Source organism: Cinclus cinclus, chromosome Z (genome assembly GCF_963662255.1).
Source record: "Cinclus cinclus chromosome Z, bCinCin1.1, whole genome shotgun sequence".
Lineage (NCBI taxonomy): Eukaryota > Metazoa > Chordata > Aves > Passeriformes > Cinclidae > Cinclus > Cinclus cinclus.
This window is the reverse complement of record NC_085084.1, coordinates 25214961-25503318: the sequence shown is the minus strand read 5'-3', so window position 1 is coordinate 25503318 and position 288358 is coordinate 25214961. Positions and strand designations below refer to the sequence as shown.

General features: G+C 41.9%; 1 protein-coding gene, 1 long non-coding RNA gene and 1 other non-coding gene across 3 annotated transcripts; 2 read left to right on the top strand and 1 right to left on the bottom strand.

Moving 5' to 3' along the window:
- The first annotated feature begins 82241 nt into the window (after positions 1-82241).
- LOC134056318 (uncharacterized) lies at positions 82242-84828 on the top strand. The gene is made up of 2 exons (XR_009934144.1): positions 82242-83363; positions 83962-84828. It is a non-coding gene; the product is annotated as an uncharacterized LOC134056318 (long non-coding RNA).
- Positions 82674-82796, top strand: LOC134057069 (small nucleolar RNA SNORA13). Its single transcript, XR_009934195.1, has one exon. It is a non-coding gene; the product is annotated as a small nucleolar RNA SNORA13 (small nucleolar RNA).
- A 5564-nt stretch (positions 84829-90392) lies between the features above and the next one.
- On the bottom strand, positions 90393-206673 carry EPB41L4A (erythrocyte membrane protein band 4.1 like 4A). The gene is made up of 23 exons (XM_062513175.1): positions 206575-206673; positions 164270-164374; positions 157673-157724; positions 156526-156604; positions 152700-152797; positions 150092-150212; positions 145808-145895; positions 143640-143728; positions 143191-143254; positions 133990-134081; positions 133036-133113; positions 130572-130684; positions 124881-124995; positions 120601-120684; positions 118296-118409; positions 115921-115968; positions 111336-111413; positions 100370-100489; positions 94328-94375; positions 93631-93699; positions 92642-92752; positions 91545-91626; positions 90393-90521 (listed from the first exon to the last, which is right to left on the bottom strand). The coding sequence occupies exons 1-23, from the start codon at positions 206671-206673 to the stop codon at positions 90393-90395; spliced, it is 2076 nt and encodes a 691-aa protein (XP_062369159.1).
- Positions 206674-288358: the final 81685 nt, after the last annotated feature.

Sequence of the window (288358 nt, the reverse complement as noted above, 5' to 3'; positions counted from 1 at the left end):
ATATGTTCACCTGAGAGCCCCTTAATTCCACAATTATTATAATTCAGAGGGAGAGGTTAACCCTGATATCAATTTTTAAATTAAAATATAGGCATACAAAAGTAACAGAAGGCTGAATTTTCTTATCATGTCTTTTCCAGGACTGAACTTCACAGGGAGAAATGTTACTTTTCCAAACAATTGCTGGCTACTCTACAGAATAATTATGCAGCCTGCGGAAGGAAGCAGAACTTGTAAAAGACTGCTGCACATACCAGTGTGGTTTTTATAAGGCACTTTTTCATTCAACATCTGCTTTTAAACAGATTTTTTTAATATTCATTTTAATGTGTGTGTATCTGATTTTCTTGTTTCAGCAAGAACTTGGAAGTTACCCTTTTCCACATTTTTTGAGGACTTTAGAAAAAAACTTGATTTATACCCCACCAAATCTGAATATATTCTTTTCACTCCTATCTCTGATTGAGTCCAACATATTTTGAGGGATGTTTTAATAACAAAATCAGGTTGTTTTACATCTACAGCTAAGAGGGGGGAAGGGAAATAATAATAATAATCATGGTAATAACAATAATAACAATAGTAACAACAATAACAATAACACTACTACTACTACTACTACTACTACTACTACTAATAATAATAATAATAATAATAATGCCTATGGCCATAACTCTTAATTCTTCATTATCTCTAATATTCTCCTTCTAAAGCCTGTTCTCATCAATAATGCTGTGGTGAAATGGCTATGAGCCAAAACCAGGAAACAGCACATATTTCTCCCAAGTCTTTTCCACTTCCTGGGTTCCACCACAGTGATGTATGTGTGCCTAGAACACTGTTGGATGGGGAGGCGAAATGACTGGATGTGTCTGCCTCTTGCTAATAATATTTCTATTAATACAGTAGGCAGTAAGAGCAGCTGTATCAGTATACTATACCAAAGGACATACTGACAAATCCCCGAGCTCATTCTCCTGTGGTGTCAGTACTTTAAGAGTGTAATTTCCATAAATCTTAATGAAATGATCAGATTTCTGTATAATAAATTATAAAATGTTCATCCAAACAATATTACCTCTCATTTGAAATTTTACTGGAATCCTGTTAGCTTGCTGATTAGTGTGAGCTCTCACAAATGTTCTTAACGATGCACCAAATTAAAATGTTTGACATGGCAACTTCACTGTGAAACCCACAGATTCTGCAAGGCTTCCCTCAATTACATTTAGGACTTGGCATCTTTCCTACATAGTGCTTTTCAGCTGTTTCATTGTCATTGATGCGAAGTAGAAAACAAAGAATTAATGAACAAGGAAGTAGTTGAAAAAGGCTTTATTCTATTATCTCTCTGCTAGAAAAAGTTCACATTTTCCATATACCTATTTTACACAATTGCTATATACACTGCCCTAATCATTGCTTCAGTAATTTACTTCATCACTGTATTACAAGTAAATTATTTCTGTAGAAATGTTGTAAACACATTCATTTTCACTCATGCCTATTTTCACTTCAGAAGTGTTAAATGACAAGACTGAACAGTCTATGTGTCAATTTTGTATGTTAGAGAATCATAATATATATCATTCAATTTGTTGGTGCAGTGAAAATTTTTTTCCTACAGAAATATTAAAAAAATTAAAAGGAGGGGCAAAATTAAATCCTGATTATCTACTTCTCAGGACAGCAACTCAAAACAGTGAAATTCAATGGATGCAGAAGTGCAGGACCCTCAGTGCTATGGATCAGTGTCCTTGCTCCTGTCTCGATGACTGGGAAAGGACAAATGCTGTCAACAGTCCCTTGCAGTGCCATCTGGCCATCTACTTGCACACCTCAGGTGCACTAGGATTGCTGCAAGGCATCTCATTTGCTGGGTAGCAAGGTAACATAACGAGCCCTCACATCAACACCTGTACAATATAAACCTGCAGCCACACCCCCTATGACTCCAGGCACCTTTCCTACCTTTTTTTGGCAGGTGTAAGTGCCAGCACAGGTTTAGGACAAGCTAAAGCAGGTGCTTTCCAGAGCTCAGACCTCTCTGCATCAGTGTGTGCCTACCAGGCCGAGCATCACCTTGTAGCACACAGCTGGGCATTCTCTCACAGTTCCTACCCAGGGATGTTAGGAAACACTATGGGTGTTGTGGGATCAGCTGCATGCTAAACTGGGATTATCTGCTATTCTCTGCTCTTGATCATTTAGGGATATCACAAGGAAAGAAAATAGATAGCAGCAATGGGTGCTAACAGCACTTTCTCAGATTCTTAAGGTCTCTTGTTTCAGTCACTGGTCCCTTCACAGCAGGAAGAAATACCAGAGTGTTGTGAAAATACAAGGAGAGACAGGCGACAGAGAAAACCTGCAGGAAAGTCTGTAAATGAGTAGATTGCAAAATAATGGAAAGCAAATATTGTCTTAATGACTATAGAAACATGTATCTCCCTTCTTTTCAGAGCCCCGAGGGAGAGACAGGTGAGTATGAAAGCAATTGCCATAGCAGTGCAGCTGTGACACTGCTCTGGTGTCATTCAAACCCCTCATTGTTAATCAATAGCAGAGATGGAAACATTAACAGCAAAAAGAGCTCAAACCATAAACAGCACCTGCTTCCAAGAACCATCTAGTGGCTGCATCTTAAAAATCAGTGTTTTCTAAATCCATTAAGGCACTTAGCATAAGTATGTGTAGCAGACCTGTCATTTTGAGTTAGGGAGAAAAGAAAAAAATAACCTACCTACTGAGAAAATATATGAAATTTCAGACAGTTTAAATCAGATTCTGTAGTTCATGGCCTGTCAACTTTTTCATTTAACATGCATTTTCAAGATTCAGCTGATAAATTTGCCCTAAGTCTTGCCACAGAAAGTTTTGAAAAAGGCCAGGTAAGCCATCTTCCATTAGTCCCTTCTTCACAAGCATTCAAAAATAATTGTGAAGCCATTTTAAACTTCAATAATGCAAAGGGATATCTATTTTATAGTAACTGGGTAAGGATTAAAAAAGCTAAGATGCTGGCAGCAACATGAATTCCTACAGCAATGAGGCATTATGAAATGCAAATAAGTATTTATATTGGAGACTGCAGTTTAACAGCCAAAACAGACATCTACATGCTGGAAAGGGTAACAGTAAAGACAAGAAAAAAATGAGCATAGATTAAAAATGTCACCCATGAACAGAGAAGTTGATTTGTGGGAAGTGGGCGTATTTGTTTTTTACTCTTAAAACAATTCCACTTTCAGTGTGGGTCTTCAGAAATTGTTGTACCTTGTTAAGGAATTAATTGGGTCACTTGATATGCTGCTAAGATTGCTCAGATAAACTGTTGCCCCTAAACTATCAGGCTCAGAAAGCAAATGGAAATGAAATTGCTATAGAAACATGTTTTCCTTGAAGAACTACTGGTGCATGTCTAAGCTTTTGAGTGTTATGCCTGCAGGACCCCTGAATCCTCTGGACTGAAACTATGAATACTTGATCCTTAAAGGCATTCCCCTGGGGATCCACATTTTCCACCCAAGGCTCTCACCTGGTCTTATCATAGACCCATATTAAAGGATTGTTTAGGCTGATGGGGATCGTACTTAGGCATAAATAACCATGTTCTGGCATGGGTCTTTCAAAGGGTCTGCAGGTCACTGATGCCTGGTGCTGTTTCCAGGAGCAAAACAACCCCCCTAAAATCATACAAAGGAGTATCATCTGTGAAAGAGTAGTGACAGAACAAATAACGCTTCTATTCCTACAGGTAGTCTTTGGAAACAGAGGTGAAGCAGCCTCGCTGATGCTTCTCAGCTTGAAAGAAAAGCCATCCAAGTTTTAACATCAGGACACAAAAACATCATAGTTTAGGGAATGTGTGGTTTCAAGCAAAGAGAACATTCTTCATACATAAAACTTGGAAGGAAAAACTGGAGAAGCTTAATGGGAAATTAATGGTGTGCTAGAATGTAACCTGTACAGCTCTTAATAGAAAACCACTACCAACTGTTCTCTGATGTACTTTGAGTTTCCTTTTTAGGGTTTGTCAGGGTTCCTTCGCCTTCAGAGTTGTAACCCAATTTTCAAAAGATACCTGGCCAGCCTAGGATTTGAATCCTTTCATTGTCTCATTTACTAAGTCTCTCTTTCCTCCTACAGTTTCTCTTTCCTGTCCTCTTTTCCTTCAAGCTATCACAATAACATTAGTCAACAAACAATCCATAGTTCTGCTTTCTTATCTCTGTGGCCTCTCCATTAGAACAGTCTTCTGTTCAGTCAAATTTACTTTCTTAGTGTTCCATCATGTTTACTGGAATTTTGGCCCTGACATGGAACTGTGACTGGGCTATCCATAATGAACTCTGACAGTAGCAGTCCTCTGGGTCTTTAAATAACATGACAAGAGTTTTTTCTTATATTATTTGCTTTGCATTGATTCGAAGCCACTGGTGATGCACCAAAAAAGACCAGCAAGGTGAGGGCAACTGCAGTTCTTCAGTGTCCTGGTTTGAAAGACAGGTGTTTGCTAAGGAAAGCAGAAGCTTCACTTTGGACTGAAAAAAAAAATGTGATTCTTCCGATTATTATAATTTTGGAATTAAGAGAGCTCTCAGGCAAAGATATGGGGATAGGAATAACAGTTCTTTACTAGTATATCTAACAAGACAAACAAGAACAACAACAGCTATGAAATTACCCACAAACACAACAGTAACTCAGTCCCAGTCCTTTCTGGCTGCAGGCACCTTTTCCCTGAGCTGCAGTTCCCGGTGCTGGGGGCGGGCAGGTCCCGCAGAGCTGCAGGAGGGCTGGGGGTGATGGCAGAGCTGTCCCAGGGGGAGAGAGAGATGGAGAGAGAGCCCTCCGCTCACGGTGTGGGTCCTGGTGCTCAGTAGAGTGCTGGATGGTGGTAGTTCACAGCAAGAAGAGAGCAGGGCAGGGTCCGATAGTGGTTTCCCGACGCTGGGATGGCAGGGATGGGACACCGGCGGCGATCGTCCCTCTCGTCCGAACTCCGCGGGGGAAATGGGCCGAGGCCCAGCCTTCCGCTTCCTCTTCTGGTTGTTTGAATCTCGCGGGGTTTCTCTCTTCCTTCCCGTCCCCTCCCCCTTGTCACCATGGCCCAGTCAACAGGTATCTTAGCATGACAATGGGGAAAATTCCACAGAGGGAAAGGGAAAGAACCAACCCCCAACATTCAGTATGATCATTTGCACAGTAGATTAAATGCTGTAAATTATCTGCAGTGTGATTAACCAGGATCAAAGGTGCTCTCAGATAGCTTTGAAGGTTGACCTTCTATTTTGACAAAAGCTTTTTAGAGACCTGCTATTAAATTATTGTACAAATATGGAGTAGGTGGTATATATATCTATTTTTTCTTTGTGAGCTGTGTGCAGGCTGAGACCACTTTCCTGAACAGAAAGATTTGTGCAGTCAGAGAATGGTCTGCGTTGAAGGGACCTTAGAGATTGTCTTTAAGGGCAGGGACACCTTCCACTTGAACAGGTTGCTCAGAATTCTATCCAACTCAGCTTGAGCACCTGCAAAGATGGGGAGTTTATGATCTGTCTAGGTGTCCTAGTTTGGAGAGGCAGAAGCATCCCTTTGAAATTGAAAAAAAAAAAAAGTGATCCCTCCTCCCTACAAATTATTATAATTTTGGAATTAAGGGAGCTCTCAGGCAAAGATGTGGGGATAGGAATAACAGTTCTTTACTAGTATATCTAACAAGACAAACAAGAACTACAACAGCTATGAAATTACCCACAAACAGAACAGTAACTCAGTCCCAGTGTTTTTTGGCTGCAGGCACCTTTTCCCTGAGCTGCAGTTCCCGGTGCTGGGGGCAGGCAGGTCCTGCAGAGCTGCAGGAGGGCTGGGGGTGATGGCAGCGCTGTCCCAGGGGGAGAGAGAGATGGAGAGAGTCCTCTGCTCATGGTGTCGGTCCCGATGATCAGCAGAGTGCTGGATGGTGGCAGGTTACAGCGAGAAGGCAGCAGGGCAGGGTCCGACAGCAGTGAGGATGGTTCCTGAAGGTAGGAATGGGGTTGAGGCTGCAATCGTCCTTCTCGTTCGAACTCCATGGGGTAATGGGATGAGCCAGAGCCTTCCGCCTGCTCTTCTGGATGTTTGGATATCGAGGGGTTTCCCTCTTCTTTCCCCTCCCCCTTGCCACCAGGGCCTAGTGAACAGCTATCTTAGCATGACAATGGGTAAAATTCCACAGAGGGAAAAGGGAAAGAACCAACCCCTAACACTGGGTAACCAGTTCCAGTGCCCAAACATCTTGATAGTAAACTTAAAGTATTAGTTATTACTTCCCAATAACTAATCTAAACCTCTAGTCTTCATGTAGACTCCTTCATGTGCTAGAAGGGACCCTAAGTTCTTCCCAGAACCTTCTGCAGGCTGAACAGCCCCAACTCTCTCAGCCTGCCTTCAGAGGAGACATTTTTATGTTACAAGAAACAAATTACTATTTTCCACTACACAACAGTGTCAACAAGTGAATAATAGTGACATGGTCCCTAAATTACTCCACAAGTCTCTGTTGACTACCCTGCTTTATGTTGCCAAAAGAAAAGCTGTTTCGCAGCACTGCCTTCCTATCCACATCTGACTGCTCTCAGCCATCACTTCTCTGTGAGTCCCTGTTGTCTGTGTGTGACATAAGAGTGGTAAATGGGAATGTAACTCAAGCCATCTCCCTTTTTTTTCTTTCCTGTTTTATGCCATCCCGGAGCTGTACTCTGAGGGAAGTGAATGGGAAAAAGTAAATAATGCCAGAGGGCAGCTGTAGTATGAACTATCCCATTTCCTCATAGTGTTCTTGCCTGGATTAAGCTTTCCAGAAGCAGCGCTTGAAATGCAGCAGCAATCCATTTTTTTTAATAGCAGACACTAGAAGATAGTAATACTATCTTGTTTTTACAATGGATAAGAATAACTTTTATTTCTGACTGAGGTCAGCTGTATTTCTAAACCTTTCAGAACATTTGGACTAAAATATTTACATAGGTAACAATTACATGACAAAACTCATTATGCTATGACATATTATAATAGATCGTGATTTTACATATACAGAACCAGATTCTTTATATATATAAAATCACAAAAACACTCTTTTAATGCTGTAACTGGCATATAATTTCTTTTTTCCCCCAGCTGTTTAGTTCTCAAAACTCCACATCCAACAGTCTCTATGGGAAAGCTCAGTACAAATCCAACAATTCTATATATGCAGTACAATTTAAAAAAATTGAAATTTGAGTACACTGAAGAAAAAATGCATTATTTGTGATACATGTTTACTCAGACTGAAGGACTTCACTGCCATAAGTTACAACAAAACATCCCTGGCACAGTAAGGACATAGAGCAGTTAGAGTGAATCCAGAGGAGGCCACCAAGGTGATCAGAGTGATGGAGCACCTCTGCTATAAGAAAAGGCTGAGAGAATTGTGATTGTTCAGTCTGGAGAAGACAAAGCTTTGAGGTGACCTGACTGTGGCCTTCCAGTCCTGAAGTGAACTCACAAGATGGAAAGGGACTATTTACAAGGTGTGTTGGTTTTACCTTGAAGCACCTAAGGGGAAGGGAAACTAAGAAGTTTCTCTCCATGGGAACGTCCTCTGTGAATTGATGGGACCAACTGAAGGCTGGCTTAGTTGTTGACAGCCTGAGAAACCAATTGGAGAAGTCGTTTTGCTCCGTGAATCACATTTGAAGCAAGTAAACCCCAGGAAAGCTCTCTCTCATTTCCATCCTCTCACAAGGTAACACCAACCTGGCCTGGGCCCCTCTCATGTGGGGCCAGGCAGGGCTGGGCTCGGGAGGCTGCTGGGCCCCGTTTCCAACCAGGAACCCCGATAACCAAAAAGAAGAAAAGCCGATTACTAAGACCCTAGCCCTCCCTTGGTGTGGCCATGGCTTGGTGGGGCCCTGCCCTGCTGCTGGCTTGGAGCAGATGCAGGGTGGCTGAGTTTGCCATGCTGCCCATGCAGCTGGTCCCTGGTTTGGGAGAACCCCCCACACTTTTGTTTGCTGGGCAAGGCAGAGAGAGAACCCCTGACCAGCAGCTGGAGCTGGGTGCGGTCAGTGTCGAAGGGCAGCTATGGAACCAGAGGCTTGTCACCGATTTCTCCTCTGGCTGGACTTTGCAGTTTTCATCTGCCGCCCCCCGCCTCGTGGAGGAGTTTTTGGACTAGCAAGGCCATGGAGGACTTGCTTTGCAGTATTGGGATAAATCGGGCTATTTCAGTGCTAGCAAGGACACGCTGACCTTGGACTGAGAGTAAGAGATAAACAGGTGGCAAAAATAAAGCAAGCAAGCCAGGATGTGCTAACCACAAGAGCAGGAAAGTAGAACAAAACCATAAGATGCTGCAACCAATTAGTAGGGTAGTGGTGGTGTGTGAACAGTTGTTTGTAGCCAATAAAATAGTAGTATTAGGTGTGTGAGTGCATGCACGTATGTCAGAATTTTATAAAAGACAACAGCTTGTATACTAAAGTTGAGCATTCACCATAACTCTATGTGTGTTATGTGTTTGACTCCGGTTGCTCCTCGCAACACCCCCCGCCCCAGCATGGCGTGAGCACCCCGAGATCCTGACACAGCTCCAGCATGGCCTGGCCCAACTCCTGCAACTTCTCTGTAAAATTTTAACTCTTCCAGTGCTAAGATAAGACTTACAGACTTTCCATCTTTCCTTGGGTGAAAGGAAGAAGAACAGAAAGGATACACCAAAGTCAATGAAGCAAAAGCTCAGTTTCTGGATGAAAGGAGAAAGAGGAGATGCCATAAAGGTTGGCTGAAATATCTTTTTGCAAATTATAGGGGTGGACTGTACTACATGAAAAATTCTTTTAAACCATGAAAAAAAAAGGACATTGGGAGGTTGGAGTGAGGTGTAAAGTGTTTGGAAAATCCTTTGCCCCGAGGAAAAAAAGGGGGATCGCTATTCCTGGGAATGAAGTATGAACTGAGAGAAGTGCGCTAAAGAGGATTTTTACCTTTGAGTAGCTCATCCTTAAAAGTAATACCCTGTGATTTTTTACTATGGCCCACAACCTAGCTTTGGGAAGGTTGTGAAAGTGGGAAGAGTTTCATGATGGCAGATCCCAGGCAGCTGTTATTCATGGGAGAAATGAAGTCAGGAGTGATCTGATTGTTTCCCTCTTGAAAAACATCCTTATGACTAAACAAGAAGAAACTTTTTCCCTAAAGTGAACTGAAAAAGATTATTTAAGTAAGGAATTGACTGAAGTGTCTCTGTATGTTGTTAAGATGTGACAGAGGGGAAAGAAGGACTGGTCTGAAGAACTGTTCTGATTTTATTATTATTTTTTCTTTGTGTTATTAATAAAGTTTTTCTTTATCTCATGTTAAGTTTTAAGCCTGCTTTGCTTTTACTCTTAATTCTATTTCACAACAAAAGGTAAATATATTTAAAATTGGCAAACCCAAACTATAATATTTTTGGTGTGTTACCTGGGAAACCCAAAAAAAACTAAACCAAGACACAAGGACAAGGGGAAAGACTTCAAACTGGAAGAACTGGTTCTGATCTGATTTTAGGAGGAATGTCTTTTCTGTGAGGGTGGTGAGGCCCTGGCACAGGTTGCTCAGAGAAGCTGTGGCTGCCCCATTCCTGGAAGTGTTCAAGGCCAGGCTGGATGGGACTTGGAGCAACCTGGGTTTGTGGACATTGTCCCTGCCCATGGCATGAGGGGTTGGAGACAGATGATCTTTCAGGTCCATTCAACCCAGGACATTATGTAATTCTGATTCATTGGGCACCTCAAGACATTATGGATTCCAACAGGAACTCAACGTTAGTTTAGGGCAGCATCAGAATCGTGGCTCTTAGTCACAATCATCATCCCAGTACTGAACAGACCTCATGTACATCAAGTAGCCACCTGAAGCTGGGTTCAAATAGGCCAGAACTGATGCTGGCATGAAGAGAATAAATGTCAGGGAGCTAGTCAGGAAACAGAACTTGCTCTTTTTCTCATTAATGGGCCCCAGTAGGGAGCATGTGTATATGTCAGGCCAGCTACTGCACAGGAGCTCTTCAACAGCAACAGTGGCAAGAAATGCATCCCTCCATCTTTAAGCCAAAAACTCTCCATCATTTCCTTTTGGACCAGAACCTTGCTACCATGATTCATGATCTGCTTGGTTACAACAACCCACTGCATCTGGAGCTGCATAGATGCAGAATAAAAAGCTACAAAACCAGATATAATAATCCTGACCGAGGAATAACTTTGTCTACAAGACTGGGGTGAGACACTCTGGTATATTGAAAATGCAGGGTAAATGACTGGAGAGAATTTTACAAAGGGATGAAGCATCAAATAAAGCCTTGTCAACAGTCCAGCCATTTTTTTTTCTTTAGCAGATCGTAACAGAACCATGAAGAAGTAAGGGGGAGGCCTTTTATGCTATTAACAGAATGGGTGAACATATTTAATATTACTCACATGTTTACCTCTGCTGTCTAGATATACCAGTGAGAAAAGTGCGGGCAGATGGAAGACACAAATCTGTTTCTCTCATGCAAGGGAGTCTGCATTGTTTACACAGCCTCTAGAGCTTAAGGTGTACTTTTTCCCCCATAAGCAATATATTCAGTTAAGAAATAACATTTTGGACACAACTGTCTTTGACTCATGTAGTGGATGAGCACAGTGGCATTCTCTCCAGACTGGGGAAATCTGAATTTTATCAGCTTAATGAATCTCTACCAGTTTTCCTCACTTGACTCCAGAGTAACTCCATTTCCATTCTTTGGACATGAACCTGTTCAGAAACAATGTGAAATAATGGTCCTTCTCATGCTGTGCCTGGCTGTGAAGAAGGGTTAGTCATCTAAAGCCTGACAAAAGTCTTCACAAGAGAGCTGATGTCCACTTACTCAGAGGAGAACACTGAGTACAGTATGTTCCAAGCCAAGCAGTTTCTTCCAGGCAAACTATCCCACTTCCTGTCATTTATATATAGTAGCTACAATACCTTGCAAAAATTATAGTTTGAAGCTGCACAAATCAGGTATAAATGAACAAATTACCTTGGCAAATGGAGCAGTAGCTACAGATGATGTAAAGTGGATGTATTTGTATGTACATAAGAGGTTAAATTTAGTAGCTTTTAAATATATGCTAGCTTTCTAGCAGGGGTTTGCCTGTTCTTATGCTAATATCAGACCAGGAAGAATCATACTGTATGAATGCTACTCATCAGTGTCAGTCAATCCAGTCATAATTAGAGTTTAGCATTTTCTTTAAAATATATTTTGCTCGGTTGTTCTGAGCTCATGCCTAATCAAATATAATGAAAGAGCAGTCCCCAAACACTGCCACTGCAGATTTAGGAGAAATTTAACAAAGGGCAGCCACTATAATGAAGTAATTTGGTTTAATTGTCATTCAGCGTAGAAAGCATTATCAAAACATCTGACAGTGACTATCTTTATTTATTTCCTCAGTTTAAATATGATTCACACTACAACCAAAGTCTATTTTGTCAAGTCTACTACACTGTTTTTAATGGGAGGGTGGGTAGAGAAGAGAGTGAGAGAAAAAAAGATAAATAAATAGTCAGTCAAGCAAGTTTGGAATTAATCTAACTAAATAGGTTAACAAACCATACTACTGACAGACAGTATAAAATCTTCAGAAATGCTGAAATGTCTAGATGCAAGCTCCCAAATACCTAGATATTTTTAAAAACAGTTATAGGTTACCAGCTCACTACACTGAGTGCCTTACACCTAATTTGTGTGTACTTCCCTTCTCACTCAACCTCCTGGCTGCAGGGTAAATGAGTGGAGAGAAATTTACAAAAGCATGAAGCATCTAATCCCAAGCCACTAATCACCACTTTCTAATTTTAAGCAAAACAGTATGTATCTTTCAAAGTTTTGTCTCACTATTATTTATGCAGAAAGATATTTAAATATTAAGGAACCTGTATTGTGGTGTGCCTTTCGTGAGGCTTAAACAGGAAGCAGCTTCATTGGTTCAGCCTGGGGACGAGATCTAACAATCTAACAAGATCTAACAGTCTTTTCTCATTCCTCTGACTTGACTCTACACATTTTCTACTCCATCCCTGTATCTGCACTCTCCTACAGCACTGTCATACAATGTCCCATTTTGAAACACCTAGTCCTGTAATTAACTTCAGGTCAGAAGCTCCAGCACTGCTCTCTGACAGAGTTCGGGCTGGTGCATCAAGGCCAAGTGTACTGTTGTTGGAATAGCATTTATGAAGAAAATCAATCTCCTTTAAATGGAGAAGAGCCATGACTCCTATACCTTCAGATCTTGCACCTCTCATTCTTGTTTTTCTCCAGGCAAACCTGAATCCAGGACTTGATTGTATTTACTCCCCTGCTCCTACTGGCCAATGAGAAGGGGAAACATCAACCAAAAAAAGCCAGAAAACCCTGTGATCATGGCAAAACCTGGTGAGACATCTCTGCTGCTACGTGTATTTCTCAGTTTTTAAAGATGACTATATGGTAGTGGTTATGAGCAAGCCAAGCACAGTGAGTATGAGATGACCACCTAGGCTATGTACAATAAGCACCTTCACATGCAAATATTGAACAATGGTTACTATACAAATTAATTAGCATTTTTGCTGCCCTGATGCTGAGAATTCCTTCAGATGGGCTAGTTCTCACTCTGAAAAAAAAAAAGGTCTTGTCCTAGTTTGAAAGACAGGTGTTTGCCAAGGAAAGCAGAAGCATCCCTTTGAACTGAAAAATGTGAAAAATTCCTTCCTACAGATTATTATGATTTTGAAATTAAGGGAGCTCTCAGGCAAAAATATGGGGATAGGAATAACAGTTCTTTACTAGTATATCTAACAAGGCAAACAAGAACAACAACAGCTATGAAATTAGCCACAAACAGAGCAGTAACTCAGTCCCAGTCCCTTTTTGGCTGCAGGCACCTTTTCCCTGAGCTGCAGTTCCTGGTGCTGGGGGCGGGCAGGTCCCGCAGAGCTGCAGGAGGGCTGGGGGTGATGGCAGAGCTGTCCCAGGGGAAGAGAGATGGAGAGAGCCCTCCGCTCACGGTGTGGGTCCTGGTGCTCAGCAGAGTGCTGGATGGTGGCAGGTTCCAGCGAGAAGGCAGCAGGGCAGGGTCTGACAGCAGTGAGGATGGCTCCCGGTGATGGGATGGCAGCAATGGGGCTGAGGCTGCGATCGTCCTTCTCGTCTGAACTCCGCAGGGGAAATGGGCCGAGCCAGAGCCTTCTGTCTGCTCTTCTGGATGTTTGGATATCGAGGGGTTTCCCTCTTCTTTCCCCTCCCCCTTGCCACCAGGGCCTAGTGAACAGCTATCTTAGCATGACAATGAGGAAAATTCCACAGAGGGAAAAGGGGAAGAACCAACCCCAAACAGGTCTTCAATGGCACTTTCTTGATTCTCCAAGGGGTGTCCAGAGAACAGCATTAAGACAAGGTGTCAGCCAGGGACAATTTTTGGGACAATTGCTACTCCATTGTTCACCTTGCCAAACAAACCTACCCAGAGTACTCATTTGTCTATACCATATTTTATGTTCAGAGGTGTCTAACACTGTGAATGAAATATGATGGAGGCAAGACATGGACAAAATCTCAACATCCCCCCTGCTGCTGTCAGGTTGGAGAGCAGAGAGCTCTGTGTGTCATTGATTGGGATTCATGCTACTGAGGGTGAAAACCATCCTACCAATCTAAGTAAAAAATTAATTAAAATATTCTTAGGATAGGTAAGGAGAAGTCCTCAGCTCTTGGCAGATTGTGCAGATGTATGCATGGTAGGTGTTCCCAGGGAGTGATCTCTAAAACGTACACCCAGCAAAATTACTGTAGAATTTTGCTTCTTTACCTTTATTTGTGCTCTCCAAAACCCAGCTTTTACACAGCTTCAGAGTTTTATATTTCGTGGAGACAAGGTGTATCTCCCACAGACAGACTTTAGTGACCTACTGAAAGCAAGCATGTGTCTTAGGAAAACCTTTGTCTAAAATATCTTGTGCCTGTGGCTTATTTAGATTTTTCTCTTCAGATTGAGAAAATAGGAGCAAAGTTCTGCATAAAATGGATACTTAATAAAAGGTTTACAAATTGCAGTACATAACTATATATCTGAAGGGAATACTGATAGTCCTTCTTTTTATTAATTTTTTCCCCTTCAATTTGCTCATAAAGCTCCTCAAAAGCAGGGCTAGTCAAATCATCCATTATATGATGGGAGCAGGGGGGGCTATCAAGGGAATAATATCTTGTCTGAATGTCTTAATTTAGTAATCATTTCTTGAATTTCTTTATTCCATTGAAACGATGGAGAATGAAAAATTTTGTTCAGGTTTTATGTGTTGAAAACTGTCTTTTTCCCCTTACATTTTTGTATATGAATTATAAAACAGAAACCTTTCAGCAGAAAATATCTTGCCAATGATAAAATATTTTTGTGAAAGTCAGTTTCCAAAAAAAGAATGTCAATTTTTTTTGACTGGCCATTCTTATCACTGATGTTTCTCTAGCAGCGTGGAACATGATGTCAGTGAATTGCCACAGAGAATTTTTTTTTTCTTTTCTCACTGTAGCAATCACTAGGCTAGTTTGTCTCAAACAATATAAGTGATGCAATTTAATTTAGACCTGAATTGATTTAGGCCACAGTCAGGCTGATGGTGACAACTGTTGACAGTAGAAACACTGAAACTCAGCTAAAACAAAATAATATATACTGAAAAAATAAATGTCTGGAAATGTGGACATTCAAGCATGAGCAGGTTGAATGAACTTAGTTATGGTTATCCACTTAAAATCTGGTTTAAAAGCTCATAATGAAAAGGAATTAATACAATACTACTAATTTAGTCCCTATCAGCAAAACTGACATTTTACCACTTCATGACTGACAGGTTTTGTCACAGCTCTCTCGCTTAAGGTCTTTCCAGTTAAATTAATATTTTATAGCTTATTAGAATTGTCATTGTCCCACCAACAGCACACACCTAAACACCAGTCAGACTGCACATAATTAACTAATTAGATGCTAAAAGACTATTTGCCAACAGAAGAAAAGAATCACATTTAAACTCTTGAATCACTACATCCTGGTTTAATGGAACTGAAAATAAATGCGCAATCTGAAAACAAAAGCCTACTTATCACTTCTATTCCCCACAGAAGCAGTTGTGTAAGGTCAGAGTGAAACCTTGGCTCTGCCTTCCCGACACACTGAGCAGTCCAACTGAACAGGCACAGTTAAGTGTTTTTCTGCTGAGTTGTTGCAAAATTTCAACCTTGTCAGATAGCATCATGAAGAAATCTGACTCATATCCGCACTGCTTCTGAGGTTCTCTGGGGTGGTGGCAGCAGTGTGACTCTGTTTGCTTCAAACACTCAAGAAAGGTAGAAGAAAAACACCACAGTATGGTATGTGTGGTCTTAAGCATATCTATGGCATTTCTACAGCCATGGATAGACTGGAAACAAACAATGGAAAAAATGTGGCCATGCATTATTTAGGTAAGAGGCAGTAAAGACTTAACACTCACAAGTGATTGCCTGCAACAGGAGATGGTTCAGAGCCAGACATGCACACATCTTCCCTGCCAGCAAAATATGCCTGGTTAGAAGTTACCTGCGAATCTCTTTAGCAGGATATTTACAGTCTTACTGTAGGCCTGGAAGAGTAGCTATGGTATATTTTTAGCAAATCTTCCTCATGTTTGCAATGAGGAGGTTAATGTATACATTTTATGGTGAGTTGAAGTTTCTACTCTGCACAAAACTTATATGTTTTTCTGAGCATCCTAACACCATTTTAAAATTATTTTTTTAATACTGGAGAAGAAAAACAGAAGTCACCTGTACTGACAGGCAGTGTGAACCCTTGATTCCAGCAAAATTCACACAGGAAGACAGGAGAAGTTAGCCAAGGAGGAGCCACAAAACTTCAATTATCTATTTAAAGCATTTAAAATATCAGGGGCAACACCAGCAGAGAGGCTACAGACCCATTGCAGACCAAAATACTGCCCACAAAGCAGTCACTGTCTGATCCTGTGCCTTAACACAGAGAGCTGTAAATGCCACTACACCAGGCATTCCATACTCTGTTTACCCACAGTTCCAGCCCTAAGGCGTGGTGTGGGTAAAGCTGATTTCCCCTTTACAAGGACACCTATCTTCACCTCAGCCACAGACTGGATGGGATGATGATCATTCCCTCTCAGTGTTGTTGAACCATCTTGGCCTTTGTGTGTTACTTGGACAAAAACGTCCCACTTGGAGACAGGTTTAACAGGAGTAAATATATCTAAGCATGAAAAAAGGTAAAGTAACTGCCATGTGATAATCAGTTAAATTTGTTGTTATTTTTAGCTGTGTTTTTAATAGCTCAGAGTGGCAGAAAAAGTATGAAAAAAGCATGTTTGAATTCTTCTCCCATAGCAATCTGCACCTTAATTATAACACTGTTGTTAGCACCCTTTAATAAGGCTTAAATTTAAAAGAAAAGGATAATGAAAGAGATGAATGAAGAAGATGCAACTGTGAAAGTTCATAGTGGAGGAATCTTTGGAAAAGTAAATGGATGTGACTGATGGCAGAAATAGACTCTTCCTGGTGCAAGAAAACATAGATATAAACTTAACTCCTAGCATTTATACTGAGAAAGAAAACACGTAAGGCTACAGACAAACCTCTGTCAAACAGCGCTCCTTGACAAGAAATAGTTTGAAGTTTAAAGCATATCCCTGAGCTAAGCAAAGCAGTAGGAGCTAATGTATAGAAAGGGGCTTCCTGACTGCCTGCTCCCACACCAGGAGACAGCCAAGGCTTGGTATTTTTCTGGACACACTGCAGCAGTTTTATTTGCTGACCTACTTTGGTGAAACAATTTGCCAAGAAGACTCTGTCCAACAAGCTTTCACCTCTATTGTGTAGTGTACCCAAACAAACCTTCAATTTTGCCAGAAGGAAGATTGGTTCAGTAGCAGGGCACTTTGCACAAGCTGTCTGGGGTGGTGCTCTGATTCATCTGCAACACTGGCTGGGACAGGGGGATTCTTTTCTCCACTACTGTCTGCCTGAAAGAAGGCAAGGAACACATCTCATTAGTCCTGGCCACCATCCTAGGAGGCAGAGTGCAGCAGTACTATAAAAATCATACAAATCCAGGAAAATAGGACTAGGAGGCACCTCAAGAAGCTAAATGTGGCTGTGAGGAATTATTCACAGAAGAGAAAAATGTGAACCAAAGTGTATACATAGCCACCCACAGCAATGCTGAAGGAATGGGAAACTAAAATTCATTTACTACATATCCATTTTTGCCTTAGACTCTTTAGCTTTTGTAAGTCCAGTCTAAAAATAAAGTCAGAATGGTGGCTGATATTTCAAAGAACTTGATGAAAGTACTAGGGAGCTCTTGAAGGAAGAGTGATAAAATTATCCCTTTTTTTCCCCACTGAAATTTTCACTTTATTTTTAACTCTGTTTCCCCCCTCTGAAATGTTATGATTATGGGAGAAGCAGAGGAAACTTTTGAAGGAGAAACTGAACATTTTCCGGTGTTACCAAAAATTTCAAATTGTACTTCTGGCTTCTGGGCAGTTTCCTTTATCTCTGGTATAGAAAAAAACACAGTTACAGGGCGAAGATCCCTCAGAAAATTAATACCTATTTTTGGTATTGCTTCTTTCTTTTTTTCTTATCTTTTCAAAAGTACATGTTCCAAATATAATGTTGTAAACTCTGAACAGTATTCTTCCATATTGCAGTATTTCCATAAAAAACTTCAGTCTAGAAAAAAAAATAGGAAACAAAGACAGACTGTGTTAGAAGCCAGAAGCAAATCTGGTTTCTTGAGGACTTTTCAGTGACTAATGGAAGATCTACTCATTTGCATCATTATTCTGGTGCTTGGGTCAAAGCTGTGACTGCATTTATATATTTGAAGTTTCTTAGTGGTTGCCTATAGAGCAATGTGCCAGAATAGCTGGAGGGTTTTTCTAACATATTTGTTTTATTTATTCAATAGACACTCACTGTTTACTTTAGGTTTCCCTGGAAGCCTTTGTAAGATTGAATAAGGCAGTGGTTCATGTCATGTATCCTCAAGATTTTTTTTCCTTGGCTGTAGAACTGGGCTACTTGAAATATTTTTTTTTTTCATTTGTGAAAGATTTGCTGCTAAAGCTCTCTCAGTTTTTCTCTAAAAGTAGATTTTCCAGAGCTGAGTCACAGGTCATGCTCTGATGGAGACAGGGGACAGAATGCATGGGCCAGCATACAGCCTTGCAACAGAATAAAATGCTGCAGCAACACAGTTTCAAAAAGATGCTCACACTACAGCTCCTGTAAATCACAAAACTTTCAAGATTACTCCTTTATGTGCCATCCAGCCACATACAGCAGTCACAGTTCTAGCACATGCAGCATCTCCTTGCAGAAAGTGTAGGCTGATACCTCTGTCATCTTAGGGCTATTTCACATGGCTCATGGGTGTTTCAGCAGCCTGAACAGCAGGATGTTTATTAGAAAGAAATGGGAAACTATTAGTCTTTTCATCAATGATCTCAAGATTCTTTCAGTGAAGAAAAATATGTGGGAAGGTGGGGTTTTTGCTACTTAAGACACAAGAAACATGATGGCTTAGTGTTTTATAGCTGCTCCCCAAATCATCTCGCTTTGGAATCCAAACCGTGTTGCATCAGTCATTGGCTGAATCAGTCAACTTTTTCTTATAAAGGGCACCCTATCAGCTTTCTCTGAAGGCATGACTGTAGAGCAGAGGAGATCTGGGCTCCTACACATGACCTGGCCATCCACTACCCCCTGAGACACAATGGCTGGATGCCAGACAAGGCAGCCACATGCTGTGGTCCCCAGGTACTCAGCACTGCCACACCCTCATTTCAGAAGGACAGGAGTTGCTCTAGCCAATATAACTAGTTCCCTGGAGGCAGAGTGAGGAGGAGATCATACTCCCTCAGATCTGAATCTGTGAAGAATAGATGAAAAACATATTAAAAACTCATCTGGTCCTTAAGTGCTAATATGAGCAAAGAAGGGAAATAACTCCTTCAGACACAGTTAGTTACTGCTTTCCAAAGCTGGGCAACTCAAATAAGTGCATGCCCTTTGCTTTGGAATGTCAACTGCTCGTGCTAGCAGTGTTTTATTCAACCGTGGTAAGAATAACCACTAATTAGAAACTATTAATGGTTGAGGTGGAAAGTGGTTCAAGAGAATGGCCTTTTCAGGCAGCTGTGGAACATTGGGTGCATCAATGGTAATACCTGTACTCTCCTTACCACAAAAAATACAGGAACCACAGGGAAAACAAATCCAAAGTCCTTCATTACAGAGCCAGACTCACATATATGCAGGTACCAAGGTACCAAGGTATCAAGGTGTTGGGGGTGGGTTCTTTCCCTTTTCCCTCTGTCAAATTTTTCCCCATTGTCATGCTAAGATACCTGTTGATTGGGCCCTGGTGGCAAGGGGGAGGGGAGAGAAGAGGGAAACCCCTCGATATCCAAATATCCAGAAGAGCAGACAGAAGGCTCTGGCTCGGCCTATTTCCCCCGCAGAGTTCGGACGAGAAGGACGATCGCAGCCTCAGCCCCATTGCTGCCATCCCATCACTGGGAGCCATCCTCACTGCTGTCAGACCCTGCCCTGCTGCCTTCTCGCTGTAACCTGCCACCATCCAGCACTCTGCTGAGCACCAGGACCCACACCGTGAGCGGAGGGCTCTCTCCATCTCTCTCTCTCCCCCTGGGACAGCTCTGCCATCACCCCCAGCCCTCCTGCAGCTCTGCGGGACCTGCCTGCCCCCAGCACCGGGAACTGCAGCTCAGGGAAAAGGTGACTGCAGCCAGAAAGGACTGGGACTGAGTTACTGCTCTGTTTGTGGGTAATTTCATAGCTGTTGTTGTTCTTGTTTGTCTTGTTAGTTATACTAGTAAAGAACTGTTATTCCTACCCCCATATCTTTGCCTGAAAGCTCCCTTAATTTCAAAATCATAATAATCTGTAGGAAAGAATTTTTCACATTTTTCAGTTCAAAGGGATGCTTCTGCTTTCCTTGGCAAACACCTGTCTTTCAAACTAGGACACAAGGTGGGGCACACATTTACCTCTTTAGAGAGGCAGTGCTCTTATTTACTTAATCTAAGACATTTCCCACTTTCATGCCTGCCCTCTCCTACATGTTAGAAAACCTTATTTACCCTTTAACAACACCTAGTATTTTATCAATAAAGAAGACCACATGGCAGAAGTGGAATAACATAGTAAGGAGTGACAGGCTGGCTGGACTTGCATTTGCAGGCTGAAGGACAGCGCTCTTCTTCTACAAGATCAATGTCTTCACCTACTAAGTGCCAGTGTGACCAAAAGCAGGGTGGCACAGTTGTGTAAAAAAAATGAAGATTAGGGTTTCCATTCCTACTGTGCCCATATATTGTCCTACAAAGGCAATTCCAGGAAGTTTGCTACTTTCTGATCCTTTTTTCATTCTGAATGCCTGAGCTGAATACAGGCTAACTGAGGTACTGCAGTTATTATAAAATAATCAGGGGAACTTTGGAATGCAATGTTCTTGTACCAGCTGCCTCTGCACAAATAGTCCTTGCAAGTGTAAAAAGAACAAATGTGTGTCAACCTTTGCTGTGGGCTAAAGGACAAGTTGAAGAACCATCTGTGGCTATGCAGTTGAGTACAGCAGCAGGAAGGTTTGACAGTCCTGTGTTAGAAGACCTCTTGTCCCAGCTCTACAAACACATGAATTATTATAATTATCATAAGACACTTGACAGGCTATCAAGGTACTTCATGACATTAAGCCCTTCTTTATCAACTCTGTCACCAAGGAAACAGAAGTGCACTGTCGAAGTGATATATTCCATGTTCAGGTGTTAGCCATACTAAGTGTGATCTTGTCGGGAGTGGATGAACTGAGACGATTAAACTTTTGGATGAGTATGATTAACTGATTAATCTACAGTCTAAACAGCTGTTTTCAAAAGTATACATCCTTGAGGGAACAGAGAAAATATGGCTCAAATTATGAGGTATAGTTTTCTTCTCACCACGAACTTCTCATATGAATTTTTGAATTTACATCAAAGCCATATTAGCATTGTGTTCAGTGAAACTTAGAAGCCAGCAATTGCAGATATATTATCAGAATATAGGAAAAAGATTCGAGAGATTTTCATAAGGTAGTCTTGAAGTTATAAGAAAAACGTCATACCAAGCTTCTTCTGGTTTGTGGTTAGGAGTGGTTAGTCATTTTAGTATGTATAGCTTTAGCACCATGTGGCTATGAGTGCGTAAAATGGCATTTGCATTGATATCACCAGTTAAGAAAATCAAGTTCACAATTAAGACAAAAATAGATTTTAATTACAAATTAAGGTTATGTAAGCATAAGTGCAAATGGAATAATTAGACGCTTTATAGTGAAATCTTGAATGGTTGTTCATGAAGTCATAAGAAGTTATAGCAACATCTGGTTCAAAAAGAGAATAGAATACTCTTTTTATTTTTAAAGTACCTGCTAATGTGAAAAGAAAATGTCTGAACTGGAACATATGCAAAGTGCACACACTGCACTTTGAAAGACATAGCATCATGTTGTTTATTGATGCATGTTGAATGTTTTAAAGCATGACAAACAGTGCATAAAGAAGTAAATCAACTAATTTAATCTTTTCCACTGTGACTCATGTTATCCAGGCTGCACAGTGAAAAGCAAAGTGGCATCTTGGTAAAAACTAGCAGACAGCACATAGAGACAAACCTTTTACAAACACTTCAATGAAGAATGTCTTTTAGAAGCTGTGGCTTTTTGCAGCCTTTGATAACATCATAGTAAGATTTCGCCTCTGCTTATGACTACAGAAATTTGTCCAATTTTTTTTAATAAAAAAAAGGCAGATCAGATCACAGTTACTGTGATGCTTTGATTTCAAGGCAAAATCCTAATTTTTCACAGTCCATGAAAATAAATTTAAGTGGATTTTGCTGTTAGAGGAAGAAATGTCCTGAAACAGAAAAACAGTAACACTTACGGTGTCATTACATTGACATCAATTGGGAATATCCCCAGGATGACTGTGCCCCAGAAGCACTCACTAAATATCTCATGGAATGAATAAGGAAATACAAACTGAAATAAAATTGCTCTATATACATCTTTCAATGGTAAAAGTAATTTGACATGTGATTGCACTTCCTGTGTGAATAAAATTTGCACAGGAAGTCTAGGAAGTTAAGATGTCTTTGGAGACTACTTTGATCAAAAGAACTCAAAGGAGAAGTTTTCCATTATTCCCTCTAATTGGCACATTCTAAGTGGTTCCCTAAACACAGATAGCTGGGCTTCATCTTGAAACAACAAAAAAATAAATGCTTTATCTCAGTTTTGATTTGTAATCTGAAGACTTGGAATCCCTGAGAACACAAAATCTTATTCTGCAGAATAATTATTTTTAGGCTGTAAAGGTATTACCTGACAATTCCTAAACCTCACATATACACTTCATGTATGCACCCTCTACCCCTACTTCCTTAAAAAATGCTTTATGAAAAATAGTGTTGCATTGATCTCAGCAACTTGCTCCATACGCAAAACATGATGCAAGACTAATGTTTAAAATCACAAAAGATAGCAAGAAGTAACACTGTCTGGAATACTTGCACTTCAAACAAAGGGCTTTTTAACAATTATTTTATCTTCTTTTGTTTCCATTTTCATTCCCACTTTTTTTTCTACTTCCAAAGTAATTTGAAAGCTATTAGCAAAGTATTTAGTTATTAGTAAATACACCTCTTACTACTCTTTTTCTGTAACTCAGAAACCCTGAGGTTTTCTGCAGGTGGAAGTGATGCCACCTAAAGACAGATATTTAGTACTTTGTTCTATCTGAGCTTACTTAAAAAAGAACAAATCTCCTAAATCTCCTGCATTCCTGCAGACAAATTCTGAGTTACATTAAAACAAAGCTATCATAAAACCTCTCAACAGGGAAGACAAACTGAGTTTTGCCAACTCACTGTGGGGCAGAGCAGGGCTGTGTCCTGGACGCAGACTGGGAGTGGGAGAGCCAAGCACTGTCTGATTATTTTGTCTTGCAGAGGAGGGGCTTGGACCCCTATCACAGGGACTTCAGCATCACTGCTGCACTTCAGACAGTGTAGCAAGTCTCAGAGGTTTCAGCTTCCCCACACAAATTATCCCTCTTCCTGCATGTGCCTGTAGTAGGCTCTGAAATGGCAATTCCCATGTAAGCACAGCATATCCATAAAAATGGCACTCTGTGGATTGATCTGTTAGATACAAATCTAGAACCAGCTCTAAGTCATAGGCAAAATGCATTTTGGACAAAATGTTCCCAGTGCCAGTGTAAAAAGATGATTAGGAAGTTGTGAATGGAAGAGGTTTAGAATACAATCTTCAGATTGTTTATTTTGTTGTTCTGGGACATGGTATATAATTTTCTTCTGAGCAGGAGCTTATCTGCATTTGGGGATCCACTTAGAAACATCAAACTAGAGCAAAGCAATCACTTCTTCATATTGGGACCTCACTGTCTAAAATTTTTTCATGAGTTGCGTGTTTGAATATCATAGATAGAAAGAGTGAACTGCAGTATGATTAAATTAGTCTGATGCTTGGTAAGTTTGTTTCAGTGAAGAAAAGCAGCCCCAGTGTTGAATATAGGATTCCTTGTTCCCTTTATGGGCAGCAATTAATAAATTTTATAAAGACATACCTTGACTTCACACATATGCACACAAAAAACCCAACAAAAGCAACAACAAAAAAAGGAAAACAACATAAAGAAGTCTTAGAAGCTTTTGCAGAAGAGACTAGGAAATTCTAAAAAAAATTAATCTATCCATGTCTAACTGAAGTGGTTGTATTCTGTGGCATATGTAATCTGAATGGGTTTCATTAATTTTAGTGATAAACAATGTATTTATTATTTTGCATTATGTAGTAACTGATTGATAATGTTAAGTCTAAAGTATTAAAAATGCAAACGACCATAAGTTTCTGTCTCAGTCTTCTTTCTCCTGTTTTTCTTGGGCTGATTAAGGACTAGCTTCACTATTTAATTCCATGTTTAGCGTATTGTGATTGTGTTGGGGGTTGGTTCTTTCCCTTTTCCCTCTGTGGAATTGTCCCCATTGTCATGCTAAGATACCTGTTGACTGTCCCTGATGGCAAGGGAGAGGGGAGAGAAGAGGGAAACCCCATGAGATTCAAACATCCAGAAGAGGAAGAGGAAGCGGAAGGCTCTGGCTTGGCCCATTTCCCCCGTGAAGTTCAGACGAGAAGGACGATCGCGGCCTTTGGCTCCATTCCTGCCATCCCAGCTCCGGGAGCCATCCTCACTGCTGCAGGACCCTGCCCTGCTGCCTTCTCACTGTAACCTGCCACCATCCAGCACTCTGCTGAGCACTGGGACCGACACCATGAGCGGAGGGCTCTCTCCATCTCTCTCTCCCCCTGGGACAGCGCTGCCATCACCCCCAGCCCTCCTGCAGCTCTGCAGGACCTGCCTGCCCCCAGCACCGGGAACTGCAGCTCAGGGAAAAGGTGCCTGCAGCCAGAAAGGGACTGGGACTGAGTTACTGTTGTGTTTGTGGGTAATTTCATAGCTGTTGTTGTTCTTGTTTGTCTTGTTAGTTATACTAGTAAAGAACTGTTATTCCTACCCCCATATCTTTGCCTGAAAGCTCCCTTAATTTCAAAATCATAATAATCTGTAGGAAGGAATTTTTCACATTTTTCAGTTCAAAGGGAGGTTTCTGCTTTCCTTAGCAAACATCTGTCTTTCAAACCAGGACAGCTTGTCTGCGTACCAGTTATAAAACTGAAAACTTATTTTGAGGAAAAAGTAAATAAGTACTTTAACACTGATTTGCATGAGAAAACCTGAGCAATTTTTGCTTAAGAAATAGATAATATAGTACCTGTTCAGCTGCTATGGAAGTTCTGCCTTTACCTCCTTTAAGCCTACCCCTGTTTTATTGATTAAATGTATTACAGTTTTAAAACATCTCTATCAAGGTCTATTTCTCATTACTAATCCCATAAAACAGCTGGAAACACTACTATACACAACTGTTACTTTCAAAAGGAAGCGAGTAGAAAATAACCAACAGAAAACAAAGTAACCACTCAGTATAAAATAATCATTATGATTTTCATTGCAAAGAAAACCCACTGATTTCATCCATTTCATACTTGAATCTATTTCAAAGTCTGTAACTTTGTTTTTTCTGTAAATTATGGCTAACTGGTTTGTCTCTTCAACCAGTTTTGCATTAGTTGCATGATGTGTATTGGAATATGCCTGCAATTCGCCATGATCTGGGTCCACAGCCGTGGCCAATGAATGTCCTACAGATGATAAAACATCTTGTGAGAACAGCTCTGCACTGACTGAAAGGAAGCTGGGCCTTGTTTTCATCCTGTATTCTTTTTGTTAAATAACCAGAGCATACATATGACTGATAATGTGAGAAATTATTGGTGCCACAAGGTGAAAAGCTCTTTCTGACCCTAATGACTTTGTCTGGACTGAGTTGAAAGGAACGAGTGTTTTACCCTTTCAGGAGACACATATTCATTTATAACTCTCAGTAATACAGAGAATATCCTGGCACATATGTAGTGCCCATGATCTCCATGACAGAGAATATTGAGTGGCCAAGGACTCAGCTTTCACAGCTTAAAGGAAGTAGCACAGTTCTGCATGGCTGCTTGTGGTTTCCTCCACTTTGAGTGCAAAGACCTGTGCTATTCTAATACTTGCACTGTGTCCTACAGCTTATTGGAACTGGTGATGAAAAGATTTTCCATTGTAAGGGAGACTCATGAGACAAATAATGAACAATTTCATTCTTTGTTTTTCTTCTGTCTCTTTCTATGCCGTCTCTCTCTTTATTTCTATCCATTCTAATTCTGCGTTCCCTTCCGACACATTTCCTGTCTTCGTCATTTCATGTCCAACTCCATACAATAACTTCCCCTTCCCCTTCCCCTTCCCCTTCCCCTTCCCCTTCCCCTTCCCCTTCCCCTTCCCCTTCCCCTTCCCCTTCCCGGAATTTCCCTTCCCTTCCCTTCCCTTCCCTTCCCTTCCCTTCCCTTCCCTTCCCTTCCCTTCCCTTCCCTTCCCTTCCCTTCCCTTCCCTTCCCTTCCCTTCCCTTCCCTTCCCTTCCCTTCCCTTCCCTTCCCTTCCCTTCCCTTCCCTTCCCTTCCCTTCCCTTCCCTTCCCTTCCCTTCCCTTCCCTTCCCTTCCCTTCCCTTCCCTTCCCTTCCCGGAATTTCCCTTCCCTTCCCTTCCCTTCCCTTCCCTTCCCTTCCCTTCCCTTCCCTTCCCTTCCCTTCCCTTCCCTTCCCTTCCCTTCCCTTCCCTTCCCTTCCCTTCCCTTCCCTTCCCTTCCCTTCCCTTCCCTTCCCTTCCCTTCCCTTCCCTTCCCTTCCCTTCCCTTCCCTTCCCTTCCCTTCCCTTCCCTTCCCTTCCCGGAACTTCCCTTCCCTTCCCTTCCCTTCCCTTCCCTTCCCTTCCCTTCCCTTCCCTTCCCTTCCCTTCCCTTCCCTTCCCTTCCCTTCCCAGAACTTCCCTTCCCTTCCCAGAACTTCCCTTCCCTTCCCAGAACTTCCCTTCCCAGAACTTCCCTTTGTGGAATTCCCTTCCCAGAATTCCCTTCCTGGTATTCCCTTCCCTTAGAATGAAAGATGTTTTTATGTTGTTAATATTATGTATGAAGAGCAGGGGACACACAGGGATATTTCCATTCTGAAATGTTTACCCTCAGATACCAACATCTGCTACCATGGTGTTTTAGTTCTTACTAATTTAAAACAGAAGACCATCTTACAGAAATGTGTAAAAGATCACTTCAGATGTTCCCTCTTTGACTGTTTCAGTCTGTCTCTAACTGCTGGTTTCCAGCATCCAAGAAAATACCTTGCAAAAGCATACGAACCACTGGGAAGGAATTGTAATATCCTACTAATTCAAGTATGTACTTTCCTTAGAGGCTGTATTATAAAACCATATTATTTATGGTTGGAAAATGCCAGTCTTTCTCTTGTCAGACATTTTTAGTCCTGGTATAACGAATCAAGGATTTGCAGAAGAATTCAGAGTGTAAACCAAGTCCAAATGTTAATTTCAATTTCAGAACAATAAAACTAATTTAATTGAGAGATTAATTACTTCAGTGGATTTTCCTTCAATCCTTTGTCACCTCCATATACACTATTACATTATCAAAGAATGAAAATATCATATTTGCTGAGATGCATCTCATGATTTTACAAATTTTTTAAAAAATTATTTACAAAATGGAATCTGTTTACATGGAAGTTTTATTTTTGGCATTTGTATTCTACAGCAATTCCTTTCTCATGAAAAATTCCTGAAAACTCATAGAATAATAGAAAAAGCTGTAGTGTTGAGATATGGTCTTGTAACCCAAATAAAAGCATCAGGAACTGGAGATCACTGAAATCTGACAGGAATACTATTAGGAACTACCACATGCAAAAGAGCAACATGAGTCAAGTATGCCAAAATTTCTTCTCAGCATCACTACTTATCTCTCACTGCTGGAGGTTTCTGTGGGATAGTTACAGTGCTAACAAAATCCATGCTGTTAAATGGGATTAAACTATGTCATTCTTTGCTTTGCTCTCTTTGCTTCTTTCTAATAGAATCTAGCAGTAACTTCCCCTTGCTATGACCACTTATGCCCTTCCTCTCTTGTGTATTTTTCCCTCTTCTTCCATCTTTGTGCCAGACCAAAATAACCTTTAGAATAGCATGAGGCTGTCACAATCTCCCACAGTAAATAGCTAATAAAGGAGATAATAACTCCATGATATCACAAAGGGCTTTTCCTTTCTGTTCTTTTTCTTTTGAAGCATGAGTACAGAGCTATGTAAGAAAAACAGATTCCGAAATTCTTCACATTCTAGTGGTTAAACACAAGACATTCCTTCCAGTCATATATTTTCCATAGGGAAACCACACAGCATAATATATAATAAGAAGCTCTGAAGGCAGGATGCCTTGGCTTCCTGTAGGTTTTGCGAAGAGAATGCTGAACAAAGCAGACAGCTCCTGGGCCTGCCCCATTCCTGCCCAGGTATGGTGATCTTACTGAATTCCACCAGTGTGGAGAATGGAGTTGGAAAGAGCAAAAAGGTACACAGTCATTTTCTAGAGTGTAGTACTAGCTTGAAATAATAATTCAGTCACTTCAAATAGTGACATCACTACCAGAACAATAGAACTGTATTTGCCTTGTAGAGATATTCAGTATGTGACATCAGAGTCACAAGTTGAAATAAGATCAGCCTGTATGAGCTTGGGACAGCACAAGCTAAATTGAATTCTATTGAGCTCTGATTTTGTCATCCGTTCCATTGCAATAAAAAACTGTAGAAAAAACACAGCCACTGTGGGCAATTGTGATGTTGGACATGCCCAACTCCTAAGCTGCATCCTAGGAACAGCTAGACTAAACCAGAGTAGCCATGTACAGAGAATATTCATCACTAAAATAGAAAGGATTATAGGAAATATGAAGACAGTCACTTTTCTGATGCACAGTGAGAAGAAAAGCGCCAACTGTCCCAGCTTGCAGCAAAAGCAATTCTGACAAGATTTCCAGAGAAAATGTTTTCTGTGGGGGACGTTAAGCACCAGCATAAGTGCCTGAAGAAGATATTCTATCCTTGGAGGAGATGTGTTGTCCTCAGCCAGATCAGGCCCTGAGTGACTTGATCCAGCTTGGGTATGAGATTGGACTAGATGATCTCCAGAGACACTGCCAAAATTGACTTTTTTTGGTTTTTTTTTTAATTAAGTTAACATTTTGTACACAAATATTCTCCTACCATGTTTAAACTCACTGTTCTCCATCATTTTTCATTTTAATAACTGTCTTCACCAAAATGTTACCAACTAGGAAGTACAGCAAGTGAAACTGTAGATAAAATTCCTCAGGTCCACATTACCCTCCAGTCCCAGACTCTCTCCTGTCCAAAGCCTGTTCATATTTTCTTAGCATATTAGACAAAACAAGACTTTTTCCTTGCAGACCAGCTCAACATTGCAGAGCCCGTAATTCAGGTGAGGAGAACCAGAAGCAGACAGCTGATTTTCCTCCATCCAAAACATGCTCCACACAGCTACTCAGCAAGTTGCGTGGCATGTGCTACCAGAACGTGTGTCCAGCACGTCACTCACTGAACAAAAAAAGTGGGAGGTCAAAGTGCCATTTTGACCAGGGTCTATTCTACCAGCATAGTCATGTGCTGTCAGTCTGCAAGTGGGTGAAGACAAACATCTTCCTCAGGAGAAATGAAACACTGCTAGCAATAAGAATCAAGGCAATGAATGGTCTGTGCTCCTGTCTTGCCTAGACAAATCCAGTTCTCCATACCTTTATACTGCTGAACAAATTAGTGCAGGGCTCTTCATCTACTCTTGTCCTCCTGCTCACCTTTAAAATGCCACACTGTGCACTTGGAACAATTCCTAGACTCACAAACTTCTTCCAGAACTTGTCAGGGAAAGCCAGTGTTTACCAAAGTTTTTTTGAGGAGTCTCCTAAAAGGCTGCATGGGCAACTTCAGCTTGAGGCAAAAAAATGGGCTGGTTCGCAACCTGAAAAAGAGCCTTGTGTATGATATGCTCAGCAAAAACTTCTCACTCCTATCATTTTTCAGAAATTTACGAAAAGGTTTTATCCCATTTCCCACCCTAGACTTCCATGCCATAGTACTGACCTCAGCACACAGGCAAAGTTCAAGTAAGTGCCATGGCTAGTAAGTGATGAGACAGACTATTAGAAGCAGCCAATAATTCATTCTAGCAGGCAGCTATATAGCAAACAGTGCAATATTAAGCAAGTTATGAGTCATATTAACAAAATATTTTAGGCAGTTTCTCTTCACAATATATTATCTGTGGCAGGAGTTTTCCAGAAAATTTCTAATTGACTAGATGAAGAGGCTAAGGAGAGAAATCAGTTTGAAACATTTCAGCAGGAAATTTGAGCCAAAAGGTCATACTCAGGGAAAAGTACTTACCAGGAAACTAAGAGGAAGAATGTCTCAGATGTTGAGGAATATATTTAGTGAAGGTAGCTTACTGTGCAGATTAAGGTCTGGATGGCAGAGCCTGAGTCAAGCATCCATGAACTGCCAACCTTTTGCAAAACAAATGCACAGGGACCTCTGTCACAGCAAGGTGAGGGACACTGCAGGAGCCAAAGACTCACCAGGGAGACCCCAGGTGTCCGCATGCAGACTGCCAGAGTATAAAAGCCATGGGGTCCCTTTTTTGGGGGTCCCTCCTCATTGGTACCAGCCTGAGCTGTTATTCTGCTGTTCCACAATGATTACATTATTTTAAGGACCCAGAAGTCTGAGCCTCTGCTGTGGGCAGCCTGAAGTCAAGGCAGTAAGGGAAATGGTCTGACTGTGTGGGATGTACAGGGAGCCGAGCAGGGCATCCATCACCTCCCTGAAGCCACCGCTGAGGAGGGGCCTCAGTCCCAAGCAGGTGGTGCCAGTGTGGCTCACAGAGTAGCCCCTGCATGCTCAGACAGCAAAGTTTCCATAATGCACTCGAGTCTGACATAAGAAAATGGCCACCAAGTGCAGATATTGCAAATAAAAATCCAATACTCATCTAGGTTTACATTACAAGGAATTTGCTTGAGAAGACTGTGAGGCTAAGAAGAATATGAAGCCCTACCCAGCACAGCTGTACTGACAAAAGACCTTACTGGAAAAACATTTTTTCTGAATAATTGTTTGTTTCCCCCAGGGGCAGGTGAGTGGGAAGCTATGGTGGCTTTGCTGTAAGTGTAAACTTCAAATCTTTGCCTTTGTAGTTCTACTACTAATACACAATATCTAGGTGTCTACATTCCAGGAAAGCACTCCTTATGTAAACAAACACAGGCCAAAGTTCAACCTTTTCTCACTAAATTCCCTAGACTTCCATGTTTTAAAATTCACCTTTCAGATAAAATTGGATAGGTTCTGTGCATTTCTGAAGCTGTCATCCAGGCAAAATTATTTTGGAATGGCTGGAGCATTGCCTTTTGAAGGCAGTACTTTAGAACAACCGTATTCAAATGTGTGTAGGATATATATTGATTACTGCATGGAAAACACATAAGCAACCTGAGCATGCTACTAGTTCAGATTTTTAAGCTTCAGAGTAGAAGTTAATAAATCAAAACTATAAGAAAGCGTGTCCATTGACCATGTTCTTTGATAGTTAACAAGACTGATTCACATCTCTTGGAAAAGTTAGATAGTTGCCATATATCTGCCTCCAAAAGTAGTGGCAGTGCTGGCATACCCCACTGCTGGCAATGCCTGTAACTGCTGCTTCATCATTTTCCACCTCTGCTAAGCATGCTAGACTACCTGCAGGAGCCTGTCATTTGGCCTTAAAAAAAATACTACACAGATTCTTGGCTGGGGTATGTTGACCGTGTTATTTAAAATGCAAAAAAAATTTTTTTTTTCTTACTGACTTATCAAAAATGTTCCACATAAAAATTTTGGATTAATGGGAAGACAATTTATTCTGGTCAAGTTTTTGCCTTGGCATCATGCAGAATATGGGGTAGCTATTGATCTTTTAGCCCACCAGGTGATAACCAAGTTTATCTAGAAATTGTGTTCAATCTTCTGCCAAACATAAAAGCAGGCAAAAATGTCTTCACAGTCTTGAAAACAAATAACAGGGGAGGGAGTGTTGAAGGAGGACTTGCAATGAGGAACCAATTAGTCAGAGCTGCAAGGACTGTGCATTTCAGCTAGGCATGTGTTCTTTTATTTATCTGGGTTTATAAGTGAAGACTACAAGGGGACCCTTGTAGCCACATGTCCTAAAGGCACTGATCTTGTTCCAGGATAATGTCAGTTAAGAACACTATAACAAAAAAGGAAGAAAACAAGAAGAAAGTTAAAATAGTGCCTTTTCATACTACAAAAGATCTGTAGATCACTTTAAGCAAAAAAAAAAATCACGTGGGCTTTCTTATATTAGATTCTGATTTCTTCCACTGTATTACTTATGGAACAGGGAAAAAAAGGTACAGGATTTTAAATATCCTTCATGATAAATATCCTAGTCTCAAACAAAAATATTTATATGTGATTATTTATTTATACATTTTTACAAAAAAAAATGCAGCTGTGCAAAGTGCAGACCTCTGCTGCTCTGAGGCAATAGCCCTTATCTTCCACTTGCCGGCATGAAAGTTGTACGTACCCTGCATATGTAAGGGGTGCCCCAAGGCAAGGTTCAAGACCAAATGCACAATTCATACAGACAGAAAGTATAGACAGAGGCCACTTTATGAAACACACCACATGTTCAGGTATGTGCAAAACCTTGGCTGGTTGTTGGACATCTTAACATGCACCTTAGACTGACAGGGTATCTATGGCCTTCCCTGTGGGCAGTCAGTGCAGCAGTGATGTGGATTAGGAAGAGAAGTTAATCCTACTGGTGCTCACAGTGTTTTCTGGCACCACTCACAAAGCATGAGATAGATAAAGCCATAGGATCCAAGTTGTGTGTGACTGCAATTCCACTAAGCAAGGAAGACCGAAGTGTGGAAACTTTCACCTTTTCTTTCACTTTGGCTCTTTCCACCCAAAACCCACTATTTGGAGGCCATGAACTACACAATCTAACTTCAATAAAATCAAATGATTCAAATTATTTTGCTTAAAATCAAATTGCCTCTCATCAGTTTCCATGTGAGAATACCAACAGGCTGTGCAGCACTGAGGAGGATAAGGGAGACAGTGGTGGGATCTTCTCAGAGATCCTGCAGGCTCAGGAGTCTCTTCCCACCATGGCAGCAGAGGTGCAGGTGGACTCTGTGCCATTTCGAGCAGTAAGTCAAGAGTCTGTTGAATACAAAGGCTGAAAGAGTCTGTTGAATATGGAGGCTCACTGCCCACAAAAGAAAGAGAGCTCCTTCTCCTCCTGAAGACTAGCAGTTAGCAAATAGGTTTGGTACCTCACGCAATGGGTATGAGGGTCTGTAACTGGGTGGAGTGATCATAGATTCATAGAATAGTTTTGGTTGAAAGGGACCTTAAAAATCTTCCCGTTCCAACCCCTCTCCTGCCATTGACAGCAACACCTTCCACAAGACCAGTTTGTTCAGGGCCCCTTCCAACCTAGACTTGAGCACCTCTGGAGATGAGGCAGCCACAACTTCCCTGGGAACCTGTGCCAGGGCCTCACCACCCTCACAGCAAAGAGCTTCCTCCTCATATCTGACCTAAAGCTACTCTCTTTCAGTTTGAAGCCATTCCCCCTTGTCCTGTCACTACATGTCCTTGTAAATACTCCCTCTCCATCCTTGCTGTAGGCTCTCCTCAGGAAGTGGAAGGCTAAAGCTTTCTCTTCTCCAAGCTGAACAATCCAAATTCTCTCATCCTTTTCTCATAGGAGAGGTACTCCATCCCTCTGATCACCTTGGTGGTCACCTTAGGACTCACCTATATTTTTAAAGAAATAGTATTTCTTTTATTATTACAAGTTCAATTACGAGATAAGTTTAACAACTGAATAAATGAACAGACTTCTAAATCCTCTTAGCTTCCATAATTGATGCCATATTTCCAGAATAGACAGATATATCAAGCACAAAGTTCTTGGGTGTCCAGTCAGTAGGGTCATAATGAGAACTGCTAAACAGTAAGCATTAAAAACACCCATCTTAAACTGGTAATCACAATGAGAATTTAAAGCATTTAGTATTGCATACTTCTCACTTCTTCAAAAGATTAAGCACACAATACTCAGAACTGTTGAGGGTTAGTTCTTTCCTTTTTTTTTTTCCCCTCTGTGGAATTTCCCCCATTGTCATGCTAAGATACCTGTTGACTGGGCCCTGGTGACAAGGGGGAGGGGAGGGGAGGGAAGAGGGAAACCCCGCGAGATTCAAACAGCCAGAAGAGGAAGCGGAAGGCTGGGCCATGGCCCATTTCCCCCGCGGAGTTCGGACGAGAAGGACGATCGCTGCTTCTCCTCCATCTCCGCCATCCCCGCGTTGGGAAACCACTATCAGACCCTGCCCGGCTGTCTTCTCGCTGTGAACTACCACCATCCAGCACTCTACTGAGCACTGGGACCGACACTGTGAGCGGAGAGCTCTCTCTCCATCTCTCTCTCCCCCTGGGACAGCGCTGCCATCACCCCCAGCCCTCCTGCAGCTCTGCGGGACCTGCCTGCCCCCAGCACCGGGAATTGCAGCTCAGGGAAAAGGTGCCTGCAGCCAGAAAGGGACTGGGACTGAGTTACTGTTCTGTTTGTGGGTAATTTCATAGCTGTTGTTGTTCTTGTTTGTCGTGTAAGATATACTAGTAAAGAACTGTTATTCCTATCCCCATATCTTTGCCTGAGAGCTCTCTTAATTCCAAAATTATAATAATCGGAAGAATCACGTTTTTTTTTCAGTCCAAAGGGAAGGTTCTGCTTCCCTTAGCAAACACCTGTCATTCAAACCAAGACAGATTTTGGCCACCCAACGTGGGGCCCGAGGGCATTGAGAGAAAAGGGTGAAAAAGGAATAACAGTTCTTGAGTTACCTCAGTTTTGTGTTAGGTGGCATCATGTTGTCCAGCTTACCATGGTTTGGGCTCCATGTGGCCACAGCTTTATCTCTCCCATTTGCAATCCCTTACTTGAACATGGGTCCTATATCTCAGACTGCTGTAACTATTATCCAGTTCCTTTTGTGGGCTGATAACGTGAGAAATTCATGGATTTTTAACTTCCTCTAGAAGGTGGGCACATGGATTCGGAGCTATCACACTCTAACTGTATGTTTTTGGGGCTACTTTAATAATGGTACATACTGTGAGGATATGACACCAGGGAAAATTTTGTCCCAACCCCTTACACAGTTTTTTGGGTCTGCTCCACCAGCTTTTGAGGGGTTCAAATCTCTTCTAAGTAGTAATGATATCATACAGTGGCTGACATTGCTAATAGGCCTTGTAAACCTGTTCTATTTAACATTCCAAGATGAGGAGAGATTGACTTGGATGACAACCCTGATACGTCCCCCAAGGAATAGGGATCCTGCCCCAGAGCCTGGCCCTGCCCCTGCCCCAGAGACTAAGGACTCTGCCCCAGAGTAAGGATTCTGCCCCAGAGCCTGACCCTGCCCCTGCCCCAGAGACTAAGGATTCTGCCCCAGAGACTAAGGATTCTGCCCCAGAGGTTAAGGATGTTGCCCCTGAGCCTGATTCTGCCCCAGAGCTCACCTCAGAAAGGAACCATCCAGAGTGGGTGTGGTTTCTAGTGAAGGAGATGGGCCAAATGCTGAAGGAGTACCTTTCCCCAGCTCTTGAGAAACTCTCCCCCTGCCTTAAAGAGGGAGAACCTGATGGTGCAGCAGTGGAACCCACAGATGTTACATCTCTCCAGGTTCCAGCTGAACTGCAAGGGCACTCACAGCCAGCAGCAGTTGCCCATGTGGAAACAAGAAAGTCTAAGGTGAAAACAAAGCACCTAGATAATAATGATCAGAAAGCAGGGCCCTCACAACCAGCAGGGGAGCCAGAGGTTGAGATCATCACAGAGTCCCTGTCATACGAGAGTCTCCGTAATCTGCGTAAAGATGTTGTACGAAGGGGCCGTGAGGCTTTTACAACGTGGTTACTGCGGGTCTGGGACCTTATGGGTACAGGTGTGCAACTAGATGGTACTGAGGCAAGGAATTTGGGACACCTAACCCAGGACTCAGGTGTGGATCACATATTCGTAAGGGAACCAGGCCCCCTTTCCCTCTGGGAGCGGCTTTTAATGAGTGTAAGAGAGAGGTTTGTCCATAGAGAGAGAATGCAGGAGCACCACCATAGAATGCGCTGGAAGACCGCTGAGGAGGGGATCCAACAGCTGAGAGAAGTGGCAATACTGGAGATACTGTTTGGGAGGGGTGGACAACATGACAATGACCCCAACAAGGTCAGGTGCACGGGGCAGATGTTGTGGAATCTGGCACACCTGGGGCCATCTCAATACACCACATTCATTGCAGCCATTAATGCTGACACCAACCATAAGACAGTGGGTTCTGCTGCCAATAAGCTCAGGAATTTTGAGAGTATAATGAATGGCCCAATGCAGGCTCAGGTCTCTGCTGTGATTAGGGAACTCAAAGAGGAGATGAGAGTGATGAGGGAGGAGATGAGAAAGGTCAATGCAGCACCAGTGCAAGTCACAGATGCCAGAATTAGAGCCCAACGTCCTCCAGCTAGGGAGAGAGGATACACCCCACGAGCTGACCTGTGGTTCTTTCTGCGTGACCATGGGGAAGACATGAGGAGGTGGGATGGGAAACCCACTTCTGCCCTGGCAGCACGGGTGCGTCAACTCAGGGAGGGAAACACTAACCAAAGGAGCTCCACTAAAGTGAAGGTAGCCTCAACTTCCCATAACCAAGATGCAGGGTACTACAAAAGGGAGGATGATTTGTCAGATCCCCTTGAGGGAACCTCCAACATGTATGCCCAGGAAGGAAATAATAACCAGTGCTAGAGGGGCCCTGCCTCTAGCCAGGGAGAGACACGGGAAAACCGGGTCTTTTGGACGGTGTGGATCCGATGGCCTGGCACATCAGAGCCACAGAAACATAGAGCATTAGTTGACACTGGTTCACAGTGCACCCTAATACCATCAGAATATGTGGGGGAAGAACCTGTTTCTATTGCTGGGGTGATGGGGGGATCACAGGAATTGACTTTGCTGGAGGCTGAGGTGAGCCTGACTGGGAAAGAGTGGCAGAAGCATCCAATTGTGACTGGCCCAGAGGCACCGTGTATTCTAGGCATAGACTTCCTCAGGAATGGCTATTACAAAGACCCAAAGGGACTCAGGTGGGCTTTTGGAATAGCTGCTGTAGAGGCAGAAAACATTAAGCAATTGAACACCTTGCTTGGACTGTCAGAGAACCCATCTGTAGTGGGACTCCTGAAGGTGAAGGAGCAGCAAGTGCCAATTGCCACCTCCACAGTGCACCATGGGCAGTACAGGACAAATCGAGATGCCGTGATCCCCATCCACAAGATGATCCGTGAGCTGGAGGGCCAAGGGGTGGTCAGCAAAACCCACTCACCCTTCAACAGCCCCATCTGGCCTGTGCACAAGTCTGAAGGAGAATGGAGATTGACTGTGGACTATCGTGCATTGAATGAAGTGACTCCACCGCTGAACGCTGCCGTGCCGGACATGCTGGAACTCCAGTATGAGCTGGAGTCCAAGGCAGCAAAGTGGTACGCCACCATTGACATTGCCAATGCATTTTTCTCCATTCCTCTGGCAGCAGAGTGCAGGCCTCAGTTTGCTTTCACCTGGAGGGGTGTACACCTGGAACTGACTGCCCTAGGGGTGGAAACACAGCCCCACCATCTGCCATGGACTGATCCAGGCTGCACTGGAAAAGGGTGAAGCTCCAGAACATCTGCAATACATCGATGACATCATTGTGTGGGGGAACACGGCAATGGAAGTATTTGAGAAAGGAGAAAAGATCATCCAGATTCTGCTGGGAGCCGGTTTTGCCATTAAGTGGAGCAAAGTCAAAGGTCCTGCCCGAGAGATACAGTTCCTGGGAGTAAAGTGGCAAGACAGGCGGCGCCAAATGCCCACTGAGGTCATCAATAAGATCACCGCGATGTCTCCACCAACCAACAAGAAGGAAACACAAGCTTTCCTAGGTGCCATAGGCTTTTGGAGAATGCACATTCCTGAGTACAGCCAGATCGTGAGCCCTCTCTACCTGGTCACCCGGAAGAAGAACGAATTCCACTGGGTCTCTGAGCAGCAGCAAGCCTTTGTCCAGATCAAGCAGGAGATCGCTCATGCGGTAGCCCTCGGCCCAGTCAGGACGGGACCAGAGGTGAAGAATGTGCTCTACTCTGCAGCCGGGAACAAGGGCTTGTCCTGGAGTCTTTGGCAGAAGGTACCTGGTGAGACCCGAGGCCCACCTCTGGGATTCTGGAGCTGAAGTTACAGAGGGTCTGAAGCCAACTACACCCCAACAGAGAAGGAGATCTTGGCTGCTTATGAAGGAGTTCAAGCTGCCTCAGAGGTGATTGGCACAGAAGCACAGCTCCTCCTGGCACCCCGACTACCAGTGCTGGGGTGGATGTTTAAAGGGAAGGTCCCCTCTACCCACCATGCCACCGATGACACATGGAGCAAGTGGATCGCCCTCATCACACAGCGCGCCCGTATCGGAAACCCAAATCGCCCTGGGATTTTGGAAATAATTACAAACTGGCCAGAAGGTGAAAATTTTGGTCTTGCTGATAAAGAGGAGCAAGAACAAGTGAGCCAGACTAATGAAGCCCCGCCATACAACCAACCGCCAGCAGATGAAACTCGCTACGCTCTTTTCACTGACGGTTCCTGTCGCATCCTGGGGATGAACCGCATGTGGAAAGCAGCCGTATGGAGCCCCACACGACAGGCTGCACAAGCTACTGAAGGAGAAGGTGGATCAAGTCAACTTGCTGAACTCAAAGCCGTTCAGCTGGCCCTGGACATTGCTGAAAGAGAGAAGTGGCCAAAGCTTTACCTTTACACTGATTCATGGATGGTAGCCAATGCTCTGTGGGGTTGGCTGGAAAGATGGAAAAAAGCTATCTGGCAACGTAGGGGAAAAACAATCTGGGCTGCTGATGAGTGGAAAGACATTGCCAGTCGGGTAGAGAAGCTACCCGTAAAGGTCCGTCATGTAGATGCCCATGTCCCCAAGAGTCGGGCTAATGAGGAGCATCGACACAATCAGCAAACAGATTAGGCTGCAAAGATAAAAGTGTCACAGATAGACTTAAACTGGCAACACAAGGGAAAGTTGTTCCTGGCTTGATGGATCCTTGATGCCTCAGGTCATCAAAGCAAAAATGCAACCTATAAGTGGGCACGAGACCGAGGGGTGGATCTCACCATGGACAGTATTTCCCAGGTTATCCATGACATGTGTGCTGCCATCAAGCAAGCCAAGCGAGTGAAGCCCCTCTGGTATGGGGGGCGGTGGTCCAAATCTAAGTATGGGGAGGCCTGGCAGATTGACTACATCACACTGCCTCAGACACGCCAAGGCAAGCGCTACGTGCTGACCATGGTGGAAGCCACCACTGGATGGTTGGAGACCTACCCTGTGCCTCATGCCACTGCCCGCAACACCATCCTGGGCCTGGAAAAACAAGTCCTTTGGAGACATGGTACCCCTGAGAGAATTGAGTCAGACAATGGGACTCATTTCAAGAACAGCCTCATAAGCACCTGGGCCAGAGAACACGGCATCGAGTGGGTGTACCACATTCCTTATCACGCACCAGCGGCTGGGAAAGTGGAGCGGTGCAATGGGCTGCTTAAAACCACCTTGAAGGCACTGGGTGGGGGGACTTTCAAGAACTGGGAGATTAATCTACCAAAGGCCACATGGTTAGTGAACACCCGAGGTTCCACTAATCGAGCAGGCCCTGCCCAGTCTGAGCCCTTGAGAACACCAGATGGGGACAAGGTTCCAGTGGTGCATATGAGAGGTATGCTAGGAAAAACTGTTTGGGTGAACCCTGCCTCCAGCAAAGACAATCCAATTCGGGGGGTGGTTTTTGCTCAAGGGCCAGGGTGTACCTGGTGGATCATGCAAAGGGATGGAAAGATCAGATGCATACCCCAAGGAGACCTTGTTTTAGGGTGAACTACCTACAATACTGTGCCTGTATCTGTAACTGTATGGATGTCTATAATTTGAAGATTTTAATTTGATTTGGCATGATGGTAGGGTAAAATTCGGGGTGGATAATGTTGAGGGTTAGTTCTCTCCCTTTTTTTCCCTGTGTGGAATTTTCCCCATTGTCATGCTAAGATACCTGTTGACTGGGTCCTGGTGACAAGGGGGAGGGGAGGGGAGGGAAGAGAGAAACCCCGCGAGATTCAAACAGCCAGAAGAGGAAGCGGAAGGCTGGGCCTCGCCCCATTTCCCCCGCGGAGTTTGGATGAGAAGGACGATCGCCGCTGGTGTCCCATCCCTGCCATCCCAGCGTCGGGAAACCACCATCGGACCCTGTCTGGCTGTCTTCTCGCTGTGGACTACCACCATCCAGCACTCTACTGATCACCGGGACCGACACCGTGAGCGGAGGGCTCTCTCTCTCCATCTCTCTCTCCCCTGGGACAGCGCTGCCATCACCCCCAGCCCTCCTGCAGCTCTGCGGGACCTGCCTGCCCCCAGCACCGGGAACTGCAGCTCAGGGAAAAGGTGACTGCAGCCAGAAAGGACTGGGACTGAGTTACTGCTCTGTTTGTGGGTAATTTCATAGTTGTTGTTGTTGTTGTTTGTCGTGTTAGATATACTAGTAAAGAACTGTTATTCCTACCCCCATATCTTTGCCTGAGAGCTCTCTTAATTCCAAAATTATAATAATCGGAAGAATCATGGTTTTTTTTCAGTCCAAAGGGAAGCTTCTGCTTCCCTTAGCAAACACCTGTCTTTCAAACTAAGACAAGAACCCAGTAGTTTCTCTTGCTTTAGCAAGGCTCATGATCGCATGATTCGTATTATTTATTCCTGATATTACAAATCAGGAATGGGGTGGAAATGAAATAGTACTAAATTTCAATGAGCAGGATGATATCTGAACCACTTCCCCAAATCTTTACTGTTTAGAAAATGGATAGTGTCGAGTACAGTATATTTCTCATCAATCCCATTATATGTTTGCTTGATGTCAATATTCAATTTATTCTACTTAAATAAGTCCACAGATGGAGTAACATTGCAAGTTATTAGTCTGATTAAAAATTGTACTTTAAAATGTTATTCTAAAACTGTTTTTCCTCTACAACGTCTCTGGGAGCTGCTATATACAGTTCTGGCAAGCACTAACTTCACAGCTGCTATGAGTTATTTATTTATGCACCATCCTACTTGGCACAATAGGTTTGATTTTGTAAAAGGCACAGTAAACGGGCAAAAATCAGAATTTTCAAATTAATTCATGGCTATCAACTGTTAATGTTACAGGCTGAGTGCTGTTGCTCAGACATTGCTCACACTCCAGAAGTGTAAAAGCCATAGAGGTTGCTCAGGCCTCCTTTCTCAAATGTAACCTGGTCCTCAAGCTGAAAGGACAATCCATGGCACCTTAGGCTCTAGGCCAACACATACCTGACTGGAAAAAGCCCTCACTACCTGAGTGGGAACTTTTGTTATGAAACATTTTCAGGGCCAGTGCCTTACTTATTTCTCATCTACCATTTCCAAACAGAATCTCACAGCATGAAAATACTTCTCAGTGGGAGGATGCTGAAATTCAGTTTTCTTCAGGTCACCCAGTAGCTGCCAGATTCTGTGAGGCTTTCTGTCGCCAGTGACCTCCACTTGTGTTTGAAGCCAAAATTCCAAAACAGTGAGGTCCTGGGCTATGCTGGGGAGGATGTGATGTCCTTCAGTGGTCAGTAACAGGGGAGCTGTCACTCATGTCAGTTGAGCATCCCAAAGGTGCCTGACATGGTACATTGTGACACCAGCCTGTGCTCTGCACCCATCAGGAGGACTCAGGTTTGGTATCATAAAAATTTACCTACTGGATGACATCACTTTTTCATCTCATCCTGATGGTAAATCTACATTACTTCTGAGGCCTCTTGGGACTAGTGCCTGGAAGGGGGAGCAGGACATTTCTGCTGGAACCATCTTTTGCTGTGAAAAGCCATATGAAATATCCATGTATGCATGCTGTAATCAATATGACATGTTTTCCAACACTGATCATCACTGTAGTTACAGGGCCTGATCTATTTTGGGTCCAAAATGACAAAGAAATGTAGGATATCATCCATTTGTAAGCTGGCCAGATAGTACAATCATGCAAGCATCAAAAATATGTGTGGTAAATCAAGTAACCAAGCAGAGAAAGGCAGACAGAAATGTGGATTTTGAGATGAAAACATAATGCCTATATTTGTTTTGGTGAAATGACACATCCTTCATCATAAGATCTAGTATACTTATGTGTTTCTGTGGCACTGTGTAAGTACTACACTGTGTAAGTTATACACTTCAGGCAATAACCACTAACTAACTGAAAAAAAAAGAAAAATCACACAAAAATTATGGCACAAGTACTGTCTTACTCCTTTTCTCAAAAAAACAAAAAACAAAAATTATAAAAAAAATATAAAAATAAAAAAAAATAAGGAACTAGAATATCTTGGGTAGATTGTGCAATAACTCCTCTGTTTGTTTTTGTTTGGAGTTCTTAACAAATGCATTCAGTCTCATCACATTAAATGGGAAGGTTCCTGTCAAAACTGTTTAGCTTATGAAGTGGAAAACTATGTTTTAATAATTTAAACATCATCTATCAATTCTGCATTGTCCCACTGAATAATTCAGAAGTATATTACGTGGTTATGACATTCCAAATCTTATGTTTGCATTTTTCAGTCACCCTTTTAATTAAATCTCCATAAATAATCTGATTAAGGTAAATTAATACCTGATTTCATGCCTTGTGCCTATAAGTGCATATAGTTTGCAGGCTAGTTTAAAGCTGGGGCTATGTCTAAACAACCACTGCTTCAGTCAAATCTTTTGAATCAGTTCCTCACATCACACTGCTACTGAAAGCTAAACCACTTTTGATACCAGAAAATGTGATATCCATTTTGGGCTCTTCATTTTCAACTTGAGAGAGACTTGGAAAAGGATTAAAAGAGACCATAACTGGATGCTGATACCTTCTAGAGATTTTGAATATCAGAATAGTGCTCTGCTACCAACCTGCCTACCCCACACATCCAACTTCCAACACTAGGGATATGGAAAGAGCTCCATTCTCCTTCCTTGATTTTCCCCACAGTGTCAATCAGGCCAGAGGCCTGGCCCACACATAACCCATTCCTAAAATGAAAATCAGATCTGTTTAGCACTCATCCTTGAAAGTGTTTACACACAGCCACATTCTGTCCTTATTCATACAAGCATGGATGAGACACTTGCCACTTTTTGGCTGGCAGCTGTTAGACTCCCAGGGCCAGCCACAGGCACAGCAGCTAGCTGTTCCTCTGCTCTAAATTGTTCACAAACCTGATGCTCAGGACCTCACTGGCTCGCTCAGGAGCTATATGCCCAGGATTTCTTCTGGCAGACAGTTCACTTCCTGTGTTCAGCAGTTATTCTTTGTGCTATTTTCTTTTTCCTCAAGTGATTCAGTGCTTGTTGGGCATCAGTTCTCCACTGTTCCACCAGACTTTCACAACTTTGCCTCTTCCTTCTTCCTCCTAGTGGCTTGCACTACCTCTTGCTTTCTTTATTGTATTTTCCTCCTTCTCACCTCATGCTTTTGCAGTTCCTTGCTCTCTTTCTCAGAGCACTATACCCACCATCTTCCTGTTCTTCCTCTCTATTCCAACCAAGATTTTCTTGCCTCCTCCTGGCCACTTGTCTTACTCAACCTTTGGCACATTTTTCTACCTTATTGCCATCTCCATTCTTCCATGGTTTGCTGCTTGATCTTCACTTCTATATTCATGCTCCTCCTCCTTTTCCACATCTTCACATATTTCCAGAAGTCACCTACAGTATCTGGCTGCCCCACTTGGCGTAGACCCCTGCAAATAACACAACACCACTTCTGTGTTGGCCTATCCTCTTCTCCTTTATGCTGCCTGTTAACATGCCTAAGAAAAAGTAGCTGGAAAATCAGGTTTCTCTTTTCCTGTTCAGTTCACTTCAAACCATCCCTTCATGCTCCTATACATCCTATGTGAGTCGTTTTCTCCTCAAACATGGCTCCACTAAGTCAAAAAGCTTTTGCTATATTTCTCAAACAGTTATCAAAACATTTCTACTATGAAGACCTTCCCTGTTCCCTCCAATGTTCTTTGTTCATCTAATTGGGTGTGTCTGATGTGAGTAGATTGAATTTGCTTGTAAAGTCCTGAGGGATGTTCTTGACATGCTCTGGGTTTATTTACTGTCTTGTATACTACGGTTGCAGTACTGCTTGGGACTTACGTGCACTTATAAATGACAAACAAACACAAGTAATAAAATTAACTTGTATTTCAGTGCAATCTACAAATATATTACTGTTTTCTTCTATTGCTGGTTAGCAATTAAGAGTGAAGTTTAATTGTAGATAGTCCTCTTCTGCTCTTTCTGTCATAAATTCCACTTCCAGTAATGAGCCTGAGAAATGCCAAAACCAGGATGACAGGAAGGATGACAAAGAGAGAGATGGGGAGTCCTAAAAGAATAAATAAACAATTTTTTTAAAAAATAAAAAGGAAATAAGCAAAAACAACCAACAACAACAACAAAAACCAAAAAAAATTAACCCAAACAAAACCAAACAAAAATTAAACCAAACAAAACAAACAAAAAACCCAAGAAAAAACAAAAACAAAACAAAACAAAAAACTAACAAAAAAAATCCCCAAAACAACAAAATCCCCTAACAATTGAACAAACAAAACAAAACAAGACCAAAAAAAATGCATACACAGAAAGCATGCACTCAGCAGCTGGTGGCTACATCTAAGACTCAGGTTAACTGCATTTGCTCAAAATGAATCTTGCATTTTCCTGAAGCTCAAGGCAAAACCCTGGGCTCATTATAGTGACTTAGGCCAAGGTGTTGACATGTAACCTGCTTTCTGAAAATGTGTCCTCTCTGTCAATGTGAGAATATTTTACTCAGTGAGGCTGGTAGAAACCTCTTTTCCAGTTTAAGTATAAAAACACTTACAAAAGTCACCCTTATGGCAATCTACTTCTATCCATCTCCTCTGGCCTTGACAGAAATAAAATAGAAAAAACCCCAAGGACTGTTTCTGCTATTTTTTTTTTCAATTATAAAACTGCATCTTACCTTTTTTTCCCCCTATTATGTATTAGCTGAATTTGGGGAATGAGTATCATGTATCTGAAAACACTTCATTTGGGGCAAAGAGAGAAACATATTTGAAAAAAATGTTCTGGAAAATTAATGCAGTACCTGGAAATTTTGTTTAACAAGGTTTACTAAAAGCTGTGAGTCATAGCAAATAACAGCGCATCTCCTCTTCATCTGCTTTTTTCTGATTTGCAACCCACAACTGTAGTGGGACTAGAGCAGGAGATGCTGTTATGATCTATACTGCCTGTCCTTGTACCTTACTGCACATAGTAATTCTACAGCTATGTCAGGTGACCTTGCCAGAGAATAATAATTTAAATAGCCAGAATAGCAGAGAAAAAAAATTAATCCACAGTGGAAATTAATGTCAGGGAAGGACAGGAAGATTTCCTTCCATTACTTACCACTGCAGCCAATATAAAATCATTGGTTTCTACCTTGCCATTTGTGGTTTTTCTGACGCCACCAAGATTGTCAGAGGTTATTGCTTCAACAAAGTCTCTAATCTGCATCTGCATTATTCATTTCTTCTTGTTGACTTACAGACTTTTATTTCACATTCACTTTTAAATGTGTGCCTACATTGCAATCGTAATATCGATTGAAAGGCATTTTAAGAACTACTCAGCCTGTACTCCACTAGGTTGGCAGCAGCAATCTCTACACAAAATGCCTCTTGCAGCCTAATTTCAACAATCCCACTCTTAACAACAGCTTTCCTAGGGGGTAGCAAACATCTGCGGATGTATGTGAGTATTTATACATATGTAACCACAGGCTTGAATAAATGTCTTTCTTCTTCTTACAGAGGTAGTCAACAGTGATTACTACTTATGGCAAATTACTACACTTAAATTTTACTCTTTTGTTATTATGTGCTGCTATAATCCTCGCTGCTGTCTGAGTGTGAAAATGGGAGTGTGACCATGTTTGCAACTGCCACAGAAGTATTAGGACAGCCCACACCCTGACCCCAGGAGAATCCCAGCTGCAGTTTTCTATAATGTGCAGATTTTTACTAGGCCACAATAACAGAATTAATTTTGCATTTTTCACTCTCTTCATTGCATCTAAGTTTTCTTTTGGTCTGCATTTTGTGTGCAATATGTCTAACTCCATTTACAAAGAGAAAAGTTATTTACCATTAGGGAAGGAAATGTTTGCGTATTTTGGGCATACTGAAGTAAGTGGTTAGTTACAAAGGAGTTACATATGTTAGAGTGCTGCCTGAGATGGAAGCAGGTAGAATTACAGAAAGTACAGGGCAAAAAGGCTTGTGTGACATTTTGAGACCCATGTGTTATGTTACACTATCAGACAGGAATATAATGTGCACTGAAAAATGTAAGAAGAATTTTAATATATCCCCCTTCTGAGACAGTTGCCAAAAAGGCTGAGTAAAAGCTCACAAAACAGCATGAGATAATGCAGCCATAGGTTAGCCTAAATGACTATATCACAATTAAATCAAAATTATATGAGAGGCATTGCAGCAAAAGCAATATACCAAGGTATAGGGAGTAAGTTCTTTCCCTTTTTCCTCTGTAGAATTTTCCCCATTGTCATGCTAAGATACCTGTACACTAGGCCCTGGTGCCAAGGGGGAAGAGAGAGAAGAGGGAAACCCCTCGATATCCAAACATCCAGAAGAGCAGACAGAAGGCTCTGGCTCGGCCCATTTCCCCGTGGAGTTCAGACGAGAAGGACGATCACCGCCTCTGGTTCCATTCCTGCCATTCCAGCACCAGGAGCCATCCTCACTGCTGTCGGACCCTGCCCTGCTGCCTTCTCGCTGTAACCTGCCACCATCCAGCACTCTGCTGAGCACTGGGACCCACACCGTGAGCGGAGGGCTCTCTCCATCTCTCTCTCCCCCTGGGACAGCTCTGCCATCACCCCCAGCCCTCCTGCAGCTCTGCGGGACCTGCCCGCCCCCAGCACCGGGAACTGCAGCTCGGGGTAAAGGTGCCTGCAGCCAGAAAGGAACTGGGACTGAGTTACTGTTCTGTTTGTGGGTAATTTCATAGCTGTTGTTGTTCTTGTTTGTCTTGTTAGATATACTAGTAAAGAACTGTTATTCCTATCCCCATATCTTTGCCTGAGAGCTCCCTTAATTTCAAAATCATAATAATCTGTAGGAAGGAATTTTTCACATTTTTCAGTTCAAAGGGATGCTTCTGCTTTCCTTGGCAAACACCTGTCTTTCAAACCAAGACAGATTTTGGTGCCACAATGTGCAGCCCGAGGGCGTTGAGAGGAAAGGGTGAAAAAGGAATAACAGTTCTTGAGTTACCTCCATTTTGTGTTAGGTGGCATCATATTGTCCAGCTTACCATGGTTTGGGGTCCATGTGGCCACAGCTTTATCTCTCCCATTTGCAATCCCTTACTTGAACATAGGTCCTATAGCTCAGGCTGCTATAACTATTATCCAGTTCATTTTGTGGGTTGATAACATGAGAAATTCATGGATTTTTAACTTCCTCTGGAAGGCGGTACATGGATTCAGGGCTATCACACTCTAACTGTATGTTTTTGGGGCTACTTTAATAATGGTACATACTGTGAGGATATGACACCAGGGAAAATTTTGTCCCAACCCCTTACACAGTTTTTTGGGTCTGCTCCACCAGTTTTTGAAGGGTTCAAATCTCTTCTAAGTGGTTATGATATCATACAGTGGCTGACATTGCTAATAGGCCTTGTAAACCTGTTCTATTTAACATTCTGAGATGAGGGGAGATTGATTTGGATGACAACCCTGATACATCCCCCAAGAAGTAGGGATTCTGCCCCAGAGCCTGGCCCTGCCCCAGAGACTAAGGATGCTGCCCCAGAGCCTGACTCTGCCCCAGAGGTTAAGGATGCTGCCCCTGAGCCTGATTCTGCCCCAGAGCCCAAATCAGAGAGGAACCACCCAGAGTGGGTGGGGTTTCTAGTGAAGGAGATGGGACAGATGCTGAAGGAGTACCTTTCTGCAGCTCTTGAGAAACTCTCCCCCTGCCTTAAAGAGGGAGAACCTGATGGTGCAGCAGTGGAACCCACAAATGTTACATCTCGCCAGGTTCCAGCTGAACTGCAAGGGCACTCACAGCCAGCAGCAGTTGCCCATGTGGAAACAAGAAAGTCTAAGGTGAAAACAAAGCACCTAGATAATAATGATCAGAAAGCAGGGCCCTCACAACCAGCAGGGGAGCCAGAGGTTGAGATCGTCACAGAGTCCCTGTCATACGAGAGTCTCCGTAATCTGCGTAAAGATGTTGTACGAAGGGGCCGTGAGGCTTTTACAACGTGGTTACTGCGGGTCTGGGACCTTATGGGTACAGGTGTGCAGCTGGATGGTACTGAGGCAAGGAATTTGGGACCCCTAACCCAGGACTCAGGTGTGGATCACATATTCGTAAGGGAACCAGGCCCCCTTTCCCTCTGGGAGCGGCTTTTAATAAGTGTAAGAGAGAGGTTTGTCCATAGAGAGAGAATGCAGGAGCACCACCATAGAATGCGCTGGAAAACCGCTGAGGAGGGGATCCAACAGCTGAGAGAAGTGGCAGTACTGGAGATACTCTTTGGGAGGGGTGGACAACATGACAATGACCCCAACAAGGACAGGTGCACAGGGCAGATGTTGTGGAATCTGGCACACCTGGGACCATCTCAATACACCACATTCATTGCAGCCATTAATGCTGACAACAACCACGAGACAGTGGGTTCTGTTGCCAATAGGCTCAGGAATTTTGAGAGTATGATCAATGGCCCAATGCAGGCTCAAATCTCTGCTGTGATTAGAGAATTCAAAAAAGGAGATGAGAGGGGTGAAGGAGGAGATCAGGAAAGTCAGTGCAGCACCAGTGCGAGTCACAGATCCCAAAGTTAGAGGCCAACGTCCTCCAGCTAGGGAGAGAGCGCACACCCCATGAGCTGACCTGTGGTTCTTTCTGCATGACCATGGGGAAGACATTAGAAGGTGGGATGGGAAAAGCACTTCTGCCCTGGCAGCACGGGTGCATCAACTCAGGGAAGGAAATAATAGCCAAAGGAGCTCCACTAATGTGAAGGTAGCCTCAGCTTCCCATAACCAAGATGCAGGGTATTACAGAATGGAGAATGATTTGTCAGATCCCCTTGAAAGAACCTCCAGTATGTATGCCCAGGAAGGAAATAATAACCAGGGCTAGAGGGGCCCTGCCTCTAGCCAGGGAGAGGCACGGGAAAACCGGGTCTTTTGGCTGGTGTGGATCCGATGGCCTGGCACATCAGAGCCACAGAAACATAGAGCATTAGTTGATACATCAGAATATGTGGGGGAAGAACCTGTTTCTATTGCTGGGGTGATGGGGGGATCACAGGAATTGACTTTGCTGGAGGCTGAGGTGAGCCTGACTGGGAAAGAGTGGCAGAAGCATCCAATTGTGACTGGCCCAGAGGCACCGTGTATTCTAGGCATAGACTTCCTCAGGAATGGCTATTACAAAGACCCAAAGAGACTCAGGTGGGCTTTTGGAATAGCTGCTGTAGAGGCAGAAAACATTAAGCAATTGAACACCTTGCTTGGACTGTCAGAGAACCCATCTGTAGTGGGACTCCTGAAGGTGAAGGAGCAGCAAGTGCCAATTGCCACCTCCACAGTGCACCACAGGCAGTACAGGACAAATCGAGATGCCGTGATCCCCATCCACAAGATGATCTGTGAGTTCGAGAGCCAAGGGGTGGTCAGCAAAACCCACTCACCCTTCAACAGCCCCATCTGGCCTGTGCACAAGTCTGAAGGAGAATGGAGATTGACTGTGGACTATCGTGCATTGAATGAAGTGACTCCACCGCTGAGCGCTGCCGTGCCGGACATGCTGGAACTCCAGTACGAGCTGGAGTCCAAGGCAGCAAAGTGGTACGCCACCATTGACATTGCCAATGCATTTTTCTCCATTCCTCTGGCAGCAGAGTGCAGGCCTCAGTTTGCTTTCACCTGGAGGGGTGTGCAGTACACCTGGAACCGACAGCCCCAGGGGTGGAAACACAGCCCCACCATCTGCCATGGATGGATCCAGGCTACACTGGAAAAGGGCGAAGCTCCAGAACATCTGCAATACATCGATGACATCATTGTGTGGGGGAACACGGCAATGGAAGTATTTGAGAAAGGAGAGAAGATCATCCAGATTCTGCTGGGAGCCGGTTTTGCCATCAAGAGGAGCAAAGTCAAAGGTCCTGCCCGAGAGATCCAGTTCCTGGGAGTAAAGTGGCAAGACAGGCAGCGCCAAATCCCCACTGAGGTCATCAATAAGATCACCACGATGTTTCCACCAACCAACAAGAGGAAACACAAGCTTTCCTAGGTGCCATAGGCTTTTGGAGAATGCACATTCTTGAGTACAGCCAGATCGTGAGCCCTCTCTACCTGGTCACCCGGAAGAAGAACGAATTCCACTGGAGCCCCAAGCAGCAGCAAACGTTTGCCAAAATCAAGCAGATCGCTCATGCGGTAGCCCTCGGCACCAGTCAGGAAGGGACCAGAGGTGAAGAATGTGCTTTACTCTGCAGCCAGGAACAAGGGCTTGTCCTGGAGCCTTTGGCAGAAGGTACCTGGTGAGACCCGAGGCCCACCTCTGGGATTCTGGAGCCGAAGTTACAGAGGGTCTGAAGCCAACTACATCCCAACAGAGAAGGAGATCTTGGCTGCTTATGAAGGAGTTCAAGCTGCCTCAGAGGTGATTGGCACAGAAGCACAGCTCCTCCTGGCACCCCGACTACCAGTGCTGGGGTGAATGTTTAAAGGGAAGGTCCCCTCCACCCACCATGCCACCGATGCCACATGGAGCAAGTGGATCACCCTCATCACACAGCCCGCCTGTATTGGAAACCCTAATCGCCCTGGGATTTTGGAAATAATTACAAACTGGCCAGAAGGTGAAAATTTTGGTCTTGCTGATAAAGAGGAGCAAGAACAAGTGAGCCAGACTAATGAAGCCCCGCCATACAACCAACCGCCAGCAGATGAAACTCGCTACGCTCTTTTCACTGACGGTTCCTGTCGCATCCTGGGGATGAACCGCATGTGGAAAGCAGCCGTATGGAGCCCCACACGACAGGCTGCACAAGCTACTGAAGGAGAAGGTGGATCAAGTCAACTTGCTGAACTCAAAGCCGTTCAGCTGGCCCTGGACATTGCTGAAAGAGAGAAGTGGCCAAAGCTTTACCTTTACACTGATTCATGGATGGTAGCCAATGCTCTGTGGGGTTGGCTGGAAAGATGGAAAAAAGCTAACTGGCAACGTAGGGGAAAACCAATCTGGGCTGCTGATGAGTGGAAAGACATTGCCAGTCGGGTAGAGAAGCTACCCGTAAAGGTCCGTCATGTAGATGCCCATGTCCCCAAGAGTCGGGCTAATGAGGAGCATCGACACAATCAGCAAACAGATTAGGCTGCAAAGATAAAAGTGTCACAGATAGACTTAAACTGGCAACACAAGGGAAAGTTGTTCCTGGCTTGATGGATCCTTGATGCCTCAGGTCATCAAAGCAAAAATGCAACCTATAAGTGGGCACGAGACCGAGGGGTGGATCTCACCATGGACAGTATTTCCCAGGTTATCCATGACTGTGAGACGTGTGCTGCCATCAAGCAAGCCAAGCGAGTGAAGCCCCTCTGGTATGGGGGGCAGTGGTCCAAATATAAGTATGGGGAGGCCTGGCAGATTGACTACATCACACTGCCTCAGACACGCCAAGGCAAGCGCTACGTGCTGACCATGGTGGAAGCCACCACTGGATGGTTGGAGACCTACCCTGTGCCTCATGCCACTGCCCACAACACCATCCTGGGCCTGGAAAAACAAGTCCTTTGGAGACATGGTACCCCTGAGAGAATTGAGTCAGACAATGGGACTCATTTCAAGAACAGCCTCATAAACACCTGGGCCAGAGAACATGGCATCGAGTGGGTGTACCACATTCCTTATCACGCACCAGCGGCTGGGAAAGTGGAACGGTGCAATGGGCTGCTTAAAACCACCTTGAAGGCACTGGGTGGGGGGACTTTCAAAAACTGGGAGATTAATCCACCAAAGGCCACATGGTTAGTGAACACCCGAGGTTCCACTAATCGAGCAGGCCCTGCCCAGTCTGAGCCCTTGAGAGCACCAGATGGAGATAAGGTTCCAGTGGTGCACATGAGAGGTATGCTAGGAAAAACTGTTTGGGTAAACTCTGCTCCAGCAAAGACAATCCAATTCGTGGGGTGGTTTTTGCTCAAGGGGCAGGTTGCACCTGGTGGATCATGCAAAGGGATGGAAAGACCCGATGCATACCCCAAGGAGACCTTATTTTAGGGTAAACTACCTATGATACTGTGCCTGTATCTGTAACTACATGTATGTCTATAATTTGAAGATTTTAATTTGATGTAGCATGATGGCATGGGAAAATACGGGCTAGATAATATTAGGGGTTAGTTCTTTCCCTTTTCTCTCTGTGGAATTTTCCCCATTGTCATGTTAAGATACCTGTTGACTAGGCCCTGGTAGCAAGGGGGAAGGGAGAGAATAGGGAAACCCCTTGCTATCCAAACATCCAGAAGAGCACACGGAAGGCTCTGGCTCGGCCCATTTCCCCGTGGAGTTCGGACGAGAAGGACGATCGCAGCCTCTGGTTCCATTCCTGCCATCCAGTATCGGGAGCCATCCTCACTGCTGTCGGTCCCTGCCCTGCTGCCTTCTCGCTGTAACCTGCCACCATCCAGCACTCTGCTGAGCACTGGGACCCACACCGTGAGCGGAGGGCTCTCTCCATCTCTCTCTCCCCCTGGGACAGCGCTGCCATCACCCCCAGCCCTCCTGCAGCTCTGCAGGACCTGCCTGCCCCCAGGACCGGGAACTGCAGCTCAGGGAAAAGGTGCCTGCAGCCAGAAAGTACTGGGACTGAGTTACTGTTGTGTTTGTGGCTAATTTCATAGCTGTTGTTGTTCTTGTTTGTCTTGTTAGATATTCTAGTAAAGAACTGTTATTCCTATCCCCATATCTTTGCCTGAGAGCTCCCTTAATTTCAAAATCATAATAATCTGTAGGAAGGAATTTTTCACATTTTTCAGTTCAAAGGGATGCTTCTGCTTTCCTTGGCAAACACCTGTCTTTCAAACTAAGACACAAGGGCTGCCTCAGTATACCACAATCTTTTTAATACAGATCACATTCCAAATGCACTTCAGTCTGTGGCACATGGCCAAGTGGAAGAGTATCTGCTTTGAGCTCATCATCCTGTGGAAAAGGGATGGGCTGCAGAAGCCACCTACACTGAACAGCCAGGGATGGCCGGATGAGCCGCCTTCTCACTCAGCCAGTGGCTCCCATCAGCTTAAGATCAGCTGCCATGTCTACACAGAGATGACTTTGCCAAGGGGTGTTAATCAAAGCATTTGCAATCACTTTCTGCCTCTAGCTTTCCTTCACTTGCCTCTTTTTCTTTCTGGAATTAACTCTTCTTAGGCTACTAAGTATTTAAATGACCCTTCACCTTACTGTCCTGCAATGACCATGATTATGGATTGTTTATTTCTCCCAGAATTTCTAGAAGTGCTTCTAGAAATTAGGGGCACTTCATCCTTAACTTCCCAAGGTTTTCCACTTTCCACTCTTCTCCGTGCCTTTGGAACCTGAGAAATATACACACCTCTACATCTCAGCACATAAACTGCACTGAGAAAAATTATATATCTATTTATTTACCATAGTCAGCTGCAAAGGAGTCTCTGTACAGGTTCAGTTTTCAGGGACTTGCAACTGAGGAAGCCTTGCCACTTTTACAGTTGTCTACTCTTCCACTTTCAACTCATCTGTCACTAACTATGTAGGTAAACATAACTAATTTCTTTTAGTTTTCAGTGAAATCCACTTCATTCCATTCTGGAGGTTCTTTGTTTGTGATGTGCTGCAGAATATTGAACCATTGCTTACTGCAGTATTAGTAATTCTTGTCCCCAGGCAGCATATCCTGAAAGATCTCTCTCACACCACATGGTTGCTGAGGCAATTGCAGTTATTTCGATATGCAAAGCTTGGCATATGGGTCTAGGAGGCTAATAACCAGAGGGCTAGCTCCTACCGAAACCCCTGGGAGTCTTGAATAAACCTTATAAGAGTTCAGACTATGGAATCAGTGAGCTGATATCTTGTACTTAGCTAAAAAACACTTGTAGAACCTGAAATTCAGAAAAATTCTCACACTGCACCTGCGAACTGACATTTCATGGTTTTCATTAAAATTTTGGATTTAGACAAGTTCTTACTTTGCCTGGTTTTATGATATTAATTGTCCTTTCAGCCCATATCTGAACCTAGGTGAATGGCACCCTGTGTTGTCAACTGCAAAAATTCCTCCTTTGCTCTGTTATTTTTGCTGTTAGGTCCTTATGTGAGACACCTGCATGTGTCATCCTGCTTCTCCCACTCATGCACAGATCTGCGATAAAAGGAACAGCTAATAATACCATGGCCTCACATTTCTTGGCTAGAGTACAAAAGTTGGTTTCATTACTAGATACCAAAAAGATGTACCTGTAATCCTCAAAGAAGCTACTGTTCTCTCTGGATCCTTGGGATTACTCATGCTCTGTATCTCACAGGACTTGAGCCAGAGGGGGGTCAGCCAACCCTGAAGCCATTCTAGTTCTTTGCCCAGGGTGGATCAGCATTGCTGTTGATGTTAAATTATACTGAGTTTCAACAGCTGCTGTGCAGCTTTCCAAGCAGCAGAGAGCTGCTGTAACACCACAGTCTTTTCCCAAGATGTGCCATCCATCCAGAACCAGTCAAGAGACAAGATACAGGTGAAACTACCTGTTATTACCCATGCAGCAAACTGAGTACTCAGGGACAGAACTGGTACCTGAAATTTAGTTTGTACTGGACTACCTAAAAAAAATTATGGCCGATGAAGCTATATAATTTCCAGAGCATTATTCACAAGTGACTTCACTGATCATCTAGTGTTGTAATGAACCTTCACGGTTTTACATTGCACTGGAAATGGTTTGTTCTGTTTCCCCCCCCTCGGTTTGTAACGTGGTTCTTCCCTCCCCTTAGCCCCTCCCCTTCCCCCCTGGCCAGCCCTGATTGGCTGTGACCCGGGGTTCCTCCGCCCCTCACCGAGGTTTGGAAACGTCCCGCGTTTCCCACGATAGCTCTCTCTATCCCTGGAACCCTTCAGGATAATAAACTTGGAAAATCCCGGGAAGGAGAGCCTCCTCTGGTCTTTTGCCTTTGTCCGTGGCAGAAAACCCCTCATCTCTGACCCGGAGTTAGCTGAGGCAGGTCAGAGAGACCAGGGGAACTCTGTCAATCTAGAAAGAGTTCTGGGTCAGTCAGATGTAATTTTACCCTGTTGTTATATTTTCTACATAATTACTTTCTCTTGGTTTTGTAATGGTGGTTGGGGTTTTTTTACCAACATGAATCCCCATGAGAAGAAGCAAAAACAAAGACAATACCAAATTGTCTTAGGGTAGATCCTGTCAACATCACAATCCTTCCCTCAGAAGTGCAACATCCTCCTGCAGTACAGCACAGAAATACTTTTCTTTCCTTATAGCTAATTGTATTTACTCATTTAAATTAATGCACACAATAGTTTTGTCTAAATCACAGCTTTCAGCTTTGTTTGCACAGGCAGAAGGAAACCTCAACCCTTTCAAAGCATCCAAGAACTACCTATTCAAGCAGAATGTTCCGAAAGCAAACATTCTCGAAACAGAAACCAGAATTTAAAACCTGCTAAAATCTTCAAGTTTCAATGCAATCTGTTTTGTGGCCCCCTTGTTTCAGCAGAAATTGCTCCAATATGCAGTCTAGACTGTAGCCTTGACAGACTTATCTTTTATTCATGGAAGAAATGGAGACAGCAGGAAAGAGAGATGATCTGGCTGCTGCAGATTTCATTGTATACCTACTCACTCCTTGCTGTTGTTTCGCTGACATCAGTGTGTTTGTCCTTTTGCATCTATTAACCATCACCATATGTCCTCTGTTCATAAACATGATCCTCAGGGAATCAAAGTGCAAAGCATTCTAAATATCAGATATTCAGATATTTGCAAATGATCTGTCCCTTGTACTGTGTTGGGGACTAAGGAGTTTGTAAGTTCAAATTGTAAAGCGCTACATTTTATTTTAGTTGGAGACATATGGGGGTATTTTTATTTTCTATGTGCATTTGGTTAGAACAGGTTTTAAGTTTAAATATCTAAATACATATAGATCTTATAGACCCACACCTCCCTGTTTGCCTACTCTGCTTCTCCGTGCTTTATATTACAATTCGTTTTTGTGGTGCTACGCCTCCGGTGGTCATGGTGGGGGTCTTTAGATGAAGTAAAGTGGTCTTCCTCAGATGTTCAGTATTTGACCCTTGTCTTTGGGCAGTTGTAGTGGAGGTTTGGCTAGCTCTTAGTATAGTTTGTCTTGGCTAAAATTACGAGCTTGGTTTTTTTATGTTGTCTCATAATTGAAAGGTTTTGCTTTATTGAGTTTTTACAATACTTAAGTTTTGATTTAGTGGACAATATATATTTTATTTTTATGGCTTTTATTTAGTAACAAATTTTTTTATGTATCTTGTTATAATTTGGTTTTATCTAACAAGTTATATTTTTATGTGTTTTATAAGTTGTTTTATCTACTATAATTTTTCTACTTTTTAAGTTGTTTTTCTACTTTTATAGAACTGATAAATAAGCTATATTTTTTGGTTTTACTTTTACTTATTTAAGTATAATATATGCTTCTAAAATTTTGAATTACCATATATATATATATATATATATATATATATATATATATACACACGTTTCTCATATCAGCACCCTACACACACCCACTGGACAGAAGCAGGTTTTCACTCATGCTTTAGACTTTTTTCCACAGACTATGGGGACACAGGGCTTTAGGTCAGTCTACCTTTGTTTAATTTGAGCATTATGATGTCTGTCCCGCACAATGCAGGCAGCATCCAGGCTGCACAATCCAGAGGCTACAAGTCTTCCATAGCTTCCTCTTTATTGCAAGGGTGAGAAGAGGAGCATCTTTTATACCCTACAGACCACTGGAGGAAACTGAAGCCAAGCCATGCCCCTGAAATCCTTCTGTCCTCTCCTTCACTCCTCCACTCACCAAGGACTAACTCCTCTACAGATGAAAGCTGAGGACCAGCAAGAACTGGGCTCTGAGCTGAGCATGGGGAACACACCTTAGCAATGCACCAGCAGCCTGCAGTTGTCTGAATGCCACGTCCTCCTGTCTCAAGCATTCTTGAACAGAGCAGGAGGAATGGAGGAAAAGCATAGATATGCATTCTTCTGTGACTGTGGGAACACCTTCTACCTTAACAAAGTAGGAAGCTTGGAGATGTTTCAAGTTTCCCTTGTTTTAACTGAATGCAGCATACACCCAGAATCTTCTATCTTCTCATTCATCTGGTTCCTAGACTTAAAAATTCACAGCTCTGCTGGGTAGCCATGACTTCTAGCAGAGGAGTGATATTTTTGAAACAGAAGGCAAAGAGATTCCAAGGGAAAATCAGGATGCCTGATTGTGCACCTCAGGGAGAGACTGAGCAATGCCCGGTAGCAGTCAACCTCTGCTCACCGCTGAAAGAGACAACTGTGGACAAGGGAGGAAGGTAGGGAAATGACTGGGAACACCAAAGACAGTGGAATATAAATAATTTTGTATTCTTCCACTGTATGCCACACCAGAAATTATTTTCCAGTTGCTACATTTGCAGGCATTAGACAATCAGGACATTCAACCTCTCTCACTTTGAACATCTTACACTTTTGGCAGCTCACAGCAGTTCATTTGGCAGGTGCATGCACCAAATGTGCCTTTCAGTCTTGTAACAGACAGAGTACATTATACACAGGGCTGCATGCCTCAAATACAATATCTAACACTTACACTAGGAAACGACATCAACAGATCCCACCGACCACAAAATTATGTCCATAGTGCTGAAGGGAAGAATTTTACAAATGAGTTAGAAGCAAATATTCTCTCTCCTCATCCCAAATAAATGTTATGCATGACTCCACAGCCTTTGTTTTCAAATATGCTAATGATTTATTCTTGTATTCACATTTTACTTTGGGTACCTCCCACCTGAAATCTAAACCTAATTAAATATTCTCTGATCTGTTTACATTTGTGGTATAATTCCTTCAGAAAGAATGAGTACCAGATCATTTTGCTAGTTCTTTGGTTTTAGTGGCTTCTTTGTTATATGTTTATAAATCCAAGAATAAAATATTAGCCTGACAGAATTGTCAGGTACCATAGACTTTTGATTAATTTACAGATTAACATGTTTTGTTCAATTCATAGATCAAATCTAAAGATACTGTAATTTCAAGTACAACTTGCAGAAGATTTTCAGAAATTCTCAGAAATTTGTTTCCTAAGTGTCCACAGCTGATGGGTTGATGGAGCTAAAGAAGGTACCTTTAAAACACGGCAGCTACCAGATGCAAAGAAAGAACAACCAGAGGGCAGAATAGAAAAAATAACACAAGGACAAAATACTAACACTGATGGGTTTATTATTTAGACATTCAGGAACTGAAGGAGAGATTCGCACAGTTGTGACTCACACAGCAAGTTAGAAACTACCACTGAATGTTTTATATACATTAAATACATGTGCTAAATTACACAGAGTGTTATATAATGTATATATATATAGTATTATATATAAATATATATGTATTATACATTAAACATGCATGGGTGCTTTCTAACTTCCAGTGTGACTTGAGGTAAGATAGTTGCTCCCTTCTTCGATTTCAGAATCTGTCAGATGGGGATAAAAATATTCGTTGATATGAGTGGTCTAGCCTGAGGACATCCTGGTGTTTGAACAGTAGCCATTCATGTGTATACTGTTACAGTTTTTATCACTGATTTATAGATAGTGCTGTCAGTACTTCAGCAACTCAAATACCAACATAAGCCACAGACATAAAATCCTATCCTTTTCACTGCAGAACTCAACTTAAAGGATAGACTGTGGGCCCATTTTCTCCTCTGTGATTAACATTGTCGCATCTAGGGCAGGGACAACTGTAGAGACAAAGAAATTAAATGTACAGTGGATGCTGCAGTGTTAGCTGTTGCTCAACATGATTCACCAGAAATCATGTGAGACTTGATCCTCTCCCCTCATAACTGTGGGAAAGTGCTTAAAGAGTTTAATTTCTGCAATTTTTTATACTTGTATATATGACTAGCTGTTTATTGGTATACATCCTAACATGAAATAACTCTGGTATAAAGCAAAACATAACACTTCATTTGTGGACATAGCAATGCATTGCTTGGTTTGTCTGAAATCAGCTACCTGGAGGACAAGTGCATTTCCAATTAGACAGTAACTGTACATGTGTGAACAGAATTGCAGTACAGAAAGGTTGAACAAAATAATTGACTACATTTGTTCTTATTTTATGGAAGGTAACAATAGATCTTCAAGAAAACTTCCAGAGCCAAACACTTTTCTTAAAAAATTAATTTCCTGCTGTCACAAAAATAGTCCTAAACTGAGCAAAGCAGAGGAACAAAGTTAATGCTGACTGAATTCTTACATTCCAAAAACTTATCCAGACCATGAGGATAAGTGACAGGGATAAAGAACAACTCTTAATTCACGGAAAGAGAGTAAGATTTACAGAATAGTCCTGTATTCAGCCAAGCCTTATCTCTTTTCTCCAACTACAGATGCATTTTATTATGCCAGAGACATGAGCCAATAAAGCAAGTTCACAAATTTCTTTTTTTTTTTGTACGACACAAAACCACAAAACTGTTGTTTACAACAGCAGTATGTTGATGTATTTCCTCAGTATAAATGTATAACAAACTACTTTAGGCATAAAAATTCAATCTTGCCTGAGAATTCAGTTGCACCGATAAAACAAGTTAAAGCAGAACGAAGGCAAATAAGAGCAAAAAAAGAAAAAAAGCACATCAGACTGGCTGTGACCAGTTCAAGCCTTCTCCTCTCACATCAGCACATGTGAATCTTCTTGGTTCTACTGTGCTATTGAATCTAAACAAAGGAAGTATTGTACCCCACAGACTCAGACTATTCTCCAGGACAGAGCTCTTGACTGTAGTGGCATTGGTAAGTGCTGAGGATTTGAGCCTCATGGTGCTTTTATAATGTTAATAATATGGACAAAGGCACTGATGACAACGCACTGAGCAGAGACAGCGACCAGCAAAAATGTTGCACTAGATAAATTATCAAGCCTGGGTTGCCTGAGTTCTTTGCTTCAACAGGGGCATGGCATTCATACATTAGGTTAATCTGACCTTTGTTCACTATTCATGTGCATTCAGGACATCAGTCAGTTTAAGCAATGGCCCAGCTGTGCTCTGAGGTGAGCTAAGCATACTGATTTCCTTAGATCTAATTCCAGAAATGAAATGATAAATATGTGCAATATAGAGAAAGGGAGGTGCAGGACTTGTTTGCACAGTTCAGGACTCACTCTGAGTGAAACCATGATTTGGCAAGCCATAAAGCAGGTCAACTCAAGAACCCATGTGACACTGTGCTGTGCACGTGCTCTGCTAAACACTCTGACTCATGGATATTGTCAATGTTAGATGACAAATGTCATGGTTCCAAAACTGATGACTCTGGTGTCACCAAACAATAGTGGCCAAAAAGGCAGCATGTCCCCCTTCAGCAACAAGTGCTCACATCCAGAACTTTGACCTGGTAAGAATCTGGGGTGCTAACACTTGGAGTACAGGACAATCTCTTGGATGATTTCTGATGGAAAGTGCTGTATCTATACCAGCTAAAACCAAAAGGGAGCCTGAGTAAAAGCTCAGATAGCCATATTCCTAGTGTTGTACCTATCTTAGACTACTGCAGGGGCTGGTTTGGAGGCAAATATTTAAATATCCCCTTAAATTATCTCAAATAAATGTACACATAATAAAGGACACCTTTCCAATATCTATGCTCCTGACTTTTGTCAGCATTTGAGTTTGTATTAATCTTGAAGGTTTCTGCTAAAACTTTGTACAGGGGTGAAGCAACTGCAAGTTCAAACTAGATGATATCAAATGACACCTGCTTTCTTTACAATCGGTATTTCAGTCCTTTTTGCTCTCCATTCTGTTTGACTCAGAGCACATTTTTAATACAGGCTCCATCAGCGCCACATTCTCAAAGACCATTTCCCATGATATATAAGATTTCTACTCAGGTGAGGGTAAAGAATATATTTATTTCCAGTTCTGGTGAAATTCACAAAAACCTGTGTAGTGGCTATGCAGGTTTGTAAAAACAAATAATTTGAATTCTCCAGGCCCTGGACAGGTTATGTCTTGGCAGGCTTCCATTTCATCTTTCCAGATATTTCATAGAATTTGTGTGACTTTCTGACAGCTAAACTCAGTGCTGTTGAGAGCTATTATTCCACTGCAACCCTGCCTCATCCTCCACTATCTGCTCAGCCATCCTCCATCTGATGCAGGTAGGGATTTTAAGCTAAGTGCAGCTGCTTCAATGGGTGATCACTGTAGCTCACAAAGTGGAATAAGAGTTGAATGTGGGCTGAATTTTATATTGCTGCTGTGATGGGCTGGAAACAGCAGTGGCTAAAGTGGCTTTGCTGGTCATCATCCAGATGTTTGCCATAAAGTTGGTGATTTCCAGGAGGGGTAAGCTGGAAAAAAGGGGGTGACAATATGACTTTAACACTGGGACTCACTTGCTGTTCCAGCCCCCCTATAAAAACCTCACCTACTCAATTGAATTCTACTCCCACTAAGCAATAATGCCTTCTCACATTCTTGTGATTCCTTATCATGGTAAAAATACCTTGGCTAGTTTCCTAGTTGGTTAAGATAATCATATTGCTTCAATAAGCAAGGCAGGTCCTTCCCATCTAATTCTGGTCACAATCTTAGGACACAGATTTTGAGTTTAGACCTCTCTGTTATATCCACACCTTACTCACCTTATCGTACTACAGTGTAATCCTAATGAGATTTCCTCTTCCAGACTTGAAAAGGTGACAATGGATTTGATTTTCAATCATCACCTCCTGAGAATGTGTGGTTACTGACACTCTTTGACCTAATAAATTGCCTGTTGGATTCTAGGTGACATTTAACAGCATAAACTCTGATCTGAGTAGTGTGAGAGCTACCCATTTGGAAAAATTACTCTTTCCTCATGGGATAGTCTTAATGCATCTGTCAAAGGTGCTGGTCCACCTGGAACTCCAGAAAAAGAAAAGGCATGATGGAAAGCATTTTCCTCTATGGTCTAGCTCCAGGACATCTTCATCTTTCAATAAAACCTGCCTGGGATTTTTTAGTCTAGTGCAATGGGTATTGTTAGACACTGAATTAAATCTCATTGAACCTGGTTCATACATCTTCCCTCACCGAACAGGCAAAGGAATTCTGTTGCTATAGGTAAAAGGGATTTTACATGTTTTAATTTGAAGTTTGAATGGAAGTTGGGCACTTAAGTTAGGAAAAAAGCCATATGCTGATAGAGAGGACCAAAAAAAAAAAAAAATCAGATTTGCTTGGGCACAGAAAGAGGTACAGAACCAGGGTTAGTCCTAAACTAAAGACTATGAGGAGGATATTATTAGATTACTCTTCTGCCCAAAATAAAATTTTAAAGCAATCCAAATTTTCTGTTATTGCAAACAAACAAACAAACCAGAACAAACTAACTCAGCTCACTGCTTGGTCTCTTTTCCTCACTGTAATATCCTCAAAAGCACCAAATATCTTCTAGTCACTTGGACCAAAAGCAAGGCAATTATCTGTGCTGGGTGTTTGGGGAAGAAAGAGAATTTGCATGGTGTCCTAGTTTGAAAGACAGGTGTTTGCTAAGGGAAGCAGAAGACTCCCTTTGAACTGAAAAATGTGATCCTTCCTTCCTACAAATTATGATGATTTTGAAATTAAGGGAGCTCTCAGGCAAAGATATGGGGGTAGGAATAACAGTTCTTTACTAGTATAACTAACAAGGCAAACAAGAACAACAGCAGTTATGAAATTACCCACAAACACAACAGTAACTCAGTCCCAGTGTTTTTTGGCTGCAGGCACCTTTTCCCTGAGCTGCAGTTCCCGGTGCTGGGGGCAGGCAGGTCCTGCAGAGCTGCAGGAGGGCTGGGGGTGATGGCAGAGCTGTCCCAGGGGGAGAGAGAGATGGAGAGAGCCCTCCACTCACGGTGTGAGTCCCAGTGCTCAGCAGAGTGCTGGATGGTGGCAGGTTCCAGCGAGAAGGCAGCAGGGCAGGGTCCGACAGCAGTGAGGATGGCTCCTGGCACTGGGATGGCAGGAATGGAACCAGAGGCTGCGATCGTCCTTCTTGTCCGAACTCCACGGGAAAATGGGCCAAGCCAGAGCCTTCTGTCTGCTCTTCTGGCTGTTTGGATATCGAGGGGTTTCCCTCTTCGTTCCCCTCCCCCTTGCCACCAGGGCCCAGTCAACAGGTATCTTAGCATGACAATGGGGAAAATTCCACAGAGAGAAAAGGGAAAGAACTAACCCCCAACACATGGGCAGACCTAATCCCTGCTGTTCTACATTTGTTCATGTTTCTGATGGGTGTATTATGTTTAATTAAGCATTACATAATTTACTATTTAAATAATTGCTAAATTATTTAATTCTCAAGTAATTGTAGGGTCTAGACCTGGAAACAGATGGAAAAAAGAAACAGCATAGTTGCCCATGGAACAATATTGGTCAGGTGTTTTATTTTTGTCCCATTTTTTTTCTTTTTTTCCCCACCTCTCAGCAGATGGGTGGCATTCCATAACTTGACCCCAATTATACTTTTTCTTGAATTATCTGGATTTTCCATCTCTCTTACTATAACCAACATCTAATCATTACCTGGAAACAGCTGGAAGCTTTTTACAAAAGAAAAGAAGGGATGAAATGAACAGGACAGCATGTTTTATAGTCCATCCAAGAGACCAAAAGCTTTCTCTCTTCAACACACCTCCACATGAGACTGTGTTGTAAATAAATTCAAGGTCCAAATTCAAAGAAGAAATAAATCAAACATAATTAAAAGAACTTTACAGAAAAAGCTTTAAAGTTATTTTAGCTTTCTGCACTGCCCATTATCAACTCCTACTCAACCTGTTTGAAACTAAACATCTTTGTTTAAAAGTAAATACAATTGTCATTATCAAAATTTGATTCCTCTCCATTGATCTTATCTCCACATATGGTGGGTTGGCCACCTGTTTAATGTCAGCAAAAGAGCCCCTTCCCTTCTTATAGGAGGGAACAGTTAAGGATATAATTACTATAGATGGTGCATGGAAAACAATTGTTTTACACTTTCCTTCACTTATTTTTCATTATAAACTTTCTTCTCTGTATCTTACTCTTCCAGGTAATTTCCTGGTTTCTGCACTGGAAGGGAGGAATGAAATTAGAATTCCGTCAAAGGTGTTGTTGACTGATAAAGACAGAGAATGAAGTCTATTTTTAGGCCTAGCTAACTAATAAGTTTAACTGTTTATCACTAATGTTCCCAGACTCAGATGTGATAATTGCAATGGATGGTCTGAAATGCAATAAATGGATGACAAGCCATAAAATGTTACACTGATGTACTTAAAGTTTTACTTCAATATATTCTATCTACTTATAGGAAAAAAACCCAAACAAACTTAAAATCTCAAAAATTAAGCTTTTCTTCAAAGACACCCGTTATTGATGGAATTAGGTTTTATCCAGAGAACCACTTAAAACATTTGATCTTTAGCAAGATCTTTACAAGAAAAAACTTTAATAACAAAAAACCCATATAAAGTGATTAGCACTTAAAAAATTTTTATATGTGCATCTCCTCATCTTGTTCACATTTATCCTTTATTTAAGTGGAATCACTTAAATTGTCCCTGCATGTTTTCTGGTCCAAGCTCTTACCCACAGCAGGTTTCGAAAGAGCCTCCAAGATGGATTAGGTTGCTCAGTGTCTGGCCTACAATGAGAAATCTCCAGGGATCAACATTAAGTATCTTCAAAGGGCACCTGTGTCAGTTAAGCCATTCCCACAATTAACACTTTTTTGCCTTATACCTACTTAGAATCTCTTTTCTGCAAGTTGGGACTGTCTTTTGTCTTTCAAGCTCACACCCTTGGTAGCAGTGGGGTTTCATCTTGTAAACAGCCCTCGTTTTGCAGCTGAAGAATTAAGTCTCTTGAAAATTGAGCCAATCAAACCCATCACCATCAGTCAGAATACGTTATGTGCTCAAAGCATCTACTGCTGACCTCACCCAAGTTTTGGCACTAACCTTCCTCTACTGGGGTCCCAAAATGAGATGCAGTACTCCAGATGTGGCCTCATAAGTGTATAAAGTGAATAATCACTGGTAAATTAATTCTGGCTAATGAAGCCCATCTTCCATATGCAATGTCGATCTTACTCACCATGCTGCTTAATATTTGCCTCTACAGTCACACAGGTTCCAAACAGGTCAAAACCTTGGGTATGTGTACAGACCAGTTGAAATAAAATCTAAGCTATCACTCCTTTAAAAAGTTTATTAAACAAATGTTAAATATAATACCTCTACAGAGGTTGTCTGATGAGCAGAATAAATGTAGATGTCCAAACCTAATATCACAGACACTTAAGTCATAAAAAATGGAAGTTTTGTTATTTCAAAAGGCTGCTCTAACCTCAAGCCTCCAACCCCTCACAGCATGCTTAGAAGAACTGTTATTCTCAAAACAGCCTTGAGTTAGAAACTAGAACAAGCATCGGACTTCATAATAGTCTGATGATGATGTTTTGCTACTCTTAATCTAAAAAGCTACTTTTTTCTGAACAAACACTAGTAAATTGGACACTTATTTTTGCTAGCAGTTTGAAAGGTGTAATACACCAAGGAGCATCTCTTATGGTCTGCTCAGGTAACTGTACTCAGGTCACTTACTATGGTAAGTTATTTTCATTATGAGAAGAGCTGGCGTCCTATTGAGTACTCCTATCTACACAAAATTTATTTCAAAAGATATTTCATAAAGTTCATTTCATAAAATTTCATAAATTTTGTAAGTTCTACAAAGAAACAATGGAGAACTAATTTTTCCTTTCTTCCTTACAAATGCACTGGATTCTTCTTACTGAACAGAGTTTTTATGTAGTGTATTTAAATATGTTGTTGCTAGTCTTCTAAACAAGTAAAACAAAACCTCTGGAGAAGGTAATTTTCTCTAACTTGCTTTACACTACCTGTTCTTAAGCATAAACTACTTGTCTTCTAAGCAAGGTCTCTCAAACATCAGGTTCTGGAAAAGGAAAATTATTTGTTCTGTTTGTGCTATGAGTGTTTTCAGGATCTGAAATGCTATCTGAATTAGATCTTTTTCAGACAATGTTTTTTCAAAGTCTATCTAAGCACAAACAGTGATTTTGACAAAGCTTACAATAAGGTAGGTATTGAACTAGAAACTTCACAGAACACCTGCCAAAAGATTAGAGAGAATCAATAAGCAATTACTTGTATGATTCTGAAGTCAAGCCACATCTTGCTGTGCTAAGAAAGCACAGCCACAAAATTAAGGATAGACAAGATTTTTACATAAGAAGGCAAGTTCTATTCATGTTTGCATTAACTGAAATGACATGCTTTTTTGTCTCAATCTTGGAGCACAAAAACTTGAACAAACAGCAGTTCATTTACACAGATAAAGCCTGTATGACTGAAAGGCACATCAGAGAGTGAAAAGCCAGTTCCTGTCAATAACCTTTGTATATCAATCAGAATCTCCATTTCCATCTCTTGAAGTTCAAGTCTTCAAGTCAATTGCTGTTAGCCCTGCAACTAGATGTCCAGAAATGCTGGTCAGTGTCATAGTGTCAAAAATTATTAGAGATATACTTAATCAAGGAAAAAAAAAGAAAAACAACAACACAACAACAACAAAATCACAAGGCCTTTGCTGGTGTACATTAGTAAATTTGCATATAAAGTAGTAGTTCTGTTAGGAAAATCTTTTGACTCAGACAAAATCATTAACATTATATTGGCAAAATCTTTCTATTGGTCCTATTTCCAGAATGCCTTATACAGGAATGGGAGCTACTAAAACCAACAAATCTCCCAGGAGTTTGAAACTGCTGAAAAGGCAGTCAGGCTACACGTGGCCAGAGCCACCCAGCTAATTGTCAGCCACAATTCTTCAGAATAACATTAATTTACACAACACATAAAACCAGTGATTTGGTACACTCGACATCAACATCAAGAAACAGCCCTAGTGGAAAAACCTTTTTTAAATTCATGTAAATTAGAAGAGCAGATACAGGGGAACAAAAAGCAGCATGAATATGGGGGTAAATGAGCACAAAGTTGTTGCCAGCGATGTGACTTGAACTGGACCAGCCAGGGTGGCAATTGAAATAGGGATGGGAACCATCGAGTAAGCCTGGAAAATAATCTAATAAAAAAGTGATGACAACAAAAGAACATAAGGCAAAATCAGTATGGGGCAACCTTGAAATATCCCCTTTCCTCCAAGGGGGAAACATAACAATATATAACTCTTGTAGCAGAACAGTGAACCAATCAACATTAACATTATCTTATATATAAAATGTGACTAACCAATTGACAACGAGAACTCAGAACATTACCTTATATGGAACCAATATTTTAGCATATCTACTCCCATAATCCCATCCTTCTCACCATAACCTAACCAGATGTTTCCCTTCCTAGCATTCTGTCTCCCATAGTCTCAGATTGACAGCCACTTCATTGTTGGCCAAGGCTGACTCATCGTCAGTCCTCGCTAGTTCAACTCCCACCTCAAGGAGCTCTGGAGACAGGTGCTTGAGCTTGCTCAGCACAGCTTATTAACTCAGGCTCAGAGTCATGGTAATGAAGTGATATGATCTGCAGGCCAAAGCCAGCCCAGTTCCAGGAAACTTTAAGTGAAGTCATAGGAAATGTATTCACTTTTTGTGTCTGTCTGTTAAAACAGCACTCACAGCCAGTACTTCAGGTGTTCATTCTGCTTATCATAAATTTTTGAAGCTCAGCATGACCTTTAGAGCTGCCCACATTTAAGCACAAGCTACATCAAATCCCAGGAACAGAGCTCTTCATCTGAGTTTACTGAGTTCACATTTGAAAAGACTGGCCATGATCACTAGTTTCCAATCTGAGGTTTCATGCATTATTTCTAACTATGAAAACCAGGCCTAGTCTCAACAGGCTAAGGCTGAGAATAAAGGTGCATCTACCAGAGCACTTTTCAGAGTATCTGCAAGGTGAAGAGCCCTGGCAACTCTTCCTGGAAAAGTACTCTGTTCAGTGACCTGGAGCATCACTCCAGATCTCCCACCAATTGCACTGAGACTTCTAGTCCCACTAAGTTACTGAAAATACACCTCATGCGCAAATATTTTTGCCCTCTATTTGTAACATTTTCCTGTATGTGCATAGCCCCACTCCTTTGCTTTCTTTACCTGCACAGGCAATCTGTTTTCTGTCACTTTGTATTAATAATAGTTACTGACAAAAGATTGTCACCAGGAACCATCTGATGCAGAGAAATGCTGATTTCAAGTGTTTCAGAGTGCCTGAGGTATACACTTGACCATTTCCTGTCAGTTAATTGTGAAAGAACACATTTTTAAGTACATTTAACCAGCATCTGTTGTTATCTTTTTGTCCTTCTCCCAGAGATATTAAATTGCTAGAATCTAAGATAAAATATATGCTTGTCACATTACATTTGTACCACAAGACTGTGCTTGATTGTCTATACACAGGATTCCTCAAGTGATGTTTAGAATGGCTGATTCACTCACATGAGTCAAAGTCACAAGAGTGAGATGAAATCCCAATTCAGAACTGTGTTGACTGATGTCAACAAAATAAAACAGTATGAAGAAAGCACAAGAGCACAGTCGAGTCCTAAATAGCCAATTGTAGTATTTTAAAGGTAAGCCCAGTTGTTAGCTGTTCTTCTATCACACAAAAAGATGTATCAATGGTAATATCTGGGGAAGAAAGAAGAAACTATTAGGACTACTACTAAATATTACTAAAACACACCAGCTGAGGTCTTACATAATACCTCATGTCTTCTTACTTCCATATGCTACACACAACATATGTATAAAAATAGGATTTGTGAACACTAAAATATGACAATGCTGACAGGCTTCTTAGAGTTGTGTCCTTTGTTCTCAGCCTTCAGACAACACTCTCACATAGATAAGAAATAGAATATGCAGCTGCTAACACCCAGCTGCCAGCTGGTTAATGTGCTGCCAAACACAACATCTAACACCTGAGTTGTCTTTGTTATATCTTTCATTTACAGCTTTTGCTTATATAAAGTCACTAGTTTTCATTAGATCTACAGGACCAAAGTTTCTACTAAATAATAATTTTAAGTGTAAAATCTGTAATGCTAACCAGGAATGAAGAAAACATACTACTATAAACACTCTAATATTTGTTCTCTGTGTTAGCTATGCCTGTGTTCAAGCTGCTTGTTTGCTCAAGCAACAGTTACCTTTTGCCTGCTTCCGGGTTGTAAATACTTCATGGAATATAGGACGACCAACTAGTGTTTACACACAATTAGAGGTTTCAAGCTTCATTGTCCTTAGAATCTCATTTTCTCATAAACAGAGAAACCTGAAGATTTTTTGTTATCTCCAGACATTCTGTTTCCTATTCATTATAGAGAGAAACACCTTGCATAAAATTTAATAATTTGGGGTGGTTTTCTACTAATTGAGTAGCAGATTATCTCACTTATAGCCATATGCCAAGAAAGTTCCCTGTCAAGAACTACAGTGACAGCTTTCTGAGAGTCAGACCATTACACATTTGAAAGGTATACAGATCTATTCTCCTTGATACTTACATTCCTGCCTATCTGTTGCAGGGGCAAGGTACCTGCTTATGGACAGACATGTCCATTTCAGTAAAGCAAAAATAACAATCTTCAAGAACAAAAAAGCTTCCAGGTGATATAAAATCTCCAGCACTCATACTTCCAAGGAATCTCTCCATGCAGCAATACCATATGCTCTTCTCACACTACTCCCAGTGACATGTGTGCCAAAATCTGTTGGTAGGTAGAAAGGATACCATGAGTTCACAATTGCCGGGATGACAGACTGAATGCAGCAGGAGGAACTTGAGAAGTACACCAAGACAACATGTGGTGTTCAAACACATCACAAAGAAGCACAACTGGCATCCACGGCTGGTAAAAGCATTCACTGCTCAAGCGTGTCAATTTTAACTAAGACACTCCAATTTGTATTCTCTACCTTCATATTAAAACAATTTTTTTTTCTTTTTCAATGGATATACTGATGTCTCTTAGGCAGGTCTTTTGGGCATTCTGCATTTATTATTCTTCTGGAACCTTCATATCAGTATGTTCAAATTAAAATGAAGCAATTGCTGACAAGCCCAAATTTAGCATGAGATTTGAATGTCAAGATAAGTTAATTCCTGTTTGCCAATGATCATGAGAACATTCAGGAGGAACAGGGAAACCCATTGTTTTCAAAGGATATAAAAAAGTTGGCATTCAGTAAACAACTACACGAAGAACAGACCAAACGAAGACTCAGTGTATTCATTTTAGATGAGTGAACTCTAAGGTTAAGAGGAGGAAAAGCTGGTTATTACTTCTTTATCTTGTCCTCCTGAATCTAGTGAGCCGATCTGTTGAGAAACAAAAGCCTTTCCTGTAGTCACTTCCTGACACAGAGCAGTTTTTAAGTTCTAAGTAAATGAAATTTTAGACAAAACCACATCTCATTGCCAGTCTAAAGGCAAAATTCCAGAGTAGCTTCATGTATTCTGGATTTTAACTAGTTGAGATGTTAAACACTAAAGAATTAGATGTTGAATTTGAAATCTGCATTTATTCCAGGCACCTAAATGACAAATTTGAACTTGGCCAGGTAGTGGCAGTCTTCCATGAAGAAGTCTGAGTGAAACAGCAAGTATATATTGGTAAGCAAAGCCAGCACTACACAGTGATAAACAGATAATGACCACAGTGAAATAGTGATAGCTATGTTTGAAAACTGTTTTCAAATTGATATCAGGGTGCTCTGAAAGATTTCCACCTTCATGCCCATGTTGAGTCATATGTCCAGGTGTATTGCAGTGCAGAATCATGACTTGGCTGCTCTGGGACACATAGAGGAATACAGGCTTCACAATCGTGAGTGCACTGTGGTATCCCGTGCTGCCTTGGGTTTGTAGTCTATCTCTCTCTACCCTGCAAAAGGAGAGTTCAGTATTTCAGAACATGCATGAGAAAAAAAACCCTAGCATTTTGAGTAAGTGCAACCTATAAGGGTCAATAGAGAGCCTGCTACCAAAGTCTTACTCTGTCCTTTCCATAGTTTCCTATTGCATTTACCACAGTGAGAAGGCAAGTCTGCAAGGAGGAACAGGATGAAGTACCCAGTGCCTCAGCTGGCTAAGCCTGGTCTGCAATCAATGTGTATCCTTGCCATCACAGCTGAGTATGTCCTCAGTGAACCCTGAACACAAATTTCTCCTATGGAATGGACACCTGTAACCAGCAGCTGTTCTAGACTAAGTTAAAGCCAATAGTTCTGGAGGAGAAGTGAAAACTTGTTATCACATTTTCATGGTGAAGAAAGCTATACGGGATTTCTTATGCATGGGGCAAGACCTGCAAACCCACTTGTGTTGCAGTACAAATGAATACCACAGTGTATAATTTATCCTTTATAATTCATCAATTATAATTGCTCATAGTGAATGGGACAAATATTGCAGATTAATACTGACATTTTTCATATTTCAGCCTGAAAGAATCTCCTACTTTGCAATTTCCTAATTAAAGAGGAAGTGTGCAATCACAGAATGAAAGAAAAATTCTGATTATCTTAGCCTGCGTCAAGCTAACACATTTTCCAGTGAAACTACAAAGTTGAGGGTTAATGCGCAGCATTAGTGTAAAATAATGTTAATTCTGCATATTAGCACCAGCAGATAGCATTACTTCTCAGCTATAAGCACAGTCTTACAACTGAGTATTTCATTATCTGAATCACACTGTGCTATCATTTGAAAAGAAAGATCTCCTGAATTTTACATCCTACTCAGAAAGGATATATTAAAATACACTGAACCATGTAAAAGATCAAAGGTCATCAAATAATACCACAGAGGTGCGTGGCAGAAGAAGCAGATGGGGAAAGAAGGCAGAAAAAAAGCACATGGATAGAACTGATTTCCAGTTCTGTGGTCCGTTTGCAGCAAGCCAAGGCAACTTTTCCAGCCAGTAGTTTCCTTCCAGATACCATTTTCCTGAGGACTCTATGGAAGCAAGTCACAAGGTGCACGAATTGTCACATCATTTTCACCTAGCTTGCACCTAGCTGCCTCCCCTCAAAGGATCTCTCAAGATTTGTCACTAATTATTCCATGTTTCTAGGAAGCCTCAGGTCTACCATGTAAGCAGAAGAGAACTGTACTATATTCCTAACTGCTTTCCTGGTTAGGGGATAAGTAGGGCCCACTGCCACCATGAGGTAAAACAACACTGCTCACTGACTAGAAAAACTGGTCATCAGGCAAACATAGATATTTATCAAATTATTCTGGATTTAAAAGGGTATCACTTTTCTCTTTATTAGTCCAAATCAGGTAATTCCTAAGCAAATCAGGTCAAGGAACTTCTGGCAGGGACACAAAAATTTCACAACACTACAGAAAAGGCCAGATGAAACATGTCAGTTGTTTACTTTTTTGGAGGTGGCCATTTTAAACACTAATCTCACCAGAAACTTTTTGTGTTTGTCAGCATATCTCTCTCCTTCCAGTTCCTCTGCTTCCCAGTGACCCAAAGAAAGGGTGATTTTCAAGATACGTCATTTGCATACAGAAGGCAGCGTTTGCAGTAATGATATACCAGCACCCTTTGCAGACTGAGAAATGCTGGAAACACAAGCAGTGCACATAGAATTACAGCTTCTTAAACCTATACAGAACCAAAAGCCAGAACAGTGATGCATCACTTTGCAACATAGTCACGGGCTCCATTACAAAACCAGAGGAGCTGCAACTACAGCACATTTTTACAAAGAAAATGTATTGGCAATTTGAGTACCTAGGTGACAGCTCCTGATTATCTGGACAAGAATAAACAAGCCCTTTTCTGTACAACAAATGCTGTCGAATGCTGAACGTCTTTCCATTAGAAATTAAGGGACAGGGAACAATGCGAGAGCCTGGGACCTATCCAAGGAACTCTGCAAAGAAGACACACCCTGAAGAAAAGCAAGGATACTGTAATCATTTTCACTATTGTTTTGCCCATTTCTACAGGATTAAAAGAACCTAGTTCCAAGAAACTTAAAAAAATATTTCAACTAAACCTAGAAGACGTATTCAAAAAGTGCCCAGTGTCAACTTAAGTAAACATGCTACTCCCAGCTAATGTGCAAAATGCCGTAATGAGACTGAACTTCTAGTGGAAAGAGTAAAACTACTTTCACAAACCATCCTAAAAACTACCAGTACAACATGGCAGCAATTTGGACAAACAGTCACCACTTTTACTTGATGCCCACCTTAACTGAGCTTCTCAGTAACAAGCAAACAGTTCAAAGCCATAACAATGATTATAAGAGTGAGGAGGCGTGTGTTTACATTAACTAATGTTTTGAAAATAAATGTTTGGAAACCAATGTTTTGAAAGTAAGACCTATTTCGGGAATATTTGAATGTATCAGGAACTAGAGTTAACTCTTTGTCCAAGTCTGAAAGACAGGTGTTTGCCAAGGAAAGCAGAAGCATCCCTTTGAACTGAAAAATGTGAAAAATTCCTTCCTACAGATTATTATGATTTTGAAATTAAGGGAGCTCTCAGGCAAAGATATGGGGATAGGAATAACAGTTCTTTACTAGTATAACTAACAACACAAACAAGAACAACAACAGCTATGAAATTACCCACAAACAGAACAGTAACTCAGTCCCAGTCCCCTTCTGGCTTCAGGAACCTTTTCCCTGAGCTGCAGTTCCCAGTGCTGGGGGCAGGCAGGTCCCACAGAGCTGCAGGAGGGCTGGGGGTGATGGCAGCGCTGTCCCAGGAGGAGAGAGAGATGGAGAGAGCCCTCCGCTCATGGTGTCGGTCCCAGTACTCAGCAGAGTGCTGGATGGTGGCAGGTTACAGCGAGAAGGCAGCAGGGCAGGGTCCGACAGCAGTGAGGATGGCTCCTGGCACTGGGATGGCAGGGATGGAACCAGAGGCGGCGATCGTCCTTCTCATCCGAACTCCGCGGGAAAATGGGCCAAGCCAGAGCCTTCTGTCTCCTCTTCTGGATGTTTGGATACCGAGGGGTTTCCCTCTTCTCTCCCCTCCCCCTTGCCACCAGGGCCCAGTCAACAGGTATCTTAGCGTGACAATGGGGAAAATTCCACAGAGGGAAAAAAGGCAAAGAACCAACCCCCAACACTCTTCCATAACAAGTTTAGTGTATATACAATATACAGTGCAACATAGTGCCAAGACACACACAGAAATATATTGCTTTGAAAAGGATAGTTCACTGGCTCAAAAATTAAAATTGTTTGACTTAACAAAAGACAAATTCCCACAATCAGAATCTGGGGCAAGTTCATCCACCATCCTAACAGAGCAGCTTAGCAGCTGATATCTGCTGAGCAGAACTGTGGACACTATGCCAAGGACTACTGTTTCATTTTCCTGTACCATTTTCCTGTACCATTTTCCTGTACCATTTTCCTGTACTCTTCTTAATTCAAGAGTAAATAGATATATGCTTCTGGGTAGATCTCTGCACCAAGCAATTACCATACAGATTTTCTGTGTTTTTTTCAATAACTGTGAGAATTATTTATACAATAATGGAAACATGTTAGCCTAAAAGTATATGTAAGGGAGCAGTCTGTTATCTGAAAATGAGTTCTCCTTTGGGTATGCTCAGGTGCATGAAAATCTGCTTTACTAACTGATTTACCTGAGCCTGAGTACTTATTTCTACCAAATACTCAGTCCTAGAACTACCACAAAATAGAGTCAATTGCTGCATTCATATCACAGGGGGAAAAGACGCTTGCTCCAAACATCTTTTATGTTCGGGATAACCTAGCCAACTATCTTGTTAGTAGTGATAAAAATCACGGAACAGGTAGGAGAAGCCTGGCAAACCACTTTTTAAATGCAATGTGCCAGATGAAGAGACCCATGATACAGAGTTACTACAAAAAATTTCTGAATAGAAAAAATTCTTACACATTTAACAAAATTCTTAGTATGCCGGTATTTTAGTTGGTTTTGTAATTTAGCATACTTAGCAAGTGAGGCTACCAACAGAATTTGAGAGGAACTTGCAAATGGCCTGCAAAAATCCGCTGAATAGGAAAATACAGGGGCAAACAAAGTCAGTAACAGCAAATAAAAAGGTGAAAAAAAATATACTAGGAGTCCCAAAATGTTTCCCATTAAAACTATAACTTTTGAAGGAAACTGACATGTCATTGTAGACCAGTGAGGACTACAATGAACATTATTCAATGAACATGTGTTGCTAGAAAAGGAAGGGAATGAGCCATTGACACAAGAGCTTAATAATATTAGGCCATTCTTTGGCTGTCCAGAATATCTGAAGAGTTGCTAATTTACATTAACACTCTTTGAAAGATGTAGCCAGCTTCATGCTTCTGGAGGTTTGTGAGCCTCTGACATGCTCACCTTCTACAGGTGACTTCACATTGACTTATTGCCACCCTCATACCTTTCTCTAATGCAGATGGTACTGACAAAAGAAAAGCCACGCTGTTGATAGACTGCTACTACACTCCTATAAAATTGCACCAACTTGCGAAGTAACTTGGCATTACTGTCCTGGCCGGCCATATTGCTCGCCATTCTTGGCATTACACTGACCTCTGGTGGGTTGCAGGAAAACGACGCCAAGAAATAAAGCGGATAAAAAGTGAAGGAAATCATACCCTGCAACTTTGGTGGGAGTTCAGCGAGGGCAGGCAGAAAGTCTGACTTTGAAAGTGCTTCAAGACAGCCTGATTAGGAACAATGCCACACTAATACCTTGCTGCCCACAAATTACTGTAGAGATATTTCAGCTTTTACACAATATGCTCCCTCCAAATACCCCACTGTGTTGTGTTAGGATTTCTTGTAACACCATTAAAACAATGTATGCACAACAGCCCCTTAATCTTAATGAAGGAAGCGAGGAATAGGTGGATCTGCAAGCTTCCTCTGCAACATATATCCCAAACTGAAATGCATATGTTCAACCTTTCTTGACTCTTCTCAGGCTATATTAAACTATTTTTGTTTATTTTATTGTCTTCTACTGCACATTTTAGTGTGCCTGGAGGCAAATTACTTGTTTTTAGGAGTCGGATCATTTCAGTGACCAGCTCTGTGGCATGCAGCCACAAATACCAGCACTGACAAAACTCATGGAGCAGTCAATTGATGTTGGGAACTGAAATGAGGCCACAAGCCAGGAAGGGCAGGAACTGGTTTTCTTGCTGAAGAAAGCACTAGAGGGAATTTTAGCCCTACAAGTTAGTGTAGGAATTCACTCAGGAAAACTAAGGACACACCCAGAATGGAACAAAACAAGATGTTTATTGCAGATTCAGATTTTGACTGCTTATTTGCATTTGCAGGAAATTAACGACTACTGAAAAGGATGAAGAGCCAGAAGTGTGCTTACTGCGCTTGTAGAGTAAGACTGAATATCCACTCTCCCTTGCAAATAGTGATAAATTTATAAAAAACTAACTTAGTTCAACATTGTATTTCCCGGGGAGTGGTGGAGCAGGGAGGCTCCCTTCTTACTATGTCAGTTGCCAGCTGTTGCAAATAACAAGAGTTAACGAAGACATAATTTCTGATATGCAATACTTTTTAGAACTAAAGTTAATGTCATTTAAAGCCTAAATAAGCTCTTTCAGAACTAACTTGTCAGAAACATTCTCAGGTCTGACAAAATACATCCGTGGTAAGGAAAGGCCTTTGTGCATGCTCAGGAAGTGCCCAAGAATATTTGAACAGAAAGGAAAACTCTTAAGTTTATGTAGCTGTTAATAGCAGACTCACTTCAGTGCTGGGCTCGAAGCAGCTCAGGAGAGATTGAAAACATAAATGCTGTCTGCAAGTACTCAGAGACACAGGTACCTTGCTGCTGGAAGTCTGCAGTGCCACTTGCAAGCTGGTTTAATAGATTGGAAAGAAAATTATAGAAAAGAATGAATACACTAGTGAATGTAGACATTATCACTGCTCCCTCCCATGCTTCCTCCATTTGGCAGGATGGCAAGTAGTGCACAGACTTTTCAGAAAGCCTTCAAGAATTTAATATTCTTTAGCCCTTTTACAATTTGACTTAAAAAATATTGCCAACTGACACTGAAATAATTCCAGTGATTAAATAATTGAGGACATGTTTAGGAAATAAGAGAATGTAGTATCTCACCATTAAATTCAAAGACAAAAAGGCTGAGTGTCCTACACCTTTCACTAGGTAGGGTCACCTTTTCTTTCTTAATCTCTGTAGGGTCAAAGTTGTCCTCTTGTGCCCTGTGGCTAAGTTGACAAACTGGAATACATCAACCACTGCATGGTACTGGACAGTAGCTCAGCTCAGATTCCCCCTAAGAGGACACAAAGCTACAACAGGGCTTTGTATCAGAGCAATTAATTCACAACTGACAACCATGCAAAATGTACAAGAAATAATCTGAACAACAGAGCCAACTACTGGGACAGAAGTGTCCTGACCTGGCAAAGCAGGACCCACATTTTAACCTTCTGTTAAACATCCCATATATTTAAATGTGGTATCAGTTTCCACCTCAAAAGGTTGTTCTTATCCACAAGAAAACTAAAAAATATTGTTAGTTATGCTTTCAATTTAGTATGTCCCGGTTTTCTGGGAACATTTCTAACAAATAAAATCATCACAGATTCAGAGAGTAGGAATTCAGATTCACTGTGATCATCTAGAAGAGAGGTCACATTAAGCCATCCCAATTTAAATTAAGTTGCCACTTTCCAGAAAATTCTAACCCTGACAGGACTAAATTAATCAGTTTGAAAAAGTAAACAAATCCAGCTGTGCAGTATCATCTCCTGTCCTTCGTAAATTGTGCCATTGATTATTTTTACTGTCTTGAAAACTGTTATTTTAGTTTGAAAGACAGGCATTTGCTAAGAAAAGCAGAAGCCTTCCTTTGAAATGAAAAATGTGATCCTTCCTTCCTACATATTATGATGATTTTGAAATTAAGGGAGCTCTCAGGCAAAGATATGGGGGTAGGAATAACAGTTCTTTACCAGTGTAACTGTTGAGGGTTAGTTCTCTCCCTTTTTCCCATTGTGGAATTTTCCCCATTGTCATGCTAAGATACCTGTTGACTGGGCCCTGGTGACAAGGGGGAGGGGACAGGAGGGAAGAGGTAAGCCCTGCGAGATTCAAACAGCCAGAAGAGGAAGCGGAAGGCTGGGCCTCGGCCCATTTCCCCCGCGGAGTTCGGACGAGAAGGACGATCACCGCCTCTGTCCCATCCCAGCGTCGGGAAACCACCATCGGACCCTGCCCTGCTGCCTTCTCGCTGTAACCTGCCACCATCCAGCACTCTGCTGAACACTGAGACCGACACCGTGAGCTCTCTCTCTCCATCTCTCTCTCCCCCTGGGACAGCGCTGCCATCACCCCCAGCCCTCCTGCAGCTCTGCAGGACCCGCCCGCCCCCAGCACTGGGAACTGCAGCTCAGGGAAAAGGTGCCTGCAGCCAAAAAACACTGGGACTGAGTTACTGTTCTGTTTGTGGATAATTTCATAGCTGTTGTTGTTCTTGTTTGTCTTGTTAGATATACTAGTAAAGAACTGTTATTCCTACCCCTATAGCTTTGCCTGAGAGCTCTCTTAATTCCAAAATTATAATAATCGGAAGAATCACGTTTTTTTTTCAGTCCAGGGGGAAGCTTCTGCTTTCCTTGGCAAACACCTGTCTTTCAAACCAGGGCAATAACTAACAAGGCAAACAAGAACAACAACAGCTATGAAATTAGCCACAAACACAACAGTAACTCAGTCCCAGTCCTTTCTGGCTTCAGGAACTTTTTCCCTGAGCTGCAGTTCCCAGTGCTGGGGGCAGGCAGGTCCCGCAGAGCTGCAGGAGGGCTGGGGTGATGGCAGAGCTGTCCCAGGGGAAGAGAGAGAGATGGAGAGAGCCCTCCACTCACGGTGTGGGTCCTGGTGCTCAGCAGAGTGCTGGATGGTGGCAGGTTACAGCGAGAAGGCAGCAGGGCAGGGTCCGACAGCAGTGAGGATGGCTCCTGGCACTGGGATGGCAGGGATGGAACCAGAGGCGGCGATCGTCCTTCTCATCTGAACTCCGCGGGAAAATGGGCCGAGCCAGAGCCTTCTGTCTGCTCTTCTGGATGTTTGGATATCGAGGGGTTTCCCTCTTCGTTCCCCTCCCCCTTGCCACCAGGGCCCAGTCAACAGGTATCTTAGCATGACAATGGGGAAAATTCCACAGAGGGAAACAACCAACCCTCAACAGTTGTTTAATAAGAAAAGAAACACAGGATGTGTGACCAATGTCCCTGAGCTATGATCTGAAAGGCTTTGATCATAGCTTCCTCATGGTATATGCTTGCTTCAGCAAGTTTGGAGATGACACCAAACAGAAAGGCTTGAGGGAAGGGATTCTCTTCAGAGACAGTTTAACAGGCTTGAGGGGTAGGTTCACGAAAATTGGTGTTGTTCAGCCTGGAGAAGGCTACAGGCAGACCATAAAGCAGCAAATTTTCAATGCTTAAGGGGTGCCTATAAGAAAGATATAGCCAGGCTTTTTACCAGTGCCTGTAGAGACAGAGATTTAGATTGACATAAGGACCTCCTTATTGACATCTTCTTACACTGACATCTTATAATGACATCTTATATTGACATCCTCTTTAGTCTGAGGATGGTAAGACCCTGAGTCAGATTATGCAGAGAAGCTGTGGATGCCCCCATTACTGGAAGTCTTCAAAGCCAGGTTGGTGGGGCAGCTTTGTGCAACATGGTCTAGTGAAAGATGCACTTACCAATGGCAGGCAGTTTGGACTAGCAGGTCCCTTCCAACCCAAACCATTCCGTGACTTTGACTCAGGAATAACTACTGGGTCACCTGAAGCGACCACGTTTTTCATACAGTCAATCAGTGTTCTATAGTTGAAACATTTTTTTCATTTATTTATTCAAGTTCTCCTGTATCTCCAGGCACAAATGTAAATGTGACAGACATTTAAAGCTTTTTCTTCACTATACTCTTCACTTAGATAATCAAAACCTAGTTACATTTGACTTAAATTTCTGTCCAGGCAGCTGTCCCTGAGCTGCAAATCAACACTTGACTATATCAGCAACACAGAGTAACAGATTTCCACTGATTTAATAGCTTGACTGTCAGAAACAGTCTCATTCATGTCCCTCCAAGACCACTACTTATGAATTATATCTATCAGTTTACTTAAAGAGCTGGCCTTTATGAATGCCAAAGTTTTGCCTGAGGCAATACCTAAGACAATCTTCCTCACGTGAAAAGTTGAATTTCAAATGACAAACCAAAGCTATCGCAGGTGAATCTGCTTAAAATTAATGTTGATGTTATTTTAGTTTCTGCTATAAACAACACTCATCTACTCTTAGACATGTCTAAGCATAATGTTGCAAAAACTAATTTATGTAAAGCAAACTAATGCTGCACCCCTCGAAGTATGTAGCCTTTTCCAGAAGCTCTAAGTGGTGACATCTGCTTGCCCCTTAACTTTTTCTTTTATTTATTCATGTTCCTCCTAACTGTCTTCACTGCAATTAATCATGCCACTTTTCCTGGGCCTTAAGCAGCCTTTTCATGACCTCCTCCTGTAATTTAGCTAAGGCATCACATTCCAGGTTGTTCTGCAGAAGTGACTTGGCAACTCTGCCTTCCGGATACTGTGTAAGTATACACTCTGATATTCCCAGGCAAGGAGGAACCCCAAGAAGCAAGCAGACCACAAGAGGCAGAGCAAGGTGGGCAGGAGAGCTGTACAGGTTTCCCTACAGCTAGCACCAACTTCATCCTGCTCTTCCCTACACACGGTGCCAGTTGATCCTCCTGGTGTACCTGCCTGCTTGAGTTCCCCCTTCTCACAGGTTTTCAAATGTGTGAACACTGCCTTTTGCAGGGTCAGGAAAAGTGGAAACTGTGCACTCAGAGGTGAGCTTCTACCAGCGTTCAAACCTTAAATATCGAGGAATATCACAACTTCCAGTATAGCAAGTGCACTGGAAGTTCACCTTCCAGTGTGAATTGAGGCTTGCTCCTCTCTCCATGTGCTCCCAGAGAAGCAGACAGCAAGACACTGCTGCGATTGGTGTGGCCCATTTTGGCTCTCTGAACACAGACAGAGAGCCAGGTTTAGAAAGGAAACATTGCTTATTCTTCAAGGGAACAAGGTGGAGGCTTCCACAAATCAAGCAAACCAAAGGGTAAAAGGTCACAGCTTTTACACAGCAAAATATTATTGGCCCACCTAATGCATGTTTACTTCTGTGATACCTTGAGCAATTCTTGAAACACAGTCCTTTTATTAAGCGAGCGAGCGGCACACGACATGGGAGTGTTTACGTGCAGTTATCTCACCGTAATCTGCCCCCATAAAGACAGAGGGAACCCCGGGAACTTGCCCACCGCAGCCCCCTCGCAGCGAGGGTACAAGAAACACCATGAGCTCCCTCAAAGGCCAGAGGAGCACCGGGAGCTTCCACGAAACACACGGATCACCACCAAACGCCTCTCTACGGCCCCCACCCGCCTCGGCGGGTGAGACACTCCGCATGCGCACACAGCGGAATGCGACACCCGGTTTCCCTTTCTGAGGTGCCTCCATCGCCGCGTTGAAACGGGGGAGAGCCGATGCTGGTGTACATCCCGGCGGCTTTTCGGGGCGGAGTCGCCTGCTCAGGATTCTTTATGCATGGACGGGAGAATGCGCCTCGCGTCTGTGGCAGACTCAGTATGCGACCCGCTACGCCGCGGGAGGAGGCGGCGCAAGGCGTGTCCCCCCCTCTCTCAGGAGGGATGGTTCACGCCGCGGGAGGCGCGGAGGGAGCAGCGGGGGGCTGGGGAAGGAACGAGAGCTGCCGTGGAAGGTTGTCCTGTCAGCGGCTAGCTGTCCTCCTAATGGCGCTGCTGCCTTTTGTAGTCGTTTTAGACCCCCTTGAACTGTTCGTGTTTCTCCGTCGCTATTCCAAATGTGTCTCTTGCTTTTAATTTTTTTTTTTTTTTTTCCCCCAGATGAAAGCAATGGAAATTGGTCAGTGGCCGGAGCATGCACCAGCATGACCGGAATATGTACCAAGAGCATGGTATCCTTGGCTTTTCTTATTAAATGTTTACTCTGTGTAAAATACTACTTAATTGTGAATTTTGAAATATTTGTTAACTGATTAATTGTTCTTTTTCATAAGATACGAATTTAATTTTGCAGAGGTAAAGAGTTCCTATACTGAAGTTTTGGCCTTTGTATTGCCTATTCAGTCCTGTCCAGAATGGATGTGGTGTCAGAAAAGGCAAACAGGAATTCTTGCTCAAAACTGGTTTTATGTACCTGCCTCCTCTCTGTTTTTGCAAGGACAAAAATCCTGTAGAAATAGTACGGGTGAGCAGCTGCATAGTAGATTTTATTCTGCAGTCTTCTAAAGTGGAGAATCAGGCAGTTATTAAAAGAGGAAAAGCAGAAGTTATAATGGGCACTTCTAGCATTGTTTAGCTGTCCTGTCTGTCATGATCTTTACATCTGCAAGTAATTGATAAACAACTTTCCAGGGTTCCAGCTGTGGCCTCTAGTTTTTCTATTGATAAAAGATACTTAGAGCTTACTACTCAGGTATAGGAAATATTAAAATCTTGTTAAGGTGAAAAAATGTGTTTTGTTTTTGTAGATTTGTGGATTTGTTACTGAGTATTGAATAATATGTTGTCTACTCTTTTGCTGTGCTTTCCTTGATGCCCTTTTGAAAGTGTAAAGTATACTTTGATATTGCAATATTCCTGCCAGAATGCTTAATGCTAGGAAGGCTTCTAACAGGTTTCTAGTGTGTTTTGCTGGAAGTTTAGGATCTCCCAGAGACAGCCCTGCATGGTGAAAGCCTCCAAGCATGAGAAGGGCATGTAGGAAGAAACCATCAAGTGCTGATTGCACAGCTGTGAGTAACAATAATTCTTTTTGCAGCTCTGTCCTTTTGCAATGAAGCAGGCTTTCTGCTGAGAAGGAGGTTTGAGACAATGACTTCGGAGCAGAAATTAGAACTGAAACAGTGAGGGTGAGATCAAAGTGGAAGCTGTAAAATAAAAAGTTTGGTGTGGGTGGCTTGTTAAATCAGTATGTGGTTGCCAGTGTGTCCAAGACAAGGACATGCTTTCTCATGTTTGCTTTTAGGGGTATGATATTGTGCAGCAGTTCAGAACACAAGGACTGAAAATGTTTAAAAGACTGGTTGAATACAAAAGCTTGAAATCTCATGTGCGAAATACTGCTTCACTGTAAAGACTTAGGAAAGCTGAGTAGTGCAAGTCAGCCCAAAATTCATTAGTATAAGTAAGGTGTTAATAAAAATTGCATGCACTATCAAATAATTATTTGTTGCTTAGACTGTGATTTGTGTAACCTACATACCCAAGGGTATGACAAGTAATCCAAGTCTCTGAAGCTGGGAACTTCTAGGTCAGTACTGGAAATCTGTTGTAAGAATGATCCAGTACTACATAATTGTAGTTTTTGTTTGGTTTTTTTTTTTTCTCAAGGGGCAAATATAATTAATTTTCAGTGAAGTGATGAAGCTCCTTCAAGTTGACCATGATGCTGTTGAAAATAGTAACATCAGAAAGTTTCATAATGAAATGTGAAAATCTGCTTGAGCAACACAGATGCACTGAATCCTTTACTGCTGGTAGGAAATGAGCTTGTGAAATCCATCCACACCTTCTGCACCCCCAGGCACTGGGGACTTTTGAAGAGTAAGGTGGGAACTCTTTATATAAACCTGTTGGACACTGGGAAGCTAAATGTTCATGTAATCCATTATTAGTAGTGTGTCTAGTAATAGGCCTGCTGCTTGTTTTCCAGCATAAGATTATTAAATTGTGTATTATTAGCTTACTGCTTCCAGAGTGTTTTCTAATGCACAGTCGTATGTATGAGGTAGTACTGCAGAAATTTCTGTTAATTCCCACTGGCCAGAAAGTGTTACTACTGCCACCAGCTTTTAGTTACCATCTTAATTCTTGCTTAGGTGAGCAAAAGGCTCCTTAAAAAATAGATTGGCAAACTTTATATTTTTGCTTTTTGCCCAGGGTATTGAGGGGAAGCTCATCTTTGTAATTTTGTATTAGTGTTGGGGATTTAGAGGATGTTACTGAAAAGAGCTTTGTGCTGCATGTGTCTGTCTCACACTGTGTGTTTATTTTTTTCCCTTAAGAAGAATTGTTAGAACTGGCCTGAAAGCAATGCCTGTCTATGCAAACACTCCTCCCTAAGAAACAAAAAACTATTCAAAAGATGGACTGTTAAGCCTCCATGTAGTAAGACAGAGTACATTTAACTGCATTGTGGCAGTGTCTGGTAATGTTTATATAAACTAAAAATAAAGATGTATGTTCCTGTTTTCAGAATTTCTGTCTTTCCTCAGCTTTAGTAACAATTGCTTCTGTTTCAGAGTTTGGACTTCCTCTGTTATTTTTGGGTTATCTGTGCACCCCTTTGGATGAAGTAAAGCCTAAGAGCTGCTAAGTGTTTGGGATGTGATGACTTAAACCATAGTCTCCTTGAAGTATTGGAGATAGGTTTGGCTGAGATGCATATTGTGGTGAGCAAAAGTAGAAATTTAAAAAGTAGAAATTCAGCAAACCTGGGTTTAAAAATAACAGGAAAGGTGTTTATCTGACATGGAGAATGGCAAGTTTGATTCATTATCACCTTGACCAGCTACATCATGTCATACTTCAGCATAGATTGGAGTGATACACTCTTGAGATAATTGGGATTGCTGCTTATTTTGCTAGGAAGACATAACATGATTTATCAGAAGAACAAATTCTGAAATTTTGAATCTTGCAATGTCTGCTTTTTCAGTACTGAATGTAAGCATGTTACTGATTCTAAGTGTAAGGTTGTTTTTCAGTTGTAAAGAGAGAAGGAAGTTCAGACAAGAGTAATTAGTTTTTACTGATCCAGTATGTAATTATGGGATGCACTTGAAAGTTTAGCATTTTTATTAGGGATTACATTCCCTGAAGATACCATCTGTTCAGGAGTTCTGCTCAGGGGCCGTTGAAGTGTAAGACTGACAGAAGTAGCTTTCTAAAACTTTAAAAAAAATCTCAAAAGCAACAGTTGGTGCCAGGATTTGATGACTGATATCTAAAATGTTAATTACCTTTCAATTAAAAAATGTAGAACTCTTAAGCTTTAATATGCAACACAGGTGTTGTAGTGGGGTATAACAAGGGAAAAGTGAGGTAGAAGGAGCGATAGGTGGGTGCAAAGGTCACAGATTACTTCAATCATAATGCTCATACATGTGAAGTATGATGTTAAGCATTAGGATTATGCCTTTTATTTTGTATGACTGGCTAACTGAATTGCATCCTTGAAAAAAAATCAGACTATAAAATTCTGCTCAGCAAGAAAATCTGAAGAGAAAGGATAAGGAACTTTCTGGAACAACCTACTACATGTAAGCCCTACTTTGCAGGAACTGGGTGGACACAATGTGCTCCTGGGAAGTAGGAAAGTAAATATTTTGGAGTTAGGGTTTTTTTTTTTTTTTGCTTTTTCTTCTGCTTTATTAAATTCCTTTATCTTGACCCACAAGGATTTTTTCCATCTAATTCCTCTCCTATCCTGTTAAGGAGGGGAGTGATAGAGCAGCTTGGAGGGTACCTGGTGTCCAGCCAAGGTCAACACACCACAGTTCTTACTCAGGAGAACGAATACAGAAATAAAAACAGACCCATTAAGGAGAGAGTGTCTGCCACACTGGCTCTGTATCTGTGCATTTGGTTTGACAGTTTACATAGTCTGCTGTTGCTCTCTGGTATTTTTTAGGTGAGAAAGGAAACTGGTGTAGATGTGCACTGGAAATGCAAAGCTTACACTGACAACTTCCTGCTACAGGATAAAGTACTTAATTTGGAGAAGCTGTATCCTCAAGTGGATTTTAATTGGTACTACACCTGTTTTTACCAGATGGTGGTGTCAAATGAATCTGTGTTTCTGAAGGCTTTGCTCCTTTGTGTAATATAAATAAGACACACAGGCAACTGTGCAGTGCCCTAAAAATTCAAGTTTTACTTGACTTTAAGTAACTTCGAAACAAGTATTGACACAGCCATCTATCAAACTCATTTTAAAATAAAGCACTCGGTTGCTTCATTAATACCTAATGTGCATGGAACAAATGTATCACACTGCTATGTTCATGTGTGTTGTCTTCAAATGTCTTTCTAGGGAGTTTTGAATTAAACAAATCTTCCTGAAAGAAAACATGCTATCTCTTCAGTTCATATCCACCTGCATAAAGGGAATTAATTTGGCAACTTAAATAGCAGTGAATTTTTAACAAACATCAATATCATTGAGCTTGATTAGAATACGAGTTGCAGAGTTAATGATACTGGAAGAGGTGCAGTATGGAAAACAGCAGGTCAAGGCTAGTTCCTAATAAGAGAAACCAGCCAAATAAGCAAGGGAGCCAGTATAGGATATAAACAATGCTTTTGTGCTGTGGTTAGCAAGCCCTCTTTATTGTATAAAATACATGTTTTGCTGAAGGTTGTACAACTATGTTGTAATGGTTGCTAATTAGTGAGAGTTCTATAACTTACCAATGCTTAGCACTTATGGACTTCTCAGAAGAGGTAAAGACAGAGGCACAAAATTAAAATCATTAGCCTGAGATCAATTCCCCAGGGTAAACTTCCTGACACTTGGGCATCTCATGTCTTTTGCCTGACTAATCAGGATGTAGAAGTATTTTAGACTGACATCCAGACTCCAGATCTGAAAATGCAGCTGCCTCTAGGCAGTGAATGCCCCAGGAGAGGTGGGGAAGGGTAGCAACATTGGAGAGGGCAAGGTGTAGCTCAGAGCTGTAAGAGGCTGGTCACTTAGACCTGTGGAGCTAGTTTAGGTCTGGAAGGCATGGTTGTGACACAGTAAGTGCTTTCAGTGAATGATCACTTGTGCATCTCACAAAAATAAAAAGATCATAGAAAAAGGTGTTTTTTCTCAAATGACTGAAGGGAAAGGGAAGGATCATATACATGAAAGAAATTTGCTTTTCTGTACTATTAGCTGACAGTAAAATTCTTGTTGCAAGTTTTGCTTTGTTTTGGCACAACAAAACATTTGGAAAATGTAATAGAGGCATTACATCTTTATACTTTTGTGGACACAAAACTGGATTGCAGTGGCCCAGGCTAATATCATTTTAACCCATTGCTAAAAACCTGCTTCCTAGATAGTCTCATCACTAACTCAAATCTAGGGCTCGATCTGTAAATTTCTCATTTAAATGCAAAAAAATTGTTATGAAACAACTCTCCAGTGACTTGAGAAACTTTTCACTGTTTGACTAGACAGAAGCCTATTTTCTGATGTAGTGCAGTAAGTAAAATAACCACACACTTGGCTGATAGTATCTAGCAATAATACACAAAAGGTCACAGCAAGATGAAAGCATACAGGAAAACATGACATCAGATAAAAACCTTCTTGATCAATATTTAAAGATCAGCAGGATTGGTACATTATGGACAGATAATTCTCAAATAATAACACAAATCTTCCTGCAATAGTAGATAGATGCTACTTACCTGTGTCTGGGTAAGGACAGCAAACTAATGGTAATGATTTAGAAAGCAGCAAACTACAAGCAAGGGTGTAATGCTCCAAGTTGGAACACCTCAAAGGAACAAGGAGCAGCTTTCACTGCCGACACTGTAACCAGTTCTTGTATAGTTTGTAATTTTTCAGTTGTCTTCCAAAAGATTGTGATGCTCTCTATTAAGCCATTTTGCCATAGTGATTTTCTTTTTCCTAGGGGTTGGCCGAGTTTTTTATTGTGGTTTGGATATTTTTTGTTTTGTTTGTTTTGTTTTTTTGTTTGTTTGTTTTGTTTGGGCTTTTTTAAACTGTTGCTCATGACACTGCTACACAAGGTGATAAACATATCCTAAAGGATTGAAGCAATGACAATGAAACTATTTAACAAACTTACAAAGCTGAGCAAATACTTTAAGCCAAGCCAAACAATGTCCTAGAATTAAATCCATAGTAAATTCAAAAAATTCTGAAGAACCTCCTTGAAAATGGATTTTTTACTGCAGAGGGGTTCTAGCTCTTTCTTTCCCTTAGATTTGTTCATTGAGACTGCAGAAGCAGAGCTGTCCCAAGTAAATGACCAAAGAAAAGTATTTGTTAAGTGAATCTGCCTTCCTTGGCAGGATGTAGCACATCCCAACATAGAGACCACTCCATACTGTGATGGAAATATACAAACTGTATGGCTGCAGCCCTGGCTAGTAACATTGACCTGACCACTTCAGATAATGAAACAATGAAGAATTAAAAAATGAAGTGGAAGATAAAACAGATCATACAACATTTCGCTTACCAGTTTAGTCAGTTAAAATGGGTATTAGTAATCCCATGCCTCTTCTAAAGTGTAATATATAGACACCTTTTGCTAACTCCAGTTTTCAAGCAGCGTTGCTTTTCTGACAGGGCTGCAATTCCCTGGTGTTGCTTTGACTGGAAGACACAGGATCACTGCCAATCTCTGTGGGTTCTGGGAGTTGAGTGTAGAGACGACAGATGTAGAAAGGCATGTGAGCTGCTACAGATGTTTACAATGCTGCTTGACAAATTCAATACTTAGTTCAATGACTACACTTAGCAAAAATTACTTCCACAACACCAAGACTTTGCTAAGCTCCCTAGCAAGTTAGCAACACCTGGAGGCTCATCCATGTGCTGACTGTGGACAAATGGGAGGCAGAGAAGTGACTTTCAGATATTTGTAAGAAGTGATAGGACAAGAGGAGAACCAGGCATCACTTCAGATATATATTAGAAGATAACCCACTCAATGTGCAGCATCATTAAAACTTAGTATTCTTACTATGACAATAGAAAAAAATTATAGTTATAATGCCTAAAATACTGCATTTGTCATTTTAACATAGTAGAAATGGCTCAGAGAAAAACGTCAAATTATTTTATATGAGAAATTAAGACAGACTTTACTAATCTAAATTTAAAAAAAGAAAAAAAAACACAACCCCCCCCAAAAAAAGAACAAAAGCAAACAAACAAACAAAAAAAACCCAGAAAGCTATTTTCTAGCTGTGTTAAATTTTACTCCACAAGTTTCATTTAACCAGCACTGAAGTGCCTTGCTAAGCAGTCCTAACACAGTGGGTCAATTTATATTCCCCAGTTTCCAGTGTGCTTTACTACAAGTTTGTAAATGTATTTCTGTGGTATGGAATGTTCATTTAAATTGTCCCTCTACACAAAAGGACATTCAAAGTTTAGAACATTTAAACCTGCCCAAAGCAATGTAAGTCTGTATCACCTCTGGAACTCAGTGCTACAGCATGTTACAGAGTCTATTGTTTTTGAGCTAAAATGGGTTGAGTCAGAATTTGTGTCAACAACAGGAGCTTCTGTTATTGTGCTAGGCTAAAATAACCCTTGAAATAGCTGTCTGTCCTTATGTCTCAGGACATAAGTTTATCCCCATATAAACTGTGAAGATAATTTCCCCATATCACACTGTATTGCACAATTGACTAAAAACATGACTATTTTACTTATCTAGAAGCATCTGGTCTTGATGATGTCAGTTAACAGTCACTTCTTGGAATAAGGCTATTCAGTTACAGAGTAGACCATGAAGCCTGTTTTGTTGCAGCAATTTTTTTTGTTGTTGTTCATTTTTTGGAAATGTAACTGCTGATCTTTCAATTTTGCAAAGACTTTTGGGTTTGGTTGCCTCACACCTCTAGAATGATGTTGGTGATAAACCATTGCTTGGTCTTCCCAGCAAGCAGCTGCACTGTCAGGTGAAGGACAAAGACCACCACATCGATTTCAGTTCCTTCCCTTGCATACATAAACAAATTCTCACTTTCCAAAGACCAAAACCCATTGACCATCTTCAATTCATCAGTCAAATCTCCACCTTGAAGCGTGACACCTGCACAGTTTTGATGATCTTAGTGGCAGGTTTTCCATCAACATTATTAGTGGATAGCAGAGATGGTTCTTCTACTAGGCTGTCTTTAGATCCATTTTGCCTCTGAAGAGAATAAATTAAACATGGTGTTAAAAAGATACAGCAGACTTTAAATACTGTATTTTGCTTACTGTTGTTATGAAAGGCTATGGGTATGGCAATTTTTATATACATATATATGCATGCATCAGTAATTTTAAAGCCTCTACATTTGTTTGATCAAACAACTTTTTTCCCCTTTTGCCTCCTGCCAGCTGCTTCCCCTTTGTGCTATTGCCTATTCAGGAAACACCATGATTAATTGTTTGATATTTAGCAAAACACTGCAAGCAACCAATCACAAGGAATTAATGGCCACTGTTGTGAGGGAGCCTGGGGCAGAGAGGAAAGAGAGGTGTTTGTAGACACTAAACATTTTAACATTACTGGTATGGTAAAGTTAGGTATCTAGAATTTTCCCTTCCATGTTTTGGTTCTCCTATTGTGTATTTGCACAAAAGACCTGCAAATGCTTTTGAGTAAAATTTTCTTTTCACATTTTGAGCTCAATAAAACTATCAAAACTGAGAGATATGGCATATAATACATGATGAAAGATGGTGATTAACTTAGATTAACAAAAGGCAAGTTCTGTCCTTTTTAGATGTCAATAGCCTGAAAATATTCAATATTTGTGGGGGGCAAAAAAGGAAAAGAATCACTGTTTCAAGCCAAAGCAATAAAACTCTTTAGACAGCCTGCAGAAGAGGTGAATTAATGAGTGATTACAACTGCATAATTGAAGAAGTTGTAAAAGTCAGTTTTCCTTCTGGGAGAAGCAGAGATGCATCTTAGGGATGCATCAGAATGGGAAAGTGTTCCCCAGCAGCAGAGGCAGGCATTCACAGGGGCATATGCTACAGAACTGTATGTATTTTGGAATACAAACAAAGTGTAAGTAAAATACAAAAATTCAATTCACACTGCTGCTGAAAAAAACCTCATCTTTATTTTTCACTGAGAAACAAAGACCATCTTAAATAAGAATAGAGCCCCACTTCTTCCTCCAATAAAAAGGAAAATTGCAAAGGATGTACAATCACTAACCTGTTGAGTGAGCTGGATGCTGGGACCTTTCCCATCTGAAGATCGTGTAACAGGCAGTGGAGGGACCAGATCAATTTTGACACTGGAATTGTATCACGAAATGGATATTACTGTAATGAAGTAAACTATAACTTTGCAGATGATGAGCAATGAAACTGACACAGACTGCTCTATAGATCTGAAAGGCTTTTGTCACCTGACTTGGGACATCTGAAAGCTGTCATGCTGATCATCTGTGAGCATGTTCAGGGCATAGCCTATCCCATCCCTCTCTCTTCCTGGTCTTCAGAAGCAGCCCAAATTGATACATCATCACTGAACCATAGAATGGTTTGGTTTGGGAGAGACCATAAAGATCATCCAGTGCCACCCCCTGCCATGGGCCAGGACACCTTCCACTATCCCAGGCTGCTCAGAGCTCCATCCAACCTGACCTTGACTGCTTCTAGGGATGGGCCAGCCACAACTTCTGTGGGCAACCTCTGCCATGGCCAGGCCACCCTCATGGCAAAGACAAGTCTCACCTAAAATCATGGGTGTGCCACACCTCCTTCAGGGTGCTAGCCAGCTAAAACTAACCTTCGAGATGGGGACTGCTTTTCATATTTTCATGGCCTTGCTGCAACTGAGAATGGGGCTGTTGCTTTTCCATTCCTAAGTACTCTTCAGTCTTCTAGGAAAGACTGATCCACCCATTGATGAAGGGGGTTGTACTAGAGTTCCCATGAAACAAATTACAGAGTTAACAGAGATAACAACTCTATCAAGGATGAAGTTATCTGGAAAGTAACTCAGGAATTCTCATCCCCTAAGCAACTTTATGATCTACCACTAAAGACCAATACAGGTTTATTTCAGCCTTTTCAGCTTTTCCTCCTTCTAAATGGATCAGGAAAGACACTGTGGCTGAGAACAGACCATAAATGGTTTTGGAGTTGTTTCATTCATGTTTAGGTCTGAAGACATACTATTTAGGGGGTTGCCTGAACTCTGTGCCACCAACAAACCACATTTATGCTGCTTCTTACCAGCATGGTCTCTAAACAGCCTTACAGCTGCACTGGACTAATTCAGTGCTAATAATCATGTTCACATACTTCACTTCAGACAGGACAGATCTCTCCCCATCAGAGCACTGGGACCGCCGGTACTGCCGGTAGCTACGAGGGGAGTGCGAGTGTCGAATGCGGATGGGGTTGCCTTGAGTCCTAAGAGAGACACAGAATTCACAACAGGGGGTGGGTAAAACATATCTTTGGCACAAAATATAAATTCAGCTGCAAACTGAGAGGTCCTCCCATTTCTTACTAAAGTGTAACAGATGGCTTCTGGCAATGGCTGAATTTAAAGGGCTTAATGTAAAGGGCTGATGCTTCTTTTAGAAGTCTGTACTTGGAATTCAAGTTCAGTGCTTTAGGAGAGCAGAGGTCAATATTTGAGAGTGAAGCTTTAATAAAGAATGCATTAATTTATACATCCTTAACATCAGCCTTTTTTGCCTAGCAGTGTTTGGAAGCACATTATAATGCAACCTAGGATCCCATTTGTGCCCATTCAGCTGCTTGCACTGACACATGGAATCCCAAATCAGCAATTATCAGAGTGAAATGGATGTTGGTTCTTAAGGAAATAGCTGTGCCCTGGCAGCTGCCCATGACAAACCAGAGAATGGATTGCAGAGGTCAGAGAGTGTCTTGGATGAACAGAATCTTTAAAACAAAGAAAAAGCTCAAGAAAAAAATTGGATTTTCTTGTTTGCATTAACTTCTTTTCAGCTCTGTAGTCTATAATACAAGAATGATTCATGGCTAGCATAGGGAGACAGAACAAACAGATAGGTTCATGAATGTGTGGGAGAGACTAGGAGAGATTAAGATGATTTTTTTTTCTTATTTTGAAAAGAAAACATCTTCAATTTTAAGATTATTAAGCATCCCCACCCAACCCAACCTAGGGGAGTATTTGGAAAAGATATGATCTTACAGATTATATGTAAACCCATTCCTATTTCAGTAGGAGAGAGTTCACAGTTAAGTAAGAAAAGTGGGCTTTTATATTCACAAAAAAAATTCTGACATAAACTCACTCTACTTTAGTGTATGGAATTTCTTTCAATTGCTCCTCAGATAAGCCAGATGGATCCACAAGCTCTTTCCTATAAAGGAGGAGGAAAATTAAAAAATGTAACAGTAACTGTGAAGTGCAAAGATTTTTATTATATTGGGCTAAAAAGATTTACTAAAACAAGCTGTTGTCAGCCCTCAAGCTATCTTGACATCAAAATAGGATACCTATTTTGAAATAAGTGTAATTTCACCTTGACTGCTTCAACTGCATGTTGCATCCTGTTCCACCTTCCTCTCACGTCCCTGCGAATCTGATCTTGTTGCTTGACCATACATGAACATTCTGTGTGCTAAACAGTGAATATGCTTTGGAATTGCTAAATATCTTCCTAAGGGTAATGGGGTGTCATGCTAAAAGTGTCATCGATATTGACATTTTGGAAGCCAGATTCTAATCTCTATATTCTGATCTCTAAATCTCTAAAATGAGATACAGCTCTTTAAAAATTCATTTACATACAACTGTCATCTTTATTCAGTATGCTCAGTTACCTGATTATCTTCTACACACAGGAGGTCATTAACATATACATAATTTACTGAAACTAAATCAGTGTAGTGTCACAGTGGAGAAGATTTGAATAGCTACATTAAAAGCAAACCAAGCACCTCTCAGACCATACTTACTCCAAGACATCTCTCAAAGACCATACTTACTGAATATGTTTCCACAATTCTTCTTTAGCTTGTACATCTGGGCTTCTCCTATAAATATCAACAAAGACAACAAAGGCTCAGCTGTGATAACCATCATCTGACATGTTGCCATTCAAATAATTTTTAACAGCACAGATCCTGCACAGAAATCATGACAAATGTAATCCACTAGTGACTTCAATTTTAAGGTTTGTTATCTCAGAAAATGCATTAAACTTCATCACTTTATTTCAACTGAAAAGTCATTTCTTGAACAACAAGCTCTCAACCACAATTCCAGTTCCACCAGCCTTCAGCAAGAGTGTACATAAAACATAAACAACAGCAAAATTCCCCAAGCCAAATCACTGCCAACACTTAGCCCTTCAAGGACAACATGTTTTGGAGTAACATTTCTGAAAAAGGGTTTCAGAAATGTCCTGTGGCCCTTGGTGGGGCAGAAGGAGGAACAGGCCACAGGCCATAGATAAGTAATCCCATCCATTCCCAGTGGACACCAGTAAAGACCTGTGGCTCCACTACAATCACAGTGCAGCTTCTCTCTTTCTGTTCATCTCCAAAAAGGCTTTCTGCTCAATTTATTTATTTTTGGTGTCCAGTACAAAAAAATCTCACCAAACAAATAATCAAACCATCAACTATGTCCACTCATGCAACTAAATATTTTAGCAAGTATTTAATTCACGTGCAAAAAACTTAGCAAAAATTGTAATCTCCCTGTTGCAGACTTAGAGATGTAGCAAAGCAAGCCTGAGCAGCATGTCTTGCATTTTCTACTGAATCACAGATTACATGTTTCTAACTAGAACCCCTTTATTTTTACTTTTGTATTGCAAGGTTAGTGCAAAACCACTGCTGTTGTTTAAACTGCACCTAGAATTCACCCAAATTCATTCAGAGTAATAGATTAAGTAAAGATTTTAGACAGTGGCATGGACTAGTTCTGTGTGGAAAGATAGATAACTCTTTAAATTGTCATTATATAAGCTCAGTGTCAACAGCTAGACTGTTCCACACCATCCAAGATGTGAGGAATGCAGCATTTAGACACATGTGGCACACATAAACATACCCAAAATTTCTCAAGTACTAAGTCTTACACCACAGGTTTTACAGCCTCATCTTTTTTTTCTCTTAGACAAAAAGGCCTATCATATTCAAAGATGCTTTAGGAGGGGTGTAATTCAAATTTAGATGCAGATCAAGGATAATAGCAGAGATCTGCATTTTTGCACCGCTAAATGGGCTCTCCCCTGCCCAAAGACAGAGATGTATCAGAAATAATTCCAAAATGTTCTCTACCATTCATGGTTTAACTGTTTTCTTACTTCACCATTACCATGTTGGACTTCTTTCCAGACTTCAGCATAGGAATAATGTTCAGACACATGTATATTGCAGTAAACACTATACAGCTAATGTAAAGGCAGAATATTTTGGGATGGTAATGTTTTGGGGTACATTTTAGAATTTATAGGAGTGGAAGTACTAGGAGATGCTACATTATCTCTGGTGCTGGAACAGGGTGGAAAACAACCTAGCATTTGTATTTCCTAGTAGGTTGTTGGGGGTTGGTTTTTTCCCTTTTTTTCCCTCTGTGGAATTTTCCCCATTGTCATGCTAAGATATCTGTTGATTAGGCCCTAATGACAGGGGAAAGGGGGGAGTGGAGGGAAGAGGGAAACCCCTCGAGATTCAAACAGCCAGAAGAGGAAGCAGAAGGCTCTGGCTCGGCCCATTTCCCCCGCGGAGTTCGGACGAGAAGGACGATCGCCTCCTCAGCCCCATTCCTGCCATTCCAGCACCAGGAGCCATCCTCACAGCTGTCAGACCCTGCCCTGCTGCCTTCTCGCTGTAACCTGCCACCATCCAGCACTCTGCTGAGCACCAGGACCCACACCATGAGCGGAGGGCTCTCTCCATCTCTCTCTCCCCCTGGGACAGCTCTGCCATCACCCCCAGCCCTCCTGCAGCTCTGCGGGACCTGCCTGCCCCCAGCACCGGGAACTGCAGCTCAGGGAAAAGGTGCCTGCAGCCAAAAAACACTGGGACTGAGTTACTGTTCTGTTTGTGGGTAATTTCATAGCTGTTGTTGTTCTTGTTTGTCTTGTTAGTTATACTAGTAAAGAACTGTTATTCCTATCCCCATGTCTTTGCCTGAGAGCTCCCTTAATTCCATAATTATAATAATTTGTAGGGAGGAGGGATCACACTCTTCATTTCAAAGGAAGGCTTATGCCTTTCTTAGCAAATACTTGTCTTTCAAACCAGGACATAGGGCTAGAATTTATTAATCCATAACCACTTCAGGCTCCGAGGCCTTCCAGCTCCTCAGGTTATCATGATGGCAACACCTACAGCAAAGGTGGTTTACAGCCCATTTTTTTCTCTGTGTTCAGAGCTTTTTAAAGCTTTGTGTGTCTCTGTTTATTATAATGCATTTAGTTTTCTCTGATTTTCACTTCTATCTGTGCCTCCTGCTTTCTGTAACCAGCTCCAGGTGTTTTGCTCTGAGATCTCTGCCATCTTCCTGCTTTCCATCTATGTCATTACACTAATAATAAACCCATTGCTGTACAATACCAATATAGCAGTATGGCATGCCATAAAAAAAAGGGATAAATACAGTACTCCTAATACTCTTTCTCCTTTCTTGCATTTACTTCCCTTTATTAAATCTGTCCATGCTGATGCAGTAAATGCAGTGGCATTTAACAGCCTTTTTCAAGCCCTCAGTTTTGAACTGAGTCCTGCCTCCATCAAGCTTCCAGATCACAGAACAGGAGCAGCAAACCCTGCATTAACCCTGGGGCTGGAAAGATAGGCATCCTCTTCTAAGGCTTAATAATCAAACAGTGGGAGATGTGAAAGGTCCCTGAAAAATGACAGCTTCTCCAGGGAGGCTTTGTCATGCTTAAAAGCCCTAGTTTGCCAAGGAAGCAAAGCCCCAGGGTCAATTCCTAAACCAAGACCCACACAAAGCAGGATATTGTGCACACTACTGACCCTTTTGATCAGTTAATGGCTTTTACTTATTCATGGAAACACAGCAGTTCAGGACCTGGCCTTAAGTCTCAAGTATCACAAGGGATCGTGTGAAGCCTCACCAACAGTAAGAAATATTAATTTGTGGGGCAGCATAGAAAGAGAGTAGTTAAATAAGAAGACAACTTCATTTCTCCACTTTCTAGGAGTTGTGCTTCCTGCTTTTCTGTGACTCAGGTATTTTGCTCTGTGATCTCTGCCATTTTCCCTCTTTCCATCCCTGCAATTACACTACTAATAAAGACTTTGCTGGACAATACCAATTTAGCAGTATGGCATCCCATGGGAAAAAAAAAAAGAAAAAGGACTAAATACAATGATTCCTTGGAGCAAAGTTCTTTTAGAATCACATAATGCCATTAGTTATTTTCTATCTCTTTAAGAAGTGTTACTGGGATAACCTTACAGCATTTATTCAAATTAGCTCTCCACCAAAGAATATAAAGAAATAGGATGCAGATAAAGTAACTTAATTAAGGCATTTTCTTTCCAAAGGCCTATTCCCGCTTCCTTTGAAAGTAAAATGACAGAAAGCTTACAAAAAGAAAGGTAAAAGGTAAGTATTGCACATACTTCTTAAGAAATTCAGGTTTGTATGGTTCTTTAGAGCCCACAACAAAGCAATTCTTCTGTTAAATCTTTAAAGCCAGGTCACAATCCCCCTTTTACTTTATCTTTTTTACTGTGAATTTTTTTTAGAACTCACAGTTTTGATATGCAGGACTCAGATTGTCCTATCTCAGTATCTGAATCATACCTTCAATGCCTACAATTTTCATGCTAATCAGTTTCTCTAATACACAATAAATCTAATGGGAATTCCCAGTAAGTGATGAATCTCATGGGGGTTTTCTGTTTATTTTTTTATTTTGTTAGCACAAGCTAGAACAGCTCTACACATTAATAAGGTCTACATTATTTTTTGTGCCTGCATCTGCAACCTTTTTAGTATTTTATTTTGAGTCACAAATGGTAAATTGGAATTTTATGGCCGTTTTTCTTAATTAGAAAAAGCCCTTTGGCTACACAGGTGTTTTACAGGAACTCTTGAAAATAAACCCCGTGGAACTAGAACTGGGAGCTCTCTGCATATGTTGATTCCTTGAGGAGAAAGAAAGGTCAAATTTCTGTCAAATACTTTTATTCCCAAGTCCAAGGAGTCACCACCTTGCACCACAAATTATTAATATTACTCATTTTCAAACAAATTAAATGCACTGTGCCAGGCACAGTGACAAGCATTTCAGCCACTACTTCACATATCCAAAGGGAGACTCTAGCTACAAGTGCAATAATGGACTTAATGTGAAAGAATTACCTGATCTCCTAAATTTAATGTTTTGTATCAATTTTTAAATGGGCAAGTAGAAATGACCATTTGACAACATTTAAAACAAAAACAACCATAACCTATGGAATTATGTTTCCTTTTCTTCTGACCTGTATCCAGTCAAGGAAACAAAAAGCTGAGCCAAACTAAATTAAATGCATTATCTTATAATGTACTATATATTAATAGTTAAATGCCTTTTACTAACTTCTTTTCAGAAATTAGTTTGGGCTTATTTCATTTTTTGTGGATTTTTTTTCAACTGGAGAGGGTAATAGAAAGGAGAAACACATGAATAACGAAAAGAATAGCAAAAGGAAATGAGAAGCCTTCCAAAATCTTCAGGACTGCTTCATTTCTTTGCTTCTTCTAGGACCTTTGCTTTTTAAGTTAGATGCTTCACATCTATGTGGGTTTTTTGCTAGAAGTAGTTTAAATTAACTGTAACTCAGAATACCACTGTGATGGGAAATCAAAGACATTTCATAAGTTAAGCTAACCACAAGAGGGAACCCGTGCTGTCGAAACAATGTGATTTACCTGGCCTGTGGGTAAAAAGAAAAGTTGGCTACAAATTTAATCTAACCATTATTAACCAAGTACATTTCCTAGTTTACAGCACTTTCTGTGTATACTAAAACAAACAGAAATCAAATTTAATCAACTGTACTTTCTGGATTCCACACAAGTGAGCTTTAATATTCCAGATTTTTTAGTAAGATATCACTGTATGATTACACTAAATAACACGTGACTTTTGTGCAGCTGAAAGTGAGCAAGTGTGTACAAAGCCTGTTAAAGTAGAAATTCCAATATTTGGACCTTTAAAGGTAAATTCTATTCCTCATAAAGAAATAAAACTCTGCACTATAAAACTGGAGACAGTAATGAGTTCTAGCAACACGGGCAACTGAAAACAAAGCTCAAGCGCATTTTAATGCTGGAAACTTCAGTGCTAACTGTGGTTTCAGTGATACCAAACGGTGTGTCTATGCCCCAAAACCAGGCCAATTTAGAAGAAAGATATAAATTAAAGGAAACCAACATTTTTATTAGCGTGAGAAAATCAATTTCAAAATCTGGTAACTTCACCATGTCAGACAGAGTGTAAGCAGGAAGAGCAGTGCCTGGCAGTGCACCTCCATCATCAAAATCCTGACATCAAGGTGCAATATATATCACTGATTACTGCTTGTCAGGGATAATTTGGCATGGAAACATGAGCAGCTGCTTTCACCTGGAACACCACAGAAGATATTATATAATTAAATAGGTGTGCATGTATTTCATAAAAATGTTTGCAGCTATAAAGTAAAATCTCAATGCTTCCACAGACTTGTTGCCCAGAAAAGAGGAATCACCATTCTCATTACAGAACTAATGTTCAAGGAGCCACAGAACCATCCAGGACTTCTTCACAGGTGATGGACAGTTTCTCAGCAGCCTTGTTACAAAGCCCTCTCCGTGTTATTTGTGCCCTAAAATTCAAATCACTAAAGAAAGGCAATTTAACCACAAAGACAAATCTGCTAACTTGGGAGTATGCCATATGAGAATCTCTGCTCCTCAGCAGCTGAGGGCCACCACCACATTGGAGATGCTCCTCCTGCTCTTCAGTGTGATTCAACACCCTTAATTTACACATCAAAGAGTGTAGGGTTACATACGATCGAGATCTGTGCCTGGACCGCCGGTAGTTTGGATCTGCCTGAGTTTTCCCCTTCTGCCGCCGCAGCACACCTTCCCACTGAGGAGCCGAGTCAACCATATCATTCTCCTGCCGCAATCTGCCAAAGAGGTGCCAAGAGTTTAGTCTGACGGCAGGATGCTCTGAGCAGCACTGGGGTATTTCCTCCCCCACTCCCCCCCCAAAAAAAAAACCCAAAAATCCAGCTCCTGCAATGCTGTAGTTAACCTTTCATCTTGCAAATTTTTAACTAAAGCTCCCAAACTACATTAAAGTGTAAGAACTATATAAAAGAAAACTCTCTGATTTGTTATTTAGAAACAACATAAGCCAAAGATGTAACAATCCATACCTGTAAGGACAGACCCACAACTTGAATTCTTCTTCCCAGCCCAAGCCAAACATCTGGAGTTTTTTTCCCTGTTTACATATTCCACTCTACCTCATCTGCACCAAAATGGGAGACCCACATCAAGATAAAAAGTTCTACTATTACAACTTTCACAAGTACTTTACTGCAGCTTGCACCTTCCTAGGATCCACAGAAAAACTGCCTTGGTGAGACCCCACTCAGAAGAATTATCCCTTCCATCCTAACCTGCAACAAAGCTCAGGATGCATGCAGATCTCTGTGGCACTCTGTCTGCACCATCCCCTGAAGCTTTGGTCCTTGTCATGGCTTGTGTGATCTAAATTACATGCTATGCCTTTTATTTCTTCTTTTTATAATTTGGTTTCTTTAAATTCAATGAATTCATTAATGGAATGCATTATGGATTGAGCCAAATATAAAAATCCTGTCAACTCAGCACATTTGTTAGCAGACTGCAGTAATTCCACAATGCCACAGCCCTCCAGGCAGCTAGGCAGTGTTTGACCAGCGTTCCACAGATGCTTCCCACAGTTTCAAGGTTGCACATATGACTGCTGGGATGAAGTATTAAGGTGGTGAAGCAAATGGATATGATTGGTTACAGCAGTGATTTTAAAATTCAGCAGGGATTTCAAAACATCCCTAGAAAGTATCACCCAAGTGTGTCTGATCAGATGGTATGACTGGTATACTGGAGAGACCAGAGGGGAAGACTGACAGGTAAAACGAACAAAGAAGCCAACAGAGATAAAGGGATTACACTGGAAATGTAGGCAATGCAAAGTATGTTGTTGTTGCTCTTAACTTTAGATGTACTTTTCTCTTTGAGTTTGGAATTGTAGCAGGCTAAACCAGCTACTGCTTTGCCTTTAATCAGATCTTCTCTCACATGCATAATGAATGTTGAGTTCAATCCCAACTACTGTAAATAGCCACAACTCTACCAAATGGTATGAAGCATCTGGGAAAGACTGCAACCCCAGGTTTTGATTTCTAAGCAAATCTTTTAAAATCTGTAATCTGCTGACAGGTATTAACATAAACTCTATCTAAGGATTTAGTAGGACTCACACAGCAATAAGTAATGAGTGGTGATTTTCATCCCAAATAATCCAGTTTGTGCAAACAGCAATCTTCCCATATGGTATAGACATTACCAACTGCCTCCCACACACAGCAGTCACTTGCACAAAAATACCAAAAATCTAAACACATAAAGTTAGCATTGCAGCTATTAAAACAAGCAGTGTCAGCATGCACCACAGCATGACTATACTAGATGGAGACATGAAGAAACAAAACATACATTTTCCAGCTGCAAAGAAAGGTAGTATGCTCACTTTTAACATGGTGAAAGATCAAGGTACTGCCATCTCTACATGAAATAAATTATTTGAATGCAATGTTCAAATTCTAATCATTTTGGGGCAATTTTTTTAGCTTTTGGTGACAGAAATGACAAAAAAAATCTGGAATAAATTTAGCTCAAATCTTGATTTCTATTTAAACATACTTTTGAATAAAAACTGCTGCCCGTGTACAGCCCATTGCAGTTTTCAAAGATGCATGGGAAGGGTCCTGGACACCTGGCTCTTGGTGGTCCTGCTGGAGCAGTGGTTGGACCAGGTGGCACCCAGAGGTCCCTGCCAGCCTCAAACATTCAGTCACTCTCTGATTCTAATCAGATGAATCTTCTAAGAGTAGTCAGGAAGGATACTGTGCTTCAGTACACATTGTCTGCTCCTTTTATCTACACAATAAATTTTGACCAAAGAACTGAAAACACAAATGCATTTCTTCTGTGATTGAAATATGCTCGTCACAGGTTCTTCCTCACTTTCATATGAACATCTGCTTAGGAGAAAACATTCATATAATAGACTGAAGCATCAAAGATTGAGGTGAGGTAAAAAGATTTTCCCCAAGATTTTTCTAGTGTTCTACCTTCAGAAAGCTCTCACCTACATTTCTGGTTTTCTCTGATAATTTGTTTTCTCCTGGCAAATAGTTCACAGTGATCTCTTATCATGTGAATAATACATTCTACTCTACTAAGATTAGAAGCAGATTTATTTTGTTAATGTGAATATTCACTCATTTTATTCCAATAAAACAATTTAGCTTCTGTTTGTATCAGGGAACTGATTATTGTACTGAGAAATAAATTGTTATTAGTCCATGCAACAGCACAAACTTGAGTAACAGCAGTTGCAAGCCTCATAATGTCCTATTTAACCCAGCTAGGGCTAGCTCAACTCTGAAAACAGGAAAGGTACTCAGTGCCTGTGACCATTCAGCTTGTTATGTTCCTCCTGTGGCTGCTAAGAAATTGCAGAATATGACTGGTTATTTTCCTGCAGTGGCTCACAAGGAACAAGTTTTAGACTTCCAGCTGATTTAGTACTTGTTTAATTGAACACTTATAACAATTTTGTACCTTGTTGGATTTCAAGTGATCACCTAAGAACTAGAGATGCTGAAACATTAACCTTTTTGCTGTATCTTACATGTCTGAAAATGTGAAAATTTTGGAAACTACGCCAAAACATTGATTTTTCTTTTTTTTTTTTTTTCATTTAAGAGAGGAAGGGTTGGTAAAGGCACTTTCATTCTTCAAAAAATTATAGGCAGTACTTAATCCTTCTTAAAATTCAGTCTTTATATTACCAGGAGTTTTTAAAAACATTCTTGTGGTCAGTCTCTAATTTCTTTCACTTGCTTGTGGAGCTCCCTGCACAAGGAGTTTCACATGAGGAGAAAAAAAACTGGCAAGTGTTCTGGGAGAAAGGGATACAAAATACCATTTACTGCTGATCACTGAAACTACATTCAGCATGTCACTTAAATTTCAGCTGGAAAACAAACCCTGCATGCACACTAGGTTTTTGTTAATCAAGTACATTACAAGACTGTGCTCTAATTTAGGTAAGCCTCAAAGAAATCTTACGTCTCAGATGTGCTTTATGCCATCCTATTTGAGTGTCACAATGACTTTTTAACATTAACTACTGCAAGTCATGCTGAAAATGTAATTATACTGTATACTTCTGCAGCACTACCTAGCATGCAATTATTTCTAAGAGCTTCCAGAGATCTGGAAATAATTTATCACTGAATACAAGACATGAAGAAATTATGGCAGTTCATGCAGACAGTAACTTAGAAGCTTTACCTTAAAACAGTTCCTCTTTTGTCTAGTTATATTTCTCTTCACTGTTGATGTAATATAAGGAAACTCTATATGCTTTTAAAAAGTATATTTTCAGAAATACCTCTAGGATGTTGTTATCTCCACTGCAACATAAAATATGTAGCTTTGATGGGAATTTCTAGGAAGTCAGTAGTGATGCCATCTTTTTCATGACAGTAACAAGAAAAATAGAACATATAATTCTCCTAGTTGGAAAGACAGGTATTTGCTAAGAAAGGCAGAAGCCTCCCTTTGAACTGAAAAATGTGATCCCTCCTCCCTACAAATTATTATAAATTTGGAATTAGGGGAGCTCTGAGGCAAAGATGTGGAGATAGGAATAACAGTTCTTTACTAGTATAACTAACAAGACAAACAAGAACAACAACAGCTATGGAATTAGCCACAAACAGAGCAGTAACTCAGTCCCAGTCCCTTTCTGGCTGCAGGCACCTTTTCCCTGAGCTGCAGTTCCCAGTGCTGGGGGCGGGCAGGTCCTGCAGAGCTGCAGGAGGGCTGGGGGTGATGGCAGCGATGTCCCAGGGGGAGAGAGAGATGGAGAGAGCCCTCCGCTCACGGTGTCGGTCCCAGTGCTCAGCAAAGTGCTGGATGGTGGCAGGTTACAGCGAGAAGGCAGCAGGGCAGGGTCCAACAGCAGTGAGGATGGCTCCTGGTGCTGGGATGGCAGGAATGGAACCAGAGGCTGCGATCGTCCTTCTCGTCCGAACTCCACGGGGAAATGGGCCAAGCCAGAGCCTTCCGTGTGCTCTTCTGGATGTTTGGATATCGAGGGGTTTCCCTCTTCGTTCCCCTCCCCCTTGCCACCAGGGCCTAATCAACAGGTATCTTAGCATGACAATGGGGAAAATTCCACAGAGGGAAAAGGGAAAGAACTAACCCCCAACATTATTCACCCCAATTTTCCCATGCCATCATGCTACATCAAATTAAAATCTTCAAATTATAGACATACATGTAGTTACAGATACAGGCACAGTATCATAGGTAGTTTACCCTAAAACAAGGTCTCCTTGGGGTATGCATCGGGTCTTTCCATCCCTCTGCATCACCCACCAGGTACAACCTGCCCCTTGAGCAAAAACCACCCCACGAATTGGATTGTCTTTGCTGGAGGCAGAGTTTACCCAAACAGTTTTTCCTAGCATACCTCTCATATGCACCACTGGAACCTTATCTCCATCTGGTATTCTCAAGGGCTCAGACTGGGCAGGGCCTGCTTGATTAGTGGAACCTCGGGTGTTCACTAGCCATGTGGCCTTTGGTAGATTAATCTCCCAGTTTTTGAAAGTCCCCCCACCCAGTGCCTTCAAGGTGGTTTTAAGCAGCCCATTGCACCGTTCCACTTTCCCAGCCGCTGGTGCGTGATAAGGAATGTGGTACACCCACTCGATGCCGTGTTCTCTGGCCCAGGTGTTTATGAGGCTGTTCTTGAAATGAGTCCCATTGTCTGACTCAATTCTCTCAGGGGTACCATGTCTCCAAAGGACTTGTTTTTCCAGGCCCAGGATGGTGTTGCAGGCAGTGGCATGAGGCACAGGGTAGGTCTCCAACCATCCAGTGGTGGCTTCCACCATGGTCAGCACGTAGCGCTTGCCTTGGCGTGTCTGAGGCAGTGTGATGTAGTCAATCTGCCAGGCCTCCCCATACTTATATTTGGACCACCGCCCCCCATACCAGAGGTGCTTCACTCGCTTGGCTTGCTTGATGGCAGCACACGTCTCACAGTCATGGATAACCTGGGAAATACTGTCCATGGTGAGATCCACCCCTCAGTCTCGTGCCCACTTATAGGTTGCATTTTTGCTTTGATGACCTGAGGCATCAAGGATCCATCAAGCCAGGAACAACTTTCCATTGTGTTGCCAGTCTAAGTCTATCTGTGACACCTCTATCCTTGCAGCCTGATCTACTTGCTCATTGTGTCGGTGCTCCTCATTCGCCCGACTCTTGGGGACATGGGCATCTACATGATGGACCTTTACGGGTAGCTTCTCTACCCGACTGGCAATGTCTTTCCACTCATTAGCAGCCCAGATTGTTTTTCCCCTATCTTGCCAGATGGCTTTTTTCCATCTTTCTAGCCAACCCCACAGAGCATTGGCTACCATCCATGAATCAGTGTAAAGGTAAAGCTTTGGCCACTTCTCTCTTTCAGCAATGTCCAGGGCCAGCTGAACGGCTTTGAGTTCAGCAAGTTGACTTGATTTACTTTCTCCTTTGGTAGCTTGTGCAACCTGTCGTGTGGGGCTCCATACGGCTGCTTTCCACATGCGGTTCATCCCCACGATGCGACAGGAACCGTCAGTGAAAAGAGTGTAGCGAGTTTCATCTGCTGGCGGTTGGTTGTATGGCGGGGCTTCATTAGTCTGGCTCACTTGTTCTTGCTCCTCTTTATCAGCAAGACCAAAATTTTCACCTTCTGGCCAGTTTGTAATTATTTCCAAAATCCCAGGCTGATTAGGGTTTCCAATACAGGCGGGCTGTGTGATGAGGGTGATCCACTTGCTCCATGTGGCATCGGTAGTGTGGTGGGTAGAGGGGACCTTCCCTTTAAACATCCACCCCAGCACGGGTAGTCGGGGTGCCAGGAGGAGCTGTGCTTCTGTGTCAATCACCTCTGAGGCAGCTTGAACTCCTTCATAAGCAGCCAAGATCTCCTTCTCTGTTGGAGTGTAGTTGGCTTCAGACCCTCTGTAACTTCAGCTCCAGAATCCCAGAGGTGGGCCTCGGGTCTCACCAGGTACCTTCTGCCAAAGGCTCCAGGACAAGCCCTTGTTCCTGGCTGCAGAGTAGAGCACATTCTTCACCTCTGGTCCCGTCCTGACTGGGCCGAGGGCTACCGCATGAGCGATCTCCTGCTTGATCTGGACAAAGGCTTGCTGCTGCTTGGGGCCCCAGTGGAATTCGTTCTTCTTCCAGGTGACCAGGTAGAGAGGGCTCACGATCTGGCTGTACTCAAGAATGTGCATTCTCCAAAAGCCTATGGCACCTAGGAAAGCTTGTGTTTCCTTCTTGTTGGTTGGTGGAGAAATCGCGGTGATCTTATTGATGACTCAGTGGGGATTTGGCGCCGCCCATCTTGCCACATGGAACTGGATCTCTCGGGCAGGACCTTTGACTTTGCTCCACTTAATGGCAAAACCGGCTCCCAGCAGAGTCTGGATAATCTTCTCTCCTTTCTCAAATACTTCCATTGCCGTGTTCCTCCACACAATGATGTCATCGATGTATTGCAGATGTTCTGGAGCTTCACCCTTTTCCAGTGCAGCCTGGATCAGTCCATGGCAGATGGTGGGGCTGTGTTTCCACCCCTGGGGCTGTCGGTTCCAGGTGTATTGCACACCCCTCCAGGTGAAAGCAAACTGAGGCCTGCACTCTGCTGCCAGAGGAATGGAGAAAAATGCATTGGCAATGTCAATGGTGGCGTACCACTTTGCTGCCTTGGACTCCAGCTCGTACTGGAGTTCCAGCATGTCCAGCACGGCAGCGCTCAGCGGTGGAGTCACTTCATTCAATGCACGATAGTCCACAGTCAATCTCCATTCTCCGTCAGACTTGCACACAGGCCAGATGGGGCTGTTGAAGGGTGAGTGGGTTTTGCTGACCACCCCTTGGCCCTCCAGCTCACGGATCATCTTGTGGATGGGGATCACGGCATCTCGATTTGTCCTGTACTGCCCATGGTGCACTGTGGAGGTGGCAATTGGCACTTGCTGCTCGTTCACCTTCAGGAGTCCCACTACAGATGGGTTCTCTGACAGTCCAAGCAAGGTGTTCAATTGCTTAATGTTTTCTGCCTCTACAGCAGCTATTCCAAAAGCCCACCTGAGTCCCTTTGGGTCTTTGTAATAGCCATTCCTGAGGAAGTCTATGCCTAGAATACACGGTGCCTCTGGGCCAGTCACAATTGGATGCTTCTGCCACTCTTTCCCAGTCAGGCTCACCTGCTCACCTCCAGCAAAGTCAGTTCCTGTGATCCCCCTGTCACCCCAGCAATGGAAACAGGTTCTTCCCCCACATGTCCCAATGGTATTAGGATGCACTGTGAACCATTATCCACTAATGCCCTATGTTTCTGTGGCTCTGATGTGCCAGGGCATCGGATCCACACCATTTAAGAGATCTGGTTTTCCCGTACCTCTCCCTAGCCAGAGGCAGGGCCCCTCTAGCACTGGTTATTATTTCCTTCCTGGGCATACATATTGGAGATTCCCTCATGGGGATCTGACAAATCATCCTCCCTTCTGTAATACCCTGCACCTTGGTTATGGGAAGTTGAGGCTACCTTCACTTTAGTGGAGCTCCCTTGGTTAGTGTTTCCCTCCCTGAGTTGACACACCCGTGCTGCCAGGGCAGAAGTGGGTTTCCCATCCCACCTCCTCATGTCTTCCCCATGGTCACGCAGAAAGAACCACAGGTCAGCTCGTGGGGTGTACGCTCTCTCCCTAGCTGGAGGACGTTGGCCTCTAACTTTGGGATCTGTGACTCGCCCTGGTGCTGCACTGACTTTCCTGATCTCCTCCTTCACCCCTCTCATCTCCTTTTTTGAATTCTCTAATCACAGCAGAGACCTGAGCCTGCATTGGGACATTGATCATACTCTCAAAATTTCTGAGCTTATTGGCAACAGAACCCACTGTCTCGTGGTTGGTGACAGCATTAATGGCTGCAATGAATGTGGTGTATTGAGATGGCCCCAGGTGTGCGAGATTCCACAACATCTGCCCCGTGCACCTGACCTTGTTGGGGTCATTGTCATGTTGTCCACCCCTCCCAAACAGTATCTCCAGTATTGCCACTTCTCTCAGCTGTTGGATCCCGTCCTCAAGGGTCTTCCAGTGCATTCTAATGCTCCTGCATTCTCTCTCTATGGATAAACCTCTCTCTTACACTCATTAAAATCTGCTCCCAGAGGGAAAGGGGGCCTGGCTCCCTTACGAATATGTGATCCACACCTGAGTCCTGGGTCAGGGGTCCCAAATTCCTTGCCTCAGTACCATCCAGCTGCACACCTGTACCCATAAGGTCCCAGACCCGCAGTAACCACGTTGTAAAAGCCTCACGGCCCCTTCGTACAACATCTTTACGCAGATTACAGAGACTCTCCTATGACAGGGACTCCGTGATGATCTCAACCTCTTGCTCCCCTGCTGGTTGTGAGGGCCCTGCTTTCTGATCCTTATTATCTAGGTGTTTTGTTTTCAACCTAGACTTTCTGGTTTCCACAGGGGCAACTGCTGCTGGTTGTGAGTGCCCTTGCAGTTCAGCTGGAACCTGGAGAGATGTAACATTTGTGGGTTCCACTGCTGCACCATCAGGTTCTCCCTCTTTAAGGCAGGGGGAGAGTTTCTCAAGAGCTGCAGAAAGGTACTCCTTCAGCATCTGTCCCATCTCCTTCACTAGAAACCCCACCCACTCTGGGTGGTTCCTCTCTGATTTGGGCTCTGGGGCAGGGTCAGGCTCAGGGGCAGCATCCTTAACCTCTGGGGCAGAGTCAGGCTCTGGGGCAGCATCCTTAGTCTGTGGGGCAGGGCCAGGCTCTGGGGCAGAATCCCTACTTCTTGGGGGATGTATCAGGGTTGTCATCCAAATCAATCTCCCCTCATCTCAGAATGTTAAATAGAACAGGTTTACAAGGCCTATTAGCAATGTCAGGCACTGTATGATATCATAACCACTTAGAAGAGATTTGAACCCTTCAAAAACTGGTGGAGCAGACCCAAAAAACTGTGTAAGGGGTTGGGACAAAATTTTTCCTGGTGTCATATCCTCACAGTATGTACCATTATTAAAGTAGCCCCAAAAACATACAGTTAGAGTGTGATAGCCCTGAATCCATGTGCCCACCTTCCAGAGGAAGTTAAAAATCCATGAATTTCTCATGTTATCAACCCACAAAATGAACTGGATAATAGTTACAGCAGCCTGAGATATAGGACCCATGTTCAAGTAAGGAATTGCAAATGGGAGAGATAAAGCTGTGGCTACATGGAGCCCAAACCATGGTAAGCTGGACAACATGATGCCACCTAACACAAAACTGAGGTAACTCAAGAACTGTTATTCCTTTTTTACCCTTTCCTCTCAATGCCCTCGGGCTGCACATTGTGGCACCAAAATCTGTCCTAGTTTGAAAGACAGGTGTTTGCTAAGGAAAGCAGAAGCATCCCTTTGAACTGAAGGGAGCTCTCAGGCAAAGATGTAGGGATAGGAGTAACAGTTCTTTACTAATGTATTTAACAAGACAAACAAGAACAACAACAGCTATGAAATTAGCCACAAGCAGAGCAGTAACTCAGTCCCAGTGTTTTTTGGCTGCAGGCACCTTTTCCCTGAGCTGCAGTTCCTGGTGCTGGGGGCAGGCAGGTCCCACAGAGCTGCAGGAGGGCTGGGGGTGATGGCAGAGCTGTCCCAGGGGGAGAGAGAGATGGAGAGAGCCCTCCGCTCACGGTGTGGGTCCCAATGCTCAGCAGAGTGCTGGATGGTGGCAGGTTACAGCCAGAAGGCAGCAGTGCAGGGTCTGACAGCAGTGAGGATGGCTCCCGGCACTGGGATGGTAGAGATGGAGCTGAGGCGGTGATCGTCTTTTTTGTCCAAACTCCGCCAGGGAAATGGGCTGAGCCAGAGCCTTCCGTCTGCTCTTCAGGCTGTTTGAATTTCGCAGGGTTTCCTCTTCCCTCCCCTCCCCCTTCCCCCTTGCCACCAGGGCCCAGTCAACAGGTATCTTAGCGTGACAATGGGGAAGATTCCACAGAGGGAAAATGGAAAGAACCAACCCCCAAGGATAATACATGACTTGTTAGCATCACTTGATATGAACTATTGCTGTTCTATTAAAACTTGATGATGCAGACATTTTGGGTTTGGGCCCACACCTGACATCTTGAAAAAGAAAATCTTTATACAATTAAATACATGAATTTAAAAATAACATTGAGATTGATATCCACTAAAAATATTTTGATTTCTCAGCAGCTTATCTTCTGCTTGAAAAAAAATCTCCACTTGAATTTGTGAAGTATATGTTGAGAATATCACTGTCATTTTTTTATCATTTGTCACTATCATATTATTTGCATTTATATTGCAAGTATTGTGTAAGTGAGCCCTGTACTTGATCTTGTGGTTCATTACTGAGGTCTTCCCAAGCAACAGGAGGGCAGGCATTCATAGCATACAACTATAATGATGTGTTCTGGCAATTATCACTCTTATTCAGAGATGGGTCTTCAGCTGCCTCAGGAGGACTCTATATACATAAAATGTGATAGATCCCCTCTTACTAGGTTTATCTGAGAAAAGTCAATGTTCATTTTTCTCTGTTTCATGTCTCCCTGCCTAAAATATTTAGTATATTGTCACCTGTTTCTCTTCTTCCGATGCTCTCTGTTGGAGTTTTCAGATTCACTGCCACTGCTGGTGTTACAGCGGGACCGTGACCTGGAGAAGAGAAAAGCAACATCTCAGGATGAATTTATCTACAAACACAAGAATTACTGCTGTGCTAAATAAGGAAAGAACAACACTGCAAAGCCATTACTCAGAAAATCAGAATTAAATTACTCTAGAGAGCTTGTCTACACCTCAAAGTCATATTATCTTTTTCTCATTAACTGATTGGGAAGAACTGCTTCAAAAAACTGCTTCAGTAGTGCAGTCAGAGTGTAGTATCAGGTGAGTGCTATTTTAATTTTCAATAATTTAACTGTTTCATTTATTTTTTAAAATGTGTATTATTTTATCATTCAGCATTCTTTTTGCACATGCCACATCAGTCTGTCTCTTGGATGCGTGAAATGTTTCATCTCTAATCCGTATGGCTCTTTTCTTCTTGAACATTGTGGTATACCTAACAGAAATGATGCACAATTCTGGGTTTACAGGCAAAAAAAAAAAAATGTTCACAGATCTATATATTCTATACCTCTCAACTTCCATCCTAAGTTCCTAAGTCCTCAGTCTATGGAGTCTGTTCTCTCTCTCCTAAATGAGGAAATATATTTTATCTCCAAATATTTCCCACTCAAACAAAAATGCATTAGAAAAACAGGACAGCTGAAGTCCAGGAAAATCACTTTGACCCAGCTTGTCTGAAGGGAATGTTAGGCAGCACAGAAGAAACACAAGTTACACTAGTTACACTGGTTGCTGCTCTTTATGGAAAAAAATAGAAGGCTGCACTAGCTACAGGCAAACCCCTCTCCACTACCTTTCACCCCTAAATCTGTGATTGCATTTTGCAGTAGACAGATCAACTGTCAGGGCTTTGTCCAAGAAACCAGGACTCTGCCACTGTACCACTGGCTATGTTCTAAAGACAGGCAGTCTCATCAAAATCTTGTTCGGACCATTCGTTCTTTGGTCTGAGGATGGTCTTGGAATGGTTGGATTTGATGATCTGGAAAAGATCTTTCCCAACCTGAACCTTTCTGTGATTCCATTAATGATCCCAAAGACAGATGTGTTTCTCTGCTATCCTGACAGCTCAGCTGATTAATGAGGAAAGCTGACTGAATTAACAGGGGCTGGTCTATAGGGATTTAGGCTGTCTGGAGTTGTAATCGGTGATGGTTTTGCAGCAGTGGAAAACAGAGTTTAAACAGAGTTTTTCTTCTGAGGTCTCTGGCCATGAAATAGGAGCTATAAGGGGGTAACTCCTGATGATGCTGGTAGAGATATGCGTTTTCTTATGCCCTCTGGCTTTTCTTTTGCTCTTTGATAGTTGACATGCATAAGGGGACAGATTTGTTAAACTACATCTCAAACAAGCAAAGGAATCAAAGCAGTTCCTTAGGTGTAAGTAACAGGTAAGGGGAAGCATTTCATGACAAGGTAGGAAGTTGCTGACCAGCACCTGCTCACTGCATGTTCAATGGTTTAGGAAGAATAGTCCAAAAAGGATGGGAGAAAATTGTTCCCAGGGAACAGCTCAGATGCAACATGGAGCTATTCTATCTGGTCAGGCACACATCACTCTGCTTTCTAGAGGACCAAGACTAAATAACCAGGAAAATGTTACAGATGTCATTCTGACACGCCTGAGAGCCTCATGAAATTCTCCGTAATACCAGTGAATTATGGTTGCCTTCATCAAATTGCTGAGCCTTTAAATTCCTCGGTCTGTGGAATCTGTTCTCTCCTCTCTCCTAAATTAGGAAATCATTAGCTCAAATAGATCCCATTCAAACAAAAATGTCTTAGAATAATAGGACAGCTAAATTCTAGGAAAATCAGTTCAACCCAGCTTGCCTGAAGAGAATAAATTTGGCCAAGTCAAAATTCCCCCAGAGAAAAAGCTTCTCCCTGTTGGAAAAGATACCAGGTTATTTTTTTTTTTTAATAGCTTTAGTCAGGTTTGTTTGCCTTTACCCTGGGGGAAGGGAATTGAAGTTTTTTGTGCCACTAGACAAGGCCTGATGAGCTTAACATCTCAACAGACTGGGAGTAGCACAGAAAATACACAAAAGATAATGACCATCAACGACCATTACTGACCATCAGCTCTGAACATCAGCCCTGGCATGGTAGGAGATACTTGGTCTGGAAAAGGAGAGATAAGAATGTGGACCAAATTAGCATGGGAGGCTAACAAATTCATATCCAATAGAAAACCAAATACTATGAACTTCATAACTTGGAACCAATGAATGGTGAACCAATGAATCTCTATGGGTTTTGACTGTATAAAGTTAGTGAAAAACCTGGTAAAATGTGTGCATCATGGAATGATTTCCTCTGCACACCCAGGCTATGTGTGGATGAAATTATTTCTTTTGCAGTCTTGTCAAAACAACATCCTGGCCAAAATAAAGTAATGCCTTGATTTTCTAATATTGAAAATGTTGTTGGAGAGTTCTTGTTTTCATCACAGTTGCAGTGACATCCTCATCCCCAAACTTCATGTTCATAATTTGAAGCCAGGTTACCCATGTCACCAGCTAAAAACACACTTTTCTGGGTGAAGTGCAAAGTGGGGATAAAAACTGTGTTACTATAGAAAAAATACTGTGTTACTATGGAAAATTGTAACCCCAAAGGAAGATGGAAGATTAAAAGATGGTGTCAGAAAGAGTCACTCAAGCACAACAGAAGAGTTAATAAATGCTCTAGAACTACAGCAGACCTTACACAACCAGAAGTATACCTTTCCCCACCCCAGTCCTGTCAGATGCTTAACAAATATACCACTAACATCAACATTAATAAGGCATTTAAGCAACACTGTTATTTCACACTTCCATGTCATTAGCATGACTCTTTTCTTCTATATTTTTCAGTATGACAAGAAGGTTTTTACTTTAAGTGATTTAAGAAATTTATCTCATAAGGTACCAAAACAGCAAAAAAAATCAGTATGGCTATCAAAGTACAAGACAAAACATCCGATTTCATCAAACTCAAGATAAGCCTTTCTCTAACTTTTCGGGAATGGAAATCTGATCCACCTTTTGTATATTGCGCATAGAATTCCCTTTTGTTCCCTGTCAGGAAAGCACTTGTAGGGACACAGAAGGGCTCCTGAGCTGTCAGCTGAGTGGCAGCTGTTCATGCTTGTTGTCAGAATATTATCTTTCACTGGATATTAAATACCATCTTTTACTGAACTGAATAAAATACCAAAAATAGGTGGGAAAAAATATAGTTTCCTGAAACAGGTGCAAGAACACATGAGATCATCCTGATCTCTGACAATTTTAAGGGACTTTTTGTCCTTTTTTCTCCTGTTTTTCTCGTCATGCAATATATTTAATATTTTGCAGGTAGAATACCTATATACTCTGGCATAAGGAACAGGAAAGAAGTCATAGTCAGTTTTACAAAAAACACAACAAATACTGCCTAGAAGAGGGCTTGGAGGGCTGAGGAAAGCTCACATTCTGGACCAGTCTTTTTCCAATTAAACTAAGAGGAGAACAGCCAAATTGTGAGGAAGTGAAGAAGCTCTTTGCAATATACAATAACAAACCTGTGGGAAGAGGTCCCTCCTGAGCATTGAGGCTTTTCACCTGAGATGCTTAAATAAATCTTCTCAGTATTATGTGCTGGACATCTATCACAGGACCATCACTGGCAGCTTGTAATGCTAACATCCTTCCAAAAAATATTCTGTTATCTCATAATAAGTACTAAGTATGTGAGCACTTTCTCTGGCTTCCTGTGATTGTCCCGAGGTATTTGTATCCCTGCCAGAGCTCCATTCCTGTGCTGCAGCAGTGATTCAGATGCTGGGAGAGCTTCCTCTCCCCTTCCCAAGCTCCAGGAGCCTCTGACATTGAAATGCACTCCACTGTCTCCTTATTCCAGCAGTGCAAGCAGGAGAACAGAAGCAGTAAACAGTCAGGACAAGCAGATGTGGCAAAAATCTGTCAAAAGCTGAAGTCGTTGAAGGGCACACCTAAATTCACACCTGCATTTTGTTTGAAATGTGACAACTAGTCAAGTCTGGAATGGGAGATGGGGGCAGGGAGGAGAAGCTTAAGAAAAATCAACCAAAAATGTGCAAGATATCAAGAGGACCATCAGGAGTTACATATGCCTTTGCACTTACCTCTGGCAGAACAATTAATCTCATATGATAGCACACTTGCTTACAAAACAGATTAATTAAAAGTGGGTAGGGAGGCTGGAGAAGTAAAAACAACCTGCAGATTCAAAATCCAAAAGCTAAAACTTCTGGAACTGACTTTCAAGTTGCAGATAAGCCCTTGAAAACTTTCACAACATACCTCTAACATAGTAACAATGTCCTGCAATACTCTGCTGTGATGAAGCTGTGTCACAGAGTATTTTAGCAAAAGATAAGAAATAAAAAATTGAAAGGTCATAACACAAAAAGCCTTTTATAAGGAAGATGAGGGAGAAAGAAGGAAAGAAGGGTATGCAGTGAATGGCATCATGACCAGTATTTTTACTGTCATTTCATAGCAGTTATAGATGGTATAGTTACCTTCTCCTTTGCTTTAAATCTGAATCTTCACCACTGTTTTGATTTTTCCTGTGACATTAAGGAAGATTTAATAAAATTATTAAATAGAGTCATAGAGTCAGAGAGTTATTTAATACAAATACACAGAACTACCCATAAAAAAACCCCAAAATGTTTTAGTTTTTGATGGATTTTTTTCACAGTATGATGTCAAGTGGAGAAAACAGGGCATGTGCTTATTTTAAACCTTTCAGAACATCTTTATAATAATTTTGAAGGCATGATTCCGTTCAAGCTCTCATTGCAAACCCCTGACTTGCAAAATTAAGCAGAGTATGCTGGCCTTTAGAGTTTTCCACTGTTTCCAACAGAGCAGAGTCTGGTGGTTTCCTCTTAACTCCAGTAAAGAGTGCATAAACAGCACAGCTATCATTATTAATAGCTGAAAAGGGAAAGTGCATAAATAAAACCAAGTCTAAAGAAGGCATAATTAAGTAAAAATCCACCTACTATTTGTCAGTCTTCACAGTTTCACATATGAGGTAAGACTTCAAAAAACATTTTGTCCATGTGGTAGCCCAAGAGAAAACTTGCTATTGGCATGACTGTCTGTCCACTGACTAGATGAGCCCAATGCAAATCCCAGATGATAAAAACAATTTCCTGCTGCACAGTGCACTAACACTTTTCTTTTCTTGATATGAGCAAGCTTTACATTGCACATCTATACTCCTTTGATTTTACAAAGCCAAAAGAGTCCTTCTGACAACTAAGCTAGCAATGCATCAGAAAACCTGTGCTGGTTTTGTCTGCAATAATTTTGTTCACAGTGGCAGGCATGGGGTTGTGCTGAACATAGGGTTGATAATATAGACGTGCTTTTTTTATTGCTGAGCTGGGATTGCACAGAGCTAAGGCCACACTGGGGGGGAGACCAGGGATGCTGGCAGGAGGCACAGCCAGGACAGGTAACCCCAAACCAACCAAAGAGATTTTCCACACCATGTGACACCACTCTCAGTGTATAAATTGTGGGGAAGAAGGAGAAAGGGGGGATGTTTGGACTGATGGGGTTTGTCCTCCCAGGTCACCATTAGTGTGATGGGACCCTGCTCAACCATGGAAAGCAGGGAATTAATTCCTTGTGCTGCTTTGCTTGTGTGTGTGAGTTTTGCTTTCCCAGTTAAACTGTTTCTCAACCGACAAGGTTCCTACTTCCTACCCTTCTGATTCTCTCCCTGATCCTGCTGGTGGAGGAGTGAGTGAGGGGCTGCCTGGGGCCTGGCTGAGGTTAAAATATGATAAAACCCATTCAGGAAATACATTACTGTTAACACCTACAAGGGCTCTATCTAAGAGAACAAATAAACATGACTCCATTGCCTGATAGTTACACTGATTTATTTGAGGTCATTAAGCATGCACTGTGGGTGAGTTTCTTCTCTCCTGTCCCAGGCAGCTAATGGCAGATAAAAGGTCTGAAATGGTCCAGAAACCCAACATGGATAAAAGCTCCACATCAAATTAGATTTCCCCATCAATATAGCTGCATTGTCAGAAACCCCTTGCAAGCTCTGGTTTTGAAGGCCAAACAGTTACTTATTTTAGAGCTGTCAGAAAGAGATGTAACTCTCATTTGCTGGCTCCTAAGATAGTTCTAGAAGACTGCAATGAATATGGTTTTATTTATAATTCATAACATCACAGCAACAGGCAGGGTGCCTCAGCAATGAAAGGAGTTTCTCAGGAGGACAAATCATCCCAGGTAACACACAGTCTCTCAATACTCTATAGCTTCGGAACTGTCCCTGTAATTTGCTTTTTGGATGTGCTCAAGGACATGCAGCACAGACTCTCTACCCATTCTATTTTACTCCTCTAAGTCATTCAATTCAGCTGGTACCAACTGAAAGTGTCACGTAGTTGTATTTTTGCTGCTGTCTTCTCTAATGCAAAGTGCTTCACATATGGGACTGTCTGTCAAAGACAGCTTTATGGCTCATCTGTGTAATTCTTGGGGCACTTAAAGCAAAGAAATGTACGTATAACATTGTTTTGGAAGCTCACTGTCAAGCAATCAAATCCATCAGTGCTTTCATTCACTAGGCAAAAAGAGCTCCAGTAACTAAAGGAATTTTGCATGTGCCAGTAATGCAATTTTCATTTTTAACATCATTTTCCCACAATGAAACACAAGTAAACAACCTGACCAAAGCTTCCTTTTCAGAAACAGCTGTGGTATTCTTGCTCAGGTGTTTTTTCTGACTAACAGCTGGTTTCTGGAATACCCCATTTTCCTAAGACCCAGCTGTGCCTCCATGAGTTGAACACTGAGCATGCAGGATCTCAAGTTTCTACAAAGAGAAGCTGACAGTAATTAATCCTGAGGCTCTTACCTCCTCTGAACTGGCTGCCCAGACTCATTCTCACTGCCACCAGAAGGGTTCCTTCGGCGAGAGTAAGAAAACTTTGGTGATTTATTGTGGTCACTGGCAGAATTATACAGTCCACTAAGGTTAAAAAGGAAGAACAAAGAGTCTTTAAAATTTCCAGGGCAGTTAGGCCAGCTAACTGAGATTCAGCTTACAAAAATGGGAAGATTCATGCATGCACACACACATGGGTGAGTATTCAGCTATATGAGCTTTTCTAGGTGTTAGTGGGTGCTCTATGTAAATGCAGATAATACTCCTTTCTAGCAATAAATTTTTCACACTAAACCTTGAAATGTAGGAGACAGACCTCTTAGTATTGTCAAGTCAACAGCTCCTAGCTTAGAAAACAAAGATTTTAGTTTATTAACATCCTTTTACCATAATTACATTTCTGTGCTTTAGTATGGTGTATCTGATCCAGAGCTAGGCATTCTTCATGCTTTCCATGGATGTAAGTATGAAAACTTCCCATGTTCTGCCATTACATACATCTTCAACACAGAGCTGATGCTTGGGAACATGAAACAATTCTTTCTCCATCTCTCTTCTGTTTATCCACACAAACCTCTGCTAATGGATTGGAGGAGTTCCAAGCTCCAGCTTTCTTTCAGCTTTCCTAAAAGTCTCTCACCTTCAAATTGAATCCATTCTTCATCTGCTTCTGCAGACAGCTGATTACAGCACTGCTCTGCACAGGTGAAAAGTTTCAACAGCTCATCTCAATGAGAATTATTATTAAGAGCTGTGAAAGCCTCTGTGCAACACCCAGCCTGCATATGTCTCTAAACCTGCATAGTGCTTTAGAATGAATAGATTTTCAAAAGCTCAGTCCTACCATTGACTGGCTCCTGCAAGATCAAACCTCCTGCTGCCCTAAGAGCAATTTAAACACTGGAGACATAAAGTGACAAGATGACACCACTTATCTAAAAATAACCAAAGAAAGGTTGGTCCTAGCACAAGAATATTTGCTCACTGCTTTTTTCTTAGTCTAGAAACTACTGCTGTTTACAGAAGGAGCATAAGGGGTACATCATCAGGGTGCCCCAAATGACACATCAGGTATAAATCTAAATTGTCATAGAAAAGCAGGACCATTCTGGATTACACTTTACATGCTGTCTGGTTCAGTAGCCTGTTTCCAACAGCAGCTGTAAACAATTAGCTACAGGAAGCAAAACCCTGAATACAGCTCTCAGTGCTGCCTGAGTCCCACACCATTCCCAGTCCAGGGGACTTACTGAGCCAGCTGCTGAACCTCTGTCTTCAGAAGCCTTCAGGATTTCTGTTCCATGACTCATCCAGCTTCCACCAGGAATTCACCTCCTTGCAAAGAGGCCTCCCACTCATGGTGAGTCACTACTGACTGCTTTTATCAATACTTTTAAACCACCTTCAATAGCTTCACCTGAAGATCCTTAGTTCTTTTGCTGAATAAAGAGTCCTGATTGCTTGCTGTTTTCTCAGCATGAATTTTGATTTTCTAGGTATCATCCCCTGAAACTGCCTCTTTCACAGTCTGAAGGAAGATTCCTGTTTGTCTCTCCCCTTGCTCCTTGTACAGTTTTACTGCAGAGACATTTACTGCAGAGACCTTGATCACCTTTGCCACCCCTCTCAAAGCCTATTCCTTTTCCTAAGATAAGGACATCAGAACTGCTTGCAAAATTCATGGAGCCCATATGTGATCCACCAATTTATATAATGGCATAATGCTGTTCTCTTGATTTACTAATAATTGCTAATGGTTTTTCTAACTGCTACACAGCTGATGTTTTCTTTGTTATCCATCATAACTCCACAGCTCTTCATATTAATCATAAATCTAGGGTTATTTTTTTTGTCCTCATACACCTCTCTTGATATTTTTTGACTCAACAGAAGCTACCCACTGGTCACACTTTAGGAGACTTTCTGCCACTCTTCACAGATAAAATTCTCACTATCCAAAACAATTTTGTATCACCACCAAACTTTATTATCCCTTTTTCAAGTTCTTTGACAAATATAGCAAATATCAGAGGCCTATGAACAGATCTCTACAGAAAGCCACTGCTGACATTCACTCACTGGCTACCTCCTCTTACACGTATTTTCCTGATTTTTTACCGTTTATCTATCCATGAAAGAACCTATCTTCTTGCATGCGATACACATCTAATTTGAATCAAATAACACATTAATATGTTATATTAATAACCTTCAACCTTCTGCTGTGGTATGATATTTACCACTGCACAATACCTAAGACAAATTCTTGCCTTACCTCTGTGGGCCATTTTCCTCCCATGGAGCACCTGTTTTACTTCTTTGTGTTTCTGGACTGTTTTCATTTTTCATCTTTTTAAAGCTAAGTAAGAGTACAGATATATATACATATGTATATATTAATAAAAAAAACATTATACACAGATCATATTTTCTTTTATGCTGACCACTTAAAATTTAATTTTAAAGGCGTACACTCATTAGAGAGACCCACCTTGGCATATAGTTACTTATTTGTTATGTGAAAGAGGCCAAAGAGCTGCTATGTTGAAAGGTCTCTCCTAAAAAGAGCAGTCATAAGGGGAAGGAGAAAGAAGAAGTGGAAAAAAAATCATCTCTGCAAGCTCATAACTGTGGCAGCACTGAGTCAGGAAAACAGGCAATCGTGTCTCCAAATAAACAAAAACAGATACTTAAGAAGTCTAACAGTAGGGCAAACGTACAATGTGATCTCATAGTCTTCCATAATATGCAGTTAAGAGAATCAGTGGCTTTACCTCCTTTTTATTTTACAAAGTTTTTAATGAAACTTTTCTTCCATGGATTTACTTAAATACCTTTCAAACATTTTAAAATTTTTTTCATAAAAAATGCCCGCTAGGAGTATGTTCCAGTATCTGGCTATGACATAAACAATTACTTAATGTTATTTCAAAACCTCCACCTGGTTCTAAACTTTCATCCCTTGTTCCTGACCATTTCTCTGATGATAGAAAGAAATAAAGCAAAACAAACAGCTATGAACTGTCGATGAGCTCCCTCAACAAAAACTCCACCCCTTAATTTTTTTTACACATTTTTAACTGTCTAATCTCTTTTCCAAGAGAAAGAACCACAGACTACTTAATCTCTCCAAGTACAGAGTCACCACATACCTCAGATTAGCCTTATCACATTCCTCTACCATAGGTGTACAGTATCTACTTTAAAATGGGAGCAACAAAGGCAGGGATAAAGAAAACTATTCACAGCATGACAGATCACAGGTTCATAGGTTCACAGAGTAGCATATCCTTCTCATACCTTCCCCAGTAAAGCCTTGCATTTTATTTTTGCCAAAAAGACATTTTTGTGAAAGAACTGACTGCTGCAAGGCAAAGTACCAGGACAGTCATCTGGCTTGAGAGATAGATACATCAGCATTTATAATCAGTCTCCCACCATACCTATGGGTACGGAGGGAAAAAAGCAGAATGCTCCAATTCTTCCTTTATTGCTATCACTCTCACAATGTCAGGTTTTACAGCTTCCAGATTAAAACTCCCAGATAACTGCCACTTCAAATACTGGGAAGTGGCTTTTAGCTGAAGCACATCCTTGTCCCTGCCAAAGGCTCAGCAGAGCTTTTCCTGCAGCACCATCTCTAGAGCTCTTTTGCTGCATGGACAAGCAGTTCACTTGAGACAATGAGGCAGCCACATTGATTTCCACTAAGGTCATCAAAAGGTATTAATGACAGCAACTCCATACAATCATTAATACATAATACAGTTATAAAGTGCAACTGAAGCAGAAAAAAAAATTAAATATTTACAGTTGCTTACAGAGAGGGGGATATAAGATGGGAGTTCTTCCCCCAGAGCAGGAGGTGACAGACTCAGCTTTATGGAGGAATTGTGGCTACTTAACTCACTAATCCACTTTTAACCTCAGCCTTTGGTTACTGGAGGTCACTGAGTTAATAATTTAATTCTCACAGAGTGAACAAAATGCAAAGCTACAGTAAGTCAGCATGAAAAGAAATTAAATTACACCTTATCAGGTAAATAATTTTCTTAATATTGGCACCCGCTAATTATTGACTCATAGGTGCATGCAATCTATTCCCAGGCTTAGAAATATGTGCTTACTACAGACTGAGCAAGTAACTCAGATAAAAACATTTCTGTCCCATATTGCAAAAAGGAATTGATTTGCACAGCATGAACTACTGAATAATACCTAGATTGAATTTAAACAACTGTGAATATTGTTTTCAAATCTTAAAAAGATAAAGAAAAAAGTAATTTTTCTTTAAATTCACCTGGGAGGTGAATTTACTGCATTAAATTCCCAAGTCATTATTCATTTGGAGCAGACACACATTTTACAGACAGAAAGCTAGAGCATGGCAGCTCTTCAAATACCAGCAGTATCTCCAGGAATGCAGTTGCAAAAGGTAGTGAGTTCATTCAAAGTATCTGAAAGGGTTAGGATCTGAATTTCACATGACATTTTCTTTGGGGGTGTTTATAATTTGAGTTTATACCACTTACCCAGAAGTAATTAACTACAGATCTCAACAGTGAACAAGATGTTTAACATGAAAACTCAGCTTGTGAACGCTACTGAAAGATGCTGTGCAAGCATCACTGACAATTAAAGCATGAATTACACATGATGGAGCAAACTTCCAAATTGTTTAAGTGCTACACAAATTTTGTGTGCTGCCTCTCACATATAAGATGCCTGGCAGACCCAAAAGGTGCTTTGCATGGGAAGACAGAGACACAGAGAAAAGCGAATGAAATCCTAAATAGAAAAACAACTTCCAACACCTTCCTTTCCTTTTTTTTTTTTTTTTTTCTGGAAGTGACTAACACTGTCTAAAACATGACCCAGTAAGAATCTGCCAGTAAACGGCTTTTAAACTGTCAAGGTAAGAAACTATACTCGGAAACCTTGAAACTGTCATATTGAGAGCCACTTATTCGGGTTCTTCCTCTAAAACCTGCCTATCCATTTCATTTTAACAGATCATTGTTATAAATTCTGTAGTGAAGGACTCCCATGCCTCCCAAAATTATGATCTCTGTGCTATGGAATAACGGTACCTTTTGCTTTATATCTTTCTTCTAACAAATCACAGAACAACACAATGGTAGGGTTGTCTGGTTGTCATCTGGTCCAGCTGCCTGCTCAAGCAGGGTGAACCAGATTCAGTTGCCCAAAATTATTCCCAGACAGCTGTAGAATCATCTCCAAAGATGAAGATTCCACCACATTTCTGGAAAACCTGTGCCATTGTTCAGTCATCTGCATAGGGAAAAATTGTTTCCTGATGTTCAGAGGGAACCACCTGTGTTTCAGAGTGTGGCCACCTGGTCCTGTCACTGGGCACCACTGGAAGGAGTTTGGATCCATCCCCATTCCCTTCCTGTACTTTTTTACCTCTGTACTGTTTTCTACTTAATGGTTTTGCTTCAGCATGACCAAGTGGCAACATCATAAACTTTCTTTTAACACATGATTAGCATTATTTTCTAAGGGCTAGAACAGTGGATTCAATTTCTCTCAAAAAGAGAAAGCAGTTTAACTCAGCTTTTCTTTTGGAGGTCAACTGTTCTAAATGCTAGGCAATAGTGAACACTAGTCACCACGTATTTGCAGTAAATCTTTTAGATCCTTTTTCACAGGTCAGTTCAGAAACATAATTTGTGAAGCCCACAGCTTCAATGCATAGGTAAGCCCAGTTGAGGGTTACTTAGTCAAGGAAAAAACCTGTCAGGATTGCCAAGCTTGCAGAGACAGATATCCAGGCAACTAAACAAAAGTTAAGTGCTGTGATTTTGACTCACTTTTTCTGATTCAGGCACATAAATTCCACCTAAAATTAGGGGTAGGGATATAAACCCCTTTCTGAATCTAAGCCTTACCTCTTCCTTTCTAATATGCTTAATAATCAGAGATAGGCATACTTCAGCACCGATAAATTAGACACAGCAGACCACACCAGTCCAGAGGAGCCCTGGCAATTCACTACTCCAACAGATCAGAAACAAACATTCCCAAAGTTTATTACAATTTGAACAGTGGCAATCAGTGCAAGATTCACAAACCTGCTGGGAGAGAGCCCATGCCAGCTTCTCCCTGCTCACACCCCCCAAGCCTGCCCTGTTCAGAGACAGAAAGACCTGAGGGCTCTGACAGCCAGCCCCCTGTTTGCAGGGAGAGACTAATAGGACTTCACAGCACTATCCAGACCAGTGTCATTTGGGCCATTACCTGTTTTTTTTTCTTATTTAAACCTAAGACTGTTTGCCTTCCCATTAACTTGTGCTGATTTATGGATTTCCAAACCATGTGTCACCTGAAATCCCTGTTCCACATTGACTGGAAGATCCAGGGTTTTATAAAATGAATTACTTGGCAACACTCTCTGACCTTTGTCAGAAGATGATCAGATGGTCCTGAACTCAAGAGCAGGATAAACTGATAATAATGACACTAAATGTGTTCCTCTATCCAATGTGTTGTACAGCCTCTTAAAAGCTGTAAGGAAACTGTGGGTCTACATACCTTTTCACTGGAGAAGGTGCAATAATTTTGGTAGTTCCTTCATTTTCCCCATTTGTTGTAATCTGGCTCATGTTCTTAGAACCTGAGGGAGAAAAAAGCCCAAAACAGATGAGTCCTGTGGCATAAATGTTTGCACACCTATTCAGCATAATCACTGACAGGGCAGCATGGGTGTGTAATGATCACACATTTGTGTGTATCTTGTATCCTTATTTCCAGTTGTACCAGGGCACAATAAAGTTTAACATGAAGCACATTCATTATTCTTCCACATAAGACAGACAAGTCTGAAGCTGTTTTTCTCAAAGGGATAGAGTACCACTATCCACAGAAGGAAATTTCCTGCTCAGTCAACAATGAATAAAGAGAATACAGGTGTGAGGAGAATACAGTTTGGTTCCTGCTGGTGCCATGATTTCAGCTTCCATACTATACTATTAATATTAACTTCAGTTAATTTTCCTTCCGTTCACACATTGTGTTTCCACTTAATTGGCAATTTCAAACGTTTCTTACAAACCTGTTACCATCTATAGAAACAGATGTCAAGTAAAACAACAAAACAGTATCATTACAGATGTAGACCTCCTCTGGACAGGATTCTGAGCATGTTCATTGAAGATAATTAAATGGATTGAGGATTATAATATTATGTCCTCTAGACACAAGCAACTGCACTACACACATGTCAATATAGTGGTACAAACACCAAGCCATTTTGGCTGACTAAACAAAAATGTGATGTCTTAATTTAACCTGTGAAAAGATGCTGAATGGTAAGTTTTCTCCTCAGCCTCAGAGAAAGGATTTCTTCACAATCTCCCTCAACCTCCTGTACCACCCCTTTGGCATACAAAGTCACTGGACCCTACCTCAAAATACTTGAGATTTTCTAAGGCAATTGGTCTGCTCATCAATTAAGTCTCTTACAGGTTAGATTTGCCACTCTTCTGCAGAAATCAGCAAATATATGGCTTTTTCAAACAAATAAATTGATCTAATACTTCACATATTCCTCTGTGAGGCAGTTTTTAAATAAGTCACAGAAAGTCCTTGTCACTCAATGGAGTAATAAAAAGCTGTGCTCCAAAATATAGCAGTGAAACAACTGCCAGAAAAAAACAACCAAGGGTCAGATGATATAAAAGTAGTAAACACCTCCAGGAGTGATCGTTTGCTACGTTTGATAATATCCTTACCATTCTGCAGGCACCCAGTCACCTCTGGGTGTCAGGCCATGGTGGTTTAATCAGGAGCCTTCTGTCCACAGTTACAGAAACTGTAATGATTGTCTCCAAGGATGTTCTACCTGGTGTATCTTTTACTGACTACAGTAGTGTTCTACCAACTTATACTTCTGCATGATACAACTACCTAATATAAAAGACCAGACTCCAAGAACACCGTCCAAACACTAACCCCATGGCAAAAACTTAGGTATATCACTGTTTCTTGCTTGACAAGAAAATAGGCCTCTCAAAAATACCTTAGATAAGCAAAAATCTTGAACATCTCATTTGTGGACAGTTTCCCTGGTTGTTTACATTTGATTGAATAAGGTAGTCTCAGGATTAAGTACACTGCACTGAAGTTTTCCAATGACGTGAATGCACACACTTAACTCACTTTTAAAACCATCTTATTGCTGATTTGTCCATTCAATTCAACTGTTATAATTTTAAAAACTTAAGGGTCCAAAACCAGAGCAGCCTATCAAGGTAGTTAGCTTGCCATGCCTGTCTGTTGTCAGGTAAAGCCACTTAGCTGACGTTATCTGGAAGCAGTGTTTGTGTTTAAACCAAGTTACGAGAGCAGCAGATAGTGTGACCAAATGGAAAACATGCACCAAGAGCTCATGCTTTGTACCCTGGGCTACTATGAGCCTACCAAAAATGAATGGACTTCCACACGTCTACATGAGCATAGCCTACTCTGTGATAATGGCTGTTTTTCTTTTTAGTTTCTAAATCTGTAGCCTCCAGAGTTTGCTCATCTCATGCCCCATGACTGAAATGCAGAAGTCATACCCATCCTTTTACCAAACATTGGATTTTAAGCATAAAGCTAAAAGTATATAAATTAGGAAATAGCTAAAATCACCCTGAGATCCATCTTCTCAAAAATCTAACTTTCAAACCCAATTTTACAATTTTCTGGGAAAAGACTTTGACCGGTCCAGATCAATACTTCTACCTACCACAGCTACTAGTAGGGAAGTGACAGGAATCTGTGGCAAAATGTGATTGCTTAGGGGTGATCACAATACAGACAATACTGTAATTGTAATACCCACACCCAATTCTCTACTTGGTTCCTAAATCAGAATGGCAGCACTTGTTTTACCCTGGTTTATACAACTACCCTGCGTGCAAATGCAGGGACAAACCAAGTCCTCAGCTGCCAAACAACAACAAACTCTAAGCAACATGTTTTCTACCACTGAATAAACTCACAGCAACAGATCTGGTCACATCAGTGCTTGTCCTGAGAAGATGTTCCCAAGGAGTTTTTCATGTTCAGCATTCAGCCAAAAAGAATAATGAACTTTCACCCTATATTGCGAAAGCTGAACATTATCAGTCTTGCCCTAAGATGGTAAGATAGAACAGTGAACAGTTCAGTGAACAGTGAACTGTTCCATGTTTGAGTTTATTATTTGCAAGCAGAGAAAAATGCAACTGTAACTCTCTCTCAGCTGGAAGAGGGAAAATAAGCAAATTAAACAAGTTATGCTTATCTCACTCACAAGGCTTGATAGAACAAAACAAAAAACATCTTTCTCTAAATGAACACCAACTTGAATACCAGCCTAAACATACAGCAAAAAACCTCCATGCACTAATATATAAACAGTCTAAATCTAATAAAAAATCATAGCCATTAAACTTTGCTGATATGATTTTTCCACTAGCCCTAGAATAACTGAGATATTACACATACCAAACAAGTGACAAAATGGAGGTTACTGCATTTTAAACCACTGCAATCTATATCCTAGGAAAATAATCTTCCATGCTAAAGCCAAAAGGGAAAAATGGCATTTGAAAGACATTTCACTCTTTCCTCAGCCCATATTTTATGCAGGAAATGAAACAAATTCATGTAACATTAATACATCTAAGTTAATACATTTGCCCCAGTGGAATATCACTGCACAGTTAGAACACATGCATAATCAGTTAAGCTGAATTTGAAAAGAAAATAGATGGATCATAGAGATTACACAACAACATGTAAGTAAAATGGTGAAAAAGCAGACATTTTATTTTAAAGTGGGAGAAAGTGTTTAAAGCCACCAAAATAGCAAATATGTTGCCCAGAGAATTCTGTATCACATTACATCATCAGAAGAGGTTACAGGAAGGTTTCAGTTTCTCCTCACATTTCCAGTCTAAGAGACTGAAAACAAAATGAACAAACACAACACATGCACAGCCTTTCAGCAACACAGTATGACCTTCGCTGTCTGGGCTAAGGCAAACATTATTTTAAGCCAAGAACAGAGTTTTAGCTGACAAATAGCCACACAAATCTCCTGAAACAGAACCAGGGACTGATGAGGTATGAAATGCCGTTTGGCTTGAACTGTTGCCCTAAGAACAGGACAGTCCAGCTGAACAAAAAAGTTTAAGTCATTAGGTTCAAGGCTGAACAGCTTCTTGTCCTCTCAGACACCCACTTAAAACTGCACAAACAATGAAACATATCAGAATCAGAAAACAAAGCAATTCTTCTCTTTTAACACAACATAACACAACACATAACATAACACATAACATAACACATAACATAACACATAACATAACACATAACATAACACATAACATAACACATAACATAACACATAACATAACACATAACATAACACATAACATAACACATAACATAACACATAACATAACACATAACATAACACATAACATAACACATAACATAACACATAACATAACACATAACATAACACATAACATAACACATAACATAACACATAACATAACACATAACATAACACATAACATAACACATAACATAACACATAACATAACATTAAAAAATGCTGTAAACTGCCTGTATTTTCCTAGGCTATACTTTTAATTATGTTATGTTTCAAGAGCCACCACAGCTAAAAGGCAGAGCACACCAGTTTTGTTTCTAAATCAAAAGACAAAGACTGCATTCAGGAAAAACACTGGAGGTTTCCAGATATATCTGCTCTCTTTTTAAAAATAGGTACTCAAATTCTCTAGTGGCTTATATAAACAAAAGAGAGATACTGTTTACATTTTAAAGCTCAGACAAGTTTTTTCTCAATCAGCAAAGATACACACATACTTGTTTAACTCCATGCACAAACTTGATTGAACTGTGTGTGCCTTCTGTCACAGATGAAGCTAAGCTATGCCATGTAATCATATGTGGACCTCTGCTACCAAATTTCAGGAAGCATCCATTATCTAGGGCATAATTTCTCTGATTCAAGCTTAATCCTATCTCCTCTAACACCTACAAAAACTTCCAGCTTGCCAGGACAGCTTTCACATGCAGAGCAGATTTCCAGCTCAGACATCTGAAGCATGTTAAAACTGCATGGCACTAATTTATGTTTGACTTACTTGCAGGATGTAACCAGAAGTATGTACTCTATCACTATCTGTTAAAAAACAGGTGGGGCAGTGTTCTTTATTTTTCCCATGACCCATCCTACCTACAAGATATCTTCTGTTCATGGCCCATTGAGTCCTACTGAATGACTGATAAAATTACTTTATCCCATTGGGAGATGTTCCACCCAGAGGGAGGAGTCAAGCATTTCCTACCTAGATAAAAACTGAGATTTGTAACATCAGAGCAGCCTTTTCCACTCGACTCCCAGAGGAAGACTAGGCCCATCTTCATCATCACTGGACCTTTGGAGGAACACTGCACCCTTCTACAGGAGCACTGCTTCAACTGAACCACATCTGTCAGTCCAGGAGGACTGCAGCCACCATTTAATGGGACTGCTGCCAACACCCTGACCAACTGATGGGGTGTCAGGTTGTATTCTGACTGACAGTGTTTGGGTGTTTTTGTATTACTGTATTTTTATTTTATTTTTTCTAGTAAAGAACTGTTATTCCTATTCCCTTATCTTCGCCTGAGAGCTCCTTAATTTCAAAATTATAATAATAAAAAATTATAATAATTACATTTTACATTTCAAGAGAGGCTCCTGCCTTTCTTAGCAGACACCTGTTTTTCAAACCAGAACAACTTAAAATCAAGATAAAGGGACACTGTCCTTGAAATGGGAAGAGGATGCACAGAAGTGGCACCTTGGGTCAAACCAGCCAAACAATGGGATACTAACCAAGTCACATAGGTAAAAAATTAATTTGCAAGAGACAGGACTCCTGAGAAAAAAAACATGTTCTCACTGCCTGTTTTGAAACTTCCCTTTCAACCTTTACATTAGACCTACACACATGGGGTTTTATCCTCCTTAATCCACAGCAACTCTTTTATTTTATATGGAAAGCTGGAGGTGTGATATCCTGTTAAGCTTAGGTATAAATACTGACCTAAAGCAAAACACAGGATCCATTCTGAGAGATCCTCAAGGACCCTGAAGCAGTTCTGAGCCACCTCATGATGACAAAATGAACCCGAAAAAGAAGACATCTTTTGCCAGGTCAGCAGAGAAGCACCTACCTGTCTGCTGTGTTCTTCTGGGGTAAGTCTTGCTGCGACTTCTTTCAATGCTCTGGTCAGGCCGTGGAGGCTGGACAGAAGGGTTTCTGGTCATTCGCAAAGATGTTTTGCCACTTCAAAACACAATAAAATAATGAGAAAACACTTGGAAAAAGTATCAAAGAAGAACCTTAGACTGAAATAAAAATGAAATAAAAACTTGTCATCCCACCTCTGGTTCTGTTGAGTAGCACTACTCTGAATTTTGTTTTGAATCAGTCACTGGCAAAATCATCAAGAGATTGTGCCAACCACTCCTATATTTTGCATTTTCAAATGGAGATAAGCCAATAAACAAAATGCCAGTTTGTTAGGAATCACTTAAGGTAGCATGGCCTTTTCTAACCTAGAATATTGTAATGTATGACTTTCTTAAGAAATATTATTACTTCCTCAACTTTTTCTGTAAGTTTTCCTCCCGGGAAAACATATTTAATATTGTTCAGTTCCAGTCAGTCAGGGGCTCCTCCTCTGGCATGTGGAATGACAGCCTAAAAGACTGCAAAACAAACTGCAATAAAGGACACTTACTAGCACAGCCTCAGATGACAACAAATTGAGTAAAAGTCTTGAGTCTTGTTTACAGTAAGGTCATTTTTCACTGAAAAACTGAAGTAAATTATTAAGTTTAAATAAATTATTTTATAGTCATTTTAATGTTCCTCTCAGTGTGACTAAGCAGAATACAGTGGTCATAACAAAAATCTAAAATTAATATTCCTCCCCAAAACTTCATATTTGCTCCTGGAAACCTTCTACACAAGAGAAGTAATTGTCACTATTCCTTAACTCCTGAAGTTTGATGATTTTGAAGTAAAAGCTATTGTACTAGAAAGTACAATACCAAGCAACTATACAGGAATTATGTATGTAGATTTTCTGAATTTTGCAAATAGAGTCCATGAAACACTGATAGTATTTTCACTAATAGCCCTTCACAGATAGTCAGCACTGCAAAATTTTAATATTTTCAAAATTATAAATGAATTAAAGGTCAAAAAACATCTCATATCCTAATCCTATGTCACATTAATGTGTTTTTTGTTTTTTTTTCATTTAGTTAGTTTAAAGCATGTTCCCAAGTTAGCCCAAAAACTCTTGTGCTCAACTTTTAAATTTGGCAATCATGACAGTCCTGCAAGTTACAGAAGCAATTTTAACAAAACATCTGGGAATAGGACCTTCCACCTCCAAAGACCTCCCAAGCATCTAATCTTAAGACAAGAAAATTGCCTTCCTGAAAACAGTCTGATACACAGTGAGAAGTACCTAGAACATTAACAAAGATCAAATAAACAAACAAAAAACCAACAGGAAACAATCCATAAGACAAATGAAAATATTGTGGTCCCCCCACTTACACAGAAAAACAGTGGGATTATGGTTTCTGATAAGAGATAATAATGTGTACAGATACCCAACACTGTCACTGCTTTTGGTGCTACAATGGGGACGAAGGCAAAAGGGAAGACAGCCAAAGTTGTCAGTTATGACCACCATCCCAATATGGCAAGTCTGATCACAGACCACTCCTGACATATATTAAAATAGGAAGACAAACTGAACTGCACCACCAACAGCAATAACTCAAACACAGTTAACTTCTTCATGGCATGCTATTTTTAAATTAATTGGAAAGTTCTTGCCAGTACAAAGCTTTCTCCTCCCCAGCACCAGTGCCCTGCTCCAATCTGTTGAAGTGGTCCAACAGAAAAATCTCATCTGCAGTACTTTGGCAGCAATCCAGTGAACTCCTACCCTGGATCATCCTGGATGGGGTAATGCAGGCCAGGATCCACTAGAAACACAAAAGGCAGGGCAATCATTGTCCTGTCATCCACAGCAAGGAGAATCTGGATCATGCCAGAGAGTGTGGTAACTCACATAATATGGATTATGAAATAGGCAAAGTGCCTAACTAATGATTATCAACCTTACTCATTATGATGATTTATTTCTTGCATGATAGTGGAAACAGTGCTCCTTATCTACCCTTAATTTCAAGTTTATAGTATCTTTCAAAGTTTGGAGCCTTGAACATTAATCCAATGTTGTCACATATTTAAATCAGAAAAGATACACCCTCATTTTGGCACACCCCAGTTGTCAGGAAAACCTCTTTAGGACATGAATGTAATTTCAGAACTTAGAAGGACATAATGTTTTAAAGAATCGTCAAAGGTGCTCCCACTTTGAGTATAGACTATAGCAAGCCTCAACCAGTTCTGGGGATCTGGAGAAACTTACATTTTCCTAACACTGCCAGACTCCCAACGAGAGTCTGCTTAAATGGCCCTGATTCATCTTTTGTCTTCAGAACCACACTGGGTCATATTCTGGGTGAGGGTTTTCTTTCACTGGAAGGAAAGAGGAGAAAACAAATGAAGTAGGAATGAATTGAAGTTCAAACAAAAAAAAAAATCACCTGTACTGATGTTTATAACCTATGGATCCAAACTTGCTGACTTTTCTTGACAGAGAGTGTGATTCATTCTCTGGCACCCTGTGTAGTTTGAAAAATAAAATAACAGAGTAAGTTGCATAGATAGGTCTGAATTATAGTCCCCTTCCCAAGTGAAGAAAAAAGAATACAAATTTGGGCTCCACAAACTTTTTTTTTCTGCAAGTTCCTCTTCATCCGTACCTCTGGATAGACTCTTATGGGGTTGAGAGTCTCCCAAAGCCACCTCTTTGTCCTCCCTATTTTGACTACACACCTCTTTATTTCAAAGTCAAGTGTAAATTGCTGGCATCAGCAGCCTTCCACCTAATTTTGGGAGAAGGAAAGGCCACCCTACCACCGTAGTGAGACTGAAGGAAAGATTCTCAGTTCACTTATTTACAGCACTGCTAAAGGCAGCCTGATGGATTCCATCCACCATTATATACATATATATATATATATATAAAAATATACACACATACATATATATACATACATATATATGCATACATACATACATATATATATATATATACACACACACACATATATGTGCAGTGTAGAAAATAGTAATGTGTCAATTCCAAAAGCTTCCTTCAAGCCAATGCTGCTAAAGAAAATCTGATGGTTAAATACACCAAAATCTATATGGCAACTTAAATCCCGCCATATGTATTTGTGAATATTTCTGATAAAACCTACTTTATGCAACCTGAAGTACTGTTTAGAAAAGAATGCCAAGACAGAAGAAACCACCAAAATATCTAATTTTTAAAACGTTGTTTCACATCACTGTAAAAAAAGCATTCTATAACCAAGATTACAAACAAGTTTCCAGGCAGCAAGCCATTGTTACACCACTCTGTATGTACAACAAGGCTCCTACTCAGTGCAGTGATCCTATGGAAAACACAGCCTAACTTCTGCATCACTCACCTGAAAAATGTATGATGCTCCACACAGCATTTCCACAGATGTTTGCATGTAACCTTGTTACGGGCTTCAAAAAAGAAGGAAGTTTCACTGCACTGCAGATAAAACAAAACAAATGAATATTCATGTGGGGGATCCTGCCACTGAAGTGTATCTCATTTACTGAACACTAAAACCAACCATTACATGTCAGTCCATGCAAGAAAAGAAATCAGCACCAAGAAAAGCAGGTTCTAAAACTCTGTAGAATTCTTGATATTTAAGTGGTTTTCTTTTTGAAAAACAAAGGGAAGAGATTATTGAAACATTTCTGTTCCTTCATGAATTTTCATACACATCAGCTTTTTCCCTAAATAAAACACATAAGGCTTTTTTTTTTAAATTATGTTTCTGATGTTTTCCGAAACTGCAGCTCAGATGTCTAGCAAAAAATACTCTGGTTAACAGTATTAAAAAAGGCAAGAATAAGTGAAAGAAAGAAAGGAACTCAAGACCTGTTACAAACTAATATGAAGTAATGACACAGGAAACACAAAAAACATACATGCAGAAAAGGACCAACATAAATCTGGGGGGGGGGGGGGAACAAAACAAAAGAAGGGAAGGATTTTCGCTTTTAAAAAATTAACTTCAGAATAATTCAAAATTCTAGGAAAAAGTTGAAAGTCTTAAAATCCACCTTAATACCTCTAAGGGAAGACAATAACAGCCACAACAAAAGAATATTCAAAGCTTAAAATCTGATCTCAGGAAACTGGCAGAGAAAAGAGAGGTGGGACATATACAAACTGTAACCTACTTCAAGAGAAAAGGAGAAGCAACAGACATCACATTGCTTGTTTTCAACAAGCTAAACACTCAGATGTGTTCACAAAAAAATACCCTTCCATCTGTTTTTCACTTGGTGAACTCAAGTGCTTGTGGTTTAGCTGTGTTTTGCACAAAGAATGAGCAGTCTCAGTGATGTCAGTATGAGAGCCCAACATGGTATGACAGCCCCTGTAACCAAACTGAGTCTACAAGCACTTCACCTAAGTGTGAGTTATAAAGGAGGTGTGATTTACACCACCCTCAGCAGCACAATCTATGCCCTTGTGTTAGTTACACTTCTGCAGTGCCATGCATACACAAGTAAAGAGCTCAGTTACATTTCTCCCTGTTCTCATTTACTTTTGTTAATTATTATCTGCAAGTACCTTGCAAACTGTGAATTAATTCTCTATGTTCTCTAGAATTCAAAATTTCACCTATAGCAAAAACCCAGTTATAACTCTGTTAACAGCTGTCAAGCAGCCCCACAAAACCACAAATTACCTCCACAAGCAGATTTTCCTTCACCTTGAAAAAAACCAGTAAAAATGACAGAATTTTGCACCTGTGGTTAGAATAATAGAGATTTCATTACCTGACCAAAAAAAATATATAAACTGAGAACATATACATGAGCTCATTTTTTCCCCTGCTTTATTTTAGTTAAATATCTGGCTGGAACATGGAATCCCATGGAGCCCCATGGAATAAGCAAGGAATTAAAATAAATCTGATCTTCTGGTCTTCTGTCGAAAGCACATTTTACTCTCCATGGCAAGACAGAAGAATACAGGCAGTACAATAAGACATAAGGACCACCAAGAATGCAGAAAACTAGAACTCATGTGATACTGCTTTGTATATCATAAAATGACTTTGTGTATATCATAAAATGACATTGGTCCTATAAATATACTCCCAAAGACCCTCTGGTTTGATAGGGATCATCATGTCTCTTGCAGGATTCCAAGTGGTTTAACTTATAGCAGAAGAAAGTTTAATTCATGAAAAGTAAAGGCTTCCTGAAACATCTTGAAAATATTCAAGGAGAAAAATCCATTTATCTTGGAGTCTTCTAGAGCAACAACATGTCTCTTTCTCCTCTGATAAAGAGTCTACCCACTGAAAAATCATAATGCATTTTTATATTTTAAAACTTTTAAAGAAAACATGTGAAGCGGTACTTTACATTTGCTTATTTTGCACATAACATAAAACTAGTTTTCTATTTCATTATTTGATTTAAATTGCAATTTCTATATCAGACTGTCATCTAGTACAATTTCATATAAACACACACAACTAATCTTCAAAAGGATTATATCGAATTGGACTGTAGTATTGCAAACTTGATGCAATATGATGAGTCAGTTTAGCTTCCTTCAGGAAAAACTCAATGACTCAGTTTTAACATGAAGGGTCTTGCTCCTTCCTTATTCACTCCTACTTTTAGGCAAAGAATCCTTTGTTGCACTTAAATTTATTTAGTTGCATAATCTCAAAGAAAGGAGTGTCTGGGACGTGGGAAGGGAGGGTCAGAGAGAAGCCAGGAATAATTTTTTGATTTTTTTTTTTTTTAGACAATTTTTTAAATAAGGTGTTTCTGACAAATCTTACTGTTAGACCAGTTTGAATGCCACTGGCATTCAATGACAGATTCATGTGGAGGAAAAAGTTCTATTTGTCCATTTTATCTTAAGATACAGTTTTAGAACTTTCCCATACACAGAAGAAACAGCACAAAAACACATGAAAATCAGTAAGTGACAATAACAGGAACCATATAGTTACACTGCCATAGCATAGAAAGATCTGACCAGCAAAAATTACTGATTCAATCATATGAAGGCATCATTTTCTAAGGTAGAAGAAAGTTCACCTTAGGTGGTAAGAAAAATGTTGATGATGCTGAAACATCTAAACTTAGTATTCAGCAATCAACAGCAGCTCAAGGAGGGTAAAAAAAAAACGGGGGGGAGGGGGGGGGAGGGTGAATAACCCTATAGATCCAATTTACCAAAACGTTATAGACCTCAGACCTGGAAAATGAAACAATTGCCTAAAAATCATGGGACAAACCAACAAGCCTTCTGACAACAATCCAGGCTTATTTACTTGAATTCCAAAGAAAATTCGTTTTCAGATGTTTCTGAAAACTATGGCCTCAAAACTGATGCTTGCAATAACTCACTAGCACAATTAAATTTTACTAGAGAGGAAAAAAAGCGTAAAACACTCATCCTCATCAAAGGGAAAACAATTCATAATTCTTTCACCATTTCGCATTAACTGGGAAGGAATCTGCAACTTACTGCAACCAAGTCCAGTATGATACTGCTTGTAGCACAGCCAGGTTTAGAACTTCCTCCACATTTCTTTTAGGACTATTTAAGGCTTGTAAGAGTAGTGATTATCCTGACAAATGCTTATATAAAAAGTAAGGAGTACTGAAAACTTCAAAACCTTTGTCGTTTAACATTTCTTTCCCCAATGGATTTAATTGATTTGTGTAGGTAAAGCAAGGACGGCCTTATCTGTTAAGACCATGACAGTTTGTTTCCAATAAAAGACAACGTTTTTAGCATTTTGAACATTGCCATTTCCTACAGGTAGTTAGTGTTAGCTGGGGGTTTTGCTAACTATCCTCATACAGCTGAACCAAAAGAAACAAAGACCTATTGTAATTTTACTAATGGTTTATAGGAAATGACACTTCCAAAGTCATTCAGTGCTGTTTGGTGCCTCACAATCTTCTCCTGGCTACTCATCCCGCTGCTTTCAGAGTGCCCAGTGTACTGAAGGTGAGTCAAGCACGAACTGTTTCCAGAGCAATCCTGGCTGTCTGCACACTCTGGAGATCATTCTCCTTTGAACCATCTTGGTAATTGTCTGTTCTTTCAGGAAGCCCGTTTTGCTGATCAAACAAGTAGAAAAACACTTATTTTTGTATGGTTGTTTTCAGTCTTATCTGTGACTTGCAGGAGCAAAGGAGGGGCATGATTATGGGACCAGAGGCTGCAAAAGGACCCTTGCAGCAATAACCAGCCCTTAAGCTGTGGGACTGCCTCTTCTTAACCCAAAGGCACACACTGAAAACACATGAGGATGAGCACTACATATCTCTCTCCTTTTAGGTGCTTTTAAAACTTGTACTGCAGTCCCCAAAACATGCTACAGCACATACTGCTAGAACCTCACCATAATTTCTACCCACAGGAGGAGAGAGACTCTAGTACAGTGGATGCAGATAGCTTGTATACACTACAAGTTTATACACAGATGGACACATGGAAGCCCTTCCATGTTTTATGCTGGCTCCCAGACCAGCCAGAAGACTGATCTGGCAGGGCCTTTAAGACCTCCACCAGAGATCTGTGAATCAGAACAGTGCTACAGGCTAATACCCAGCCTCCCAAGTGGAAGATTTGAAAGCATGTTACAAAACCCTTCAAAGCAGACAAGTCAGAGGGGTCATTGCTCTGCCTAAGCTCAGAACACCCCTGGAACTAGAACACAAGTTCTGGAGCGCTCAGAAAACAGCTTCCCGCCTGCTTTGCCATGCCAGCCTGATTACACAGCTCTCAGGCTCAGAGATGCTCTGCACCTAGCTAGCTCAGTTCTCAGACAGGGCAAGCTCAACTTCACCTGGAAGAGAAGACACATACTTAAAATGACAGCTTTTCCCTCTGGGGACTAAAAAGATCCCTTGTTCTTGGAGTTCATGGATTATTCCCAGGATAAGAAGCCACTGTCAGTAGATTTATATCCAATCCAGGGAGCACTGAATCTGCCCACAATGCAAAAGTTATTCGAGAACCACTGATTCAGAGCAGGCTTTGCTACCCTAATTTACAAGACATTTATAGGCTCCCAGCAATGCAGGCTCAGAGAATGAAGAAGAAAACCCCAAAACCACAGTAGGAGCAGTGTCAGCACACACATCACTCCTCCCAGTCACAGTGAGTGCTAATGCTGCATAAGGAGGAATTTTGCCCCATTACAGGGCACACTGCATGTAAACGTAATACACCTACACATGTAACAGAATTATTAACACTAACTCTGAAGTTAATGCTTCAGAACATTATTCTTCGCCAGGTTAAGCACATACCTGGGTACCATCAGCTGTTAATTCCAATAGGAAGTATTGTGTCTTTATATATTGACATATGCAGACAAATCACAGCTTATGTAACAAACTTATGTACTCTCCAAGCTTATGTACTCTTACTGGTTACTCAAGGTCAATCTTTAGGAACATTATACAAAGTGGTCAGTTAAAATTAAAAAATCTGTGCCAGTTGCATGTCAGCAGTGAAACAAATATATCTCAGATTTATATTCGAGTAATTAAAAAATACTACAGAAGCATTAGGAAAAAAGAAAGCTGACAGTACCACCTTAGGGTCATTGAATTTAATTTTACGCAGGCCTTGAACTGATATTACAGTCCCTCTATGATGGCTCAGAAAGCAATTAAGAAAAGACAAGAAAACCCCCAAGCAACCAAAACAAACCAAAACTGTTTAATATGACATATTAATATCACTGTGCTTGCTCACCTCCACCCTCTATTTTCACTCTGAGTTAAGTGAGTGCAAATGCAAATGATGCAAAAGTAATTTCCAATTCTTAAACCATGACAAAAACCAAACTGCTCTTTTTGTCTGGAAACTGCACATATGATAAATTTGACTTAAGACTGAGAGCAGCATATCTTCAAATCCTGTTCAATCTTCCCAGGAAACTTCAGGAACAATGCATCAAATTAGAAGTTACTGGCTGGAACTTGTAATTCAAGACTGAATACAGCACTTGATAGGAAAAGAAAGGGTACAGATGAACCGCCTTATTACCATAATTATATTTCAGTCTTATGACACTTATTAAAAGCAGTTTAAAAAGACAAAACATATTTACAGTGTTTCTGGACTATTTTAAAAATATACTGCATTTAGAAAAGTTTCAGCAACACAAAACAGGGAGGATTATGTATTTTGGACTTTCATCAATGACTGGTATTGCTCCTGAAGAGTCATTACCAATTTTTCCTTGTGAATTCAGCTAACGGATGTCTCTTCATCAGAATATGGAAGACTACAGAGGAACGCACAAAAATGGATAAATAATTTTTAACTGCACAGATTGGGAGATTGTTCTGACTTAAAAATACCCAAATTTCAAGAGACCTTGAAATAAAAATTTCAGAATCCAAAAAGACCTTTCTCTTACAGCAAAAATTATGACAGCAAGTGTTTTGCACATTTAATTCTTACTGTTTTGTGAAACAGGAAAAGTAAGACCAAAAGTTTTGCATAAACCCTGCTAAGGAGTGAAATCATTCACATGCATGTTCAAACACAGAGCAACTAAAGTAAAAGCTGCAGTTACACAAAACAGCACCGGGGTGCAGGGAACAGCACAAAAGTACTTGGTACCTACAGGCAAAAAAGCTCCACAGCTCCACGTCTCTCACTCCTGCCTATTATTACATTTACATTCCCAGCCTACACAGTCTATCCAAGTGTGGTTTTTTCTGTTTCCTTTCATGTCCCTAGTTGAGAGAGGAATCTAGAAAGCAGGCTGTGCTCCTCAGATGGGCAAACACAGGGGGTATGCTGGGCACCCCTTCCACTACTCAGTTCCACACAGAGCATGCATTCTGATCAACTAACTCTGTTTTACTGGAGGAGAGGGGAGGGCTTTGGCAGCCACTTGTGTTACTGGGTTGTTTCCAGCAAGGTTGCTCAACAGACATGGTGCCCTGAACTGTGCACAGGGATTAGATTAATTTCTCAGTTTTCTGAGAAATAAACTTCTTTAATCTTCAAAAATTCTTAGCAATTTTTTGTTGTGCTCAGGGAATATGAACGTGTGCAGTCCTTGCAGGGGGAGGGTTCATAATTTTATGCTGATACTAAGAGGTGCCAGGGAAGACCTATCACATTTATAGCTCAGAATTCACTGCATGGATTCATGCAGGGGACAATGAAATAGTGATTAACACCACCGAAAAAGAGCTTCAGTCTCACATGTCCATGGATGGCCAAATATTAAAGGCAGTATTTTGTTTAGGAAAGGGCAACAGCAATGGCTTTAGGGAGAAAACATATAATACAAGCAAAGCAGCGAAAGATAGAACCAAAATACTGATGGCCATGCTTGTACACAATACCAAGAGGTGTGCAGGAAAAAAACATGAGGCAGCTAAATATACAGGAATTATTCTCATGGAACAGACATGAAGAAGTACAAGAGATTACACTACAAAACAGAAAAGCCAAAGCAACATACTTATTATAAGACACTAAGCAATAACATCTTCTGCTCAGTGATATCAAGTTTATGAAAAGCAAGGTAATGTAAGCAAGAAAATGAGCAGCCATAGATGTGGTTGACACAGACATACAACAGCGTGGGGCTTAGGTAGTCTGAAGACATGGACTTGTACATTTAGACTGTCATCTGTCAAGAAGATCGGGATGTCCATTTCTACCCCTCTTGTGGGAAATACACAGATTCTTCTGTCATGGTTGGAAAAATTTTGCACCAATCTCAGCAAGGCACCAACAGCTTCCCCTTTATGAGCAGTGAAAGGTGACAGTCAGTGTTAATAAGGGTAGCTGATGTGTGTGGAAACATGGATCAAAAGCCATCCTACAGAGACTTTTTTACAATGTACTGAAAACATGATTCACACAAAACACTCGGTTCACCCAGAAATAATCTGCTCCATTACACGGTGTTAGCTCCTTCACTTTGTGCCACAAAGTTCAAAGACATGGAAAAGTCCCCATTATTTCTACTCCTCCTGAATATCTTCTGGGGCTCTCTATAACTGGAAACACACAAAACATTCCAGACTTGGTATACCGCATCTGATACAAGGAAAGTATTACAGCCTTGGGCTGTAAAGTGTTATTCAGGAGGCAGGATGGAGTGAAAATGGCATATTTAGTCTCCAACAATATATTCATGTGTCACATGGGAAGACAAAGTGACAGCTCTTATTCCAAAAAAAACAAGAGGAACAAAATAAACTTGTGAATCAATTTTTTTAAGAGTATTGGAACATATATTCATACAAATACATTGATAGGCTTTTCCTCCTCTGTGTAGAACAGCAAAAATTGTTATGACAACTTCAATCCAGAGACTGAGGTTTCTGTCTGCTTATGAAGTGCCGTAGAAATACTTCAGGTTAGTATTAGCTGCATTGGCAAATTTAATGAAGGTACACACACCTGTACTTACTGTTCTCTTCAACAATTTCCTAGAAATACTTGTCAAGGTTTGAAACTACCAACTTCTGTCAAAATGTTTGCCTTATGATCACAATGGTAAGAATTCATTAGCCATCAATATTCACAGCCTCAACTTCTCTAAAACCTTCCAGGTTTTCTACTCAGCATGTTAAGCCTTTGCAATTCCATACAGTTAAAACAAAAACTGTGGAAACGTGGCATCAAAGAGAAACTACAGCTTTGCTTCCAAGCAATTCACTCCAAGTCAAACTCAGACTTGTTTGTACATGAACTATCACTCACCCTTTACATAAAATGTGGTGAAAAGTTTTCCCCAGCCTTTAAATAACTCTACTATTTCAACAAACACACCTTCAGAAATAAAATGCTCATAGATTACCACACCAAATATAAACAAGTCACGTGGAAGTAACAAAAGAAAGACTTGCCAAGACATCTGCAAAGACACAACAAATGCTGTCCACAACAGAAGCAAGACAAATGTCCTCATGGAAAAACCATGGATGAGACTGACAACCATTACAAAGATGAACAAAGACACATAGATAAACAGTAAAGGGGATTTTTGCCAGCAGGTTAATACTATTTAAAACCATATCAGTCCTTATGAAACTATGAACTTTATGTTCCATAAAGACATACACTGTATTTTCAGAAAATAATTCAGCCAACTAAACTTATAACTAAACCAGACAGCAAAAAACACAAAAGTGACGGCAACTATGTTTTTTATTACACGTTATTATTTTTTCCTACATTCTTAACAGTCTCCTCCTCTCCCTACTCCACATGCTTCGTAGGGAATAAATATATTTTTTTACTTACTGTATCTTAAAACCTTCTCTCTTGCTATCAACCTGCTGTCCTTGCCCCACTGCAGCCAACATTGCTTTCTCTCAAACGTTCTAAGAACAAAGTGATGTTAAACTCTGGCAAATAGGTATCAAGCTATATAATGTGGCTAGCTGTTTTGTGCCTGACAGCTTTGTGAGGCTCCCTTCACTTACATTTTGTTTCATGCAGTAAATTTCAATAAAACCAATTACACTTTTACAGACATACAAAATTTCCACCTTCATTAGACCTAAAATTATTTTTTCAATCTTTTCAAGCATAAATAAAAACTTACATCTTTTCCCAGGACTCGAAGTTCAAACTGTGTTTCCTTGAAGTGAACTTTTGTAATTCTAGGCCTGTAATATTGAGGAAAAAAAGACAAACAGAACTTCATGAGCTTTTAATTCTTCATGCATAGTAAAATACAAAATTGTATACACTTCCATACAAAGACCAAAATAACATTATTCACAGTTAGATTTATTTTTCAGGTATGCCCCAGATGTCAGCAGACAATTAGCGATATGCAAACATGTCAGCATGAGTATGGTAAAGCTGGCCTTCTTTTTGAATTCTTAGATTATCAAAGAATTAAACATCTGCATAATCCAGAGAAATATTAAGAATTCTGTGTATATTTTTTTTATATTGCTATGATTAACCTTACAAATAGATACCACAAATCACAGACTTCCATACAGCATTGTTTTAGTGCAGACTGCACATTTAAATAATACATACCAGAAATACTTTCCTACTTGTCTTTTATTCTTGTAGACAACAACTCCTATGGGTGTTAATCCTAAAAAGTACTCAGATTTGTTTTCACCCTAGAAAATAAAAATGTATGTAATTTGTACAGTTGCAAGCAGAATCACAATACCAGTGAGATGAAGTGAGAAACTCATCCTGGTGACTTGAATACACTATTTCACTCTCTGTACAAATGAGAAAATAGTACTTGACCTATTGACAAAAATTGCTATATGAAAATTTGTAGTTCTGGGGGGAAAGAGGCAATGAAGAATGGCAGTGATGGAAAGAATGGTAATTTCATGCCATGGTGAAAAACAAAAATACTTTTTGTTTTGTTTGCTTACTGAATTAATTTTTGCTATTTGCCAAAACTCAGAAACTGAACTCCTTATTCAGGTATGAATGCAACAGATATCCCAATTTTCAGCTGAAAGTAAATAGCAATTTTCTGACCTATGATACAATCATGCAGTTGCCTTCCCCCTCCTAAAATAGTGTCAGCTGCTACTGCCTCCAAGTGAAGTAGCTCCTTTGGGAGAGCCAAGCTTCTTTTTTGTTGTTCAGAAAGGGCAATGGCATGCAGGGAACAGCCATATGCATCTACTCCTCCAAAGGAAACCATTCCTAAAGTCAGGATACAAATCTCAAACTGCACTGGGAGAGAACAGGGTGAAAGCCCTGCTGCTGAGTGGCAGAAGATCCCCACCTCCTCAATTCACAGTCAATAATTGAAACCAGAAGCAGCTTACAGCTGAAAGAACAAAAACCCTCCTGCATGGCTTAAAAGAAAGTCAGCTGGAAAAGCTCATTGACCTGCCTACTTGAGGCAATAAGGAACAGCCCTGCAAGCTCTAAACCACTGGAGCATGAACAACAAAACTATCAGCTGTGAGAGGGACTGACCTGAGACATTAAGAAAGTATCCTGCGTGATTAAAGGGCTGACAAAGGTCAAGCACACCTGGCAAGCTCTGCCTGTGCTCCTCTGTGAATCAACTGCTAAAGGCAACTTTACTTTTAATATAACCAAAGGAGGAAAATAAGTGCATCTCAATATGTGTGATGCTTCAGTCTCAAATTAGGGCTTCTGCTGCTGTAGTAAGGTAAGTAGGAACAATGATGTTCATAGGTTACCCAGGCAGGGATTTCAATGCACAACAAAAGCAAGTTATGAGGTAAAAAAATTCCAGGCTATACTAATTTAACATCATTTTGTTAGATCATGTTGGATCTTGTTCTAGTAACTCCCCAGCTTTCTGGGAGGGGAACAAAGCCTGGGATATGAATACAATTAAGCTACAGGGTGCATTAAAAGCTACTTCATATTGCAGGCTACACCCTTTACAGAGAAAATACATATTTAATCTTCAGGTAGTATCTTATTTCTTTATTTTCTTTCAAGTAATTTTACAAAATACAGATGTCTATTTCAGTGGACTATCTATACTACAACTCCCCATTTGAACACCTGATCTTCTTTTATTAAAAAACAAACAAAAAAAAACCAAAACAAACCTGCCACAAGCAGAATAATTCAAACAAGACAGAATGATGTGTTTTCCCCGGGAGCACATAGCCTCCAGGTGATAACTTGGATACAATCCAAATATACATGCTGGCAGACAAAAGAAATTGAGGGGTTTTCTGAGGCAACACCGACAACTTGTAATACTGCCTGATACAACATGGGAAGAAAATGGATACATACTCTGATCTTTAGTAAAACCTTGACAGTAAGTATTTTAAAAAGCTAAACATGCTATTGCTACTCCACCCTAATTTTTGCAATGGTATTGAAAAGGTTTCAGGACTCACTTGTTCTTACTTAACAAAAATAATGCGCAAATTCTTCTGTCAAAGACAAAGGCAATAACCCTCACTCATATCTCCTGACACTTGCACAAATGACTTCTTTTCTAGCTGAATTGTTTATATAGAGAGTATAAATTAGTTGTTTTACAGGTGCAACACAATCACAGCATTTAATCTTTAGGCTTTTGTATGTATGAATTACTGAATCCTTTCCATTGTAAGTATGTGCCCCTTTGCATTTCTTGAGTGGTGCTCCCTTTCTAGTTAACCTGTGGCAACAAAACTGTGTAAGTGTTGTTTCACACATTATTGGAGCAATTATTTTTCACAGTTAACACTTACATAAACAGGGTGGAGATCCACTCCATACATTTCCAGAGATTTGGCCACACCCAAGTAGTTCACTTCTGCCTCAGCAGGAACTTGACCCCTGTAAACAGAATTATTTGTAATAATCTTGCAATTCCAATCAACATATTGATCACAGATCAATAGCATCATTGATCATATCTATATATGATCAAAATAGATAATATATAAATAGAGTTTTCTGGACACATCTGCAGCCTTTCTTACCATTTTTTTAGACTGTCATTCTCTTTTCAACACTGAACTTCTTATTCCAATTAAGACTAGCTCTCCAGTGGTTTCCTACCACAGATATATATGCTGCATATATATAATGTTTGCCTAATGCAGTGGCTAACATTTTCCTTGTTGTCACAAACATGCTTCACACATTTTATTTTTAGGCTTCAATGCAAAATAACTTTTTTTTTCCCCAATAACTACATTATTATTAATAAAGCAGGCATAGTATGACTGGCTGTGGTACTACCTCTCCATAGCAGTGCTGAAACTCCTGAAAGCAAGGCTCATTCAGATAAATTATTACTTTCTTCATAAAATCTTGTCTATAGTAAGTCACACCAACTGGTCATACTCAGGTCTGCTACACTGAAAACAAGATTTGGAGGCTGTCTCATGAGATTAGCCATTTCAAAGATCTTGCCTGCCTTCTGAGTTACAGATATCAATCCATCAGTTAAAAAGTATCACAGACAGGAAGAAACTGGCAAAACTGGTGAGGGAAAAATCCTGGCTAGTAGGAACATATTTAGTGACAATGGATTTATTTTCAAAAAGAACAAAACAACTAAATAAATTCAAAGCCATGTCCTCAGAATTTAATTTGTTCTTCCCTTAATATCTGCCACTGAAACAAGAACAAGATTCTCTTTTGTAAGCTTGAAATAGTTGAAGCCATGTCTTCATTCTCACTTCTTCTCAATAATTCTCTAAAAGCAACTGGACTATCACTGGGAAAGTACAGCACATCTTGTAAAAATATCAGCTTAAAAAGATACGTATCCAGCTTCATCCTGTTGGTTTTCTTGGGGAAATACTTGGATCTGCTACGTTTCAAATTCAAGGTGTCAAGTAGAGCATTCTACATTCAACATTTTGACCAAAGATCTGGAAAAGTCCTGCAATATGCACATTCTTGCTTCTGGTGTCACCATTCTCTTTAACCTAGAAACTACCATTCAGGTCTTCTGAATTTGTGTTATGGCTGACAATGAAAAAAGAACTTCCAAGTTCAAAGACATGAAACAGCAATGCCAGCATGAATGCAATAGGTATTTAAAGATATCCAAAGGCATTTAAATGACTTCTTAGCATCTGGAAGATGGACTGCTTCAGCTCATTTTATCCATGTAGTAGCATTGCCACTTTTCCAGGTGCTCTTCTCTCCAAGGACTTCTGGAAAAGCAGCAGACCTGAAGCTTGTAAGAGAAATCTTTCTTCAAATCCCAGTAGATGTGTCATTCATTATCTCTATTCAGAAGACACAGAACACTGAATATTTGGCACATCAGTAATGTCACATCTGTCATGTCTTTCATACATTTTTGCTGTAAAAATTTACTCTGCTTCTTGATTTTTAATTTAAAGTCTTGCAAGTAGCTCTCAGAAATGGAAGCAAAATGTTCACAGGGGGTGTATTGTCTCACTGAGTTCCAAGCAGGCTAAAAACCAGTACTGAGCAAAGTGGATTACCCCATTACTGAATTACTGCTAGAATACAACACCAGTTTAAACCTATTGTTAGTCTTTCCTTACTGACCAGGCTTAGAAAAATGCTGACGCACTTACTCTTCTATTCTCACCTGCCTCTGAAAAGGCTCAAATGTCAAATAAATGTTTAAGTGTGTTTTTATAAATACTTTCATAGCAATACATCATGTTTTAGCAACTGAATTTGCAAAAATATTGAAGGAATTGAAGATGTAAGCTGGAGTTTTTGAAGGAAGCAGATGGAAGCCAGAGGTAGAAGTCCTCCCAAAAGCAGATGGAGAAGCCAGAATGTGAAGGGATGAAGGAGTGTCAGGGACTGAAAGAACTCCCATTAGTACAAAGGGTGTTTCGTTTTTATCATGTGTGAAAACACCAACTCTCCTCAGTATCACACATCCCAAAATTAAAGCAGTCATTTCCAGGAATGACAGAGCTGGCAAAGTGACAGCTACACTCTCCTTCAGATGGACAAAGGGCACCTGACTGCCCCTTGAGACCCTAAACAACATCAAAGGCTACTTCTGAAGCTGAATATCAGCAGAATTTTTGCTTTCCTTGTGTCCCACTGGCAGCATGAAATGCTGATTCAAAACATTGCAGCAGCTGACTTGCCAAGCACCAGTCAGTGACAGATCTCCCACAGTCCGAAATGGGGACTGGCAGCAGTACAGCATCATATCTCCTGCCTGCACTGAGGGATTCTATCTCTCCTCCAGCACCAAGTGTTTGCTCCCTCATATATGGGCCCCAAAGTCACTGCTTGATCCTCCAGGCATGCCCGAAAACATCAAGTCACCTCACACTGCTCTCTGACCTTGGAGCTGTCATGCTGGTTTATAGATGGGACAACAAGCACAGTATGCAGGCTGCAGTCAGAAATCCCCTCTGCCTTCTTCCCTCACCTTCCTTGCTTACTGAATCTCCAAATAGCTATTGTGCTGGGTAAAAAAAAAAAAAAGAAAACAAGAAAACTGAGAGGGAACATGCAACCAAAACCAGTTTTTTCTTGACGTAACCAGGAGAAGGAAGGTATATGTAGTACCACAGCTATGCTGAAAAACAAACAAAAAAAACAAACAACAAAAACAAACAACAACAAAAGACAAAAAAAACAAAAACCAAACCAAAACAAAAACTAAACCAAAAAGAAAAGAATAAAAGGTAAAAAAACCCAAAGCAAATAAAAAACACAAAAAAAAAAACCACACAAAAAAACCCACCAAAGAAAAGCCTCTGCGCTTCTTTGCTGTAATCTAAAAAGAATAAAATGCTTCTTCCAAACCATATCACAAACCTGTCCTTAAAATGTCTCTGAGACAATCTGGGATGCCCTCAGCCATTATAGCTTCACACTTCTTAGCTGAAGAGACTTTGGTCACCTGAGCAGAATTCAAAGATGGCAGTGCTGATGGTAACAGCTTGGCTGATGTAGCAATGAGTACACCATGGCATTCCTCTCAGTTCTGATGCTGCTAAATCCCTGACACCCAGCCGCAGCCAAGCAGCAGAACAGTACCAGAGCTCCAGACGAGTTAAATGTTGTGATACAGATCACGTCCCTGCACAACCACTGGCTTCTGAATCTACAGAAACTTGAGAGTGAGAAATGAAGGTCACTTAGTTCACAGCACTTCATCTCAAGTTTCATTTCTCACAAACCATTTCTGTGATGTTGAAGCAAACTAACTAGCTGTGACTCAGTTTCCTCTCTCTGGAATGGAAAAAACAATACTTTTTTACTTCACAGAACTACATGTGTTAAGTTCTCTGAAATGTTTCAATTAGTATAAGGCTATCACACAACCACACAGAAATAATTACTGACAACAGTAATTTCTTTCCTGGAATAGAAAGCTCAAGTCAAAGTGGCAACTGGCATAGACCCAGTTATTGGAAAACTTCTCAGAGAACAGCTGTGACCCTGAGTTAATACCTATTCTCATTAAACAAGACACATAAAACATTAACATACAATGCTATAGGCAAAAATTACTTAACCTTTATCTAGACCATGGCTTCATTATAGCAAGAGAATCAAGAAATTTAGATCTACTACAAGACGGGTAACTGATTGTCTTTGCATTACTTTGACAAACACTATGATGGATACCCTCATGAAAGGGTCCCCTTTCTGTTCTCATCTTCATAAAAGGTTATATCACAATTGCACCTAACTTGCATTTCTTATAACGAGCTTCTTTACACTTACCAGGAACATGAACTTGGAGATAAGAAAGTAAATGTTTATTTTGGCTCTATGTACAGTTGAACTTCTGGCATATGGTTTATTAAAACTGCTGGCTCTGAAACACCCATGCCTAGATCAGACACACCTCAGATTTCCAATTATAGTCCTACTCAGTTCCTAAAAGAACAGCTTCAATATGTAAAATCTTTTCAGCTTCTGAGAGGTATAACTGGATTCCCTGCGTCCTTTCCTCAAGTTTAGAAACTTCCACTCTGCACCACAGGCTGTTCACCCCCACCTACCTAACATCCCTGAGTCTGGTATTAACTGCCAAGTTAACAACAGTATTGAATTCTTACATCAGAGTCTTATGTATCCGCTCTATGGCATCCTCCAGCTCTTCCTTCTGGTCGGGAACGAAGCGGTACTCAGAGACGTAACCTGCAGTGTGCTTGTACGGGTCATAGTCCCCCAGCTCAGCTACAGGAAACAAGGACAAAACAAAGGACACCTGTGCTTTTCCTCAACCAAAAAAATGTGTTATATTATAATTATAATCCACTTACTGGTGCCCAGCCACCCCTTTGCAGCTGACAGCCAATTTAATTAGCAGTCAGATAAGGAAAAAAGGAAGACAATACAGAACTATTCACATCAGCACACATGAAACCAACCAAAAATTGCCTTCACGCATTTTAAAAGACATATAGAAGGTTAGAGCTAGAAAGAGCTAGAAGCCTTGACAGGAAACCTACTGGTCTTACAAGCCAGACAAAATTTTGAGCAAGCCAGCAAAGTTTAAATTCAATGGCATTGACTACTTAATAGCCTATGCAAAACATGTATAGAAGCAAAGTATAATTTTGTAATATCTATGCTCTCATGATAAACTGCTGGCAAAACCAATCCATATTATTGCTGGACTTTAACATAAGATGGGAATACAAATTGAGAGAGATGAATCCTGAGAGTCCTATAGGGAAGTTCTTCATATGGTAACTGTTTATTGTGAAGAATCACAGGCTTTCCTTTTTCAATAAAATATCAGTGCAACTCCTGGGTATCAAATTCACTTTAAAAATAAAATAGCTTTCAAAAGATTTTTCTTAAAGAAAATAACATGATGAATTGCCAATGAAATTTTCTTTGAAGCCTGAATTTGTACACATTAGTCACGTTTGTTCATATGCTGCAACATTATTATAAAACAAATATGCATCTTGGCTAGAACTCAGATCTACTGATCTTAACTATAATTCCATCTATGTGAGAAACTCTGCAGAAGTTAGTATTTCAATTTTTTATAAACCTGGGTAGTATCTGTTCATTGAATTTCTCTGAGAAAGAATTCACAGGAGCTTTCTATGCAATGCCCATTAAGCCAAAAACATAGCCAAAAGGAGGCTTCAAAAGCCAAGAAGGAAAAGACTCATCTAATTACTGATGTTTCTTTACAAGATGTTGAAATAACATCTCTGGAAAAAGGCAGTCATCTGCTCAGTAGGGATGTTGAGAAGTCTCACTGGAAAATCTCCTTAAAAATTATGTGTTCAGTGTCTGAGACAGACATTTCTCAGGTGTCTTTACATATTTGGAACAACTGCAAGCCCTAAATAAATGGACAGAGTTTTTAATACAGCCCATGCAAATGCATGCTTCCTAATGCCTGGATTAGCTTTAACTCACTGTACATAACCTTAGTCATGCTTTAACTCTTCTCTCTCACAAACTTTCTCATTGTTTTCCAACAAAATATGTGAGAACAGAATTACAGGAACAGGACACTACACAAAGACAACAGCTTTCACCACTTTAAATAATTACTAAAGGGCATGAATTTACTCTTTTTATGCATTTCTCATAATAAAATGAAGATGTTAACATCATTGCATATTTTCCTGCTTCACACTTGCAGTATTTCTTCAGGGAAGGCATGTCTGCCATTAAAGTGAAATGTGAATTGCAAACAATTTTTCAGAGGACGACATGTCATATTTCTTAGATGGCAAAATTAAGTCAAAAATAACTGTACACGAACAAATACCTCCTGAAATTTTAGCTTCTCAGATACATATATAATCCACCATGAAATCTTGTATTATGCCCATTCCCATCACACACAAGTTATTCTGCCTTGTCATTCTAAAACGGATATAAAAGGAGGATTACTTTTTTATGTTATATAAAGTGTTGTTGAGTCACATTTGTAAAACCAACAAAACAAATAATCTTTCCTTGATACATATCACTTTAGACAAATCTAAATTTAACACAGAAGAAATTACAGATAGAGGTCCCAGCATGGCTCTTCACACAATTTTTGGTTGCCAATTTTGTTTGAATATAGATCTTGAGTTGTAATGGAAAAAGAATAACAGCTCCAGTAGACAGACAGCTCCTTTCAATTGATTGCTAGTTCTATTAAGCATGAAGAATATAACATCCACTTCTGAAAAGATCTCTACTGATGAATGTAGATAAATACTAAAGAAAATTAAAATTCTTCACTTCAGGTCAAATCATATTCTCCTGCTAAGTAAATATGCATTCATATTGACATAATGTAATTTTTGAGATAATATTTTATTTCCCAGATTTTGTGATTTGAGGCTGCCATTACCCTTTGAAATCTGTAAAACTCCTGATGAAGGCTTTGTCATACTCTACATATAATCCAAAATCATTAAGTCTTGAGTACTTGATAAAATATTCCCCAGCGTAACAAAGAATGTTTAGCAGAGTCTTCAGACTGACTTTAAAGCTTCTTCTTTGCATTAACTTCCATATTGCTCCTGCATTATCTATTTAGGATGGTCATTTATTTACAGCTGTTGAAGTGAAATCAGTCACGCTACTTCTGTTTGGAAATGAATGCATGAAGTGTTAATAATGTCTTCAGTCATCACTTAAAGTTAATCACAATGAGGACTGAAAGGAATAACCTCTCAGTGGGCCAGGAGAACTTACACTGAATTATGTATGCTCCCAGCTGTGCTGCAGTGTTGACTGGACAAGGCAAACGGCCCTGTAGAACATCTTGCTTTACTTGCAAGAAAAACTGATACCTAAAACACAGAGATAAAACAAAGTTGTTATTTCAAGTCCAATTAGTATTTAAAAATCATCCCATTTACTGTGCACATGCTATGTACCATAACTGGGTGATAGTGAATGTCTGTATTCCTCTCTAAATGACTTCCAATATTGACCCTGAAGTAACAACAAAGATTAATCCAGTGAAAGAACCCAGAAAAGGGAGCACTCCCTACTTTTCCAATCTGCTTATATTGTGCTGATGCAATTAATTATCTCCCTAAAATGTCATTTCCCTCTTTTAACCTTCAGAGAGCAGTCAGAAAGAGGAGAAGAGGGATAGGAATCAGAAATATTGAACAAGAAACCTATCAACGGGTTAAAGTTTAACCTCATCACTGGATCAGTGTAAAGAAGGACTGGGTATTGGATGCTTACTTATTCAAAGTTTTCCCCTTTATATACCAGAGTACCAACTACAATGCAGCAGGTGGGTTTGATGGAGCCCATGAAAAAGATGGATGGGTGTGCCATCAGCAACTAACTGAATCTGTCATAACACAGCGTACTTTCCTGCTTGGAATTGCAATAGCAGGGGTGAAAATGTAATTTTCAATGTCATAACCTGCTTCTACACTTGATGAAGCTGAGACCACTTAGAATGAATCAATATGCACAAAGGGTGGAACAGACAAAATAACAAGCAAGTCATTATATAAAGGACCTGCAGTTTTGCAACTTCCCATAATCATTTATAAAAAATCTTTTAAACATTTTTTTTTATTTTGTCTGGTTTTATTACAACAGATTTATGCAGTGTTTCACATCATCCTAAGTTAATTTCTTTCACTGATTTCCTACAAAATGAAAAAATACAATGAAGGTAATTTTGTACAGCAAAAAAAAAAAAAAAGTCTTCCATACAAGCACATAGCTTTTCCATTATTCACTAGCTCAATTTTATCTACATAGAGCCATTCAACTACTCTGCAAATAATTTATTCTGTGTTAGTACAAGTAATTTATGAAAGCACCTTGGAATGATCTGTAAATTCAAAGTGCACCTACACTGATTTCAGGGAAGTTTACAAACTGCAGGTTACATGATAGTTGATCCAGAAAACTGAAGGTCCAACTGAATTTTCTAGACTTTATCAGATGAAACTCTGAATAAAGATACCCATGTCTTTCTAATTAATTTCCCCCAGAATTTATGCTGTGACAGATGTTATAGTAGGAATGTCCATCCTCTATAAAATGTTTAATGTTCTCTACCTTAGAGGAACAGGGCATTTGCATAAAAATTCCTGGGAATATGACTGGACAACACAAAGAACAGACACTCAGTGTTTCCTCACTCTAAGCAATATCTCAGTCCTGCTTCTAGTTTATGCTTGCAGTCTTACCTAGACAAATCCTCCCTGTAAGAACTATGATAACGACCAAGATGGTTTTACTTCCTCTGTGGAATACACAGCATCATCTTTCTGAAATGAAATGCATTTCTGATGCACAGATACTTCTGTTAGCATTTCTCCACCTCCACAGAGAAGAGCTTGGAAGGAGAAGATGCTAGAGATATTATCCTTGGAGGAGGTACCTATATTTCCGTAGACTCAAAATAAAGCAGCATAGGAACCTTCAAAATACACCCGCATCCTGCACTGTTAATTGCTTAAGTGACTCCTCTAAGGTGAACAATTATAATTCCTACTGAAGCTGCTGAGCTCCTCACAAAGCCAGGCCTTTTGTCCATACCTACAGCTGAAGCAGTCCCATCTTGTGTGCTCTCATGCTTGTCATGCATACATTAGAGTGCCTAATTGCAAGTTTTCTCTAGCAAACACATTCAGCAAACACTGCAGTGTTAGCTTTTGCTGACAAGCCAGACAGATTCTGCAAAGTAATTACAAATTTGACAGGTTTTCATTATTTGCAGAGTAATCATGTAATGGCACAGATCATCAGAATCTAGTAATAACAGTTAGCTCTCATGTCCATTAAAATATATAATAAATACATGCTCCAAAGAAACACATGAATTAGCACAAAGCAGTTAACACATCACTGGAATTACACAATTATGCAAAACATTACTATTATTGTTATCATTATTATCATTATCATTATTATGGAAAAGAGGGCCTTTAATGCCTCCTAAGTGGAAGGGCCTTTAAGAGACCCTTCCAACCCAAATTATTCTAAGGAGATGGTGGTGGTGGTAATAGTAGTAGTAATAGGAGTAGTATTAGTAGTAGTTGTAGTAGTTACTACTACTAGTTGGTTTCCTGAACAACAAAAAGAAAAGCCTTCCTTCCAAGATTTAACTATGGGAATAAGTGTTCACAGATGTTGTAGGCAGTTGACTGTTCACTGTGTTTCATAGTAGACTGACAATACCACTTTCCTAGGCTGTCCCTCTGTACCACCCAAGGTGCCAGTTCTGCATGACCAAACACTGTTGAGTCATGACCAGAAGCATCCAAATGACACTGCAACATTTCTTGACTGGATCTGCACACTTTATCAGCCATGCAGATCACTGGATGGACTTATCACAGGGCAAAGCTAAACTTGTGAAAGTTTAGCTCTCTGCCTTCCCCCTGCCTCCCAGGGGCCACCACAATAGACTCTGTGGCCAAAGTTCCCCTCCCCAAGGGACATCTGTCTCTCCCTGTGAGCTGGATTTAAAGCTCAACTGCGAAAGTACAAGAAAATGGCATCAAATTTCCATAGTACTGGGGCATCCCATTGCTGCCAGCTTATGCTCTTTTGCCTGCCAAATCACAGCATTTATTATTTTTACAGGCTAGCCTGGGTCCTGTCACTTTGGAGACTTCCATTCCTATTGTGCCAGTATGGAAACAAAAGAATTTTCTCACTATGGAACAAAAAAAAAAATTCTGCCTGTGCTACAACCTTTGATTCAGAAAAACTAAAAACCTTGCATGCATAATGAATCCTCATGTGTCATAGTCTCAGGACATCAAAAGTATTTTGGAATTTGCAAGTGTTTAGCACTAACTCCGAAATTTGCAATTTTGCTATTAGTGTGCTGACTTGCATTATTGCAAGCACACAAATTTTGTTTGCCTACCTACCCAAATTCTCAAATTTCCTTTTGAACTTAAAACTAATTGTCAGAAGAATTTAATAAATAAAACAAACAGAAAACCCCAAAACTATGAGAGAGTTCAGATAACCATGTGTGTGTCTTTGTGCAAGTATGTGCATGTGTTATTGTGTGCATCCTCATACCTTGCAGAGGACAAGCTTAGCTAAAAGAATCAGAGGCATGCAACTCTTCAATTTCCTTCACATATTTTTAATAAGACCAAAAGAAATCCCCTTGAAAAGCAATTCTGGAATTTAAGCTATGGCAAATAAAGAAGAAAATTCCCTGTATTTATATCTGATACCCAAGTAAACTCTAAACTTGATTATAGCATAGTACAAATACAGCTGTAAAAATGCATACTGAAAAGAAGAAAAACACAATTACCAAAAATGCACATCAAGGCCCTTTGATTTTTGATGCACCAGAGAATATATTTTCTTCTTGGGCTTCCTACCAGTTGTTACTATCAATCACTGTGAAGTTAATCAGAATTTTCTTCCTACATAACCAGTGTTTAAGCAAAAGCATTCAGATGTTCAATGAAAAAAAAAAAAAACAAGCCAGGCACACCACAATATGCACCTGGCCGAAATGTATTGCTACCCTGAGATCAACAATTTATGCTTTTATTAAATACTGTACCTTGTTATTTCTTCCTTAAGTTTACACGGATCCTCTGCATAAAATTTAATGCCAAAATACAGAGTGTATGGTGGTCCAGCTGCAGGAAAAAAATTTGGTGTAAAAGTGAGTTATCATGAATTGCTACTTGGTGTGAATTGTTACTAGCTTACTACAAAACAGCTACTAAGAAGCTTATCTTAATATTTTATGAAACTTGAAATTTCCAAAAAAATGTTACATTCACACAGTAAATCTATGTATCTACACTCATTACACATAAGGGGGAAAAAGGATTTTTATTATTACTTTTTTAATATTTTAAATATTCACATCTTGACTGTCAATTTGGAATTTTTACTTATTCTGAATATTTCAATTTAGCTTTCATTACTAAATTACTACTTCTCCAAGATAATTTTTTATTGCTTGATTTTGATGTTAAATATTTTTCCAGTGAAGCTTTTTGAAAAATGTAATTGTGCATTAAATGTGATGCCTGTCATAACTAATAATGCTGAATACTAATCCCTTCCACACTTCCAAGTATCATATGGTTCATCTTTAATTTTGTGCCAATTAGATTTAGAAATATTTGGAGAAGTTCTTCTAAGACACTTACAAAAACATTGCTGTCCTGTTATTCAGGTAACTCAGTAGAAAAATTCTCACAGCTATATTTATTTAATGCATGCTCCACTTTTACATATTTTTTAAAAAGATCTGTAGATACCATTCTTTAATTGCAATAAATATAACAGATCTAGCATCTGCAATACCTGAAGACTGACAGTAATATAAAATCTATTATCAGTAGGAGGTATCACTTTTACTTTAAGAAGAAGAAGGGAATCTAAGTTGGTTATGGTATGCTAAGCATGATAGAGGCATCACAGCTACTATAAAATTAATTATACAAATTAAGAATAACACCACTTATTAGCCTAAAACAAAATCTAAGCACACAAAAGTCTTTGGACAATAATGACACTGTTAAATGATACCATGAGCTATCCATGTGTGAAATTTTGATACAGCATAGAACTGCAGTAACAAACTTGTTAAAAACTATAAATCTGTTGTGACTAGAATAGAGACATTGTGCAAACTGGGTAGATGGAACATTGTTACTTCATCTTCATCCTTTAAGTTCAAATTAAATACATACTGTTTATCAATTCTTTGTGTTCAGCAAGCGTTTTCGCAGGATCCAGCCAGTACTGCAAGACAGGTAATTACAGAAATTAGTTACTTAACTTTGAAAGTTAACACAGAACAATTGGTTATTTATACCACTTAACCTTCTCTTCTCCTTCCGTCATACTGAGATGAAGAGGAATTGCATTCTCATCCCTGGAAGAGAGAGTGCTGCTGCTTGTGCTAGTAAAAATAAGTATGAGCTGCCATGAGAAAATATGTTTTTCTGTGAGCACCACAGGTCTTGAGAACAGCACAGGTGAGATTAAACACTTCAGTTTCGTGGAGAAGAGACAAAAATCTCATCTGCCTTTTCATTTCTCCAGTGAGTATTTAGCACTCTGGCCATGGCACAAACCCATGCTTAAAATCACTGCATAGCTATTTATTATTTCAAAGGCTGCCAACATTTTCCTGAAGAATGCAAGAGGTATGGGGAGGAGCAGGAGATTTCAAGCACTTTATTTGCAAGGCAAAGATGAATGGAATTTCATGGATAATGCAAAGGCATTCTTCAAGCTAAAGTCATACAGTAAAGATAAGAACGTTTAGACATCCAAGAACCCCAGCACTGGGGCCCTTCGATCACACCTAGGCACACCTACACAGTAGTATGTGTTAGATACTTGTTAAATGCTTGTACAGATGGATAAACAGCGTCAGGTATAGTTACACTACCAGGCTGATAGACTGAAGTGCCAAGAGAAATGGACAAAAAAAAGTGTCTCATTAATCCAGCACACTTGCACAGCAGCTGCTGACAACAAACCCCAGAGTGGTGAATGCCAAATCAGCTCTGACACACTGCCCTTTTCATCTCCTGGCAGCCACTATGACACTCCTCAGTGCTCTCCCACCTGTGCCCCCCCTGCACAGGCTTGCAAACAGCTCAGTGCTGCTGCAGACAGATGGAGGACCCAGGACATCCTCATCTACCTGAAAGGGATTAATGCTGTGAATCTAAAAGAAGTCTTTAACATTTACAGAAGAAATGGGGGTTAAAAATCATCATATTTCCGTAGTCCTAACCTATGCAACTATCCAGTTATTAAAGGGACTAGTTTACTAATTGTTCTTTACAAACACATATAGTATTACTTGAATATATTTTATCTACTCAGACTGATTAAAAAGGTATAATGTTATTAAAGAAAATAACCCCTTTTTAAAATTTAGGTAGAAATTACATTTAAAAAATGTTTTAAAGTACAGCATCAAGAATAAATGTTCTCTTTTGTCCTTTGTACTTTTACAAATCTGGCTCCCATACAAGCCAGATATGTAAGCAGCATCCATCCAAGCTCCATGAAGTATTTCATATTTAGCCTTTTTAAGAGCCTGCAAGAACTTTACCACAAATGTGGAATCTTAATATTTTGTATCTGCATAGGATTAAACTCGGGTCAAATTCAAGCAAATTTGCTTGAAACAAAATATTAACTAGGTTGAAATGTTTGCTGTAGTATCAATCAATGAAATGTCTGAAGCAGAAAGATCTACCAACTTCAAACTAAATGCTGGACCACCTTACTTAGATTCTTACAAACCTGTACCTATTCTGCCACACGTATCAGTCTTTGATCACATTTACAACAGGAAAAAAAACAATTTTGAAGAGAAAATGTGTCATTTTTCAATTATAATCTGAAATTATCGAGATTTTCCCACAATCTAAGATAACATTGAGAACTGAAATTGCTATGTCAGATTTTTCCTGCAAATGTTCATTGCAAAGAACATCAATCTGCTGAGTTCAGGATGTTCCTATTATATAAGAAATGGAAATTTTTTTCAGGCAATTTCTACATAATAATATATATTTAATGCTACTGTCTTTCTACATAGATTATATTTAGTATCATTTCATCAGTGAACTGATCCTCCTGCACTTTAAAACAATATTCTTAGCACCTGTAACTCACCTAACCATCAGCTTTGTGTCTGACATTCCTCTAAAATTTCTTGTTTTACTCAATATTATCAGTTCTCATTTTCTTTCCAATGGTTATGACATCTAATATGCTCTACATTGCATGGCATTAATTTCCTGTATTCCCACAGGTTACCTCCTACCTTCTGTGCCGTTGGGGGCTGTGTTTTCAAACAGAGCTTCCTCGTAGCAGGGGAGAAAAACACACCTACACTGCAGGGTAGGGGCATGGTGCAGTATGAATTAATACCATGATATGTCCTTCTGTATTTCTATTTCTCCTCTTGGAGTCCTAGGAAGGTATCAGCATACAGTACATTCCGATTATAATAGCTCAGATTAGCACTATCAGGTAAGAAAATAATATTTTCATCACAGCCTGCTGTGCAATTTTTTTTATATAGCATGATTCTTTTGGCATTTCACAAAAGGCAACACATTTGGGCTTCAGAGGCACCCTTTCCCTCACCAACTTGTGCTCAGCTTCTCCTGACATACCACATATTGAAATTGCTATCTCTGCATTTTGCATACCTCAAGAAAATACTGGCTTCTTCCCAACCAGTAACTAGCTTGGCAATCTGACACACCCCTGGCAAAGCCATAAAGGCAGTAGCAGAGGGGCTGGGTGGAGACCACAGGAGGGCTGCAGCACAGCTGGAACCAGCATGACAGTGGCTGGGCAGCACCAGTCCACCCAGCCCCTGGAGAAATACACCCCTGGGACACTGTTTTCTCCAAATTCTAAAGCAATGAGAGACTGCAGGGGGAACAGTATGGCCAGCAAGTTGAGGGAGGTGATCCTGCTCCTCTTCTCGGCCCTAATGAGATCATATCTGGAAAACTCTGTCTAGTTCTGGGCTCCTTAGTGCAAGAGAGACAAGGAGCTACTCGATAGGGTCCAGTGAAGGGTCTCAAGAGATGATGAGGGGTCTGGACTATTTATTTTATGAGGACAGGTGGGAGCTGGGCCTGTTTAGTCTGGAGAAGAGAAGACTGAGAGGGGATCTCATTAATGTAAATAAATAGGTGGATGCCAACAGGATGGTGCCAGACTTTTTAGTGGTGCAAAGCAACAGGATGAGGAACCATGGCCTAAACTAAACTAGAACACAACAAGTTCCACCTCAATATGAGAAGAACTTCTTTCCCTTGAGGGTGGCAGAGCACAGGAACAGCTGCCCAGGGAGAGCAAGCAGTTCCTCACTTCAGAGACATCCTAAAATGACCTAGGTGTGCTCCTGTGTCACCTGCTCCAGGTGACTCTGCTTTGTTAGGGGGTTGGACTGGATGTTCTCCAGAAGTCCCTTCCAACGCTAATGATTCTGTGATTCTGGACAGAGTTTCCTAAGCCACCACCAGCTTCTACTACACACATTCTGGTGACTGTTCTCACCAAAAAACAGTAGATCGGGCACAAAGTCCTGGCAGATGAGGCAGAAGACACAACTGCCCGTTCCAGGAAAACCCAGCTGACTATCCAAATTGAGAACCATGAGGACAGCATCTGGTGTCAACTTACACTAATTTGGGTGCTCTCTGCAGCAATGCAAAAGGCTCCAATGAAGGTTAGATGATGAAGCACCATAAGGCATCCAGTGGCACTCAAAGAAAATTGGTCTTTCTTTTAAAGAATTTGCAACATAAAGAAAAGTACTCAAATACCACCTAAGAAGAAGCACCATGTAGTTTGTCAACAGAGGCACTAGGAGATTAGGAAGCACTGCTAACAAAAGACAGCAGAAGCTGCACCCATCTGTTCACTGGGGTGAAGTTTTATATAATGGAATTTTTAATTCATTATTAAATGTTGTATTTTAAGTAATTATTAGAAAATATATTTTGTTGTTCCTTTGGAGACGTGTCTTGTTCAGAGCACTAAGTAGATACAAGTAATGCTATTCTGACAGCAACTTGTAATCTTCCAGACCTTGATTTTTATATGTGAATTCTGCCCTTTTACTGTGAAGAGTTTGAGGAAACCCAGAATGTCAGTAAAGCAAAATTTGTGTAATATGACCAAATTACTACCCTAGAGATAGGATCATCCAATTTATGCTTTATCCTACTGCTCGTGGCCTTGCCTGTGCAACCCAGTTCTGTCAATCTGTTTGCTGCATCCATCCCGTCTCACAGGCTAATTAGTTTGTTGGCTGTTCAGGAAGAGACCATTTTAGTGCTACATCCATACACAGTACATAGCACAGGGAAACCTTGTTCACTCATTAGAGCCCTACTGGTAGTACTAAAATAATTATGATACCACCCACATAAGAGATAGCTCACTAACACAGCACTTAAAAGACCACCTGGAAGTGCTGAGGCATGTAAGAGAAATGGAGAAAATAACTAAACAAGCCCTTTCAAACCCTTAATAAGAAAAATATTTCTTTTGTGACTGGTTTGTGTTCTTGAAAATACATTGTTTTGTCTACAATGCTTTATTCATCATTCAGTTAAATATACAGTGTGACAAAACAAACTGACAGTACAAATAATAAAACTTTCCCCACCACAAACAATGTATTAATAGGTAGCCCAACCCCCAAACACTTTTCTCCCTCTAAGACTAACTCAAGATCATGGTTTTAAAACTAATTAGCAAGGTAACCTTTTTCCTCTTCCCTCAGGAAATCTACTGTGGTCGATCCAAAAAATAGCCAGTCCAAAATTCAGATCTAGGCTTCTTGCCAGCCACTACAGGACTAATTTCCACAACAGCCCAGAGACTTTTAGCCCTAGTCAGCATGCAACTAAATATATGTTTACAGCTAAAGCACAAGGTGTTGTTTGTTGTGTGAAAACTTTCCATTATAGTGCCCATTCTTAACGGTTTAGAAGATTTCACTAAAAATTGAAAGCTAGCAGCATAAAACCGCACATCCAAAAACACATTAAAGTACACACAGTAGCAATGTTTGGCTCATTTATGAACTTTGCAGATAAATAAGCATCAACTTTTCTTTATCCTTACACAAACAAACAACACGAACTGCCCTTTTTGCAAACATTTGTTAGAGAAGGGCCCAGGTGCAAAGGCAGCAGCACACACTTGGCCAGTCACTGTGGCAGTATCTCTGTGGCAGGGAAGGAGCACTCCATAGGTCTGCACACAGCTGAGCTTCCATATCCACATGACCAAGCCAGTGTTGGTGCAAGAGCAGGCAAATGACAGAAGTGGGATAAACACCTTTCTAATCCATGGGAAAATCGAGAATCAGGTGACTTCCTGACATTGGATTGGCCAGAGGATGAAGACTAAAGCTAACATTAAATTTACACCACTGGAGCACCACATGAGAGAAAAAGTAGAACAAAAGTATGTACTCTAAAATGTTCTTTTATGTGTCCCTTTCACAACAGAGGTGCAATCCCCGTTAATACTCCCATTTTCGTATACACCACTAAATATATCCTGTATATGCTTCTGGAAATATTCCAAGGAACAATCACTTCTATTTTACTTGCAACCACAGCAAAAAGGAAAACACTTTTGAGAGCAAGCAATACCTACCTGCTCTTCATTCACACCTCAAAATTATCAGGAAAACAGAACCACCATTTTTAACAGTCTATCTTTAGTTCACAGCTGAATCTGGATTTCATCTTCATGGAATGAAATGGTTAGAAATTTATCAAGGAACTGAATTCATAAATTTCTGGACTATGGCACAGAAAATACAGGGAGTGAGGCAGTCTGTAGCTCTCAGTAGCAATCAGTAGTCTGTGTAATACTGTTTTAAATTCAGTCCTTACAAGATCAACTTACAAGTCCAACAAAATCAACAAGATTAACAGAAGAAATTGGCAAATATTTAGCAAATTCAATAAGTTATTACTATAAACAGATAAAACAGGGTCTTGTGCAGTGCTATCATAACAAAACACTGGCTTCAAAACTGTAATGGCTTGACTTAATTTAACATAAGCCAGGCACTATTCCCTTCATAATTTTAAGGTAGTATGAAGACCATCCTGTGAATACAGATCTGGTTCCTCTTGCTGAGCACCCCCTGCTCCTCACCTCTGCCTGCAGTAATCTGCACAAGCCTTTAGCAGGATAAACAGTGCTTCTCCAAGAAACTGCCTGCTTTGGCTGAAACATCTCAGCTGGCTGAAACACCTCATGTCTGTTTAGGATGGTAATGTCCCAGTGGAAAAAGGCCTCAGATGTGGGGTGAGTCCCTGTCAAGGAGACTCTAGAGAACATGGGCTCAGGGACACAGAGATGGTTCAGGCAGAGTGAAGCAGGCTGTGGTGCACTCAGGGACACTGCTTCCCAGGCACTGCACAGCTAAGCGAGGCTGAGCAGCACAGAGCATCAGGCACTGGCTTCAGGACACAGTACTGAAGAGGAAAAAATATCAATCCTACTTTCATATAATAATTTTTTACTATTTGTACTTTCTTAATTTCATTTTTCAACAACACTAAGCATTTGATGCCGCTCATATCTAAGATGTTAATGGCTATTTCAAGACTTAACTGCAAACAAGCAAAAGAAATTATTAATGGAAACCTGAGCCAGGAAACAGTGAAAGTTAAGAGAAGTATGACAATCTAATGTTTTACAGGCAAACAGCACAACAGGGTAGATTTTATACATGGTAAATCCAATCTGCTGTGTCTTTTACTCACCGTTTGATGACTTCGGTCACAGTAGCGCAGTCCAAAGTAATCTATTTCCACCAGGTTTAAGTGACGGAATACATAGCCCAGGACAACCGACCCTTTTGTTGACTTCTGTGGGAAAAAATTTACAGAGCCTAATCACAAAGATGCTCTGCCTTTGTCAGCAATGTGCAGTGGTATTCATGCATTCAATCAGCTTCGTCTAAAAAACAAACAAAAAAGAAAAAACCGAGGCAGCTGCCAGTGCCTTTAACAAAAATTTCAGCAGTACAGATGAGAATATTTTGCATGTTAAAAAAATAATTCTGTAAAATACTATTTGGAGCTGGCAAGGTAGTAGTTACACAATACCAAGAGGAAAACAAACAAGAAAACAAACAAACAAACATAAACCCCACAGCTCTGGTGAACACAGCATTTTTCAAATCTCACTCACCCTTCTGGTACAGACCTGTCACTCAAACTCTGACAGTGGAGATCAGGAGGCAAAACTGCTCTTAAGACCTAAATTATACATCATTAACTTCTCTGTTACAAATCTTTCTAATTAAGGTTAGATTTTATTTGTTTTCTTGTAAAATATTTTTGATAGTAGAAGGGGGAGCAATCCAACACCCTGAATTGACATAATCCCACTGTTTTCTTGAATAGCACTTAATTAAGTGTCCACGACAGTATTTGCAAACAATGCTGGGGACAATATTGCAAACAACATTGTGCTGTTAAGAATGTTCTATTAAAAGCTCACTTCCACCTGAATGACTCATATTTGTTGGTTTGCCTGGCAGCCAACAACAAACAGATGAGGAAGATGGAGAATAATTACACAGAATGATTCCCCCTCAGAATTAGTTAGAGCCTTTGATGATTACAGTCCTAAATTCCACAAGAAAATAAGGACATAACTCATAATTAGGTTCTGCTTAGCTGTTTCATATTTTATAAAATACTAGACTGTAGTAAAATCACCACAGAGAAAAGAAACAAGCTTTGGGGTATTGTTTGTGCAATTTCACTTTCTAACCTATGAAAAGATAATTTCAAAATTAAAATGGCAAATAATGGTGAGTAAAAAATCATTTAATTTAGTTCTGCTGGTGAAGTATCAATCACATCACAATGGTGAACATCTATTTTTCTTTTCAGCAGGTGCATTTGGTCAGGATTCATATCTAATCCCACCAGCAGGGACAATACAACAACTTCTGGTGGCCACTCACACACTAAGCAAGCCATGACAAGGTAAACATCTCTTGTAGGCTGGAAATTGCACATCTATGCTGTTCACCAGATTTACTATATATTTGCTTAAAGCAGGAGATGTACTCAAAAGGTTCTCTTTGTCTAAAACCATCAGACTGGTTGTTTACATCAAGCAACTGCAATTACATATTCCCTCAGCGTATACAGTGAGCCTTAATGATCAGCCACAAAATAGAGGGCAAACTAGGGGAAAATATGACTAAGGTAAGCAGAAATGCACTGAATTTCAATTTATAAAGTTGAATAAAGCAGAGCAGAGTATCATCAGTTTCATCAGCAAGAAGCCAAACTCAGGTTGTGAGAACAAAGCAGGACAAGCTTGTAGAATGACTATCAAGAGCACTGCAAAAAAAAAGAACAAATCAAAACAGACCTTAAAAAATACTAAAAATACAAGTTTGACTACTAGACAGTAGGGATTTAAGACTGAAGTAGTAATTATCCTTGCTCATTTTATTTTTAAATTAGTTGTAATTCAAATGAAGCAGAGGAGACATCCCATTAAAATGGACATTGTTACCTCATCATTCATATATTAGACTTGATGATCCTGATGAGCCCCTTCCAGCTGGCCTGTTCTATCATTCTGTGTCATATAAGGTGAATTACCTTCAGCATTGTTAACTATTTCCATCACCATTTAAAAAGCACAACAGTGTCTTGGGAACCTAGGACTGGACAGACATCTTTAGAAACGCACACAAGAAAAGTTCAAAATAAGCAAACAGCCCTGACTCCAAATGACCTATGCAGATAAATGATGGCAACACTTCCAGCTGGGCACTAAACACTTAGAGAATGTTTTAGACTAAGGGATCTCCACCATCAGCCCCTCAGAGTCAACAGTTTTTGACACAGTTAACCACAGTGAGGTCAGTAAACCCTTGCAGAAGGTATAGCAAGGGCTGCCTGCACCAAGGACACATCAAGTGGTGCCCACACAGGCCTTGCTCAGCTTTTGTAATTGCGTGAAGTACAAATCTGTTTGCTTTCAATGAGCTTTCCACTCTTTGCCCGACTAGTACCATTATTCACCGCATCAGCTGGTTTTCTTAACAGATTTAAGAAATACTGATTGAGCCACCAAGATGAAGCTGCCAATTTGACATGCAGGCATCTTACCATATTCGTACACAATCCTGAGAGTAATCGAAGAAGTTTAGGCCTTACAGAAGTTCAACTTACATGACTCTGCACCAGTTTAGAATTTAGAACAATTACTCTTCTTGGCTGGAAGTCTTCTCTTTCATTCAGTTGAGGACTGCACTAGGAGTTTCTGCGACAGCTTTTCTTCTGACCCTAAAGCTGGTGTGTTATCCCCAAGAAACATGCACTTTTCAGACCTAGTTTGGTTAAAATTAAGGGTACCTTTCTTTCCTTTCAGAGGTAAAAGACTTTTAAACTGCTTTTTACTTAGACTTCTAGGCAGAGAAAAAACATATATACCTGTCAATCTATTCTCTCTTGACACAGCTCCCTTAACACTTCAATAATTGCAGGTTCTGCAGAAATAGGTGGTCTGGCTGTGAGGAAATGCTGAGGCTGAGCAAACCCATCCAGCGTGCAATGGCGGAGGGATCTCCACCTTTACAGCAGCAAGATGCTCATTGCTTTGGTTACCCTCAGCAAAAACAGACTGCATGTTGTAGTCTCCACAGCCTTCTTTGTCAATCCCTTTCACATCTTTCAGCAAAGCCTGCTGAACACAAAGAAGTGCTTTGGAAGAGAACAGCCAGGATGTGAGCCAGGACCTATCCTCACACCCTTCAAACCTCACCTTCCTTAACCCCATATTCTCCCAGCACTGGGGAGCACTGTTCCTTGGAAAAGCACTAGTTAGGTAAAACACTGACCCTTAGTGAAACCACTGCAGACTCCTTTTCAGTTGACATTCTGATTTTTTGCCACATGATTTCAGGGTTTCATGCAAATAATTTGCATCTTCAAGTCGAGTCAAGAATGAAGTTTTGGTGATTAATCCCTTAGTAACTACTTCTCAGTCCTCAAACATATTTTACTGCATTTGCTCAAAGTTTTGCAAACTAAGAGAAGCCATCTTATTTCCCTGATAAAATTTCAGCAAAATTCAGCAAAGCTGGAAACCAAAACTATCAAAGACATTAACAGGATTACATTCACATCATATGGCACTGCAAAAATTACATAATCTGCCTTGCATTAAACTCAGACTTGCGAAAGGTTTGCATTCTTAAGAGTTAAACCAAGTACATTTGAAAATACCATCAGCAATGCTTTCAAACGAGAACAAAGAATTGTTTCAATGAGTCATAATATCTTGCTTTACATGTTAGTACTGTGGCTTTGTAAACCAGAAAGACAGGTTTGTACTGACTAAAGAAAATGACAGTCAGAACATTCAGAAGAAGGCTGATTTAACTGCAGTTTTCTTAATCAAATTGAAATTATTCTTTTAAAAGCTGTACATACAGTACTGTGTTTTAACATATTCATATTACTCTATATTTAGACACCAAAAATTCGTATCTTTACACAGTTCACTGCTTTTTAGCTCCAGTAAGATTTTTCTTGTATTTTTCATTTTCTTCTCTTGCATTGTACAGAGCAGTGGAGGCCACAACAGAACTATTACTGACATTAACTTAATTTGAAGACAAAATCTCTGCCCCAGTAGGATGTTAGTCCCTCTATTGAAGGAAAAATGCTGTAGGTAGTGAAGCCTCTTGTTATCAAAAACAGTGCATTGTCTCTTTTAGATCAAGCAGACATCATGATGCTTTTCTCCTGAAAAAAATTCCATCTTCACACTCTTACAACCCAGAAAAAAGGAATATGCACAAGAATTCATGAGCCCTTGCTCAGAAAAATGGGCTTAGAACTTAGGTTGAACACAACCTTTGCCTTTTGAGATGCCCCTGGATGCTCCCATCCAGAGTCCCTGGGATGCAGCATGCTTGGTGGTAAAATTGCAATATTTGCCTTATGTTACTAGGGAGAGATTAAAATTATGCAAAATGGCAGCATACAATTGTGTGAGAGTGAGCAGACAGAGCAGAAATATGTATCTCCAAACAGCATTTTCTCATTTTTATTTTGGCCTATTCTTCCTCCTTACCTCAAGCTCAGAAAAGACTAGCTACTACTGCAATTTTCCATCATTTTCCCCTACAAAAGCAGCAAAGCATGAAATCAAAGTTCCTAGTTTTAACAATGAAGACTAAGGACCCCTTTTCCCCAAGGCAGTGTGCCACCCAGACCTCAATTTGCATACCACATGTTCAAGCAGAGAAAAGTTTTTAAATTAAAAATGCTAAATATTTACAAATATTCACCCAGACAAAACAGCTTAACCTTAATTTCCAGAATGCATGTCCAAACAGAAGAGAATTTACACTAGTATTATTTCATACACAAGGTATTCCCCAGCACAATCATAAAACAGAAGTAAATACTTTTAGAAACTGAGAATTTAACAAATACAAATAAAACATCACAGGCTGCCCTAAGCACATATCATTAAAATGAACCATCCAAAATGTACTAATCCATCCGTGCCTTTCTGCTTGTACTTCACTGGCAGCAGATATACCAACATGTTTTCAGAGGTTTTTGTGTGAGAACTCCTTGGATTTATTGATACAGGCACAGACCTCCCTAACACTGTTCCCAAGGACTTGCCATGGTGTCTGACCTGCCTGGATGTAACAGATGACACTGAATTCTAAGTGGCCTATATTAAGATACCTGTAGACCAGTTTAGCTTTCACTAATGGTCAATCATTGCATTCCAATCAGAAAACACTATTCTAGAAAAAATATCTGAAGATGGAGCATATTTTTTTTGGTTTTGCAATCATTGTATCTGTCACAAATTTATCTGCTTAGGGGCCAACTCCTTGAGAGAGGAATACATTTCTAGGAGCATGGGCTCCAGCCAGTTATACATCTCCCCGTGTAACTACTGGCCGGAGTGCACTTTGAGACTTTATCACAGACAGACATAAAATCATTTACTTCACTCTGAAACACAGAAGAAAAGAAATTAAAGAAATGATACTTTAAAAATGTTTGGCTTTTGGGAAATTACTTCAATTCAGTGAGGTCCTTTTTTGGGAAGAAGATGTAAGCAAGTGTATTTATATTTACATGGTAAAACAATGCAATCTGGGCCTACACACACGTTAAAAGGAATGCTCTGAGCATGAAGCAAAGCCCAATGAAGACAATAAAGGGCAAACAGAGCAAGGAAATATGTAATGGGAAGACAACTAAATACTTACTAGTGCTTTAAAATTGATCTCTCCTCTGCAAAGAAGGATATTGTACAAAATGGAAGCAACTGGTTCTGTTTAGAGTAATTCTAGCCATATAAACTCTATTTTAAAATCTATTCACCAATCTATCCCCTGATATTAACATTATCCAGTTCATTAGCATCTACATTCAACATATGACAGATGAGTTAGGCTACCAACAATAATGCATTTCAAGCTTTCACAGAAAAGAGCTTTTCGGAAGAACTGAATACCAATGAACATTTCCATCATTCTCATGTACTTCGAATAATTCTACACCTCAGAAAGGAACTATGACTATAATAATGGAATTTATAAATACAAAATACAACCACTCATTGGGAATGGCAAAGATGTAGGTTACTACTGTTTTTCTACTTTTTGAAACTGCTCTTCACTCACAGCTGTGTGACATGGCGTACCTTCTTTTCAGGAGAAGGCCCTTTACTGTAGGAGGAGAGCAGCTCCATGGTAGAGCACTTGGAAGAAGTGTTACCATGGCAGAGAAAGGATGCTGTACTTACTTTTGGCACATAAAGTAAATAAAGTAAGCATCCCCTGTTTTCTAGGTGATTTTTGTGACATGGTTTCTTCATTTTTTTTTCCATACATTGAAGTCTTTCTTGAAACCTTTCTCATATAAACTTGTTGCAATTTTAAAAGTCTATTTTTGCTGCTGCTTATTTTGACATTCTTGGTTGGTGTTTTGTCCCCCTTCCCCCTTTCAGTTATTTTGCCTGATTTCTTTCTTCTGTCTTCCTTTATTTGTTATGTTTTATTATAGCAATATTTCTCATGTGAGTTCTGTCAATATATATGTGAGTTATGTCAATATGTACAAAATACCAATTAAGGAATAAATACATAGGTTTAATACTTTTTGTACCAGTCATCTAGTCCTGGTGTGTTTGGTTCTATTCCTCCTATTTGTGATTTTGTGATTTCTGCCTTTGTGCCAAAGAGAGGCACCTGAGGTACCAAAGCCTCAATTCTAACACTATCTTTTCTTGTGGTCATCCACTTAAACACCTCATTTAAATTAGGTATTGCATGCTTTAGGTATTTTCATGCAGCATATTAAACTGATTATGCACAGCAGTTTTAGAGCACAGGGACATAAAATTTAAATATGTCACTTGCTTTGTTTAACTGCTTTAAGTACAAGACTGACAAGGGAGAGTGTCAGTAAAGAGTTGAACTCTAAAACGCTTTCAGAAAGTAAAATGTTAAAAATTAAAGACTAGACACTCTGTCAAACTGATCATTTTGATTTTACTATTACTTCAGCTGTTAAACAGTAATAAAGTTATACTGTCGTCATAAGAAGTTGGCTCAAACTATTAGCTGGCAGAATGTTTAGAAGATTTTTGTGTTAGATTGTTTGGGAAGCTTTTAGGAGCCAGAAGAATGGGATGGAGAAAAGGTCAGTGTACATCTTGCCAATCCTAATTTTGCCATTTTTTCATCCAAACTAATAGCTATACTGTTAGAGCTGAGCATACCTGCAGAAGCTTGTTTGTACAGAACTCCACTAGACTGAGCAAAAAACAAACCACCTTCTAATGCTCTCTCTACCTCAGCAAATCCCAAATTTGATGCTCTGCTTACCACCTGGTCTCAGTCTTGTTCTTCAAGTTGCTTCTTCTTAGGGTAATTATTTCTGCTGTCTCTGACTTTTACCTGTCTCATCCCCCATTTTTCTTTCCTCACCTTTAGCCTCCATTTTTTATCAATGTTCTGGTCATGAAGTCAGCAACTTATAATAGTAATTCCAAAGTAAATTCTCAATTTATTTTTTAACCCTTCCTTTCTAAATCCCCATGTTCAAGAGTGAGGGCTACAATATATAGAACACAGAGGCTTAAATCTTCAGGTGAATTCACACCCTAGAAACCTTTATCAAGATCAGTTTAAAAAAATAAATAATTTCTTATGTTTTCCTTCTTCAAAAACAATGGTATTAACACAATTTTGTTTATCATCTGATTCCATTAATTGAATTGTCTCATTAACAGTCAAAAAATATTACAAGAGAAAAAGTTACAAGAAAAACAGTGGAACCTTCTCAGACACAAAACTAATGGAAAAGACAAAGAGAGGATTTATTTCTTGAAAGGACAAAGACACCTTTTCTCCCCTAGCTCTGGCATGGGTGACTCAGAGAAGAAAGAGAGGGGGACATATAAAACAAAAATAATAAGTGCATTCAACAAGCCTTTCAAAGCACACAGATCTTCAGAACTTTCCTGTTCCACCAGAAACACACGGGAGTCCTGCCCCACCACAGAGCCGCTCACATCCCAAAAAGCTTTTCCCAAACACTTTATCATTTTTAAGATTTAAAAGTTTTATTTCCAGTTTGATGAAGCTTCTCATTTGGGCTCATTGTTTCTCATTGGGAACACCCCCAAGTTCCTTTTTCAGTGGTTACAAACAGAAAGAAAAGGAATACATATAATATCCTGAAAAATACACATGCATTTTCTGTGCATCTTTGATAATTTGATTGCCATGGTGCTTCCCAGAAAACTGATTACATTCTATTGGAAACTTAATTCGCATTTAAATTTCTCATAATAAACATCTGGAATTTCATATTTTAAAAAACTGAAGACTGGCATTTTAAAAAATGCCTTCATTTTTGGCTTAATAGACATTTCTCATTAGAGCAAGGGAGGATATACTGCAAGTATTTTTGCTATAGAAATAGTAAATAGTGTTCCAGATATTCTCATTAACAAATGCCACACACACCCACAAACAAGCAGTCAACATGTTTGCACCGGGACAAGAATAAGTTAACCATTAGCAGACCATAATTCCTGCTAATGGGGAACTCTATACATCTGCATTTTTTCCTTCCCATTCTAGAATTTCTGGCTGATCTGAAGAGATGCTCTCCAGTGCCACACACTGCATGGGCTCAAATTACCACTTCACTGGTGCTGGACTGCATTAAACTTTAACAAAAAAAAAAAGCCCCTGCTTTGAAAGGAAGAACGCTGACAGAGCGGCGGCGGCAGAGGGGGATGAAAATGAGGTATCCATCACAGCTCCCAGCTCTTGTCACCCTCTGCTAGCACTGCCTGGCCCCTCACACCCACACTCACAGCCAGAATGCCTCATTCAGCTGCCAGTCAATTCCCGAATCATTCAGCTGCCAATCAGTTCCTGGATCGCTGCAGATTCCAGCCCTGCGTGTTCAGATAAAAAAGAATCCAAGCCAGCTTTTGTTTTGTTTTTGTTTTTTTTTTTTTTTTTGTTATAGAACGATACCCCTGCACATAAATAAACACAATACGCTATTGTTAAAATAGCAACACACATAACTTAAAAGATCGACAGAACCGGCAAACCTTTAATTCACTCTTTTGTGTGTATGCAGCAGCGTCCCCAGCAGTTTTTTTCCCGCTCCCGGCGCAACTCACACAGGACTATCACAGGACTCCCAGGCATCATTGCTCATCCCTGGCTGCCAGTGCTGTGCTTCTTTATTAGATCTACCCATGGTGAAACCCACGCGGTTTTGTGTACTTCCCAGAACCACCTCCCAGTTCCTTGCCCTTTCCCACATGCACTAACAGCACCCTCCATGATCCCACCCCTGTTTCACAGGCACTGCTGCTTGCCCCAGCCGGAATTCCTCACTGGACTGCACTGAATCCTCCCTGCACTACTCTGACCCACCTCCATCGTATTCCTTCACTCTCTCCTGCCGACTTCGCCCTTGTCCCCACGTGAATCAAGACGGGAAATTTCTCCACTTTCGTATCATGGAACAGGTAATGCAGAGACACATCTGACGACCTCGAATGCAAGGAATTTGTTCTCAGTTTTGGTGCCCAAACTCAAGCATCACAAATACTGGGACCTGACAGACCCAGTGTGAGATACCATCCTAACAGGACTTCACTGATAAAGTCTGAGGAAATCTCTCCTGAGATTCCAGCATCTTAAATGGACTTATTTTAAGCATATCTTTAAAAAAATAAAATTGAGAACAACACATCTCTGCCGTGGTGACCATGCTGACAGCAATTGTAGTCTTTGCTCCAAGAATCTCTCAGATAAAAGCTGCCGGGTTTTCTTTTTCTTTGGTAGCCATTTTTTTCCTTGTTTCATTCTTGGAAAAAGCTAAACTGATTTGGACAAAACTTTGTGAAATAATTTGTTGCAGAATTTGAAACCTGATGAGTAGAAAATCTATAAAGGTAACAACTCCAGTAGGTCTAACAACCCTCTCTTTTGCACCTCTCCTTCAGGGAAGTCCCATGAGCTTTTCACACTGAATTTATAGTTATTTCCTCAGAGATTTCATTAAAAAGTCAGTGTTACTCTGAACAAGTTCTTGGGCAAGGAACTGTAGTGATAACACATCTATCTCCCTATGAAAAGGTAATGCACAAAATATTCTATGTGATTTAAGGGAAGCTATGCCATATTTTAGTGAGATTTTCTTTACTTGTGACATTTTTTTTTTCTTTTAGCAATTAAACCTCTCAAGTAGTGACTTGATGTTAATCACAGTGATTCAGGCAAGGATACTACTTTCTCACTACTTAATCTTCACTGGATTCCTAAAATGGGTAGTATATTTTGAAGTGCAGTTGTATCACATGGGAAAACTGTCCAAACCAGAGAACATAATTTGCATGTTCACGTACTTATCAATAAAATTACCACAATCTCTTTATTGCTAAGAGAGGTTTAACATACCAAGGTTGTTGGGGAAACATGTTTTTAACATGAGGCTACAAAACAATTAACTGCTATACCTTGACTTGAAAATTATTCCTGCAGAAGGTTTTTATTCTTTGATATGAAACATTCCAGAAAATGAACATCTTATACATGGTATAATATGATATGTATGATATATATGAGAGTTATATTTTTATACATGGTGGCAGCTTACCTATTTAAGTTAACAAGAGTATTCCATATAATGAAAAAAAAAAGAACAAAACATACCTTAATTAGCATCTCTACCACACATGTCCATGAAGGAGAATATAAAGCAGTTATATACATGTGCAAATCTGGATTAATTTCTTTACTGCCACTTGATAGGAAGATTAGTGATAAGCATAGCATAAAGATCTATATACAAACATGGCACAGGTAATTTTGCAGAACCAGATCCTTTTTTCTTTGTATTTAATAAAAAAACAACAAATATGTTTGTGCATTAACAAAAGTTAAAGAGATGTAAGCAGTTAACTCCTTAATACTCATAGTATGCAATGTGAGTCCCTGAAAAAAGGCATCCTTGCAGTATCTCCATTATCAGACTCACTTAATTAAATTAGTTAAGTGAATGCCCCAGGCATACCACCCTTTCCTATCCGCCATACTCTTTGAGTCTACTTATACATCTCAAGCAGGAAGGAAAATAGTTTTTGAAACGGCTTGCTGACCATAGACATAAAATGACAAACGCATTTCACATTAGGAAAAAAAAAAGAAATTAATATTACCAGAAGAAAACAAAAATCTGTTTAAGAATTTTCACAACCGATGTGAAAATAACTCATTCAAATTTAAGTAAATATGAAATTTGTTACTGACTTTTAAGGCAGAAAATTTTAGAATAATGTTAGAAATTATTTTAAGCCTTCAGGCTAAAATTTGCTCACAGTGGAACATCTGGACTCATGAAATTAGTCACCTTTCCTTGGATCCAAACAACACTCAGGTCCCAGCTACCTCCCAATAATGGGAGTAAAAAAACTGGTGATTGCAATAAAAGCAAAATAAAGTATGAAATTTAACACTGTTTGTAAAAACTCTTTGTTTAAATCCAGAGCTTGCAGGCGAGCCACTCGTATATTGTCAGGAGTCTCCAGCAGAGAATCACCAGTTCTGTTACAGCTATACCCTGCCACAGAGCACTGGATGAACCTCAATCAGGTTTTAAAGGAATTATTTTAAATACTGCATATGCCAAACACAATTCTTTCACTGCAGGCAAGTCATGACATGTTCTGCAGACTAGTCCATTACATTTCAAATAGAAGATCACTACTTTCATTTTTAACTTGCTCAAAATGTACTTGGTCACGTCCAAATCTCAAAGGTAATATTACTAATCTCTGGTCTGGGTTGAATACAAGACTTTTAGCAGCATTACTTTTGTTTACATTAAATTTAGCTTACTGGGTGAGTTGGACAAAATCCTATTCACACTAAAATCCAAAAGTAAAAAAAAAAAAAAAAAGAAAAAAAACAAAAACACAGCCTTTTGTTTGAAGACAGGAGCTTCTGTTTTGATCTGACTGCTTGAGGATAAAATAATGTGGTTTGCTTAGAGCAATATTGAGCAGAACTTAAAAAAGTAACAGCCCCTAGGCTTCTCCTGGCATTTTAGTTAGGAGGCACTATTTCTGTAAATTTTTAAGGTCTACCACCTCATGTGCACCTCAACTATGCCCATACTCATACCTTTGTTAATGGGCTGATAAATGAGATGTGTCAAAGTAGTGCTTAATGAAGTTCTGTTGCAAAATCAGTGACTGTCATTTTTCCATAATTAATTGTAACTAAGCAGCCTTCCTTGTAAAATACAAGGGTTTAATTTTTGCATTTTTTTTTCTGGTGATACGAACTTCTGCTCACAAAACTTCTCTGCTGACAATAACCACATGAGGACTGTTGCATGAGTCAACACCCAAAATCATATTAGAATATATATCTCTTTCTATGTTACAACATGTTTGTAAAATGATTCTTAAATAACCATATCTGTTTAGAAGTGGAGGAGGCTGTTTTATTATTTAGGGTATGCCCCAAAATACTGATGCTTCCCAGCCAAGGAGATTTGAAACTTCATCCCAGGTTGCTAATAAAAGGAAGACAGACACTAAAACTTCAAGATTGTCTATTTCCACTGAAAGGTGCAGTTCTATATGAGTCAAAGTAAGTTTCAGTAAATCTTTTCCACCATGAAAGTCTAAATCAAATATTTTATTTCCTAACACCTGTAGGTCCAGTATCCACCATGTTAAAGATTCATCCCAGCACTACTTTTTCCCAGGCTCTGCTCCTCAGCCACCACATTGTACTACAATGTCTCAGATACAACCAAGGATCAAGGCATTAATTTATTTGCCCTATTAGCTCTAGCTGAAATACCCACATAATAAATGTTCTCAAGGACAGTCTCATCCAAGTTCCCACTTTTGAAAAATCCAGCAACATTCACCAAGATGCCAAAGGCGCTTGACATCCCCATCCCTCGGCTGAAGAGAAGGTGGATGTCAGCCTGAACAGCTGCTCCTGGGATCACAACCCATCTGATCTCAATGAAAATGAACCAGGATAGCAAAGATCTCTCAGTTAAACTTCACAAATCTAATGGATTTGACTTGCCATAGCCTGCTGATGTCTCAGTCAGAAACCTGCTGGGAATTTTAGGCAGGTATCCAATAAGTATGAAAATGAACAAGTTCCCCAGGTTGCAGGAGTTGCACTGGAGTAGCAATCAGTTATCCCAGCCACCGCACAGAGCCAAAGGGCATTTGGTATATCCAGTTATGCAAAACATACGAGATTTTAACCAGAAACTGGTCATCTCCCAGACTGAGTTATGCTGCTAAAATACATGACTTAGATCTAGACTGGGCCTGGGAGGACAACAACACTAGGCCAGTGATGTACATGACATTCATCCAGTTAATTAAGGAGGAGTAATGCCAGTGGCTTTGACACTTCCAGGGCCCAGCCTATACCTGCAGCCATGCAACATTCCACCAAAGTCAGTGACTGAGGTCATTCATGAATGAGTGGACAACACTACCCAGTATCTTCCCTGCATTCTAATACAAATTTAAAGTAAAACCATAGAACAACAAACCCTCCATGATACAAGGATGATCAAAGATTATCCAGGCTAACTAAGAAAATATGGAAAATACTCAAGTGGGATGCTGAAGGTTTGCTTGGTCCTATGCACCCTCACTTCCTCCCAGAGTGAAGTAATTCTCACTTCTTTACAGTAAAACTGTTCACTCCTTTACAGTTGTCTGACAGCTTTTATAAACCCAGCTATTACCTAGCTGTCACTCCCTGCCCCAAGAGCAAAAACTTCCCCTGGGAACAATGAGAAGAAAGGTGACATTGACTCCATTTGAGAATCATAGAAAAGTCAAAATTGGAAAAGATTTTTAAGACCATTGAGACCAACTACTGACCCAGCATTACCAAATCCGTAACACTAAGCCTCGTCCCTAAGTGCCACATACCCAAATCTTTTAGATACATGCAGGGTGGTGACTTCACCACTTCCTGGGCAGCCTGTTCCACTGTTTGACAACCCCTTCATAAATAAAGTTTTGTTATTATCTAATATAAAACTCCTCAGTACTACCTGAGGCCATTTCTTCTTGTCCTATTACTTGTTCACAGGACAAGCAACCAATGCCCTCCTTCCAGGTGGTTGTAGAGCAATAAGGTCTTACCTGAGCCTCCTTTTATCCAGACTAAACAACCCCTCTCATCAGACTTGTGTCCCAGACTCTTTCCCAGCTCCCAGAGCGACTTCCTTTCTCTGAACATGCTCCAGCACCTCAGTGAATTTCTTGTTGCAAGGGACTCAAAGATGAACACAGGATCTGAATATTATCGTAGTCTGAAATAAGCTGCTGATGTTTCCTTAAGAAAGGCAGTTGATGGATTTGGAGATGTCACTTTTTGACACAGAAGCAGCACAGTATGAAAATAAAGTGCAGGCAATTAAAAGCAAGGGAAATAAGGGAAACATCACCCCCACTTGTACAGCTAGATTGAGAATGGTCCATGAAGGCTACCAAGAAACACATTTTGCTCAATTCAGAGTTGTTGGTTGAAGCAGAAACATTACTGTTTTGCTAGATGAGGGGAACCCATCAGTTATCCTATTCAGAGCTGCAATATTCCAAACAACGCTGGAGCTTCTGTCTTGGGTAGGGGAACAATTATCACTTAGGCCAAATTATTTGGCTAATAATCTTTGGAGAGGAGAGGGGCAGTTTCTCATTACAGTAGCCCTGAGGTAATGCTTCATCTTTGTCCTCTGTATCACTCTAATTTAGTCCATCATTACAGGTCTAAATCTTGGTTTTAAAAAAGCCCTAGCAACTAGCAAGAACAAAAATAATTGCATGTTTTTACAGAAACTAGACTACACCTAGCACTAAATGCAAGAAGGCAAAAATGTATGTTAACATTCAAGAATTTAGATGTTAGTAAATTTCTATTGACTTTGTTTTGTCCATAAATATTTCAGTATTATTAAAGCTCTTCCTGTTGTGATAGGAAAGTCTTTTCTGTACTTATTCCTACAGTAAGAATCTTTTTTTTATTTTCCCCTCCACATTTGCAAGCATGACCATGCATCTTTTGTTTTAAGAAACTAAAAGCTTCTTACTAAAATGCTTATTTGTGTATTTATTTACTTCTTCTTACTTTTTTGCATTATTCTACTAAAATCAACACAGCTGATATGCCCAAGCACGTGCTTCAGCATTTTATTCCTAAACCTAATACCATCACACAATACCAAGTAGCTAAAACGCCCTAATTACCAAAATCCTACTGAAGAAGCCTACACTTCAAATACACAACAGTGAAATTTACATTCATTGTGCATCTCCTTCTTTCACATCAGAAGAAAAATAAATTACAATCCTGGTCATGAAACCCATTTTAAAGTTCTTTCCCTTGAGATCATAAATGCATTCCACATTTCACAGTGTCAAAAAAAATTAAATTTCCATCTGGATAATTTTATGAGTGCAACAAGTCTTAGAGACTCAGGACTTTTCAGGACCCTCAGCTGATACAAATAGAAGAGCCTCAGTTGGGTTCACAGGGCAACTCACAAGACCTGTAAACACCCAGTGTTCGAACAACTGTTCCAAAGCAGTAGGCTGCACTGTTCCAGGAGACAAAAACTAAAGAAAATATTTGAATAAGTTAGCTGCACAGCTGTTGAAAGTCAAAGATATTGTTGGTTCACCAAACAGCAGAATGTTGTAGGCCTCACTACATCCCCCTATGCAAAGTTTGCTCTCAAATCTATCACAAAGGCAAAAAACAGTGCAACTCCACTGTCAAAACCAAGTGGGATAAGGAGACTCCAAATAATTCACTGTTTGACAAGTCAGCTGGTGACATGGCTGTTTTGACAGCACTCAGCTCATTGTGTCCTAATCCTGCATTCACCGCACAAGCAAGATGCTATTCAGAAAAACTGTATTTCACAGAAGGGCTTATATAAATAACATTTACCAAAATAAGCCCAAATTTAAGCCTAACAAACAAACTGGGAAGTTTAAGATTTCTGTTTTATGCAAAAGGCAAGTTTTGGAGTCCAATTATTTCAGCAGTTCACATGACAAACACATGCTCATTTAAAATAGCAAGTGGAATACATTGCCACTAGGACTATAAAGTGGGCAAATATTTCCTTCTAAGTAATTTTATAGTCATTATAATACCTATTTTTTGCCTGCTTTCAGAAGCCAGAGCCAAAGAAGCTAAGATCAGTTGCAATTTTAATCTGGTATATTCACACCTCTATCATCCTGGGAAAGTTGTGGGTTAATTAGGATCAGAAGTTACACATCAAAAGTCTTGTTAATTTATAGTCACCATTATCTAGACAGGGATGAAGTAAAACTTTTTTTATATTGTTTAACAGACCAACATGAGAAAATCCATGTTTATTTCTCACTCTCTCCTGGTTGCCTGAGTTATATCACATTGATTAAGCTTCCTTTCGGTAAAAACATGAGTTTATCCAAGTCCCACACAAAGATAAACCAGAATGAAGTTCTGCAGAGGGCCGCAAAGGTGACTAGTGGGGTGCAGCACATGGACATACAAGTATCAGGGAGAACTTATCTGCATTGCAGAGAAGTAAAGGGAGGATGTAGCTACTGCAAGAAACAACAGAGCCAGACTCATCACAGATGAATCGTTAGAAAATGAAATGATCACAAGATGCAGCAAAGGAAATCCCTCACTGGAGAGGGAATAAGTGCAGAAACAGGCTGCCCACAGCCACAGGTTATGGAGCCATTAGAGAGACTCAAAACTCACCTGGGAAAGTTCCTGCTCCAGCTTGGAAGGAAGATAAACTACATGACGTCCAGAGGCTCCTTCCAACTTTAATGATCCTATTACACAACTTAACACAGCCCACAGAAGAGAGACAATTAATGCTGTATCACTTTATCTGCATTTGTCTGAAATCAGACTTGAATGTGAATAAGTGGAAATAGTTTGGGGTAAGAATGCCCATATCCCTGGCTTCCAAGGATGTTGTAAGAAACCTTTCTCATACAGAAATTATTAAAATAAATGTATATAATTGATGCAACTATAAAACCAGGGAGGAAAATGGGAGGTAGTCTGTAAAACTCCCAACTCCTAACACAACTTGTACAAACCTCTCTAGTCAACAAGCATTAGCAGTACTTTTTTACTGAAATGCTTAAAAACAGTACACTTACTGTTCCAAGACAATAGAGTATTGTTTAACCAAATGCTACTCACTTTAACTTTGAAAATATTTTGAAGGTATATATACACTAACTGAAAAATATTGTTATGTAATTGTGCATATTGATCAATATAGCATATGATTAATTCATAATGAACACTCTCATAATGACTATTCCCACAAAAATACTTTTTGTTCATTTTTATGCTGCTTATATTTTTATAAAAGGAAAGCAGGAGTTAAAAGAAGTTACACAAATCTCTTAGATATTAACTACAGCTCTTAACTGCAGTGGGATATTCTAGTGTTAACCATCGAGTCAACTTAACATTAAAAGTAAACATGCCAGAAGATAGGTTATACATAAAGCCAATTACACAACTCAGCTCTATTTACCTATAGTAAAATTTCCAGAAATGCTGCCTCTGAGAAGTTTCTAAAGAGAATAGTTAGAAACTCAAGGCCAGCAGCACTTGTCATGAGTTCTTTTCAGTAATTATTAACAGAAGACTCTTAGTTCAAGCACACTATTTTCAATAAATTCCTGTGCTGCTAACAGGGCCACTTTGGAGTAATGGCACAAGCATCTCAGTGACCCACCTAAAACAAATTCAGTCACAGCATGATCTGATAACTTAGCATTAATTACAACATAAGATGACTGACTCTGCAATTCTTACATTTACTTTTGTCTTTAATGGTTTTATTCAGCGAAATTAGCTCTACGTACTATTATGAATTATTACTGTTGAAAAGAGAAAATTTTGTACAGCTTAAACAGGGTCAGCTATAATCACCCCTATTGTAACAGGACAATGCTTTGACTTTCCTCTGGAAAGGCAATACCAAACTGAATTTGCTTACATTTTACCAACTAGATGAGGAAAGAAGTCCAATTCCAACAGAAACTGGAAATCAATCTTTTATTCTTCAGTAATCACTGCTTACAAACTGGCAAAAATTAAAACACTGCCTTGCCATTACACAGAGATGGTATTTCAGAACTTAGCGCTGAATTTATGGATATAATTTCTGCCATCTGTGTCACAGAGTCAAATCTGTTATGCTTTTGAAACATTATACTGATAGAGAAAAGCATTTCTTATGCACAACTTAAAAGACATAGACAATTTTTTTACTAGAGCTTTGTAACTCAAGCAGTTCACAGCCAAAATCACAGCTATGATTTGTTTCTCTTAAAAACTTCATTCTTCATTTTTATATAGAAATGAGAAAAACAGTGCCTGAAAAAATGCAGCATTGAATACCAAATCCCGAGGATCTTCATCTGAATTGTTTTGGTTTTTTTACCTTTTCTTCCAGCACAGGAGAAACAAGTGCTATCTGCCTGTAAAGCTCAGGCAGATTATACAGCATCTCACAGTTCAAATGTCATCTCCAAAAGTTGTAAGTAATTTAATTATTATTAAAATTTTAAAGCACAAATTCATTAAGAGCTGGTTGTTTCAAAGGCAAGACATTTCTTAGTTGTAACAATCAAAGTCCTAATTCATCATGGGCTAGGCACCATTAGAACTGTGTAAGTTTAGCATTTAAAAGGAAGGTTCCTTTCCTGCCAGTGTACTCCTTAAAACTTCATACTTAAATACCTTAAACTGCTGTTTCAAAAACTGAGCACAAATTTCTGGAGAAGCAATACTGCATATATCTAAATTATCACCAGCTAAGGAAAAGAGAACAACTTCTGGGTCTGGACTGTTAACAGGATATCACCAAAATTAAACACTCACTGTAGTGACCAATCACAGCTGCAGTGAAGGATGTGTGGTTGTCTCCAAACACATCAGAACAACATAATATTTCAAAGCCTGGACACCTGACTCACACATTCATCTTTCCAGTTCAGAGCACTGCCAGCAGAACGCCTCACTGCCATTGAAGTTCTCCATATTCCTACTTTAGTAATAGCCATTTTAAAGATCCAGATTATCATGTTGGAGGGGGATGGCTCAGGGCAGTGCAATTCTGAAGTCAGACTCCTGGTGGAGGAGTTAATTTTTTTTTCCTTTTTTTTTTCTCCCTGTCGGGAGGGGTGAAAAGATGCTAACGACTGGTAAAACTGAACTCTCCTAAATTATAGTATTGCCTCAGGTGGCACCTGGATTTTCTCACTGTATCAGGCAGCAGAAAAACCTAAAGTACCTTCCATGAGAAAGCTAAAGCTTAAGCTAAAATTTAATTTTTACATGGAACGCATAACACGTATTAGGCTTTATCTTTGTCTTTGAAAGACAGATGTCTGCTAAGAAAGGCACAAGCTTCTCTCGAAATGGAAAATGTAAACCCCCTCCCTCTGAATTATTATAATTCTGAAATTGAGGGGCTCTCAGTAAAGATATGGGAATAGGAATAATAGATCTTTACTAGGAAAATTAAAATAAAAATACAGTAGTACAAAAACACCAAAACACTAGCAAGAGCCAGAACACAATCTGACACCTGTCAGTCAGGGTGTTGGTAGCAGTCCCATTCAATGGTGCCTGTAGTCCTCCTGGAGTGATAGATGTGGGTCTGTTGAACTAATGATCCTGTAGAAGGGTGCAGTGCTCTTCTGAAGGTTTAGTGGTGGCATAGATGGGCTTGGTCCTCCATTGGGAATCTAGTGGGAAAAGGCTACTTTGGTGTTCTAAATTTCAGATTTTATATGGTAGGAAATGCTTGGCTCCTCCCCCTGGGTGGAGCTTCTCCCAATGGGATGATGTAATTTTATCAGTCATGCAGGGGGATTCAGTGGTCCACTAACAGAAGATATCTCCCTGGAGGAAGGATGGGGTATGGAAAAGATAAAGAATACTGCCCCACCTGTTTTTAGCCTGGCCTGTTAACAGATATCCCCCCCAGAGTTCTGAGAGATGGGTTATAGAAGAGATAAAGAGCCCTACTTTACCTGTTTTTTACAGACAGTGATAGAATGTGGGAGGATGGTTTGTAAGGATAGTGCAGAAGGCAATTTTCCTCAATGAATTACAGCTGCACTAATTGCTGAGAAATGGAGACAGCCTTGCCTGTCCAATGAGGATGGGGTTATAAAGGAGTGGGTAAACTTACCTAGCGTTACTTGGAAAACCAGAGTTTGCTGCAGTTTGGGATGAGTTTGCTACCTGTGAGAAGGAAGGGACATGTGGTTGTGCAAGGGACAGGCAAGGTAAGAAGATATGTGAGGAGGGACAGACAGGGTTAGGCAGCTGGATAAGGGGCAGCTTGGGGTTTAGCTGGTCTTATCAAAGGAAGAAGGAAACTTGCAGAGAGGAGTCAGAGCTGTGTGGAGCTGCCTGAGGGAAGTCCACTGAGAAAAGGCACAACAAGTTTTTAAAAAAGGACTGGTGATGCTGCCATTTGTGTCCATCTTGACATAATTACTACAAATAGAATACATACCTGCTGGTTACATCTTGCATTGCAACCTAAGACAATCTTACAGGTATATTGCATAGTATCTGACAAGTAGGGATGATTACTCAGTAAATACAGTAGGTCCCTTTTCCCTCCTCTGCCACTTCAATACCAGATACCATTCTCTATTTCCAAGAAGATACAGCCTTTCATTAGTCTTTTTGTTTACAGCAAAAGAGCAGTACTGGATTCAAACACCAATGGATTAGAAGTGCTCTCAAACAAGCAGGTATAATATGAAAGAGTTGGAAAAATTACTGTAATATACAATTGCTATGTCAATAGCAATCCTGAAGCTCTGGGATTTGTTAAATAAAGAGCAAAATAATAGAAAAATAAACATGATAGCAGCTCAAGAAAGCAATAATTTCATTTCAGGTATAAAGGAATATTCTAACGTGTTTTCTCTTAATGAAGATGAGTGATAAATTTTAAGCACGTAGCTTTCTTGCTGTGCTTTTGCCAGACAGGCTCTCTATCATATCTGTCTCTGCAGGTTTATGAAACTGTATAAGCCAGTAAAAATGAGCTAAAGTATGGGCAGTTTTACATAATGATTGCTCCAAATTTGAAGCTGCATTGACATTAGCACTTAAAGCAGAAACAAAATCTTTTTCCTTCACAGATGATGGGTGGGTTTTGCTTCAGTTGGCACAATCTGCCAAAAAAGGCACTGCCGTTTCTTCTTATGGATGCCGCTTTTTAAAGAATGAAAAGAATTACTGAATTACTTAAATGAAATAAACAGGCACAATTTCTGAGCTGATAGTCTCAGATTTAATCTTCTCTGACAAGTTTTCGTGTCTGTATTCCACTCACATTCATTTGTCTGTGTTCTACCTGAAAAAATTCCTTGTTCATGGTAAATTTTTTAAGTTGGACACAAAGCACTCTGAGATCTCCACACTTTTACTTCCATGTGCAAGCCAGATATGCAACTTACACAACTGATGGGATCTATACCAAAAATAGAAAATGGGCACTTAAAAACTGCAATTCAGTTCTTCCTTTCAATATATGAAAAGAAGGAAGAACTTCAAGAAGGAAGAAAACAGATTTTGTTTAAAACTAAATGGAAAACAACTGTACAAATACTATTGGATTTGTTAGTAGGGGTGGCTTTGTCAATAGCTATTGGCTCTGAATTCGCTTCCAAATTTTGAAAGGACTCAGATGAAGAATACCTTCTTCTGGATCGGAAAATGAGTTTTTGATTCAAAGCCATGTGTGTGAGACAAATAGTTCCCTAGCTGTACTGAAAGAAGTTGTACATTAGGCTTCATGTATTGATAACCAACAAAAGACACAGTAGTAAAGGTCTGCTTTCAATACAGTTGAGCAACAAGTAAAATTTTTTCAATCCTACAGTCTGTTTTCTTAAAGCCTTTACAAAAAGTCTCTAAGCCATTTTTTCCCCCTGCTGCAAAACAGAAAGAAGGTAGGTAGCAACTGGAAGGATGTCCCTGGAGCTCCAGTCAAGAAGGAGACAGCAAAAAAATTCATTAAATGAAGGCAGAACAAAAGAGCAGAAAGAGATAGAAGGAGCGAGAGTATGGCTCCTTTCTTCCTCACACCACAAACACCGTGCCCTATGTGAAAGAAACACTCTCTCCAGCTCTGTCTTCTACCTAACAGGGAGGGCAGTCAGTATAAACACCTGCCTTCATTGAGCAGCATATGAGCTTTGTATGTCCTCTGTGCGCCATCCACCCACTCTCACCCTCCTGTGAGACTCCAGTTGTGAGCTGTTGGTTCTGCAGAACCATCACCTGATCATGCATGAGGTGGTGAGAAAGAGCCTGCCTAACAAGCCTGTACAAGCAACCACAGAGAGAGGACAAAAAACCCCTACACTCACAGCACCTCATAAAAACAGAACAAAAGGGAAGCGGTAAAAAGAGAACAAAGATGAAATAGGGATCAAAAGGAAATCAAAGTGGGCTGCTAAAAAGCTCAGCAAACTGACTGTCAGGCATCAATTTATTGTGCAGGTTTATCCATACCTGCTTTTAAAATGTAATTTTTACCTCCCCTTGGGTACTGCGTGTAAGGCTAATTACTGAATGCTCCCAGGCAGGTGAAGTACACAGAACAGCCTAGATTGGCTTTATATTCCCATCATACTATTTATCATCCACATGCCAAAAATCCCGTGTCTTCTGCAGTCCCTGCCTACTCAAACGCTTTCTGCTGTTACACAGGTTAAAAGGATAGCATGTCTTGGTATTTCACAAACAGAATACAGGGCTGAGTAATTTGTGAGAAGTGATCTAGAAATGGAGGCTTTCCAGCAGTCCCAGTTGGCCCAAGTAGGAATAAAGGAAAAAACTTAATTGCTCTGCCAGAAAGTTACTAACACACTGGTAACCACACATAATCTCCAAAGTTCTCCAAAACGGACTCAGACATGCTGTTGAGATTTGTTATTTATTAATTTCTAGAAATTGGCTAATTCTGTGTTCCTTTGTGGCACTGTGAGAAGCTTACCTGGTTTTATGAAACCATGACTGGCACCCCATAGTTGTGTCAAGACAAATTATTTCCACAATGATGCTCCACAAAACCTGTCATGAACCAGAACTGTAATACTGCTATTTTCTTCACAAGCCCACAAACTACTTAAAAGTCCAGACAACAGCTATATACCCACTTCTAAACACTGTACTAGTGAAACTTTGGCAATCTTCAGGTCATATCCAAAGGTTTCCTAGTCTGGCCTCACTTCAGCTCAGAACACAGCACCATACACAAATAAAACACAAAAACACACCTGGCCTACTCAGACAATACACAGCAAACATCCTTCAGAAAGCCAAAGTAAAGCAAGCTCTTTGCTTCCAGGGAGATTTCCTACTCCCTGCCATTATATCACTGGGACAACCAACTTTGTCTCTACTGACCTGATTTCCCTGGTACCCTTGCTGTCCCATATCACAGGCAGAGACCCCTAGAAATTCAGATCAGCATTAACAATGCATAGGTGGAATCACAGAATCACAGAAGGGTGAAGTTGGAAGGAACCACAATGGGGTCACCTGGTCCAGCTGCCCTGTTCAAGCAGGGTCATCCCAAGATTGTGTCGAGGTTCTGGAATATCCCCAGTGAGGGAGACTCCACAGTCTCTCTGGGCAATCTGTTCAGTGCTCTGTCACTGCCTGGGGAAGAAGCTCTTCCTCATGTTCAGGTGGAACTTCCTGGAACATTTTCAAACTCCACAAGTTTAATGCACAGCCAATGGAAATCTACAAGGCGATGTAAAACAAGAAATACGCCACCAGGAAACCATACCTGAAAATCCTAGCCTTACATTTTCAGGAAAATATACCTCGAAATCTGAAAAAAATACACTACGTTTAGTATTTTAAAATGCAGGCTAAAAATGTGTGTTCATATGATCACATAATATATTAAATTTTGAGTTCTTATATGAATACTGTGTTTACATGTTAAATTAGTCCCTTGACAAAAATTATTGAGACATTAAGAAAATACTATAGCACATGTGTGTGCAAAATCTCCTCTAAAAAGAAAAGATTCCACTGAACACCAGTGTTTTGATATTTTTACCATCAATTCCAGATCTGCTAGAACATTTATATTGTTTTTCAAATTGTCTAAATATCTTGAAAAATTGTACACACATACACATTTTTTCCAGGGCCTTGTTAAGGTATTTCTCAACAGAGGAGGAAATTACAAAAGTTGATGTTCAGTCTTTTGAAATCAGTGGAAAGCTGTGTGTATAAAGATCCAATTCCGATTCTTTAAATTTACATCATCGCAGTCAGCAAAGATGACTGATATTGTACATCGCAAGGACAACCCATCTTTACATTTTTTCCCACTGCCAACCAACCCACAAAAATTCTGAGCACCTTCTCCTTTTTCTTAAGGGGTTCTTGCCAATTTTAGAAATGGTAGCTCAGCAGTTCTTCAGCATACTTGCACTTTTCAGCCACCAATCTCCTGGGAAAAAGTTCTGGTCTTTCAATTACTCTCTTAGATAGACAGATAGAGAGATCATAACATAAATTACATTTATGTTTTTATGTACTATATGCTCTTTTATCTAAGGGGTATAAAATTTTTTGAAAGGCATTTTTACGCTGTGAAGCATTTTACACTTACATGTAAATATGTAATATTTGCATATTTACACTATATTTGTACACTGTATTTTTTTAAATTCTGTCTGAGTCTAATCTTTTAAGTAACTATTCAGTAAAACCAAATACAAAACTATGCAGGTGATTTGCACAGAAAGTATCCTGATGCTCAAAAATCCTGAAAATTCATTTGCACAATCAATATTTACTTAAGGTTTTAGATTTCCAGTTACATAATTTAATACACTCTGGTTCACTATAATCTCTAACCCACTAGGTTTCTGTAAACCAGAGAGATAATGATTTTTTTTGCAACTAATTAGTCTGCTGAACACTAAAGTTAAACTTGCTCTTGCTGACAACAGGCTACTGCAACATGAAGGTGAAGGTTAATATGGGAAAAAGAAAAAAACCTTTTTCTGCTGTCTGACAACATTATGTCAAAACAATGTTAGGCTGCATCTCCTATGATGGATGATAAGCCTATTTGGAAGGCTGCAGAGATTAGTTCCCCATGAAATAAAAAACAGTGCTCTTAAAACAGGTACAATGCTTTGGAGCAACACTTTTTGTCTTTAAACTCTTGCAATGACATCCCAACTTCTAACGTAAGTGTGGTTGCACTAAATCTGCCATCAACAAAGATGAAAGTAAATACTGAACCCGGCTATAAATCCCAAAGTTAAATAAATGTATGAAGCAGGAAAGTAACACTACAAATGTGCGAGTGATAGCATATAATCCATGGATATGCCTTTTTCTTTTTATTTAAAGAAACAACAGCTCTAGTGTGGACAAGGAATTCCTACACTTGAGCACAAACATTTTTAATAACAACTCCCAAAACATGGCACATATGAACAGAGTGAGGCAAGAAGGGTAGATTTAAAAGCAATTACTAAAGTATTTCTGATGCAGAGGAGTGGGAAAAGAAAAAAATTACCAGATTGAATGAATTATGACCTCAATTTATAGTTACATTGTATTCTGTAATTGTTTATTGCATTTATTATTCATATACACTCTATTAAGTGAAACAGGATGATCAAACTCTTTCCAGCAAGACTGAAAAACTCATTGTTTGTATATTAACTAAGGCAACTAAATTTTCTTTGAAATATTCCTATTTTGCTCATCCAAGTAACATTTTTGCAAAAGATACAGAAACATTAGTATCTCTGACTAACAAACTGCAGTTGTTCTGAGAGGGCCATTAGAGAGGGTCCTTGATAAAACCCACTCACTTCAGCCAGAGGGCCTTGGGCCTGTCTTTCAAATTACAGGGCACTGCATTGCAGCATTCAAATTTGTCAAACTTTGGGGATGAGAGTGTGTTTGAAGGAAGTCAGCAGGTTCATTGCTTCTCTGAACCCCACACAGCTTAAACAGGAAAGTCTCAGCAAGTTCCCCACTGGGGGCTCCTCACCTGGAGGGAACCTTGTGGGCTTTGATCCAAGAGATCCATCTCCCACACCCTCCTTCCCACAGTGCCTTGGCTGGACGGGGAAAGGGAGTGGCTGGGACCAGCCCTGTTCTACCCATGGCCAGGTGGCACCCTGCTCCTCAGGGACCACTGCCAGCTGGAGGAAATTAAAGTAGACCTCAGGATACCTTACAAAGGGCTGGGGCAAGTCAGGAGAGGAGAAACACACAGCTGTAATCAGGATGGACTTCCAGAAGTACTCTTCTCTTAATCAAAGACATTTTTCCTCTTAATTTCATTGAGCATTAAGAGTTTTACAAAGCCACACTTAAAATACTATCAATTCTAGGTTGGAAGAAGCATGAATGGGAAGTGACATCACCTCTGCTGTGTCATTCTCATTTCTACTGCACTCAGGATTTCTGGATCTTAAAAAAGGTGCCAGAGTTCAAAATTCAACTGCCATACTAGTGCTGCTATCCCACTACTCCAGCCCAGAAGGTGCATCAGGTGTGTAACTTAACCTCAGCAAGCTGAGCGCCAAATTGGACACAAACACCAACTGCTACCATAAAGTTATACAGGGCTTCAGTAAAACTGAACCCAGTGGAAAATATTGATTAAATGTACTTTTTCTGTTTCTGTGATTTTGCGGCCTGCATAGCAGTTGGCAAGAAAGGTGGTTAACACCATTTACAGTTTCAGTCTAATGCTTCACTGTCAGAAGGACAGCATGACCACAAAGACTCCAGAGCACTTTTCAAATATGAAAAGTCAACCTAATCTAATAAGAAGCCACTACAAATGCCTACATCAAAGCCTGAGACCAAAATGCAAATAGCAATGAGTCCACTTCAAGGAACTTTTGTGACCTGCAGAATCTTTTAGGTTTGAAAAGATCTCAAAGATTATCAAGGCCAAACACTGACCAGTCTAGATCACATCACTTAGTGTCCTGTCCAGTCATTTTTTTAACACCTCCAGTGATGGTGACTCCACCAAGTCCATGGATAGCCCATTCCAATGCTTGAACATTTCCATGAAGAAATTCTTCCTGATGTCCAGCCCTGGGAGAGCTTGAGGCTATGTCCTCTTATCCTGTTGCTAGATGCCTGGAAGCAGGGGGCTCTTCCAGAAACCATGAGTTTTCAAAAACCTTTCTAAAATTGTGGGGTTTACCTTTGGGAAGTGAGTGTATAAATATTCAAAAATGGGAAGGCACACATGGAAGGGATGCAAGAGTATAGTCAAAATTATAAATATCAGGTGCATAAGCTAGCAAATTTAAATTTCAAAATTAATTCTGAAGAGACAGATTTGTCCACAACTGTAGGCATTTTTTAAGGGGAGAAGAACCAAGAAGCTGGTAGAGCTGGTGGGTGATATTAGCATACTTTTTTTTTGCTCTGCTCCTGTTTTGTGGGTTCAAGTCAAATCTTTTTCTTTTAGTTTAAATAAAATCCCAGATTTTTGCTCCAACACATTTCCAATCTTCAGGGTCCTCTCAGATCTTCTAAGAAAGAACTGTATGAAAACTTGTGTCTGTTAGAACCTCTATCTGATAAGACAATTTTAATTAAAATATATGTTTCACGCTGCAGTGCTTGTTTTCCCTCATGTCACTTGTCCCTCCTCCTTTATTTTTGTCACCATGATTTAGAAATGAGACACAAAAAGGAATGCTAAAGTACTCTAGTTCCCTGTGGTATGGATTGTAAAAAATTAAATTACTAATCCCTGATTCCTAAACCATAAAGTCAAAACAATGAAACAAACCAACCAAACAAAAAATCATTTCCCCATTCCCACTTTTTTAAGTGCAGAGATTTGAAGCCCAGATTTTTCCAAGGGCTCGTAGAAAAAAGTATTGCACTCTGCTCATTATGTGTCATCTCAAGCCTTTGGCCAGCTGACCAATGCTACCAGCAAGCAAATAATAGAACATATTCAAGAAAGGCAAGAGGAAACCGTAAAACAGTGGGGACACGCTGCAGAAACAAAGATGAAGGACCCTAGGGGTACTCAGAAACACTGAGTGGGAGAGAAACAGCTAAGGTAAAACAAACCCAAATCCTAGTATTTTCCTTAGGTACATGAGTAGGACAGATGGTGGTGGAAGATGTCTGCACTTAATGCCCCATATTCAGGTAACCTCCCCCTTCCTGGCTGTCAGACAGTTGCCTGGGTGTCTGCCTCTGCTCAAAGTCAAAGCTTCCAGCATTTCCTAGCATCAAGTCTCCTAACGTTCTATAAAAAAGCATGTGAAAAAAGGTTAAGGATCAAATATACTCTGTGCACAGACCCACCGAAGTTAAGAAAACATAAAAGTAGATTAACTGAAAACAAACATAACCCTGGCAAGTTGCCAGGGAAAGCTTTCCACTACAAGAGTAACAAAGGACTGCAGCTGAGGTCCTGGGCTCCTTTTAGTTGAGGTTTTTCAAAAACAGATCACACTGAAAGAACCTGTAAAGAATGAGGCACATAATTGAGACCATGCCCTTGTTTAATGTAATTCACCATACCTTAACTATATATCCTACTCATCTAATTCCTTCCTGTCCCTGCTGTTCTAAAGAAGCAACCCTGGCCCTTGAGAAATAATGACTTTACCTTCAAGGTGAAAAAAAATCATAGCACTTGCTTTAATTCCAAGCTTCCTCACAGAATTATGCAGGCTTACTGGTTTTAGGAGTCAGCAGGGTTCATGCTTGTGAGTCCCTCTCTGTAACCATCACAACAGAAAGTTTATTTCAAATGAAAGCAACAAAGAAATTCAAGACTTTTCACTGACAAAAGCACCAAAGTGAAATATACTATAAGAATCAGACTGAAGCATTGCAGAATTGAACCTCCCAGAGAAATCTGAGCCCTTCAAGATACGAAAGCCAAACCACCACTAGTACAATGAATGAAGGCTCCTAGCCAACAGCAAATAAAAGAGTAATGCAACTAAATCCTCTTACTGCAATCTAAAACAAACTGAATTACTAAATATTTGTTATTCATGTATATAGACAGCTACCAGACTGAACACTGACCAGCTTGATCACATGTCCAAACCTTTCCATAGAAACTTTTAAGAATCAGCACAGCTTGCAAACAGTATACACAAGGAAAATATTTAGATACTCTGGAAAACCGAATTTACGATAAAGTAACACGCTGACCTGCATCACAGAACTTTCAGCTCAGTGTAACCACCTAAGTGACTCTATGACAGCTAAACCTTGCTTCTGAAATAGAATTTTAATATCTTCCTGTGTGAAGAACTGCTATGGGCCAAAGATTTGTATTAGCAGCTGTTCCTTAAAACTGTAGATTCCACAGGTTCAACTGCATAAAATTCTTTATTTTCTGTTACTAGCATTGAGTTAGAAAATGCCAGCTCATAAGGCTGAGATGCTACTTCCCAGTAGCATCTGGGAAGCTACTGGGGGTCAGCTCCTGGGTCGAGCTCTCATACATCAGGTACCACGATTTTAAGTGATACAGTTAATCCTGATACTTACTCTGTAAATGGTAGTTCAGTCCTGAGAGGTTTTCAGAGTCACCTGAGTGCCCAGTACATTCTTTAGAAAAGACTTTATAAAGACTCTTATGCAAGCACCTAAAGAGTTCCAAGAATAAGTTCCAACATCTGTGTCTTCTGTGCACAGTTGCAACCCTGCCTATGACTATGTGATGATACATGATAATTCCCACTGAAACCGACAGGCTCACTAAGGTCAGATCCAATTCCTTTGTTTTATTATGCATAATTTTTTCCTGTTTCATCTGCACTTTATTTGCATTGATATACTATCATTTAAATTAAATTAGAGATAATTCAGCATCAGAGAGTAACCTTTCCTCCTCTTGTAGGAGAACATGTGTGAGATGACTAAATTCCAACAACTGACTTGACTTATTTTAGCTTAAACATGTGTCATTAGGGGATATAATTCCCCCTGGAAACAAGAGCTGAAAATCAGACCAAGTCCTTGTTTAAAATAACATCCTTTTAAGCAGATCCAGCCTTCTGTCTAAATGAGGCAGATCAAGGAAAAAAAAATCGCCACAATCATCTGTTGTGACATGGTTCAATAAGTCTGTTATTCTACCAAAATACTGTTTCTGCTAATTTTTAGCATAATTATATAAATAAGTATGTTTTAAGATGTTTTAACTTTCTCCAACGTATTCCTTTGCCCACAAGTAACCTACATGTTACATGAGAACTACCATAATGCATACTCAGACTACAGATGAATTGTGTTTTATTTTTCCCAGCAGATCCAGTTAGTCAAATAGCATTTCTGCATGCAGAAAAAGTCTTGAGGCTTGGGAGCTCAACAGTGTGGCAGAAGTGGTGATCAAAGGGGTTCAACAGATTTTGGGTAGATTTGGATAAGGTCAATACTCACTGTGAAATTACCTGTTTGTCTTTTGTCAGATGAGCTACCTTTGCAGCTTTGAGTTAGGGATGCTTAAAATTTTCTGGCCTAGAAATCTTCTTCCGTTCACTGTGGTCCAGGAACCATAATGTACATCCCTCCCAGAAGTTATGCAGGAGGAAACAGCTGTACACTTGAAAAATAACCAAAAACTATAAGTACTAAGAATGCTGGAGCATAAACTAATTGAGTCAAAGGCACTGTTTAATTAAATGTTCAGTTCCTCTTTCCAGATTGAATATGGTACAAGGCTCCCATTGTGTATACTTACAACAACCACTACTGCAACTTCCTTTACATACTTCTGGTTCTCCCCTCCTGATTCAGACTTTAAAGTGCAAACAAAACCCAGCTTTTCCCTGCATTATTATATTTCCCCCCTTTTCTCAAGCCTGTACTGAATAGAAAAAGCCTGTATTAGGCCAGTCAGGTTTCCTGTTCCCCTGTAACCATTCCTAACCAACTTCAAAATGCAAGCAATTTGTATGCACAGTGAACTCCACAGCAAGCACCTGCTTCTTAAAGGCACTGTACACTCTCCTTCCTCCTGTAATTTGCTGCTCAAGTGCATTATTTCACTTCATTTTCTGTACACTCAGAAATCTATGTTCAAAATTCAATTGCACTGCAGTTTCTTCAGTTCAAGTGATTTTTCTTATCCCACATTCCTTCCGTATGCAAGAAAAGGAATATGAATGACAGGAAGCTTGAAAAATAAGATAATAAGCAGCATCCTGTTAGATGTTCTTCATCTTATAGATAATAATACCAAGTCTATCTGCTCTGTGTGGTTAGATTACATAGAAAAAAATGCATATTAAGATGAAGATCCTTTAATCCACTGTAGGCAAAGGAACTCTCCCACTTTCAATAGAGTTGCATGAATCCAGTGGTGGATTAGATACAAATACAGTATAATTACCTCAGGCTGGGCATGGAGATAGGGAAAACGTATCTACAACAAAAAACTGGGTTTGATGCATTTTCAACCAACTCAATGGAAGTGGTTTAACTCCCTTCCAATCAAACTTCCCTCTCAACAAAATACATCAAGCTGGAGTTAAGCTTTCCTGCAGCACTTCTGCCTACTTCTGGAGCTTCTCCATGCCACAGGAAAAATTTGCAGCTTTCACAGAACTACAACCACTAACTACAAAGACAGATTTAAAACAACAACAGTACTTAGTACTGTCTTGGTTTTGACATTTTTTCGATTCCTCTCCCCAAACATCTTCACCAAGACCCCTCCAATTTCTGTACAGATACACACATAACACCAATACTAAACCTACTATTTTTTCTGATCATCTGTTCTGACTTCTGTTCACTTGTTCATAAAGCAGCAGACATCATAAACAAACATGGTTTGCATTGCAGTTTTCCTTTAAATGAAGATTTCAGGAGACAGTTCATGAAATCTGTTTCTGCAGATTTGCTTCCAGGAAAGTAGGAAAAAAGAAACAAAAGACTAAAGATTCAGTCATGAAAACAAAATGCTCTAAACAGTCACACTTAAGATCTGAATACTGATGAAAGACCAAGGATGATTGAAAGATTTTACTTCTATTAAAAAGTTAGAAATTTTGCATACTTATTTCACATGAGTAACATCTGTCACCTTCATCCAAGAAATAACACTTTTTCTTTCCAGTAAATTTCATTTATTAATTGAACCTGCTCACAGAAAATTTGGTCCAATTTGTTTCTGATTGAAGTTGGTGCCAAAGTACTCCAAAACACCTGATCAACATTGCAATTGAAACCACCTGAAACACAATTTCAAGTATTGTCCAATCTAGGAAAGACCATCGTAACTCACTATTGCTTTCACAAGAAAAAAAAAAAAAAAAAGAAATCCCACCACATTATCACCACATTATTACTACATAGTTGGCGGAGAACTGGCTTTGCAGGAACTGCTCTGAAATACTGAAGACACAGATAAAGGAACCTCAAGGCCATTAACATTTTCTTAGTCAATCTCACCCATTCCAACCTGGAGCACTGAGAGAGCTCCAGAATAATCCCTATTTTTGGAAAAAGATGGTCCAACCAGAGGTCATTTTAAAGGCATTATAATTTGTCAACAGAAATGCATTTGCTAAGAAGAACAAAAGACTTCTCAAAATAACCTAGAATAAATGTGGTAGATACTCTTTGAAGGATATCAGCTTTTATTTCCCACAACTTTAGAGTTTTCTGTGTTGCAGAAGAAGAACTCACACACTGAAAAGAGAACTGAAGTGTTCAGCCAACTTACATATTGTACAATAAAAAAAAATACTGGACTTCTAGAGAGTAAAAAATGATAGAGGGAAGAATATGGCTGAAGAATCTGACATTGCTTCAAAACAGGAGGAAAATACTTGATCTTTTGAATTTAAGGGCTTTAATCCATCCTGAATATATTACTAAAAAAATCATTTTTAAGTCCAGTCCCTCCTCCCCTACCCGAAGTACCCAGTGGAAATTAAACCTAAAAAGCTGAGAGCAAGTCAGGATACTCACACAACTCATCAAAAAGGTTCCTCTAAAAAGTCTTGTGGCTTTCTCCCCTTCTTTCACAGAGAAAATGGTGATACAAAAGAGTTTGTTTGCAAGTATATAACCATTCTGTCCATTTGCATCTCTCCTTCATTTGCCCAGGAACTTTTTCTCCCGATCACTACTGCTGAACTTAAGCTACCTCTCTCCTGTGATCCCTCCTGAGGTGCTCTAATTTGCTCTGAAGGGAGATCCAGGCACAGCTTTCAGGATTATTTGCTGCCTGGTTCCCTCCAAGGCACCCTGATACATATCACCCACCCCTTACAGTCACAGTATGACAATGAGAATTGAATTTCTTTTATTCTGGCATATTAAATAAACAGAACAACCACACAGACAAAAGATTGACTGTCAGCCTGAAGCACACTTGAAAGGACCCCGTGGGTCCAGGCTCTGTGTGACACAGCATGGAAGTGTCAGGCTGCAACAAGCTCCTTGCACTCCCTCTCACTTCCAAAGCCACAGGAATCACAGGGAACAAGGATCTGATGGTTCCTCAGTGGAAACAAATTCTGAAGAAGTGCTGGCAGTCATGACCTTCCAGTCCCACTTGGTTCTGACATGTGACTTCCTTCCCCTTGTAGGGCTGTGATGAGATTACACCAGTTTATAAATTACAGCCACCTTCCACACCACAGCAAACTCCACCAACACAGAATCAGAGCAGAGGCAGGACCTAGTGCAGCATTCTTCTGTATTTGTTGCTGGCCAGACAATTAAAGCAAAACTCATTTCAAAACAGCAAGTTTTGCAGACAGTTTCAGGCACCCCCGAGAGAGATGTGGAGAATCTGCTTCCATGTTGCCTGTCACACTAGCACTGCAGGATTACCTCATTTCACAAGGGAAATCAAATCATTGGCTTCATGTCCTGAGTCAGTGCTGAACTCACTCCTCATTAGTCTCCTAAGCATTCCTCCTCATTTTTATAATTCTGAACTTCTAGTTCCACCAGTTTCCTGTGGTACTCACAAACAGCATAAAAAGAAAATTTATTTTCCCTTACAGTTCTCAATGCAGTCTCTTATAAAGTCAATTCCTGCTCTGGTATTCTATGGGGGAAAAGAACAAAACCCCATTACATTCCTTCCAGCTACCATTCATCCCTCCAGGAAAGAAGCTTGTCACAACTCTTTTACACTATGATACTGAGAATCTGAGTAAAACTTATGAACCAAAATGAGAACTGTAATTTTTTCCCATATCTAATGTATTTAAAATATTAATAATAAAATAAACTAGATATTCAAATGGGTATTACTATAGATAGAAAATATTTTCCAAAACAGTAGAAATTACCTCTTCTCAGACATAAGTAAGAACTTTCAGTGAAATATATAGTATGTGGAAAACAAAAACCAGATCCAGTGGGTTTTGTCGTTATGAACTTTCTTCTGGCTCAGTTCTCTAAGATGACCAAGTGTCTTTAGTTTTGTAAAGTGTTAAATCATGTGCTTGTCTATATTAGTAGTCATGCCAAATTTTACCACTAATTATACAGGGAAACTGCCATTTTCTGCCTTCCAAATGCTTTTCATGGAATTGAGATACAGAAGATCCTTCCTTTCCATTACTAAAATGCATTCCATCTCTCACACAGACAAGAGAATTTATTCTTCAGTGCATTCAGTTCTTACTTTCCTGAGAACACAGGAAAATTAATATTAAAGTGCTGAGTCATCCATTATCAAACTGGCTCACTCAACCACAAACAGATTTTACGCACATGCCCAAAACTTCAAGAACTACAGCAAGATAGACGGTCTCTTTCTCTGCTTTTTTGGACAGCCAGTAATAACCCTGAAGAGTTTAAAATGTAAATATTGACAAATAAATAAGCACATCACCCATACAAATTACACCCACTTCTCCTTCATATTACTAACTACTCATTACTGTAACGACTTCATTATTTATTTTAAATGTAAGCAGGAGCAGCTGGATTTTACTGAATATAAAGGATACTTCTTACTAAGCATAACTAATGTGAACCCCAATAGGAGTGAGAGTCTGCTATTTGCATGCACTTCCCTCACACTAAGACAGAATTTTAAAAAAATCACAAGGGGCAAGAAGAAAGAAAGGTTCATTAAAAAGGAATCTTTACAGATCTTTGAGACTTTTAACAACAAAACTGTAACATAACTACCCTAGTACCACAGGTTAATGGTATATTCAGCCCAATAGCGATTTCCATCCAGAATGATCAAAAATGCATATATGGGTATATTAAATTTTGGTTACATTCAATAAAGATTTGTATATCAATTCCAAGGAAGTTCTGAGGTGTACTCTGGAAAGGTACTGCTAGAACTGCCATTCACAAAAGATCTCATCTCTTTAAAGAAATCAATGTTTGTGGTCACAAGACAAGGAGAGCAGATAAAGCACATTCCCACTTGGCAAAAGAGGCAGGTTCCACTCTTCGTGCTGCGGCAAAACCAAAGGAGCAGAGCTCTCATTCTGCAATGTTTCTATTGGTTTTCCACTTCTGAGGAATAACACAGGTTGACCTCCTGCATGTCCTTTTGACCTTAGTGTCTACAGTGTTCAACCATCCAACAACTCAGGTTGCAATGGAAGAAGTGAGAATAAAAGTACAATCAATACTGAAATATCAACCTTAATTTTAAACTCTGCAACTAAATTGGTATGCAGCCAGCACAAGATCTGATCGAAAAGCAGCATCTACAAAATGCACTTAAAAATACGGTTTGCAGAACTGTACCCAGATACTGAAATGTGATTATTCACTTGCAAATATCTCAGTTGTGAAAAAGTGAAGGTAAGATAGCTGATCTATCATTGCAAAATTAAATATCCTTTAGGAAAATAAATTTTAAAAAAAAGAAAGAGGCAAGTCATCTCTCATCTTTCTATCAAAAATACAGACATTAGTAATGATGCAACATGACCAATACAGTTTCTGTTTTTATCATATGTGTTCAATATCATCTTATCAAGTGACATAAAATTTTATCTTTTAAAGACATTCTCTTTCTGAAGCACCTTTTAAATTTTCAATTCAATCTTCAAGATTCCTCCTCATATCATGTGATAATTCTTAGTAGTCTTGTTTTTTGAGGAAAAGGATTGTAATTCTGCAGCTGAATTTTAGTTCAGAATTTTTATGAACTAAAATGAATTACATATCAAGAGATTATATTTAACTATACTAAATACTTTAATGTAAGAAATGCTCAATCAAATTACATAAATCAAAAACCATACCATAAAAAAGCAGCCTCACGCAGCTTATATTTGCCATGGTCAAATTATGAAATTACTGCTCAATGAAAACAGGAGAAGCGACACCTCTGACAATATTATTTCTCAAACTTCAGTTTGACTGAAGATGTGACTTCATTTAGAAGTTAATGGACTTCCTCCATGTTCTCATGCTGGTTTCAGTAATTTAGTTAAGTGCACTGAGGGAAAATAAAGCATCTCTGTGTTCACTTATTTTAAGGTTATTCTGTGGGGTATTCAAAATCACTGGCCTCATATGTAAAGATACTGGTGAAATTAGTAATCTATTTCAAATTTGTGACAGTAATTTTTGCAGAGAAGTCAGCAGCAATGTTCATGAGACTTTTTGTTCCTTTCATTCTCTGTAAACTGAAGTTGTGCAGTATTTCAGTCCATTTGTAAAGGACTCAGTCATTTCACACCCATAACAAAAATTCAAGAAACACCAGCACCTTTCTGATATGGAAAGGATTATCAATAACTTATTTTTTGTTAACCTTTTCTTTGTTGCTTTTGCTACAGCCAATCCTTATATGCATGGTGTCTACAGCATTAAAGATCAAATATTTATTCACACTTGGAACTTGATGATATCATCTGTATAGTTTTCCTGCTGCTATGCAAAATATGTACACGTAACAGAAAACTGTTGCTTTATAAAGAAATTACAAGGTTGGAACAAGACTGTGTCTTTTTAATCAATTCACTTTTTCTTAATTATTATTTTCAAATCAATATGCTGAATATCTAGAAGAATCTGCCTTGAAAGTCTTTATTAATGAATACCAAAGAGAGCAGAGGAAAATATGATTAAATATGCTCGAACTTTGATATAACAGTTCAGTACATACTGTAGGTGGTGAAATACTACAGGTGGAAAGCAATTGCAGTCTATCTTTAAAAAGATTTTTCAGATATCTGAAGCAGTGTAACTAAAAAATTATAAAAATTTCTCACAAAAATATGCTTTCCTTTCCTAGTAAATTGTAGAAGAATAAACCAGCAGAAATCACTTCCATAAAGAAACATTCCATATTCACAGCAAATTACTAACAATTTGACTTTTAATGCTAACTCTCCATTAAAATAATTAACACATGTAAGTTCTTTGTATTCATAAGATTCAACTCCCTGCTATCAAATGCATTTATTAAGCATTTTCACTGGGGAAAAAAAATAGATCCTATTATTCCCAGACTGATTCTTTGGTATACCTAGAGCTAAAATAGCTTGATGCAAAAGTGCACCGCACATTTTCTGTATACACTATATTTTAAAGACATGAAGTATGGAACTGCTTAGCTTCAGTGGGGACCTTCACTGGGATAAAAAAGCCAAACAAAACAAAAACAAAGACAAAACAAACAAAAACCCCAAACAACAACCAAACTGAACAAAACAAACAAACAAACAAAAAAAACCAGAAACAACAAAACCCAAACAACCAAAAAAAAAAAACCTCCCCCCCACACACACAAAAAGAAGAAAGGAAAAATACCAGAATAATCCACAGAAAACTTTCTAAGAAATGGTGTGTTTATCTATTTCTGTAGATCATACTGAATCCTTTTGTCAATTCTTCCATAAGTATCTTAACAATATATATCATATTCTGATGAACCCACTCATGCTTTTTACATATCCATTTATTTAAGAAAGCTCCTAATAACAATCACTCTCAGGTTTGTTTTGGTTGGTTGGTCGGTTTTGGTTTTCTTTTTTTTTTTTTTGAGGCAAGGGTTCACTATTAAAGGGTACCACCTAATAAAATAATATTACAGAACATTCCTTGTCCCAGGAAGACTTTGTCTATCTTTCCTGTTCATTACTTCTAATGAAATTCTGCTGTTGGCCCATCACATGTGTCAATCTAAACAGAACATAAAAACTGTGCTTAGAGAGGAATTTGAAGTAGTACTTTGAAAGTGCAATGATCAGATAGCTTAAGACAAATTAGAGAGCTTCTTCACTACAGAAGTAACTAATATTTTTTTAAGATCCTTACTCCAACCAAAGAGATGCAAACATGAAATACAGATGCTTCATAATATTTTTGGCTTCTTCAGGAAAAAAAAAATCTGCCTGAAATACTATTTTCAAGGAAGGAAAAAAGAAGGTTCTTAGATTCCTGCAATATATACATTGCAAGATGAGCACTCTTTCTGAAACAGTGATCACAAATAGGTTTCAAGGCATTATTTTTAAGGGCCCACAGAGGTCTTCCTTAACCTCTAAAACCAAGTTTGTGTAATAAGGCACACCGTTGTTTACAAGGATAATTAGCCCAATTCTTAACAGCGCCAAAATATGTAAAGCCCACAACCTCTCAGTCAGGTATCACATCAAAAGACCACTGACATGTCTTGTGACATCAACAGAAGAGCTACAGCTTGTACTGTACAATAGAAATGCCTAAGTTATTGCTTAGTCTGTGTGAAGACAAAGTAGCAGTCCTGAAAAAGTGATTATTTTACAGCTGGCAGCTGATTCTTACCATATCATTAGCAAAAATCCATTTCCTAACTGGAAACTTGAACATCCTTTTAAGAGGAAAAGCTGTCCCCATCTGAGGCCATATACCTTGACTAGACAAACTGTACCAGTACGTGGTGAATAGCCTCTTCCATTCCAAAATTGTTGGGACTAACAACTGCCATTAGTTTATTATCTCAATGCATTTACACTCCAGAATATCTCTGTTAATGTACTATAAGGAAACATAAAAATTAAGATTATGAGATACCTGATGGCCTTTTCTGATCACCTAACTCCTAACAGCCTCCTGTAAGCCTCAGTTCTGGAGAACCAGCTTCCACATTTTCATAGAGCAGTGGTCTAACCTTAAACCACAAAGACAGAAAGGGAGAACAGCAATGCAGTACTAGTAACAGTAAAAAAAAGAACAACCAAAACAAAAGGAAAAAAACCACAAAAAACCCCACCAAAAACAAACAAACAAAAAAAAAAAAAACCTGAGAAACAAAAATCAGTTTGAAGAATTGTGAGGAAGAGCTACTCACAAACCCCTACAGACAGCATGTCCCACACCAGAATGGTCAGTTTCCATCAGCCTAATAGCAAAGGGAAGTTGTTTCCTTGTTGCAGGACCTTGAAAAAGCCACTTGACCCCTTCTGTCTCAGCTTCACCACTTCGGAGCCAGAGGAAAATGAATCCTTTCCTTTCCCTAACAAGCTTTTTGAAGTCCACAGGCAGAAGTATCCCTAAGTTGCACTCAAAGTCTCAGTCTTGTCATCTCTGTTCATTGTTTCAATGTGAAGTACAATTTGAAGCCCACTGTAGTATGAAGAATGCGTCAACAAAATTGTAATTTAAAATGTTTTCATGAGTACAGCTGCTGCCAAGCATAACAAGCCAGAAATAATCACTATACAAACTAAGCAATGCGTCTCCAAATCTCTCAAGACACAAATATCTACTTCATATATCCAATTCCCTGAAGAAACAAACTTGTCTCAGACTCCTACAGGAAGTACCTTCTACCCTTCAAAGCAAGTAGGATTATGTCCACTAATATCAAGCAAGTACACAGCAAAAAGTGTTGAGCTGTGGTTTCTATTTCTAACAGACATGCATCTGCTTGGGAGAAAATAAGGGAACAAAGTTGCTTGTATAACCATTTAAAAACCCTGCTCCTGTAACAATTCAAGATCTGTGAAAGAGTACCATAAGCTTGCTTCCCATGTAGCTCTGAACTAAATAAAAAGTGAAGATGACAAAAGGAAGATCCCGTCCAGAATCTGTAGTTCTAAGGAAATGTTCATTTTAAAATCAAGCACATATGAACTTTTACAAACTATACCTAGGTGCCCAAGCTGAAATGCCAATTTAAAAAAATTAAGAAATACGAATCTTTGCATTTACCTGAGTACATTTAAAAAGATTTAAAAAAAAAATTGTACTTCAAGGTTAAAGTGCCAAATGACAAAGCATAACAGAATATGACGAGTTTTACGTTCTATTTCACTAAGAAATAATAGAATAACATCCCTGGAAAACTGTAGAATAATAACAACACAAAGGTCCCCTGACCAGTTTAAAATTACAGAAGCCAGGACTGAGTTGAAAAGCCATTTCTGCCATCCTCCAGCTGTGAAGTGGACCAGGGCACAGAGGTTCAGCTGAAGGCTCACCCAGCAAAAGGCAAACCAGTGGCTACCCTTCAGCTGGACAGGAGCTGTTCTTCATGCACTGCTACACAAACATTCGTGCAGGTACAAAGGCAAGGGAGGGCACCAGGGTGGAAACTACTGGCTAGGTAAGAGCTATGTAGTTCTGAACTCACTTTGGGTTTTCAAAGACCCATGGAGCTACAGCACTGGGGTGTGGCTTCATCGTGTACAAACTTAATCTTAAAATAAAGGAAATAAAAAGAAAACATAGAAAACAGGCTGCTACAAAAAGGACATTCTCTCTTACCTAAGGTATCCCACTGCGCAGTGTTAGTGCCTATGCCAAAATGTTAACAAACTACTACTTTTCTTGTCAGATGCACACATTGATCCAGTTTCAACTGATTCCATAACTGCTCTGTGGTTAGGTTCAAGACGGAGAAGGAGAAGGTGGAAGGGATGAAATATCTATTAAATTATACTACATTCAAATCACACTAAGAATGGAAGGAAGCCACATTCTCACGTTAAACTAGACAGTTCCCAACACTGCAAGTCATGCATTCTTGGAAAGAAGGTACATCTTCAGACTTTTTCTTTCCCATGGGACATTAATTTTTATTAGACACTGCACAAACCCTTCTCTTTTCAGGGTTTAGGTTCATTGCACTAAACATAGGACTAATACTGGTTAGTAATCTTTGCAGATTACTCTTTTAACATACTTCTGCAACTGCACATTTACTGCACAAAAGCACATGTGTATGCAATGATATACACACCCACATCTGCACACAGAAAGGTGAGGTTTTTTCAGAAGTCTCTAAATTTAGACTTCAAAGACCCTACACAGGTACTGGATTCCAGCATCACTGGGATTTGCTTACTCCTCTGCACTAAGCATGGATTTATGAACCTATCTGCAGGCAGTTGATTCAGCAAAGCTTGACAATACTGAATACATGTAGAAGTGGTAACACCACTCATTACAGTTGAAAATACATTGTTAAATGTAAACTTCCTCTCCCCACTACTCTCCTTTAGGTTCTCCTTTTCCCAGTTACTTCAATCATTCAAGCTAAACCATAAAGGCATACAGATTTTTACTCTTTGGATGTCTTAGGTAAAATTGGTCAGGTCTTTCCAAAAAATAAATTTTAGAACTAATTTCATTATTTCATTGTGGTTGGTTTATTTTGTTTGTTTGTTTGTTTTGGTTTTTTTTCTGATCCAACACTGAAACCACGTTCTTATATCGCTAATAAATTCATGTTTCCGGCTCCCCGGCTCTTCGAACTTCGAGTCCTGCGACATGCCATCAGCTGCCATCAGGCTTAACCAAACAGCACCAAGTTAAGGGCCTTTAGAAATATCTCCGCTTTCACATGCCCTGTCAGGGCTCATTAGCGCTTGGCAGATGACTACTTTGAAGAGTTCATCCCCGCCGAGCCTGCTTCAGCGGCGCTGGAGCTGTTCTCACCGGCCGGGAGACGGGACACGGGCTGGGGATGCGGCTGGACCTTGCATCCTGCGGTCGGGAGCTGCCGCCGGCCTTTTCCCGGGAGAGCGCGTTCCAGGGCGGGCACGGTCCGAGGCCGAGTGAGCGGAGAGTGACACAACACGGGTGCGTAAAGCCCGTGCCCACAGCCGCCTTTTTTTTTTTTTCCCCTGTGGCAGGTACAGAATAATACCTCAACGCTAAGCCTCCGGATTGCCGGGGTGTTCGGCACCTGCTCGCTTTAAGTCTGTCTCTCGATGTGAAGCCACCCAGAGACACGTCTGCCCCACGGGCACGCGTTACCCTGATCCATCTGTCCTTTGATCGGCCGTAAGGAAAGTTACGACACTATTCCTTCGCCGCCCGAAACCCCTTTTCCCTGCTGCCGCTCCCTTCCCAGATACCGGAGCGCAGTCGGGAGGCAGCCGCCGCCGGGCAGCCCCGCGGGCTCTTCCGCATCGCATTCCTCAGCTCCGCCAGCGTCCTTACCTTGATGCCCTGCTGCTGTGTGGTCAGGGTCAGCTTGGACTCGTCCAGGAGCAAAACTTCGCAGTAAAATTCTTCCGGCACCGCGCAGAAACAGCCCATGCCTGCTGCGTTGACCGGGGACGGGGCGGGGAAGCGAGAAGAGCCCCGGGCGGTGGCGGAGAGAGGTTGAAGTGCAGCCAGGTCTGGGCCGCGCCCGGCTCTGCTCCCCGGCTGCGCGGATGGAGCCTGGCGACTGCTAGGGCGCAGCGCCCGGCCCCGCGGGGCGGCCCACCGTCATCCCGCGAACAGCCTGGATGGGACTACCGGGCTCTCTTTGCGGAAAAAAAGGGGGGGGGCAGGGGGGAGGAGGGAGGGAGAGACCGGCGGCTTTTTTAGGATGGCAGCGCACAGCCCTCGCCCACGCCGGCTGTCACGGTGGCTCCCGCGCCGCTGCCACCCCGGGGAGGTACCAAGCCGCCCACCCGCCTCGTCCTCCGCCCCGTCCGGGCACGATTCCGCGCCTCCCCTTTGTGTGCAGGAGCGGGGCCAGAGGAATGCTCTCCGCCGCCGCAGCCGGGGCGTGGGGGCGGTCCCCGCTCGGCCAGCGCGTTCCCTCCGGCCGCGGACCCTGCGGGCGGAGCGGGGCAGCCTACCCTGGCTGGCCCTGCCGTGCGCGGGGGCGCCGGCAGCACTGGCCTCCTCCCCGTCGGGGGCGGAGGGAGGGAGGGAGGGAGGGAGGGAAGAGAGACCCAGCGGCCGGGCAGCGCCGGCCGCCTCCTGCCGGCCGCCGGGCAGAGCTTCCCGAGGCGCCTTTGGGGCGGAGAACGGCGGGCGGCACCTGCCCGGCAGCGGCACCGCGCATCATCGCACTGGACCCCAGCGGCGTTGCAGCTCCAGGGCCGGCCCTTCGCTGCCCTCTGCCGTCGGGCGGGGGCGATGGTCCCTGCCCCGGCCCGCGCCCCTCGGTTGTCACCGGTGGCGACGGGCATTGCTTCCCGTCCCGGCGGCTGCGGTCCCGGTCTCCGGGGCAGCACTGACCCCTGCGGGCTGCGCCGGCTCCGCTCCGGCGGGCGTCAGGTCGGGGAGCGGGTTTTGTCTCGGTACTTAAAGAAGCGCTTCAGGAGACATCGCGAGTGAGGGGTCCAGCAGAGGTTGAATTTTGATAGTGCTCTAGGTCGGCACCCATCATGCTGTTACGTACTGAGCTTGCTACAGATATATTCAATTTACAAAGCAACGGCTTTGTAGTATTAAAAATAAATAAAATTTTAAATCACTTTTAAAATTACAATTTTAAATTTAATTTTTAAATTTAATTTTTTCAATTTAAAATTTAAAATAAATTTTAAAAGTTGAAACCAAAGCCCAACCAACAAAGAAAAGGAATAACAGGAGAGATCCTCCAGCTGCCTTTGCAGTTGCTGTGTATAGTTTCTGGAGAACAAACCAGTCAACCTCTGCAGTTTCACTGCTGCAAATACCTATACTCCAAGATTTTCCCCTCTAAGGTAGAAGAGGGATCCGATAAGTACAGCCCTGATCTCACAAGTGCCTGTGGTTTTATGTATGCGTGAATTGTCCTATTGTCGAAGTTCACATGTGTAAATTTCAGAATATGCACAAGCATTTTTCTTATGGTCATTGTTCATATAACATGAGAGAGGGGAAAATTCCACAAGGATATTATGTTGACAAATCCTGCTGGGTATGTAGGTAAGTCTGCTTTTAAACACCTGTCAAATATAACCCTGCCACTCCCAAGAAATGCTATTATCATTTTCATGTTTGAACTTGGACCTTGGGGTGCTGGGATCTCCATATCCATCCTGTAGCTGCAAAAACAATATTCCATGAGCACTGGGAAGATCAGGACAAAACCCACTATATATGTTCATAATAATAAAGCCTTTTGAAAAACCCAGAAAACCTTATGAAGACTAGCCAAAGTTTAAGAATTCAAGTTCCTCATCTTTTTTCCTGGGCAATATATACCCAATAAAAAGAAAGCAGAGAAAATTTAGGAAATTTACTCATGGCTTTCTATACACATTTTTCGAACAATTCTTGAGCACCTCTGACAGCAGACAGTTTTCTGGATAACATATGGCTCCTTTTCCCCTCTCCTTAGTTTAATTAGATCCATATATCATGCACATTGCAACATAAATTACCCCCTAAGTCAGTTAAAGTCATTATATATGTGTAAATCACTGGGTAATCAAGTGAAAGGGAGGGCTCAGTGAACTCAAAACTTCTTCCAAATTTTTAATTACAATTTTAAGTGTTCAAATACTTACAATCACAATCCCAAAGCTGAGCAGTTTTATCAATACTGCTCTGGGTTATATGTTGTTTATAAGCTGTCAAAGTGAACTATTTCATGTCTTCTATTTTTGAAAATCCATTTTGTGCTGCTGCACATTAGCTGATTGGTCCATGCAGAAAATACAAAATATGCAGTCATGTTGAGCTGATGCCAGTGTTTAGAGAACAGAGAAGTTAATTCATGAACTTGTCTCTTAGCCGCTTGCTACCAAACCTAAGCACTTGATAAAGCAGCAGTACCAGAACCTGTTACTTCAGGTGGAAACCTGAGAGGGGATTCTGAACTGAAGAAGTGAGAAAATCAGCCAGGGGAGCAGAGGAAGAGGGGATGGAATAGATGGGATCTATACTATGAACCAGTATGAGCCCTGAGAAGCTCAGGAAATCAAAACAACCAGAGGCCAAAAACTTGGGGCCCAGACTTTCCTTGGAGCTCTATGTTACAGAAGACCACCCCTGCCTCATTTCAAGTATCAGTTTCAAGTATCATGAGCTCACAGCTGGTGAAGAACCTGAGATAGTATTCTGTTTTCCAAATCCATTTGGAAACTGAGTTCCTTTTTACTTCTTTCTACTAAGAAATAACACAGGTCAAGCACTGAAGAGGGAAAATTGTTGATGTAAGCTCTCATCACACAAACATTTAAGGACATGTTTAACTCAGGCATGTAAGTACAGTACCAGGGCATAAAGGCATTTTTGTCTATTGCCTGTTTGATGAACTAGCTAGCAGAACTTACTGCAGTCTCTGTGATCCAGTAGACCCTCATTAAAATGTTCTGTTTTAGCTGTAATGCAATGTATGTAATTTAATGTAATGTCATGCATGTAATTTTCAATGAGGTTGTGTAAACAAGACACCACAATGGCACCACAAGGACTCCTATACATGAAGTGACCTATATCCATATTCTAACATAGCAGCAATTAGACTACCCAAAGGATACAGGGTAGTGCATCTGCTTTCTCCCTCATTTTTACACAGTTTTGCTCACAAATATTTGCCATCAGGAAGTTGATCATGTAGTAAATGATGTCTTCTTTTAGCTGTTATCAGTATCATTTACCTATCACTATGATTCATCAATATGTAGGGATGCAAGTCCTACATCTTATCCGTGTGGGCTTCCAGAAAATAAGTGAAAAATTTAAGGAAGGCACAAAGCAAGCTCTTCACTTTTCTTTACAAGTAAAAACAAGTCTCCTGGACTCAATTCCCTGCTCAAACAATGAGCAAAGAAAAAGCCTTGAGGTCTAATACAAGAAGATTAAAATGAAATAGAAAGAAACAGCACATGCTCTCTGGGCTACATGTACAACCCCAAATGCATCTTCCATTAAAGAAAAAATTCTTACTGAGACAACTGTTCAATAGTTATTGTCCAGTAGGGTCTCTGGTCTTTACAGGAAAAATAAGGTACAACTCCCTCAGCAGCCCTGCACTACTTTGGTTTGGCACTGCCCAGACACACCCATCCTCAGCCCTAACACAGGGGTTCTCCAGAGCTTCGACATGCTATTAAGAACTCTACTTATTTGTGGTTCTTCCACCCAAAAAGAGGAGTAAAGCAGGTGGTGGAAAAATAATACTCTCCATATAGCATTTGACAGTATTCAGAGGCAAAAGTTTATTACAATGTTGCATGAATTAATATTTCTCATTTCACTAATGAAAGGCTTTATTTAAAACACACTCAAGGGATGCTGTCAACTGATTTGTCTGGATTCTGTGTTATTACTACATACTAGACATATATGCAGCCACTGCACCATGACAATCTATGGTCAAAAACACTGAAAATAAATTTATTCAGATATTCATCAGTTTTCTATTTCCTGCAAAAATGTTAACATTATGCTCTACACAATACATTTAGAGTCCTTAAAGTAAGACATGCCTGTTAAGACCACTTATTTACAAGAAATGTTACAGAAAGGCCAAAGTTCAGATATACGGCGCAAGAATAACATAAGAAAACCACATAAGCAAACAAAACAAAGCTAAATAAAATCTTTGAAAGCCATAAAGTAAACTTGAACAGCTGATCGTATTTATTAGTAATTCTATAGCAATAAATACTTTGAGGTCCTCTGAACTGACATGGGACTGAGTCACAATCAATTCTTGATTTTCTTTACACATTTAACAAGATCATAGAAGACTGCAACACTTCACACAAATATTTAACAAACAAGACATTAACTATACCTCCTCCACCCCCCAAAAAAATAAAAAAATAAAGCTTTCAGGATATTTATTGTAAACTATAGAGCTAAAACTAGAAACTGAAAAATCTGTACACTTTTATTAAAGCAAGAAAAAAATCTGGTTTTAGCTACTGTTTATTAAACCTAATTTTGTGTGTGATGTGGTTTTACAAAGTGTCTGTTGAGACTTGGACAAGTTACCCCTATGCAAAGAAGAACCATATGATCCTGTTTAATTTTGCTTGTGCTTAGCTTCCTCTGCAGAACTTGAATTAGTTCTAATAAGAAGGGTAATTGGGTGGCAAGATGCAACAATCTAACTTACCAAGAGGAAACAAAACCAAGCATTTTCTTCAGGACTTCAAGCCATACTCTCGCAATTTAAACCCCAATCTGCAGAAAAAAACAGAGTCTGTGAGGGACTCTATGGATGTGAATGTTTGGGACATGATCTTGCAGAGAAGAGTTTTCAAAGAATACTACCTAGTGAAAAAACTGTCACTTTTCTTAATAAAGCACAACTAAGTAGATCTATGCTTAAGCAAAAAAAGGAGATTATTGTCTCCAAACTACTGCACTTTTTCCTATCCCATTAGAATAGCTCCAGATGTGCATTTTTGGGGTAGGGCAATGGTTCATTTCTGGAATCACATCTGGAGCTATTCTAATGGGATAGGAAAAAGTGCAATAGTTTGGAGACAGTAAGCCAAAACCTGCATCTCAGGAAGCTGGTGTCATTCCTGTTTCAAGGCACCAGATATACTCTGACATTCTTGTAGAAAGTAGTTGCTCTGAATACACTTATTGAAGCATTTTTGATCGCTAAGACAGGCTGGCTGTGCTGGCTGGCAAATGTCAGGGGACTCAGTTAACCAGTCTGCTGCCTTTTGTGCCCCACATTGTTCAAACACAACAGAAAACACGTTTGTTTGCAGCCATCACCTTTTCATCTCTGCCACTTTCTGGATGCAAGTTTTGGAGATCCTCAGTTCTGTTCTACTGAGATTAATTAGACAGAGGTCTACAAATGCCATGGAAATAAACCCAGGACCACAATAAACTTAAGCAATTCCCAGGCAAGGTAAACAGGCTGAGAGGACTTGCCCCAGCCAGAACTCCAAGCCAGGTCAGGGAGGCAACCAGTCAAGAGTCACATAGATGTCCATTAAGAAAAACATTTTATATAGAGAGCACTTCCCACCCATAAAAGAAAATGCGTATATATATAGGCCATCACTAGAAAATTCTGATAAGAGAAAACAACCAATCAGTTTCATGTTTAATAAACTCACTGGTGTGAACCTTGATTTTTAAAAGTTCAGGTAAATTTTTTACAGGTATTAGGTCTTCATTTATTCTGTCTTCTGATGTCTGGATATTACAGACACATTCTTGATTGAGATCTTCAATGCTAATCCTAAACAGTTTCTAATTTAAACCTGTCTTATATAGCTAATCTCATTTTCTGCTGTTGTGAGATGTATACTAAAATAGTGTAATCTGTAGTTTGCAGCAACACTTCAAGTTTTGCACAATCTGAAAATCTGGAGATTTTCTAATACAGTTTGTGTGAAGAATTGTCCTTTCTGGATAAGCAGTGCTCTTTAGCTGAACCTTGACAGCAGAAAATGCAGTTATTGTCTGGAGAACATCGCCTGTTGTGAGCTATGATATGGGGTGGTGATGGGAAGCCAGAGTAAATTGGAAGAAATAAGTCTTTCTTCATTGACTACACTTAACTATGTTGATTTCAAAATCAAAGAGATTTAACTAGCTCCCTGCAACTGTTTAAGAAAATAACCATGTTGTCATATATCTTGTAGACTTAGATAATTAATATGAGGACATAAAGATTAAGCATGTCACAAGTAGCCTGCTGTGTCCGTCTTCCTTTCAAATTTCCTTTCTGTAGCAGATGAGGATTACCTCAAGCTCCTGCACCAGCATCTGATTTTGAGTGATGCCAAGCCTGCAGAGATTGCTCCAGTTCAAAGTCAGTCAGGGCCACTAAACTGCTAAATTGATTTTGTGTTTATCCCATTCCCTTCAATATGGGGAATGTTTCTGCTGCAGAAGACAGAAACTCACTCTGATAAAATGTATTTAAGTCCAGCTGAACAACAGGACAATCTGGAAGGTTTTTCCTTGTTCTGTGAGTTTCTAAGGTTGGTTACACCTGATTTACATGTTTCTGTGTGTATCTTTTTTACCCTTTGCTTGTTTCCTTAAGACATATGAAAAAAAAATTGTAAATGGGACCTGCATGGGACAGGAAGTCCCTTTATAAAGCAAGAAAATTACAGAACTGATCTTGCATTCAGAATAAAATTATCAGCTCCCAGTGTTATATAAAGAAATGGATGAGGTAAATAAGAGGCTCAGAGCATTTTTAAAGTCCTGGCACTGCTGCCTTTCATATTCTCATACTGTATATCTCACACAAGTTTTAACAGTGCAACAATACCTACTGCTCCTTATCAGTTCATATAACAGTCTAATTTACTGCCACCCCACTTCTAAGTTCAAATTACTTGACCATGCTAACATTCAGCTGGCTGAAATAAAAAAGGAAAAACTCAATTTCCAGCATAGGGGAGGAGAGGGGAGTATACAAGGAAAGTGCAGGAGAAAGAGGAGGAGGAGAAAGAACATGTTTGTTGCTGGGATGAAAAGAATTGAAAAGGAAGTATACCATGCAGAGGTGAAAGCAACTATGAGAGGAAAATAAAAATCAACTATGAGAGGCACATCAGAGAACAGAGAAATAAAAGGAAAAGTGGAAGAGCATATAAACTGAAAAAGAGGATGAAAGTATTATAAAAATGCTCTAAGCAGGAATTGCGTCTATAGGAGCTGAGTCTGCCAAGCAGAAACAGAGAGTATCAGATGAGGTCATGAAAATGTAAACAGTTTTGATGGAATTGAAGTGCAAATACTGCTTGCACAAGTCTTATCCTCCAGTGCAACATTTTGGTTTGAAGGCAACAGGAATGTGGTCTAAGCACCATGGGTGTACCTCTCCTTCATTGGCTTCCAAAGACCTCCTCTACTCCTCAAAAACCCAAGTTGCGCTCCTGGCCTGGTTTCCTACCTTCTTGCATGGTAAAACACAATTTTAAAAGGTGTGCTTCTGGTACTTCCAGCAGGGAACTGGTAACCTGTCTCATTGTAACTCCTCCTCAGCACATGGGTTAAACAGCAAGGCAGGCTCTAGGTTGCTCATAAAATATTGGTTTAGGGTTTTTCAGTGCTTGGAGGTTCTTTTCCCCCATACCTGAACATAAAAAAATGAAGCAATTGCTCATGTTACCAAGCACATTTCTATACCTTGAAAATAAAAATGGGATTTTGTCAACCTTGGAGAACTATGTGTCCCACATTAGATGTTCATAGATGATACTTAAAAAATCAAAGTGCACACCCCTCTTTAGCACGCTAAATATTATGTACAAATTGGTTACACCATGGACATTAATTTATTTTCTAGGACACGAAAGAAGGAATGTTACAGCTTACACAGCATGAAAAACCAGTACACATATGTGCATATTCTCAAACCCACCACACTACGGAATAGAACAGGCTGTTCTAAAATAGATAGCCAGGGACTGATATAGAAGTGCTCCAAGGAGCACTTTGGCTCACAAAGGTCTCTGTACACAGCATCTGTGAAGAGAAAATTAATGAGATTAAGTCATTCCTTCTCTATTAATTATCTATAGAAATGCTTTATCTTCACAAACTGATAGTGTTCCATATTCATAATACCAAGTTCACCAATAATTTCCATTGCTACTAGCAATGAATGATCACAATGAATTTTTAATTTGCTTGTACATTTATTTTATATCATGTTCATGCTGTTTTGATAGAGCCTGCATTCCTAGGATCTTAATTCATTGCCAGAACAGCATACCTGAAATACCATTTTGAATGGCTGTGTATTTATACCTTGAAGTCTATTAACCCAACTGATGCTTGTAGCCAAGTTCTGCATCATCCCTTGCATATTTATAGGTGGGTGTTTGTACGCACTATAATGCTACAAAGTTTATCAGTTAAAAATTAATGTTGTATTTCTGTTTGCTGCTGTCTGTACCACTAAAAAACAAGTAGAAGTCTTTTATTTATTCTGCTCTCACAATAGAGGGATAAATAAAACCAAGAAGGCAATATTTACTCTATACTAATCCAAGTATTTTTGTAAAAGATGTAAGGACTGGAAGAAGGGACAGACAGATGACTGAAATAATTTTGACCTTTCCAGAAAACACTTGGGTCTTCTAAATTGATTGTTTCATCTACTACTTTGAAGATTTCAAAAAAAGCATACTCAGCTTGGAATCAGCATGATGTTGCAGGACAAGGATCCCATTCTGGGATATAATGTAAGAAATTCACCCACTTCTTGTTCTTCTTGTTTGATCCTTCTGCCCTTGGAGCAACCAAGTTTAGAATGTTGTTGGGCAGAACTTGTACCAGGTACAAGTGTCCTGGTCTTGGCAGGATGTGCTGCAGGAATGGTCACTGTACAGGGAGCATGGGTCAGTCCCACACATGTACCCACATCAGACCCACTGTAGGGCACAGCCAGTCCCTCAACCAAGATGGTGGTAGCTGTGTAATAACTCATTTGACAACATGGAAAAGCACTGCACAGTAACTGTGAGGGAGGACTGAGAAAAATCTGAGGAACAGCCCTGCAGACCCCAAGGTCAGTGAAGAAGGAGTGGCAGGAGGTGCCCCAGTGCCAGAGCTGAGATTCCCCTGCTCACCTTGGAGGAGACCATGGTGGGGCAGCTGTGCCCCTGCAACCCATGGAGGGCACAAGGGGACAAAGATCAGCACTGTACCCATGGAGGAACGCACACAAGTGATGCAGAAGATCCCAGGAAGGAAACTGCAGCTCACAGAGAGCCTGCTCCAGAGGGTCTGTTGCCAGTGGAGGGTAGCCCACACTGGAGCAGGTTTGGTGGCAGGACTGTGACCCTGTGGGGGACCCACACTGAAGCAGCCTGTTCTTGAAGGACTGACCCCATGGAAAGGGAACAGCTGGAGCAGTAGTGAAGACCTCCATCCTGCAGCAAGGATCCACACTGGAGCAGTTCATGAAGGTTTGTATCCCACAGGAGGGACATGCTGGAGCAGCAGAAAAGTGAGGAGGAAGGAGAAACATCAAAGAACTCCTATAGACTATTCCTCATATCCCTGTAATGCTGGAAGCAGAAGTAGAGGTGTTGACACTGAAGGGGAGAATTTGAGCCTGGGAAGAAGCTGGGGAGGGCTTTCAGGTTTTATCTTTGTTTCTCATCATGCTAATCTATTTTTAATTGGCAAATAATTAAATCAATATGCCCCAAGTCAAGTCTGTTTTGCCCATGACAGTACTTGCTAAAAGATGTCCCTCTTCTCATCTTGACCTGTTAGATTTTCATCGTATTTTCTGCCCCTGTCTTGTTGAGGAGGGTTAAGTGAAAAAGAATGGGAGGACACCTGGCACTCAGCCAAGGCTGACTCACCGGAGAACTGATGATAATTTATCTGATAACAACAAACATCTTAGGATGCTGGTATCAAAATATAAGCTTGGAAAGGGTCTTAAGATGTTTCCAGGTCAAACTCCAGCTTAATCAGCTGTGAGGCCAGACAAAGTTTCCTCAGGACATTATTCAGCCCTGCTTTTAAAACCTCAGATGTTGGGCACTACACAGCTTTAAACACTCACACAGGTAAATGAAAGCCATCAGGGAAGAATACTGTTTGCATCTTTATGATATGCACAAGACAGCTGACAAATCAGACACCACGTTAATCTGAATGAGGTTTTGAACATACCAAGGTTCTCCAACCACAGAGCAGTCTTTAACACATAACTTCATGAGTTTCTTTAACACAGGGTATTCCTGATGCTCTTTACACAGGACTCATACAAGATTAATAATTTTACCATAATCATGGAGAAAACTCATTAGCACTTTGACATTTATTTGGCCATATACAAGAGCATGACCTTTAAGTTCATGGAGGAAATCTGAGCAACTGAATGGTTGCTGGGTTTTGAGATTATTCAAATACCTACAGAACAAACCAATACCTGCATTTGAGGGATCATCCTGCATATTTCTTCAGAGGCAGAGACATACCTAATTAAATAATACTGAATAGCTATTAATTTATAATGAAATTACTAACCTTGTCAAGAATTTCTGGTTAGTTGGGATGTCCATCTTATTGGGGACAACACTTAGAAAAATTCCCCCCATGTAAGCAATTTTCCAGGATGTCATTTGCTCAGAACAGTTTGCTTAAATGAAGATCATTTTGGTTTTGCTCTTCATCAAAAGGGACTGCATTGGCACTACTCTCTAGAGGAGAGATAGCCAGAAGACACAGTCCCTGAAGGCAGCCTAGTGACAGAATCCATCCTGTGAAGACTGGCTGTAAATAAGCCAATACCCATTCAAACAGGCCCAGGCATACTGATCTTGAAGCTAAAATTGGTGGCCAGAGAAGACGGTGATCTTTATCTGGGGAATAATGTCATTTATTGACAACAATTGGAGTGAATAAAAGGGCTACAGTGACTCATGTGTCATCCCTAAGAAGTGTTGTAGCATTGAATGGGAAGGGAGATCACTGAAGTCATTGACAATTTAAGAAGTATCTTCAGCTGCATAGTGAACAAGACCTGAGCATCTCACCGATTCTGAAAGAACTGGTTTTTAAAATATAACAATGAGTGATCTACAGTTATACTGAGGAAACAAAGTCCTATTTATAGAAGTATGGTTTAGGATATGCAGTAGTTATATCATCTCATAATGAACTTTTATTTCAGTTTGTAACACTGCAGTTGGTCTAAAAGCTGCAAACTGAAACTCAACCAGCTTGGAGGTGGGCAATACCTGGGTGGGTGATGATAGGATGGATTTGAACAAATACAGAGAATCCCAGTGAATCCATTGAACCCTAAGTGCAGTCGTATCATTGGCCAAGGAAATGAGTGACTGAACTGTAACCAATCACATGTGTGTGCCCAGGAAATTCAGACCCCCTCTCTGAGGAGGGTGCAGAACAATAACGAGAGCCTTTTGTCACATGGATCAGAGAGGGACATGTCGTTTGTCTCCAGCCACCTCCCCAGTCAATGTTATACAGTTCACTATCCATTAGGATTATTTATGTATGAAATTGGCAAAAGTCACTATGTGTAAACTGAAAATAGTGGTCATTCTCTTCATTTTAGAAATGTCTATGTTTATTCACCAACTGTTTCCAACCTGAATAAAATATTATATTGAACAATCCAGAATTAAAATCCTGTATTTTCTAAGGAACATCTGTAGTTTGAAATTTTTCTAAAGCGACCAGACCTTATGGTGTCGAAATTTAGTAAATCAAACTATTAAATATTGCCTATTCAGTAGCTGAAGGCATTTTAAAGACTCCTGGAATTACTCCGCTATTTCTACTGATATTTCTACTGCCCATTAGAAAGTATATTTTAAGCAAAAGCATATGTACTTTCAGTAATTAGAAAGTTAATGTTGCATTTATCGAAGAGTTGAGACAGGATGCTCTTTCTTTTTTGCAGTTTAAATTTCTTTCTTGGGTTTACCTCCCACATATAACAGGTGATTTACCAGTATTTACACTTGGTGATGTCTTAGTATACTAGATAAATTATGAAATTGTTTATCTTGTTGCTTTTTCTGATTTATACTATAATCTTCTATTATTTCAGCTTCCCTTACATTATTCTGTTTCTTGGTTTGCTTAGGATATTTTTATTCCACTAAGTAATATAAATTTTACTGCTTTTAAACACACATCTCTTGATCTTCTTCAGAAGCTATTCTTTCTCTACCTTGTGACATGTTAAGAGAAAGCTTTTTCCATATATTTTCTTAGTGCAATCAATCCACATTCCAAAAAAATACCTACTTTATCGTCATTATTGCCATTTACTTGTAGGTATATAATTTTTCTTAGTCTACTGCTAATGTAGTATGCTAAGAGTAGACAGTGTCCTAAACATAATTCTATCCTTTAAATATCTGTTTGTTTTTAAAAGATTGTATTTTAATAGGACTTATTTGGACCCAAATGTCCATGAATGTATTAAGAAACAATTAAGACTACATGATGGCATTTGAAGTAAGGTAAATGAACATGTCTTGCTACAAAATTATGTATGAACACATAGTTTTTAAATTGTGCAGGACAGAAAAACAATTCGTTCAGGTAAGCTTGAGTTCTTTAAATCACTTCAATACCTATTTTTCAAACCTGTAAAAACCACAGTCTTTTTTTAATTTACATATATGTTCCACTCTCTCTGTTCTGTATGTATATAAATACATAATTATATGTACTAATTTCTGTTTCTTTTGTGTTTCACAGGGATTTATTTTTTTACATTTATACCTTTTTATATCTATATTTATATCTATACCTATTATAACTTTTCTTCAGCTGTACTGTTGCTTCTCCTGCCAAAATACGGGAAACCTGAGTTTACTCATTGACATTGGTGTTAAATCCATACTACCATAACTTATTACCCACAGACTATATTTATCGAAAAAGACTGAAAATTGTTGTTTGAACTCTGCTGCAGCTGTGTCAGGATCTCAGGCCACCCAGGCCATGTTGGAAAGGCAGGACAAAAACTGGGAGAAATGGGTGACAAGCCTTTGGATCCATGGCTTTCCCCCGGCGCTGCCCGCCCCCAGCTCCAGCCGCAGCCCGGGGGTTCTCCCTCTGCCCTGCCCAGCACACAAAGCCCTGGGGGCTCTCCCGAACCGGGCCCGGCTGCCTCCCCCCAGCCCGTGAGGGCGGCCGGGCGGGCTCGGCCACCCCAGGGCTGCTCCGAGCCGGGGCAGGGCAGGGCCACACTGGGAAAAGGCGAGAATCCCAGCAATGGGCCTCTCCTCCTCTTGGTCACTGAGGCCCCTGGTTACAACAGGGCCCAGCAGCCTCCGGAGTCCGCTCCCGCCTGGCCCGGGCCGCATTGGAAGGGGCCCGGGCCAGGTCAATCTTACTTCGTGAAAAGGCCAGAAATGCAAGGGAGTTTTCCCGGAGTTTACTTGCTTCAAATGTGTTTCGGGGAGGGAACCAACTTTTCCAATTGGTTTCTCAGGCTGTCAACAACTAAACCAGCCTCCAATTGGTCCCATCAATCCACAGAGGAAGTTCTCATGGAAAAAAACTTCCTCATGTGCCCTCCCTCCAGGATAAAACCAGCACAATCCATCACACAGAATCCACCAGGATTCACTCTGCAGTTCCTCCAAGGCAGCTAATGTCATCTGTAAGTGCAGTGGGGAAGTGTGGATGAGGCAAGGGCAGGGAGAGCCCTGTAACCAGAGACAGAGAGCTCAGCACACGTCCTGCATAGCAGCAGTGCGGTGCCCCTCTCTGCTCCATTTGCTTCTCTTGAGGGACTGTCCTGGTTTGAAAGACAGGTGTCTGCTAAGCAAGGCAGAAGCCCCTCTTTGAAATGGAGAATGTAAATCTCCTCCCTCCAAATTATTATAATTTTGGAATTGAGGGGCATCTCCGGCGAAGATATGGGGATGGGAATAACAGTTCTCTACTGAGTTATCCATCTGTCTATCTATATATCTATATGCATGTATAACAAGACAAAGCAAAAGACAACTACAAAATTGAGCACGAACAGAACAGCAACCCAGTAAGAGCTCTTTTGGTTGTGGACAACTTTCGCCTGTGGTGAAGTTACCGTCAGAGCTGGCAGGCAGCTTTGTCCAGCTCCCGGTTTGCAGGGAGAAACGTGGTCATATTCCACATGGCTGGAGGGGTGCTGGGAGATGATGGTGGCTGTGTTCCGGATGGGAAGGGTAGAGGAGAGGCTCTGCTCATGGATCCTCTGGGGCAGTGTCGGTGCCGCTGCTCCAACAGGCTGCTTGGAAGGTGGCGGGCTGAAGCTGGAGAAACGTCCGAGCAGGGGAGTGCAGGGTCCCACAGCCGAGGAAAAGTAGCTCCCGTCACTGGTGTGTGGCAGGGCAAATTTTTCCAGCGCCCATCTGTCTCCAAGACAAACGAATGACTGAGCGAGTAGCTGCCCACTCTCTCTCTCCTTTACCTGCCCCCACTGATCTCGAGGTGTTCTCCCCCTTCTCCCCGCCCTTCGAGACAAACGCCAAAAAGGGACAGGGAGTCTTCCTCTCCCCCATCACTAGCCATCGTAGCATGTCAATGGGAAAAACTCCCAGGCAGACAGAAGAGAGGAAGAAAAAGATAAAAACCAACCCCCAACAGGGACTGCAATAGGTAATTACATATATATATGTATGTATGTATATATATATATATATATGTATATATATATATATCTACATCTTCACAGCTAGATACACCTCCATATACCTATACACATGCATACACTTATATTCAGCTATACTCATACACACATATTTATACAGAAAAACCAGAAGACCAGAAAAATTCTTTACCTTGCTAGAAGTATAAATTGCACTGAACACAGAGGCTTGAGTCAGAAAAGGAAACGCAAAAGTAGCGAGGCTTCATCCTCCAGGAAACTTAGAGTGATCGTACAAACACTACTGTCTGTGTCATCTAAGCAAATACCCAGGTTCTTATACATTGGGCTGAAGAAAATTCCTGCAGACTTCAGAATCTCCAGAAAACATGCATTTATTGAATGAATTCCTTCTTGTTTTTTTAAACTCTGTTTCCACTAGGTGGGACATTTCTCAAGCTGAGTGACGATGAGGAAGTGAGCTTTACCTACATCAGAATACTGTATGTCCCAGCACCATTTTTACAAATGATCCTTAAATAATTATGTGCTGAGACTAAATCCTGGGAGTACTGTATGTGTCTATATATATATATATATATATAGAGCTACAGATGTGTGTGTATATGTGTGTATGAGTATAGCTGAATATAAATGTATGCATGTGTATAGGTATATGGAGGTGTAGCTAGCTGTGCAGATATATATATATATATATATGTAATTTCCTACTGCAGTCCCTGTTGGGGGTTGGTTTTCATCTTTTTCTTCCTCTCTTCTGTCTGCCTGGGAGTTTTTCCCATTGACATTTGTCGTAGTTTGAAAGACAGGTGTTTGTTAAGGAAAGCAGAAGCTTTTTTTTTAATTGAAAAATGGGATTTTTATTTTTTACAGATAATTATAGTTTTGAAATTAAGGGAGCTCTCAGGCAAAGATATGGGGATAGGAATAACAGTTTTTTACTAGTATAACTAACAAGACAAACAAGAACAACAACAGCTATGAAATTAGCCATAAACAGAGCAGTAACTCAGTCCCAGTCCTTTATGGCTGCAGGCACCTTCTCCCTGAGCTGCAGTTCTCAGTGCTGGGGGCAGCCATGTCCCGCAATGCTGCAGGAGGGCTGGGGGTGATGGCAGTGCTGTCCCAGGGAAGAGAGAGTTGGAGAGAACCCTCTGTTCACGGTGTCGGTCCCAGTCCTCAGCAAAGTGCTGGATGTTGGCAGGTTAAAGCGAGAAGGCAGCAGGGCAGGGTCCAACAGCAGTGAGGATGGCTCCCGGCACTAGGATGGCAGCGATGGGACAGAGGAGGTGATTGTGGTTTTCGTCCGAACTCCGTGGGGGAAATGGGGCGAGGCAGACCTTTCTGTTTACTTTTTCGGCTGTTTAAATTTTGTGGGGTTTTCTTTTTCTCTCACCTTCCACTTGCCACCAGGGCCTAGTCAACAGGTATTTTAGCATGACAATGGGTAAAATTCCACAGAGGGAAAAGGGAAAGAACTAAGTCCTAACATTATCCATCCCGAATTTTCCCATACTATTATGCTACATCAAATTAAAATCTTTAAATTATAGACATACATGTAGTTACAGATACAGGCACAGTATCATTGGTAGTTCACCTTAAAACAAGGTTTTCTGGGGGTATGCATTGGGTTTTTTCATTCCTTTGCATCACCCACCAGGTACAACTTGGTTTTTGAGCGAAAAGCACTTCACAAATTGGATTGTCTTTGCTGGAGGCAGAGTTCACTTAAACAGTTTTTCTTAGCATACTTTTTATGTGTACTATTGAACTTTTTTATTTTATTTGGTGTTTTCAAGGGTTTAGACTGGGCAGGGCCTGCTCGATAAGTGGAACTTCAGGTGTTTACTAACCATGTGGCTTTTGGTAGATTAATCTCCCAGTTCTTGAAAGTCCGCCCACCCAGTGCTTTCAAGGTGGTTTTAAGCAGTCCATTGCACTGTTTTACTTTTCCAGCTGCTGGTGTGTGATAAGGAATGTGGTACACCCACTCGATGCCATGTTTTCTGGCCTAGGTGTTTATGAGGTTGTTTTTGAAATTAGTTCCATTGTTTGACTTAATTTTTTCAGGGGTACTATGTCTTTAAAGGACTTGTTTTTCCAGGCCTAGGATGATGTTGCGGGCAGTGGCATGAGGCACAGGGTAGGTTTTCAACTATTCAGTGGTGGTTTTGATTATGGTCAGTACGTAGTGTTTGCCTTGGCGTGTTTGAGGCAGTGTGATGTAGTCAATTTGTTAGGTCTTCCCATACTTATATTTGGACTACCGCCCTCCATACTAGAGGGGCTTTACTTGTTTGGTTTGCTTGATGGCAGTACATCTTTTACAGTTATGGATAACTTGGGAAATACTGTTCATGGTTAGATTCACCTTTCGGTTTCGCGTCTACTTACAGGTAGCATTTTTGTCTTGATGATTTGAGGCATTATGGGCCCATTGAGCCAGGAACAACTTTCTCTTGTGTTGCCAGTTTAAGTCTATTTGTAACACTTTTATTTTGCAGCCTGATTTATTTGTTTATTGTGTTGGTGCTTTTTATTAGCTCGACTTTTGGGGACATGGGCATTTATATGACGGACTTTCAGAGGTAGCTTTTTTACTCGAGTGGCAATGTTTTTTCACTCATCAGCAGTCTAGATTGGTTTTCTTTTATGTTGCTAATTAGCCTTTTTTTAGTTTTTCAGCCAACCACACAGAGCATTGGCTACCATCCATGAATCAGTGTAAAGGTAAAGCTTTGGCCACTTTTCTTATTTAACAATGTTTAGGGCCAGCTGAACGGCTTTGAGTTTAGCAAGTTGACTTGATCCACTTTTTTTTTTGGTACCTTGTGCAACCTGTCGTGTGGGGCTCCATACGGCTGCTTTCCACTTCCGGTTCATCCCCACGATGCGACAGGAACCGTCAGTGAAAAGAGCGTAGCGAGTTTCGTTTGCTGGCAGTTGGTTGTATGGTGGAGCTTCATTAGTCTGGCTCACTTGTTCTTGGTCTTCTTTATCGGCAAGACCAAAATTTTTACCCTCTGGCCAGTTTGTAATTATTTTCAAAATCTTAGGGTGATTTGGGTTTTTGATACGGGTGCGCTGTGTGATGAGGGCAATTTATTTGCTCCATGTGGCATTGGTGGCGTGGTGGGTAGACGGGACTTTCCTTTTAAATATTTACCTCAGCACTGGTAGTCGGGGTGCCAGGAGGAGCTGTGCTTTTGTGCCAATCACTTTTGAGGCAGCTTGAACTTCTTTATAAGCAGTCAAGTTTTTTTGTTTGTTTGTTTGTTGGAGTGTAGTTGGCTTCATACTCTTTGTAACTTCGGCTTTAGAATTTTAGAGGTTGGCCTCAGGCTTCACCAGGTACTTTCTGTCAAAGGCTCCAGGACAAGCCTCTCTCCCGGCTGCAGAGTAAAGCACATTTTATACCTTTGGTCCCTTCTTGATGGGGTCAAGGGCTACCACATGAGCGATTTCCTGTTTGATTTGGGCAAAGGCTTGCTGCTGCTTAGGGCCTCAGTGCAAATTATTCTTTTTCCGGGTGAATAGATAGAGACGGCTTACAATTTGCCTGTACTCAGGAATGTGCATTGTCCAAAAGGCTATGGTACTTAGGAAAGTTTGTGTTTTCTTTTTGTTGGTTGGTGGAAAAATTGCGGTGATTTTATTGATGACCTTAGTGGGGATTTGGCATCACTCGTCTTGCCACTTTACTCCCAGGAACTGGATCTCTCAGGCAGGACCTTTGATTTCGTTTCTCTTGATGGTGAAACCGGCTTTCAGCAGAATTTGGATGATTTTTTTCTTCTTTCTTAAATACTTTCATTGCCGTGCTTCCCCACACAATGATGTTATCAATGTATTGTAGATGTTTTGGAGCTTTACACTTTTCAGTGCAGCCTGGATTAGTTCATGGCAGATGGTGGGGCTGTGTTTTCACCTGTTGGTGGTCTTGTGGGTGCTGTAGCATTACAGCCCATATATAATAAAATCCCATAACTGTGGGAAAGACCACATCAGAAACGCTGCGCCCTTGACGTGACTAAAGAAGGAAAACAAAGTTATAACTATGTTACAAAGAATGTACAAGGACAAAAGAAAAGACATCTGGACACACAAGTTCCTGTTTAACTAGCATACCATGTACCTTAAAAGAAAAGCTGTTGCAATACTTAGTTTGAAAATAGCTCATCTTAAATAATCCTTGGGAAAAGAAATGTATAAAAACTGCCTGCTAATGTAATAAAGAGAGACTGCTTGTTTGCACTCAGAGTGAGTGGTCGTCTGCAGTTTTCTGTTCTCCAGCATGATGCCCTTCGCATTTTGGTGACCCCGATGTGATCAGCAGAGGTGCCTGACCTGCTCATCAGACCATTTGAAGAGGGTCGTTCGTGCGTGCTGTGGAGGAGGACGTTTAGCCCACAGCGATTGCGATCAGGCGTCCGAGAGAGACGCGAGTGGCCACGGTCGACCAGTGAGTCGGAGCCTGTTGCAGGCTGTTAAAATTCGCGGGATGGGAAACACTGTAACAGCGATAGAAAAGGCAACTGTAGATGCCGTTATGAAGCTTGCCCAGCGAAGTGGAGAGACTATTGATCGCTCTTTAGCAGCGAATCTCTTATTCTGGGCGAAGCGCCATGGTTTTATAAAAGACTCTACAGACGTGTTTAAAGTCCAGACATGGCAGGCAGTTGGTATGGATTTGTGGGAAGCTATTCAACAGGGGAACAAGGAGGCAAAATCCCTTGCACAGACTTATCGGCAAGTGCAGTTACTTATTGAAAAAATGGGAGCTGAAGCGGAGATAGATGTGGCAGCGCGAACTGTGATTACTGCAGCTGCTGATAGACTTTCAGTTTCTCCTGTTCCTTTTGAATGTCCTGTTGCTGCACCTGCCGCTCGCGGGCCATATGATTATTTGATCCCTCCATGGGATCCCACTGAGTCTGAGCAACAGGCTGCTGTTCCCTGTGCTCCCCCTGCTCCAAGTGACCCTAAAAGTTCCAATAATGACCCTAAAAATTCTGATATTGATCCAGCTGCTATCCCTTTACCTGAGGAAGAAATGGACATTGATACTGATGATTTACAAGAGAAAATGCAACAGCAGGCAGACTTAATGACAAAATTATTGGCGGAAATGAAGCGATTGGATAAGGGTTCAAAACATACGGCTGTTCAGGATGCTTATAAAAAAAGCACACAATGCTATTGTTAGTGGTCTGAAGGCCATGGAGGACTATGTTGTGCCTAGCTCATCTATGTCTCAACGTTCACAGAATCGTCGGCTGTGGGTTGTTAATATGTTGAAAGCTGGAGAGTGGGATATTGAGACTGCAAATCAATTTTTACAATCAAAGGGTTTAGATCTTCTAACTATGAGTGAGCTGGCTGAAATAGAACGGTATTTAAGGCAGTACCCCCCGAGGCTACGCAGAGTAAATCAGTACGTGGTGAAGGTTTGATGGATGTGTTTAACCGATGGTGGAGTAGTGGAGGGGAAGGCAGTTCTCATAAGAGTCAAGATCATGGGAGTGCGGAGTCTGATGTGCCACGTGACTGCTCATTTGATATGAATAAAAGGTGGAAGGGAATCATTACGAATGCACAGATGACTGGTGATTTTCAGTTTGTAGCGGCTCCAGTAATCAGGGGTCAACATGGAGACACTTGGCAACCATTAGATTGGAACTTAGTGTCTCGTGTGCAAAAGGCAGTCATTGACTATGGTATTGATAATCGGCGAGTGAAGAGACAGGTGAAGGCACTTATTAAATATCAAGAGTTGGTTCCATCAGACATAAAAACTCTGTTTGAACTTATCCTAGGTCCTACTAGCTATATGTTGTTCTTGAATAAGTGGCAAGAAAGGCTTGAAGCAAAACTGCTTGATAATTTGAGTCTCCCAACAGGTCATCCGTTGCGTTTTACGACTATTGACCAATTAATGGGACAAGGCCGCTATATTGACCCATAGCGGCAAGCAGCTTTGGGGTCTCGAATTTTAGGGCAGAGCAAAGCAGCAGCTTTAGAAGCTTTTAATGCGCTACCCCAAGTGGGAAAACCACGACAACCTTATCTGCATACTAAACAACAAGACAATGAGTCTTTTCTAACTTTCGTTGATCGAGTAAAAGAAGGAGTTGAACCTGCACCAGATGTGCCACATGATATGAAAGATACTCTTGTAAAAGAAATAGCTGTACAAAATGCTAATTTGTCATGTAAGCGTCTTATTGCTGCTCTGTCTCCCAATGCTACCTTGATGCAAATGATTGAACAATGCTCTCGTGCTCCCATAGAAGCAGAAAAAGGAAGGGCTCGCATTCATGCTACAGCACTAGCAGCAGCACTAACTCAAGCTCATAAGCAAGGACAAGGGAATAAAGGGCCCTCTAATGCTTGTTATAACTGTGGTCAATCTGGTCATTTTCGAAAACAATGCCCATTGAAGTCAGCTAAGTGCAATGTTGTGGAAAATAAAGTTGTAGAAAATAAAACCCTATCATTTGTGGGGACGTGTCGGAGATGTGATAAATTTGGGCACAAGGCTAACAAATGTCGCTCTAGGTTCAAGAAGGATGGAACGCCGCTGTCGGGAAACGAGCGGAGCCGCGCGGAGGGCGCGGCGATCAAGAAAAACCCTCCGACTGTGATGGCTGCCTCCTCAGCATGTTCCCAGCCACCAAAGGGAGCGCTGGAGTCGATTTGGTAACAGCTACATCTGTCACAGTATTTGATGAAGGTGTTTCTTTGATTGAGTCGACTAGTCATGGACCTTTAGGAGGAGGTTTAGCTGCTCTTTTGTTAGGCAGATCATCAGCCTCTAAGCAGGGAATATTTGTACTACCTGGAGTTATTGATGCAGATTATAAAGGACCTATTAAAATCATGGTCAAGGTTTTTTCCCCACCAATGTTTATACCAAAAGGAAGTGTGATTGTTCAACTTATTCCTTTTTTTCCTCAGATTCCAACGACTTCTGCAGTAGAAAGACACGGTGGCTTCGGTAGTACTGGTCCTTTGGTTGGTTTCACTGAAATCATGACCAGTGATAGGCCTACTCGACAGGTAACAATCAGCCTCTACCCACCGTCCTCTAATCATGATAGCTCCATACAAGCCACCATGATGTTGGACACTGGTTCCGATGTCACTATTGTTCCATTAGACAAGTGGCCTCCTAGCTGGCCTACAAGAGCTTTAAATGGAAAGATACTGGGTGTTGCTGGGGCCACTGAAACTTTACAGAGTGAAAATTTTGTTTCTATTGTTGATGAAGAAGGAAACAATGCTTTAGTTAAACCATACGTTCTGAACACCCCCCTATGGATCCTGGGTCGTGATGCCCTTAGTCAGTGGCATCTTGTACTTACCAATCAGCCTTTTCACTAGCGGCCACTGAGCAGAAAGATGCTTGCCCTATGATCAAATTGACCTGGACAACAGACAAACCAGTATGGGTTGCTCAGTGGCCCATGTCAAAAGAAAAACTAGAGCATCTTGTTATGTTGGTAGATGAACAAGTTCACCTGGGACATTTACAATCTTCTGCAAGCCCTTGGAATACACCTGTTTGTGTTATTCAAAAGAAATCGGGAAAATGGCGTTTCTTACATGATTTGAGAGCCGTTAATGAACAAATGCTTCCCTTAGGAGCTTTACAACCTGGGTTACCATCGCCCGCTGGCCTACCAAAAGATTATTCGCTGTTTATAATTGATATAAAAGATTGCTTTTTTAGTATTCCTCTGCATCCAGATGACACCAAGCATTTTGCTTTTAGTATACCTAGTATAAATCATAGCACACCAATGCAGCGCTATGAATGGGTTGTTCTCCCACAAGGTATGCGTAATAGCCCCACAATCTGTCAATGGTTTGTGGATCAAGCCTTACAAACCTGGAGAAAGCAAAATCCTGAACTATTGACGTATCATTACATGGATGATATTCTTGTGGCTAGCAAATGCCTGTTATCAACAGAGAAACAATCAGAGTTGCTTGATATTTTGGCACAATGGGGATTAAAGGTGGCAAATGAGAAAATACAGCAAACTGAGCCTTGGGCCTATTTAGGGTTTGAAATAACTAAAAGCCGATTCAAACCACAGAAGGGTACAATACATGCAGTAATTAACAATGTGAATGATGTACAGAAATTGCTTGGTGACATTCAAAGTGTGTGATTGTGGGCGGGTATTACAAACAGGGACCTAGACCCTTTGCAGGCGCTGTTAATTGGCTCCACTAACATTACCGATCCTCGTTGTCTTACCCCTGAAGGGGAAGAGGCTCTTTCTAAGATAGCCATAAAATTACAAAATGTGTGTGCCTATCGATATGATCCATCGTTGCCTGTTAACATTTATGTTTTAAATTCAACATTGGAACAAGCTGCTTTAATTGGACAGGTTTCTAATAATGGTAAATCATTTTTTTCCATTGGAATGGGTCTTTATGTCCAGTATACCCTCAGCTTCTGTTGTTAAGCGAATAGATCACATGGGGGAATTGATCTTGAAGGCACGGAGCCGTACAAGACAGGTTTTTGCAGTTGAGACAGCTATGGTGGTAATACCAATCAAACTTTTAAATGTTTTAGCAGATTGGCAATCTTCTTTCACTTTTGCAACTGCTACAATTGGCATGTCAATAGAGAACCACTACCCCCCATGTTCTATATTTGCTGCAAATTTACCTTTGCGAGGCTTTAATATTTGTCATGCCTCTCCAATACCTGATGGCCCAACAATATTTACTGATGCCAGTGGTCGTACTGGGAAATATGGGTATGCTGAATTTGTAGATGGAGATTGGAAAATTACTGTTTTGCAACAAGAAGGAGCATCAGTCCAACTGTTAGAATTGAAAGCAGCTGTTTTGGTGTTTACTCATTACTCTTCTGTTCCCTTTAACATTGTTTTGGACTCATTGTATGTTGCTTCCATTCTCGAGTGTATAGAAGATGCTCTCATCGGAAGGGTTACAAACCCTGGTATGTATTGGGAACTGTTGACTTTGGCTAACTTAATTAATGTTCGCACTTATGTTTTCTTTTCTACACATATTCGTAGTCATCTTTCTTTGCCTGGATTTTTGAGTCATGGGAATGCAGTAATTGATTCTGCTGTTTCAGCTGGGTTGGTTGGGATGGATAACTTTTCTCTCGCACGAGCCTCTCATGGATTTTTTCATCAGTCTGCTCTCAGCCTACAGAAGGAATTCAGTATTACTCGTCAGATGGCTCGAGGAATTGTTGCCTCTTGCCCGGACTGTGCACGACTGCCACCACTGCAAGTGACTGGAGTGAATCCCAGAGGGTTGGGACCTAGAAAGTTGTATCAGTCTGATGTTACTGTTGTTTCTTATTTTGGTCCTTGGCTTTATGTACATGTTACTATAGATACCTACAGTAAGTTGGTATGGGCAACTGCCCTAACTAGCTCTAATGGGAAAGCTACTTGTCGTCATTGGCTGGAAGCCTTTGCTGTTCTGGGAGTCCCTGATCATATCAAAACTGATAATGGCCCGAATTATGTCAGTAAGGTTGCTCAATCCTTTTTGTACCGATGGGGTATTACTCATTCAACTGGGGTGCCCTACAATAGTACTGGGCAAGCTATTGTAGAACGTAAACATCAAGATTTGAAACGCCTGTTTGCTGTTTTGAAAAAGGAGGGCGATATATCTCTCCCTCCTCAGGAGGTGGTAGCTAAGGCTATTTTTGTACATAATTGGAAAACCTGGATGGAACATCCAGACACACATTTGCAACTTACTCCAATTCAGTCTCATTTTCAATCGCAAAAAGTATTGTCTAAACACAATATTCAGGTACAGACCTGGGATCCCATATCACAGTAATGGCAAGGTCCACACCAACTATTGACCTGGGGTCGGGGATATGCTTGTGTTTTGTCAGATTCCAAGCCAACTTGGATACCAGCCAAGTGGGTGAAGCCTTGGATTACAACTGGAGGCAACTCACCTAGACCGAATTCGCCGGGATCGGCGGTGGAAGAACAGAGTGAGGTGGATAAAAGAGCTGTTGGAGACTCTACTCTGAGACCAACTACCTGATTTACCTGATATTAATGTGGTTCCAGCTCTGGTGGGAAAAATTGTATCAACTAAAGTTCAACAGTTGCATTGGCCAGAGTGCCAGTGTAGCATTTGGATTGACGGATGGTTTGTTTGTGGTAACTGTAAAGTAGAATATAACTCAAACAATGCTTACACATGTTTTTTAGGATGCGCTGAATGTCAATTAGCATTAAATGCACATCCTTTATTGAAGTTACGAGCTTGGTTAGGAGATACAGCTCTTCATGTAGATGATTTACGAGATTTATGCGAATCAGTAGAAGAAAGAGAATTAGCTTTATATTGTTATAATCTTATTAGATTGGCTGTTTATACTGTAACAATTACTAACACTATTACTTTACAATCTAGATATTTGAGAATTTGCGGTAAGCATGATGATTAGGTGGTGCATTATTATAGGACTAGTTAGTATTGTGGTGCCACAGTCACCACAGTTGCCTCAAGACAATTTTTGGGTTACATGGGCTAAGAAAACTGGAAACACTGCCTTCTGTCTACACTTGACTGCAGCCACTGATCCATTTAAAACTTGCTTGATTGGAACCCCCGTGCCCCCATCTAACATCCTCATTGAGCATTCTCCTTTTAATTGCTCTGGCACAGGAAATGCTAGTCACTGCCTAGCAAAGGTCATTAAAACTTTGAATACTACACTCCCTTGGGATCCACAAGAATTAAATTTATTAGACAGCAGAAAAGCTAACAATTCTGGCTGTGTGTATTTTGGGAAAAATTTTTGGGATATCAGCGAGTCTCAAAAGCAAAATTGGCTTACTCCCAGAAAAAAATTTTAATAGCTCTGAACATTGTGGATCATCCCCATATGGTTGGGGTTCTGGGAACTTGCAACTAAACATTTCTAAACCCTTAGCTATTCCGAATGGTCTATATCTCATTTGTGGTGATCGAGCCTGGCAAGGAATTCCTCGTAATGCTTATGGTGGTCCTTGTTATTTGGGTAGACTGTCGTTGTTAGCCCCATCGCAACAAACACTTTTGTCTTTGAATACCACCGGATCTTTATCTAGATACCAGCGGAGCATAGAAACTTTAACTCCCGACTGTATAGATGAAGTAGAGCTATGGAGCAAAACTGCACGAGTATTTGCATCTCTTGTCCCATCAGTGGGCACTTCTCAGGCATTATCACAGATACAACATTTAGCATGTTGGACAGTCAAACAGGCCAACGTTACCACTCAAATCATTTCTCAAATGGCTCAGGACATGAGTAGTCTTAGGCAGGCTGTGTTACAGAATCGAGCAGCAATTGATTATCTTTTGTTAACTCAAAGTAAAGGCTGTGAGGAATTTGAAGGAATGTGTTGTTTCAATTTGTCTGATCATAGTGAATCCATACATAAACAATTGCAGTGGCTTCATGATCATACAAAAAAAGATTACAACAAATCACAATCCACTAGATGATTGGTTACTGTCTTTTGGCATATCTGCTTGGGTAAAAGAGACGATAAAAATGGCATTTACTGTTTTAGTGATTCTTTTAATTGTATTATGTATGGGACCATGTATCATCCGATGCTTTTCTGCTCAAATTAAGAAAATGACTGATGCTGTCTTTAAAAAGAAAGGGGGAGATGTTGGTGGTCTTTTGGGTGCTGTAGCATTACAGCCCATATATAATAAAATCCCATAACTGTGGGAAAGACCACATCAGAAACGCTGCGCCCTTGACGTGACTAAAGAAGGAAAACAAAGTTATAACTATGTTACAAAGAATGTACAAGGACAAAAGAAAAGACATCTGGACACACAAGTTCCTGTTTAACTAGCATACCATGTACCTTAAAGGAAAAGCTGTTGCAATACTTAGTTTGAAAATAGCTCATCTTAAATAATCCTTGGGAAAAGAAATGTATAAAAACTGCCTGCTAATGTAATAAAGAGAGACTGCTTGTTTGCACTCAGAGTGAGTGGTCGTCTGCAGTTTTCTGTTCTCCAGCATGATGCCCTTCGCATTCACCCATGGGGCAGTTGGTTTTAGGTGTGCTGCACGCCCTTCCAGGTGAAAGCAAACTGAGGCCTGCACTCGGCTGCCAGAGGAATGGAGAAAAATGCATTGGCAATGTCAATGGTGGCGTACCACTTTGCTGCTTTGGACTCCAGCTCATACTGGAGTTTTAGCACGTCCGGCACAGTAGCGCTCAGCGGTGGAGTCACTTCATTTAATGCACGATAGTTTACAGTTAATCTCTATTTTTTGTTAGACTTGCGCACAGGCCAGGTGGGGCTATTGAAGGGTGAGTGGGTTTTACTGATTATCCCTTGGCTCTCCAGCTCATGGATCACTTTGTGGATGGGGATTACGGCATCTCGATTTGTTCTGTACTGCCGGCGGTGCATTGTCGCGGTGGTAATTGGCACCTGCTGCTCTTTCACTTTTAGGAGTCCTACTGCAGATGGGTTTTCTGACAGTTTAAGCAAGGAGTTCAATTGCTTAATGCCTTTTGCCTTTACAGCAGCTATTTCAAAAGCCCACCTGAGTCCCTTTGGGTCTTTGTAATAGTCATTCCTGAGGAAGTTTATGCCTAGAATACACGGTGCCTCTGGGCCAGTCACAACTGGATGTTTCTGCCACTCCTTCCCAGTCAGGCTCACTTCAGCCTCCAGTAAATTCAATTCCTGTGATCACCCCGTCACCCCAGCAATAGAAACAGGTTCTTCCCCCACATGTCCCGATGGTATTAGGGTGCACTGTGAACCAGTATCAACTAATGCTCTCTTTTTTTGTGGCTCTGATGTGCCAGGCCATCGGATCCACACCGTTCAAAAAATTCGGTTTTCCTGTGCCTCTCCCTGGCTAGAGGCAGGGCCCCTCTAGCCCTGGTTATTATTTCCTTCTTGGGCATACATATTGGAGGCTCCTTCAAGGGGATTTGACAAATCATTCTTCCTTTTGTAATGTCCTGCACCTTGGTTATGGGAAGTTGAGGCTACCTTCATTTTAGTGGAGCTTCTTTGGTTAGTGTTTCCCTCCCTGAGTTGACGTACTTGTGCTGTCAGGGTAGAAGTGGGTTTTTCATCCTACCTTTTCATGTCTTTTTCATGGTCACGCAGACCAACCAACCACAGGTCAGCTCGTGGGGTGCACCCTCTATCCCTAGCTGGGGAACGTTGGGCTTTAACTTTGGGATTTGTGAGTCGCACCGGTGCTGCATTGACTTTACTCATCTCCTCCCCCATCCCTCTCATCTTCTCTTTGACTTTCTTAATCACACAGAGACTTGAGCCTGCATTGGGTTACTGATCATACTCTCAAAATTTCTGAGCTTACTGGCAACAGAACATACTGTTTCTTGGTTGTTGTTAGTATTAATGGCTGCAATGAATGTGGTGTATTGAGATGGTTCCAGGTGTGCCAGATTTCACAACATTTACCCTGTGCACCTGACCTTGTTGGGGTTATTGTTGTCTACCCCTCACAAAGAATACCTCCACTACTGCTACTTTTTTCAACTGTTGGATCCTCTTCTCAAGGGTCTTCTAGCGCATTCTATGGTGGTGCTCCTGCATTCTCTCTCTATGGACAAACCTCTCTCTTACACGCATTAAAAGCCACTCCTAGAGGGAAAGGAGGCCTGTCTCCCTTGCGAATACTTGATTTATGCCTGAGTCCTGGGTCAGGGGTCCCAAATTCCTTGCCCCAGTACCATCCAGCTGTACACTTTTACCCATAAGGTTCCAGACTTGCAGTAACCAAGTTGTAAAAGCCTGACGGCCCCGTCGTACAACGTCTTTACATAGATTACAGAGACTTTCGTACCACAGGGACTCGGTGATGACCTCAGCCTCTGGCTCCCCTGCTGGTTGTGAGGGCTTTGCTTTCTGATTCTTATTTTCTAGGTGCTTTGTTTTTACCCTAGACTTCTTAGTTTTAACGGGGGCAACTGCTGCTGGCTGTGAGTGCCCTTGCAGTTCAGCTGGAACCTGGCGAGATGTAACATTTGTGGGTTCCACTGCTGCACCATCAGGTTCTCCCTCTTTAAGGCAGGGGGAGAGTTTCTTAAGAGATGGGGAAAGGTACTCCTTTAGCATTTGGCCTGTTTCCTTTACTAGAAACCCCACTCACTCTGGGTGGTTCCTCTTTGAGGTGGGCTCTGGGGCAGAGTCAGGCTCAGGGGCAACATCCTTAACCTCTGGGGCAGGGCCAGGCTCTGGGGCAGAATCCCTACTTCTTGGGGGATGTATTTGGGTTGTCATCCAAGTCAATCTCCCCTCGTCTCTGAATGTTAAATAGAACAGGTTTACAAGGCCTATTAGCAATGTTAGCCCCTGTATGATACCATTACTACTTAGAAGAAATTTGAACCCTTCAAAAACTGGTGGAGCAGACCCAAAAAACTGTGTAAGGGGTTGGGACAAAATTTTTCCTGGTGTCATATCCTCACAGTATGTACCATTATTAAAGTAGCCCCAAAAACATACAGTTAGAGTGTGATAGCACTGAATCCATATACCCACCTTCCAGAGGAGGTTAAAAATCCATTACTTTCTCACATTATTAACCCACAAAAGGAATTGGATAATAGTTACAGCAGCCTGAGTTATAGGACCCATGTTCAAGTAAGGGATTGCAAATGGGAGAGATAAAGCTGTGGCCACATGGAGACCAAACCACGGTAAGCTGAACAACATGATGCCATCTAACACAAAATGGAGGCAATTCAAGAACTGTTATTCCTTTTTCACCCTTTCCTTTCAATGTTCTTGGGCCCCACATTGTGGCAACAAAATTTGTCTCAGTTTAAAAGACAGGTGTTTGATAAGGAAAGTAGAAGCCTTCTTTTGAACTGAAAAACGTAATCCTCCCTTCCTAAAGATTATTACGATTTTGGAATTAAGGGAGCTCTCAGGCAAAGATATGGGGGTAGGAATAACAGTTTTTTACTAGTATAACTAACAAGACAAACAAGAACAACAACAGCTATGAAATTAGCCACAAAGCAGAACAGTAACTCAGTCCCAGTCCTTTTTGGTTCTAGGCACTTTTTTCCTGAGCTGCAGTTCCTGGTGCTGGGGGCGGGCAGGACCCGCAGAGCTGCAGGAGGGCTGGGGGTGATGGCAGCGCTGTCCCAGGGGGAGAGAGAGATGGAGAGAACCCTCTGCTCACGGTGTTGGTCCCAGTGCTCAGCAGAGTGCTGGATGGTGGCAGGTTACAGTGAGAAGGCAGCAGTGCAGGGTCCGACAGCAGTGAGGATGGCTCCCGGTGCTGGGATGGCAGGGATGGGACAGAGGAGGCGATTGTCTTTCTCATCCAAACTCTGCTGGGGAAATGGGGTGAGCCAGAGCTTTTTGCTTCCTTTTTGGCTGTTAGAATTTTGCGGGGTTTCCCTCTTCCCTCCCCCTTGCCACCAGGGCCTAGTCAACAGCTATCGTAGCATGACAATCGGGAAAATTCCACAGAAGGAAAAGGGAAAGAACTAACTCCCAACAACATGCTACGATGGCTAGTGATGGGGGAGACGAAGACTCCCTGTCCCTTTTTGGCGTTTGTCTCGAAGGGCGGGGAGAAGGGGGAGAACACCTCGAGATCAGTGGGGGCAGGTAAAGGAGAGAGAGAGTGGGCAGCTACTCGCTCAGTCGTTCGTTTGTCTTGGAGACAGATGGGCGCTGGAAAAATTTGCCCTGCCACACACCAGTGACGGGAGCTACTTTTCCTCGGCTGTGGGACCCTGCACTCCCCTGCTCGGACGTTTCTCCAGCTTCAGCCCGCCACCTTCCAAGCAGCCTGTTGGAGCAGCGGCACCGACACTGCCCCAGAGGATCCATGAGCAGAGCCTCTCCTCTACCCTTCCCATCCGGAACACAGCCACCATCATCTCCCAGCACCCCTCCAGCCATGTGGAATATGACCACGTTTCTCCCTGCAAACCGGGAGCTGGACAAAGCTGCCTGCCAGCTCTGACGGTAACTTCACCACAGGCGAAAGTTGTCCACAACCAAAAGAGCTCTTACTGGGTTGCTGTTCTGTTCGTGCTCAATTTTGTAGTTGTCTTTTGCTTTGTCTTGTTATACATGCATATAGATATATAGATAGACAGATGGATAACTCAGTAGAGAACTGTTATTCCCATCCCCATATCTTCGCCGGAGATGCCCCTCAATTCCAAAATTATAATAATTTGGAGGGAGGAGATTTACATTCTCCATTTCAAAGAGGGGCTTCTGCCTTGCTTAGCAGACACCTGTCTTTCAAACCAGGACAGTCCCTCAAGAGAAGCAAATGGAGCAGAGAGGGGCACCGCACTGCTGCTATGCAGGACGTGTGCTGAGCTCTCTGTCTCTGGTTACAGGGCTCTCCCTGCCCTTGCCTCATCCACACTTCCTTCCTGTGCCTGCTCTTCTTCTGGGTCTTCCAAGGGTCTCTGGATCACAAGCGCAGCCATCTTTGCCACCTTAGTCTGGGTAAAAGCATTTGCTTCCAGGAAGAGCAGAGCATCTGCTGATCAAATGTGGGTCTCACATGCTCGCCTCTCTGCCCCTGCTGCAGTGGGTGTCATTGCTAATGACAAAACCCCATCAGGTACCAAGTCCTACTGTTCAACATTCTGCTGGCTGGATGCACATATCCCAAGTGCAGCTTTTTCCTGGACTTTTTTCAGCTGTGCTCAGCTATGTCCAGCACATCTGTGGCATCAGCTGTTGGCTGCTTCTCCTCCCCCTCCTCCTCCTGCTTTCCTGCGTTACGTGTGGCAGCGGCAGCTAGGCGCAGAGCTCTTAGTGCTCTCTAGACCCCCTGTGCTTGCAAGACACACCTCAGCAATCTCAGCTGAGGTGGTGTGTTGATAACTGCCGGTACAGGAAGACTTTGAGCATGGTCTGCAGGTCCTTCTGCTCCTGTTGATTCCTCTGTGCCAAGTTCCGGGTCCTGCTCCTCCTCTGAGTGTTAGAATGGTTTGTGGACCATAAGCACAGCCTTCTTCACCACCTCCATCCAGATGTAGTCACTGTAGTCCAGAAATAACAAATCATCAGCTCCGGAACTGTGGGGCTCATGTGCTCGTCTCTCTGCCTCTGCTGCAGTGAGTGCTACTGCTAATGACACATCCCCACTGTGTTCCATGCCCTGCCGTTGCCCAGTCTGCTGTCTGGATGCCTGCATCCCAAGTGCAGCTTTGTCCTGGACATTTCTCCAGACATGCTCAGCTATGTCCAGCACATCCATGACATCAGCTGTGAGCTGCTTCTCTTCCTCTTCCTTTCCTGTGTCAGAAGTGGCAGCGGCCACTAAGTGCAAGACCCCTCAGTACTCCCCAGACCCCAAGTGCTCCTGAGACAAGCTTCAGCCATCTCACCTGAGCTAGTGTGTTGATGACTACAGGTGCCGGAAAGCTTTGGTCATGGTCTAAAGGTCCTTGTGCTCCTGTTGATTCTTCAGTGCTGAGGTCCTGGTCCTGCTCCTCCTCTGAGTGTTAGAATGGTTTGTGGACCATAAGCATGGTGTTGGGGGTTGGTTCTCTCCCTTTTCCCTCTGTGGAATTTTCCCCATTGTCATGCTAAGATACCTGTTGACTGGGCCCTGGTGACAAGAGGGGGGGGAGAGAGAAGAGGGAAACCCCACGAGATTCAAACAGCCAGAAGAGGAAGCGGAAGACTGGGCCTCGGCCCATTTTCCCCCGCGGAGTTCGGACGAGAAGGACGATCGCTGCCTCGGCCCCTCTGCCCCATCCCAGCACCGGGAACCATCCTCACTGCTGTCGGACCCTGCACTGCTGCCTTCTCGCTGTGAACTACCACCATCCAGCACTCTGCTGAGCACCGGGACCGACACCATGAGTGGAGGGCTCTCCATCTCTCTCTCCCACATGGGACAGCGCTGCCATCACCCCCAGCCCTCCTGCAGCTCTGCGGGACCTGCCCGCCCCCAGCGCCGGGAACTGCAGCTCAGGGAAAAAGGTGCCTGCAGCCAGAAAGGAACTGGGACTGAGTCACTGTTCTGCTTTGTGGCTAATTTCATAGCTGTTGTTGTTCTTGTTTGTCTTGAAAGATATACTAGTAAAGAACTGTTATTCCTACCCCCATATCTTTGCCTGAGAGCTCCCTTAACTTCAAAATCATAATAATCGGAAGGAAGGAAAGATCACATTTTTCAGTTCAAAGGGATGCTTCTGCTTTCCTCAGCAAACACCTGTCTTTCAAACCAGGACACATGGTCTTCTTAACCACCTCCATCCGGATGTAGTCATTGTGCTCCAGGAACAGCGGTACATGAGCTATGCAACTGTGCATGGCATGTGCTGGTCTCTCTGTCCCTTCTCCTGAGGCTGTTACTCTCATGGCCTCACCAATGCCTTGTTCCAGGTCCCCCTGTTCTTCCATGTGCTCCTCAGATCCCTGGATCACAATTACACCTTTGCTGCGGAGATCATCTCTCATGTCTGGGTCTGTGTCCAGGTGAGCCGCTGCGGGGCCTCGGCTCTTCCCCACCCGGCACATCCCAGCTCCTCCCACTGTTCCCCCGCTCACTCACCAGTTCTCCCCAGTGGTGGATGCGGTTCCGTGTCACCCTTTCGATGGCTACCTGCAAGCCAAGGGCAGGAGCGGGCTGAGCTTGCCGCCCACCCTGTCGAGTCCCATCCTCCTCCGCCCTCCTCCTCCTCCTGTACCCCCTCCTCTTGCGCCCACCGCTGGCCCCACCACTCACTGGGTGCCATCCAAGAACTCTGTCGCCGCTCATATGCTGCCGAAGCCACAACACCCCAGCAGCGAACCCAGGCGGTACCACTCCTTCAGGTTCTGCTGTGCATCTTCCCTGCCGGCGAGATGCAGCTGTCAGTGCTCGGCCCGGGGCCGGGAACGGCCCCCGAGTGCCACTCACCCGCCCTGTGCCGGGCAGCCCTAGGTGTTCGCTCTTTGGAACGCGACAGCTGACGGCTCGGGGCCGGCGGCCGTGCCGCCGAGCGGCGGAGCTCAGGCCAGGGAAGACGCAGCGGCGGCGGCCGGAGCAGGAAACCGCCCCGCATGTGCCCTCCGAGGGCCCCGGGAGGAGCCGGGGATTGGCCCGGCTTGGGACAGGCGGAGCCAAAGGGAGGTGGTGCCTCCCCAGCCCCAGAGACTGATGCCCGCCTAGCAGCGGAACCACCAGTACGGCCCAGAGCCGGGCAGAGGCGAGAGTGCAGCGGGAAGGTCGGGGTCAGCGAGGGGGCAGGACCGGCTTGGATGGGGGGAGAGGGAAACTGGAGAGGGTGGGGGACACTGGGAAAAGGAGACCCAGAGAAGGTGCGGAACTGCAGGAGAGAGAGAAGAAAAACAGAGAATTGGTGAAGTTGCTCCTTTGGGTGCTGCCGCTGCTGCTACTCCAACTGAAGTTCTGAGTAAATTTCTACACAGGATGCCGAATGCAGTTTCAAAATGGAATCTGTTATTGGTTTTCATATTGATCTTGGATACTTCCATTTTCTGCACTTTTTTGCCCATTTTCTGCACTCTTCTATTTTCTAAACATTTGTAATGGCTAAAAAGAAAACTGAAATGAGCCATTATGCACTAACCAGTCATATAAATGCATGGCCAAGACGAATATTATTTTCAGACAAATATATTTTTGTTATGGCTAAGCACATGTGCGTACATTTGTTTCATTGATGTGTCCAGGTTTTCACGATGGGGGAGCCACAGGGCCTGCGTGTGAGAATGGAGCAGGTGCTGCCCCATCCAACACCCTTCCAGCTTGCTCCATTTCAGAATATCCTCCCAGCAGAGAGAAGAGGCTGAATCAGCACCTTTAGAAATGTTGGGTTTTGTTTTGGTTTGTTTTTTTTTTTTTTTTAATTTTTATGTTACTAAAAACCCTCACCCTGATTTTTTGGTAGTTGTTTCTTTGGGTATTTTTGGGTCTTCAGGTGTTTTCATTTTTGGGGGGTTGTTTTTGTTCTGTTTTGTTGGTTTTTTTGGGTTTTTTTTTTTGTTTTTTTTTTTTTTTGTTTTTTTTTTTTTTTTTTTTTGTGCAAGGAGCCCCAGAGCACAGCACACAACAATGCAGTCCAGCCTGGATCAGCTCCCCTCCACCCCTGGCTTGGCTGTTTGTGGCAACTGAATGCTCCCTGTTTGCAGCTGTCACTGCAGGATGGCCCCAGGGCAGAGCACAGCTGGGCTCCCAGTGCATCCCCTGAAGCTTGGGGCAGACAGTGGGCCCAGGGCTGAGGTTCATGGGGAGTACCCAGAGCTGTGGCTTGCAGTCAGTGTTCGCAAGTGTTGTGTTCTCAGCTCCTGCAGCCTGTGGGAAAAAACATTTGTGCTGCCAGGCTAGCACTACCCCTCTGGGCAGGGACAAGGCTGAAGGGCTTTCCCATTCACAAGGAGCCTGCACAGAACCTTGGCAGGGCCTGGCAGGGCTGGAGCTGGGTCTGGCTCCTGTCCAGGAGACTCACTGCCTTACCCATGGACAGAAGGGTCTGTATGTGCCAGGGTTTCCATAATGTCTTTGTACCCCTGGGTATGGACCAAATATGGAGAGTGAAAGTGTCAGTCACGTTGCTTGCACACTCCTTCCTTTCTGTACAAGACACATCCATGCACAGCCCCATGTATGGGTATATTAAAAGGATAGGGATGGATAGAGATTTGCCACAAGAGAGGCCTCAAACTTTGGCATAACTCACCTTGTAAGCCAACGGCCGGGGGATTTTTTTTCCCAGCTCTGTGTGAGTAAGTGTCCAAGAGCTGATGGGAGCAGCATTTAGAAGCAGTTTCAGGATATCTAGGGAGGAAGTGGAGTTGACAACCATCTGCATGTCTGCTGCTGTGCTGGGAGTCTCTTCCCTCCATCTCTGCTCACAGGCACTGCCCCTGCAGGGACAGGGAAGGGCTGAGGGAGCAACTTGGTCACACAGGGCACAGCAGGACCCTTTATTTTACCTCAATGCCCACTGATCCTGGCTGCTTCCTGTCCCTGCTGAACACAAGTACAGAAGATACTGATGACTAAGGGCATCCCTTTATGGAAAATATTATCAAAAGTTTAAAAAATAAAGGCAAAATAGAATACACTAATTAGAAACACAAAAAAAGACACATGGCACTGAGCAGTCTGGGCAGTGTGTAATGGAGGTAGGGTTAGGGGTGGGGTCTAGGGCTCGGGTTTTAGCTAGAAGTAGGGTTGTGGGTTGGGGGTGGGTTTAGGGGTGGGGTGTAATGCTGGGGGTTCTTTTAGGGGTGGGGTGAAGATCTGGGGGCAGGGTCTAGGGTTGGGACTAGGAATAGGGGTGTGGGTGGAGCAAGGGGTGAGGTCTAGGTTTGGGCCTATGGTTAGAGGTGGGGTCTAGGGCTCGGGGTGGGGTAATGGGTTGCCTTTAGGGTTGTGCCTACCATTAGGGGTGGAACTAGGAATGGGGGTCTATGGCTGGAGTTGGGTGTAGGGGTGGGGTGTAAAGGTGGGTCTAGGGTTGGGCTTAGAATTAGGGGTGGGGTTGGAGTTCAGGGTGGGGGTTAAGGTTAGGGGTAAAGCTAGGGGTGAGGTGTACGTTTTGGGGTTGGGTTAGGGGTGGGGTCTAGGACTGGGAGGGGGGTTAGGGGTGGGGTCTAGGGCTGTGGGTGGGGTTTTCAGCTGGGTCTAGGGTAGATCCTAGCCTTTGTGGCACAGGTAGGCATGGAGTCAAGGGTGGCAGGTGGGTGGAGTCTAGGGCTGGAGTTGGAGTCTAGGGTTGGGCCCAGGGTAAGGGCTGGGAGTGGACTTAGGGGCGGTGTCTAGGTTTGGGCATAGGGTTAGAGCTGGGTTGCAGTTAGTAGTGGGGTTTGGGGTGGTGCCTAGGGGTAGGCGTGGGGGTGAAGCTAGGGGTGGGGACTTGGGTTTGGTGTCGTTTTAGGTGTGGGATCTAGGTTTGGGTGTGAGATCAAGGTTCGCGCCGAGGTTAAAGGTTGGCGTGGAGATTGGGGAAGTGTCTAGGTTTGGGGGTGGTGTTAGGGGTGGGGTCTAGGGTTGGGGATGCTATCAAGATTAGGGCCTTGGGTTACAGTTGTGGGTAGGATTAGGAGTGATTTCTAGGGCTGGGGGTGAGGTTAGGTGTGAGGTCTAGGGCTGGGGGTGCGGTTAGGGGTTGTGTCTATGGCTGGTCGTGTGGTTTAGGGGTGGAGTCAAGAGTTGGGCAAAGGGTTACGTGTAGAGGTGGAGCAAGGAGTGGGGTCTAGCACTGGGGCCAGGGTTAGTGGTGAGGTCAACAGTTGGGCATAGGGTTCGGGGTGGGGGTGGAGGTAGAGGTGGGTTCTAGTGTTGGGGGTGGGTTTAGGGCTGGGGTCTACATTTGGGCCTATGGTTAGGGGTGGGATTGAAGCTAGGGCTACCATCTGTGTTTGGGGGTGAGGCTAGGGCTTTGGGTCTAGGGCTTAGGGTGGGGTTAGGGTCTAGGCCTGGGCCTGATGTTAGGGTGGGGGTACAGGTACAGATGGTGTCTAGTGCTGGAGATGGGGTTAGGGGTGGGGTCTAGGGCTAGGGAAGTGGTTGGGGTGTGGTGTAGAGCAGGGGGTAGGGTCTAGGTTTGGGCCCATTGTTGGGGGTGGGGTAAAATATGGGGTCTTGGGGTGTGGTTTTTGGAAGAGTCCAGGGTTGTGCCTAGGGTTTGGGGTGGAGCTAGGGATGGAATCAAAGGATGGGGACGGGTGAAGGGGTGGCATCTCGGGCTGGGGTTGGGTTCTAGTGTTGGGCTAAGGATTAGGGCTAGGGGTGATGTTAGGAGTAGGGTCAGGGGTTGGGCGTAGGGTTAATGGTGGGGGTCTAGGTGTGGGGTGTAGTGTTGGTTGTAAATTTAGGGGTGAGGTCTGGGGCAGGCATGAGTTTAGGGTTGGGGTCTAGGGGTCAGGATAGGCTTAGGGGTGGTGTGCAAAGTCTTGCTTAGGGTTAGGGGTGGAGCTGTAGGCAGGTCTAGGGTTAAAGGTAGAGTTAGGAGTGGCATCTGAGGTGAGGGATGAGGTGTAGGGCTGGTGGTAGGGTTAGGAGAGGAGTCTATGGTGGCCTAATGTTGGAGGGGTGGGTAGAGTTAGGGGTGGGATCTAAGGTTGAGGGTGGGGTTAAAGATGGGGTCTAGGGTTGGGGGTGTGGTTAGAGGTGGTGTCTAGGGTTGGGCCTAGTTTTAGGTATGATGGTGGTGATAGGGTTGGGGTGTGGGGTTAGGGGTTGACCTCTAGGGCTGGGTCTGGGGTTAGTGGTGGAGTCTAAGGTTGGGCTTAGGGTTAGGTGTGGGGGTGCAGCTGTCAATGGGGTCTAGGGTAGGTGGTGGATTTAGGGTTGGGGTCCACTTAAATGCAGACATCAAAAAGAAACCTATTACAGCTCCCATTTCTCCTCCCCCCCCCCCCCCCCCCCCAACCCCATAAGCCAGACAGGAGTAGTGGCAACAGACAAGGAGCAGGCTGAACTACTAAATAATTGCTGGTTTCAGTTTTTACTTCCAGTCATTATTCCCACATCTCTCAGGTTATTGGACTGGTGGACTTATTTCTAACCCCCCAGGACCAGGTCAGGTTTAGGACCACCTGAGGAACCTGAGCACGCAAGACGATGGCACCCACCCAGATGCATGTCAGGACCCTGAAAGAACTGGAAGCTGCACTTGCTAAGGTGTTCCCTCCATCAATTTTGAAAAATCAAGGCAGCCAACTGAAGTGTCCAGAGACTGTGTTGTACTAATACAGAAGCCATTTCACTTCAACACTCGTGGTGTTTACTGCAAATCTTAGAGCTCTGAGTAAATTTTTGCAGGGGATGTCCAATACAGTTTCAAAAAAGGAATCTTTATTATTGGTTTTTCATATTGATCTTGGATATTTCCATTTTCTGCACTCCTCTATTTTCTAAACATCTGTAATGTCTAAAAAGAAAACTGAAATGAGCCATTATGCGTTTTCCAGTCATATAAATGCATGGCCAAGACCAACATTATTTTCAGACAAATATATTTTTGTTATGGCTAAGCACATGTGCGTAGTGTGTTTGATTTATGTGTCCAGGTTTTCGCGACAGGAGAGGCACAGGGCCTGCGTGTGAGAATGGAGCAGGTGCTGTCCCATCCAAAGTCCTTCCAGCTCGCTCCGCTTCAGAATGTCCTCCCAGCAGAGAGAAGAGGCTGGCTCAGCACCTTTAGAAATGTGACTTTTTTAAAAATTGTTTTTGTTGATGGTTTTTTGGGTTTTTTTTGAAGTTGCTAAAAACCTTCACCCTGATTTTTTAATTTTTGTTGTTGTTTATTTCGGGATTTTTGGGGTGTTTTTGTTATGTTTTTTTCCTTTTTTCTGTTTTGCTTCATTGGGCTGTTTTGTTACAGTTTTGTAGAGTTTTTAAATCAAAATTGATTGCAAAACTGAATAATCTTAGGGAAGAACACGATACAATGATAATATAAATGGCTAAAGAAAAAAATCAAGATGTGCCTTAAAAATCAAGACGTGATTAAAAATCAAGATGTGCCTGAAAATCGAGAAGTGCCGGAGATTTGATACATTTCTTCAATCAAGATAAACTAGTTTTTGGAAAACTATGTTGAATCACATAGCGAAAGTTGTTGTGGGCAGGAAGGAATAAGGTCAATAAGAAATAAGGAAGAAGGGGAGATGTATAGCACTATACAGTGCTATACAGTGGCATTTGAAAACGAAGCTACCCTTTAAAAAAGACGGCTCCAGAATCAATACCGTGATGTAATTATCACTAAGGAGGAGGTAATGGGGATGACACTATGGTACTGACTCTAACTGGAATATGAGTTAAAGGTCTCATTGCATTCAATGAAGGGAACACAATTAAATTCTGAAATTCTCAATTTCTGAAAGAATTGATACGGGCAAACTTATTCTCTGAACAAGTTTTGAACCTTGGATTTTAAATAGGAAGCATTTCTGGGAACCCGATAAACCATTCTCCTCTCTAAAAATACGTTGCTGGGGACTCCGAGAGAGTGAAAAGCTTTGCTAAAGCAAAGGCGTTCTTGTTTCCCTGGGAATATTACTGTGCAAAGAAGAGTATGCCGTTGGAAGGGGAAGACCGGGCACAACTTTTTTGCGCTGGCACGGTAGATTTGAAAGCAGGGACACTTGCTACTTGGCTCTGCGCTCGGGGCATTCGAGGTGGGCTGGCTCTGCTTCCCTCTTTTGCGAATTGACACCGCCATCGTGTGGTTGCTCTGATGCTCGCGCGCACACATTTCTGTTGGATCAGCCGCTCCAAACGCAAGTCACCCGCTCTGAAGTGCATCCAACCTCCCTGGCGACATGCACTTTCTCTCGAGCTCTGTGTACCATCCCACCCTCTCAGTCTCGCAGATCCTAAACTCTTCAAAACATCCATCAGTCGCTTGCAAAAAATAGAATGTCTTTCTCCACATCTTACCGTAGCCTTCTGTGCTTTTTGCTTGTCAGACTTCAATGGATCCTTGTAGCTCTCGCTCAGCTAAATGTGTCAGGAGAGAAGTACTTGCTGGATTGGTCATTCTGTGGCATTCAACAAGACATTCAACAGAGGAACTCAATCTGGGCAACGGGAAGGGACTGTGAAACTTCATTTTACACTGTTTTGACTCTCGCAACTCGGTTGCCAACTTGCAGCAGCTGCTGTCCTAGCAAGAGGCTGCAGAGGGAAAAGCCGGTGTCCCAGTGCATGCTGGCTAGACCGGGCCTCCGTGACCAGCATGGCAAGGGGAAACAGAGTAGACCTATTGCTGCCCGCCGGTCAGTCTGTAGAGGCTGAGAGTAGGGTAGAACTGTTGCCCGCCACCTGCCACGGTCTCCGCCAGCCTGTTCCGGGGTAGACCTGCTGCCCTCCGCTTACCAGGGTCTTGTGGCAGCCCGTTGCCAGGTAGACCAGCTGCCGTCCACCAACCTCCGGCAGCCTCTTTCGAGGTAGACCTGATGCCCTCCGCTGGTGGCCAAGAGTGGGCAGACCAGCAGCTTTCCGTCTGCTGTGTTCTCAGCCAGCCTGTTCCGCGTTAGAGGTGTTGCCCTCTGCTTCCTTTCATCTCTGGTGGCCTGCTGCAAAGTAGACCTGTGTCCCTCCACCGGCCTGGTCTTCAGCGGTCAAACCTCAGAGAGGCCTCTTGCCCTCCGCATACTTTCATCTTTCCAGGTTGATTGTATGGTATACCAAGGACCTTCGTCCGGCGCACCTGGAGTTGGGTAGACTAGTTGCCCTTCACAAAAATTTGTCGCTGGAGACTGTGCTTGTGTAGAGCTGTTCCCCTTTGCCTCCCTTGCTCTCTAGCAGCCGACAGCAGGGTAAGTCTCATCAAGTTCACACAGTCTCTGTGTCCTTCCTTTGTCCTCTGCAGTGATGAATGTGTTCTCTGCATCTTGGAGCCTAACAGACAGCACAATGTTTTCCACTCAAGGCTGCACGAGAAATAGCTAGCAGCAAAGGCAGCTCTCGTTGAGCTGCCCAATTACCACAAGTATGTTGCACAGAAGAACTTGGTGCTCTGCGACTGCATTCCCCTCCGCTAGTGTCCAGTTTCACTTTCATTCTCCCAGAGGCCAACCGGCATCTACGTCTTGCAGAGCAAGACAGACTGCTCCTAAGTTTTGCTTTTGCCGAACCATGGCCAGGACGTGGGCTTTTCTTCTAAACCTCATATACCATGCTATTCTGCCTTTCTTGTCATCTGAATTGGGACGGACAGCTTCTCAGCTACATCTCACAAAAATAAACTGTGCCTACACATTGAACTTCCCTCTGACACTTGTGTTGGCACAGCAATCAAGGGGCTGCCCTCTCCATCCGGTAAACAAGAAGGCAATATGAAGGACATATTTCCATCCTAAAATATTTTGCTGTGCAAGACGTCCCTCTGGGACGATAGGCTTTGCGAGGCTGTAATTTGCACTGTGTCACTGCAAGCTTAAGAGAGGCTTGCACAGAGCATGGCGCTTTGGTGGCTCTTCGCACATGGCAAGAGAAAGAGGACAGTTCTGTTGGTCTCTTGAATGTCTTGGGCATAGAATGACCAATCCAGCAAGTACTTCTCTCCTGACACATTTAGCTGAGCGAGAGCTACAAGGATCCATTGAAGTCTGACAAGCAAAAAGCACAGAAGGCTACGGTAAGATGTGGAGAAAGCATGCGCAGTGCACAGTATTTCTGTATACTACACGCAATGAAAGGCAGCAAAGCTGAACACCCTGGCTGGTCTTCAGGTCTCGCTGGATCGCAGAAAGCTAAGAAGCAAAACTCGGCCCGGCAGAGCACTGGGCTCGTTTGAGCAGCGCAATGAGCTGCAAAAGTCCAGCAAAAGCTTGTTCACAATCGGGGGAGAGAGCCGAGCGTGTTCTTGCTGCTAGGAAAATTAAGGTGCAGATATTGAACACCTCTGTGTGTGGCAATAAGATGTCTTTTTACACCTCTGCTGTTGCAGAGTTTTGCGGACCAGAGAACGCAGAGCTACTGTGTGGCCTGCACGGTTCTTCCTCAGCTCTAGGTACAATTACGCCCTTCTTCCTGCGCAGAGTCCAGACTGTCTATGTAGCTGTCGCTCAGGCAAATGAGGCAGAAGAGAAGTACTTAATGGACTCGTCGTTTTCTGCACAAGACATTCAACACAACACCACCAACTAGGAGAAGGGAAGGGAATATGAAGGCCGTGTCTTTATCCTGGAATATTTTCCTCTGCTAGCTCTCTCCGCGGGACTTTTGTCCTTGTGAGGCTGTCATTTGCTTGGTGTGTATCCGAGGAGAAAGGAACCATTCGGAGAGCGCGGCGGTTTGGTGGCACTTTGCCACTCGTAAAAGAAAGAGGACTGCCCCTTGAATGTGGTGCGAATACAAATTTCAGGGGGAAGCTCCAGACAAGCTTGATGTCTAGGCGCAGTTCTTTTATGTGAGATGTAGCCAGGAAGCTTTCCGTTTATATTCAGACAGCAAGAAAAGACAGACTGGTGTGGTATGTGCTGTTTAGAAGGAAAGTGCAGGGCCCGAGCAGAAGCAATGCTTTAGCAGCCCTTCGCTGCCAGCAAAGTGTGCTGTGCGTGAAACAGACGACGATTCGCCTCCGGCAGAATGAAATTGCCACCGCACACAAAAGCCAAGGAACAAAACCTCAGAGGACGGGGCTGGTGTGCACAGCGCTCTCTGTCACAAGACAGGCTTGCAGCTGGCCTGCTACCAGGATTCATGCTTGCAGTCCTTAGGGACAGTTCAGCGAGAGCTAGCTGTAGCTATTCCTCTTCCAGCCCTCCTCAGAAACAACCTTCAGGCTCCAAGGTCGAAAGAGCGCAATGATAGATGCAGCAGGAACAAGACAAGGCAGAGTGCACACGTGATGTGGTTTACATGGGGCAAGGAGAAGGCGCAGCTCTGCATTGGCTTTTACTTCTAGAGCCTTTATCTATAGGTGCAGCAGCTGGATGTTTGGAAGGAAGATGTGCGAGCGAAGAAAGTGACAGCAGGTGTAGCAGGGAAAGAAGACATACAGCCGCAGTGCCCCGTGCTCAATTTGAATGCCACTAAGAGAAGGGGGTACTTGGAAAACACCTTCTGTCCTGACGCTTCCATCTGTTTGAACTCTAGCTGCATGGACTCAGCAACACTGGAAATGTGTGAAAGTAATTGGGCTGTGGCTGTTGGATCTCATAGCGAAGAAGGTGGGGCAACAGATGCTTTCTGGCCCGACACATCTCTCCATTCTGAACTTGCAGCTGGAAAGGCTTTGCTGCAACCGTGGGCTCTGCGACTTCGGGGGAAATGTGCGGATACATGTAGTTGAGAAGGAAAGTGCGGATCGCTAGCTCGTTTTGTCTAGTTCACAAACTGCAAAGGGACTCAGAAAGCCAGCACGGGCTTTTTGTCGCAAGACGTTCTGTTTTTTGCAAGCGACTGATGGATGTTTTGAAGAGTTTAGGATCTGCGAGACTGAGAGGGTGGGATGGTACACAGAGCTCGAGAGAAAGTGCATGTCGCCAGGGAGGTTGGATGCACTTCAGAGCGGGTGACTTGCGTTTGGAGCGGCTGATCCAACAGAAATGTGTGCGCGCGAGCATCAGAGCAACCACACGATGGCGGTGTCAATTCGCAAAAGAGGGAAGCAGAGCCAGCCCACCTCGAATGCCCCGAGCGCAGAGCCAAGTAGCAAGTGTCCCTGCTTTCAAATCTACCGTGCCAGCGCAAAAAAGTTGTGCCCGGTCTTCCCCTTCCAACGGCATACTCTTCTTTGCACAGTAATATTCCCAGGGAAACAAGAACGCCTTTGCTTTAGCAAAGCTTTTCACTCTCTCGGAGTCCCCAGCAACGTATTTTTAGAGAGGAGAATGGTTTATCGGGTTCCCAGAAATGCTTCCTATTTAAAATCCAAGGTTCAAAACTTGTTCAGAGAATAAGTTTGCCCGTATCAATTCTTTCAGAAATTGAGAATTTCAGAATTTAATTGTGTTCCCTTCATTGAATGCAATGAGACCTTTAACTCATATTCCAGTTAGAGTCAGTACCATAGTGTCATCCCCATTACCTCCTCCTTAGTGATAATTACATCACGGTATTGATTCTGGAGCCGTCTTTTTTAAAGGGTAGCTTCGTTTTCAAATGCCACTGTATAGCACTGTATAGTGCTATACATCTCCCCTTCTTCCTTATTTCTTATTGACCTTATTCCTTCCTGCCCACAACAACTTTCGCTATGTGATTCAACATAGTTTTCCAAAAACTAGTTTATCTTGATTGAAGAAATGTATCAAATCTCCGGCACTTCTCGATTTTCAGGCACATCTTGATTTTTAATCACGTCTTGATTTTTAAGGCACATCTTGATTTTTTTCTTTAGCCATTTATATTATCATTGTATCGTGTTCTTCCCTAAGATTATTCAGTTTTGCAATCAATTTTGATTTAAAAACTCTACAAAACTGTAACAAAACAGCCCAATGAAGCAAAACAGAAAAAAGGAAAAAAACATAACAAAAACACCCCAAAAATCCCGAAATAAACAACAACAAAAATTAAAAAATCAGGGTGAAGGTTTTTAGCAACTTCAAAAAAAACCCAAAAAACCATCAACAAAAACAATTTTTAAAAAAGTCACATTTCTAAAGGTGCTGAGCCAGCCTCTTCTCTCTGCTGGGAGGACATTCTGAAGCGGAGCGAGCTGGAAGGACTTTGGATGGGACAGCACCTGCTCCATTCTCACACGCAGGCCCTGTGCCTCTCCTGTCGCGAAAACCTGGACACATAAATCAAACACACTACGCACATGTGCTTAGCCATAACAAAAATATATTTGTCTGAAAATAATGTTGGTCTTGGCCATGCATTTATATGACTGGAAAACGCATAATGGCTCATTTCAGTTTTCTTTTTAGACATTACAGATGTTTAGAAAATAGAGGAGTGCAGAAAATGGAAATATCCAAGATCAATATGAAAAACCAATAATAAAGATTCCTTTTTTGAAACTGTATTGGACATCCCCTGCAAAAATTTACTCAGAGCTCTAAGATTTGCAGTAAACACCACGAGTGTTGAAGTGAAATGGCTTCTGTATTAGTACAACACAGTCTCTGGACACTTCAGTTGGCTGCCTTGATTTTTCAAAATTGATGGAGGGAACACCTTAGCAAGTGCAGCTTCCAGTTCTTTCAGGGTCCTGACATGCATCTGGGTGGGTGCCATCGTCTTGCGTGCTCAGGTTCCTCAGGTGGTCCTAAACCTGACCTGGTCCTGGGGGGTTAGAAATAAGTCCACCAGTCCAATAACCTGAGAGATGTGGGAATAATGACTGGAAGTAAAAACTGAAACCAGCAATTATTTAGTAGTTCAGCCTGCTCCTTGTCTGTTGCCACTACTCCTGTCTGGCTTATGGGGTTGGGGGGGGGGGGGGGGGGGGAGGAGAAATGGGAGCTGTAATAGGTTTCTTTTTGATGTCTGCATTTAAGTGGACCCCAACCCTAAATCCACCACCTACCCTAGACCCCATTGACAGCTGCACCCCCACACCTAACCCTAAGCCCAACCTTAGACTCCACCACTAACCCCAGACCCAGCCCTAGAGGTCAACCCCTAACCCCACACCCCAACCCTATCACCACCATCATACCTAAAACTAGGCCCAACCCTAGACACCACCTCTAACCACACCCCCAACCCTAGACCCCATCTTTAACCCCACCCTCAACCTTAGATCCCACCCCTAACTCTACCCACCCCTCCAACATTAGGCCACCATAGACTCCTCTCCTAACCCTACCACCAGCCCTACACCTCATCCCTCACCTCAGATGCCACTCCTAACTCTACCTTTAACCCTAGACCTGCCTACAGCTCCACCCCTAACCCTAAGCAAGACTTTGCACACCACCCCTAAGCCTATCCTGACCCCTAGACCCCAACCCTAAACTCATGCCTGCCCCAGACCTCACCCCTAAATTTACAACCAACACTACACCCCACACCTAGACCCCCACCATTAACCCTACGCCCAACCCCTGACCCTACTCCTAACATCACCCCTAGCCCTAATCCTTAGCCCAACACTAGAACCCAACCCCAGCCCGAGATGCCACCCCTTCACCCGTCCCCATCCTTTGATTCCATCCCTAGCTCCACCCCAAACCCTAGGCACAACCCTGGACTCTTCCAAAAACCACACCCCAAGACCCCATATTTTACCCCACCCCCAACAATGGGCCCAAACCTAGACCCTACCCCCTGCTCTACACCACACCCCAACCACTTCCCTAGCCCTAGACCCCACCCCTAACCCCATCTCCAGCACTAGACACCATCTGTACCTGTACCCCCACCCTAACATCAGGCCCAGGCCTAGACCCTAACCCCACCCTAAGCCCTAGACCCAAAGCCCTAGCCTCACCCCCAAACACAGATGGTAGCCCTAGCTTCAATCCCACCCCTAACCATAGGCCCAAATGTAGACCCCAGCCCTAAACCCACCCCCAACACTAGAACCCACCTCTACCTCCACCCCCACCCCGAACCCTATGCCCAACTGTTGACCTCACCACTAACCCTGGCCCCAGTGCTAGACCCCACTCCTTGCTCCACCTCTACACGTAACCCTTTGCCCAACTCTTGACTCCACCCCTAAACCACACGACCAGCCATAGACACAACCCCTAACCGCACCCCCAGCCCTAGACCTCACACCTAACCTCACCCCCAGCCCTAGAAATCACTCCTAATCCTACCCACAACTGTAACCCAAGGCCCTAATCTTGATAGCATCCCCAACCCTAGACCCCACCCCTAACACCACCCCCAAACCTAGACACTTCCCCAATCTCCACGCCAACCTTTAACCTCGGCGCGAACCTTGATCTCACACCCAAACCTAGATCCCACACCTAAAACGACACCAAACCCAAGTCCCCACCCCTAGCTTCACCCCCACGCCTACCCCTAGGCACCACCCCAAACCCCACTACTAACTGCAACCCAGCTCTAACCCTATGCCCAAACCTAGACACCGCCCCTAAGTCCACTCCCAGCCCTTACCCTGGGCCCAACCCTAGACTCCAACTCCAGCCCTAGACTCCACCCACCTGCCACCCTTGACTCCATGCCTACCTGTGCCACAAAGGCTAGGATCTACCCTAGACCCAGCTGAAAACCCCACCCACAGCCCTAGACCCCACCCCTAACCCCCCTCCCAGTCCTAGACCCCACCCCTAACCCAACCCCAAAACGTACACCTCACCCCTAGCTTTACCCCTAACCTTAACCCCCACCCTGAACTCCAACCCCACCCCTAATTCTAAGCCCAACCCTAGACCCACCTTTACACCCCACCCCTACACCCAACTCCAGCCATAGACCCCCATTCCTAGTTCCACCCCTAATGGTAGGCACAACCCTAAAGGCAACCCATTACCCCACCCCGAGCCCTAGACCCCACCTCTAACCATAGGCCCAAACCTAGACCTCACCCCTTGCTCCACCCACACCCCTATTCCTAGTCCCAACCCTAGACCCTGCCCCCAGATCTTCACCCCACCCCTAAAAGAACCCCCAGCATTACACCCCACCCCTAAACCCACCCCCAACCCACAACCCTACTTCTAGCTAAAACCCGAGCCCTAGACCCCACCCCTAACCCTACCTCCATTACACACTGCCCAGACTGCTCAGTGCCATGTGTCTTTTTTTGTGTTTCTAATTAGTGTATTCTATTTTGCCTTTATTTTTTAAACTTTTGATAATATTTTCCATAAAGGGATGCCCTTAGTCATCAGTATCTTCTGTACTTGTGTTCAGCAGGGACAGGAAGCAGCCAGGATCAGTGGGCATTGAGGTAAAATAAAGGGTCCTGCTGTGCCCTGTGTGACCAAGTTGCTCCCTCAGCCCTTCCCTGTCCCTGCAGGGGCAGTGCCTGTGAGCAGAGATGGAGGGAAGAGACTCCCAGCACAGCAGCAGACATGCAGATGGTTGTCAACTCCACTTCCTCCCTAGATATCCTGAAACTGCTTCTAAATGCTGCTCCCATCAGCTCTTGGACACTTACTCACACAGAGCTGGGAAAAAAAATCCCCCGGCCGTTGGCTTACAAGGTGAGTTATGCCAAAGTTTGAGGCCTCTCTTGTGGCAAATCTCTATCCATCCCTATCCTTTTAATATACCCATACATGGGGCTGTGCATGGATGTGTCTTGTACAGAAAGGAAGGAGTGTGCAAGCAACGTGACTGACACTTTCACTCTCCATATTTGGTCCATACCCAGGGGTACAAAGACATTATGGAAACCCTGGCACATACAGACCCTTCTGTCCATGGGTAAGGCAGTGAGTCTCCTGGACAGGAGCCAGACCCAGCTCCAGCCCTGCCAGGCCCTGCCAAGGTTCTGTGCAGGCTCCTTGTGAATGGGAAAGCCCTTCAGCCTTGTCCCTGCCCAGAGGGGTAGTGCTAGCCTGGCAGCACAAATGTTTTTTCCCACAGGCTGCAGGAGCTGAGAACACAACACTTGCGAACACTGACTGCAAGCCACAGCTCTGGGTACTCCCCATGAACCTCAGCCCTGGGCCCACTGTCTGCCCCAAGCTTCAGGGGATGCACTGGGAGCCCAGCTGTGCTCTGCCCTGGGGCCATCCTGCAGTGACAGCTGCAAACAGGGAGCATTCAGTTGCCACAAACAGCCAAGCCAGGGGTGGAGGGGAGCTGATCCAGGCTGGACTGCATTGTTGTGTGCTGTGCTCTGGGGCTCCTTGCACAAAAAAAAAAAAAAAAAAAAACAAAAAAAAAAAAAAACAAAAAAAAAAACCCAAAAAAACCAACAAAACAGAACAAAAACAACCCCCCAAAAATGAAAACACCTGAAGACCCAAAAATACCCAAAGAAACAACTACCAAAAAATCAGGGTGAGGGTTTTTAGTAACATAAAAATTAAAAAAAAAAAAAAAACAAACCAAAACAAAACCCAACATTTCTAAAGGTGCTGATTCAGCCTCTTCTCTCTGCTGGGAGGATATTCTGAAATGGAGCAAGCTGGAAGGGTGTTGGATGGGGCAGCACCTGCTCCATTCTCACACGCAGGCCCTGTGGCTCCCCCATCGTGAAAACCTGGACACATCAATGAAACAAATGTACGCACATGTGCTTAGCCATAACAAAAATATATTTGTCTGAAAATAATATTCGTCTTGGCCATGCATTTATATGACTGGTTAGTGCATAATGGCTCATTTCAGTTTTCTTTTTAGCCATTACAAATGTTTAGAAAATAGAAGAGTGCAGAAAATGGGCAAAAAAGTGCAGAAAATGGAAGTATCCAAGATCAATATGAAAACCAATAACAGATTCCATTTTGAAACTGCATTCGGCATCCTGTGTAGAAATTTACTCAGAACTTCAGTTGGAGTAGCAGCAGCGGCAGCACCCAAAGGAGCAACTTCACCAATTCTCTGTTTTTCTTCTCTCTCTCCTGCAGTTCCGCACCTTCTCTGGGTCTCCTTTTCCCAGTGTCCCCCACCCTCTCCAGTTTCCCTCTCCCCCCATCCAAGCCGGTCCTGCCCCCTCGCTGACCCCGACCTTCCCGCTGCACTCTCGCCTCTGCCCGGCTCTGGGCCGTACTGGTGGTTCCGCTGCTAGGCGGGCATCAGTCTCTGGGGCTGGGGAGGCACCACCTCCCTTTGGCTCCGCCTGTCCCAAGCCGGGCCAATCCCCGGCTCCTCCCGGGGCCCTCGGAGGGCACATGCGGGGCGGTTTCCTGCTCCGGCCGCCGCCGCTGCGTCTTCCCTGGCCTGAGCTCCGCCGCTCGGCGGCACGGCCGCCGGCCCCGAGCCGTCAGCTGTCGCGTTCCAAAGAGCGAACACCTAGGGCTGCCCGGCACAGGGCGGGTGAGTGGCACTCGGGGGCCGTTCCCGGCCCCGGGCCGAGCACTGACAGCTGCATCTCGCCGGCAGGGAAGATGCACAGCAGAACCTGAAGGAGTGGTACCGCCTGGGTTCGCTGCTGGGGTGTTGTGGCTTCGGCAGCATATGAGCGGCGACAGAGTTCTTGGATGGCACCCAGTGAGTGGTGGGGCCAGCGGTGGGCGCAAGAGGAGGGGGTACAGGAGGAGGAGGAGGGCGGAGGAGGATGGGACTCGACAGGGTGGGCGGCAAGCTCAGCCCGCTCCTGCCCTTGGCTTGCAGGTAGCCATCGAAAGGGTGACACGGAACCGCATCCACCACTGGGGAGAACTGGTGAGTGAGCGGGGGAACAGTGGGAGGAGCTGGGATGTGCCGGGTGGGGAAGAGCCGAGGCCCCGCAGCGGCTCACCTGGACACAGACCCAGACATGAGAGATGATCTCCGCAGCAAAGGTGTAATTGTGATCCAGGGATCTGAGGAGCACATGGAAGAACAGGGGGACCTGGAACAAGGCATTGGTGAGGCCATGAGAGTAACAGCCTCAGGAGAAGGGACAGAGAGACCAGCACATGCCATGCACAGTTGCATAGCTCATGTACCGCTGTTCCTGGAGCACAATGACTACATCCGGATGGAGGTGGTTAAGAAGACCATGTGTCCTGGTTTGAAAGACAGGTGTTTGCTGAGGAAAGCAGAAGCATCCCTTTGAACTGAAAAATGTGATCTTTCCTTCCTTCCGATTATTATGATTTTGAAGTTAAGGGAGCTCTCAGGCAAAGATATGGGGGTAGGAATAACAGTTCTTTACTAGTATATCTTTCAAGACAAACAAGAACAACAACAGCTATGAAATTAGCCACAAAGCAGAACAGTGACTCAGTCCCAGTTCCTTTCTGGCTGCAGGCACCTTTTTCCCTGAGCTGCAGTTCCCGGCGCTGGGGGCGGGCAGGTCCCGCAGAGCTGCAGGAGGGCTGGGGGTGATGGCAGCGCTGTCCCATGTGGGAGAGAGAGATGGAGAGCCCTCCACTCATGGTGTCGGTCCCGGTGCTCAGCAGAGTGCTGGATGGTGGTAGTTCACAGCGAGAAGGCAGCAGTGCAGGGTCCGACAGCAGTGAGGATGGTTCCCGGTGCTGGGATGGGGCAGAGGGGCCGAGGCAGCGATCGTCCTTCTCGTCCGAACTCCGCGGGGGAAAATGGGCCGAGGCCCAGTCTTCCGCTTCCTCTTCTGGCTGTTTGAATCTCGTGGGGTTTCCCTCTTCTCTCTCCCCCCCCTCTTGTCACCAGGGCCCAGTCAACAGGTATCTTAGCATGACAATGGGGAAAATTCCACAGAGGGAAAAGGGAGAGAACCAACCCCCAACACCATGCTTATGGTCCACAAACCATTCTAACACTCAGAGGAGGAGCAGGACCAGGACCTCAGCACTGAAGAATCAACAGGAGCACAAGGACCTTTAGACCATGACCAAAGCTTTCCGGCACCTGTAGTCATCAACACACTAGCTCAGGTGAGATGGCTGAAGCTTGTCTCAGGAGCACTTGGGGTCTGGGGAGTACTGAGGGGTCTTGCACTTAGTGGCCGCTGCCACTTCTGACACAGGAAAGGAAGAGGAAGAGAAGCAGCTCACAGCTGATGTCATGGATGTGCTGGACATAGCTGAGCATGTCTGGAGAAATGTCCAGGACAAAGCTGCACTTGGGATGCAGGCATCCAGACAGCAGACTGGGCAACGGCAGGGCATGGAACACAGTGGGGATGTGTCATTAGCAGTAGCACTCACTGCAGCAGAGGCAGAGAGACGAGCACATGAGCCCCACAGTTCCGGAGCTGATGATTTGTTATTTCTGGACTACAGTGACTACATCTGGATGGAGGTGGTGAAGAAGGCTGTGCTTATGGTCCACAAACCATTCTAACACTCAGAGGAGGAGCAGGACCCGGAACTTGGCACAGAGGAATCAACAGGAGCAGAAGGACCTGCAGACCATGCTCAAAGTCTTCCTGTACCGGCAGTTATCAACACACCACCTCAGCTGAGATTGCTGAGGTGTGTCTTGCAAGCACAGGGGGTCTAGAGAGCACTAAGAGCTCTGCGCCTAGCTGCCGCTGCCACACGTAACGCAGGAAAGCAGGAGGAGGAGGGGGAGGAGAAGCAGCCAACAGCTGATGCCACAGATGTGCTGGACATAGCTGAGCACAGCTGAAAAAAGTCCAGGAAAAAGCTGCACTTGGGATATGTGCATCCAGCCAGCAGAATGTTGAACAGTAGGACTTGGTACCTGATGGGGTTTTGTCATTAGCAATGACACCCACTGCAGCAGGGGCAGAGAGGCGAGCATGTGAGACCCACATTTGATCAGCAGATGCTCTGCTCTTCCTGGAAGCAAATGCTTTTACCCAGACTAAGGTGGCAAAGATGGCTGCGCTTGTGATCCAGAGACCCTTGGAAGACCCAGAAGAAGAGCAGGCACAGGAAGGAAGTGTGGATGAGGCAAGGGCAGGGAGAGCCCTGTAACCAGAGACAGAGAGCTCAGCACACGTCCTGCATAGCAGCAGTGCGGTGCCCCTCTCTGCTCCATTTGCTTCTCTTGAGGGACTGTCCTGGTTTGAAAGACAGGTGTCTGCTAAGCAAGGCAGAAGCCCCTCTTTGAAATGGAGAATGTAAATCTCCTCCCTCCAAATTATTATAATTTTGGAATTGAGGGGCATCTCCGGCGAAGATATGGGGATGGGAATAACAGTTCTCTACTGAGTTATCCATCTGTCTATCTATATATCTATATGCATGTATAACAAGACAAAGCAAAAGACAACTACAAAATTGAGCACGAACAGAACAGCAACCCAGTAAGAGCTCTTTTGGTTGTGGACAACTTTCGCCTGTGGTGAAGTTACCGTCAGAGCTGGCAGGCAGCTTTGTCCAGCTCCCGGTTTGCAGGGAGAAACGTGGTCATATTCCACATGGCTGGAGGGGTGCTGGGAGATGATGGTGGCTGTGTTCCGGATGGGAAGGGTAGAGGAGAGGCTCTGCTCATGGATCCTCTGGGGCAGTGTCGGTGCCGCTGCTCCAACAGGCTGCTTGGAAGGTGGCGGGCTGAAGCTGGAGAAACGTCCGAGCAGGGGAGTGCAGGGTCCCACAGCCGAGGAAAAGTAGCTCCCGTCACTGGTGTGTGGCAGGGCAAATTTTTCCAGCGCCCATCTGTCTCCAAGACAAACGAACGACTGAGCGAGTAGCTGCCCACTCTCTCTCTCCTTTACCTGCCCCCACTGATCTCGAGGTGTTCTCCCCCTTCTCCCCGCCCTTCGAGACAAACGCCAAAAAGGGACAGGGAGTCTTCGTCTCCCCCATCACTAGCCATCGTAGCATGTTGTTGGGAGTTAGTTCTTTCCCTTTTCCTTCTGTGGAATTTTCCCGATTGTCATGCTACGATAGCTGTTGACTAGGCCCTGGTGGCAAGGGGGAGGGAAGAGGGAAACCCCGCAAAATTCTAACAGCCAAAAAGGAAGCAAAAAGCTCTGGCTCACCCCATTTCCCCAGCAGAGTTTGGATGAGAAAGACAATCGCCTCCTCTGTCCCATCCCTGCCATCCCAGCACCGGGAGCCATCCTCACTGCTGTCGGACCCTGCACTGCTGCCTTCTCACTGTAACCTGCCACCATCCAGCACTCTGCTGAGCACTGGGACCAACACCGTGAGCAGAGGGTTCTCTCCATCTCTCTCTCCCCCTGGGACAGCGCTGCCATCACCCCCAGCCCTCCTGCAGCTCTGCGGGTCCTGCCCGCCCCCAGCACCAGGAACTGCAGCTCAGGAAAAAAGTGCCTAGAACCAAAAAGGACTGGGACTGAGTTACTGTTCTGCTTTGTGGCTAATTTCATAGCTGTTGTTGTTCTTGTTTGTCTTGTTAGTTATACTAGTAAAAAACTGTTATTCCTACCCCCATATCTTTGCCTGAGAGCTCCCTTAATTCCAAAATCGTAATAATCTTTAGGAAGGGAGGATTACGTTTTTCAGTTCAAAAGAAGGCTTCTACTTTCCTTATCAAACACCTGTCTTTTAAACTGAGACAAATTTTGTTGCCACAATGTGGGGCCCAAGAACATTGAAAGGAAAGGGTGAAAAAGGAATAACAGTTCTTGAATTGCCTCCATTTTGTGTTAGATGGCATCATGTTGTTCAGCTTACCGTGGTTTGGTCTCCATGTGGCCACAGCTTTATCTCTCCCATTTGCAATCCCTTACTTGAACATGGGTCCTATAACTCAGGCTGCTGTAACTATTATCCAATTCCTTTTGTGGGTTAATAATGTGAGAAAGTAATGGATTTTTAACCTCCTCTGGAAGGTGGGTATATGGATTCAGTGCTATCACACTCTAACTGTATGTTTTTGGGGCTACTTTAATAATGGTACATACTGTGAGGATATGACACCAGGAAAAATTTTGTCCCAACCCCTTACACAGTTTTTTGGGTCTGCTCCACCAGTTTTTGAAGGGTTCAAATTTCTTCTAAGTAGTAATGGTATCATACAGGGGCTAACATTGCTAATAGGCCTTGTAAACCTGTTCTATTTAACATTCAGAGACGAGGGGAGATTGACTTGGATGACAACCCAAATACATCCCCCAAGAAGTAGGGATTCTGCCCCAGAGCCTGGCCCTGCCCCAGAGGTTAAGGATGTTGCCCCTGAGCCTGACTCTGCCCCAGAGCCCACCTCAAAGAGGAACCACCCAGAGTGAGTGGGGTTTCTAGTAAAGGAAACAGGCCAAATGCTAAAGGAGTACCTTTCCCCATCTCTTAAGAAACTCTCCCCCTGCCTTAAAGAGGGAGAACCTGATGGTGCAGCAGTGGAACCCACAAATGTTACATCTCGCCAGGTTCCAGCTGAACTGCAAGGGCACTCACAGCCAGCAGCAGTTGCCCCCGTTAAAACTAAGAAGTCTAGGGTAAAAACAAAGCACCTAGAAAATAAGAATCAGAAAGCAAAGCCCTCACAACCAGCAGGGGAGCCAGAGGCTGAGGTCATCACCGAGTCCCTGTGGTACGAAAGTCTCTGTAATCTATGTAAAGACGTTGTACGACGGGGCCGTCAGGCTTTTACAACTTGGTTACTGCAAGTCTGGAACCTTATGGGTAAAAGTGTACAGCTGGATGGTACTGGGGCAAGGAATTTGGGACCCCTGACCCAGGACTCAGGCATAAATCAAGTATTCGCAAGGGAGACAGGCCTCCTTTCCCTCTAGGAGTGGCTTTTAATGCGTGTAAGAGAGAGGTTTGTCCATAGAGAGAGAATGCAGGAGCACCACCATAGAATGCGCTAGAAGACCCTTGAGAAGAGGATCCAACAGTTGAAAAAAGTAGCAGTAGTGGAGGTATTCTTTGTGAGGGGTAGACAACAATAACCCCAACAAGGTCAGGTGCACAGGGTAAATGTTGTGAAATCTGGCACACCTGGAACCATCTCAATACACCACATTCATTGCAGCCATTAATACTAACAACAACCAAGAAACAGTATGTTCTGTTGCCAGTAAGCTCAGAAATTTTGAGAGTATGATCAGTAACCCAATGCAGGCTCAAGTCTCTGTGTGATTAAGAAAGTCAAAGAGAAGATGAGAGGGATGGGGGAGGAGATGAGTAAAGTCAATGCAGCACCGGTGCGACTCACAAATCCCAAAGTTAAAGCCCAACGTTCCCCAGCTAGGGATAGAGGGTGCACCCCACGAGCTGACCTGTGGTTGGTTGGTCTGCGTGACCATGAAAAAGACATGAAAAGGTAGGATGAAAAACCCACTTCTACCCTGACAGCACAAGTACGTCAACTCAGGGAGGGAAACACTAACCAAAGAAGCTCCACTAAAATGAAGGTAGCCTCAACTTCCCATAACCAAGGTGCAGGACATTACAAAAGGAAGAATGATTTGTCAAATCCCCTTGAAGGAGCCTCCAATATGTATGCCCAAGAAGGAAATAATAACCAGGGCTAGAGGGGCCCTGCCTCTAGCCAGGGAGAGGCACAGGAAAACCGAATTTTTTGAACGGTGTGGATCCGATGGCCTGGCACATCAGAGCCACAAAAAAAGAGAGCATTAGTTGATACTGGTTCACAGTGCACCCTAATACCATCGGGACATGTGGGGGAAGAACCTGTTTCTATTGCTGGGGTGACGGGGTGATCACAGGAATTGAATTTACTGGAGGCTGAAGTGAGCCTGACTGGGAAGGAGTGGCAGAAACATCCAGTTGTGACTGGCCCAGAGGCACCGTGTATTCTAGGCATAAACTTCCTCAGGAATGACTATTACAAAGACCCAAAGGGACTCAGGTGGGCTTTTGAAATAGCTGCTGTAAAGGCAAAAGGCATTAAGCAATTGAACTCCTTGCTTAAACTGTCAGAAAACCCATCTGCAGTAGGACTCCTAAAAGTGAAAGAGCAGCAGGTGCCAATTACCACCGCGACAATGCACCGCCGGCAGTACAGAACAAATCGAGATGCCGTAATCCCCATCCACAAAGTGATCCATGAGCTGGAGAGCCAAGGGATAATCAGTAAAACCCACTCACCCTTCAATAGCCCCACCTGGCCTGTGCGCAAGTCTAACAAAAAATAGAGATTAACTGTAAACTATCGTGCATTAAATGAAGTGACTCCACCGCTGAGCGCTACTGTGCCGGACGTGCTAAAACTCCAGTATGAGCTGGAGTCCAAAGCAGCAAAGTGGTACGCCACCATTGACATTGCCAATGCATTTTTCTCCATTCCTCTGGCAGCCGAGTGCAGGCCTCAGTTTGCTTTCACCTGGAAGGGCGTGCAGCACACCTAAAACCAACTGCCCCATGGGTGAATGCGAAGGGCATCATGCTGGAGAACAGAAAACTGCAGACGACCACTCACTCTGAGTGCAAACAAGCAGTCTCTCTTTATTACATTAGCAGGCAGTTTTTATACATTTCTTTTCCCAAGGATTATTTAAGATGAGCTATTTTCAAACTAAGTATTGCAACAGCTTTTCCTTTAAGGTACATGGTATGCTAGTTAAACAGGAACTTGTGTGTCCAGATGTCTTTTCTTTTGTCCTTGTACATTCTTTGTAACATAGTTATAACTTTGTTTTCCTTCTTTAGTCACGTCAAGGGCGCAGCGTTTCTGATGTGGTCTTTCCCACAGTTATGGGATTTTATTATATATGGGCTGTAATGCTACAGCACCCAAAAGACCACCAACATCTCCCCCTTTCTTTTTAAAGACAGCATCAGTCATTTTCTTAATTTGAGCAGAAAAGCATCGGATGATACATGGTCCCATACATAATACAATTAAAAGAATCACTAAAACAGTAAATGCCATTTTTATCGTCTCTTTTACCCAAGCAGATATGCCAAAAGACAGTAACCAATCATCTAGTGGATTGTGATTTGTTGTAATCTTTTTTTGTATGATCATGAAGCCACTGCAATTGTTTATGTATGGATTCACTATGATCAGACAAATTGAAACAACACATTCCTTCAAATTCCTCACAGCCTTTACTTTGAGTTAACAAAAGATAATCAATTGCTGCTCGATTCTGTAACACAGCCTGCCTAAGACTACTCATGTCCTGAGCCATTTGAGAAATGATTTGAGTGGTAACGTTGGCCTGTTTGACTGTCCAACATGCTAAATGTTGTATCTGTGATAATGCCTGAGAAGTGCCCACTGATGGGACAAGAGATGCAAATACTCGTGCAGTTTTGCTCCATAGCTCTACTTCATCTATACAGTCGGGAGTTAAAGTTTCTATGCTCCGCTGGTATCTAGATAAAGATCCGGTGGTATTCAAAGACAAAAGTGTTTGTTGCGATGGGGCTAACAACGACAGTCTACCCAAATAACAAGGACCACCATAAGCATTACGAGGAATTCCTTGCCAGGCTCGATCACCACAAATGAGATATAGACCATTCGGAATAGCTAAGGGTTTAGAAATGTTTAGTTGCAAGTTCCCAGAACCCCAACCATATGGGGATGATCCACAATGTTCAGAGCTATTAAAATTTTTTTCTGGGAGTAAGCCAATTTTGCTTTTGAGACTCGCTGATATCCCAAAAATTTTTCCCAAAATACACACAGCCAGAATTGTTAGCTTTTCTGCTGTCTAATAAATTTAATTCTTGTGGATCCCAAGGGAGTGTAGTATTCAAAGTTTTAATGACCTTTGCTAGGCAGTGACTAGCATTTCCTGTGCCAGAGCAATTAAAAGGAGAATGCTCAATGAGGATGTTAGATGGGGGCACGGGGGTTCCAATCAAGCAAGTTTTAAATGGATCAGTGGCTGCAGTCAAGTGTAGACAGAAGGCAGTGTTTCCAGTTTTCTTAGCCCATGTAACCCAAAAATTGTCTTGAGGCAACTGTGGTGACTGTGGCACCACAATACTAACTAGTCCTATAATAATGCACCACCTAATCATCATGCTTACCGCAAATTCTCAAATATCTAGATTGTAAAGTAATAGTGTTAGTAATTGTTACAGTATAAACAGCCAATCTAATAAGATTATAACAATATAAAGCTAATTCTCTTTCTTCTACTGATTCGCATAAATCTCGTAAATCATCTACATGAAGAGCTGTATCTCCTAACCAAGCTCGTAACTTCAATAAAGGATGTGCATTTAATGCTAATTGACATTCAGCGCATCCTAAAAAACATGTGTAAGCATTGTTTGAGTTATATTCTACTTTACAGTTACCACAAACAAACCATCCGTCAATCCAAATGCTACACTGGCACTCTGGCCAATGCAACTGTTGAACTTTAGTTGATACAATTTTTCCCACCAGAGCTGGAACCACATTAATATCAGGTAAATCAGGTAGTTGGTCTCAGAGTAGAGTCTCCAACAGCTCTTTTATCCACCTCACTCTGTTCTTCCACCGCCGATCCCGGCGAATTCGGTCTAGGTGAGTTGCCTCCAGTTGTAATCCAAGGCTTCACCCACTTGGCTGGTATCCAAGTTGGCTTGGAATCTGACAAAACACAAGCATATCCCCGACCCCAGGTCAATAGTTGGTGTGGACCTTGCCATTACTGTGATATGGGATCCCAGGTCTGTACCTGAATATTGTGTTTAGACAATACTTTTTGCGATTGAAAATGAGACTGAATTGGAGTAAGTTGCAAATGTGTGTCTGGATGTTCCATCCAGGTTTTCCAATTATGTACAAAAATAGCCTTAGCTACCACCTCCTGAGGAGGGAGAGATATATCGCCCTCCTTTTTCAAAACAGCAAACAGGCGTTTCAAATCTTGATGTTTACGTTCTACAATAGCTTGCCCAGTACTATTGTAGGGCACCCCAGTTGAATGAGTAATACCCCATCGGTACAAAAAGGATTGAGCAACCTTACTGACATAATTCGGGCCATTATCAGTTTTGATATGATCAGGGACTCCCAGAACAGCAAAGGCTTCCAGCCAATGACGACAAGTAGCTTTCCCATTAGAGCTAGTTAGGGCAGTTGCCCATACCAACTTACTGTAGGTATCTATAGTAACATGTACATAAAGCCAAGGACCAAAATAAGAAACAACAGTAACATCAGACTGATACAACTTTCTAGGTCCCAACCCTCTGGGATTCACTCCAGTCACTTGCAGTGGTGGCAGTCGTGCACAGTCCGGGCAAGAGGCAACAATTCCTCGAGCCATCTGACGAGTAATACTGAATTCCTTCTGTAGGCTGAGAGCAGACTGATGAAAAAATCCATGAGAGGCTCGTGCGAGAGAAAAGTTATCCATCCCAACCAACCCAGCTGAAACAGCAGAATCAATTACTGCATTCCCATGACTCAAAAATCCAGGCAAAGAAAGATGACTACGAATATGTGTAGAAAAGAAAACATAAGTGCGAACATTAATTAAGTTAGCCAAAGTCAACAGTTCCCAATACATACCAGGGTTTGTAACCCTTCCGATGAGAGCATCTTCTATACACTCGAGAATGGAAGCAACATACAATGAGTCCAAAACAATGTTAAAGGGAACAGAAGAGTAATGAGTAAACACCAAAACAGCTGCTTTCAATTCTAACAGTTGGACTGATGCTCCTTCTTGTTGCAAAACAGTAATTTTCCAATCTCCATCTACAAATTCAGCATACCCATATTTCCCAGTACGACCACTGGCATCAGTAAATATTGTTGGGCCATCAGGTATTGGAGAGGCATGACAAATATTAAAGCCTCGCAAAGGTAAATTTGCAGCAAATATAGAACATGGGGGGTAGTGGTTCTCTATTGACATGCCAATTGTAGCAGTTGCAAAAGTGAAAGAAGATTGCCAATCTGCTAAAACATTTAAAAGTTTGATTGGTATTACCACCATAGCTGTCTCAACTGCAAAAACCTGTCTTGTACGGCTCCGTGCCTTCAAGATCAATTCCCCCATGTGATCTATTCGCTTAACAACAGAAGCTGAGGGTATACTGGACATAAAGACCCATTCCAATGGAAAAAAATGATTTACCATTATTAGAAACCTGTCCAATTAAAGCAGCTTGTTCCAATGTTGAATTTAAAACATAAATGTTAACAGGCAACGATGGATCATATCGATAGGCACACACATTTTGTAATTTTATGGCTATCTTAGAAAGAGCCTCTTCCCCTTCAGGGGTAAGACAACGAGGATCGGTAATGTTAGTGGAGCCAATTAACAGCGCCTGCAAAGGGTCTAGGTCCCTGTTTGTAATACCCGCCCACAATCACACACTTTGAATGTCACCAAGCAATTTCTGTACATCATTCACATTGTTAATTACTGCATGTATTGTACCCTTCTGTGGTTTGAATCGGCTTTTAGTTATTTCAAACCCTAAATAGGCCCAAGGCTCAGTTTGCTGTATTTTCTCATTTGCCACCTTTAATCCCCATTGTGCCAAAATATCAAGCAACTCTGATTGTTTCTCTGTTGATAACAGGCATTTGCTAGCCACAAGAATATCATCCATGTAATGATACGTCAATAGTTCAGGATTTTGCTTTCTCCAGGTTTGTAAGGCTTGATCCACAAACCATTGACAGATTGTGGGGCTATTACGCATACCTTGTGGGAGAACAACCCATTCATAGCGCTGCATTGGTGTGCTATGATTTATACTAGGTATACTAAAAGCAAAATGCTTGGTGTCATCTGGATGCAGAGGAATACTAAAAAAGCAATCTTTTATATCAATTATAAACAGCGAATAATCTTTTGGTAGGCCAGCGGGCGATGGTAACCCAGGTTGTAAAGCTCCTAAGGGAAGCATTTGTTCATTAACGGCTCTCAAATCATGTAAGAAACGCCATTTTCCCGATTTCTTTTGAATAACACAAACAGGTGTATTCCAAGGGCTTGCAGAAGATTGTAAATGTCCCAGGTGAACTTGTTCATCTACCAACATAACAAGATGCTCTAGTTTTTCTTTTGACATGGGCCACTGAGCAACCCATACTGGTTTGTCTGTTGTCCAGGTCAATTTGATCATAGGGCAAGCATCTTTCTGCTCAGTGGCCGCTAGTGAAAAGGCTGATTGGTAAGTACAAGATGCCACTGACTAAGGGCATCACGACCCAGGATCCATAGGGGGGTGTTCAGAACGTATGGTTTAACTAAAGCATTGTTTCCTTCTTCATCAACAATAGAAACAAAATTTTCACTCTGTAAAGTTTCAGTGGCCCCAGCAACACCCAGTATCTTTCCATTTAAAGCTCTTGTAGGCCAGCTAGGAGGCCACTTGTCTAATGGAACAATAGTGACATCGGAACCAGTGTCCAACATCATGGTGGCTTGTATGGAGCTATCATGATTAGAGGACGGTGGGTAGAGGCTGATTGTTACCTGTCGAGTAGGCCTATCACTGGTCATGATTTCAGTGAAACCAACCAAAGGACCAGTACTACCGAAGCCACCGTGTCTTTCTACTGCAGAAGTCGTTGGAATCTGAGGAAAAAAAGGAATAAGTTGAACAATCACACTTCCTTTTGGTATAAACATTGGTGGGGAAAAAACCTTGACCATGATTTTAATAGGTCCTTTATAATCTGCATCAATAACTCCAGGTAGTACAAATATTCCCTGCTTAGAGGCTGATGATCTGCCTAACAAAAGAGCAGCTAAACCTCCTCCTAAAGGTCCATGACTAGTCGACTCAATCAAAGAAACACCTTCATCAAATACTGTGACAGATGTAGCTGTTACCAAATCGACTCCAGCGCTCCCTTTGGTGGCTGGGAACATGCTGAGGAGGCAGCCATCACAGTCGGAGGGTTTTTCTTGATCGCCGCGCCCTCCGCGCGGCTCCGCTCGTTTCCCGACAGCGGCGTTCCATCCTTCTTGAACCTAGAGCGACATTTGTTAGCCTTGTGCCCAAATTTATCACATCTCCGACACGTCCCCACAAATGATAGGGTTTTATTTTCTACAACTTTATTTTCCACAACATTGCACTTAGCTGACTTCAATGGGCATTGTTTTCGAAAATGACCAGATTGACCACAGTTATAACAAGCATTAGAGGGCCCTTTATTCCCTTGTCCTTGCTTATGAGCTTGAGTTAGTGCTGCTGCTAGTGCTGTAGCATGAATGCGAGCCCTTCCTTTTTCTGCTTCTATGGGAGCACGAGAGCATTGTTCAATCATTTGCATCAAGGTAGCATTGGGAGACAGAGCAGCAATAAGACGCTTACATGACAAATTAGCATTTTGTACAGCTATTTCTTTTACAAGAGTATCTTTCATATCATGTGGCACATCTGGTGCAGGTTCAACTCCTTCTTTTACTCGATCAACGAAAGTTAGAAAAGACTCATTGTCTTGTTGTTTAGTATGCAGATAAGGTTGTCGTGGTTTTCCCACTTGGGGTAGCGCATTAAAAGCTTCTAAAGCTGCTGCTTTGCTCTGCCCTAAAATTCGAGACCCCAAAGCTGCTTGCCGCTATGGGTCAATATAGCGGCCTTGTCCCATTAATTGGTCAATAGTCGTAAAACGCAACGGATGACCTGTTGGGAGACTCAAATTATCAAGCAGTTTTGCTTCAAGCCTTTCTTGCCACTTATTCAAGAACAACATATAGCTAGTAGGACCTAGGATAAGTTCAAACAGAGTTTTTATGTCTGATGGAACCAACTCTTGATATTTAATAAGTGCCTTCACCTGTCTCTTCACTCGCCGATTATCAATACCATAGTCAATGACTGCCTTTTGCACACGAGACACTAAGTTCCAATCTAATGGTTGCCAAGTGTCTCCATGTTGACCCCTGATTACTGGAGCCGCTACAAACTGAAAATCACCAGTCATCTGTGCATTCGTAATGATTCCCTTCCACCTTTTATTCATATCAAATGAGCAGTCACGTGGCACATCAGACTCCGCACTCCCATGATCTTGACTCTTATGAGAACTGCCTTCCCCTCCACTACTCCACCATCGGTTAAACACATCCATCAAACCTTCACCACGTACTGATTTACTCTGCGTAGCCTCGGGGGGTACTGCCTTAAATACCGTTCTATTTCAGCCAGCTCACTCATAGTTAGAAGATCTAAACCCTTTGATTGTAAAAATTGATTTGCAGTCTCAATATCCCACTCTCCAGCTTTCAACATATTAACAACCCACAGCCGACGATTCTGTGAACGTTGAGACATAGATGAGCTAGGCACAACATAGTCCTCCATGGCCTTCAGACCACTAACAATAGCATTGTGTGCTTTTTTTATAAGCATCCTGAACAGCCGTATGTTTTGAACCCTTATCCAATCGCTTCATTTCCGCCAATAATTTTGTCATTAAGTCTGCCTGCTGTTGCATTTTCTCTTGTAAATCATCAGTATCAATGTCCATTTCTTCCTCAGGTAAAGGGATAGCAGCTGGATCAATATCAGAATTTTTAGGGTCATTATTGGAACTTTTAGGGTCACTTGGAGCAGGGGGAGCACAGGGAACAGCAGCCTGTTGCTCAGACTCAGTGGGATCCCATGGAGGGATCAAATATGGCCTGCGAGCGGCAGGTGCAGCAACAGGACATTCAAAAGGAACAGGAGAAACTGAAAGTCTATCAGCAGCTGCAGTAATCACAGTTCGCGCTGCCACATCTATCTCCGCTTCAGCTCCCATTTTTTCAATAAGTAACTGCACTTGCCGATAAGTCTGTGCAAGGGATTTTGCCTCCTTGTTCCCCTGTTGAATAGCTTCCCACAAATCCATACCAACTGCCTGCCATGTCTGGACTTTAAACACGTCTGTAGAGTCTTTTATAAAACCATGGCGCTTCGCCCAGAATAAGAGATTCGCTGCTAAAGAGCGATCAATAGTCTCTCCACTTCGCTGGGCAAGCTTCATAACGGCATCTACAGTTGCCTTTTCTATCGCTGTTACAGTGTTTCCCATCCCGCGAATTTTAACAGCCTGCAACAGGCTCCGACTCACTGGTCGACCGTGGCCACTCGCGTCTCTCTCGGACGCCTGATCGCAATCGCTGCGGGCTAAACGTCCTCCTCCACAGCACGCACGAACGACCCTCTTCAAATGGTCTGATGAGCAGGTCAGGCACCTCTGCTGATCACATCGGGGTCACCAAAATGCGAAGGGCATCATGCTGGAGAACAGAAAACTGCAGACGACCACTCACTCTGAGTGCAAACAAGCAGTCTCTCTTTATTACATTAGCAGGCAGTTTTTATACATTTCTTTTCCCAAGGATTATTTAAGATGAGCTATTTTCAAACTAAGTATTGCAACAGCTTTTCTTTTAAGGTACATGGTATGCTAGTTAAACAGGAACTTGTGTGTCCAGATGTCTTTTCTTTTGTCCTTGTACATTCTTTGTAACATAGTTATAACTTTGTTTTCCTTCTTTAGTCACGTCAAGGGCGCAGCGTTTCTGATGTGGTCTTTCCCACAGTTATGGGATTTTATTATATATGGGCTGTAATGCTACAGCACCCACAAGACCACCAACAGGTGAAAACATAGCCCCACCATCTGCCATGAACTAATCCAGGCTGCACTGAAAAGTGTAAAGCTCCAAAACATCTACAATACATTGATAACATCATTGTGTGGGGAAGCACGGCAATGAAAGTATTTAAGAAAGAAGAAAAAAATCATCCAAATTCTGCTGAAAGCCGGTTTCACCATCAAGAGAAACGAAATCAAAGGTCCTGCATGAGAGATCCAGTTCCTGGGAGTAAAGTGGCAAGACGAGTGATGCCAAATCCCCACTAAGGTCATCAATAAAATCACCGCAATGTTTCCACCAACCAACAAAAAGAAAACACAAACTTTCCTAAGTACCATAGCCTTTTGGACAATGCACATTCCTGAGTACAGGCAAATTGTAAGCCGTCTCTATCTATTCACCCGGAAAAAGAATAATTTCCACTGAGGCCCTAAGCAGCAGCAAGCCTTTGCCCAAATCAAACAGGAAATCGCTCATGTGGTAGCCCTTGACCCCATCAAGAAGGGACCAAAGGTATAAAATGTGCTTTACTCTGCAGCCGGGAGAGAGGCTTGTCCTGGAGCCTTTGACAGAAAGTACCTGGTGAAACCTGAGGCCAACCTCTAAAATTCTAAAGCCGAAGTTACAAAGAGTATGAAGCCAACTACACTCCAACAAACAAACAAACAAACAAAAAAACTTGACTGCTTATAAAGAAGTTCAAGCTGCCTCAAAAGTGATTGGCACAAAAGCACAGCTCCTCCTGGCACCCCGACTACCAGTGCTGAGGTAAATATTTAAAAGGAAAGTCCCGTCTACCCACCACGCCACCAATGCCACATGGAGCAAATAAATTGCCCTCATCACACAGCGCACCCGTATCAAAAACCCAAATCACCCTAAGATTTTGAAAATAATTACAAACTGGCCAGAGGGTAAAAATTTTGGTCTTGTCGATAAAGAAGACTAAGAACAAGTGAGCCAGACTAATGAAGCTCCACCATACAACCAACTGCCAGCAAACGAAACTCGCTACGCTCTTTTCACTGACGGTTCCTGTCGCATTGTTGGGATGAACCGGAAGTGGAAAGCAGCCGTATGGAGCCCCACACGACAGGTTGCACAAGGTACCAAAAAAAAAAGTGGATCAAGTCAATTTGCTAAACTCAAAGCCGTTCAGCTGGCCCTAAACATTGTTAAATAAGAAAAGTGGCCAAAGCTTTACCTTTACACTGATTCATGGATGGTAGCCAATGCTCTGTGTGGTTGGCTGAAAAACTAAAAAAAGGCTAATTAGCAACATAAAAGAAAACCAATCTAGACTGCTGATGAGTGAAAAAACATTGCCACTCGAGTAAAAAAGCTACCTCTGAAAGTCCGTCATATAAATGCCCATGTCCCCAAAAGTCGAGCTAATAAAAAGCACCAACACAATAAACAAATAAATCAGGCTGCAAAATAAAAGTGTTACAAATAGACTTAAACTGGCAACACAAGAGAAAGTTGTTCCTGGCTCAATGGGCCCATAATGCCTCAAATCATCAAGACAAAAATGCTACCTGTAAGTAGACGCGAAACCGAAAGGTGAATCTAACCATGAACAGTATTTCCCAAGTTATCCATAACTGTAAAAGATGTACTGCCATCAAGCAAACCAAACAAGTAAAGCCCCTCTAGTATGGAGGGCGGTAGTCCAAATATAAGTATGGGAAGACCTAACAAATTGACTACATCACACTGCCTCAAACACGCCAAGGCAAACACTACGTACTGACCATAATCAAAACCACCACTGAATAGTTGAAAACCTACCCTGTGCCTCATGCCACTGCCCGCAACATCATCCTAGGCCTGGAAAAACAAGTCCTTTAAAGACATAGTACCCCTGAAAAAATTAAGTCAAACAATGGAACTAATTTCAAAAACAACCTCATAAACACCTAGGCCAGAAAACATGGCATCGAGTGGGTGTACCACATTCCTTATCACACACCAGCAGCTGGAAAAGTAAAACAGTGCAATGGACTGCTTAAAACCACCTTGAAAGCACTGGGTGGGGGGACTTTCAAGAACTGGGAGATTAATCTACCAAAAGCCACATGGTTAGTAAACACCTGAAGTTCCACTTATCGAGCAGGCCCTGCCCAGTCTAAACCCTTGAAAACACCAAATAAAAAAAAAAAGTTCAATAGTACACATAAAAAGTATGCTAAGAAAAACTGTTTAAGTGAACTCTGCCTCCGGCAAAGACAATCCAATTTGTGAAGTGCTTTTCGCTCAAAAACCAAGTTGTACCTGGTGGGTGATGCAAAGGAATGAAAACACCCAATGCATACCCCCAGAAAACCTTGTTTTAAGGTGAACTACCAATGATACTGTGCCTGTATCTGTAACTACATGTATGTCTATAATTTAAAGATTTTAATTTGATGTAGCATAATAGTATGGGAAAATTCGGGATGGATAATGTTAGGACTTAGTTCTTTCCCTTTTCCCTCTGTGGAATTTTACCCATTGTCATGCTAAAATACCTGTTGACTAGGCCCTGGTGGCAAGTGGAAGGGGAGAGAAAAAGAAAACCCCACAAAATTTAAACAGCCGAAAAAGTAAACAGAAAGCTCTGCCTCGCCCATTTCTCCCACGGAGTTCGGATGAAAACCACAATCACCTCCTCTGTCCCATCGCTGCCATCCTAGTGCCGGGAGCCATCCTCACTGCTGTTGGACCCTGCCCTGCTGCCTTCTCGCTTTAACCTGCCAACATCCAGCACTTTGCTGAGCACTGGGACCGACACTGTGAGCGGAGGGCTCTCTCCAACTCTCTCTTCCCTGGGACAGCACTGCCATCACCCCCAGCCCTCCTGCAGCTCTGCGGGACCTGCCCGCACCCAGCACTGGGAACTGCAGCTCAGGGAAAAGGTGCCAGCAGCCAGAAAAGAATGGGACTGAGTTAATGCTCTGTTTGTGGCTAATTTCATAGCTGTTGTTGTTCTTGTTTGTCTTGTTAGATACATTAGTAAAGAACCGTTATTCCTAACCCCTTAACTTTGCCTGAGAGTGCCCTTAATTCCAAAATTATAGTAATTTGTAGGGAGGAAGGATCACATTTTTCAGTTCAAAGGGATGCTTCTGCATTCCTTAGCAAACACCTGTCTTTCAAACTAGGACAGATTTTAGTGTAACAATGTGGGGCCCGAGGGCATTGAGAGGAAAGGGTGAAAAAGGAATAACAGTTCTTGAGTTACCTCCATTTTGTGTTAGGTGGCATCATGTTGTCCAGCTTACCGTAGTTTGGGCTCCAAGTTGCTAGAGCATAATGTCTCCCATTTTCAATCCCTTACTTGAACATGGGTCCTATATCTCAGGCTACTGGAAATATTATCCAGTTCATTTTGTGATTGATAACATGAAGAAATAACAGATTTTTAACTTCCTCTGAAAGGCTGGTACATGGATTCAGCTGCATGGATTCTGTCCCAGAGCCTGCCTCTGCCCCAGAGACTAAGGATGCTGCCACTGACACTGCCCCAGAGCCCACCTCAAAGAGGAACCACCCAAAGTGAGTTGGGTTTCTATTGAAGGAGATGGGCCAGATGCTGAAGGAGTACCTTTCCCCAGCTCTTGAGAAACTCTCCCCCTGCCTTAAAGAGGGAGAACCTGATGGTGCAGCAGTGGAACCCACAGATGTTACATCTCTCCAGGTTCCAGCTGAACTGCAAGGGCACTCACAGCCAGCAGCAGTTGCCCCCGTGGAAAATAGAAATTACTGGCTGAAAACAAAACACCTAGATAATAAAGATCAGAAATCAGGGCCCTCACAACCAGCAGAGAAGCCGGAGTTTGAAATCATCACCGAGTCCCTGTCTTATGAGAGTCTCCGTAATCTGCATAAAGACATTGTACAACAGGGGCGTGAGGCTTTTACAACGTGGTTACTGCGGGTCTGGGACCTTATGGGAACAGGTATACAGCTGGATGGTACTGGGGCAAGGAATTTGGGACCCCTGACCCAGGACTCAGGCATGGATCAGGTAAGGGAGCCCAGCCTCCTTTTCCTCTGGGAGCGGATTTTAATGAGTGTAAGAGAGAGGTTTATCCATAAAGAGAGAGAATGCAGGAGCACCACCATAGAATGCGCTGGAAGACCCTTGAGGAGGGGATCCAACAGCTGAGAGAAGTGGCAATACTGGAGATACTCTTTGGGAGGGGTGCACAACATGACAATGACCCCGACATGGTCAGGTGCACAGGGCAGATGTTGTGGAATCTCGCACACCTGGGGCCATCTCAATACACCACATTCATTGAAGCCATTAATGCTGACAACAACCACGAGACAGTGGGTTCTGTTGCCAATAAGCTCAGAAATCTTGAGAGTATGATCAATGTCCCAATGCAGGCTCAAGTCTCTGACTTGATTAGGGAACTCAGACAGGAGATAAGAGGAGTGAAGGAGGAGATGAGGAAGGTCAATGCAGCACCGGTGCGAGTCACAAATCCCAGAGTTAGAGCCCAACGTCCCCCAACCAGGGAGAGAGGGTGCACCCCATGAACTGACCTATGGTTCTTTCTGTGTGACCATGGGGAAGACATGAGAAGGTGGGATGGGAAACCCACTTCTGCCCTGGCAGCATGGGTGCGTCAACTCAGGGAGGGAAACACTAACCAAGGGAGCTCCACTAAAGTGAAGGTAACGTCAACTTCCCATAACCAAGATGCAGGGTATTACAAAAGGGAGGATGATTTGTCAGATCCCCTTGAGGGAACCTCCAATATGTATGCCCAGGAAGGAAATAATAACCAGTGCTAGAGGGGCCCTGCCTCTAGCCAGGGAGAGGCACAGGAAAACCGGGTCTTTTGGACAGTGTGGATCCGATGGCCTGGCACATCAGAGCCACAAAAACATAGGGCATTAGCTGAAACTGGTTTACAGTGCACCCTAATACCACTGGGACATGTCGGGGAAGAGCCTGTTTCTATTGCTGGGGTGACGGGGGGAACACAGGAATTGACTTTGTGGGAGGCTGAGGTGAGCCTGACTGGGAAGGAGTGGCAGAAGCATCCAATTGTGACTGCTCCAGAGGCACCGTGTATTCTAAGCATAGACTTCCTCAGGAATGGCTATTCCAAAGACTCAAAGGGACTCAGGTGAGCTTTTGAAATAGCTGCTGTAGAGGCAGAAGGCATTAAGCAATTGAACACCTTGCTTGGACTGTCAGAAAACCCATCTGCAGTGGGACTCCTGAAGGTGAAGGAGCAGCAGGTGCCAATTGCCACCTCGACAGTGCACCACAGGCAGTACAGGACAAATCGAGATGCCGTGATCCCCATCCACAAGATGATCCGTGGGCTGGAGGGTCATGGGGTGGTCAGCAAAACCCACTCACCCTTCAACAGCCCCATCTGGCCTGTGCGCAAGTCTGATGGAGAATGGAGATTGACTGTGGACTATCGTGCATTGAATGAAATTACTCCACCGCTGAGCGCTGTCATGCCAGACATGCTGGAACTCCAGTACGAGCTGGAGTCCAAGGCAGCAAAGTGGTACGCCACCATTGACATTGCCAATGCATTTTTCTCCATTCCTCTGGCAGCAGAGTGCAGGCCTCAGTTTGCTTTCACCTGGAGGGGCGTGCAGTACACCTGGAACCGACTGCCCCAGGGGTGGAAACACAGCCCCACCATCTGCCATGGACTGATCCAGGCTGCACTGGAAAAGGGTGAAGATCCAGAACATCTGCAATACATCGATGACATCATTGTGTGGGGAAACACGGCAATGAAAATATTTGAGAAAGAAGAAAAAATCATCCAAATTCTGCTGAAGGTCGGTTTCACCATCAAGAGAAACAAAATCAAAAGTCCTGCATGAGAGATCCAGTTCCTGGGAGTAAAGTGGCAAGACGAGAGGCACCAAATCCCCACTGAGATCGTCAGTAAGATCACCGCGATGTCTCCACCAACCAACAAGAAGGAAACACAAGCTTTCCTAGGTGACACAGGATTTTGGAGAATGCACATTCCTGAGTACAGCCAGATCGTGAGCCCTCTCTACCTGATCACCCGGAAAAAGAATGATTTCCACTGGGGCTCTGAGCAGCAGCAAGCCTTTGCCCAGATCAAGCAGGAGATCGCTCATGCGGTAGCCCTCGGCCCAGTCAGGACGGGACCAGAGGTGAAGAATGTGCTCTACTCTGCAGCCGGGAACAAGGGCTTGTCCTGGATCCTTTGGCAAAAGGTACCTGTTGAGTCCCAAGGGATTTTGGAGCCGAAGTTACAGAGGGTCTGAAGCCAACTACACTCCAACAGAGAAGGAGATCTTGGCTGCTTATGAAGGAGTTCAAGCTGCCTCAGAGGTGATTGGCACAGAAGCACAGCTCCTCCTGGCACCCCGACTACCAGTGCTGGGGTGGACATTTAAAGGAAAAGTCCCCTCTACCCACCATGCCACCGATGACACATGGAGGAAGTGGATCGCCCTCATCACACAGCGCACCTGTATTGGAAACCCAAATAGCCCTGGGATTTTGGAAATCATTACAAACTGGCCAGAAGGTGAAAATTTTGGTCTTGCCTGTCCTGGTTTGAAGGACAGGTGTTTGCCAAGGAAAGCAGAAGCTTCCCCTTGGACTGAAAGAAAATGTGATTCTTCCGATTATTATAATTTTGGAATTAAGAGAGCTCTCAGGCAAAGATATGGGGATAGGAATAACAGTTCTTTACTAGTATATTTAACAAGACAAACAAGAACAACAACAGCTATGAAATTAGCCACAAAGCAGAACAGTGACTCAGTCCCAGTGTTTTTTGGCTGCAGGCACCTTTTCCCTGAGCTGCAGTTCCTGGTGCTGGAGGCGGGCGGGTCCCGCAGAGCTGCAGGAGGGCTGGGGGTGATGGCAGAGCTGTCCCAGGGGGAGAGAGAGATGGAGAGAGAGCTCTCCGCTCACGGTGTCGGTCCCGGTGCTCAGTAGAATGCTGGATGGTGGTAGTTAACAGCGAGAAGACAGCCGGGCAGGGTCCGATGATGGTTTCCCGACGCTGGGATGGCGGAGATGGAGGAGAGGCGGCGATCGTCCTTCTCGTCCGAACTCCGCAGGGGAAATGGGCCGAGACCCAGCCTTCCGCTTCCTCTTCTGGCTGTTTGAATCTCGCGGGGCTTGCTTCTTCCCTCCCGGCCCCTCCCCCTTGTCACCAGGGCCCAGTCAACAGGTATCTTAGCATGACAATGGGGAAAATTCCACAGAGGGAAAAAAAAGAGAAAGAACTAACCCTCAACATTGCCGATGAAGAGGAGCAAGAAGAAGTGACCCAGGCTGATGAAGCCCCACCATACAACCAACTGCCAGCAGATGAAACTCGCTACGCTCTTTTCACTGACGGTTCCTGTCGCATTGTTGGGATGAACCGGAAGTGGAAAGCAGCCGTATGGAGCCCCACACAACAGGCTGCACAAGCTACCAAAGGAGAACCTGGATCAAGTCAATTTGCTGAACTCAAAGCTGTTCAGCTGGCCCTGGACATTGCTGAAAGAGAAAAGTGGCCAAAGCTTTACCTTTACACCGATTCATGGATGGTAGTCAATGCTCTGTGTGGTTGGCTGGAAAGATGGATAAAGGCTAATGGGCAATGTAGGGGAAGACCAATCGGGGCTGCTGATGAGTGGAAACACATTGCCACTGGGGTAAAGAAGCTACCCATAAAAGTCCGTCATGTAGATGCCCATGTCCCCAAGAGTCGGGCTAATGAGGACCACCAACACAATGAGCAAGTAGATCAGGCTGCGAGGACAGAGGTGTCACAGATAGACTTAGACTGGCAACACAAGGGAGAATTGTTCCTGGCTCGATGGGCCCACGATGCCTCAGGTCATCAAGGCAGAGATGCTACTATAAGTGGCATGAGACCAAGGGGTGGGTCTCACCATGGACAGCATTTCCCAGGTTATCCATGACTGTGAGACGTGTGCTGCCATCAAGCAAGCCAAGCGAGTGAAGCCCCTCTGGTATGGGGGGCGGTGGTCCAAATATAAGTATGGGGAGGCCTGGCAGATTGACTACATCACACTGCCTCAGACACGCCAAGGCAAGCGCTACGTGCTGACCATGGTGGAAGCCACCACTGGACGGTTGGAGACCTACCCTGTGCCTCATGCCACTGCCCGCAACACCATCCTGGGCCTGGAAAAACAAGTCCTTTGGAGACATGGTACCTCTGAGAGAATTGAGTCAGACAATGGGACTCATTTCAAGAATAGCCTCATAAACACCTGGGCCAGCGAACACGGCATCGAGTGGGTGTACCACATTCCTTATCACGCACCAGCGGCTGGGAAAGTGGAACGGTGCAATGGGCTGATTAAAACCACCTTGAAGGCACTGGGTGGGGGGATTTTCAAAAACTGGGAGATTAATCTACCAAAGGTCATATGGTTAGTCAACACCCAAGGTTCCACTAATCGAGCAGGCCCTGCCCAGTCTGAGCCCTTGAGAACACCAGATGGGGACAAGGTTCCAGTGGTGCAAATGAGACGTATGCTAGGAAAAACTGTTTGGGTGAACTCTTCCTCCAGCAAAGACAATCCAATTTGTGGGGTGGTTTTCGCTCAAGGGTTGTACCTGATAGGTGATGCAAAGGGATAGAGATACCAGATGCATGCCCCAAGGAGACCTTGTTTTAGGGTAAACTACCTATGATACTGTGCCTGTATCTGTGACTACATGTATGTCTATAATTTGAAGATTTTAATTTGATGTAGCATAATAGTATGGGAAAATTCAGGATGGATAATGTTGGGGGTTGGTTCTTTCCCTTTTCCATCTGTGGAATTTTCCCCATTGTCATGCTAAAGGTACCTGTTGATTAGGCCCTCATGGCAGCGTGAAGGGGGGAGGGGACGGGAGGGAAGGGAAGAAGGAAACTCCATGAGATTCAAACAGCCAGAAGAGGAGACTGAAGGCTCTGGCTCAGCCCATTTCCCCCGTGGAGTTCGGACCAGAACGACGATCGCAGCCTCTGGCTCCATCCCTGCCATTCCAGCATCGGGAGCCATCCTCACTGCTGTTGGACCCTGCCCTGCTGCCTTCTCACTGTAACCTGCCACCATCCAGCACTCTGCTGAGCATCGAGACCGACACTGTGAGCGGAGGAGTCTCTCCATCTCTCTTTCCCACGTGGGACAGCGCTGCCATCATTCCCCAGCCCTCCTGTAGCTGTGCAGGATCTGCCTGCCCCCAGCACCAGTAAGTGTAGCTCAGGGAGAGGGTGCCTGCAGCCAAAAAGGACTGAGACTGTGTTACTGTTCTGTTTGTGGCTAATTTCATAGCTGTTGGTTTTGTTTGTCTTGTTAGATACCTTAGTAAATAACTGTTATTCCTATCCCCTTATCTTTGCCTGAGAGCTCCCTTAATTTCGAAATTATAAAAATTTGTAGGGAGGAGGGAATCACATTTTTCAGTTCAAAGGGAGGCTTCTGCCTTTCTTAGCAAACACCTGTCTTTCAAACTAGGACAGACCCTCCTTGGGATTAGGGGGGGAGCCTTTGTTGTCCTGCAGGCCCGAGGAATTGACCCAGTGATGGACAGGAGATGACCCAGCATCACCTGTCCCTTGGCAAAACTCAGTGTCTACTGCATTTTCCCCTACCTCTTCCAGGGCATCTTCCCACTCCTCTCCCTTGTATACCTGTGATCCAATGGCATCTTCTCCCACTTTCTCCTTGGTCCAGGCCACTGACTCATTGCTTGCAGCCTGGGATCCCAGGTGCTGCAGTGGCACCCATGGTTTATGGTGCCCTCATACCTGTCGCCTGGGGCTGCTGTGGTGTGTTGTAGCCGATCCTCCATGCCAGGCTTCTGGTCCTGTCCTGTCTGGCCTCAGGCCATCCCATTCTGTCCTTGGCACTCACCTTCCCAGCTGTGACATTAAGTAGAGCCCCAGAGTGCCTCAGTAAGGAACCCTCTCCTCGGCTCTGTGACTCTGTCCTCCAGGCCACCCCACTGCTGTGGCAATCTGAGGGCCTGAAAGCTCCTATCCTGCTCCTCTGAGGACCTCGTCTTGAAGGAAACTATGACCGCCTTCAAAACAGGCCCATGTCACGAAGGGCTTTGGTGGCAATCAGTGTGCAACGACAGCCCTGCTTGATCGTGCTGTGACACTTGTGGCTGCTGCTGGCCTGTCCCTGCATCTGCATCCCTATTCTGGGAAGATGACACAGACACACGGCCTGCCTGGGCCGCCTCTGCTGCTGACCACTCCTCTTCCATGCTGGCCTGTGGCATCCTCTGCTACACACCTGTCACTGTCACCGTGGAGAGCTGCTGAAAGGTGAGAGAGTAGCTCTCTTAGGACTGGGCACCCCTGCTCTCTCTGCTCCTTAAATACCCTCACTGTTAGAGCGGGGGCCCTGCATCACACTGGCCTCTGCTAATTCTGGCCACTGCATCACAAAGGGCCCACTAGCACACAGGATCACTGGCGCGAATATGATCACATATGGCCCTGCCCCTGCTTTGCCTTTCTGTTCTCTAATGTGGTCTTAGAATGACAGTGAAGATTGAAATGGTACACAAAGAAGCTGAGATGGTAGGAACAGCTTCTTTGAATTTCTGGATTTCAACTTTGCTAGGCTAAGATAAACAAGATAGACCCAAATAAACAGTCCAGAAATATCAGAAAGGGAGAAGAGGTAGGAGATGCTGGTTTTTAATTATGTGTATGGCTACTACTCATCCACGACCAGGAGCTTAGTAAATTTTTATTTTGGAAGCAAGAAATCCTGATGCACTACTTGAGGTCATGGCTATGTAATAAGAGGACTCCTCCTCTACCTGTTCCTGCTTCTGTAGTTCATTTCTTCCTTTGGCCTTTCTAGCCACTTTTAAGCTTTTATATAACTCTCCCTGACAGCCACTCAATCCAAGTCCGGCCAAAATTCAGGGTGTTTCCTGAATTGCCCTCTGGGATGTTGTAGGCTGCACTACGTGCTGGAGCGCGCATGACACTGACATTGGGGGAGTTCTAGTACAGGACATCACACACTCCCTTTTATGGGGAGTTCTGCAACTAGAACTGACTTGAGCTCAACAATCCAGCTTTTAACTTGAGATGCCCCAAATTAACTGGGGTCCTTTTCTTTCCTTTTTCAGACCTAAGGCACTTCTGTTCAACACACTCAATAGGGCACAAACGAGTCAGGTCACTGCACAGGAATTATTTATTCTCCCGTTTGTCCTTGAGGTTTGAAAAAGAAATGCTTTGATCAATGCCTGCAGGCACTTACAGCACGCATTAGAGAGACAGCTCAAGATATTGGCAAAGCTATGGAGTGAAGAGGCTCTAATTTCAGACAAAACCTATATCAATTTTGTGCATTGATGCTTGAACAAAACAAAATACACAGCTGTTCAACATCTGACTGAAAACTGTGTTGGGCTTAGCAGTATTTCATCTCTTAGTCCATGTGCTAGGTTCACAATAATGACATGCTCAAGAGATGCTCTTTAAGCTCAGGGTCATTAGGCTGAGGAGTTTCTTACTTCTCCTTCATCACTAGGAACCCAGCACCAGATGGCATTCAAAGCATCAGCCAGAAATTTCACTGAAGCCCTGTTAGATTTCTTTCACCTCATTAGTCAAAAGTTAAGGGAAGCCATTATGTGCCCAGAAGATCATGATGTTTTATTCACTGAATCCTTAAATAATAACACTGATGTGTCAAGGGAATCTTGAAATAGAAGTTGTCTGGCTAAAGGGCATTTCTGTTTCTGTGGTGCTGTGAAAAGCAGGAATTGTGAATGAAGTGAAATATAAAATAACCCAGATATATTCCGATGAGAAAAATAAATAATGAAAATGGGCGGGAAAAATGTAGAAGTCTGTGGAGATGCAAGCAACAAAGCTACATTTTGCATACATAAAGGTATACATATTTTATCCCTAAATTGATGCCATTTGATAGGGTCAAGACCAGAAAGCCAGGATTCCTAACAAAACCAAGTCTGGATACATACCATAAGCTCAGGTTTTTTAATCTGTCTCCAGCTACATTATTGATCCATACAGAAAATATTTATTTAAAAAAAAAGCAGGGAGAATAAGGTCTTAATTACAGTTCATTGCAGAAGGACACCAGTGTTTCTGCTCTCTCCTCTTATATTCCTTCTGCTTCTTTTCTTCAGGCTCACACAAATATAAACACACACAATTAGTTTCAAAGAGAATACAGATATATATAAGAAGCAGCCAGGTACGTGTGTTCAGATGTAGTTTTATGCTACCTTGGTGCATTTCTTTAAAAGACTTAGGATGACTCCTGGGAAAACCAGGGGAGACACCACTCCTCATTCTCTCTTCCCAAGAGTATTCTGCCTGTCTAAGAGACATGGAGAAAGGATTTTATATCAATTCTTGAAATGCCTGTAAAGTTGAGTTATTAGCCTTTGTATGCAATCAGTTACAGCCCCTGTGTTGTAATAATGAAATCACAGACCAATGAAGTATTAAAAGCAACCATAATCAAAAGAGGGAACCTAGTCTGTTATTCAAGAACGTGGATAAAATAATATCTCATAAACACAAACAAGAGAGGGCGCAAATAAGAGAATAAACATATGTTTCTGAAGGAGCATGAAGACATGGCAGTGGTCATTATGTCCAGTTTTTACTTTATTCAAAGTGGTTTTGAGTCATCATAAAGCAAAAGCTAGATTGTTAGGAGGTGAAGAGAAATAGATGAAAGTTGGTGGAACATATCACCTCCTGGAGTACTGAGAAAAATCAGAGACCTGGTCAAGCAACTGGTAAATAAAGAAGCCAGAATTACTGTTTTCATTTTTTCATAGGTATAAATCTCTTTACCATGTGAAGTACTTCAAAGGTAGCCAGAAAATTCTTTCAATGACAATGAGCTCTCTGTGTTTCCCATGTAAGTCTGACTTCACTGTGGTATGTAACCCTTTCCATAAAAATCAGCACTCACAATTTCTACTTTATGACCTACATAAAAGACTGCAAAAATTTTGTTACAGTGAAGCACATAGAGGCCAAAATATGTAAATAATTCAGGTACTTTGTGTGCAGCTGATTCTATGAGTGAGGCACAACAGAAAATTCATTTTGCTGATATTTTTACAAATGCTACAGTCATATGGATATGTGGATTCCCCACTGAACTATATTGGCGCTGTCTCAGTATGGAAACTTTCAGACACCTTTTTGACATAATGAATTGTTGTAAAAGAAAAGATGAAACATTCAATACAGGTCAGTGTAGGACAATGGTCTTTATAATACACCATTTATATTACCTTTCCTGATTAGCTTCAGGGACAGAGGACATTATATTGGATTGTTGCATTTACTTCATTAAAATGAATACAAGCCATAGACTGTGACATGTTTTCACTTCTAATGGATTAGAAGAAGTAAAATACATATAGAAAACTGTACTGTTGGTAAAGGAAAATCCATTTAGTTATTTTATACAAATACCATACAGAGAAACGTAACCCTCTCTCTTCTTCTTTTTTCTTTTGCATAAATTTAAATTATTTATTGTTTCCTTACAATTAAATTTCAAGTGCAAGAGTATATTAGTTGCCTGAAATAGATCTGGTATGATGTACCTGGCTTATTTTCACCAGTTCATGAGGAATCTTATTACAGATTGAGAAATGAAGAGTATAAAACAAATTTATAGCCATATTAAGTTAGTCCAGATGTTGGTGTCTTGGTTTGAAAGACAGGTATCAGCTAAGAAAGGCAGGAGCCTTTCTTAAAATGGACAATGCAAATCCCCTCCCTCTAAATTAGTAGGATTTTGAAAATTAAGGGGCTCTCAGGCAAAGATATGGGAATAGGAATAACAATTTTTTACTAGGAAAAATTAAAATCAAAATACAGTATGCACAGATCCCTCTCCAGTTTGCTAGAGATCCAGGCTAACTGGCCAACAACTCTGTGCTGCACGCTCACACCTGTGTCCATAACATTTGTGTGTGTGGAGAAAAGTACCATAGGGACAACTGTTCAACTGCCCATATTTTTCACCTTTCTCTATTTCCACCTATACACAGCTTGGAATACTGTTTCACAACAGCACTAATTTTTGGTTTTTTAACTGAAGTTATCCTATAGTCTTAGTGATCTTCAACTTCCTTTCTGAAGGTCTGCTGCCTCAAAACCTTTCCTCATTTTTTCTAAGTGATGACAATTACTTAACTTTCTATTGCTCATTCTGAATTCCATCCTAATTAGTTTATTTGTCAAAATAATTTTGATATTCAAACCACCCTCCAGTGGGCTCACTGCTTTCCATTGTCATTTCAGTGCAGATTAAATAAGCTTCTGACTGTCTAAGCAACTCACTCATTTTCTTTCTTTAGTGTCAGTGTTTTGGCACTGGTACGCTTCAAAACAGTATTTCATACCAGCTTTATTCCTTGTTGCTTACGGTCTTGTTTTGTTTCCTCTAGAAGCTGAGGCTGAGAAAGACAAGTTTTTTAACAGCAACATTTAAATTTTTGCCCTTACTCAACTTTTTACAACAGATTAAATTTCTAAACAACTTCTGACAATTCTATTCCAAATTATTAGATTTTTTTATCAAAAAGAATCTATTTATAAAAGGAGTGCAGGTCCTAAATAATGCAGATAGCTTTTAAAATTCTGCAGTTAAGGAGCCACTCCTCAACTGGGAGAAATGTGAATATTAGCCACATGAAATTTCTTTACCTCCATTTTTGAATCCTATCTCAGGTGTTCCTAATTAAACATGGCATTAGGATACAGCCTACGCTGTAAAATAAATAGTGGAATTTGAAGCGCGTGTTTAAAAAGGGATGTTACAAACTTAATTCTCTTTCAGAATTTGACAAGATGGAAATGTGTGTTCAACATATGTAAGGAATTGCTGATCTTACTACCTGACTTTATTTACTGGCACTTTTACAATAAGAAAAACTATGGTCCTGTCTAGACAAGTTGATCAGCTCATCTCTCTACCCTTTCAGAAACTGCTATATTTAGACACGGGTAACATTTTCGTACAGACATAGTATTATGAGTTGTTTTGTTGTATTGACTGGGCATAAAGATCAGTGTGGGAAAGAGCTTCTGTAAACCACTGCTGACTCACAGAGAGTTACATGTTCTTAATACCTTTAAAAGATTGAGGGACACTAAAGGACATCTTTACTAGCTCAATCTTGAAAAATAAAAGATTAATAAACTTAGTAAGAGTAGAAGCAAAATATTTCCTGTTTGTTAGATCCATACAATGAAAGTTGCTCAATGTTCTCAGAACACTTCCTTTCTTAAAATATAACACTTGCTTTTCATAAACTCACCTTACTTTTAATTTCTCCATTCTCTCGTAAAATGCTGTTAAATTGCATTACCTTTCACTGGATTTTTAAAATTCAAAGTGATTTTCATTATAGAAGTCTCTTCCATAATTGTTTTTATAAATAGGCTCACTAGATTCAGATTCTTTTTTGAAAAGTCTAATTCAATTCTGTTTTCTTGACTTGCTGTTGGGGGTTGGTTCTTTCCCTTTTCCCACTGTGGAATTTTACCCATTGTCATGCTAAGATACCTGTTGACTGGGCCATGGTGGCAAGGGGGAGGGGAGGGAAGAGGGAAATGTCTCGATATCAAAACAGCCAGAAGAGCAGACCGAAGGCTCTGGCTCAGCCCATTTCCCCCACGGAGTTCGGATGAGAAGGACGATCGACGCCTCAGCCCCATTCCTGCCATTCAGTGCCGGGAGCCATCCTCACTGCTGTCAGACCCTGCCCTGCTGCCTTCTCGCTGTAACCTGCCACCATCCAGCACTCTGCTGAGCATCGGGACCCACACCATGAGTGGAGAGCTCTCTCCATCTCTCTCTCCCCATGGGACAGCTCTGCCATCACCCCCAGCCCTCCTGCAGCTCTGCGGGACCTGCCTGCCCCCAGCACCGGGAACTGCAGCTCAGGGAAAAGGTGCCTGCAGCCAGAAAGGACTGGGACTGAGTTACTGTTCTGTTTGTGGGTAATTTCATAGCTGTTGTTGTTCTTGTTTGTCTTGTTAGTTATACTAGTAAAGAACTGTTATTCCTACCCCCATATCTTTGCCTGAGAGTGCCCTTAATTCCAAAATCATAATTATTTGCAGAGAGGAAGGATCACATTTTTCAGTTCAAAGGGAGGCTACTGCCTTTCTTAGCAAACACCTGTCTTGAAAACAAGGACAGATTTTGGTGCCACAATGCGGGGCCTGAGGGCAATGAGAGGAAAGGGTGAAAAAGGAATAACAGTTCTTGAGTTACCTCCATTTTGTGTTAGGTGGCATCATGTTGTCCAGCTTACCATGGTTTGGGGTCCATGTGGCCACAGCTTTATCTCTCCCATTTTCAATCCCTTACTTGAACATGGGTCCTATAACACTGGCTGCTATAACTATTATCCAGTTCATTTTGTGGGCTGATAACGTGAAAAATTAATGAATATTTAACTTCCTCTGGAAGGTGGGTAAATGGATTCAGGGCTATCACACTCTAACTGTATGTTTTTGGGGTTACTTTAACAATGGTGCATACTCTGAGGATATGACACCAGGAAAAATTTTGTTCCAACCCCTTA

What these genes read in the sequence shown, in the direction of transcription:
- EPB41L4A (XM_062513175.1), bottom strand. Translation starts at nt 206,673, where the DNA reads ATGGGCTGTTTCTGCGCGGTGCCGGAAGAATTTTACTGCGAAGTTTTG. An exon ending in GATTTAAAGCAAAGGAGAAG is followed by an intron (nt 111,414 to 115,920) that starts GTAACTATACCA and finishes TCTCTTCTCCAG; the next exon opens with GTCACGGTCCCGCTGTAACA. An exon ending in TCCAGGCACAGATCTCGATC is followed by an intron (nt 94,376 to 100,369) that starts GTATGTAACCCT and finishes TGATATTTATAG; the next exon opens with GAGAAGCCCAGATGTACAAG.